We start from the raw sequence: 217,350 nt of genomic DNA, 5'->3' as shown, positions 1-217,350 counted from the left end.
ACAGGTGTTAGGGTGAGGGTTTGACCTGTTGATAATAGTTTTCATTTTCATTCCTGAGGTCAGAAATTCAAAGTATGTTTTAGCTGGGGTCAGGAACAGGACCTCACTGGTGGAAGTCTTGTCCATATTTCTTTCTAAACCAGAACAGTCTAGTTTGGAGGGACAGTAATATCCCTGACAGTAACACAGAATGACTCAGAAGGGGTAGTGGAAGGGAAACCTTCTTGGGAGCGAGTTCAGAGAGCTAGTTCTTTAATGGAGCGCAAAGAAACCCTCATAAAAAACACCCCTTCTTCCCTCTGCACACCTCTCTCCTCTCTTTCTCTTCTTCTGTCCCCTTACTGCACATTGCAGTCAGTCCCTTTGGTGAGGCAATGGGCAGTGCAGGAGACTGGGGTCACTGTGTGCTGCTTCCTCCATCAGTAGCAGTCCCTTTAGAGTCATGCCTCATGGGCCTTGCTCAGGCAGCTCTGTGGCTCTGGCCCCTGCACAGGCATGGTTTTCTCTATCCTCCTCCTCCAACCTGGTCATTTTTTCTTTTGTGCTGGTGCTTTCTGCCCTTTCTTAAATGCATCTTTAGCAGAGGTGCTACAAATCCACCTGACTGGCTTAGAGGCACCAGCTTGGCTAATGTCCTCAGCTGTGGCCTGCAGTGGGTCAAGTGGAGCTGTCTGGAACCAGCTGTGTCCACGTCGTGGATGGAGTAACACACTTCACTTGTAAGACAGAAGTAGCAATATGTTTATTGATATAAACCAGACATTTAACAAAGTTTGATAGTAAATGTGACCGTGGTTTAACAAGATTCGATGGCAAGGTTCACTTGATATTTACTGCATAGAGGACAGGGTCAGACAAAACTGTCAGGGACACCCTCCCATTGAGTCATGAGGTTCAGAAACCCCTTGCTTTCTAAACTTCTCCTCAGAGAGGCATTTAGGTGCAGCTGGATCCAGTCCTAGTCCCAGATTTGATCAACAGTTTATGTCTAAAGGATTGTATATGCACAATCAATCCTTTATATCGCTTAGCTAAGATTTCAAAGTTTAGCATGGTATCAATTGCTTACCGAGAATCTGTTGCAGGAAGGAAGCTCTCAGCCTTGAGAACAAACCTTGAGAGGCATCCCTACTCAAGGGGAGATCCTGGTGTGCAGCCCACTGCCATGCAGGAGAGCTCAGCGGGCCCTGGGCTGTCCACTATTTATGGAGTAAGATAATTAACTCATAGTCATACTTGCATACTGAATACAGATGTTAGTTTCTTCCCAATTTGGCTTGAGTCATACATTGACTAGCACTGTGGTTAGGTTGGTGCATTGCTTAAATTAGTCCTTGGCTATTGTGTTGTTACCTGTCTCCCCCCAAATCCACTTTGAGCTGGATGCAGCCACCACGACCAGATGCATCCATTACAACTGCCACTGGTGGTTATCACTTGAGCAGGATTACGGGAAATACAGGTTAGGTTGGGGGGTGGCAGGTAGCACACTACCACAGTCCAGCATGGCTGTGGCCTTTCCACATCTGCTTAATAGACAATATATGAAATTTTACAAATTACATGACTTCCCTGTACCATGGGAGAGATGGTGCAGTGAGGGAGGACATTGGGCGGGCTGGCATTGTGGTTTCTTTCGCAAGCATCTTGTTCTGCGGGAGAGATGGTGCAATCCTGGAGGGCGTCTGGGTGGTGCAGTGTGGTGGTTCCTAGCACAGGGTCATGGGTGGGTCTTGGGTTTCCCTGGGCTCTTTTCTGCTCCCTGAGTTCCTCAGAGGTTGCAGAGATGGTGCTGCATCCTGGAGCAAGGTCATAGGTCCTCCCTCCCCAGGGTCTTTTTTCAGCCACCTCTAGTTAACCCAGTACCTTTCCATGTCCTTAGTTACAGGATTGGCTAGAGAATACCTCGTTGATGATTACACCATTTGTTTTCTAATTTGTTGTTGTTTTCTGGTTCTTGCTTCAGTTACTTCTGGATGCTTTTACGCTCTTGATGATCATTGGCACAGCTTGGCTATCTGTGTCCTCAAGTACACCAAAACCATCCCTCCCAGGGATGGAGCCCTGGCTGGCAAAGGCCCCAGCCCTTGCTGCACTTCAACACAAGCATACTGACCAGTAACCTGTTTACATATGTCCAGCTCCTTTTATCCCCTTTCTTCTGTTTTTTTCCACACTTGTTCCTCCCCAGTCCAGTTTGATCTTTCCCTTCCTGTGTCTTTGGTCCTTCCCTTAAACATCCCATAGTAAGTCTTGCAAACCCTAAAATGTTCTTTCCAACTTCCCATAGTGAGTCCCATGCTCCTGTAGGAAGTAATTCTCTCAGAGACTGTAATTGGATTGATGGGGAGTTGATGGGGAGTGTCTTCCATTGACTCAGCTGGGGATATCCCTGCAACCAATGGGGCTGGTGGCTCCCCTGGGCCAGCCCTGGGAGCAACCCTGCCAGTGGCTCAGCCAGCTCTGGTGCGGCTACTGGGGTTCCCCTGCCTGTCATTGTGCCTCTGCTCCTTTGTGTTCGTGGGGATGAGCCTTCAGTCACATAAGCTAACAGTCTGTAAACTCTGTCCTCATTTAGGTTCATTTCTTGGAAGTTCTTTGGGATAAAAGGTCCATGCATAGCTCTGTGACAGCAATCTTTAAAGCAGTACAAGGAAGGTGTATCTAACCCCTTCTGATGATTTAATCTACTATGAAAATTTAATCCATGAATGTCTACTAATAGGCTTTTACAAACCTCTTATTCTACATATCCTCGTGTGATGCATGCTTTTTGAGCAGAGGCATGGTCTCTTAAATTTTTAAGAAACTTTATTCACTTTTAAATGGCTTTAAATTCCCATGGGCAGAGGGAAGACTCCCTGCCCTAAAGGCACTCGGTCTACCTCCAGTGTAAACAGGTTGGGGCTCCAACTAGAAGTGTAGGGGATGGCATTCAGGGTGAAAGACCATGGGACCTACTTTGAGTTACAAAGCCTAAGACAAGCCTTTGCACCAGAAGTAGGGGTGCAGGGCAGCTGTCACTTTTTTGGAATGAAAGTTGTTTCTAATCTACACTGTGCATCCTGTGGTCACAGGGAGATTGGGTGGTGTGATACTGTACTCAGTGATACACAGACTAATATGTATTTGCCTGAGAGGATGGCTAAGTGGATAATGATTCCTGTTCTGCAAACACATCACACACAGATCAGAACTTCAGCCCCACCAGTCTAGTTTAGACCAGACCTATACCAGTAACCCCAGAGGAACAGATCACTCATTCTGACTGGTTGACATGCTGGGTCTATGGATAACAGCTTAGCTTCTGTGTGTTGCAGTTCTTGGGCTTCAACTTCTACATGGTATCAGATGACTATGAATGGTGGTCAATCCCAAAGGGCTATCGTCTTAACCATTTATTACCTTTTATATTAGATCATTGATATAAGCTGGCAATGGCTCAGATAATCACATGGCCTGAGGCCCAATCTCTGACATCCTCCATCCCTGAAGGCAATTAATAGTCGCCACCGCAGTTTCGATAACCCTCCAGCCTCTCAGCCAAGTAATTTACAAGAAAAGAAACATTAGCTGTGTTACCAGCTCATACCGGATTAATCTAGTCAGTTCAAGCTTGGCAGATGTAATCACAGCTCATTTGTCTGGGCAGTTCTTCCAGGTAGGCTAAACTCAGTGGCATCTACCATACCTGGAAGTTGTTTGTTTAATTTTTGCTAACCATGCAGGGAGACTTGTCTGCTCATTCTGAATTAGCTCAGCAATTACATTTATGTATCAGTGTCTTCTGTGTCCTTTGTGAGGCCTGCAGTGGTACAAAGCATGAGAAGAGTTGCAGGCACTGGATAGGACAGAGACATTGGGAAGGCAATTAGACATAATACTTCTCTTAAGAAGTTATCAGAAAATGTGTCTGGAGCAAAAGTGGGAATCTGGGAAAAACAGATGACTATGACAGTAGGCAATGAATTGTAGGGTTAGTTCAGAGATGCAATGCTTATAGAAGAAAGTACCTCTTTGATCAACATACCCAAATGGTCCGTGGCACAAAGCTCAGACAAAGAGCGTTCTTTATTAGCAGAAATCTATATTGTTTCACACACCAGCATTTCCCAAACAGAAGAGAGATGTAGGAGATGAACCTCATCAGAGCAAGGAGTGCATAGAATCCTAGAAGGAGTCGTTCCAAATGACAAATGGAAGAGTGAGGTGTAAGATTGATAAATGACAAAAAGGAAGGCATGAGAACAAATACTTCACTTGTTTTACGTAGTAGAATAAATGGCCATTTTGGGTTTGGTTCCTGGCCTAAAGACAGATTCTTACACAGTTTAGGCATTAACTCTGAAATGTCAATGTCCATGAATTCAGTTCAGTATTTTAATGGAGCAGGTTGCGTGTGGACATATATTTAGCTAATGGTCCCAAGAGCATTTCAGATGCCTTTAGAAGACCTTGAACAGAATAAACAAGAAGACAAAAAAAGAAAGATGCCAATTAGAAGAACACAGGTGTGCATTCCACGATAAAGGGAACTTGGCACAAAGAACCTCAGTTTGGCAGTTTATCTTGACCAATTAGACTGAGACAAGTTTTGCATGTTTTAGTTGGTATAACCAATTACGTCTTATGTTTATGCGCGTGTACAGAGTTGATATAACCAATCATATTTTATGCTTGTGCGCGTGTACAGTGACTTTGCAGACTATGTGATTATAAATATGTGTGTGTTTTAGCAATAAACATCGCCTGCTTTCAACTTTACAGGCATCTGTTTATTTCTACCTCCTGCAAATGGTGACCCCGACATGGCCCTGAGAGTGCAGAAGACGCGGCAGGAGAAGCCCTGGTTGGAGGTACTGCTTTTGGCGGGACTGAAGCAGAGAAGCTGAGCCTAGGCTAAGAAGACACCTGAAAGGAAGGTGAGCAACCAGGGGCAGTATGGGGCAGAACATGTCCTCGGAGGAAAGGGCAATAGTCAGACTCCTACTGCATATACTCTCTAAGAGAGGAATTAAATGTAATGAATCCTCCATGAGAAGGTTATTGAAATGGTGCTGAGTTCAGGGCTATCCTGCTGAAACAGCTACCGCATTTAAGCCTGATACTTGGGCGGAAATTGGAACAAAATTACGGGATGCGATCTCTAAAGGGGATCAACATGCTGAAGAACTGGTTACTACTTGGCGGTTGCTTTTTGACAATATATGATCCTTACGGGCAGAAAGAAAGGTGGCAGCGGAAGCAAATTCGATTTTGAATCCAACAGTATCGGTGTTGGTAAATGGCAACAAGGACAGACACGATACCAATGAGTCATCTTGTTCACATTGTCCCTCTCACTGTACTTGTCATAAAATGACATTACCGGAAGGTTCAGTAAAAGATATACCGCAGCCAAAAAAGGCATCGCCACCTATTCTACCACGAAACCCTGAGAAAGAAATACACCTGATTAAGCCATCTACGGGTTTATATCCACCTTTACCTGACGATGATGATAATTGGTCAGAACCTCCCCGAGATGATATTTCTTTAGAAAAAGAAAAACCGCTGCCAAGTTACGATGTACCTGAAGATTTGGGCTGTGACCCGAGAACGTACTGGAGAAAGCATACATAAGAAAGCAGCAAGCAAGGGAGTGGTCGTTCCTCATGCTTATCCTGTTATAGTGAGGGCAAATAATCCAAATGAATGGAATCCCTTTTCATGGGATTTGATAAAAGAAGTGCGCAAGTCAGTCCATAATTATGGGCTGACGGCTCCTTTCACTGAAGCGCTGCTCGACAATATTTTCAGAGCTCAACTTTTGACTCCGTATGATTGCGATCAATTAGCCAGCATGCTATTAAAGCCAGCTCCGAAAATGTTGTGGAGAGACAGATGGAGGGGACTGTGTGAAGAAGTTGCTGTAAAAAATTTGGATAGACCTGATGATGACCCCATGAAGGCAATAGAGATGGATCACCTTATTGGGACTGGCAAATTTACTGATCCAAGATTATAGGCAAGGTTTCCCATAGAGGCCTTGAGAACTGCTTCAGTAATGGCATTTAAAGCAACGATGACTCTGCCAGAAGAGGGTAGAAATGTTATGTCGTTCACGCAGATTAAGCAGGGTCCCCAGGAATTGTACATGTCCTTCATTGACAGACTAAGAGATGCAGTAACTAAACAAGTATCGACTGTGGAGGCTCAGAATGCCTTGGCACTAAAATTAGCAGTAGAGAATGCAAATGCTGACTGTAAAAAGCTTTAGATGGCGTTACCCAGAGATGCCAGCCTTGTTGATATGGTTGAGGCATGTAACAAGATTGGAACTCATGCATGGACGGGACCTTCACCAGACAAGCTAGGACAAGCTAGAATCTCACATGGGTTTTTTCATCAATCAGCAAAGGTACTTGCAAAACAATTTGGAATAACCATTGGAGACGCAAAAGCCATTACACAGACATGTTTTGAGTGTCAACTTGTGGGAACAAATTCACCTGGAGCTGTAAATCCACGAGGTTTGCATTCTTTACAATTGTGGCAAATGGATGTAACACACATACCTGAGTTTGGTAAATTGAAATATGTCCATGTGTCTGTGGATTATTTTTCTGCAGCTGTATGGGCAACAGCGTAGACAGGAGAAACAAGTCGACACGTCCAGCGACACCTGTGTTTGGCTTTTGCAGCACAAAAAGCAGCACTGGCATTCTGTTTCAGATAAAAACTGACAATGGGCCGTGCTACATTGCACAGACAACTCAAAAGTTTTTTAGTTAATAGGGTATTGTACATACCATGGGTATACCACATTCCCCTACAGGCAGTTGTAGAACGCATGAATCAGACTTTGAAACGCCAACTGCAAAAACAAAAAGGGGGAGAGCAGATGGCTACTCCTCATGAACGACTGAACAAAGTAGTATATGTGTTGAATTACTTGAAATTGACAGATGGCAAAAGTGTACCACCAATTGTGAAACATATGCAAGGCATGGTAGGAGATTTGTTTGACATTAATAGCAATGTTCAAGTTAGGGTTAAAAATGTTGAGAAAATGTATGGGAAGGACCATTTCAATTAATAACCTGGGGATGAGGTTATGCTTGTGTTGTTACAGATCACGGAACAAGATGGGTACCAGCAAAGTGGGTAACACCCTGGACAGTTTTTACATCCTTGGAAAAACGCTGAGCCTAAAAGGACTCCTTCTCGCTGCATTTGGCCTGTTACAGGTGACACACATAAGTGAAGAATGGATGATCCAACAACCAAAACAGAATGTATGGGTAACTTTGGTGAACATAATGCATCAAGAAGCTATATGTCTTTCTGTTTCTACCCCTGAAAACCCTTTTTCTACCTGTTTATTGGGGTTACCTCTAGACACCTGGCCAGATCCAATGCCTGAATTTTCCCTTTGTACTAACCCACAATCCTGTGTCGATAATTGGGACAGTGTGTATGCACACCTGCCTCAAGTAATGCAAGAACCTCAAGAGTTAGAGTTGTTAGGATCAGTCATCATGAATGCCTGTGTGATGTTTAATTACAACTATAACACCACTCGAAAGGGTCAGAATGTAAATGCTATTTTGCCTGTATATAGAAATGCTACAGCTTGGTGTAACTATATCTATTCCAGAATATCAAGCTCTTTTTTCTATTCCAGCTGTTTTACCTGCGGGGATGTTTTTAATTTGTGGGGATAGAGTGTGGGGGGGAATTCCATTGAAACTTAACAGGAGGCCATGTAGCCTCAGATGACTTACATTACTAACACCCGATATCACTATGATTCACAGTAAAAGGCTCACGATAACTGACACAGGGTTAAGTGGATGGCTAGCAAGTTTGGAAATTACGGGACGATTGAAAGATTTGCTTAGGCATGGCTTAGTTATTTTAATTGTAATATTAGCAGTTGTAATGATTGTACCATGGATCATAAAAATAGTTGAACATATGATTGCAAAAGCATTTCATGTAACCTGGCTTGCAGAAAAAACAAAAGGGGGAATTGTGGGAGATTTCGTGGAAAATGGGGGACATTTCTTTGAGCCTGATTATTTAGAGTTAGCGTAAGTAGGCTGCAGTTAGCATGAGTGGGCCAGAGTACATGACAGCTGCAGTATGAAAGGACTTTGAACCACCAGAAAAACAGCGACATGAGGAACTTGGACAGTGGAGCAATTAATAAACAAGATAACAGAACTACAGAGGCAAGAAGGAGCTGCAAGAGCTTTAATGCTATTAAGAAAGCTGTCATTTTAGCTTAGACCATTTAGCTGCAGGATGGGGACTTAGGAGTTGGTTTGCATCTTTGTTAAAAATTGGGGTTTCTTTTATTCTTATGTATTTTATTAGGTATAATGTTGCTTTTACTGTGTTTAATTGTTTGTGTTCATATATCTTTGCAAAGGGCAATACAGTAGGTGTTAATTGACGAAAAACAAAAAAAGGGGGAATTGTGGACACCTATTTAGCTAACGGTCACAAGAGCATTTCAGACACCTTTAGAAGACCTTGAACAGAATAAACAAGAAGACAAAAAAAGAAAGATGCCCATTAGAACACAGGTGCACATTCTACAATAAAGGGAACTTGGCACAAAGGACCTCAATTTGGCAGTTTATCTTGACCAATTAAACTGAGACAAGTTTCGCATGCTTTAGTTGGTATAACCAATTATGTCCTATGTTTATGTACATGTACAGAGTTGGTATAACCAATCATGTTTTATGCTTGTGCGTGTGTACAGTGACTTTGCAGACTACATGATTATAAATATGTGTGTGTTTTAGCAATAAACGTCGTCTGCTTTCAACTTTACAGGTGTCTGTCTACTTCAATCTCCTCAGTTGCACATTCTTGTATTTTCCTGATGCTTCACTGAGCTAGATGTGCTTCTGTAACTGGGGCTATCTAAGATGCCATCTTAGATGTCTAAGATGGCAAGATTTGCAGAGATAGATACCATCTATTACACTCAGAGTAAACGGATATTTGGGAGGGAAGTACAATTCTTGTTGTACGTCTCATCTAGACACAGCAACCATCAAGCTGGTAGTGGTTGCCCTGAGTATAACATAATATTACTAACATTTTGAGGGTGGAGATAGATGGCAAAGAGAGGTGAGACAATGATGGGCCTGTAGATCAGATGGAGGTTGTTTGTGTGGAACAGTGATGGCTTAAGAGTTGGTGAGATGTGAAGAAAAGAATAAAAATATTTAAAGGTTATAAAACGTTTATTGAGCAAATACTCAGTCCTTGGTTTTTAATATTCTGAAAAGTTATGACTTTTAGTTCCCAGGCTTGTCTTTGAAGTTATGTTGTAGGTCCTTCTGGAACATCAGGTGTGAAGAGTTAGGAGAAGTTTTCCTTGTCCCAGCTGGGTGTTTTTGTTCTTCACTGACTGCCTCTATGAGTTCATTATGCTGCAGAGTAGTTTCACTTGCATCATCTCCACAGAGCCATTTTAATGCCACATGAACAAAGTGGATCTGTACGTAGACATTTACTTATTTATTTATTTATCTATAAATCCATCCATGGATTCTGATGACTTAGTTGTGCAACTTTTTTTTTTTAATGTTTATACTGATGTTCTACCATGCACATACCTATCTCAACAACATAAGGAACACCCTCATCAAACAAGGACCTCTTCTAGGAGATCAGAGTGTACCTTTGAATGAACAACCACATTACACAGAGACTTAGAACACTATAAAAATACCCTCACCAATCATTTATTTGTTGAAATTTATACAGGAGATCATTAATAATACCATAAACAGAAAGAAGCTTATAACTCTTACCATGTTTCCCTGGAATATTCCTTTCTCCTTCACCTGTGAAGAGCTCCAGGTGTTCCAGACACAGGATCAGAAATAAAATTCCAGCACAAATAACAAATACAATAAGATGACGCTAAGCAATAAACACAAAACTTTCCAACACATTTCCCTTTATTCAGGGTTTTTTTTCACCATCTTGCCAGGTGAATATTCTCTCTGTGCTTCTTTGCTATCGCATCACTTCTTACCACTGTAAAACTGGCGTAGTGAGATGAGCCCCAGCATAACGTGGAGCTGTAGCCACAGTCCCACAGAGAGCTCAGAGGTGAACCCTGGCACCTGGGTGCGAGATCGAGAAGTTGAACATGGGCAGCTGGAACATCCCATTGCTCCTGTCAGTACTGGCAAGGATTTCTGTGGACTGTGGGGTTAGCAGGCCTGGTGACCTGCAGGTTTCCTGTCCTACCCAATTGCCTTTGGTGTCTGAGGACATATGAGCACTCTTGGAAACTTTCAGAAGGCAAGGCTTACACCAAGAGTGGCATTAAAACCTTGGCCTCAACCTGCCGCTCCTGCCAACCTCCCTCGGCTCTTCCAGCCAGCATTGGGAGCATTAGCTTCAGCAAGGTTTGGAGTGACTCACTAATTAACACCACAGGGGGAGTGTGAAACCCATCAAATACTATGAACTGCAAAAAGTAAGAAGGGCAGTAGATTTGTTCTCATACCACTTACGAGATTTTAGGGCAGACTGATCACTTCAACATATTGCCTGTTCTGCTACTCAGATACTAAATTTATATGTGTGCATCGAAGAAGTCTGTGGAATAGACATTACCAGAATGTTGTGGTTTAAGAAATGTCCTTCCCACCATCAGGTGAAACCTACCTGGCTTGACGACATCTTAGAGGAAGGAAAGTCATTGCTCATTGGTAGGGAGTATCCCACTTCCAGTACTTCTCTTATTAAAAAAAAAAAAAAAAAAAGAAGAAGATAGCTGGCAGCATCTTCCAACATCTTACATCTATTGAAACTTTCTCTGTGATAAAATGAGCAGCTGTATCAGCCTCCAGACCAATAGCCTAGGCAATAAAAACAGGCATGGATGGCATCTTGCTTCCACACTGGTCCCTCAGTTCTCTCAGGTTCTTGGGTGGCAGCAGAAAGCATAGTTTCTCAGTCTCAGGTTGACTGGGGTTGAGAATCAATTACCTTTGTGCTTCTCTAAACTTCCATGTAATCATGTGCACATTTTTCAGGAGCACTGTGATCTATGTAATCCCTGGTGACCTACCCACTTACCAAAGGTTGAGAAAAATCCATGGCAAGTCAAAAATGTGAAAAGAATGAGGAATTTTTAGATTGAAAGTCTTGGATTTATGGCTTAGTGCAGTAATCTAGCTAATAATGCAGTAGATTTGGAAGTTTGGGTTGGTTTGGCTTATTTATTATTTCCCAGAATTTAGGTTTGATTAGCCCTTCCTGGGAAGAGCAGGTTCAAGCTGCCAATGCCCAAGTGGTGGAAACTGTCTGCAGGAAAGTCAGGTTCATGTTGCTGCTTTAACCTCTCTGCTTTAACCATTCCAGGTCCTCAAAGCATACCCATCTTTGCTTCTTCTGACTGCTGGTCAGAGATCTTTGTGATGGACTGCGTGCTGTCAGGGCTTCTGTACTCACTGGTAAACTAACAAAAACTGAATGACTTGGAGGTAAAGTTCACCCAAGTTGTCCACTCCATAGCAGACACAACAAATGGAGGTTCCCTAGGTATCATTTAACATATGACACTCGAAAGGTCCCAAATGAAGGTATAAGGTTGTCCTTTGGATATATGCAAATTTATATACCACTGTCTTTCTACAATTACAAGCTTAGCTGGACAGACCAGAGTCTGGAAGCCTGACAATACTTGCAAACATTTTTAGCTCAGCTGCAAACGCCGTAGGCAAATTGACTTTGCTCACCTGTTAGGAATGAAATGATCTGTGTAACTCATTAGTGTGAGGTTCTTGCAGCCCAGATGTGCAAAGGACAGCAATCTGCTCTGCATCTAAGCTAGAGAGCACATACTTGAGTCTTTGAAGACCTATGGGTGTTAGCCAGGGTGGTGATCCATGCAGGATCTAGGTATTATATAATGAGCAAAGTCAACTTAAAATTTTGCCCTATTCACATTTGGCAAGTATCAGAGCTACTAATATCACATACCTCACATCTCTGTTTCACATGCAAATACTTCTTGTATCTAAGTGCCACTTTTGTCAAAACACTTAGAAAAGATCCCTAGGAATCACCCATATAGAACTGCAAGAGCTGGACTGATTTTACCCTTCTGAAGGTTCATTTATCTGAGTTAACATTGTTTTATTTTAATTGTTACTCAAAGGAGCAACTAGTCAAGTAAAAGCTAGGTTCAATTTATTTGTCACAAGAATAGCTGGTGAAAGTAGAGGGGAGAAATGTGCAGAGTTTAGGAGGAAAAACACTCAGAGACACACACAAACACACAATCACTAAGTCCTGGGGACTGACTGGCCACCCAAAAGGTCCCTGGAGAGTCCAGATTCTTGGAGCAGGCGGCATCCTGCAGCTTCAGCTCAGTGTCCACAGCAAGATAAATCCCTCTGGCAGCTCCTGGCTGTGCCTTTTATAGATTCTGGGCTGCCAGGCCAAGTCTCTGCTGGAAGCTTCTGGGGTCACCTGGCCAAGTCTCCCAGGGCCAGCCATGCTTGCATATTCCAGCTGGACTCATTTTGGGGCTGGAGGATGTGATCTCCTGAGCAGTGCATGCAAACCCCTCTTCTGACTTCACCCTGCCCTTGGCCAGGTGAAGGGCCAAGGTGCCCTTGGTCTCATCCATGCTGTGGAGCTGCAAGGTCTACCCAAGCCTGCAGGGGGAAACATACTGGTCTCAGACTGGTGACCACGTAACACACTGGAATAACAAAACCAGACTCGGGCAATGAGGATACGCATCATAACAAACTGCCCCAGAGAGTTACAAAAGAAATGTGGTTTTGAATACGCCCCTAACCAGCCACAGGCAGTTACGGTTTTAGCTGCATCTGTGCCTGACATTAACAGAGGAAAACGGCAGGCTATGTGAAAAAAAAAGTCACCCATCTCCTCTCCCTGTCCTTTTCACTATCTACTTGCTGCTGACCTTCTGCCAGCAACAACCTACTTCCCAGCTCACCCAGCCTACTCTGCTTGGTTCTCAGGCTCTCTGGCCCTGGCTCCCTCACCCCAGCCCAATCTGCAGAAGAAGCTGCTGCAGTTCTGTTTACCAGAAGTCCTAGGATTTCTGCTTATTTGGCTCTAATGCCCTTACCAGCCATCTGAGGACTGTTAGTGTTTGTTATCCCATGTGGTTCTGAGATTTTAAAAGAAATCTGAGGAATCTATTGCTCAGCAGATTTACATGATACTTAGCTGAAGATCCCAGGGGGGCAAAGAAATATCTCGGGTGGGCATCTCTACTGACAGGATTGTTCTGTTACTGTAGAAGAGGGTACTTTCACAAAGGCCCAACACATGCAGTTTGCTCCACTGGGAAATGAAGAGTGTATGTCCCTGTCATTTCCAGTACCACGCCTTTCCTCAAGACAGTTTGCAAGGTTCTCTCTGGGAGTATCTAGATAGCTAACTCTCCTTTTCCCTTTCGCCCCTTGCCCAGCCCACCTTTACCGCTTGGCACTTGCTCCTCTACTCGCTTTTCCAGCTCGCACTCCTGCGGGCAGCCCCTGCCCAGGTCCCACCCCACCAGACAGCTTCTTTTCAGCTCCCTGCCCCTCTTTCACCTGCCGCTCTGGTTCCTCCACTCCTTCCCCGCTATTTCCTTTCTGCTCCCGCTTTTCCTTGCAAGTCTCACGCTTGACCCGCCCCGTTCTCTCTCACCTGATTTTCCAGGCCGGCCTGGTGTGTGTCCTCCCCCCCCCGCCCCAGCACCTCCCTTCCCCTGGCCCACCCCTACACTTGTTGCCCACGGGAGGGGCTGCTCTCCTGGGTGAGCTGGACGCTGGGCACGGGCCGGAGCCGCAAGACAGCCGCCGCGCCGCGCCGCGCCGCGGGGGAGGGCCCGTCTCGCCGCGCACATGACGGCACGGTGGGAGGCCCCGGCGGGCGGCTCGGCCGCGCCACCGCAGAGCGGGCGGGAGAGGCGGGCCCCAGCGCGCACTCCGCGGCGGGAGGGCCGGGCGCGGAGCCGGGGCGGGGGCGCGGAGCCGGGGCCCGAGGGCCCCGAGGGCCGGCGGCGGGCGCGGGGCAGCGCGGTGCTGAAGGGACAGCGCCCGCGGGCGCCGGCCGCCCCGCCCCGCCCCGCCCCGCCCCGCCCCTCCCGGGCAGCCGCCGGCAGCCCGGCGCGGCGCCCCGGCAGCGGGGCTGGGGGGCACCCGGCCTCCGTCCGCCCGCCGCCCCGCCCCGCCCCGCCCGGCGCGGCCGGCACGGGGGCCCCGTCCTGCCCCCGCCGGAGCGGCTCCCCGGGCCCCGCGCACCCCACGCCGCCCGCCCGCTGCGCCGATGCCGGGCGTTGGGGCGATCGGAGCGCGGTGCAGGCACCGGCCGCGCAGGAGCCCCAGGAAGAGCCCCAAGGCGGAGCCGGGCCAGGCCGGGGCCGCCATGGACGCGGCGATTTGGATTTACCAGTTCCGGCTGATCGTGCTGGGCGACTCCACCGTGGGCAAGTCCTGCCTCTTGCACCGCTTCACCGAGGGCCGCTTCCCGGGGCCGCTGCACTCCGACCCCACCGTGGGGGTGGACTTCTTCTCCCGGCTGGTGGAGATCGAGCCCGGCAAGAGGGTCAAGCTGCAGCTCTGGGACACGGCGGGGCAGGAGCGGTTCAGGTACAGGGCCCGGCATCTCCCCCCCCCGCCCCCGGGCTCACACTGCCCTGCAGCCCCGGCCCCCGCCGCCCTGCCGGCACTGTACGCTCGTCGTCCGGCGCATCCCCTGCCCCAAGGACTTTGCCTTGCCCCCCCCCGGCACATCTCACTGCACCCACCTGGCTGCTGTCCCCCAAACAGCCCTCCACCCCATTGCCACCCAGCCTCACCACCCCATCGCCCCCCGGTGCCCCGTGGCCCGCCCTCCCTCTCCCCCCAGCGCCCACCAGTTCCCCCCCCAGGAGCTTCCTCCTTCCCCACCCCTTGCCTTCACACCCACCGGGGAACAGCTGCCCTTCCCCTCCCAGCTCACACTAGCGGGTAACAAGTGGCCCCGTCCTGTTTCTCCTTCCCTCCCCCATCTTTGCCCTGAAGTCCTGGAGCGAGGGGAGCAATCCCTCCTCCGCATTTTTTTTTTTTTCCTTCTTTGCAGCAGGAGGCCCCTGCTTCACTCCGCATTTCTTACTTTGTCATCACCTCCAAACTCATCCTCCCCTGCAGTATTTCCCTCTGCCATAACTCTCCCTCCATGCAATCTGGAGAGACCAGGCCACCTCCCTGCTTTTCCTCCTTGCAGCACAGCAGCACCAGTGCAGCCTTGGCAGCGTGGAAGCCACTGGGCAGCCAGCTACAGTCCCTCAATTAGTGGTTTACCTGCCTTCTGCACCTGCTCTGCACTGATGGTTGCCAGGAGCCTTCACTAATGCCTCTATCATTTATAGTGTGGCTAAACTAGCTCAAATGCTGCACTAAGTATTAAATCTTTTCTTGCCCCCAAAGAGTCACGGTCGTTCCCCAACACACAAAGTGGTACTATTATTCACTCACTCTTGTGGCTGTGTTGTTTCTGTAGTGCTTGCCACTTCAGGCAAGTTGTGTATGGATTTTAGTTTGGACTTGGGGTTCAGTAGGTGTGAACTCGGGTGAGAGGCTAACGTGTAGCCCATCTACGTGGTACTTGACCCACACACTTGTTGTTACTGGGATGCTAGCAGGAGGGTTGAAATGGGTCTCTTCACTGGGCAGAATCAATTCTTTTATGTTCCCTGTATTCCACTGCAACAGTTGTGCAGATTCTTGCACTCAGATGAAGAAGCGGGATTTCACTGTCTTACCAGGGAACACCAACCCTTTTTGTTTTTTACAATAACAAGTATTACAGTGAAACAACAAAAAACTTTCCTGGGCTTCCATGAGTCACAATTTCATGCATATGTTTGCAGGCAGGCCTCTGAAGGGTTAAGAAAGAAATTAACAGTGATAATAGCAAGCTCTTAGCATTTTTCACTCTTCTTGTGCTTTCCAGCAAAGAACGTAAAATACTTGTAAACAAGTGACTAAGAATGTATAATCTCTTTATTTTGAATTTGCTGACAAATAGCCGGGATGGCCAATGACAAGGCACTTGACTGAAAAGAATGCAAATGCAGAGAGTTTTGCATACATTTTAAATCAAATGATAGCCATCCTTTAACCTGGGAATGCTCAGGGGATATGCAGTGATGAGTCATGCAGTCAGTTGGCTTTTAAATTTACCATTAGTATACATCTGTGTTTTTTCTAATACCCAGAAGATACAAACTGAAGGAAGTAGGTTGAAACATTTGGTTTTCTGCTAAGAGTTTGTCAGTTTGTGTACCAAACGTCGTGGTGTTTATTGTATAGTCTGTTTTACACTTACTCAAGTAAATTATAAATATTTTACTAAGTTATACACCACAGGTTAAAATTTTGCACATTCTTTTCTCTGCTAGTGGAGAAGACTACAGATCACAAGCAAAGATGGTCTTGGGGAAGAACTAATTATTCCAAGAAGTAATCTAATTTTGTGGAACGCCAAGCAGTTTGCAGTTCTGATTCCCAGTTCTGCTCTGGTTCACTTGCGCTGGGACTTTAGAGGAGGTAAAACCTGGCTTTAAAGCTCCCTGGGGAGTTCCCTGTGTGCAGGGCAAACTACTGGCTCCATAATAACACCCTTCTTTTGGTCCCAGGCATTAGGGACATTCCCAGAGGAAAAGTAAGGTGTGACACACTTGCCATCCCACTCTCTTGACAGAGAGCACTTTTTTTTCTTGGAGAAGTTGTTTTGGAAAAATTCTTACATGAGTCTACTTCATTGATGCTGCTGTATTTGAACTGGATTTCATGCATGGTCTTAGAAATCACCTTTAGCATGCGCTATTTGCATTACTTCTCAAATAAAGTAATTCTCGCTACTTCCACATGAAGGGTGAGCAAGCTGCAAACACTGGTGCCGGACAGTTTACTTATTTTGAGCTCAGCCAGGGCATATTTACTTTGACATCAGTAAGGCATCACTAAGCAGAATCTCCCATTGTGCTAGGTGCCATATGGACAACAACAAAATAATCAATAATCTTAACACCTTAGTGGAACGTGAACCTGCAGACTTCCTTAGTATAGAGTCAGGTCCGTAATGCAGACTAAGGTAAATGAGGGCTACACCCTGTGTTTCTTTCTAACTTGAAATTAGTTGTCATTTAGAGCAATCTGCTGCTTTGGCTGTGTTTCACATTTTTTTGTTTGTTTGTTTAATTTGCCTGTATTTAAATCCAACAATATATTTAAACCATGAAACTTCCAAGGCTATAAAGTACTTGGTAGTGGCACTGGGACTGAGAGTTCATTTCAAGAATGTAGGAGCAAAATATTGTGGGGATGCCTCAATTATATTAACCCACTTTAGTAGACTATGATATTAGATACATTCTGTTTCTGACACATCTTAAAAATAAAACACCGCCATCCTCATTCTTCTTTTTGAGTAAGCAATATGTATTTTCAGAATTATTACCATTACAATGTAGTCCTTAGTCATAGTTTAAAAATAAGTCTTCAAAATTAGGTAAAGCTTTTAGTGAAAGTTTGGTTTGTCTGGTAAAGATCAGTAAGATCATAATGAGAAAGAAACACTATGTCTGATTTAAAGGCACCCTAAAGCCATAATATGATGTGATTAATACATCTTGTCATTCATTTTCAGAAACAATTGTTCAGTGGCCATCATCTTACTAAGGTTTTTCTTGAGAGTATTAATTACGGTCTTACATCTTGAACCTAATATTTAGGTTAAGCTAAGAGAATGACTTCTGTTCTAGACAGTATTTTCCCCTTCCATAATGGTAGTTCAGGCAGAATTAATTAGCAGACCCAACACATGCTCTACATGGGAAGTCATAAGAAATTAGGATCTGCATTTAACAAATATTCCCAATTAAAACTAAAGACTTCAAAGTAATCCTTTGGAAAAACATTCGAACTTATAATTATTGTACATCACAACATATAACTTCTTGAGGAGCAGTCTCACCTCCAGCAGTTTCAAATACAGAACCATCTGGAGGAACCTTGCAGCATTCAATATCAAAGTGTCGTGGTTCCCTTCTAATACTTAGTGCAGTCTTACCTTTTTAGCATGGTCTAATAGGGAAAAACTGATTTTCTCCAACCCTTTATCTGTATTTACCTTTCATTTATTACAAATGCCAAGCATTATATGAAATGAGCAAAAATATTACTCATACAAGTATTCTTGCTGAAAATAAAAACTTTAGATGGTCTTGAGGATGCTAGGACAGTCCATATTTAACAGCAGCATAGTATAACGAGCTTTGTAATCTCTATTTATGTGGAGTGGGGGAGAAAATAAGAATTACCTTTCCAATAATAATATCTATGTCTCAATTTTTGTAACTCTCAGGGAAAGATGGTGTAATAGTTGACATGTTTAGTGTGAACCGACTGGAAGCTGTAGCACACCCATCATCAGTGGCTGGTGTGACATGCATACTCCGGTGTGACATGCATACTCCAGCGTGACAGAGGAGGAGCTGCACAGCCCCAGAGGCCTCCGGTCACCAAGGAGTTACAGTCACCTCTGTTAAGTGGGAGGGTTGTTGCCTTTAGTTTAGGGTAGCCATGGGAAGCTGGCAAACTCCCTCCTCAAATTCCAGCTTGCATCTTGAACAAAGGCCCAGGCAGACACGTTGGTTTGGGCACTTCCATTAGCTATGCTTGGAGAAAGAAGGGTTCAGAGTCTTCTGTGAAAGAGAAGCTGAGAGAGGAGGCAGCAAGGAAGTACTGGGCACAAAGGAATAGAAGAAAGCCAAAGTGTTTTAGGCAGAGAGATAACACATGTGAATAAAGACAGATGCAGGAATGGATTTAAGAGTTCAGTCCCCCTTTCATTCCAAGTCACAGGCAGCTTTGCCAGATTTTAAATCTGAATGAAGTTCTGCTTCCAACCAGCACCTCTTCTTAACAGTTTCCTGGAAGGAGATGGCAGGCTGCATTGCTGTCTCCCCAGGTTTAGAAGAAAGGCTGTTCTTTGGCCATTACTTTTGCACCCTAAACCCACCCTGTCCCTAACTTAAGGCTTTCCCTCTACTAAAGGAAGTACTACCCTCTACTGCCTTCTCCACAGAAGATTTATCATGGTGCTGCAAGTAACACATTCCCTTCCGTAATGCTAGTTTAATGACATTAATTAGCTGAACCAAAGTTTACATGAGAAGTCATCATTTCAACAAGAATTCTCCTGAGTACTCTGCTATCCTCTACTTTCAACTTGAGGGACTTCTGGAGACTGATGCAGTTTTTCTATCTACTAAAGCTCACTCAGTCTCTTGTTCAGGACTTGCTCAGCCTACCATGGCATACAGATAAACCCTTTACATTCATTACATCTTTCCCAAGGAGATCTGCAAGTCTACCAGCTGTTGCATGAAGAGCCTTTTACTGTCAGCCCTCCTTATCTTTTGTCAGCTACCATGCACTCTCATCATCAAGCTTTTCAGTGAAGACTTATGCAGTACATTGACATGGCCTGTAAAGTCTATAAAGCTGTGCATCTTCTGAGCAAAACCCCTCAAGCAGCCTCTGTAGCATCGGCTCTGCGATCACTGACCTGTGCCTTGTGAAGCAGTGCACGAGGAATCTATGTGAAAGACAGGTACCTCCGCTGTGCTAAAAGAAAGTTCCTCTGCATGTTGTGAGGAGCTTGAACCCGCTTTATGCTGTTGGCGTGCTCTGGGGATGCTGTCCCAAGCAGAACCCTTCCGGGCACTCACCTGGAGCGATGGTTTGTTTTCAACTGGGATCTGAGCTAAGAGGGAAGGCAGGGCTGTCGCACAGAGGCAGAGCACTCGGCTCCTCCGGGAACTTGTTCAGCCACCATGGGGTAGATACGTGGCTGAGTGGAGCACAACTTCAGATGTTGGTGTTATGGTGCTGCCTAAGCCTTATTGAAGGCACTTAGAAGTCCTACAATCTTTAGCAATAATACAAATAAGAGGCAAAAATTGCCCTTGCACTTAGTTTTATTGAGAAAAAAGCAAACGAAAACAAAAGCAGAGTGACCCACTTAGACCATCTAAGTCAACGCTCTTTTATTCTTTCTAGGTCTGATACAGGGCATAAGTGAGCAGAAGCACTTCATACAGTTCATTCTCCAAGTAACTCTAAGCTGTCTACTAAAAATACATGTCTAATACTTAATCTACTCTGATTGTCATATTTAAGTGAAATATTTTGCATCTGTAAGATGTTTCAGATACTTCAGGTGAACAACCTACCACATGCATGTGCCCAGACGTTTTTCCCAGTTGATGGCCTAAACTTTCTGCTTCAAAATTTTCTCTTATTTGTCAGGAATACTTTCTTTTAAAACATAACTGCAAATAATAACTCACCTTAATAGTAAAACTATTCAAATATTTGTAGACCATATTTGAAGAAACATAATCCTTTACTCAGATGTTAGACAATCACATAACATGGTATCATATGCATCATATGTGTCTTTAAAACTTTTTGTGTTACTTTTTTTCTTCTGTTACTGTTTTCTAAAACCTCTCTAGGATATTAACCTTTTTTGGTAATGAGAAAACTAATTTCAAATTATGCATACCAAAAATACAGAAAAAACGATGGCTGTCTCTCTCATATATTCACCCAGTTTTTGTGATGTAGAGCCTGAAGTTACAGATGCTTTTTAATCACCTCCATTACAGGCAATAAATACACATAATTAAATATAATGGCTTAGATCATCAGCTAGTGTAAATTAGCAAATCTCTGCAGAAGTGAGTTACAACACATGAGGGTACCAACTGCTGTGTATAAGCACCCAATAACATATGCCGGGCTGTTTTTCAGTACTCCTGTTCATAGATACATGATTTAACATTGTTCTATATAGAAATACTTGGTAAATGATGCACTGTATTTTCAATACTAACCTACTTTCTCTCCTGGCTAATGCATTTCTTTGGTGTAACTGTTGTCAAGATTTTTTTTTTATGAATATAGGTTGTATCAGCTTCCACTTCTCCAAATTGAATCCCATTTTTGTCACCCATTTCCGCTCTTTCTAGAACCACTTGAATTACTTGAATGTACATTTGTGTTTGCAGCACCTCTACAGCAAAAAAATGCTTAGGAAAACCTGAAACAGATCTTTTTTGGCACCTTTATTTAATACTTCACAAAATGTGACACCCCTCATTCATTTTTCATATCCAGGCTATTTGAATTAATCCGAGGGTAAGATCCTGTTGTCTTCCCATTCGAACTGTTCAGGGAGACACTCCATGGACTCTATTGCTGGGAACATAGAAGAGATCTTTCTAAACATTAGGACAAACAATCCTTCCCTGTTATATAAATAAAATGATTTCAAATGCCGTTTGCTGTGAATGAATTTAGATATGGCAAGAAACCTAAGCCTTATCTAGCTGTGCACTTACCTATCTGTAACATGAGTACTGCTGCTAATTATACCTCTATGTTCAAATTGTTATAAAACACTATATGAAATGTGATGAACTGAAAATCAGAGGGAGCTACTGTTATGGAAAGATGTGTTGCTGTGTACAGTTCATCTTGATTCCAAAAGTTTTGAGGCTGCATCCTCTTCATAATTATAAGATAAAATGGAATTAATTCTTGGCTAAATTATAATTTCAAATAATAACTGTTAATAGATATTGTGCATCTCATTTCAGTTGGAGAATACTTATATATACACTAGCTATGTATTTATGCTAGTAACGAGTGCTTGCGTCCACTCCTTGGTAGGCTGTCACTTCCTTTAAAGTGTCTCTTCTCACCCTCTCCATCCTCCTGTATTGCTCGTGATTAGAGACTTACAATCATTTTTTTAGTCCCTGTATCTTTCTCTACATTGTAACAAACATTTTTTCTTCTTCCAGAGCATATTAAAAATCTTTTCAACCAGAGGAAGGGTTTCCTTCTTCCAAAATTCCTTCCAGTGAATGCTCTGGAATGTAGAGGGCTCAAAAGTAGAAAATATATGTTGCCAGTCCTGGAAGACTCATGCCAAAAAAGAGTAAATGCAATTATAAAGAGGTTTTGAACGAACGTGAGAGCAATGCTGGAGGTAGAAGTTTTTCTTGCCAGTGCTTTAACAAGTGTGTGTTTGCTTGCCCAGCTCAGTTACTTTTGGACAGTTTGGTTTAGGGAGTTTCCTTTCTTAGTCTGTTACCTGTTGACTTCTGCAAGCACAAAGAATTATGATTATCTGTACAAACTTTTCTATCAAAGAATTTTTCTGCAAGGAATACAAAAGGATGTGCTTGTACATTGGCAAGTTTAGGCTCCAGGTCTCTCGACATCTGCCTACATATTTCAGTTTGAAATAATTAATTAGAACAAAGGGAAGTGCATTTTTGTATAAAACTGAAGGACTCGGACTTCAACACCAACAAGTATTTGACAAACAAATATATATATATTTTATTCTGTGAACATGTGCCACAGTTTGCTAATAAAGAGTACTTTGCAGAATAATTCAGCATTCAAAATTCACACTAGAGATGTTGGCTTCAAGAATGTTTAGAAAGTGACTTTTGAATGTAAGAAAAAATTAAAAAGGAACATTTTTGTGTGTAGAAAGTAAATTAATAAATTCCAATTAGTTTTAAAAAAGCAAAGATATTTCATAAAACTTACAGTAGACAAAAACACATTGCCACATGGAAAAGTAATCTATTTATGAATAAAGTGAGAACGTATTTTAATTTTCCTTTTTCTTTTTTTTTCCTTCACAGATCAATAACACGCTCTTATTATCGCAATTCTGTGGGTGGCTTACTAGTGTTTGACATCACAAATCGACGATCCTTTGAACATGTGAAAGACTGGCTAGAAGAGGCAAAAATGCATGTGCAGCCCTTTCAGATTGTGTTCCTGTTAGTAGGACATAAATGTGACTTAGTGTCACAGCGTGAGGTTACAAGAGAAGAAGCTGAAAAACTGTCATCTGACTGTGGTATGAAATATATAGAAACTTCAGCAAAAGATGCTACGAATGTTGAAGAGTCCTTTACAATTCTCACACGAGACATCTATGAACTTGTAAAAAAGGGAGAAATCTCAATACAGGATGGATGGGAAGGTGTTAAGAGCGGCTTTGTTCCAAATGTTGTACATTCATCAGAAGAAGCTGTAAAGCCCAGAAGACAGTGCATCTGCTGAATTTGTAGCATGCCAAAGAGCACATTGGGTGTTCAGAAGATGATGCCAACCTAAATAACAGAATAATAATTTTGAAACAATATTAGATCATGACATAGCTGAATCATAGAATGGTAATTTGGTTTTGTATCCTTCTGTCTAGGTCATAACTTCATAAAACTTTAAGTGCTTTTTTTCTTTTCAGAGTACAATAACTTTGTGTGGTCCTCAGGAGAAGAAATAATATATTGCTACAGGAAAAACTAATCCTGTAGCAAGACCCTGAGAAAGCGCAATTATCATCGTGACAACATCCTCTCTTGGGCTTTGTATTTTGAATAGTGTTTAAAATCAAGGCTTGGTAGGTGAGGATCAGATGAGCTCATTACTTTTGTTCATCTTGCCTTAGTTTTGGACAAGAAAATATTATACTTTTTTAATGTGATTCTTTACTCAAGTGCAGGGTTGCTAATGACCATTAAAGTTTAGAATGCTGTAGAATTTCGTAATAAAGATAACTCTAAAGAAAGCAAGCTGAAAGGTTGCTCCAATAGCAAACACTTTTGATATGACTATGAATACAAGCCTTACTAAAGAAAAAGAATGTTTTAGAAAAGATTATTTATTTGTATACAAAAATGGGGAACAGAAGCAATGAAATTTATTATTAAATATTTTCTGAATTGCCAGTGAAACTAAATGTAACATCACATATGATCCAGCTGTTATTTGACTTGTATACAAAACAGATTTCCCAACCACTGGAGTTACATTTCGGTGGCCAGATCCTCAGCTGGGTAATTATCATAGCCACACTGATGCCTAGGGAATTATGTTAACTTACAGAAACAAATTACATATTAGCTTTAAAAAATAAATCTACTTCTATCAAGAAGTAAAAATAAGTTAAAAAGTGCTGCAATCCATGAGGACCCAGGCCTTAAATTTGAATAGAGCAAGGATTGTTTTATTCTCAGCCAGCAAATGTTAAACCATTGTCTAAAAAAATGAAGGTTTAAAAACCAAAACTGTTATGAGTAGAGTGTTTGGAGAGGAGAGAATGTCTAAAATAATGCTTGGCTACAGAGAGCAAAGTTGGAGAACCCCTATTCTAAGAAAGCAACACATAATAGCTTTTAATAACAGTAGAAGAAATCTGTGATCATGTAGCATTTTACTGAGCTTGAGGTCATCTTCCTACTCCTCTGAATATAACACACACTAGCTTTATGCAAACTATGCCCTATATGTCTAGCACTTAAATACCAAATAAGTCTATTTCTATTTTATTGTAGTAGTATAACAAGATGACTTGATCTCCAGGGTTGATAAGCATCTACAATTTATCTGGGCATACTCATAACCACCAAACATCAAGCCAGTTATCTTCATATGAAGGTGTGTTACCGTGTTACAATTCTCCATTTTCAAGACCAGGCAACAAGTCTATCCAATCTAACTTTTTTCTTCAACAAACATATAATTGGTTTTCCCTCAGGTTACTTTTAGGTCCTTTTACAATCATTTTGTAAATATTCTGTAGTATAGGGACAGGTTGCTTGGTTCCAGTTATTTTATTCATTTAGGGCCACTAAAATTATTGACTTCAAAGGGAACTGAAAGATTAATTTTTTCGATAGCCTGAGTCTCATTTGCACTGAGGCACAGTTACACTGTCATAGAAGGATACAGAGGCCTTAATATAAACAGGAATCAGCCTTAATTCATTAGCAATTAAAAGTTAATTCTAGTCTCAGCATGCCACAAAATAACTGCTGTGAGCCTGATTCTCTATTAAACTACATATATTAGTCATTTACACCAAATCAATTTCGATTTGAGGGCATTTTAGGCCCTCTTTATGAAATAAAGGTGACTACAGATGCCAAAAGTTAGTGCAGAATCAGGCTGTGTGCATTTGACACTGATTCCCCTGTGATACTAGGCCCATGCTGTGTATCTCAGAAGATCTTCTCGTAGTTGTTTAAGAGGACAGAATGGGCCAACGAATAAAGCAGTGGCTGGGGAGTCAACAGAACCAAAGTCTACCACTGGTTCACTGTGTGTTTCTGAGCAAGGCATTTATATTTTCTGTGCCTCACCTTCCATATCTCAGAAATAGAGATGATTGTTCTTCCTTGAATTCACAAAGACTGCTGAGACGCATTCTGACTGTATGATCTTAAGTCTGGACTCTTTTCTCTGTGTGCTACCTGCTGTAGAGAGTATAGCACCATGGGATGTGGATACTAGTTTCTTCTACCATACCAAAAAAAAAAAAAAAAAAAAAAAAAAAAAAAATTAAAAATATTAAAACAGCTTTATAAGTACCAGGTATTGCTATTACTATGAATCTACATTTCATTACACATTTCATTACTTGCAGGTTAAAATCTTTTATCTTCAGCTTTTCTTCCTGAATACTCTGGAGCCAATGAGCTTTTCATTCTGTATGGAAAAAATGGGGTGTGTTGGGAGGGAAGGGACTGGGAGAAGAGCAGAGTGGAGGGGAGGTATGCACAGAGAAATAAACAGTCATCAGAACAGAGCCTTAATGATCTCTGCTGTCAATGTTGTACCTGTAGTGTCACATTTATTACACTGGGAATAGAGCTTTTAACCAGATTCAACTGTGTAAGGAACTGGTATTGTCAATGCAACTAGAAGAGAAGTTCACTGCATTTTAAAGTACTGTGCACATAGTTGTCTTATTTGTAATTCCTAAAAATGTAGATTAACATGTACATTCAAGCATTGTGTATCTTGATGATATATTAAACCACTACTGTATCCTCTCACTACACACTTGCAGTTAATAGAAATGTCTGATAAATAGATTTGCTGAAATACAACATTTTGTTTTCAGATGCTTTGCAGTACAGTATATAAGACCGTCAATAAGCTGTAGAACAGATTATAGTTCAGTGTATGTATATTCTTTTTTCCCCCATGGAAGGGCAAATATGGATACCAGAATGAAATTTCCAGGAAATCACAGAAAGTAGAGAAATCTCATTTGGCAGCTAAATTATTAAGTAGAAGTTTTTTATTAAGAAAACATCACAACTTTGCAAATTAAAGTTTGGTAAATCCCAGTTAGGAAAAGGAAGACCTTGTGGAAACAGTACACAGTTTGTATTTGGATTCGTAAGCTTGACGAATGGATATAAAGTATTGTTCTGGACTCCTAAAATGTTTAAACTTTCATTGCTTTTATTTTAAGTTTGATAAAGAGAATAAATACCTTCCTCTACTCATTTAAATATTTTACACATGAATTCTTCAGATATTTTGGCTTGCTTATACTTGCTTCTGTCCCATGTAAGAAGCAGAAGCTGGCCGCACACCATAGGAATCAACCAAGGAAAAATTTTTGAGGTAGCATATGTTCATACTATTTATTTATGCCTTCGGTATGGAATAGACTTACCAATCTAACTTCAAGCTGGTGTCTGTCCTGTGCTCACAGAAAATAATACAGGTTTGACTGAGCACCCAAGTACACTGCAGTTGCTCTGTGCTGACATCCCTTCTGCCACAGCCAAACTGTTACTGGTACCCAAGTTGCCAAACTTAAACCAAACATAGGTGGGTGCACCGTGCTCACAGATACTTCAGTCTCAGTGTTTCAGCTCCCTTACAGAATACTGCTTCACTGGCCTCTTTTTACATAATTAACATCCAGGAAGAGTGCTTTTCCCCCGCTGTAGACCCCAGCATGTGACATCAGCTCCTCCAAGTTGTCCACCCTTGCCTTTTGCCCAGAGCTGGCACAGCAGTCTAAGGAGCCTTTATTCAGCCTTGAAGAGAAAGAAGGAGGGCTGGGGGTTTATTTTCTACATGGGCATAGAACCATACCACAAGCATGCTGGGCTGTTTAAGAAATCATTAAACATCAAGACACAATTGTCAATAGCAAATATTTGCATTGCTCATTTCTCAGAGTCCAAAGATAATCTTTTAAATAAGTGAATGAAATTAAAATTCTAAAAGAGGAATCTGTAACATCTAAATCTCTCTAAAAAGCCTAATGGATAGGACTACACAACAAAATAAATAGATTCTAAAAAACCAAGGTCAAGCATTTGTGTGATGATCCTTTGCTCTAGTACTTAACCGTATGCGGTAGCACCTACAATGCCTAGGTTGCTTAAGGATGATAATGGTATCATCAAATGTATTTAAAACATAGAAGAATTCAACCAAAAATTCATCTGCCAGATCCTCAGAGAAAAAAAAAGACTGTATCTCATGAATGCATGTATATTTACTTGCCAGCTCACTTCTACTAGTAATTCAATGTCTGGAATTACTGCTACATTCCATGAGGCTCTCCTCTGAAAACCAACTACCAACATATGCTGCCATTTTACTCAGCAATATTTCCTCCTCTGAGAAGTGAATACAGCTGTGGAAAAGCGGAATTTTACTTGTGAGCATGGCAGAATTGTTTATCGTGTTTCAATGAATGTGCAAATCAGATGAAAGTAATGTGATTGAAGACGTGCAAGCTGAACATAATATAAAGACTATGAAGTTGTACAGGTTCCTGAAGACAATTTGCCTTGCATAATACTTAATTAGTGGGAGTGTAGCATACGTGTGAAGAAAACTAAGTTGGTTCTGCGAACCCAAAAATATTTTGCTAAGCAGCACTTTTGATGTGGAAGAGACACGGGACTCCACAGAGCAACTGTTTTTCTTCATGGAGTTGCTCCTTCCACAAGCAACCAGTGGAGCAGCAAACACACAGCTAAAATACATCCAGGAAAATAACTTGATAGCTAATATACACATTGTGGGCTTTTTACTCCTGGGGAGACAGGGAACAGTTGTTCGGCGGCCAACACCACCACAGCACTCCCGCGACTGCCCATCGCCTACAGAGGCTAGACAGGAACGGGGAGTAGAAGGCTCTTTATGTAGGAACAGGTAAATCTTCATTTAAACTCAAACTGAGGAATCCAAAATCCCAATCCTGAGCTGCTAGAATGGATCACCATCTTTGAAAGTATTTCATCGGCTCATTTCTCAGAGAAGGTTGCATTTTAGGCTAGGCCTGAGCTCCTCGGGGACGGACACTTGGTGTGTAATCTGCTGAGAGACTACTCCATGGGAGCAGTGCTGTAAACCAGCTGACACCAACCTTCAGCAGCCTCACAGACTACAAGGGCAGCTCAAACTAAGAGTAACCCTGACTACCTTCACAGGCTGCTAAAGGCCCACCTTGCAGCTACAGAGCTTCTGCAGAAACGTAAGACCAGGAGTAACAGAAAGAAATTCTATGCATTGTAAATAAAATCAATGCTTGGGTAAACAAGCTGAAGTTTCAGCTATAGTTCAATTACTGTGATTCCTCACAGCTGTGGCTTCAAATCTGCTTGTGTGTGAACTGATTTTTCCTGCTCTGCGAAAATTGTGGAGGGACAGACCGAGCCTCCCGTAGCAATAAACTCAGTCAGCAGGGAAATGAATGCACAAGATAAGGATGGAAAGGAAAACACAGATCATTTCTTCCATCCCTGCACAGCCCTGGGGGAGCAGTGAGACTAACCACTGCCAGATCCCTTAAGACCCTACAGAAATTTCCATTGCTGTTACGGGACTTGCAGGATGAAGGAAAAGTGCCAAGGACCCGGAGTCGGCACAGAGGCACGGGCTATTGACTCCCCAACTCCAGCGGCTCCCTAAGGATTGGTTCATTCTGTGGGACAGCTGCAGGAGAGGAGCGGTTGGGTGTAACTTTATGCCGGCACAACACCTACGTTGCAGGCTTCTTCCCCTTTCACCTTCCCCCTTGCACGGTTTCTTTGCAGGAAGGGGCTGCCAGAAGCCGTATTTGGCACCAACAGCTGACAGTGAGCAAGCCGATAGCTTAAAATGTTAGTGGTAGTTGCTAAGTATCAAGGTACTAAAACTGAGGGGAGGAATTGTGGAAAATATTTCAGTCATATTCTTAGTAATAAAAACCTTGCAGGGCTGGCACTGCTCTGCAGCACTTTTGAGAATTGTCTGTTTTGGTTAAGTTTTCAATGCCAAGCAAATAGTTGAGCTATTTAGTCATAATTTATATTAATTTGCTATTTTAAAATAATTACTGCTTATTATTTGGGGGAAAAGCCTCCTCTGTGGACATCATTTTTCTCATTTCCCTGACATATAGCCAGTGTTATATGCATTAAAAGAGCAAGCTCTGCCAGGACATATGTTTAGAAGACGTTAAGTCTCAATTCCAGTCAGTCTGACCATTGAAATTGACAGTTACACTGTTCATTTTATTGGGATTTTTCTTTTCCCAGTTCTCTGTGGAAAACAGTCTGATTCTCACAGTAACTTTTAAAACAAAAGAGAAACAAAGCTTACTGAGCACTGAAAAAGAGCCGCATATGTGAACAAGTGTCAGAAAAACAGCACATGAAATTATAATTTTTCATGTTGTATCCTCTTTCACTCTACCATGCTTCGCAGACCAACTGTAACTCCCCGAGTACAGACTGAATGGAACAGTAAATTTCTAGCTGTCCAAAAAAGGCTAGGAGAGGAAAAATTAGATGAGATGTAATTCCCTGCAGTGGCTCTCTGCAACGTTGTGCCTGGGCATGGAACAATGGCCACATTTTGCCTGATGTGTGCCACGTGCTTCTCCATGTCCTGGGAGGAATGCAGCCTCAGCAAAAAACCTCCTGCAGGTTCTGCCTGCAAACAGTTTCTCTGCACCCTGCATCCTCAGGGCAAAAATTGCAAAGTTTTCCAGCAAGGAAACTGCGAGGCAATAGCACTGGTGCCTAAAAATACATCAGAGAAGAATAAACACCAGGGAGAGAAAAGTTATTTAAGCCAAAGGACAATGTTGGCATAAGAACAAACGGGTCATCTTGAGATGCACAGGATAGGCGGTTCTGGTGACACTAAGATACCAAAATCTTAAACAACTTTAAGAGAAAGCAATAGTAATCTTTACTCCCACAGGCAGGCAATTTCTCCAGAAGGCCATTGTTATTAACTGAAAGGGTGACGTGAAGCCCAGATAGCAAACACCAGAAATAAGTGTTTGCTTTCTTGTTGAAATAGAACCAAACACGGAAGTTGTTTCATGTGGTCACTGACAGGGCTTCTTTTTCTCAGCTACAGGTATGTGTCGGTGTGACCCTGCCCTTTCAAAAGGATTGTCTTCAGAGACTTTCATGGCACAAGTTGTGCATAGGGTTAATGTGACTGTCCACAGCAGTGATAAACAAGACTTCCCCACTGAAGGAAAACCCTAAGTTTTAGTATCCCTACTGAACTGATTGGAGAAGAGTCTGAAACTGACTAATAAACCATCAAATGCTCTTTGCCGTCATGGACTAAGTGAAGATCAGAACAAACTATGTACGTCTCACTTGTACCATGTGTTTCAGGGCATTAGAAGAGAACACAGAAGCGCCTATTTCTCTCTGATGCAACTCATTCAAAGCCAACAGATTTGTGCCTGGAATCAATTCACTCCGAGACATCTAGGATATTATGCACGGTATTATTTTCACTGATAATCCAAATCTTAATGAGCTGTTGCTTGCAAGTCACTTTGAACCTGTGGACAGCTCTGGGATTAAGGGTCATTCACTCTGTCTTTTACAATCCATGCAAAGGATATAAAACTGTAGGCCAATGTAGTACCATTTGCTAATCAATAATTAATATCTTCATTACCATCAGAATTTAGTAATAATCCATTTGCAATAGAATTAAAGCAAATAAAACAAGATTATGTAACACTGTGTAGCATCAAAGCACCCTGAAGTGGTACTAAAATACCGCAAAACCGTGAGGCTCATGGATGTCCTTACTTCCCAGAAAATTAATGCACAGATCTTCGGAAAAAAATTACAGTCATTATGTAAGCCATGCAAAATGAGGCGCACGTTATTTTTAATATCGGTAAAAAGTACCACTGGTTCCTTGTCTCGCTGCTTCTCAGGTGTTCAGGTTCTCCTTATTCCTTGGCTAGCAGTACTCGCAAGTGCTGCACAAGAGCGCATTTGGGCAGGACGCAGGCACTCTCACACTCAGTACTTTCATTCTGTTTCCTATAAATAAACCCCGAAAGTTTCCAACTCCCCCCTAACAGGTACCTATACCCAAACATTCCCTCCAAACTCGTGAAAACAGCTTGGCAGGACGAGTGACGGCTTCACCGCAGACGCGGGCGCAGGGAAGAGGCCGGGCTTCGCCAGCTGTGGGTTTGTGCCGGTGACCGGTGACCGTCCGGTGCTTTCTGCCGTGAGGGCCCCCGCCGGCCGGGCCCGCGGGAGGGCCGCTGCGGCGTCACCGTGGCCTGGCGGGGACGGGGACGGTGAGCCGGGCCGGAGGCCCACGCTCGCCAACCTCGGCTAAGTGAGAAACGGTTTTACGTCTCTGCCGACAAGCCACGTTATTCGGCCGCGCTGAACTCGCTCCTCCGTTCGCGGGGGAGAAGGGATGGGGGGACCGGGAGGCGGTTTGGGCGAGGGGCGCCTCTGAGGCGGGGGTGGAGCGGGGCCGCGCGGGAGAGCAGCCGTGCACAGCCGCCGCCCGCTGGCTTCGCGGGAGCTGCCCGGCGGCCGGTGCCCGTCGAAGGGGCTCCGTGCCAGGGCCGGTCGCCGCGGGGCCGTGACGGCGAAGGCCTCCCCGCGGCGGGCGGGGGCGACCGGGGCGGCGAGCGGGGGCGACCGGGGCGGCGAGCGGGGCGGCGAGGGGGAGCGCGGGGCGGGGCGGGGCGCGGCGGGGCGGGGCGGGGCGGCGGGGGTTCCCCCGAGCAGCGCGGCGCAGCGGCGGGCCGCCAGGGGGCGCTGCAGGCGGAGCCCGCAGCCCGAGCGCCCGCGCTTGGCGGCGGGGCCGGCTCCTCAGCGCCGCATCATGTGGGCCGGCCCTTTCCATGGAGCCGGGGCTGCTGCCGAGCGCCTCCTGGGCGGACGCCGCCATGAGGCTCTGAGGGGCGGCTGCGTGCGGAGGACCCAGCCGGTCGCGCTGCGGAGCGCCCCGAGCCTGGCGCCGGCCTCGTCCCCGGGCAGGGGAGCCCAGCGCTGCGGCCGCCGCTACTGCCGCCGCGGGTCTGGCCGGGAGGGCGGCCCGGGGCCATGTAAAGCGGCAGCGGCCGGGGGGAGCCGAGCCGAGCTCGGGGAGAGGAGCCGCCGCCGCCGCCGCCGGCCGGGGAGGCCCCGCGGGGGGGGATCATGGCGACGTCTAATCTCTTAAAGGTGAGAGTGGGGCCTGGCCGGGCCCTGCGTGAGGAGAGAGGCGGCGGGGGCCGGGCGGCCGGGGCTGCCCCGCCGCCGGCTGCGCCGTGCTGCTGGCTGGGGCGGCCGGGCCGGGCCGGCGGGGGCAGGCCGCGGGCGCCGCTCCCCGAAGTTGTTGCCGTTCCGCAGGCGCGGCGGGGGGTGGCCGGCGGCCCTCCCTGAGGTGAGCGGCCTTGGCGCCGCGCCCGCGGGACCGCTGGCCTCGGCCCGGCCCGGCCGGTGGCCTCTTGGCTGCCGGCACCCCCCCCCTCCCCCCCGGCTCTCCCTTCCCAAACAGGCTTCGTTGGGAAACAGCGTTGCGTCGTGCTGCTAGACGGGGCACGGTGTCTTCCCTTTGTTTATTTAAGAAGACCGCGGCGTGCGGAAAACGAGCTTTAAGTTAAACAAAAGAGTTGAAAAACGTCTTCGCGGTGGGCAGGTGTCGTTATTTGGGTTGCTGCCGTATTCCAGCTTTTTTGTTCACTGCAGTTTTTCTGCAAAGGAAGAACTCCTGGAGGCCTTTCGCTTATGTTAAGCAGCTTTGCTTTTTGTAGTCAGATGTTTTCAAGCACTTTCCCGGCCTTTGATGACAGATGTCAGTCACCTCAAGCTGCGGCAGATTTGAACAGAACTTTTCAGTATGACAGTCCAGTATTTGAGCTCGGGACTGCCTGTCCTGATATTTGTGGCATGTGTGTGGAGAAGACTGTGTGTGGCCTTTGAGGCCATGCCAGCAGCACATGGAAGACGGGCCTACTTTAAACAACTGTTACTAATGCCTCCAGTGTTTCCAGAACGTCAGTGTGGTTGGGGGAAAGGCCTTGGGAAGGCTGTCAGCTTAACTTTATCAGTTAGCAATTTAAAATACATAGAAGTATGGAAATATATATGTCTTCAGCACCATGTATTACAGTTAAATGTGGTTCAGAAGAAGTGCTGCTTATGTTTTAGCAATCTGACCCATTTTGGATGTATAGATTTGGCCTGAAACTGCTGGTTGTGTTACTCTGAGACACTCAGTGTGAAGAAATGAGAAATAATTGACAGCCTTTTTTCTTCCTGGTATCCAAAAAAAAGTTTTAGTTTTAAAAAAGAATAAAATTTTTAAAAAAAATCATTCTTGAAATTGAAATGTAGCTAACATGAATTTTAATTTATCTATACTTTTTTGTGCTGTAGTGGGTAGTTAGATTATTAAGCAGATAAGACTTAAGTAAAAATGTAAAATTGAAGAACCCAAGAACTCTGGTGAAAAAAATAATGTCCCATAAGAAGAAATGTGATTTTTGTGGAAGAGCATGGTTTTAGAGTAGGGCTCAGACAGTTTATCTGCTTGTTAATGTTTTAGTCCATCTCTCTGCTGTATGTTTAAGGATCTCTGGAAAGACCAACATGTGCTTTGACGAGACATGTAGTTGTATAGCCCATAGTAGAGAGAAGAAACATAGGCCTGTGAGATTTGTCAGCATTCCACTTCAGCTATTTTGAAAGAATAGGTGTACAGTAAGTGAAAATAGAGTCAAAGGCCTTGATTCTGTGAGATGACTCTTGCTGAACTGAAGCCCTTGTGTTGACTAGTCGTGTTTTTGCAACTGGCCTTTGAATCATTAATATTTTATATTGACAACAAGATATATATGCACAGTGTGTTTTAGAAAAAATGCTACAGAGATACCTGTTATAAAATAGGCCTTTCTGGTCACTTGGAGTGTTTTTAAGCACTAAACTTACTAATTAGTGAGTTTTCTAAAGACGATAAAGTATGAGTCCTGCATTACAAAAGGAAAGATTATACAGTGATTTGACTTTGCTTATAATGACACAATAAACCACTGCAAGAATTGGAACTAGATAAGGTCTTTTGTTCCCCAATTCTGCTCATCAGAGTGCTCTCAGAGAAGCAAACTGTTGATTCCAGGTTAGTGTTAATTGTTTGAGGCTGTGAAATGTACTTCTGCTTTAATGTTTAGGGGAAAAAAAGCAATGTCTCAGCACAGTAAAAATCCCTGGGTAAGAAAGGAGAGGTGTTAAAATCTGTAAGGTTTTTCCGTATCTTTTCCAAATAAGCTTGCATAATCAAATCTAGGCTGGGTTTAGACAGGACTTGGTTTTGCTGGGATAAACAGGAACTAAGAGTATTTTCTGGTTTTCCCCCATCCTCATTTGACTTTATACATAGTTGAGAAAATGAAGTGAAATATTCTTTTCTTATTCTAGTAACAGATACTAGCTGAATCCAAATCTGACTGGCTGTTGTAATTTTTTAAAGGTCATCGTTTAAACTCCACTAGTGCATAATTTTCCTAATTGTAAATTATTTTTTTTTAGTGAGAAGCATATTCTCAGAGAGCCTTCTTTAAATGCAAAATTAGAATGACCAATCATATGTTGAATCCTGGTGACATACAAAAAATTGTAATGTGATGAAAATATTGAAGTACTTGGTAAGAGCTAGCCATTACATGGTAAGCTTGTGCAAACCCTACCTGTAGCAGAACTGCTCTCCCACGTTGAGGCTGTGGCTTTCCTGTAGATGACTGAGCCATTTCTAGGTGAGTCCCCTGGAGTTTCTTCTCTCAACATACATGTGACTCTGGCATTTTTAAAGTGGAGTGCTTTGTTTCAGGGGGCGTGTTGGACTTGTAACTTGTTCCCTTTGCAGTGACAAGGTAGTCTAAACTGATTCGCTCATGTGACATGAAGGTACGTGAGTTTTTCTGCAGTTTCTGGAACAGAAAGCACCTCAGCTTATTGCAGTACAAAGAAAACCTGTAGATGTGTTCATGCTAGCAGATGTTGACACTTGTGTAGGGCTTTGCTGGGAATGCCAGCAAATGCAAGAGTCTGTCTTTGCAAGATAAATTGCAAAGGAAGCAGCAGATTTTCCACAGACTTAAGTGAAATGAGAACCATTATTTACCTTTGCATTGGTTTCAACTATTTTTTTTTTAATCTCGGGCCTGTGTCACTGGCAACTGGAAACATATCTGGAGTTTTTGAATTCTTCAACTTAAAGTACGTATTTCCAGATCTGTATTTTAAGTTTATCTGTTGCTTCCTGGCTATTTCCAATTAGGATATCCTTAAGAATATTGGGAGTGTTGTTAGTTACATAGAAAAGCTTTCCCTCTGGCCACTGTTCTGCTTTGTGTAGTAGCTTCACTACAATCATTGCACTGATTTTTAGAGCTGCTGGTAGCAGAGATTAATCAGACAGTGAATTTTAAGCTGCAGTTCAACAATAAGTAAAACCAATGTCCTCAAAAGTTTTCCTTTGGAGTGAAACTTCAGCGTAGATCCCGTAAGTTTGCTGGAAGAGGTAAAGAGCTTGTTCTGCAATTTTGGGGAAGTGCAATTCAGCCTGTCGCTGAAAACAGTTGAAGATAAAATCCAAATGCTCTATCTCTGTGAATGAGACTAGTTTCACTGTAAAACATGGTGCTGTTTCAGTCTTAATATATATATGGTGTCTGAAAACAGTGAAGAGTTAAAGGTGAAGATGTTACTCATATGTAGATGAGATGTACAGTAAAATGTAGAGGATGTTGCTTTTTTACAGTACTGGTTAGAGCATCTGACAGATCAGGGCTGAATTTGTATGTGGCTTGAAATATGTAGAGCACACAGAGTAAAGACAGCTGAATGTCCAAATAGACATTTCAAGGTTCAGAGGGACAGTAGCACGGAAGTCTTGTTATAGTGCTTTCCCCTTGTTATATTTCACCTTTATTTAGGCTCTTGTACTATATTCTGTGCCTGCTTCTGCTCCACTTCTCTTAAACTTGCTTACAGTTAAGGAGAGGAATTTTGTGTTGTGTGATAATACCCAAATCAGGAAAACTGATTAGTGGTTAGTAGAACAATTCCACTTGCATCATTGTACTAATTCTGCATAATATCCACCAGCGCAGTCTGGGAGGTTTTTTTTTTACCTGCTATCCTAAAATATTGTGTTTAGGTCCTTATGCATAGAGGTGAATAACAGGAAAAAGTAAGTTTGAAGAATGAAGTTGTAGTATATATTTCAATATAGTGTGTGAAGTAGTATATATTTCAAGTAAAGTTTAATGTTAAAATGGAACTTTAAATCTCTGAACAAATTTAGTGAAGTGACTTTTGAAACATAAAATATTTCATAAGTGGAGTTATTTTTAAAAGCCTTAAATTTTAAAACTCCTAGAATGGTTACTTAGCCAGGATATGGCTATCAATGTAATCCATGTTTTCAGAGAAGATTTGATAAGTGGAGTAATTTTATTTTGTCACAGGTGTGACTTACGTTCCTGCTCACCTTCCTTTGGGAATGACGGTTTAAGGCAACAAGCTGAGAAAGAAAACTTACTAAGGAAATATTGCTGAGAAATTGCATGGGTTTGTGGGTGGCTCAACAAAGTGGGGAATGGATTTGTTGTGTTGTCTGGGTCACTGGTGTATGTGTGACTTTGGTAACAGCTAAGAATTTCTACTATTTGACCTCCTTTTCTACTATAAAATTTTGTTTTCTTGTGCACTAATGAGGTAGAATTAATGAATGTGAATGACACGAAGTAGGTGGTATTATGCACCCTTTCTTCTTCTAATTTCAGTACGAGAGTGTAAGATTAATGGTCATGGAAGCCTGAATCTATCTATAAGATGTTGAATTGTTTATTGAAATTAAAGAATAGTTTAGCTGAGTGGGATTTTTAATCCATTGATTTTATTTCCTCTTCTGCTTAATTTGGGAATAAAGGAGGAAGTGTTTAAAAAAAAAAAAAGTTTTATTCCTATGTATAGCAAACAAAGTTCTAAACTCCCCTAATGGCATTTTCTGTCAAGCTTTATTTGGGGAATTCTTTTTAAGTAGATATATGTTCATTACAAGTGAACATGCAGTTTTTACAACTGAAATGGAGTTTTATGTGTGCTGCTTAGTATGAACTAGTAAATCGTATAAACACTGGTGTTTGCAATATCCCCCCCCGATCTCACGTTTTACAGTGAAACTAGTCTTATTCAAAAGATAGAGCATTTGGTTTCTATCTTCAGCTGTTTCCAGCGAAGGACTGAATTACACTTCTCCAGAATTGCAGAACAAGCTTTTTACCTCTTCCAGAAAACTTATGGTATTTACTCTGAAGTTTCACTCCAAAGGAAAACTTCGAGGAAGTTGGTTTTACTTATTTTATAATGCCTTTTCTGGAACTTCTAACTGTTCAGCTGCTGGTGTTTCAAGTTCATTATCCTGCAAAGAAGGACTAGGAACAGAAATATCTGGAAGTAGAAACTAACGGTTTTCACAGGAATGGGAAAGGTTAGAGCAATGCATCAAGGTTCAGGGAATAATTGTAAACCTAGCTCTATGTAGGGGAAGCATGTAGTTGATGATTTTCAAAGATGATGCATTCAAATTATTATTTTTACTTTTTTTTTTTTTTACAGTGGAAGAGAACAGGGAAAACTGTCTCTCTGAATTGGAAAACAATTTCTTTTTCTATTTTTTTAATGTTGAAAGAATTCTAAACTTTATTGAACAGGGGCTGCTTCTGTGAGACCCATATTCAATACCTACTACAATGGTTTGATAATGCTGTGAGGCCTCCAGGTGCTATTGCTGTAAAAATAGTTACTGTGATGCCTGTTGCATCTTTGTAACTTGGAGATGAGACATCTTTGCACTTAAGAGCAGCAGGGGATACAGTTTCCAAACTGTGCTTATTCTGAATATTAAATAACAGATTTAATTGTAAATTTCCATGTAGAAATTAATCAGAAGGAGACAGTTGAGAGAACGTGGTGTGCTGGTTGTGCTTGTTTATCTGGAGAGATGTTAGTGGCAGAACAGTGCACTTGTCAGAATTTCAAGTAGTTAGACTGTATTATTTGCTGTATTTGAAGTGAATTGTGTCAAATTGTATTATTAGCCAAGACTATGATCTGTTCAAAATTAAGCAGTGCATTGGAACATAACGCTGCAGATAACCAGTAGTCTTTCTGCCACAGAACTCTAAATCAACATTTCTTTTAATTACAGGTTTTTCTTTTTATAAAATGTGGAGCTGTAACCCAACAGGATTACAACATATGCAGTAGAACTGTTGTTTTTCTCTTAAAGTTGTTTGGGTTTTTTAATAATGGAAGACAGCCTGTATACTATGGTGAGATTTTTCAGAATAATCAGAATGATATGGGAGCACTTAGTTTCTTTAGCTTTCCTCTTAATTTGTATCATAAATTTGAAAAAATTCAGCATGGTGTAAATCATTTTTATCTGCACCAACTGTAGTCCTTGCTGTCAAACTGCCTGTGGCCGGTTAACCCACAGGAAGGGAGTCTGTGGTACAACAGCTCCTACATTCTCTGCTTCCTTCCTCGATCTCTGCTGTGGATGCCAAATGTACAGTGGAGAAAAAGGGTATGTGGCAGCGTCCACAGGTACTACTCCTGATTCCTTGCTGCCATTTTGGTAGGGGTAATTTATTCAAGACTTGTTTGCAACTCTGCCTCATGACTTTCATTGTATGTGTCTTGGCTGGGGCAATGAAGGTGACCAAGTATTGTTCATGTTGTCCATGTATAACTCCATTAACAGGTGAAGAACACTTGCTAAAACTTGTTGCATTGTAGCTAATGCAGTGAGTAAAGGAAGACATTGACAATCTACTTCTCTAAGAAACAAATAATAGCTCTGTCACTTTTCAAAGTAATACTTGCTGTGAAGAGTGTTGTTCAGCTGTGGTATTGTAGCTCAAATGCTAGCTTATGAGAGGCACCTCTGAGAAGAAGGTGTTTTTACATTAACCATAGAAACTGCAATCCTTAAAGATAACTTTAAATAGGAAACTGTTTAATTAACAATATTTTTTTTGTTCCTTTTAGAATAAAGGTTCACTTCAGTTTGAAGACAAATGGGATTTCATGCGCCCTATCGTTCTGAAACTTCTTCGTCAGGAGTCTGTCACAAAACAGCAATGGTTTGATCTGTTTTCGTAAGTAATTTTTGAGTATCTTACTTCCTTCTGCATAATGGCAATACAGTTATGGTACTACTTCTGATACAGAAGTCACGTATGGTGTGGACTATGTGGGAACATACAGAACAGTACTAGTTTAAGTTGTATTAAGTGGTAAGTGTGCCTTCATTACTGTAAATGTGCAAAAATAGAGTTTTGCTGAGATTCAGATCTTTGCAAGTAGGATGGAGAAAGAACAGCACAGCTTTTGACTTCAGCTGATCATAGTAAACAAGTTTAGTACCTGCCCACAAAGCTTTTGTTAGAATTAGAGAGAAAGTGTTGTTTACTGCTTTGGCAGTAAGTTAATTTAAAGGCAGTTTGCTGAATGTTACATTATTCTGATTTGAATGGCTTTCTTCTAAAATAACTTAAGAATGCTACTGAAGTAATAGGGTAGTGCAGTTTAACTGGTATAATTTGAATAGTTTTATACCCAAAGAATAATATGTATATTTTTCAGACAGTGTTTGCATTATTGTACTTTCTAAAAACCCTGCTATTTTCCTCCTTCCAAAAACCCAAAAGTTGCTTCTTGTTAGGTGATGATTTTTTTTTCTTAAAATACATCATGTGACCTTTGCCAACATAATATGGAAGTGAGTTAAAACATATGTATCGAAAGTATATCTAAAATAATCTTTGTCTCAACGTAGTTGTTTTCCCTCAAATACAGTTGTAACTTAAATCTGTAGTCTCTCCTGCTTTTTAAAATTTGTCACAAAGGTGTTTTTGATTTAAATGTAGTCTTGTTGCAGTCTGTATCTTTATTGCTGTTTATAATAAGGATGGTGCAGTGATTCTTTTTACACCCATCTTAGCTGCACCTGTCACACTTTTCTGCCAACCAAAAGGAAAGGTAGTTTATCATGTAATGAGTTTTAATATCTTATGATGTCATGGCTGTAGTAGTTGCCAGAAACATGGTATAGTTAAGGTACAGATTCAGTTCTGAGTCATTGCTTTCATTTTTAATAACTATTTCAGTAATTCTGCATTGGTATTGAAACTTTCAATTTATTATTTTGCTTGTAGCTGAATTACTGAATAGAACTTAAGTAACTTTATGGCTAAATTAAGGTTGTTGAGGGAAAGGATCCCACTCTCCTAGGTTCATATTTTTGGACAGTGCTCTTTGAAATTTTATTAAAAAGTTTAACAAAATCTGTAGGTGTCTTCTTCCTGCCCTTTGAGTGTAATTATCCAGTGCTGCTTTTTCCACTACTGTCAGGAAACAGTGGCATTTTAAATACAGTAATACTTTTTCTGCATGTGAAAGTTGCGTTAGTCTCACAAGGTAGTTAGGCCTCTAAATCCTGGGCCAGCACCTTTGAGCTGTGTCAAAGGAATTTTTTCCTTGTGAGTTTTGTCTTTTCAGTTAAACCAAAAAAGATGCTTTTGTATGGAAATAACTGTATTGATTCAATAGGAACAAAGTCAGACCTTTAGAATATATAGTTGCTTTCCTGCTAAGATGTGGCCTTATTATTGAAAGGAGGAAGAACCGGAAGAAGGTAATGAGTCAAAAAAAGGCTTGCTAGGCCACATTATATGTGATGCATGGTTAGGAGTGTAACTTGCTTTATTTAGTCTTCATTATGGAAAGAAAATAGGAGTTAAGTTACACTTGCTGGGCTGTCAGCTAGGAAAAACAGGAATTTATTTGAATGTTGATTAAAACTCGTTAATAGAATTTTGCTTTGCGATGCTGTTTGGTAGCTTTTCTGCAGTAGGGTTTCACTTTAAAATGCTACCGCTGTCATGAAATGTTTAAGTGATGTTGTTAAACTAATTAAAATGTCTTTTAAATTACCTGATGCCCCGAGCTCAAATTTCTCACAAGAAAGGTCTGTTTCCTTTGTAGCACAAGGATGTTGTACTGCTTGGATTGTGAATCTATGGGTGAAGGGTGCGTGTTAATGAGAGTATTTTAGAATAATAAGGGCTGAGTACTAATGCTTCTACTGGCAAGTGATTTCTGTCTTTGTCAAAGAAAAGCTTTCAAAATTGTCCTTAATGCAGTAAAGATTATTGAATAGATGCTGAAAATGGAATTGCCTTCTACATCTCCTTCTTGACCATAGCCTTTTCCTAGATAGGTTGGTGTTACTTGCTTCCAAGACTTCCTTATAGCTTCAGTCTTTTCTCCAAACGTGTTTTCTTGCATGCATCACTGGGGTCTAACTGTGTATTGCTTGAGAATGATAGATAAAAAGTGTATTAATTTCTTAGATGTACTTAAATTAGGACTGTTTAAGCCTCATACATTACAGCATTAAACTTTGAGTAGCTGTTACTAAAAGCCGGATAAATTGTTTTCTAGAGATGTACATGCAGTTTGCTTGTGGGATGATAAAGGTCCAGCAAAAATCCATCAGGCACTGAAGGAAGACATCCTTGATTTTATTAAACAGGCACAAGCAGTAAGTTCTTAACGTTTCATAACTTCTATTTGTGTCATTAGAAGAATAACCAAATAGTTCTGACTTCCATTGGTTCTAAATGCATTGCTTTTTTGTTTGAAATTCGGTGATTTTCTAGAGATCATAATTATCCTGCAAACTTCGATTGACAAAAAGAAGACTTAGCCTTGAGCATTTGCCTTGGCTCATTGTTTTCTCACAGTCCTGAAACTGGGGCGGGCAATGATTTTTGTGTTATGTTAAAAAAACCCAAAACACACCATTATTTTTGTTTATCCAACAGTACTTATGGAATCTTCTTCCATTTGAAAACTTCTTGAGGCAAAATTTTCTATAAGAAATTACTGTCTGAAAAAAATGTAGTTGTTTGTCTAGCTTCAGTGCTATGCTGACATGTTCATGGATGGCTTTAAAATAAGCCATATATATGGCATACTGGAAATATCCATGCTATCGACTCGGCAAGCTTAGCTGTCCAGTTTTATGGGCTTCCCCCCAAATGATTGAAATCATCAATAGATTCAAAGGAAATTTTTCTGTTTGTAAAATGTATAGCAAAGGATGTTTTCTGTAATAAGGGATTTAAGACAGGGGGCTGTTGTGAGAATAAAAAAAAATTCAAAATCCCATGACAAAGGTTTGGAAAGGAGAAAATGAAAGTCTATAAAATCTTTCTTTAGTGAAGAGACTAAGGCTACTAAGGCTTTGCTTAAAGGAAGATAGTTTCTTATATAGGTCTTTATATAACCAGGCATTTAAATGTTGAATTTTAAGTTCCAACAGCTTGCTTGCATACATGCATAAATGTTATGCTGAACTGGGGCCTTCAATATGGTCTGCATTGGTTGTTGTTTGAAGGGCACCTTTTAAGGCACTATGATAGCTGTGGTACAATGTAGTTGTAGTTTCCAGGCATTAATAAAATACGCATGTTAACTAGCTGTCTGGGTCTAATGAAAGGTTAGTAGATGCCATTGAATTAAACTTTTCACTGTATAGAATGTAACATAGGCCTTAGAAGTTTGTTTTTTTTAGATACGGTTGTACCAGTAACATGCCTTTGGACCAAAGGTTTTGATCTTTTTACTTGCATATGGCTTAAAAGAAAAAAAAAGGTTCATTTGGAAAATTTAAATGTACTGACTGCTTGTTTGCTGCTACCTTTCTTTACCCTTTAGAAATGGTCCATATGCCATGGGTTGATAACTACTGCCCTAAACTAAATGTCACTTAAATATGTAGACTTTCTTATTCTGATAGACCTGTATATTTGAATTTTATATGGGGAGTTATTTTCAGTATAAGCAAAGTCAATCTGTATTTTGTGCAGAAAATCGCTTATAAATTGCCTCCTCTTCTTCCATCCTCCTCCAGAGAGTGCTGAGTCATCAAGATGATACAGCTTTACTAAAAGCATATATAGTGGAGTGGCGCAAGTTCTTCACACAGTGTGATATTTTGCCCAAGCCATTTTGTCAATTAGAGATTACTTTAATGGGCAAGCAGGGCAGCAACAAGAAGTCTAATGTAGAAGACAGTATTGTTCGAAAGGTAAGTGATAGGTATTAAGAGTTTTGTTGCATGCTATTCTCCCTACAGTAATAGTACAGAAGGGATTCTGTAGCTGAAGATGAAATTGCACCAATCATGTAATATGATGCATCACTTTGCTTCAGTGTAAGGGTCAGAACAACCCTGCAACTTTTTTTTTTTCTCTCCACAATAATTTTACTGTTTCTCCAGTTTTGCTTTGGCTATCAACAGTTTTGTTCAGGTGATTAAAGCACTTCTTTGTTGGGCTTTGGGTTTGTTTGGGGATTTGTTTTTTTTTGTTTGTTTGTGTGTGTTTTAATTAAGACTTGAATCCTGGGATGGGAGGCAGTTGTAAATTCGCCTACTGTTTCTATACTTGTGAGTAGCAAGTGTACTTGTATATATAAGTGAGTAGTTTTTCTACACCGAGTTTATTTCCCTACGTGAAATTATAGCTATTGGTCTCCTAATTTCCTCTTCTTCCTCCAAACTGTCAGCCATATCAATGAAAAGATTGGACATGTAGAATCCTGTGAATGTGATCTTTTTACTATTTTTTACCAAACATGTAAAGAAAGTCTAGGGTTTTAAGTATGGAGTGCTCAGTGTTCTGAGTCCCATGAATAATGATCCTTGAAATTGCTTTAGTCTTTTTATTGCAAGAAAAACGGAGCACATGAGTTGTAAAGTGTTAAGTCCTTCAGTTTAACATCATTCATTATCCGTTTTCATTGCAGAAAGTACCTGTAGGGAAATGAAATTTCTTTAGCAATCTTTCGGTACTGAAGATCATTTTAACTGTCCCCCTATCTCCAGGATGGGAAGATCAGAATAGTTCGAATGCATTACTTTGGGCAAGGTTTTTTACTTCGCCCTTCTATTTTGACATCTGATCCTCTATACCTCTTGAAGAAAAGGAAGAGAGAACAGCAGCAAAGAGAGGAGTCACCACCTCAAGTTACCTTTTTTGTTTTCATTGTTGGAGAAAGCATGTGATCTCATTAGGCTGTCCAAGATCTGGGAAACTTGAACTCTTAACTCTGCTGTGTGCAGAAGTCTGGAGAACTAAGAAATGAAAGGAAAAACAAGGTGGAGTGGAGAAAGTAGTGAGGAGAAAGCGGGAGAAGGAACTGGTGTCTAAAAATTCAGATTTTGTTCAGGACTGAAGCTGATGGAGATGTGTCTTATCTCTCATATGCAGTCCACTTAGGACCATCTCATTATTGGGACATCAAAGCCCAGAGTCTCCAACCTATTTTACTTCATGTTCACTGCTGAAGGTCACTTCCTGTTTCTGGCATCATTCTCTGTAGTTTTCTAAAAAGTGCTTTGTGAAAACTTTTCCCATGCTTGACAAGTTCATGTAGTCACCCAAAATATGTGTGTTTTCCTTCAAATATCTCCATAAAATTTCCTTATCCATAATGTCTAAAAAAAGTTTGACCTTGACAAAGCTGTTAACATGCCTCCCAGATGGCTTGACATTATCTCACTGTTTTCTTCTCCACTTTTTACTCATTTCAGGTCTTGTAAACAAATTACATAATTGTACAGCACAACCATAGTGCGTATCAGTAATGTTAAAATAATGAAACAAGTAATTAAGGAAGCGTAATCAAATAAAGCTTTGCTTCTAAGAATGTGCCAATGTTTTGAACAATAATTCATTTCCAACACATATGACTTCAGTGTCAGAAACGGAAATTTAGCTGAAGTTGACAGTTATGGAAAAGTTAAGAATAAGGGATGGTAAACTCTCTTGAAAGGTTATCTGACTTTTATTAGGTGCTTGCTCTGTTAAAATCTAAAACTTACCAGGCAAGAATGGAACAAGGCCATCTAATCTTTACTATTAACTTTGCCATACAGCTGTGTCATCTTCCTAAGCTTGTTTCTAGTAAGCTTATTCACATTCATGAGATAATGTTTGAAATGGTAAATTTTATGATTCCAACCTGCTTTCCACTGCCAGTGTGGACTGACAACTGGCATGCTTATATTACATTCATAGCAGATACTGTCATATTTGAAGATACTTTAAGTTTGAGCTTTCTTCTAAAGCAATGAAATGGCACAAGTTGGATAGAAAAAATAAAAATTATCTTTTAAGCTTTGGCATAATTTCTTTAAGTATTCTGTGGCATATAGAAAGAGCCAGATCCAGTGTCTAAGGGCAAAAAAATGACCACAGTAACTTGAATTCTAAAGCAAGTTAAGATTTTTAGCAAACATGTAGCATGCTTTGAGTATTTACTGCTGAACAACTGGTGGAGCTTAGGTGGATGTAACCATGGCCTGGCCTGCCAGTGAGCTTTTCCTGTTACTCAGCTGCAGCACATTGGGTCTGGTGATAAGGTGTAATGCAATATATTTGCAGCAATGTCAGTAGCAATCATAAAAAAAAAAAAAAAAAAAAAAAAAAAAAAAAAAAAGACACAATGGAATATGAAGGCACCCTTTGAGGATTTTGTTAGGAGCCTCCATAACTAATTTTATAACTTTGCAGTGCTTAGATGAGGTTTCCAGGTTTTTATAAATTACATATGCATTACTTGCATACTGAACTTTCATGTTAGATAAATGCAATCCAAAACCATCAGTCTTTTTTTTTTTCTTCTTTTTTTTTTTTTTTTTATATAACTGGTGTTAACTGAGTTTTTGGTTTTGTTTAACACTGAGCCTGCCAGATAGTGAGCTCTATTTGGATGTTTGGCTCAAAAGAACCCCCTGATATTGCAACACCTGACATATTGCATTGCTGGGAAAGTTACTTGACTGATAACTGAGAACTGTAGAAATAATACAGAATTATGGGATTAATATATGAATCGGATACTGATTCCCTTGGTTGTCCAGTTACATAACTTAAGCTTAGAATATAAGCTCAATATTACTTCTATAACAAGTTCAGAGCAAGATCAAGTTCGAAGGTAGTTGAACTGCTGTATATAACCTGAAAATTACATTATAAATTGCTTGATTTCTTTTTCTGATCTCTTGTATTTCTTTTGCACAAACTTAGGTTTGCATGTACTTGACAGGTTTGGTTTTTTTTCTTCCTGATACACAGCTCATGCTAGACACCTGGAATGAATCCATATTTTCAAATATAAAAAATAGACTTCAGGACAGTGCAATGAAGCTAGTTCATGCTGAAAGACTAGGAGAAGCTTTTGACTCTCAGCTTGTTATTGGAGTTCGAGAATCATATGGTATGTCTTGCACAGACTGATCTCTATTGCCTCCTTGCTTTAGTAGGTGAATTTTCATCATACAAAGTTGACAATTATGGCGGGGTTGGAATGATTATCTCAGCATTTTGTATTGATTTTTTTGTGTTTGATATGTGATACCAATTAAATTCTGTTTAAAATCTTTAACTTCTAAGTGATTTAGCTACATATCGGTTACTGCAAAATCAGTGTTTTCAAAGAGCAACTACTTTTTGACCTTTAGGGTTGCAGATATAACTTTGTGCTCCTTTCTGTACTGTTTCTGATTGTTCAGACACTTTGAAGAGGGAATGCTAAACAGGCTGCATCTAAGACTCTCAGTCTTCTTTGCAAAACAGATCTGTGTATCTGAAACTTTTATATTTCACCATTACCTCCTGCTTCTTCAAAGCTTTGCAGCCTGTTGAATTAAACTTGTGGCTAATACTCTCTCAGATGGCTTTATAGATGTCCAATTCAAATTTTTTTTAAAAGCATATTCCATTTAAGGACTTTATTTATTTCTCTTTAACAGTTGAGAGGAAGGTGGAAACTATTTCAAATAGTGCAAAGCACAGCAGTAAGTTCACTGTCTCCATTATTGTAAAACACAAAACCCCAATGCAAAAAAAAAAAAAAAAAAGTCTAAAATGAGGACATTGGGATTCTAAAAACAGTGTGTAAGAAAAGTTGTTTGCTCAGTCAGGTGGAAAAGTTTTCACTTCATTAGCATTATGCTGAACTTTTTTTTCTTTTTTTTTCCAATTTTGCAGTTGTATGTGTATTTCTGGTTACCACGTTTGAATTTCTAAAATGCTGGAGATAAGTATGCAGTTCTTTCCAGTTCCCTATAGTTAATCTAAATGTTTTTGGAGCAAAACCTGGAAAATGTTGGTTACCTTTAGGGATCAGAGTGCATTTGTAGGATACTTCAAATTGTTCAATGCAACCTTTTAATACAAGACTCACTTTAATGAGAGAGATTTGCTTATTATTAGCAACATAATTTTCCAAGACTTGAGAGTAAGTTTGGACTTTCTCTTTGCAGTTAACCTTTGTTCTAATCCTGAAGATAAACTTCAGATATATCGGGATAACTTTGAAAAGGCATATTTGGATTCAACAGAGAGATTTTATAGAACACAGGCTCCTTCTTATTTACAACAAAATGGTGTACAGAATTATATGAAATATGTAAGTAAAAATTCTGTTGTAACTTCGTTCTGAAAGTGTTAGTACTTAAAATGATTGCTGTTCTACTTTTGCGCAGGCAGATGCTAAACTAAAAGAAGAAGAGAAAAGAGCACTACGATATTTAGAAACAAGGCGTGAATGTAACTCTGTAGAAGCAGTAAGTATAATGTGTAGAAAAACTGGTGTATTTTATATAGTATTATTACATTGCAATTTTTATTTTCGTGTGTGTTACAGTATTATTTGGTAGCAGTAGATTGATATGAAACTGTTAGGTTTATGTTTTTTAATCATCCATTATATTTTTTTCTTGCAAAAATCTGTATTACTTTCCAATCTGGCAATTTACAGTTTCTATAGATGTTTTAATAGTAAATGTAGGTCAGAGTTCAGATTGAAGGGCAGGTTTTTATTCGGGTTGATTTTTATTCTTTCACTTTGAGACTGGTATGTTTTGTGCTTGGGATTTTTTGGGGTTTTTTTTGTTTGGGTGTGGCTTGTTTTGTTTGTTTGTTTGTTTTTTCTGCTATGCTTAACAGTGGATGAGAATGATGCTTGAAAATAAGCTGGCCAACCTATTAAGTAGAGGGTTTCTCAGTGCTCATTTAGAATACCTGGAAGAGTTATTGTTCATTGCAATCAAAAGGAGCAATAGAAATTTCACAAGAACTGTTCTAGATTTCCTCTTAGGCTGAAATAGGGCCACTTAATATAAAGGATGGGGTTTTTTTTCCTTCCTCTTTGCCTCCCTTGAGCAGTATTTTACACAGTTCAGATTCTGGAGGAGGATTTAACTGCAATGAATAGTTTCTAATTGTGGTGAAATTAGTTCAGGAAACAGGTTATTTTAAATAAATACCCTTTAAATCTGAATTTTTTGCAGTGGATCAAAATGTATTTTGTCTTTTGTGAAGTTGTAAATCATTCATTTTGCACAGCTATAAATTGTAACTTGTATAAAGCGGCTGACAAAAGAGAGATGGTCCTGACACATACAAGCAGTTTCTGTGCTAGATCTAGCTGTAGTGTCTTGTTCAAACCCACCGGCCTGGTCCAAATAGGATACACTGGAATGAGAACTATTCTTAGCTCTTGGATGTATACTTGGAAACTAAGTAGGGTAGTTGGTGTTCCAAAAGTGGTGGGTCCCTTGAGAGAGAAGAGGTGACAGAAATATTAAGCTCATTACTGGTTTGGAAGAGAGTTTTTACCGCATTTACTAACCTACACATTTTTAAGAAATATGGTTTCCTGTATAAATTTTATTCAAACTACACATACTTTTATGAATCAATGAATTAATTATTTTATAGAGCAGAGTTGTAGAGAACAGACTAGATTGTGTATCATGGTAAACTTGAGGCAGATCACACTTTGGTGTTCAGATGGCTAAATGAGCTAATTCTGTGTTTAATATATTTCAGCTAATGGAGTGCTGCGTCAATGCCCTGGTGACATCTTTTAAAGAGACTATTTTAGCTGAATGCCAAGGCATGATCAAACGAAATGAAACAGAAAGTAAGTGAAGCTTTAAGAACAGTACAGGATGAACTCAACATCATCTGCATAAAAATAGATTTGTTTGTAGATATATCAAATTACTGTTTTTAATAGATGGTGGCAGTGTTTCACAGCTAAACCATTACTGCCCATGGGCAATTTTATCCCATTAAAAATGACTGTCGTTGGTTAGTATTTTTTCATATGGCTTCTGAAATCTGTATGTACAATACCCTAAGTTGAATGACTGGCTAGCTCTGATTTTACTTGAAAGAAAAGAATATTTTGCATTCTCTTTTCTTTATTTTTCTTACAACTTATTTTCCTCATGTTCACCAACTCTGGTAAATGTTGCATATGTCTTATTTTCTATTTGAATCATTCAGATACAAACACCCCCCCTTCATTCCACCCCCACTGCCTCCTTCCCCCTGGAAAAAAAGTGAAGCAGCTCTTTACAAAGCTGTTTTTCTGAAAACCAGGGAGAAATTTTTCTTATTCTGATTATTGGTGCAGGACCAGTAGGTCAGTGAACAAAATCTGCAAATTTTTCATCTGGTTTTATAGCCAGTATGTCACTGAGTATTGAAAGTTAGCTCTGCATGCCTTTTTAAAGTTTTGAAAAGTTTTTTTTAACTCCGCTGCCATAAATTGAGAGGTTAGTGTGATTCAGAAGTCTTGTGTTGGTCCTGTATGATAAACCAAACTAGATAAGTAATAGAAAATGTCATAATTCAAGGCCAGGGTGGGGAGGGGCAGGAGCTGAAATCACAGGTTAATTTTTCTTTTGAAGTCTTGGTATACTGCAGCCAGGGAATATTTACTAATGTCTATATGAAGTTTTCATTTCTATGCAAATGTGAAAACTGTTTTATGACTTAGAACAGTGTAGAAAATACTTCTAAAGCTAGAATTTCAGAAAATATTTGACCTCAAAACTATGTCATACTGATCTGTTCATCTAGCAACATGATTTCTGGCAGTAATCCAGAGCTAAATCTAGAAAGTCACCTAACTTATGAGCATATGTTACAGCCTTTGAGAGAATACAGGAGGCTTATTTAAATGTAGAGCTTCAGAAGGGTTCATCTATAGCATCCAAAGCATCCTTCTTTAGAAACTTCTTGAAGTATTCACACAGTCCTCTCTTTCCTTGCAGCTATGTCTTCCTCGTGATACTGCTTGGTTGCAAAATACTTCCGTTTAGTATATAAGAACTCAAGCATCTCTTCCAATTTTTTTTTTTCCTAGACCTACCTATGCTGTTTAAAATGTTTTAATGAAGGATGATTAAAAATGTATTTAAAGACTGGAGCTATGCATAGTAATATATACGTATGATAGTATCCTCTGCTGAGCTTTGCAAATGTATGTGTCTTCCTGATACCACTCACCCCAAAGAATTTAATGTTTTCTTTATTAGACAGCATCTGACAAAAAACGACTGGGTTTTTTGGCTATGACCTGGGCACTGCTGTAAAATACTCTGTTACATTAAGTACTTAATATTTACATGCCGTCAAAGGAGGTCAGGTTTTCCAACTAAGAACTATCAAAGATGTCATAACTTGCAAACACTTTTCAGAATTGGCTTATTGCATTTTTCTTTGCTTATAGTATTGAGGATGGGAGGCCTAAATTTTACTCTTGAAGTACTTCATAAGAAATAAAAAGTATACTTGGCTTTTATGAATATAAAATGAAAACAGAACTTAAGTGCCCCAACAACTACGATGTGGATTTTTTTACCTTTCAGTGTCATAAAGTATGAGACATTCCAGTGACATGTTCCTTTTGGTTTTGTTACTTTGAAATCTGTTTTTGAAGAATCTGGGTTTTTTTGGGTTCCTGCAGTTTTAGGGATGTACCTGAAGTCTTCCTTTGCCACTGTTTATTAGGAGAAACCACTGACTTTTTTCTTGAATTATTCATGCCATCACTTAGTTTACAGAAACAGATATAGAACCCTTTAATACATCTTTTTGTTTCTTTTTTTCCGCCATCTCTTCCTCCATCTCATTCTTTTTTGAAGTACAGGTTAAAAGATCCAGTAAAAGTTGAGTGAGCTTTTTGGACTTACCCTGTATAAAACAGTCCTGCCATCACTTGCAGTGCATCTAAATTGCACTGAGAATACCTCTGACTCAGGTGTGGTTATTTTTTTTCTGGTTCCTGAAATCCCATTGTTTAGCCCATTTTGAGTTGTCTCTAGTAACACTGCAAATTTTTACTGAAGGTTGGTTGTAGCTTTCATTCGTTAATTTGCATTATTACATTCTAAAAGGATTTTTTCTTCCATGCATTGCTTTTCTATTTGGTTCTGCAACAGGTGTTGGGCTACAGAAGTTGATAACATATATTTCATCTTCATTGCTGACAGGATCTTGATGTTGCTGACAAAAGTATTGCAGAGGAGAAAACAAAGACAGGGCCTTTGGCTTTTGTCCCCCTTCACAGTAGATATAGCATTGAGGAACTAAGCGCATCTATCAACTTTTTTCCTATTGAAAAAAGAATAGGAGTCCATGATCAGTTTGTTCTATTTCATTAAGGAGAGTCCTTTGCTATGTTTAGTTCTTATCTCTGTGGTCTCTCTAAAACAATCTGGTGGCCTTAATCCAGATGTTCCTTTGTGGACAGCTTTGTCAAGATGATTATTGATGTTTCAGTACGTTTGGTTTTTTGTTGGTTTTTTTTCAGCAGTGTTGAAATACCTTCACAAAAAGTAGACAAATAAACCATATCAGTTTTTAAAGTTTTTGAACTGGTAACTTTCAGAAAAACTAAATAAACTCTATGGGAAAACAGAATGGAAAAAAAATGCTGTTTACCTTAGTCAGTTTTGGTTACTTTAGAATTTGGCATGCTTTTAATTAAAACAAAACATTGTAGATGGTATTGGAAGATATACAAAGACAGCTCTGTTTGGCTTTAATTTTAAAAAAAAAAAAAAAATCTTGAATCCATAAAATTTTCTGCATAAACTTCTGTAGGCTTCCAACTGAGACCCATTTTTGCCAGGGATTTTAAGGCAGTTATACTGAGAACCTGGACTTAATCCAAATAGCTGTTGACTTTAGGGGTTTTTATTCAAGCTTATGATGCTACATGCATAAGTGAGTATTACGTTGCAATAAATATCTCTCTTTGCCTTCAGAAGAATCTTTCTGTGGGACCAGAATTAGGACAGTATTCAAAATATCTTTCCTTTTAAGAGATAAATTGGATTATCTGTTCTTTACATATTCCATGTTCCACTTGAGATATCCCTAGCAGAAATGCAGTATCTTTGGTTTTTATACAGGTCTTTGACTGGTGGCTTTATCAGTATTTGTCTCTTTCAGAGTTGCATTTAATGTTTTCACTGATGGATAAAGTTCCAAATGGCATAGAGCCTATGCTAAAAGACTTAGAGGAACATATTGTTAGTGCTGGACTTGCAGATATGGTAGCAGCTGCTGAAACTATTACTACTGTAAGTGTATTGTTTTTTCATTGTTATTTTATTAAAAAACAACTTTGTGGAAGTTAAATATTTGTGGGATGTACATGTGAATGGAAATAAATTTTGACGATTTTATGTTTAAACATCAAATTTTGATCCACTGAAAGTTTTAAGTGTCTTTGGAATAATTTTTTATTCCTTATGTTTTCAGTTACAGCTTTAAAACTTGAGTTAAATTTGCAGTAAAGAAAAGGTTATAAATTAAGTGCTTGCGGTACTTCTATGGTAGGATTGTGTTAGCATCTTAATTAAAAAGGCATAATCAATTTTTTCAGATTCTAACTTCCTGATGAAATTTGAAGTTTGCTTTCAATATGAGAGTGGTTGGTCAGTATGGAAATCAAAAATTTTTTTTTCCCACTCTTCTTTTTTCAGCTCTTTTTCTCTGGGTCTAAGAGGCCTAAGTATCTGCAGCAATTAGGGTGTGCCTTTTATTGGTCCTTGAAAACTTTTTTTTATTTTGGAAGTTACTATACAGTATGTGAAAGTTATATTTTTTTTTTTATATATATATGTTTGTATATTGGAAATACTATCCCGAAAGTCTGTGTTGAGGCTTACAAGCTGTAGAGCTCTTCAGTACAGAGAATAAAGATAAAATGCTCATTTGTAGTATGCAGGCTTGAAGATACTAAATTCTGTAGAGCCTTATTTTCTAATTTGATTTTTGCCTCTTTAACTTTAGGATTCTGAGAAATATGTAGAGCAATTGCTCACACTATTTAATCGATTTAGTAAGTTGGTTAAAGAAGCTTTTCAAGATGATCCAAGATTTCTTACTGCGAGAGATAAGGTATGTGTGTCTGCTGATCATTTGTTTTCAGTTTAGGAATTGTTGTAATTCAAATTATGATGTCTCTGAAATCCTTGTGTCCATTCACTGTTAAATCTAGAAGCTGCTCTTTAGTAAATATGCAGACTAAAATGTTGATGAAAATTACTATCAACTGATTAGCTTTTAATTTGTGTTGTAGTCATGCATAAAGTTGCATTTGTGTTCAGCTTTGTAATGTTGTAAAGCACATCAGAAGATGATCTTTGTGTGGAGTGCCTTAATGTCTGATTCAGCAATATATTTATGTTTAGAATTTACTACATATTTGGGTGTAGTCTCATGACTTCACATATGCAACCTACTCCATGTAATCCACTCCTAAGCTGTTGCTTAAAGGAAAGTAGTATGTTAATGGAAAAGAGGAAAACGCAAAACATGAGTTAATGGGAAATTGAGTCATAGGATTTCAACTCTCATATTAAAAATCAAATCTGCAATCTTTGGGCTAATAAAGAAGTCTGATTAATTACATGTTACAGTAATCTAAAGGGAGATAAAACCTTTGTGATCCATATGTTAAAGAGAAATTGGGTGAATCACTAATAAAACTGTAATTATTTTTCAGGCGTACAAAGCAGTTGTGAATGATGCTACAATATTTAAACTTGAATTGCCATTGAAGCAAAAGGGGTAAGCCATATAAACTTTATGTGAATCAAGTTTTTAAATTGTTAAAGATTGAGCTTCTGTCTTAAGATCTCTTCAAAAATTAACACTGTGTTTAAAAGTGCTTTGTGTTCTTTGCATTATGGAATTTCAGATTGCTTATCAGCCTCTGGTAAAACACTTCACATGGCAGTGGATCAGTGAATAGCAGCCTGTTTAAAATCAGATTTATTTGTAGTAATTGGGGATCTATTCTTTTATAGTAGAGTAATGAGTCAATTTGTAAGCTGAATTTAATAACACCTTCCTGGGTTATTAATTCCAAAAACCTGAGCTGTATAACTCTTCTGTAACTTCAGTAAAAGTCCTGGGGAAGACAGGCAGTAATCTTCATGGGACTAACTGTATCCGATTAAGGTGTAACCATCCACAAGCTGTTTACCATCTCCTCTTGTGCCAGCTGTGAGTGTGACCTGTCTGGGTGTTACATTTTTGTTTTGGTGCAGCATTAACCAGGCTAGTTTAAACAACTTCCAGTAGATTAAGCAGACCTGCGTGACTCGAAGAAAAACAGTACTTACAGTGGCCTCTCTAACTCAGCCAAGAGAAGGTAGCAGTCAGTTAATTTGATTGTTAACATTTAACATGTGATGTGCCACTTGAGTAGGAATCTCTCTATATATTCGGGTGGTTGGGATTGCTTATATATAGTTTGTAGTCTGATTTACTATGGAAACAAAGCTTATGTAGCTGCACTGCCAGCTTCCCTTTCCAATAACTTCTAGTTAGGGGTGGCTGGGTATAAACATCTATTCAGCATTCTGGTTCTTCCTCTGTGTTTGATATCGGACTAATGGTAAGCTTGGAGAGGGATTAGCTTTGCTGTTTTTATGTTATTGGAGGAACGCCTTCACAAAAGACTAGATCCTTCCTTTGTGTGCTTCATATAGATGTAGGCAAGGTAAAGGAGTTTTTTGGGTCTCTGCTAATGTTTCCATTTCCCCTGGGAGCATCGCAAATCAATACCTCATTCAAACTGTGTTTCAGTCCTAAAGCTAAACCTGCCTAGTGGTTTCTTGGAAACCACCACGATGGCAATGGTCTTCTGTTCAGCATTCTTCTTCCCAAGCTCCTTCAAGTTGTCTACTTATGCAGCCTGGTTTAAGTAAAATGAAACTTCATCCTGCTTAACTTGTGCTATTAAGTTCAGCCTGAGAATATGGAGTTTTGTAATTTTTCATTGCTGTCAGGATCTTGAAGACTCCTGTTCAGAACTACCTGGGAACACATTGATTAAATAAGGTGTCCTGGTTTCAGCTGGGATAGAGTTAACTGTCTTCCTAGTAGCTGGTACAGTGCTATGTTTTGAGTTCAGCATGCGAAGAATGTTGATAACACTGATGTTTTCAGTTGGTGCTTAGTAGTGTTTAGACTATGGTCAAGGATTTTTCAGATTCTCATGCCCAGCCAGGGCACAAGAAGTTGGCACAGGACACAAGCAAGGCACCTGACCCAAACTGGCCAACGGTGTATTCCATACCGTGGGACGTCCCATCTAGTTTAGGAACTGGGAAGTGGGGGGGGGCAGGGAATCACTGCTCAGGAACTGGCGGGGTGTTGGTCGGCAGGTGGTGAGCTATTGCCCTGCGCATCATTTGTACATTCCAATCCTTTTATTACTACTGTTGTCATTTTATTACTGTTATCATTATCATTATTAGTTTCTTCTCTTCTGTTCTATTAAACCGTTCTTATCTCAACACAGGAGTTTTACTTTTTTCCCGATTTCCTCCCCCATCCCACTGGATGGGGGAAGTGAGTGAGCGGCTGCGTGGTACTTAGTTGCTGGCTGGGGTTAAACCATGACATAAGGGTTCTGTCTTGTAATAACCAAAAGACTAGTGATCTGCTTTTACTCCAAATGGTGTTCAGGAGGGCAGAAGACACCAGCCTGCAAGCTGCTTCATGAATTAAAAAGGACAAGTTGTCTGAAGAGTTTTAGCACTGTCTGCACTAGCTGATGAGAGGATGAGAGAACAGGCAACACTGGGTTCCTGAGCATCCCCACAGCTTCTTAGCTGCTGTCTTACTTGCTGCCTTTGTTTTGGGCCCTTGAGACTAGCAATCAAGTCCATGCCATCTGACTCTAGAAATAGGGATTGGTCCTTGGTGCTGTTTTATTCACTAGTCTAGGCACGGGCTCAGAACGCAACCTTGTGCTTGCATGCATTTTGAGGAACCAAAGTCTGTCTACTGTAGCATATTCTGGTTCAACTTTAATCTGATTTTTATCTCCAAGCTGTTAGTCCACTGTTTATACCTGTTATAAAATAATTTTATCCTGTTACTATGCGATAGATGTGTTGGGTTTTTCAGTCTGTGAAGTGCGGTGCAGGAGGCTGTTCTTGAGACTTTTGTTAGAGCATAATGACAAGACAAGTGAAGTATTTCACTGCAGCATTTGTTAATTCTTTACTGGAATACTTATGGCTGTGCAATAGTTAGTTGATTCAAACTGCAGCTTCAATATAATCCTTCATTGTTAGAGTTCTAAAATTAAAAGCAGTTGGAATGATCAAGCTGTCTGGAAACGTTTGGTAGTATTTATTCTTTCAAGAAGAAAAGGGAGTTATTCCTAATTTTTCATTAGTTTAACAACAATATGAATTCACCACCAGGATTCTTGCCAAGGGGATCAGGAAAGAGTGGCCTGTCTTGTTAACAGTGTGACTACTCCAGAATAGCAGGATTCTATACAGTTTGAAGATATGTTGTTGTTCTTTTGTTTAGTGTTGGATTGAAAACACAGCCTGAATCCAAATGCCCTGAGCTTCTTGCTAATTACTGTGACATGTTGCTAAGAAAAACACCACTAAGCAAAAAACTAACCTCTGAAGAAATTGAAGCAAAGCTTAAAGAAGTGGTATGTTTTTGCTTTCTACTTCTCAATTATTCTGAAGAATGAATTTGTTTTATTTCCTTATGTGGGTCGAGGCTTTGATCTTCAAAGATGGTTATGCAAGGTGTAATAATATGGAAAAGAGTTTATTATGTCATCAAGTGTGTGTGTGTTTAAATCTTGTAAATCATGCAGTGCTTCATGTCTCTGTGTCAGTTCACAAAATTAGTATGCTAAATTAATAGCTATATCAGACTGTAATGTATTACAGTAACTAACGTTAGTCTAGGAAATAATACGGGAGATTTTTACATACCAGTGTCAATGTCCTTTCTGATTTAAGAGAAGGTTTTTTGATGGTTGACAAATGAAAAAATTGGGGGGGGTGATATTAGGAAAGATTCATAGCTGATGCCTGTGATAGTATTAACACAGTTGCTCTTAAGGCAATGTCAAAAAGCCTTTTCCTACTTCATAGTCTACAGTGGCATCAGATCAGCATTCAGAGATTTGTCTGACCGACAATGCAAATAAATGTTAAAATCTACTTGGGTTTTTTTACAGCTTTTGGTACTTAAATACGTACAGAATAAAGATGTTTTCATGCGATATCACAAAGCTCACTTAACAAGACGCCTGATATTAGATATATCAGCTGATAGTGAAATTGAGGAGAATATGGTGGAATGGCTCAGAGTAAGTAGCCTGACATCTTTCTTTGTGCCTCTTGCTTGTGGTATGAATTCCCACTCTTGAACTTAGATACCCTTCTTGCTTAGGTGAGTTCTATGTTAAATTGCAGGCCACTCAGGACATCTTACACTTCTGTTTTATTGCAATAGTTTGTGAAAGTAAAACAATTTAGCTCTTTTCAAAGAGAAATGTTGATCCTAATAGTGGTAGTGATAGATTTTAAAACATTTCACATATTACTTGAAGGCTTCATATAGTCCATATGCAAATGAGCAAAATGTACTTGTTTAGGTATGTAAATAATTTGAGATGTTTCTAATTGTGAAATCTGAATGTAGATTAGAATATTATTTGCATGTCTTAAACATTCCTTCAAGTCTCAGGATTCATTGATTTCTTAATGCGTGCATATGTTCTTCAGCACTTGGAAGTTTTTAAAAGAATCATCATATGCCCTTAAGGGGTAACTACTTATGATCCATGCAAAAAAACTTCATATTGCGTTGCAGATTAACTGTTACTGTAAAGTGATGATACGTGTATACTTTAATGCTTTTCATTTTTTTGAGTTTATTATTTTAAAAATAAAGCTTTTTGTTCATAGTTGTCTATGTAATAGTCTAGTGTTCTGTTTGTTTATACAGGAAGTAGGAATGCCAGCAGACTATGTAAACAAGCTGGCTAGAATGTTCCAGGATATCAAAGTGTCTGAAGACTTGAACCAGGCCTTCAAAGAAATGCACAAAAATAATAAGCTTGCTTTACCAGGTATTGTTTTCAAATTATTTGCTATTTTTCATTTCTCATAGCAAAAAATAATTCTGTTGAATCTTGAGTTAGAAATTTTATGAACTACAGGTTGAACATAGTCTTCAGGGTATTGTTACCCCTAGATTGGAAGTGTCTGTAGACTCTGCTTTCATTTACAGTTGACACTGAAGCTATATCATTCTGTAAGTTATTGTGTTGTGTGTTTTCATTATGAGCAATCTTGTAGATACAGACTCCCTACTCCTGTAGATAAATTCCAAGCAGGGGCTTGAATCAGAATCAACCAGGTGAATGCCTGAACTACCCCCTTCTTTTATGCACTCATCATTCATCATAAGTGCTTCATGCTGTGCTCCTCCTTTATCTGCCAGCAGGAGGGCTGGGGATGCATGCTATGAAGAGCTTAAATCATATTTCTGAGATTAAATTTCACTGGTGGGAGAGGCTGAGGAACATCCCGTTTTGGACCTGGTACTGCTGAAAACCCTTGAGTAGTGCTTACAAGCATCAGCTATAAAGCTGCATCAGGGTTTAAGGAGCTCAGCAGAGGCAAGCCAAAAAACCAGAGATTTCAATCAGTGTTGCTGGCAGAAAGCCAGTGGTGCGTAGAGTACCTTAATGTTTAAGTAGGTAGATACCCTGCTACTTTCTGAAAATTCAGTGCTCCATAATTGTATTTAGAAAAAAAAAATGCATTTTGTTTATCTATCTGTTATACCTGGAAATTCACATAATCCAATATTGTCTTACAGCTGACTCTGTGAATATTAAAATTTTAAATGCTGGCGCCTGGTCCCGAAGTTCTGAAAAAGTGTTTGTCTCGCTGCCCACGGAATTAGAAGATCTCATCCCCGAAGTTGAAGAATTTTATAAAAAGAATCACAGTGGTAGAAAACTGCACTGGCACCACCTCATGTCCAATGGAATTGTAAGTGTATAGTTTTTGTTGTATCAGTCTCAATGACTGTACTTTCTGTGTATTTATATTAGTTAGAAAGCTTGTGATCCAGAAAGGCTTATAAGTAAAATTGTCATTCTATTCACAGATAACATTTAAGAATGAGGTTGGCCAGTATGACTTGGAGGTAACAACATTTCAGCTAGCTGTGCTGTTTGCATGGAACCAAAGACCCAGAGAGAAGATCAGCTTTGAAAATCTTAAACTGGCAACAGAACTCCCTGATGCAGAACTTAGGAGGACTTTATGGGTATCTCCCTTTATCTTGAAACAGATTTCTTCTTGATTTTTGTACTCTGAAATACTGGATTAGTATTTTTAAAGCGCTGTCAGATAACACTTTGAAACTGAAACGTGAATGCCTTTATTGCTGATTAATAAGTTGTAATGCTGGCTTCTCGCGCTACTGCTGAGCACACACAGCCTTTACATTAATACATTCTCTCTACCCAATATTATCTAACTTAAGCTTTGGGAACAGCAAGATTTTTTTGACCATATGCACACAGTTATGGTCATGGTTTGTGGAGTGGGACTGGTCTAATTCTAGGAAATCAGTGACACCTGATAAATAAATGTTGCTTAAAAATAACTTCAGTGTTTGGTCTCTCAAACTTTTAATTATTTAGCTCAAGAATAAAGAGAGAAATTATGTAAATTAGACTTAACACCACTTCTGTAGCTATGAGTTCGTGCAGTTTACTTCATGTGATTTTACTTACGCTAACCCATTTCAGAAGGAGATTTGCTAAACTGCCCCCTCTCTGGTTTTACTAGTATCTTCTTGTTGCCCTCTAGCTCCAAACAAGGCTACGTGGTTCCCTCACTACAGTTCACGGCTGTGCAGACTATGTTCTTAAAAAGTAATTGTTTCCATTTAGAAAGTCTGGTGTTTTATTTTCATTCTCCCCCCTCCCCTTTTCTCTGTAGTCTCTTGTAGCATTTCCAAAGCTGAAACGTCAGGTTTTATTGTATGAACCTCAAGTCAATTCACCCAAAGACTTTACAGAAGGAACCCTCTTCTCGGTGAACCAGGAGTTCAGTTTAATGTAAGATGATGTTTGAAAAGTAAAATAACAATGTAATATTTTATAACTAAAGGAATTTTCTTGAAGTTAACCCTTGTTCTTTAAAGTTTTCAAGATTCGGCTAGACACATGCTTTGCTGCCCTGTCCGTACATAGTTTTGGCGACAGTCATGCTTCAGCTAGGTGGATGGACTAGATGACCACCAGCAGCCCCTTCAGACAAACATTGCTATGATTCTGATTGCTGTGAAATTAAATTTCATGAACACCTAGGGATGAGGTGCAAAATCAGAGGCTTTGCTATCTTCCTGTTACTAATGAGCCCATGAAATTTCATATAGGAAGAATAGCATGTAAGCAGAGAGCCCTAGTGCTGTATTGATTATTATACACACACACACACACACAAACACAGAGTTTCAAAAGCGGAGTGATAAGTTAAAAAAGGAAGTGAAACTACTTAATAATATGTTATGCTGTCAAAAGCCAGGCTTCTTGGTGTAGCTGTCACTGGAGAGGAGTGTCTTTATTTCAGTGAGAATTGCAGTGCTCTTTTACTGGTGCTTTGAAATCCTTCAGACCGTAAGACAGTATAGAGCATATCTAAATGGTATATACTACATTCAGCATGTTTTACTTTGGTTTTTGCCTCTCTCTGTTATCAATGACTATGATTAAAACTGGCTCCTTGCTAGTAACCTCAGATTCTGGATTTCATACTCAGCAGCCAGATATCTGGATCTGTGGAGACAGAGAGGTGATAAATCTGCTTTCCTAGGGCTTAGTTTCTTGCCCAGGGCCACAATGTTTGTTCCTGTCATCAGGATCATGGGCTTTGGGAAATGGTGAGAGGGCATGACAGAAGAGACAGGCTGTACAGAAAGTTTCTGTGTGACCACTGAAGAATGCCATAAGCTTTCTTTGTTACAATAGCTGGTTTTTGTCCTTCTTTTCTGCTAGGCAGACAGTTCTTTTGATGGAATATTGACTAGTCCAATTTCCTGATATTTGTTGCAAGAACTTCCTCCAAAGAACCCTAGTTTTATGTAATTAAACTGAAATCTGTTTCTCTGAAATTTTATTCTTTAAAATAGTACTGGTAACTTTTCAACTTCAGACACTGTCAGTTTCAGCTGATGGATTTTTTTGTAATGCTAATATATTCAGGTTTTATTGTACGGAGACATTGGTATTGAGTCTTTTCAGCCAGCTATCTCACTGCTGCAATGCTAATAGCCTATAAATATCTGATATGTGATGCTACTCCTTGCTGATGTAATTTAACAGGAATTCCTTAACTTAAAATGTATTTTTTTGCTTATTTTCATGCAATGCAACTTTTTCAGAAAAAACGCTAAAGTTCAGAAAAGGGGCAAGATAAATTTGATTGGTCGATTGCAACTTACTACAGAGAGAATGCGGGAAGAGGAAAATGAAGGAATAGTCCAGCTAAGAATATTACGAACCCAGGCAAGTAAACTGCCAGAGGAATATAAAATTACCCTATTTCTGTTGTTGTGTTATCATTACTGCATGCTGTCCACATTTGGACGTTGATGTATGAAACAAATGCTTTTGAATCCTGTCGGAACTTAGTGTTGCTATTTGGCTTATATCCTTTGTGAACACTGGATTTTGCATGTGTGTTTGTGCACTTGTAGTTATCAGCCTCCTGTTCTGATGTACCAGGTCATAGTTTTTAAAGAGGACAAAGCAGATATTAAGCAAGCGGTGAAGGCACAACTGTGTAGTGGTGGGTGGCAGTGGACTGACTTGAGCCTCCAGCACGAACAAACAGTATTGTTGATCTTCACATCTCTTTTGACTGCTCTGTGTGAAGAGAGTAGAGTGATCTCAGAGATGGGATCATGCTTTAGTAATAGCACTGTGACTTTGAGAGGCCTCCTTTTCAGAGGGAAAGTTTGTAAGTACACCTTAGGTGTACGAACTGCAGCTTCCTGCTTTGTGGTTGGTTGTCCTTCAGTCAGGTACTCATGTCAAATCTTTTGAGCTGACAGTTCTAAAAAACCTGAATTTTCTTGGGCATCAGAGATCATTACCTACAATAGAGTCTCAAAATTCCCTTTTTACCTTCAAGTTGCAGGTCTGTTCTATCAGTCAGATTAGATTCCAGGCAATGCACATTGTGAATTGTACCACCTGAGTTAACATCTTGGCCATACTTCCAGCAGAGGATTAATGCCTGGTTGCATTTGTGAAATGAGAACTCCTTGTGAGTTCCAATTTGACATTAAGTTTGCATTTCACGAGGTATTCACAAGGTATGTCACAAGTCACACTGGAAATGGCGACTTCTGCTCAGAGAATGAATGAACATTAGGTTTTACTGAGTAATTTACACTCTAGCAATGATTTAACTGCAGATTCCCCTTTGACTGGACTTGTCTTCTATCTCTTGCATCTTGCCAGTGCTTCATTCTTTTCCTTTACCAACTTCTTTGTAAAAGCAGTTCAGTATCTACTTAGGCTAAGAAATGCAGCATATATCTGATTTTTAAGGCAAAATACAGATTTCCTTGCTGTCTTGCCTTTCCAGGAGCCCCCTATTAATGCTGTGTTCACGTTGTCACTTCACCCAGGCATTTAAAAAAAAAGTAACTTTTTTTTTTCTCCTCTTGTCCCCTACCAGGAGGCTATCATCCAAATAATGAAAATGCGAAAGAAAATTACTAATGCCCAGCTTCAGACTGAACTGGTAGAAATATTGAAAAACATGTTCTTGCCACAGAAGAAAATGATAAAAGAGCAAATTGAATGGCTTATAGAGCACAAATATATCAGAAGAGATGAGTCGGATATCAACACCTTCATATATATGGCATAATTTGAGGACTCTGCAGGATGCTGAGAACATAAATGGAAGGGTGCTTGGACAGACAACTGCAACAGTTTGTGCTGCAGAAGGACTTGTTTTGACTTTCGTTACGTATTAAAATCCCTGCCTTACCTTACAGAGGACTATATTTTGCCAATCTCATTCAGCTAGCATGATGGCATTCCCTTCATGTTGCACACTTTTAACAGCATGCTGTTTTGTGGGAAACTTGCATTCATGAAGAGCCCATTGTGAACTTTTTAAAGTAGATTTGATTTACACCCACCAGGAAGAATACAGGTTTGGGTTTTTAGATGACCAGTACTTGCACAAGGAAAAAATATTCAAATATTCATGCACTGAGGAACTGCTAATTAGTTTTGTTTTGGGTTTGGTTTTTTTTGTTTGGTGTCTTTTTTTAATGCAATTAGAACTAGAAGTAGCACTTTCACTTTTGTGTTTTGGATCAACAGAGTAATGTACTGTCCACATTTGATCCTTTTTATGTAATAACATTTGAGAGACACAAACACATGCATCACAACTGATATGTATTTGTTACAGTTAAAACCTGTTGGCTAGAGCAGTGCTTCAATCTAGTAACTGGATTTTATTAATTGACACAGAAGTGACATAAAAGTAATTCCAAGTCATGGGTGATATTTTTCCTTAAGCAAGAGATCATTGTTTTTAAATTGTTTGCTGTAAACAAGTGGATATACGTTATTTGTTACCTTGTTTGGATGGATGATTTGCTACAATCCTTTTTGAGAAGGTAAAGCTTTCTTCAGTGATACTTCACTCTAAAAGCAGTTTTCATGTCTGTTATACTGAACAGAAATATTAAGTGTATTTCCTTGTACATTTAATATTTGTATTCCAAATAATTAAGTATGACTACATATATCTGAATGCATTAAAGAGTAATTGATGCACAACTCCCCCAGAAAGAAAATAACACTTGAAGATCCCTGTACTAATTCCTCATTGGTAACTTCATATGTACATGCAAGGTTAATCCAATTGGACTGGTTTGTTGCTTAGAAGTCAACATCTTTGTATGAAAAACAAACCTTCTGTTTTTTATTTTGAAACTGGCAGGGTAGGAAATATAATTCTAATGAAAATGGTAAAAAGCTAAGGGAAGATACCTTGGTCAGTGTATGCAGAGAGAGTGCCAAATACACATCAGGAATTTCAACTTTTTAATGTTACCTCTTCTATTTTCAATCATCTTAAGTAGTCATTTGGCACTGCCTGCCTCTCTGCTGCTCTAAAATGTCCCAGCATGTATTGGACTGATAACGTGAATCACTGGAGCAGAGTGCCTGTCTTGGGACAAAAGGTAAGTTGAGCTTTACTCAGTTCTGTATGAATATTCTATAAATTGCAAGTGTGTGAATTTTTTTTTTAATTAACCAGTTCAAGTTCATCATCTGAAGGTCTCATTTTCTTTGATGATTGAAAGGGGGAAGAGGATACAATTAACTTTAGTCAGAGGAGAACCTTCCAGTAAGTAAGAGGAGGAGTTTTGCTTTCACATGGTTTCAGTGAAGTATACAATAAGAGCAGTTTAAAAGCAAACACTGCAAGAATGGCTGTTTGCACCCTTAAACAGGCTGCATGCTATATTACTAATGTAAAAGCCAATGTGACTGCCTGAGAACAGTGTGTACTTGGACATCTATTTGGGGAAGAAATTTTTGTTAGTGAGGTTTTCATGAACAAGAGATGGAGAGAAGTTGGGACCTGGCCAATTACAACTGATTAAAATCTCACAGCTTATGTTACATGCTTTTTTTGATACTCAAAAGCAGATGCTGTTTAAAACTTGCATCTTTTATGTTGGCCCTGTAGTATTGCAGTTCAGAATCAAAAGCAAGTAGTGCTCTATGTAGTTAACCAGTAAAACTATTTGAACATTAGAAAACAAAATTCTAATAAAAAGCTTTCTGCTGCAAGACTTTCAGTCTTTGTAACTTAAAAGTTAATAAATGCTCACTTGAGATAATTGGGGGAAAACGTGACAGTCTGAGCACATTCTTTTCAATATGAAAAATTCCAACCCTTGACAGTTTCACACTTGTTCTTCTCTGGTTAAGCAGAAAGAACTGCAAAGGGGGTAATGCTGATTTTGAAGCCATTGATTTAGATTTGAGAGAGAGAAGTTTAAGAGGCAGCATCTAAGATACAACTGTTTAGGAAGCTGGAGTGTATGCAGAAAGCAACAGGTTGCTAAAAGCTAAGGAGCTACATGTTCCCTCAACTATTAAATATAAAATAATACAACCCAAGTGTTATATATTTCTCAACACCCAGGATGCAGAAAGAGAATTGGTAATGTGCCTATGACATGGTCATTTTTCATTGAATACATACCGGAAATGGATGTCAGGTTTTTTATTAAATCTGAGACTCACACCAGCAAATTTGTTAAAGATGCAGAATCACATTTAGCGTCCTTCATCAGGTCACTTTCACCAATATGCACTTAAAACTAGTATCACCTGGGGCACAGGGAGATACCTGTGGTAAACTGTTCTTTTGGGGAGGGTAGAGTTCAGATCTAAATGAAAATGAACTATTCTTCACTTGCAATATGGCAACAACGCACTTTTAAGGCTGCAATTTTTAGCTATGAATAGATATGTCCAAAGACCTAGCTTAAAGAGGTGCTGCATCTGAAAAACATGTTGCCACACACACTGCCACGGTGAATAGCTATGGAATGAAATCTGGTGTAGAAGAGCTGGGGGGGCAGGGGAGGGAATCACTCTTAATGGGTTTAATTAAGAAATACTGTTAAATCTTTCTCTGTCCCAACAACTTGATGAGGATCTCGGTTTCGATTCTGAAGTCTTCCATTTTCCTCTTTCCACAGTTGGTGTCCCTAGCTTCTAATTTTATTCATCTGTCTTTCATTTGTTACGACTGTAATGCAATTACATTTCCAAAAGACAATGTGACTTTCTTGTTTTCACCTTTTTAAACTTAACGCAAATGTTCTGAATGTTCATATGTTGCATTTATTTGCATTGGGATGCCATTGTCCTGTAAAGTGCAAATTTTAAAAATACAATTGGCAAAATGATTTGATAGTTTTACAGGAAGATTTGCTATCTTAAACTCAAACTGTTTTCTATTTTCATCTAAATGACTGGGATGCTATCTTTGTAATTCTTTGAGGTCATATTTGTGAAATAAACAATACATGAAAGCTTTCCTGTCATATACACTATATGTAGTCTGGAGTGTTGAGCAAACTTGAGTTCCTGAGTTGTAATATCTATCTACGTATGGTATTTACAATTTTGAATGTGTGCCACTACCGAGATAATAATGCTGTACAATTTTGAATGGTGGTAGTTTCTGTATGGCAGTCCAGCTGAACTATTTTGATGTACTGCTTAATTTTTGAATTTTATTTTTTAAGTTGTATAATTTATTTTCTTGCAAAATAAAAATGTAATATAAAAGACTACTCATTTAGCAAGATATTTTGGTGTCTTCCCCTGCAAAATTTTTAAGTTGAATTCAGGTGCTGCTCCTGAAAAATGCTACTGTATGAAATTTGCCTGATTCCAAGTCCCAAAGTCTGTTATGATTAGAGTACTAAAAAAAAAAAGGTAAAGACTTCCAGTTCTTTCCTTGCTATGATTTTTCAGGTACTTAATGTTATATGTAGAGCTATTTAGTCTTCCAAATTCTGTTTAAAGATGTGCTGTAGTCTTTCAGTTTGAATGTACGAGAGCCTGCCATGCCAAAAGTGGCTGGGGGTGCCTAACTTTCTGTTCATGGCATTTTTAAAAAGGATTATGTCTCTGTAACTCACTGGGATGTACTTGGATTGCTGAATGTTTTGGTTGATTTGTCTCTGAAATTACTTATGTGTGTTATTGAAAATTACTGGTGGTGTCACCAGATTATTGGGACCTTCAGGTACCTGATCCTACAGTAAACAGTGACGTGGGAACAGTCGATAGCCTGAAGGAGTGCTTTTACTGTAATGGCTTTTCTTCTGTGATTGTCCTTGCCTTTTAATGGCATTTTACATTTCAACTCCTTTTTTCTTTAAGTGCATCATCTAACATCGGTGTTTTATGCTTTCTGGTATATGCAAAGGTTAGAACTATTTGTATGGAATAAATAACTATTTTTGAGTGACTATTCAGTGCACATGGCAATTTGCAAACTGGCAGTTCTTGCAGGCAGAACTTTGGTAGCAGGCTGCCATTATTTCCAAACTTTTTTTTCTCCATTAGGGCAAAGTGTAGTCTTTCACAACAAAGTGTAGTCTGTAGGTTTTCCAGGTGGAGTTGTTCTCCAGAAATAAGCTAGATATCACAGGAGTTGCTTAGCTGAATTAACTCCTACCATTGTAAATTGGTCACAGTTTAGAATTATTGACCTAAATATGAAAGGCTCTAAACCTGCTTCGTCCTTCTGATAAACTAAGAACTTCTTCCCTTCCCTAATGATTGACAACCCTTTTGGTGAAGAAATTTTTCCTAACATCCAATCTAAACCTCCCTTGGTGCAACTTCTGAGTCTGTTTCCTCTTGTCCTACTGCTTGTTACTTGGGAGAAGAGACCGACCCCCACCTCCCTACAACCTCCTTTCAGGTTGTTGTAGAGAGCGATAAGGTCTCCCCTCAGCCCCCTTTTCTCCAGGCTAAACAACCCCAGTTCCCTCAGCTGCTCCTCATAGGACTTGTGCTCTAGACCTTCTCTCTCGATATCTCTCTCTAGGTGTAGCATTTCATCCTCATTTATTCTAGTGATGGAGGTCCACTATGTAACTTAAGTTGGATCCTGTGCTCCAAGTCCTGCATGTGATCTGAAACACCTGTAAGAGAAGCGTTGGGGGCATGTAGGCTCCTGCTTTGATCTGCTGATCTGGGGCATCACCAAAGCAAATTTCATCTCCTGAGCTAAGGGGGAGCAGCACAGTGTGGTTGTTATTAGTAGTCTAAAAGACTGAACACTAACAATCAGTGACTTTGAAATTAGTACATTATAGCTGTTCTTGGTTAAAAGAGATGCTGAAAAAATTAAAGAAGGGAATGCAGTATGGTTTTCTTTCTGGTTTAAGACCATGGTCTAATATGTACGTACAGCTTGGGATGTGTGATCAATGTGGCTGAGCTTTACAAAAGCAGAAAGGCAGAGAGTAAGGCAGAACTATTTTCAGAATCCTGTAACATCAGCACTAGGGCTACTTGATAAAACCAGCAAAAGATTGGTTTAAAATACTAAAAGAGGGCTTGTTTCCAGGGGATGCTAGGGATGCGGATCACAGGTACCAGCAGGTTCAAAAAGGGTTAGACGAATTCATGGGTAACAGATAATAAAGCCAAGCATATCCCCTCTAACATGACTAAACAGCGAAGGTGGATGCTGTGGAAGTCCAGACAGCACCCTGGCTCTTCTGCTCAGCCTCAAGCGGTGGCTGTAGGGGGTGCTGCTCTCCTACAGTTCCTCTTGAACTCTTGAATTCTCCTAAATACGAATTGTCCTGAAAAGTCTTAAAGCCCTCCCAGAAAAAAAGGGCTGCAGAGGGGAAAAAAAAAAAATAATTAAAAAAATTGACTAACTGACGAGAGGCAGCAACAGATGCAGGGGGGAGGAGGAAGATGTGAAATCACTGGACCAGGACCAAAGATGTAAAACGTCAGGGAGCACCCAACCAAGCACCCTTGTCAGTGCTCACCATCTCCTGGAGGTGTGCAAGCAGCCCCTGCCTCCTGGGAAGGGATGTGGATCCTACAGGCAAAAGGCTTTCTTCCCTACACCCCTCCAGCTTCCTCCTGCCGGTGGTGTGAAAGGCCATTTGCCCAGGGCTAGGAGGTGGCTGGCGAGGGCACCCTGCCACTGGTGTGGGGTCAGGACAGGGAGGGTGTAAATGAGCAGGTGTGGGGGAAAGTGCAGGCCAGACTTGTGGGAGAGGGACTGTACTCACGTGCGCACAAGGGAATGCTGGCTGCAATGGAATTTTTTGTTGGACCTATTGAAGGCATTCTTTCTGTATTTTTTGATATTGCATTAGAGGATTTGTATCCTGAAATATATTTATTAACTCTGGGGAGGGGATATTTCTTTTTTCTTTACTTAGCTGCTCTATGCACTGGCGTTCTTATGCAGCTCCAGGCTAACTTTTAAACTAATGTTTCAAGAATATCTGTCATCCTTTTGGAGACTTCAAGTTGCAGAACAATTAAATAATTCTATTATAGTGCTATATCATATCTTCTAAATTCCCACAGAGTTAATGTTTACGTTGCTGAAAACTGGTAAGTTACCCAATAACCTTGCTCACCCTTTAGGCCAGGGACACAATGCTCTGTACGTTACAATAGTCATATTTCAGTAGTGTCCTAACCAGAAGACTGTTGTACACCAAGGAGTTAATGACACACAGACCAGTTGACCTGAGAAGGCGCAGGTTATTTTACTGCACAGGTTACGCCGTGCTGTGGCATGGGTGCAGCTTGGCCTTCTGGCCTATCCTGTGCTGCACCTATACCCCATCCACGGAAAATGCCTGGCCAGCTAAACGTAATGAAGTAACCTGTAGGAGCTCCCTCCTGGCACTGGCAATTACAGCACCTGCGAGTTGTCTTCATCTCAAAGCGAAGCAGCACGTTCTCATGCGAACATCCTTTAGTTTGGCAGTAGGAATGATGACCAGAATTGTTTTCTTCTCATAAGGTCCTACAAGAGCTCTAAAGACCAAAACATTGGGGAACCTCTTCATGGATGGGATCTGCACAATGGGCCGTGCCCAGACTGGAGGTGTGTCTGATGCTGCACAGCTTGGGATTCCCAGTGTCTGAAGGGAGGTAAGACTACCTTTACTGTACTCTTTTTACTTCTCATGTGAGCTCCAATAAATGGCCTATTTTTTGTTGTGTAAGTGGTTCTGCAGGGTGATACAGAATGAAGTGCTAAGGGAAATTCTCAGTGCTTGCAACAAAGAATTGGCTGCATGCTTACACCAGCACATCTGAGAGCAGACAGCTCTCCACGTTATGCAATTACTCCTCTCAAGTCACTCTTCTTTTAGGAGACAAAATACAGAGGGCTAAAGGTGGTGGTATAGCCTGCTTGCCACGATAGTAAACCTAAAACAGCACTTAACTCCTGCTTTATTTTCTTCATTGTCTGTCTAGCACACTGTGGGGATCCCCAAGTACCTTTCTGGCTGAGACGATACGAATGTTAGTCCTGGTGCATTAGCAGGCTGTATCCCTAAAAAAGGGCCTTATACTGTAGGAGTAAAGTTAAAGTTAAATAAAAGCTTTCCCTTGGTTTGTTCTATATGTTTTTGGCATTATGTGTTTCTGAAATATATCTTTATCCAACCAAGTTGGATGTCTTTCCTATGTGATACATCTATATTTTCAGGGTAAAATCTTCAGTTCTTCCTGAGTCAATATTTGCCAGTTCCTGTGTTATCTCTGGTTTGTACTTGAAAACTTTGGCTCTAAATCAAAGGTCTAGACTAGATTGGTCAAACTCTCAGAACATCAGCTACTGACAGTCAAGGAAGTAAAAGAGTACAAATGCTTCCCTCATTTGTGCTAGTCCCAATCAGCCTCTTACCGTGTGTCTGGAGAATCTTTAGACATCTATGGAAAGCAAGAAGTATTTTACTTTTGAGAGCAGAGAAAAAGTGAAATCCTCTCTCTCGGAGGGAAATGAATGAGATGTAGAACAGAAAATGAACCGAAGTAGTTTTGGTGAATGTTAGTTTTACAATATGAAGAGAAAATAATAAAAAGATCAGTCAAGATAGCAAGTGGATGGTAACAAGTTGTTGAGATACTCTTGCTTTCCAGGTGCTATATCCAAAGCATGCTTCTTGGCATTTGTTCCAGGTTGTGGTTCGAAGGGAAGCAAAGGTCCAAGTAAATGCTGCTTTACTTGGCTTGTAGACATCAACTCCAGGGAATGCAGCAGTCGTGTGTTACTGTAACAGATGGTATGCTAACTCCTTCAGGAATTAAAAAAAGTGGCTGAGGAGAAGGTAAGCAAGACTGATCAGAAGCATACAGAACTGCTTGTCCTAGACAGTGTGCAGCAGCACAATTCACAGAGAACGTCACCTTGTCTTTTGAGCCTGTTCTTCTGAGATCTAAAGCTCAAGACCAGGAAGGCCTAGGCTTTTCCTGGCCTAGTTCTGTGCATGTTTGGATAGACAGAGTGGAGAGAGGCACTGTCAGGCAGACAGCTGTAGAGATTTAATACTGGTCTTCATCTAGAAATCCAGATTCAGAGGCAGAGAGCATGACAGGGGGGAAACAAAGTGCAGGGAAGACTGTGGAACAGGTACAGGCAACCTGGGATCGAGCTGGGTTCAAGCGGGTACCAACCTTTCTGTAAAGGCAGCTGCTGCGACGGTTCTCAGCCAGGTTTGAAGCCTGAGGTAACACTGTTAGATGTTTATGCCAGCACTAGACAGGAAGGAGTTCAAGGGGAAATAAGGTGCTGGCTTTTCTGAAAACAGCATCTAGCTATAGCACAAGAGCACGCTGGATACAAAGTGCCCCAGACTCAAATACTCCAGTACCTGCATCCCCACAGACCTTGTAACTGCGTGTGTATGTTTCTGGTATGGGTTCCACACGGGGATAAATTTCTGTGGCTCACTTCAGCTGAACACTGAAGCGTGGGTTGGGCGAGGGGCTGGGCCGAGGCTTGGCAGAGCGCAGCCCCGGTCTTGCTTTGCCTTCCCTGGGGCGAGAAGACAACCCGGGGAGCTGGTTCTCGCCCCGCGAGCATCTCCCACGCCGTCTTCATACCGGTCGTTAGCAGCCACTTGTCTTCCTCGCACGGAAACCAAGGTTGTCCGCCCCGCACCCGGGGCTGTCCCTCCGCAGGCTCCTTCCCTCTCCTCAGGGCCGGCTGCGGCGCCCCCGCCCCACCCCGTCCCCGACCGGCAGCACCGGCGACGAAAGCAATGCGCCTGTCACTGCAGAAGGGGTTCCCACAGAGGGCGGAGGTTCCGCGGTCGGCGGCAGGAGCTGCCAGGCACCGCAGGGACGCCCGGCGCCGGGGCCCCCAGCCACCCTGGCCGCCTCAGGGGCCGCGCACAGCCCAACCTCTCAAGCGCCATCGCCCTCTCGCTGCTCAGCCCCGCGGCCCGCCTTCCAGCCGAGCCAATGGCAGCGACGGGATTGGCGCCCCGCCTCGGCCCCAGGGCCAACGGGAGCTGGGAGGGAGGCGGGGCATCGTCGTCTATAGGCCGAGGTGGGGGCGGCGGTGAAGGTGACGGGGGGCGGCCGGCGGGAGCATGGCGGCGGTGGCGATGCTGTGCTGGCGGCGCCCGGCCGCGGAGCTGCTGCGGGTGAGGCGGGCGGCGCGCCGGGCGGGCCCCTAGCCCTTCCCCTCTCCCTCCCTCGGCAGCCCCGGCCCCGCCGCCGGGCCCGGAAGGACTTGGCCAAGGTCACGCCCGCGTCTGTGGCGGGGAAGGCTGCCCCCCTCCCGTCCCCCGTGCGGCGCTGCGCGGCGGGAGGCAGGCCCCGGCCCGGCCCGGCGCTGAGGGGAGGGAGCGGGTCCTCGGCCGGGGGAGCGGAGGCCTGCGAGGCCGGCCGGGCCGCTCCGGAGCTGCCTGGTCGGTGAAGGGCGGCTCCTCGGCCCCAGCGGCCGGGTGGCGGGTACCGCGCTAAGCCCGCCGGGACCTTTAGCCGCGATCCTGAGAGCGGCTTTTTCCACTGCCTCATCACCGCCTGTCAGCGCTGTGGGTGCAGCGAGCTGGCCGGGGCCCTCCCTCGCCGGCTCTTCAGCTCGTTCCCTCGTAATTCGTTGCCCTACAGAGTCCCTATATCCATCTGCCGCCCGCTTCAGCCATAAGGATGCGTAGCAGCCGTCAAAGGCTTTCTCTAGCCAGGCCCAGGAGAGGAATCGGGTAGGCACATGTACTGCCGTGGCGTGCATGAGGTAGGTTCGTCAGAAAGACGGCTGGGAGGTGACATACCGAGCACTCCTGCCCAAAAAGCCTCTGTGCAGGGTTGCATTGAGGCACTGCTGACTTTATTGGTAGGGGTGTCTGGAGCGCCGGGGATCCCGTTACTGGTACAGAGAGCTGTACAGGAAGAAAAGGGCAGGTAACACATCTGCATGGCGATGGATTGCATCCGTATTGCGTATGCAAAGCTGAAGGTTGTGTTTTACCAGCTGTAGAAGTGTTTTGTTCTGTTTTTTAAAAAGTCTGTAACTGATGCAGCATGAACACTACTAGCAGATGCCATTTACGCTTAGAAGACTGTTGTCTGATTTGTCCAGTTTACTACACTTCAGGTGTTGTCCAGTAAGGGCATGTTACTTTGCTAGGGGTCTTTTTGACACTAACCCTTGAAAGCCCTGTTATTAAAGCCCTGCAGGGACATAATTCATTTCTAGGGAGAAGTTTAATTTAAACTTTTTGCTGGCTATTACAACCTGAGCTGGAAAAAAACAACAAAAAAACTAATTGAAAAACAGTCGGAAAAAAATCTGTCTTTTGTTACTTGAAGGTTATCAAATGAAGAGAGAAAGAGACTAAATTTTCATATTGTAGACACAATACCAGAAGGCATTCTTTGATTTATAAAATTGGTGGTGGTTTTGTGGTGTCCTTAAGTGGTTATTTTTAATTTGTATTTATTTAGCTGTAATTCAGTAATGATCAGAAGTTTCTAGTGTGCTGAAATGTTGTCTAAGTAAATGGCTAAGAAAGTGGCTTAAAACCACTGATGGAAATATCATTCTCTTAATATGCGAAATGACACCTGCAGATGTATTTCTGTATCTTTATGCTGCTTGATTAGATGAAGCTAGTAGCTGGTGATTTAGCCTGCTCAGGTGATACTTTTTTCTTTTCCTTGGTTTTGTTTTATTGTCATGTTTTGTCATAGCATTCTGAATTCATTACCCTCATTTTTTGTGAAGTGCCAATGAAATGAAGTTGTAGATGCAAACTGCCACTTTTTTTTAAAAAAAGTTAATGATAGCACTGAACGAACCGAAGTCCAGAGAAGCAGACAGAAGGACTAGTAAACTTTTTCAAGATAGCACCACTCACTCCCTGGTTTAGACATATATGTGTACATAACAGACTCAGCCAAAATGAATTGTTTCTTGTTTTTAAAGGAGTATGTTTATTTTTCAGAAAATATTTTATCACGAGTATTATGGTGAGACTGCGTACTGGTCTACACTTTTTTTAAAAGACACGTTATTATTTTTAATATTTTTTCCAGTGTTTCTTAGATACTGTTTTTAAATAATGACTTCTATGAAAATGGTACATTACTGAAACATCATGGTATTGGCTTTCTTATTTTCAGGCTTTGAAGTATACAAGCTGTGGCTATGCATCACAGCGTACTTTAAATGTAAGTATAAAGCACTATCTGACTGCAATAAATGACTGTTTTAAATTTGTTTCTTAATCACTGAAGTTTTTAAAAAGTTATCACAAAAAAATCTGCATTGAATACAACGTGACTTGTGCCAGTCACACTTTACCGCAAAATCTGGAATAAAAGTCAGATTTGCTTTCTTACTGTGGTTTGCTAATTGCTAGGTAGTGTGGGACAAAATACATTAGAAGTGTGTCAGATAACTTAAGCTTAATGCAACTATCTACCTGTTATTGGAAAATACAGCTGATGCTAACTTATCCCTTTGAGGTTATTTGTATATTATCCTGTAACTTGCTGTTACAACGTAAAGGTTGAGGACAAGTATGTTACTATCACTGAAGTCAATCATGATGAAGAAGGGGTTACAGAAACAGACCTTCTTAGTTTTAAACAAGTATAATTTGCCTTTTTTGTTGTTTGTTTTATCTCTTGTGTCTAACTTCCACTGAAACCAGCACAGTTGGAGGTATTCATGGCTTCTTCTCAGTAGCTGCCCAGGGCAGCTAGAGGTCTGAAATGTGCATCTTTTTGATGCCAGGTCCTCATGCTACTCTCACAGGGTTAGCAGGTAGACATGTTCGTGTAGCACTAAAGCTAAGAGGCAAAATAAGAGTAAATCTGTTTTGAGGGGCTACCTGGTATAGAGCTGAATGTCATACCGTGTCTTAAACTACTGCTTACGCATTACGCTGGGACCTGGGCTTCTGAATGTCTCCAAGGATGGAGACTCCACAACCTCTCTGGGCAATCTGTTCCTGTGTTCTGTCACCCTCAATGAAAAAAAGTGTTTCCTGATGTTCAGAGGGAACCTCCTGTGTGTCAGTTTGTGCCCATTGCCTCTGGTCCTGTCATTGGGCACCACTGGAAAGAGCCTGGCTCCATCCTCTTTGCACCCTCCCTTCAGGTGTTAATATAGATGCATGAGGTGCCCCTGAGCCTTCTCTTCTCCAGGCTGAACAGTCCCAGCTCTGTCAGCCTTTTCTTGTATGTCAGATGCTCTAGTCCCTTAATCATCTTTGTGGCTCTTCATTGGACTCTCTTCAGTATGTCCATGTCTCTCTTGTACTGAGGAGCCCAGCATCAGACACAGCGCTCCAGGCGTGGCCTCACCAGTGCTGAGTAGAGTGGAAGGGTGACCTCTCTTGACCAGCTGGCAATGCTTTGCCTAATGCAGCCCAGGATACCGTTAGCCTTCTTTGCTGCAAGGGCTCATTGCTGGCTCATGTTCAACCTAGTGTCCACCAGGACGCCCACGTTCCTTTCTTCCAAGCTGCTTCCCAGCTGGGTGGCCACCAGCATGTACTGGTGCCTGGGGTTGTTCCTCCCCATGTGCAGGACTTTGCACTGCTCCTTGATGAACTTCATGAGGTTCCTGTCAGCCCATTTCTCCAGCCTGTTGAGATCCCTCTGGATGGCAGTATGACCCTCTGGTGTATCAGCCACTCCTCTCAGGTTTGCATCATCGGCAAACCTGCAGAGGGTACACTCTGCCCCATCATCCAGATCATTAATGAAGATGTTAAACTGGACTGGACCCAGTATTGACCCGTGGGAAACACTGCTAATTACTGGCCTCTCCAACCAGACTTCTTGCCACTGATTACCACCTCCTGTTCCTGGCTGTTCAGCCAGTTTTCAGTCCACCTGACTGTCTGCTTATCCATCCCACACTTCATTAGCTTCTGTATGAGGTTCCTATGGGAGACAGTGTTGAAAGCCTTACTGTAGTCTAGGCAGACAATGTCCACTGCTCTCTCCTCATCTACCAAACCAGTCATTTCACTGTAGGAAGTTATCGGGTTGTTTGAGCGTGACTTCCCCTTGGTGAATCCATGCTGATGACTCCCAGTGATTTTCTTGCTGTTCATGATCCTGGAAACAGTTTCCAGGATTAGTTGTTTAATCACCTTCCTAGGGGTTGAGGTGAGGCTGACTGGCTTGTAGTTCCCTGGGTCCTCCTTCTTGCCCTTCTTGAAGATAGGAGTGATGCTTGCTTTTTTCCAGTCCTTGCGCACCTCTCGCAACTGTTGTGACCATTCCAAGATTGTTGAGCTTGACCTTACAAAGTCATCAGCCAGCTCCCTCAGCACTTGTGGGTGCATCTGAGCAGGGCCCATGGATTTATGTATGTCCAGTTTGCTTAAGTATTCCCTGACCTGATCCTTTTTCCATGAAGGGTACATCTTCCTTGCTCCAGCCTTCCACCTGGTCTCTGGGGCCTGGGATTCCTGAAGGCTGGTTTTACTAGTGAAGGCTGAGGTGAAGGTGACATTCAGTACCTCAGCCTTTTCTGTGTCCTGTGTCACCAGGTCCCCTGCCCCATTCAGCAGCAGGCCCATGTTTTCCCTAGACTTCCTTTTGCTTCCTAGGTGCTTATGGAAGCCCTTCTTGTTGCCTTTGACATCCCTTGTCAGATTCAATTGTAGCTGGGTTTGGCTTTCGTAACCGCATCCCTGCGTGCTCAGACAGTGTCTGCCAGGTTCCCTGTCTCTGCTTCCACCTTCGGTATGCTTCCTTTTTGTGTATGAGTTTTGGTCATCCATGCAGACCTCCTGGCATTTTTACCTGACTTACTGCTTGTTGGAATGGGCTGCTTTTGAGCTTTGAGGGGGTAATCCTTGAATGTTAACCACCTTGCTTTGACTCAGCTCCAGGACCTTTGAGACTCTTACAAGCATCATCTATCTCAAGGCTGAGCTCAATGCATTCCAGCTGTTCTGTCACATGAAGGGCAGCCCTCCCCCTTGTCTTCTTGGCCTGTCCTTCCTAAAGAGCCCGTATCCCCGCATGGCAGCACTCCAGCCACGGGCGTCACCCTACCATGGCTCCATGATCCTAAGATTGTAGTCCTGCAGCTGTATACCAATCTCCATATGTTTATTCCCTGTGCTGCATGCATTAATAAAGATTATTTTAGTGCTCTGAAACATTTGCAGGATAAAAGGGAAGCTGCAACATCAATGAAAGAGTAAAAGTGGATAAATTTAAAAAATACTGGTATATGTGTGCATATGTGGGAGAGACTGTGACTTTTACTCCATGCTTCTCCTCTTAGGAGGTGGTGATAGCAAGTGCTGTAAGGACACCGATTGGATCTTTCCAAGGATCTCTTTCATCATTGCCAGCCACTAAACTTGGTTCCATTGCAATTAAGGGAGCAATTGACAGAGCAGGTATATGTAAATATTTTTTCTGCGACAAAGAAAAACTCAAGTGGCTCAGAACAGTATCAGTCTGTGTCTTTTAAATTGCTGGGTAAACATGGTTTTTGTGGCACTCTTAAGTCTTTATCCACAAATGGTATTTAAGTAAAGTTGACTGTTGGGCTTTGTTTCAATCTGAATGAAGTCCTGCTTCTAGGAGCAGAATATTACTTAAGGATATCTGTGCTAATCCGTATCTGATTGAACATGCTAATTGTTTTTCTGTGGTGGGGTTTTATGACACACCTAAGCTGATGCAAAAGTTACTTGTTGGTGAAACCAGTGGCCCTTTCTTTCTTTGCCCAGTTTTCACATGGGTACTTATGCTTGTAGGACACCCTTGTGAGTATATTGGTGGATTCAAATTAGCAAAAAAAGTCTTCTGGGGGGAGAGGTGGGTTAATTTTTTACAGATTTGGCTTCTTGAAACAGCATATTACAAGAACATCAGGGCTGTTGCAAGAGATGCAGCGGGAGAAGCAGGCCTCTTCTGTCTGGTGGCAGCTAGCTGTGGCCTTGGCTCACCCCTGTTAAACACACAAACAAACAAAACTGTTTCTTTAGACATAATTGTGGCAGGTAGAAAGTTTTGTGCTTTTAATCATCCATGGAAATTGAGCTTCTCAGGTGCCTAGTGAGACTTGGAAATGTTTGCTTTAGTTAGCTAACTGTAGCTTGTTCTGCAAGGTAGCAAGGGAATTCTGCTCTGTGGTGGTCACCAGTTCACCATGTTCCATGAATATGAGGGTAGAGATCTGGGATGCCCCCAACAGGGGCCTGTGTGCTAACAGCACACAGGTTGGACATGGCACGTTTCATCAGTCTTTGACAGAAAACTTCAACAGGAAGGTTTGTAAAAGGGAGTTGCATTTTCCCTGCAAAGAACCCTGAATTAAAACAATGTTGTTTTATAGGCATCCCTGCAGAAGAAGTGAAAGAAGCGTATATGGGTAATGTCTTGCAGGCTGGACAAGGACAAGCTCCAGCAAGACAAGCAGTCTTGGGTGCAGGTATTCATTCTTTTGATACCGGGGTTAAAGATTTTTTGTCTTTATATAGACAGTGTAGATTATTGAGCTATGAGTTAAAAGAGAGTGGTCCCCCAGCCTTTTGTCAAGGCAGTCTGTGTATGCTTTTTTTCTCCATGTACTCACGTAAGCAGGCCTAATTGTGCATCCTCAGGAATCAATTTTCATATGCACAATGGATGTTACTGCCTATGGTGTTTGCAGAACCTGGAGAAGACGATACTGGAGACTAGGCCTCTACTTCCAGAGCAATTTACACTAATGGTGCATGCTGCTCTTTGAATCTTTCATGAAACAGACTTTTTTCTTCAGTGTATCGTTACTCTTAAGCCTCACTGGGTAAGGGGTTAGTGAGTTTCCTTGAACTGCAGATAAGAGTATGTCATTACACTCATCTTCCGGAGTCTGGAGCTGTAACTGGGAGGTTTCATGCTGTAATGTTAACTGCAGCACAAATGTTATTGGGGTGCAGGAATTATTTTCTTCTCCCTTTTGCTGTGGGGATGGGATTCCATACCTTAGTGTGACTCTAGGAAAGTCTGTGGGTCAGGGAAGAACTGGATACTTTCTTGGCTCTGTCCCTGTACTCTTTTGAAAGAGAAGCAAATGCTTACATGTGAGGCAAAGGGATGAATACAGCTCTTTTCTTTCCCCTGGCTAGTTTCCCCATCTCACTGCGGTATGGAGGTGATATGCTGGTAGCAGAGCCATAATACCTGAGAGCAAGCCTAGGGTGGAGGCAGTGGTGCAACGGTCTTGAGCCAAGCTGCACACAGCAGAGCCCAAAGCTATTGTAACGAACACTCAATAACAATAATAACTCAATAATGACCATGTGAATGACACTGACACCTAGCACTTTTGGTCTTGTTCAGTATCGCATGTTTTTAGAGTCCCTGTGCTTCTGGGGTCTGTCTTGTTGCCACTTGCTAAATTCTATAGCTTGTTTATGCCTTTTCAGTCTTGAATGCTTCTTAGAGGCAGGTACTGGGGTGTCAGGAGGAGGAATAGTTCTGGAGCTGCTTCCCTGATCTTCTGTCTTTCTGATTCTTCACTTGTTTGCTCCCTTACCACAAGTCTGTTGTTGGAAGGGGAGAAACAACAAGAGTCTCCAAGAAGGATAGTAACTAGGGGCGAGGGTAGATAAATTGCCCTGGCAGGCTAAATAGTGCAAGTTGGACACCCTGGGCTTAGATAAAAATTGGTCCCATATGAAATATTGCTGAGATACCAATAAAGTATTACTCTACCCTTTAAATAATAGTTGTTTGTACAATTTCCTTGACTCAGGTCTACCAATATGTACTCCTACTACAACTGTCAATAAAGTCTGTGCTTCAGGAATGAAATCGATCATGATGGCAGCCCAAAGCCTGATGTGTGGGAGTCAGGTATGTGAATTTTAGTGCTGTTTTATGGAAAACCCACACTACTAATGTTGCAGATCCTGTCCTACTAATGACTCTGCGCTTTGCTTTGGGACTGTGTTTTGCCTTGGGATAATTAAGCTAATTAGCAAGGGTTTGTTTTGCTTATGCAACCTTAATCCTTAATTTTGTAGTCGCTTAAGTATATTTTGGTTTAAAACAGAAAAAAATTGTAAGTATTATAGTTAGGAAATTGTCAGATGTATTTTTAGAGCTGAGCAAATAAGCTGGATTTTTTTTTTTTTTGTAATTTACATCTTCTTCCTTCTGCTTTTCCCCCACCCCACCTCCTGCCCCTCCCCCAAAAAATAATTAAGGGAATTTTCAACCTTTCTGGTTTGAAAAAATGAAGAAATTTTTATAGACTTAGTTTTTGATGAAACACATTTAATCTTGACTTTCAGACACTCTCAAGACTTCAATGAATTAAATATACTTATTAAAGCAATGTTGTTTCCAAGTACATTAAAGATGTTTCAGGCTTTTTGTATTGTTTTAGAAGAGGAATCTATTGTTGCTGAATAAGCATTTTCATTGAAGAGAGCCTGATGGAGGGGAATTGCTCATCTCTGCCAACTGTGTTCTAAGATTTTCTATACGATGGGGAAAAATAGTATCACTTAATGGGAGGATGGCAGAATACACCATCTTCAGCAAGCTGTTAAATGCTATGCAGCAAAGAATATGGGAGAAGTGTGAATGTGAAGAGAGACATTTGAATTTTGTTTTTAATTCCATACTCAAAAGTGTTTTGGCAACTTTTTCCCTTCTCTGAAGTGAAAATATTGTCAGTTCAATACATATTTCTGGTTTACAAAATAAGCGACTCATAAGTGAGAAATGTACTTATTATTCTTTTTGTTTGTTTGTTTAGAACAAAAGTAAAATATTTAAGTTTTGTTGCCTCTTCTGTGAAAATAACAGTATAGCTGAGTTAAGCAACTACTTATTGCTTTGGCCTTGCTCTGCAGAGAATGGCACTTTGTCCAGTGCCTACTGAAGTTGGTGGAAGTCTTGTCACTGGACTTTGAACCAGGCCCACAGCATGTCTGTGTAAACAGCTACATTTGGACTTAGTGATTTACGTCCAATTACTTTGTGAGAATGGTTGTGCATTTTCTTGGTTTGACAGATGCAGGCCATGAGCTCTGAATATACTTGGAGTTTTCAGCTGAGCTAATCATACATGCTGTGCTGCCAGGCTCAGCAAAAGCAGAGACTCAGCCAGTTATTAGTCTCTTAGAGCTATAAATTACAGGGGGTTTGGTATTTGTTTGTTTTTCCTGGTTGCAGACTGTGAGGTATCTGTGGTGTGAATGAAAGTCAGCGATGATTGCCAGTGGCTTGAGTCAGCATACATCATCGTATAAACAGTTATATTAACTCTGTCTCCAAGTCTTTCACTTTCCACAGCTGAAATGCCAGGGACTCTTGTTCCTCTGATCTATTGCTGTATCCATATCTCAACTGCCTTTCTGATTTATCTGCCTTTCCAGTTTGTCTCCCACCTTTCCTTTCTTTATTACTTCATGTCACTGTTCCTGGATCTAGTTTATGATCTATTCTGAACCAAACCATTATTTCTCAGAGTCTTAAATTAAAGAAACCGAAAAAGCTTTCATCTTTTTCTTATTGCTGTTTTGATGTAAAATCTTTTTGAATTTATATTAACAGCACAATTGAAATTTCAAAGATTCACACTGCTGCGTGTGTCTTTTTCCTACAGTTATCCATATTTCAAATATGCCATGTATTAACCCAACTGTGTGTATTCTTCACATGCTGAGATCCTAGGGATTTTGGGGGTATAGCCTGACAACAGTAGGTGTACTTACGGTCCTTATAGCTTTATTGTTTGTGTGTTTTCTGTTTGTTTGCTTTGTCTCAGCTTGAAAAGTATACTAATTTATAAATGCCCATAATGATTCAGCTTAATTCAAGTTCACTAATCACTAATTAATAACATATCTTTTTTTTTTTTTGCTGGCCTTTTCAGATGATAAAACCATATTATAAGTCATCTCTCTTTACACAGTAAGATGAAACAATATTATGTAAAACTGCAGGTACTTGTAAATCTCTGACTTTTTTATTAGTCTCTTAAATTCTGACTGTTGCTTGTTTTATAGGGATATGGAGCTGCGAATGAAGAACAAAAGTGAGAAATTTACAGAAAAAGAAACTGTTTAAAGCAAAACTTATAATTTGATCTTGGAAGCTTTTGAAGTAAAAGTGCAAGAGACTGATGTGGCTCTTGCAGCTTTCTAGAACTGCATACATAACAAAAGTCCAGTTTTTCTGTCAGGGTGGATTAACTGTCTTTAGCTGTTGTTCCTGCTGTTTGCTTCTTAAATGCATAAAGATTTGATTTTTTTCTTTTTTATCTAAGACTCCTCAGAAATATAGTGTCCGTGCTTAAGCTTTTGCTAATATTTGTTCCTATAAGAAGCCACAGAGAACACGCTGCGTTATGAGTAATTTTAACTCATTTCCTTTGAGCAGGATGTAATGGTTGCTGGTGGAATGGAGAGCATGTCTAATGTTCCCTATACAATGAGCAGAGGATCAACACCTTACGGAGGAGTAAAGCTGGAAGACCTCATAGTAAAAGATGGGCTGACAGATGCTTATAACCATATCCATATGGTAAATATTCCTGCACAGTACTAAAGTATCAGCCATAGACCTGATGCAGCTTTGAAGAGCTTGCATGTAATTATTATGAAACTGCTTCATCTAGCAAACCTAGAAATGAGGAGTAACATTAATGGAGGAGAGAAGTCTTCTGTTTCCAGGCTTCCTGTAGTAACTGTAATGGAGGGGCTAGACAGAAGACCAAAACAGAATAGCAAACTGTGTTAATATTTATCTGTCTCTGAAGTCTGAACAGCCTAGAGCAGGGATTTTGAAAAAAAAAAAAAAAAAAAAATTGCTACTGATAGATTGCTGTTGCTCTGTCTGTGGGAGAGAGCAATCAAGTTACTTGGTGTCTTTGAGGGTACTTACTCTGTACGGTTCAGCAGGCTCTTAACATTTATTTTCCCTCCCTCAATGTACGTATCTCATATCTTCCATTGGAATGTTTGAGTCGGCTGATACATACTCATCAGCATGGTAACTTAAATTGGACAAACAACTGCAAACTTAGGATGGGTTTCAAAAACAACTGATATGAAGATAGCGAAGAACAAGCATCAGGGAAGAATAATTTGAAAAGAGAATGACTACTTTCAGTTTACAAATATTTCTGACCTTTGCCTGTGGTCGGTCATTCACAACTGTGGGGTATTACTGATTGATCAGTTAGTGTTCTTGTTGGTGTACAGGAAAACATGTAATGAAGAACATTCTATTGTGATCATATATTTGATACAGACCTCACTGCTTCTGTGTTTGTTTATTCTTTTTGCAGTATGGTGCACTCTGCTTAGGCTGTTGGTTGAAATCCACTCCCACATTTCAGCTAAAACGGAGTTTGATTGTGAGGATTTTTATGGGAATGTAAATAGTGGCTTTGCTAGTGTCTGTATGTGGGGGGAAAAACTCTAGGAGTTGGTTGTAATGCAGAAAGTTTTAATAGATTGGGACAATATTTCAGAACCTTTTGTCTTCATTATAGCAGCTGTAAGTTGCTTGGAAAACCTTAACAGTAAGAATACACAGGAAGGCTTTAGGAACTTACTTTTGTCCATGTTTTGGCAATAGATTAAGTTGCTTGTGCTATGAAGACTTTAAATTCTTTAACTGCATAGAAGTGAACTTGCTTGTGTGAAGAACTGGAGGAACACAGTACTAAAGGGGTTTGTGTTGATTCATTGAGTTTTCTACAGAAAAGAGAAGTGAAACAAAACCTGTTCAAGAACAAATCTTTCAGGCTGACTATATGAGTATCTTTTTTTTTTTTGTCATCACAGGTATTTGGACAGTGTTGGTAATGAATTATGATCGTATAATTATGATTGACCTATATATAAAATTATTTGATTGTTTCATTCTACTTAATTCATTCCAGTTATTAGACAAAAGGTATACATACTTCTGTTTGTGTAGTTTTTAGAGTATCAGATCCTGAAGGCTAAGTAAGCCCTGTGTGTTGACCTGTTCCCATAACCTTTGGACCAGGCAAGCTAATAATGAAATGAAAACAGTAGTAAGATGATGTGAGCATACTGTTCTGTGGCTGAATAATGATCTTTAGTCTCTGACAACATCAGCCCTAAGCACTTTAAAACTTACCTTTGCATGCAGTTTTTTTAAAGTAAAAAAAAGCCTTGTAAGGAAAGTTCCTTTGTGCCTTTAATAATCTGGATCCAGAAAACGTTCACTAAATCTGAAGATCATATTCCAAACCCAGAAGTTACTGTTTAATCATGACTGTATAAATTAGAAATGGACACAAAATATTAGTCACGTTCAATTCTGGAAATCTGCTGGTTGAGCTTTTTCAGTTACATTTCTATTTCGTATCTCCAGAAATACCAAACCTAATGTGCCTGGTTTTCTCCAAGGGCAACTGTGCCGAGAATACTGCGAAGAAGTTTACTATTTCACGAGAGGAACAAGACACTTACGCCATAGGCTCTTACACTAAAAGCAAAACAGCCTGGGATTCAGGAATATTGAAAAATGAAATAGTTCCTGTCACTATTTCAAAAAAAGGTATTATGGAAAGGTGTGATAAAATGAATTGTGTTTCTCATTGAAAGCTGTAACATCGTCTCCGTTCAGTGCAAATTGTGTTGTTTAAACATGCAGATCTCAGGAATGCTAATTTTAGATTAGCTAAGAATTTTCTGTTACACAGACTTTCTGGTGAATAGTAGTCAGTGACCTGTGATCTGGTTTTGTTTTTAAATTTTCTTTAATGTTACATACCATATCTTCTTCCTTTTTTATGTAAGTGGAAGACTAGCTATTGAATTTAGCTAGTATGGCTTGAGGACATCTGTGTTTTAATTTCCCTGTTAATTACCTTACAGATGTGTTTTTTCTCCCTTTCATTCAGCCACCAGGAAGTATAAATGGATTTGCTGTGAATAAATTGGATTAAGGAACAATTTTTTTTCAGTTTTTGTAAGCACATTTCTTGACATCCATTTTACATGTGTTTACATTTTTTTTTTAACTGAAATAAGTTGTCTAAATAAAGCAGCTTTTAATCAAAGTAATGTGTTAGAATGTCTTAAGGTTGGACTGTTCTTTAAAATACTAAACCAAATCTGAATTTCAGGGAAGCCAGATACAGAAGTGAAAGAAGATGAAGAATACAAACGTGTTGATTTTAGTAAAGTTCCAATGCTGAAAGCTGTTTTCCAAAAAGAAAATGGTAAATATTGTTAAACCAACTGCTTAACTTTCTACCAAGTGCAAGGATACTTTGTTATAGTGAAGAGTACTGTTCACAAGAGCTTGAATGTCCAACAGTAGTCCATTAACTTTTAAATGTCTGCTAAGATAAAGAAACATGCTTCAGAACAGCATGAACTGGCTTGGATCAAAAGATGGTCCAAGAACTTTAAACCAGTGAAAACCTCTGTTTTGGACATTTATTTTAAAAAGACTGAAATAGATTGGTTTCAATTTAGCTATTGCCTTGGTCTCCACCAAGTACAAGCTTTTGTTTCAGTGGGAGCTGGAGTGCCTTTACATAGCTGCCTGTTACTTTCCTGACTCTGTAGTTGATAAATCTTTCTGGCTAAATCAAAGTTGCCACTCATTCACAACCCTTTCTGAGCTGGAATTCTGTGTTAATGCCAGCAATGCAGCTGACGTGGAAGGCATGATCTAAACTGCCACTTGGATGAAGATACGAATACATGTGATTGTACTTTTTTAATCAAACTGATTTAAAAAAACACAACTTATTTTTAGTTACCTCAGTGCAACAGATTTCACCGTATTGTTGAGACCTTATGTTCGAGGGCCTAAGGTTAAAAAAAAAAAAAATTTTAAAAAAATCATTAACAGGAAGTAGGTGAGCTGTATCATACTTCCCCTCCATACAAACAATGCTTTCCCTTTTCTAGGAACAGTTACAGCTGCTAATGCCAGTACTCTGAATGATGGAGCAGCTGCTTTGGTGCTGATGACTACAGAGGCAGCCAAGAGACTGAAAGTCAAACCATTGGCACGGATAGTAGGTAAGATTTTTCTTTTTTTATCTTTGAGTACAGTACTGGAAAATACTCCTATAGTATGGGCTCAGACTGGGAGTCCTCTTATCTAACTAACGTTCATGGGATAGAAAAGCTGAGCCCTTGGGCATTATGGCTGCATCTTCTCAATACAGTGCTTGAAATTTCAAGTGCTGTACCAGCAGGCTTTTGATCATAAACAGAATTTTCTATATGGAATAATATTAAAAATCTGAAAATGTTATTATGTGGCTCACTTAAGGCACTAAACTTTATATGTATCTATTTCATGGACCATTATATTCAGAATTTTTCCATCTTGGCTGGGTTTGCTGCTTGCACGAAGAAAAGTCATGTGTGGTAGAAACAAAAGGTCTTTAAACAGCTTTTGCAATTTTTACAGCTTTTGCAGATGCTGCTGTTGATCCTATTGACTTCCCAATTGCACCTGCACACGCTGTTCCCAAGGTAGGAATAAAACTGAGCGTAGTTTGAAAAACAACAGACTTCCTTAGCACTGATCATTGGTTCAACCCTCTGCAGATCTTCCTGTAATTAGGATAAAAATTATGTTTACTTCATAAATATGAAGGAACACATGTTTTTCAGAGGATCAAGGCTAGAATGCAGTTTTTGGAGTAACAAAATTCTCACACCTATTTTGAAAGAGAATATTGTTTTATACTGCTTTGGGCTTGTTTACACTTTTGAAGCTTTGCAGCTAGTATGGCTAAAAGGGAAAATAAATATGGTTATACAAGTATAGACTAGTTCAAAAAGGAACTGAAGACAAGTATGTGGTGTGAGGCAATACTGTATTCATTTAAATGTACTTACTGTAGCAGTGGTCTTAGTATTAGTGTGATGAAAACGTATTCTTGGCACAAGGTACTCTCCTTTTTTTTTTTTTTTTTTTTTTGTGAAAACACGAGTTTGTGCTTCAGTACCTCAGTTTTGCTTTTTCCCACCTGACAAAGGGGTTCCAAAATGTGAAGTTGAATCAGACTATGGGCAGCCTGAGTCACCGACTTCAAAATAGACCTATTTATTTCTATAATTAGCTTCCTAATTTTTTCACAGTAGTAATTATTTTTATTTCTAGATTCTAAGTGCGACAGGCCTGAAGAAAGAAGATATTGCAATGTGGGAAATCAATGAAGCATTCAGTGTTGTGGTGCTGGCCAATATTAAAATGCTGGGTATCGATCCACACAAAGTAAATATTAATGGAGGTGCTGTCTCTCTCGGACATCCAATAGGGTAAGTAAAGCGCTGGTTTCTGTTCTGCACAGAGGCATTGTTTTCTAGACATACTGCTAACACATTTACCTTTATTCTCAAATTTAATGCAAGTAGCAAATTTCTAGTAGCCTTCCTATCAAGTACATAGTGACTTAATTCAGGTGTTAAATTTCAGGGTACCTTGAAAAGAGCACGATCTCATTTTTTCTCTTCACAGTTAGTTATCACCTACTTTTATAAAGAGCTTGCTTGTTACCATAGCTATATGGATTTATGAAGTATTAAAACCAAATCACTATTAACATGACAGAATAAACAATAATAATTAATCAAGTAGTTAAGCTAATAAAATTTACAGGTAAACTTGGGAAAATAGTGAAGGATATGGTACAGGGACTTCTGTGTTTCTTACATGAGCAAAGTGAAATTCCAGGTCTTGTCAAAGCATTTTTGGCAATGAATCCAAAAGTCTCCAAGCACCTAATGCAGCAGACAGGGATAGTCTGGGGGATGGAGGTGGGTCTGTTGTTTGAAGTTCTGTCATCTGGTTAGAGGAGTTAGGTCACCTGCTGTGTTCCCCAACAGCTGTAACTTACTCATGGCTTCAGTATATCCTATTCATCCTCCCTAAGAGTGATCGTGCTGCATTGTGCTGCTCTATGAGGAAAAACCCATTCCAAAACCTCTGAGTAAATATAGATGTGAAGTAACCATGGTGTACATCAGGAGCAAGTAGGAGTACTTCATGGTTCATAACAAGCTGTAATCAAAGCATAATCCTGCAAGACACTCTGACATTCTGAGGAGGGAATATTATTTTTTTGTGTGTGTTAAAAGTTAATTTTGACAGTCTAATGACAGAATTTAAATGTCTGATTTTGCACATTAGGTGGATCAAAGTAGGATACTGCAGTATATCAGGTTGTAAGCAAATAAAAAACCTGTTGGAAAGTAATTGTTAATGTTGATTTGATTCTTGTGGTAGATTTGTTACCTTTGAGAGGGCTTTGCTACATGTAGAGATATTTTATAGTATACAGACTGACTTAGAGGCCACTTTCAGAAGCAACTTTTGATAAACATGGAGTTTCTGTATGGATAAGAATCTTTCTGTTAAGTACTGTAGCTAGAGAAGAATAACCTGTATTACATCTAAATGTAGATGAAAGGGTTTGTTTGGTCTTTTTGTTGGTGTTTTTTTCCCTCCAGTGCATCAGTACTATATTCTACCAGCTGTCTGGTGTGGGTCAAATTAAGATTAATTTCCTTTAGACTAAGCTATATACTTTTTTTTTCTTTTATTTAGAATGTCTGGAGCAAGAATTGTTGTTCACATGGCCCATGCATTGAAACAAGGACAATATGGTCTTGCAGGAATTTGCAATGGAGGAGGAGGCGCTTCTGCAATATTGATAGAGAAGTTGTAGGCCCAAATTGTGTTGGGAACAAAGCCTTACACACTCTGATCAAAATGATGAGTGGTACCTGTTACATCTTATTTATCAGTAAGTGGATGAATTCCTTAACTGCTATTCTAAAATTTCTTAAAACATCATTATTGATACAGACAACTGGGCTTCTATTACTTTTGACTCGGTGCAAGTTTTTGTACAGTACAAATAAAAAATGTCAAATTATGATAATGTCTTGAGACCTGACAATAAAGAATGTTTGTTAACTGTAGCTCCTCTGTCACTGATGTATGGTTTCTCAAATGCCACTGACAATGAATTTTCTTGGTAACGCACATAGCATTGCTACTAGAGGCAGCTAGTTTCTTACAGTTTTGTTGCTTATTATTCCTAACTACTAAGTGATTTTCATTGGAGAAAATAACTTCACTCAAAGGTTGGTTTTCTGCTGTTGTGTACCTTGAAGGCAGGTCACATGCACAGAAGGAGCCCTGCTGTAGCACTCGCTTACCCTGGCCTGGGGTGTAGTACCCAAGCAACCTAGAAGAGATAGTGCTGTAACTTACACATGCAAGTACTAACATGGCCTCAAAAGCTACTGCTTTTTTGTTCATTTAAACCTCTGTGATGTACAGTTTTGTCAATAGGCTTTGAAGTACAATTGATGTTACTACTTCTTCCCTAGGAGCTGCCAAGTTACCTGGCTGTGCTCTGGAATTCACAGTTAAGTCTTCAGGAGTAGAGGGTTAAGCATTCCTATTGCTGGTATGGGGAGCTAGAAAAATACTTTCCTGGGATAATATTGTTCAAGATTTCAGTGAGACGCTTATGCAGTTTCTTTGGCAGGCTTTTTATCAGAGGGCAAAAACTGGCTATTTCATCAGTATAAAGCCTATTCCCACCTCATGCTTTTCACAAGGGATAAATGTCAAACACTTTTAAGTTTCTTAGCTGGGATTTAGGACAACTGCTTTCTTTCAGCAGGAAGTCATCTTCACCCACTGACTGTCCTTGCATTTTCCTCCATAAAGCAGGGGTAATAAATACTTTGACTGGGATGTAGTGGGATCTGTTTCTTCTGGGAATGAATGTACTAGTAGCAAATGAACAGTGGCGTTTAAATGCCACATTCTAAGAAAATTAACCTTCATTCATGCTCTGATACCTGTTCTTCTGAAAATTATTTGCCATATGACAGCAGCTTGGAACTGAAGATGCTGCTTCCTTTTAAAGAGTATAAGTAAGTGAACTGATAATTCACATCTTTACTACTACTGGGTCAGCTGAATTGAAAAAGAAAGACTATGGTGGATACTGGCTGTCCCATGAAGAGCTATACTATTATCTCAAATAAATAGCAAATCTATTTAAAAATATCACATATTAACTGTCAGAATGCTATTATGCATAAAACGCCACGATGTAGCAAAGAGACAATTGTTTTTGCCACTCTGACAATTGCTATTAGAACTTTGTGTTTAATACTGAGCTCTTCCTCTTAAAAAATGACTGATCAACGTAACTTTTCTATACAATATCTGCAAAGCTGCTTAGTGGACTTACAAAACATTAGGCAAGGCACACAATCCTTTATTAAAACAAAAATATTTATTCAAGCTGTAAATGCTATGCAGTATTTAGTTATTGGATGGGTTTAATATAAACGTCTACTGCATAATATTGGTTCCTTAGGAATCCTTGTACACTATTTATCTGAAACATTGCCCTGTTGCTGTACAGATCTCTTACAAGAAAACTTGAGTTTTTTAAGACCTCAACAATTTGAGACCAAAGGAAGAAATACCAGTAGAGAAAATTCTGCAGTACTGGAGCAAGGCTTAGTGTGGTATTTTCACGCATGCTAATTATTACTAAAATGTAGTCTGAGTTTCTCCTGTGCCTGTTTTGAAGAGAGTTTGTATAATAGCTATGACAAATTCTACATTAAGCAGAAAGATTAGATGCAATTTCTTCCATGTCTGGCTAAAAGCATAAGTGATATTAACAAAAGCTTTCTCAACACCGTACAAAAGGCAGTTAAAAGAATTGACTTTTGCAACAGAACACACTGAAATTCTTGTCTGGCTATTGCTAGAATGTAAGTATTCATACTGGAGTATGAATATGGGGGTTAACCACAACAACGCACATTGTTTGAAAAGAGCTTTTGTATTCAAAGGACAGAAAATACTGTAAACAGATGAAGCCCTTCCAAAGTAAAGTTCTTGCCTGAATGACTGGTTGGGAAAAGCTTCATGAGATGAGAAATACTTTAGGAGGTTTTATTGGCCTTAACGTTTAGTTACTGGTATTTTTGTTAACTCAGTCAAAGCCTTACAACATGGTTTTGACAGTTGCAGGAGAAGAGAGCGTTAGTACAAGCCAGTTACAGCTGAAGATTTAAGTCCCTTTTGGATTCAACAAGACAATGGGAAGGGGACAGGTTGGCTGCCCGTGTCTTAAAACAGTGAACTACAAACACCGCCTTCAAATTCACAACCTTTTCACAAATCAGCTAAGCGGTTCGGATGGGTAAGTAGAGAATGCAGCAGAACACAGACAACGTGGTGTAACTGGAAACATACAACTTTTCTTACATTACATTTATACAAATTTACAATTTTGCAAATTCAATGGCTCTATAATTATGCAAGTGCTTTTTAAAAAATAAACATATACCAACTCAAATGATATTTACACTTAGCAACCTGCTTCAGAAACAGCATGATTTTGCTATAAAGTGAAACTTCAGTGCACTGAAAGTGCAACTCACCCTTTAGAATTAACTTCCCTTCCCATGCAAAACCTCAGTGTAACACCACCTAGCTTTAGACAGTCATAGTTCAACTTTTTTTTCATTCATCGTAATGCAAAGACAACAAGAACTTGTCCACATCCATTCCTGCTGGAAAAGAATTTGGTAGCTTCTTTTTCTGTAGGAGAAGAAAAGAACAGTTGTGTTTGATACTAAGAACCTGAGGATACTGAAGAGTCTGTAAGCACTCCTTTCTTCCTCATCCTTCCATCTACCTTTTAGACATAACTGCACAAAGCTCACCGAGAAATCGGACACTGCAATGCGTATACACTTATGTGTACCCCCCGGGTACAAATGGCATGGTTATGGGACAGGAGTAGCTGAACTCTTGGTTTCAGCAGTAGCCCACCCAGACCAGACCAGCACAGCCTCTCCACTCTTACCATATACGCAATAGAGTAAGCGAGCATCTTCCAGTTACAGTATTTCAGGAGTATGCTATATCTAAGAGTGGTGAATTACAAAGTTAGACTGTGTCTCCTTTTTGATTATTTACATACGTCACCATTTCATGTCTCCCACCTTTGCTATTTTCCATTAAATCCCCAAGTCAAAGGTATGGTGCTCTAGACTATGGAGACTGGGAACACACAAAATGTGGATTCCTAGTCCTGGGGGTAATCGAGGATGCAAGAATAGCTTGAATGCTAGTAAGGCCTAGATTGAGTTTGGGTTAATTCCTACCTTCCACCTAAAAACTTAGTCTGAAGCTAGAATTTAGAAACTCATTCATGTTTTAAGAGAAATAATTTGATTTTCATAGGTATGTGCAGAGAGTCAGTAGGAGCTGCTTGTGTTTATCTGAAGACTATACTAATCTTAAGAAAACTGTTAGTTCAGAGTAGGCTCAAGAGGCAAAGTTAGTAAAACTGACAAATGTAAATAGGATGTTGGGGATGTGGACTAGCATCTCTGAACCATCCTATTATGTATTATAGAGAGATAGCTATAAATAACATATATATACGTCTAATATATATTTAGAATTTTAAATTAAAAAGTAAATGCTTGTACTTGCCTTTATTTTCTTCTTCTTTGATGGTGTTGGAGAGCTTTGAAGGTCTTTTCTATTTGCAGAACGAGAGTTTCTCTCACCCTCATTCAAGTCCTCTAGTTTCCTTTTCTTTACTGTGCTCCTTAAAGATCTGAACTGCTGAGTATTGTCCTTCAGGGGGGTTGCAGTGCTAGTCCTTGCAATAGCTGCCCGTGACAGTATCATCAGCGTGTGAGCAGCCATGCTGACGCTATTTTCGCTACCTGTTTCACTAGCTGGGCTGCAGGCAGGCAAGTCTGGCGTAGCAGGGGGTACCATTATTCTAGGGGTTGTGCTATCCTCGTTGAAGCGCCGACAGGTCGGTGTCCGTACACTATCTGTAGTATCATCTGTATGTCTGTCCCCAACTCCAGATGGCGTACGGGGTACCGGCAATTCTCCATTTTCAACTGTTTTACTAGTCGGGCTATGCCACTGAATGTCTTGCAACATTTCCACACATTGTTTAGTGAATGGACTTGACAGGCAAAGGCCTTGGTTGGAAACTTTAGCTGGTTCCCGCTTTGGCTCCTTCGAAGCTAAAGAAATGGACACTGAAGATTTGCCATTCCCATTCGACAGCGACCCTTGCTTTTTGTTCAGCTCTTGCACCGAAGCAACCGTTTTCTCATTCCATAAGCTAACAGTCTGTTGGCCATTTGAGAGTTTGGCAGTGTCCTGGTTCTTCTGTTTTTCATCAGTATCCCTTCGTAATTCATTTTCTTTATTTGCTGTAGTCTTATGGAAGGGATCTAATGGAAGCCCTGCAGTTGCCACCTTCCGCTCGGGCTGTGGCTCCTTTGCAGCTGTGCTTCTGTTGCTACCAACTTCTGGCTTACACAGAATTCTAGGCAATGTTTTATCTTTCTCTCTCTTTGCTACCTGTGCTTTAGCAGAGGATGATGCAGAGTCAACAGCAAATAAAGTATTTTCGGTTCGTTCTTTTTGGGATAAACTCTTAGTAGTCTGAATTTGGGTGTTTCCTCCTGGAGTGGGTAGGACATTATCAAAGCAAAGCACTCTCCTGTGACTTTCACTTTGTCTTGAATTTGAGCTTGTGCTCTCTACTGGTGCAACAGGTAAGCTCTCCTCTGCTTTCCTTCCCAGTTCTGCAGTGATAATCTTGTCCGAATTCCCAGTCCTGAAAATGAGATAAAAACACTTCAGCGACACACTTGTTCTTACTAGGCAAGTTCATTTCAGCTGGCTGGAAGTCCCCACCCGCCCCTCAAAACACCTATTTAAAACTCTCTCCATTCTCTAAATGCAAGTATTTTATCAACGCACAAAGACCAAGAGCGAGGGGTGACAACTGCAGAAAGCTCAGGGAAGGCCAAAAAGGATGACAAAAAGGTATGAAACAGAGTCTGTACAAAGAACAATTAGGTAGACGGGGGCTCTTCAGCCTGGAAAGAGAGATGACTAAGAGGAAATGCAACAAAGCTCTGGGGGAAAAGCCAACAAAAAGGAAACTATTTACTGTATCTTCTAGCGGAAGAACTAGGTGCATCAAGTAAAACTAGTATCAGGTTCAAAACAAAGCAAGGACATTGGGACACTGCATGTAATTAAGCCTAAGAACTTTTTTAACCCTGGGATATTTGTGGATGCTGGTAGTTTTAATTCAAAAAGAAACTGAGCACATCCATGACAGGATAGTCCATCCCAGAATACTGCTTGTGGCTCTGGAGGTCCTTGGAGCTGAAACTGCTAAGAGGCTGCCAGAATATTCTGGGCAATATCATCACATGTGTGCCTTATACTCTCCCCTATGCATTTGCTGTAAGTGACGGGATACAGAGCAAGACAAAAAGCTTTCAGCGGGCATCTGGATGAGAACATACAAACTCCCTAGGGCTTGGTCTCCACCTGACAACCAGCCACATCTATGTGAAAAGGCCACCACTGCACTGTAGCGATGTCAAAAGAAAAATGCTTCTGCGCTGTCAGCTCATACCACTTATGTCTGTGCCCTCTTCCTGGCTTATGCTGCATTTCCAAGAGAAGCTTCTGTGTATTATGCTGCATTTCCAAGAGAAGCTTCTGTGTATTCATCTATGCTAGTAAGACGATCCCCATGCAGATAAGCCTTTATGGTTTGTAAGAGGAAAAGTCAAATTAACTTTGGGATGGTAACTTTGGTACCTTTGGGATGGTAAAGAAGGTATGGGTGGTAGCAGTTTGTTTTATTTCTGTGAAATGTGAGAGGGTAGAGAGTAGAAATGAGAAATTACATCCCTTTACAGGGAACATTTTGCTCTCTTTGCTGTGCAAAACATACGTCTGGAGATCGGTTAAAATTAACAGAAAGCTGAATTATCAAAGTGATGTTATCCAAAATCTTGCTTCTGTGCCTTTTTAAAAATCACTAATTTTTCATGCATGTATACCTTGGTATGTGGTGGGGTTTTCTTAGGAAAACTTTTCCAACATTTTAACTGAGTACTGAATATGTAGATTTTTTTTTAAAGTATGTTTTATTTTTACAATAAAAGAACATTTCACCTCTAATATTTAAAATGACCTTCTTATCTTCTCCTACACTCTTTTGCTCATTCCAACATCCTTTTGTTTCTGAAGTCCATTAATGATAAGGAGAGTTACTGCTGAAGCCCTGCTTTGTTCTCTCTCACTTGCCCAACAGAAAACTAGTACCTATCTCAATTAGCAATTAAATTATATTCATCAGTATGAAGTTAGCATGCTGTTCTCCTCACCATCTTTCCTTTGACTTTTCACTTTATAAATGACAAAGCAGTGTTCTAATCTGCACAGCTCCAGAACCCCATCTAACAAGCTCTACTGGATTTGGACCAGAGAGTGGTAAAGGCAATGAGGCTATACTACAAAACCATGGGTACCACTCATCTGAAAAGAAAAAAGAAAAAAAAAAAAGGAAAAAAAAAAGAAAAAAAAAAGGTTTTAATCATTAAAATATCCCAGTAAATGTAACAGGCCATTTCTCCTAGCTTGGACTCCACTCACACAATTTCTATTTGACAATTGAGACAGAAGAAAATAAACACAAAGCCATACAAAATTAACATAGGAACAGCAACAGCAAAATTCTAGCACAGGCTGCACCAGTACTAGCACACATCTGTACCGATACTCCTAGCAGACAGACAGGAAGAAATAAAAGGGGTACTGCGTATGCCATTGTTAAAAAAAGCTGCTCTCCTCTACCAATACTGTATGAAGACATTCATGGCAAGAAAAAGAAATCAAGTTTGAATACTGAGCACTACTGACCTTTGTGTTCGAGAATTTATATGGCTCAAAGGCTCAGCTACATTTGGTACCAATTTTCCTGGAACAACAGATGAAGTATTAATAAACTACAATATTCCAAGTAAATCATCTCACTGTTAGTACAATGACATTTCACCTGACAGAGCATCAATAAAGAAAAAGCCAGCAACAAAACTCCACAATTTTTTCATAATTTTAAAGTTTACAGATGAATAGATTAGCAAAGGTCACGAACTAAGTATAAACAAGAAGCTTGCTCTCTACGCTTAGATAGTACATAGGCCTGGCAAGACAAAACCAACTATACTGGACTTACAAATGCACAGCAGGGATTTCTAAGTAGAAGGGAAATAACCACAGGGAACTCTCAGTTATCCGTCAGCAAACCAGAGTGCAGACTAACTATACAATCCTAGCTTTTTGCTTAATTTGCAACTTCATTCTACTTTCCTTTTTATGTGTAATCCTACTCTTTTTAAAAAAGGTAGATAGGCTAAGCAGAAGTTGTCCTTATAACTCAATTTATTTTCTACTTTGAATCATTTTTCTTTAGCCCCTCCCAACACTAAGAAATGAATGTAACTCCAGTCTTGTTTCAATTTACTATTTAAAGAAGCAAGGTCTCAGTGAAATGAATATACAGAAGCATATACCTGAAATGGCAAACAGAAAACAGCGGAGTGCATTCTTTTTATAAATACGCAACAGTTCTACTAAATATTTTCCTTAATAAATGTTTAGAATTGCTGACTCTTCTAATAACTTCTTTGTTACCATGTGGTTTGGCTTCAATGGCAGCAGTAAACTGCACTTATAACTGAGACGAAAAATAATCAGAAATAATAAAGAAAAGTAAACTTTTAATAACTGCATTAGAGCTTGAAACATTAAATTTTGTTAATAAGCTTGATCCCAAAACTGGAATCATTTTATATGCTGGGAGTTATTCTTTGTAAACTGAGCAAATACAGTTACTAACTGCAGGTACAGGCCTCTCTCAAAGCTATCCCAGTGGTTACCTGGCAGAGGAGCATTGGTGTTTATAAAACTTTATTACTCAGAACTGACATGTCTTTAGAACCCCTACTTTTCTTCTGCTCTTCTCAAGAATGCAAGGCGGGTACCTGTATTAGACTTGTTTCTTGCTCCAGGAATCTTTTGTGATTTGGGAGGTATGGGAAGTTTTGGGACACTTCTGTTGCACACTGGATTAGCCACAGGCATATGTAGAACCTTGAAAGAATCAAAATATTCCATTACAATTTACCTATAGACTCCTTATCACTTTAGATTTAATTTTGAAAAGTTTCATTTGTGATGTGTTACCTGGCGGGCAGGGGCTGAAAATGTATTTCCATTTTGTCCTACTACTGAGAGAGGTATCATTCCCACCATTCCTTGCAAAACAGGTTGCACCGGAGATGCAATTATAATGGCAGAACCTAAAAAATATCAAAGTGTTAAAATTGTACAGAAACTAAAAATACTTCAGTGAAAAGAAAAGCTTCAAGACAGGATTTCTTAAAATTACACAGTCAAACCTGTGGCAAGAAAAGCTCTGGCTTTTTAGAAAAACTTCACTGTCTTTACTATACATCACTACTAGAAAACAGGGTAAGTACCAGTGTTATTTTCAGTTTATATTGAATTCTTTAAAGTCTGTTTTCCTCTTTAAGAAATGGTTCAAAATTAAGCTTGAAATATGACAAACCTATGTTAAGGCTTCAACTTTGAATTAAAGTGATTTATAAAAAACAGTAAAAGTAACATCAAATAGCTTATTTTGCTTCTTAGTAAAAACAAACTATTATTTGCATCCTATTCTCTACAATTAGCATGCTCAAAAGTCATTAGCACAATTATTTCTTTTGTTCCAATGCACCTCTAACACCTTCTCCTTCCAAGCACACAACAAGCTGGGAAAGGCTAGCTTTGTCTGTATGTAGGTATCTAATCTATATTCCTGGCTGGTAGGAGGTGTTAAACGTAGTACACAAAGCTTCTAGTTAATTAGTGTGTTTGAGATTAATTATTTTAAAAACACTAAAATAAAGCATAATAAGACTAACTTGGAATAGTCAAGCCAAAGTTTCCTATTTAAATCATGGTTAAACCAGCTGTTTTAAAACAGTTATTCTAACAGGTTGTAAGAGTATCTGGCTGCCAGACATACGGGAATTATAAAACAGGGAAACTATTATAGCACATTAATTGAAAAGTGGAAGAAAAATTTCAAAAGTGAAAGAAAAATTTATTCCACACACTTCTTCAGTTACATGAGCACTACCAGGAAAAATATCAAATGCATTAGAATGGGCAAACTTCTATTTCTCCTCTATGGAAAAAAAAAAAAAAAAAGAAAAAAAACCCCCAAACATAACAGTTGCATAAAGAAATCCTAATGATGGAAAAGACCAGCTCTCTAAGACCTTGCACATACTGTTGCACCAGCCTCTGCCACAATGAAATGACTACATGCAGAAATTCAAGGATAACTGCAACAAGTTTTTAGTTTTGGAAAGAAATCTAAATGTGTTGATTACAGCTGGTTTATAATTAGGTTTAACATTTAAAAAAGCACTTGAATTTTTTATTGCTGTAGTAATAAAAATGCTTACACCAGGAAAGATTTTATATTATTGAAAGAAATATTGTTATACTTTTATATTTGTCTAAATGTACTTCTAGTGTAGAATAGGTTTTTTGAAAATAAAACAAGGAAATAATTCTGGAAGGACTATCTACATCTAGCCAGTTATCTAAACTAAATATGGATACCTATATGACATAGCATTCTATTTATAACAGGAATCTTACTAAAACAAAAACAAAAAGCCTGCTTTATTTAGCCAAAACAATAGAATCTTCTCTGGCCTAAGCCAAAATATGCTTCCTAAATTTATCACTGCTAAAATGATACAGTTTAAGCTTCTGAAATATAAGGCTATTTTTTTCAAAGCAGCCCGGTCAATGACTGTTCATAGTTTTTATTTCATTTTTAGTTACAACTAACATACCCCCAAAATACATTGCTAGTTTCAAGGGGCAGACAGAGCAGTATTTAAAAACTTTTTACTTTTAATGCGTTTACAAAAAAAGAATAAAAACACTATATAAACACCACATTTTCAGTCATTTTCTAATAATGAGATTACCTTGCGGGAAGTTTGGGGAGACAGTCTGGTTTGCTGCAAATGCATTGCTGGATCTGGGAGGAGTCCGTAATTGTTGTACAGCTGGAGCTTGGGCAGCAAGCGGCATGGAATTGCCAGGCAATACAACTACATTTGATGGTGTTACAGCTGTGCCCAAAGTAGCTGGATCAGTCACACAGGTGGCTATATAAAGGTTGTTTGAATTCCCAAAAGCTGTGCTTGTTGCTGGCATCAACTGTATAAATCCCCCTTCTTTGGAAAGATTTGTTGCACCTGCAACTGAAAAAACGGTGCAGTCTTCATTCTGAGTGTTAACTGAGGTGACCGCAGGATCCTTAGGTCTAAGCACAAGAAGATTTTGCTCTGCCAAAGCTGAATCCACGTTTTTTTCTGTGTCTTCTGAAGTTAGACATTTGGACAGGCCTGCAGTTTTGGTTGGGGATTTGGCTGGAGAAGACAGTATTATAGTCGGCAAATTTTCTCCCGTGATGCTGGAAACAGCGTTATTTAACTCTGTGTCTGATGAAATAAATGGATCATCACTGATGATGATCTTGAGGGACATTATATTAGAAGGATCAACATCCATTGACTGACTACTAGAAGATACACCGCTTATACTTTTGGCCTCGGTACCCGACTCATCTGTTGAGGATGCAGTTTCTGGGAGGGGAGAGTGGCATATTTCAGATGTAGTAAGATTATTTTCAGTGGATACTACAGAAATTTCTGTACATGTATCATCACCAGAAGAGAAATATATATTATCAGCATCTACTTTTGTAGAAGATGAAGGTTCTTGCATTTCCCCTTGTGTTCCCTCTGAGTTTGACAGTCCTGAAGGGAGGTTAAACTCTTTCTTACAAGGCTTATCAAGTGTATGCTGATCATTTGAGTAAGTTTTGTTAGAAGTATCAACAACTTCAAGCTGCAACTCTGTTTTGTCAAGTTCCAAAATCTTCACTGCAGATCTTGCAACAGCACAGTCTGACTGCGTACTCTGTTCCTGTTGGTTAGAGTGGTGGCTAGAGTTCTCCTGAAAGATACCAGGTAAGGCAGCTGTATCATTTGTTGCAGCCTGTTCTTTTCCTGCATCTGCTGATGGGCTAGAAATTGATGAATTGTTTTTTCTCAGCAGTACACTGTGGCCAGGGCTCCCATCAGAAGGGCTTTCAGTAAGTGTTTTTTCAGATAGTGATTTATCTGGTGATAAGTGACATTTACTTCCAGAACGTGTTTTGTTTTCGCTGGCTGTAGTACCCTCTGCCAATGAAATCAAAGAAATCTGCGGACTACCAGAATGAACATATTCTAAATTAGGACTACTTTGAGCACTATGACTTAGTGGGCCTTTTTCAATTTCCATGGCTCTTTCACTTTCAGATACTAATGCAGAGGACTCTTTTTTATCATAAGAATCTCCACAGTGTTCATTACATTCACTATCAGAACTCTGTCTCTTGTTAGGTTCAGTCAAACCAGGCACAGAGTCAAAAGTGATTTCAAGCTCTCCAATGTGTTCAGGGGTAACAGTTTTAAGTACTTCAGTCTGCTTCTTTGGCCTACAATTTCCATGCAACTGCTCATTGGTTGTATTTTTCTTAGCCATATCATCATCATTAACGCTGGTCTTCAAGACACATGATGCTTCTCCTAACTGAAAACCTTTACAGGATAGTGATTCTCTAGAATTATCACCTGTAAAACAGAGAATAAATTAGTTCCATAATTATTAGAACAGATGATCCTTTTACAGCATTTCAGAAGCAACTTAGGAGCTCAGTGGAAAACTGTTTCACATGAGACTACGTAGGAATAATGCTACTCATCCTTACTTTAAAGCTGAGTGGAAAGTATACGAAACGTATGGTGACATACCTTAGGCAATCTGACAAATCAGTTTGTACATAAATAAGTGTACACATAATAAGCAAATGTCTCAAGTCACTAAACCAGACTGCCAGAAGCACAAAAAACATCTCAGGCTAGAGCAGAGAGGTCTTTATTTCTGATATACTTTCACTAAATATCTGCTACTTACTGACTGTTGTTAAAAACAGGGTAGACAGAATAAACATATCATTGGTCCAGAGGAAGACTCTTTTTGTGTGTCAAACAATACATTACAGAACAGAGAGAAAAGATTAATATGGTTAGATGCAAAATATTATCTTTGTGTTCCACAATGAATATGGCAAAGTATCTCTGTTTTGGATGAGAAAACAGATTTGCAGATAATCTGGTTTCATTTAGGAGCTTATCAAGTACAACTTGTAAGTAAAATGATGGACTACTGTTAAGTTTAATAAACTGAAACTTTCTAACACACTAGGTATATCCAGATGTTCATGCAATGGAAATGTCAGATTGGATATTACCATTGAAAACAGGAAGACTTTGAAATGTACAAATTGTCTGAAAATATTTTCATAATGAAAAGTAAACAGACTAGAAGATATCTTAAAGAAAAAAAAAACCAACCTACATCTACTAGTTTCTTCTGTTCCTAAAGAACTTTCAAGTGTTTCTAGGTTATCCTCATCCACCAGGATTGAATTTTCTACTCCACTCTGACCAGAAATACCAGCAGGTAAGTTCTTATTTACCTTGCTCTTTCCTATTTTCAAAATAAAGCATGAAGAATGATTAAATATGTAATTTTACACACAAATGTGATCAATACATTTTAAATGAAGCATGAAGATTTCAAATTCAAGAAACGCCATCCTAAACTCAAAGAACTATTTGTCTACATTCATTACAAATCCAGAAATAGCAGAAAAACGTCCTTATATTTTATGTGAGGATATCCCTGACCAGACAAATAGAAAAATTTTACAACAGCATAGAAAAACAAGTATGAAATACCATCCTTTAGACCAGAAGAGTCTAAAATAACAGTAATAAAACAATCACTCAGCAAGCACAAAACCAGAATTTCAGCCACAAGTAAATGCTGTACTTTATAGTCATGTATAAATATATATAAAAATCTGATTCTGAATCGAGGGGGACAGATGCCATAAAGTCCATTTCTCTTGCAAAAGAGGCCTGCTGAATTACCTTTGCTTCTTCAAGCAATACTTACGAAAACTCAACATTTATGATGCTTTATAGTAATGGTACAACTGAGTATAATACACCCACCATAATCAAACAAGTCAAAGAGTGCCTGAAAAGCTGGATCTGATTCTGTCTGTTCTAGAATGTCCTGTATAGCCTCTTCTGACATATGAATTTCACCCTGAAAAAAGACAAGATACACAGAACTGTGAGACAGTTACTTTCATAACTTAAAAGAAAAACAGACAAGAATTGTTTTCTTTTCAGGTTGTTTTTAGTTCTAGTGCTTCTGCTCAGTACAGAAACATAAAGACTAATGCTGCAAACATTTCTGCCACAAATTTAATGGCAGAATTTAATGTTAAAAAATATTAGTAATTTAAGAAATAAAGCCCCCCAAAACCCAAGCATCTATGTCAGACATTACACCCTGCACATGCATATTGGAGTATTCTCCACATAATGATCAGCATTGTTTAAGAAGGACTAAATCTTGGGCTACACTGGAAGCTTATGCAGATGGTGTGAATGAATGCCATGAGCCTGTACTAGCCAATCACTGGTAAAAAAAATTCCCCAAATTAACCCTAATTTCTTGGTTTTGCATATATGTAGAAGACAATGCTAAGCAAAGGGAAGTTTTACTTCATTTACACATTACATGTTCTATAATATAACTTCTAACTACTTTTCTGTGGAAGGCAGCTGGAAGGCACAGCTACATAGGACATTGCTCTAAGGTTCCTGTTTCAAGCTGACTTATTTGGTAGCAGCCCAGGAAGAAAATGAGGGGGACACTCAGGACATATTTAAGTGTTCAAATACAAAGTTTCTCTTGACTTCATGGAGATCCTCTAAGCACTCTATAACCTTTGATATGGTGTCTGTAAGGGTGGATGTACCACGTGATATGCTTGATTATTTCGTCTCAGCTACTCTTAACTAAATCAAGAAGCCGCTCTGACTTTGTTCTGCTCAGAAAAATGGAATAGAGCTTTTCAGCTCTGTACTTTGACAAAAATTGACCTAAAAATCACCAAGTGACAGAAGAATGGCCCTTAAAAACCAGACACCTCTACTTTGTAACCAGGCAACTGCCTCTACTCTCCTGCCTTTTTCATAAGGGCCATGAAGATTTTAATTCCCTTAAGAGCCCTTTATAACTCTGTGATTGCCAGCTCAAGGTTTGCAGGAGAATGGAGGGAGAACACCAGAAGTTCAGTTTGTAGAAGCAGAATGTACATTGCCTCCAAAAGCAAGAAAATATTAAATTTGAAGAAAAAGCATCCTTATTTAGGCTCCAAACACAATTTCTTTTGCTGTACTAGACAATCCATGTTTATCTCACAGCAAATCAAAAAATCAGATCAGACTAAACATGTTTGGAGACCACAAGATATTTTAAATTCCTTTTTTTTTTTTACAAGGCTTTTGATCAGATCCCCAGTCAGAAGCCAGTACCCAGTTACTGCTACCAAAGATCCAGTGGCAAGCAGGCAGCTGGTAACTGTGGGACAGTGTACTTAGATCTCAGTCTGCAGGTAATGTTAACAGCTAACCACTGCCAGAAGAGGTCCTACTCCCTTGGCTTTTGACCCTGCTGCATGCTTATGCTGCCATGTACAGGCACTGGGAATTAATGCAGAGTGCTTAACTGGCTCAAAATTAACCCCAGCAAAATACCAGTATCCTGTCAGTTCACCTTCTCGAACCTGCACACCACCATACAACAAGGTAAGAGTTAATGCCTATGCAAGGGAATTTGTGGAACCATCCCTGGGCAGATACTAGCCATTAGGTAGGCTTAGTTGTATTGTAAAGCAAACAAATAAAAAGAAAGAAGAGGAGAGCAATCTCAGACATCAGACAGTAAACAGAGGTTGAGCATAGTTCCCTTACCTGATCATTCTTATGTGCCTGGTCTTCAAAAAATGTAAATGGGGCAATTCACACCTACCTGAAGTCCAAGAATTTCATCAATTGAAGTCTCCTGCTCTGTGGGACCACTGTCTGTCTGTTTAGGGGCTTGAGTGACATTGCCATCACTGCAACACATTAATCATTAGTTCAGAACTCAAAAATAAATCAAATAAGAATACGTATGAAGTTTAGAGGTTCCTTTTATTACCTGCCCAGGATTTTGTTAATGTTCTCAGCAAGCTTCTCCTGAAGAGATTTGTTGCTCAAGATTTTTTCTCTGGCATTTTCAATAACCAGTTGCTGGAAAACACAGTTTTTAAGTAGTCAGGTTTCTGTTTTTATCATCACTAGAAAAGCAGCATGAATTTCCAACTTACCAGTAAAAAAAAATAAAAATCAGTTCAACACAGAGAACACTCTTTATAAAAGAGACAGCCAATGTGACTGCATGACATTGCTATGAAAATCATCTCAAAACATTCCTGTACTTCTACGCTCCTAAAGTACAGCAAGGCTTATTGTGCTTTCTGGTTTCTATTCCCTAAAAAATTACTGTATTCTGACAGCTTACACGTATCATAGCAAAGCCAATAAATCAAGGAAAAACCCCCCTCTACATAGCTATGCCATCCTCACTAGTTTAGTACACAAAAGAGCTAGTTCAAATACAAGACAATAAATTTATCTTCTAAAATTAATTTCTATAACACCCAAGACAAACAACATGTAAAAGACTAGTTCTCCTTAGTCTGAATTTGTTTCTTAAATGCAAGTACCTTCCGTAAGTATATACTCACTGGGAAGTTACCATCTATGAATTCTTCAAGCGGCTCACTTTCTTTTTCTGTTACAACTTCATCAGGGTCTTGAGAACTTCTAGCTGCTGAAAGAGGCCCAGATGTTGCAATGCTTTTCCTCTTCTGAGATTCACTGAAATGTTCCAGGAAATTTATGATGTATTTTGTGAGAACATAGCAAACAATAGATCTAATGGTCAGTAAATCAAGTGTTTCTCTTCCTCCTTAGCAAATGGAAGATTTTAATCAACAGAAAATTAACTACACACTGGAAATACAATAAAAGCCGATACCTGTTTCATTATGTTGTATGCATATATTGTGTCTGACTTCACAGAAGTTACAAACAAATATACAGACTGTCGGTAAACAGCACAATGGCAAATTGAATTCCATTCCCACTATTTGGTATTTCTTCTCCCTCCAGTACACATTAATTTAACTGGGGATACAGGTTTTAATTAAGGGCCACTCAAGCAAAAGGTTTGGGCATCACCACTGAAAATAAAAATCTCTCAAGGAGCAGCTGTTGTTAAAGCAGGATACAGATGTTAGGTTGCATAAGAATTTAAATGATGAATAGGAAATGGAATGCTTTTATATGAAATCAAAGTGTAGGCTCTTCTGAAACCATCAGTCAGCAGTGGCACTAAAATCACTTATATACAAAAAAATCATGCAGGAAGAGAGAGAACTTGGAAAAGGTACAAATTGAGTAAGGATCTGGAAAAATGATAAGCAAAACTACCAACTGGGATTTAGTCAGGAGTAAGGACAACAAATGGAACACAGAAACCAGTCAACTCATTAAAAAAAAATAAGGACATTGGTATCAAAGAATAAAAAATGCAAAACTAGTATAAGAACAGTTTTTCATACTACTTTTAGTGCGAACATGAAATTTTTTCCTGACAAAATTTAGAAATCATTTTTCTAAGTTAAAAACAGATAAAATGCATATTTATATCAATATTGAGAATTTTTAGAATTGATAAGGATATTTCAGAAGGAATACGAAATCTCAGGCTCCAATATTATTTGCCTATGTCTAATACTGGGATAATGTAAAGACCGGCTATATGCAATAAAGAAGCACAAGTAGCCTCCTATCAGTCTAATGTTAAATTCTTTGACTTTTCTTTCCTTTGTGAAACATCATACACCAGCTACTTTCAGTGGATCTTAAATGTGAAACACTCCAACATCTAAGAAAATTTACACTAGAGGTTAGAACACCACATAATCTCTAAATGATCTTAAAAAAATCCCACACCACACCACCACCACCCCGCCCCATATTTACCTTTTCCGTCTCCCTGGAGAAAGCAAGTTTGAATGAAGCTTTCGTTCTTGTGATGCTGGAACTTGAATGTGTATGAAATCTCCTGCTTTATAAAGGAAAAAAATGATCATGATGCCAGTACCTTTTCCAGTGACATTGTTGAAGCACTATAGAAATCTACACATTACTTACTATGTTCCAATCAATTCTGGGGAATTCATACAAAATAATCTGGTATTATAATGAAAATGAGAACCATTCCTTTTAAATATATCCCGAGAAAAACATCCATTTGATGTGGATCATCCCTATCTGCTAAAACAAGCGTTTTGGGTAAGGGTGAGAACACAGGATAGAATATTGACAAATTAATGCACTTCTGATGTCTGAACTTGCATTAGCAAGCAAGTATGAGAGAGCCATTTCTCTTTTGGGCACTCATTTTAATCACCTGAACCAGTTTGGAGAGCTAGGGGACCAAAGTATGAATTTTCTGAAAATTTTTTGGCAGAAGATCATTAGCCCTGATTTTAGAAAACTTTCATCTATATCCATTGATTTTTCACAGAAAAAAGGGTTTAATAAAGTGGGCAACTTACTGCTGATCTTGTTTTCCTGGGTTTGTGACTGGTGCACAAACAATGTATTCAGTCTTGCCTGTGACATGCTTTGATTTATTGTTGGCCTGTGAATAACTTGAGGAGATACAATAGAAGAGGAATTTTGTGGCCCTGACTGATGGGCTACTGACAACAATCCTGAGTTTGCAGGAGCTGATTGCTGAAGCATTCTCTGTCTTTTCATTTCTACAATTCCACTTCTTGTACGTGCTGGAGATAATAAAGACAAGATGAAAATGTATGATAAAGGAATTTTAAAAGGTTGCTGATTTTCCAAGACCTAATTAAGGATGCTCCATTGAAAATTTTTTGTGCTTCGACAGCTAATTCACAAAACTCAAAAAGTAAGCAACACCCATCTTTGTCTTCTGTTTGAGTCAAAATAATTCAAGAATTACAGCCAACTTACATAGACATTGTAACCATGTAAATATTTACAGGAATAAATCATACCAAAATGATATTTCATTACATAATATACCATTCGCATAATTGACCTTAACTGAAATAGCTAAACCAATGTAAGTTTGCATTTATTTATCACACTAAATCTGACAAATTTAAACAACAGAACACCACCCAATCCAGTGAATCTCAGATCCAAGAACAATCGCTACCTATATTTCACATTCTCTTTTCTCACACAGGTTACTCAGTAGAAATACTACAGAGGGAAAGAAATATTTTTAAGTAAAATAACTTTTCTGTTTTGAAAGTTCAGTTGGCAGTTTTTGTAATAAAAGAAAATTCTAGATAGAACAAGTATCTTGTCATATTTTGCTTAGATATATGTTTGTATGCACAATAATAATTGTTCCAAGACTGTAATACATTTTTATATTCCTCTTCTACAGAAATGAAACTGCATCATGATTAGACTGGTTATGTTTTCAGTTTCTCTATGAACCACAAATTAACAGCTTCGAGACTGAAGCAGTAGTTTTTAAACCTTTTAACCATGTAAACTTCTAAAAAGTTTTCAGAAGAGAAGAAAATTCTATACAGAGAATTTAAACCCCTTGCAAAAAGCTCAGCTTTTCTTAGTTTCCTTTCTTGATCGTTACAGTAATCCACAGACTGCACTGAAGACAACACACATGCTGAAAAAAACACTACAGAAGAGATCTGACAACGTTTTAAGAGTAAGGATGCGTTACTGATTGCTGCAGCATTCCCCCATTTTTTTGCCATTGATCCCATGGAATTGGCTCAGTTACTTACTCCTTTGATTAGCAGAAAATCCTGTTGAATTCTGCATGCTCCTAAAAAATAAACCAGCTGGTATAAATAAAAGCAGCACAATGGAAACAGCTACACAGTGCAACGGTATCTACCATATGGTTAATGTCAGTCTGGTCCCAGCCATGCATTACTTCAGAAAGCTTCAATCTACTGATTGTTATTTTTATTCTTTCAAACAATGGTCACAGATCCTTCAAATGAAGCTTACTGTTATATTTTAGATCCAGTAACTACAATGGTATCAGATTCTAAATGAGTCATAGTATATTGTTTTATTACAGGAAGGCCACATACTCGCACCAATGCCCTCCTTATCTGCTAGTCCTGCCTTAAAATCTTGAAACGTCTACTCAGCTATCAACTCCCACATACCTATCTTTTTCACCATCTGTCAGAGGCAATAGAGAGCAAAACCATTCTCATACAATGGTAAGGGGAGTTGATCAACACAGGGACTCACTCTTAGAGTGACCCTTTACTTTCTTGATTTCTGTATTGGGTTTGCATGGCAAGGTTTTGCTAGCAGGGTGCTACAGGGGTAAGAAGCTGCTAGAAGCTTCCCCTATGTCCGATAGAGCCAATGCAGCCGGCTCTAAGACAGACCCGCTGCTGACGAAGGCCGAGCCTTTAAGAAGGGGAAAAAAGTTGCAGCAGGCACAGAAACAGCAGCCGGAGAGAAGAGTGAGAACATGTAAGAAAAACAACCCTGTAGACGCCAAGGTCAGTGAAGAAGGAGGGGAAGAAGGTTTGTAGAAGATTTTAGAAAATTTAGGACTATAAGACTGTTAGAAATTAATATAGAATGCGTTAAGGTTATTAATGGCAACAGAGCTGCACAACAGGCCCTGAACAGCGTTCTCAGCCTGTCTCCCTGCATAGCCCCAATCCAGGACTGGATTAAAACCCAGTCAAGCTAATCAGTAGAGACAGATCAAACAAAAGATGAAAAATCAGCAAGATACAGGTGCGTAGCTGGGGAGTGATTAAAATATGTAGAACTTACAAAGATAAATGTGAAATAGTTAATGGAACAACCAGAGAGGTTTTTTCAGAATTGTGTAGGTACGAGACTTCAAAGTAAAGGGGATGACAAGACGACTGACCCAAGACGGACTTCGAAACCCACAGGATGATGACCGGATGGAACAAAAGAAGAATGGATGAGATAAGATGATGATGAATGATAACGACATGGGAACCAAGATCAGCTGGGAAATTACAAAGACTTCAGACTGCAATAATGGGTAGTAAAAAGGTATATAAGACTGAGAAATTTTTGGAAGGTTGCCATTCACTGTGGTGGTGGCCCAACTCTGAGTTGTTAATAAAGCAAACCTAGAGAAACCCATGATTGAAAATTCTTTAACAAGGTGCTCCAGGCACCGGAGCAGAGATTCCCCTGCAGCCCGTGGGGAAGACCATTGTGAGGCAGGCTGTCCCCCTGCAGCCCAGGCAGGTCCACGGTGGAGCAGATACCCACCTGCAGCCCGTGAAGGACCCCATGCCAGAGCAGGTGGGTGCCTGAAGGAGGCTGTGACCCCATGGGAAGCCCGCACTGGAGCAGGCTCCTGGCAGGACCTGTGGACCCACTGAGAGAGCAGCCCACGCTGGAGCAGGGGAAAAGTGAGGAGTCCTTCCCCTGAGGAGGAAGGAGCAGCAGAGACAACCCGTGATGAACTGACCCCAACCCCCATTCCCCATCCCCCTGCACTGCTCAGGGTAAGGAGGTAGAGAAAATCAGGAGTGAAGTTGTGCCTGGGAAGAAGGGAGGAGTGGGCGGGAAGGTGTTTTAAGATTTGGTTTTATTTCTCATTACCCTACTGTGATTTGATGGGGAAAATTAATTTAATTTATTACCAAAGTCGAGTCTGGTTTGCCCATGATGGTAATTAGCAAGTGATCTCCCCCTGTCTTTATTTCGACCCACAAACCTTTCATTCTATTTTCTCTCCCCTGTCCAGCGGAGGAGGGGAGTGATAGAGCAGCTTTGGTGGGCACCTAGCATCCAGCCAGGGTCAGCCCATCACACTTTCAAAACTACATTACCTGATCTGAGAAAGTGTATAGTCTAATTTTTTCCACAGAGATGACATCATTGCTGGAACTTCATTTGTTGTTTCTAAAATAAACCATTAAAAAACCAAAACAAAACAGATTTTAGATGCCTCAAACACACACATGCTGAGAAAAAGTAAAATTGCAAGCAAAACAATTACTATGATATGTTTCAGACATCATCTAACTTTAGGTGTCTAGTCGCCTTCTTCATATTCTGTTAATTAGAGAGCCCTAACTCCTAATTTAAGAGCTATCACTGATATGAACACACATTCATCATGGATACAGTTCTCAGTTTTAGAACCCTAAATGAAACTGAGGCAAAGATATTCACGATAATTCTCAATGGAATCTGCACATTCTGTTGACTCCTGGGCAAACAGATGCCAACCTAACTTACTTCTGGAAATGGTATTCAGATTCCCAAGTCACACGTGTGCTTTTGAAAATTGTAAACTGGCAGACAGGCCTTTAAAAGTAATGGTTTATTTTAATATGTCACCCAAACTGGTAAAAACACTTGGTATTTTTGAAGCACAGAAGAACATTAAAGTATAAATGGAAAGATGTAAGCAGATCAATTTATAAAGTTTTTCAATGTGCCAAGTACAAAGTATTTTGAAGAAAGTATGTTCGTGTCTTAGTTAGCATTTCTATTAAACCTAGTGTGAAAGGAAAGAACCATTCAGAAATATTCCAAACCTAATATGTCTTAAACTGCAAATCTTAGAACCAAGCACCAATAAAATCCGATCATACAACACGCATCAAAAAATTGTAAGACTTGGCAACATTCAGAAGCTCAACAACTGCTTTTAAAAACAGGAAATGCTCTAACTCTGTCTCTAATATTCATACAAAATATTGTTATTCTGAAATTACTTTAATTAGTTTTAAAAACAAGACAAGAAACATTTCACACCATAGGACTCTTCCTGGTTATTTCATAGAATCATAGAATATCTCAAGTTGGAAGGGATCCATAAGGATAATTGAGTCCAACTCCCCACTCCTCACCGGACTACCTAAAACCAAACAATATGACTAAAAGCATCATCTAGATGCTCCATGAACTCTGACAGGCTTGGTGCTGTGACCACTTCCCTGGGGAGCCTGTTCCAGTGATCAACTGCCCTCTCAGTGAAGAACGTTTTCCTAATGTCCAATCTGAACCTCTCCTGACGCAGCTTCGTTCCATTTCCACGTGTCCTATCACCGGTCACCAGAGAGAGGAGATCAGCACTTCCTCCTCCTATTTATACTACAAACAATAAACAGTATAATTTTGTAAGCATAAACCCATATATTTTGCACACTTCATTATATCTTTGTGCTTTATTACATTAGAAGTTCTGCTCAACTTTGAAGTGAAAATATATGCTGGCAAATCCAAACTAATATAATAAATTAATTCTTCTCACAAGATGCTGATCTAATTGGTCATTGTCTGCATAATATGGAAACCTTCAACTTCTAGCATAGATGGGGGATTGCTCTAAGTCCATTTATAGGTGGAGATATTACCTCTTCCTCAAGGAGTTCACAACAGATAAGTAAGAAAAATATAGTAAAATCTCATTCTGAAGGCTTACCTTTTGTTTTCATGGCTACGTATTCATTAAGAATAGTTGTCAAGTTTTTTCCACACAGGGACTGGAAAAAAAATACTGATCTTAGAATCTTCACTAATAACTTATACTTTATCTGCTGTATCACATTATATTTAAGCAGTTCTTTAGAACACTACACCATGCTGACCCTCAACACAAGGAACTGTACTTTATGCTGCTGGTGCCAAGTTGACTCAAACTAGGTAGAAAGCGACCTATGGAACAAAACACCATCATACAAAATCTGAAGTGCTTGATCTCATTGCACAACACCAGTATAGCAGTTAGAGCTGCATGACCTCTGCTCTCCATTGTTACTACAGAATAAAAACACAAAAATAAGATGATGAACAGCTGTAACAGAGTAATGAGTATGTATCATCCTGGAACGCAACTTGTGTTTAGATGCAAACGTGAAGAGAATCTGTCTAAAGTAAAATTCTTGACAGTCACACAGAATTAACTTTCATATTTACTTGTTCTGTTATTTTAAGTGAAACAAAGACAATTAAGATTTTAAGGTTACCACTATCATTTATTGTACCTTCTTGTCTTGTTTGCTAGTGGGAACTCTACCGGGTATGACTAATACAGCCGTTTATTGCAGGTATTTTGAGCTGCAGTAAGAATTTTCTCTTACACACTATCATATTATCACTTTTCTATGAAAAACAGGAAAAATGTTTCTACTGAGAAAAGGAAAATAATTAAAAGCTTTAAAAATATGGATAATCTATTTACATTTGGGTTTTCTAATTTTTGCTGGCCATAGCTTGGTTCTCGATACTCTATCCCCAAAGTACAAATGACTAAACACTTGTAAATGAAGTTCAATGGTCTGTTTTGAATAGGTGCATCAAGACCTCGGATCTCAGAAAAGATCTACACAAATTTTGAATACTGTGGACAAAATCCCATATAATTAACTGATATATTAGAAGAATGAAATTGAAAACAGGAAGACGCACATATAAATGTTAAAAGGTTGATACATGGCAATATCTAAACCCTGTAATTTGCATACTACATTAAAAATCCCATTTTGTGTATGTTAAAAATGCAACATTATCCAATTACCCTGTAGCTATATGCACACATCTACATATGTAGCTACACACTGTATTTATGCACACCCAAATTTCCACATTTAACCTGGGACAAAGCAGATGATACTGATCAAAGAGGAAGCTGAGCTGAAACAGTTTTTGTCAACAAAATTTGGTAGCCTTACATAAAGCTGAGGTTCCTTACTTAAATATTTAATATGTACTTGAAATGGAACATTACTGGCTGCCGTGCCTAGCATAGGAAAGTGATCTCCAATAAATTACAACAGCCCTGAAATCAATAAAACCCTTGCAACACCCTTGCACAAATCAATCTCAAAGCTATAAAGCAGACTAAATGTAATATGCTGAAACCAATTTGCATATTTTATGCTTAAATGTTTCTTAGTAAAATTAAATACTAGAAACCAAATAACTGCTAATATCACAGGATGCTAAAAAATCCCCCAAAACCCAGAGGCGACGATCTAACTAACATTTTAAGCAGCATTTGAGAAGTAATTGTTACAGTGTGAAATCTCAATTTTCTTTTCCATGGATGCAAGTCAATTTAACATTCTGCTTTGCAAATACAAACTCACCAGCAAGCAGGCTGGAATAAATCCATCCTCTGTACAATGCTCTGCATATTCTTTCAAATCTGAGCTTTCCAAAATAAATTCACGGCAGGTAGCTAGAAGTTTTTCCTGTTGTAAATACCCTGCAACAAATCAGATGGAAAATTTTGCTATTTCATTCATTATTTCTGCTCAATAGGTATCAAAGCATTAACATAACCAGCTGAAGACGGTGTTGAAATGATCAGGTAAAGATTTGTATATTAGACAAGGAAAGTGAAGTTATTTTGAAAGAACATGTATCTTGCAAAATATTTCTTTAACAGTTAAAACCAGAAAAAGCACAAAATGTTACTGATATTAGACTGTATTTACAAACTATTCAAGACTGGAAGTAAGGCAATATGAACAATTTCTGATTGATCTTTAGTACAGACGGTACTGTACAGACAAGAAAATAAAAGTTCTTGGCTCAGGAGGCTGACTAACTCTTATATGGGCTGAACAGCCCAGTTTGATAATTAAATGGAATTCTACAATACTTTGTTAATAAAATGCACTGCTACGCAACAGTAACTCCCCACGCATCCTCCTTTTTCAAAACAAGTAAAACCTGTGCAGCTATTACAACAGTGCATAATATTTATTAAAAAAATAGGCATTGTACAAAAATTAGTAACAGGAAAAAGTTTTCTCCCCCCACTTACTGTAATTTTCATTTCAATAGAGGTATTAGCTGCAACTTGTGCCCTGTACACACCCCAAGACTCAGTAGTTACATTAACAGGAAATAAACCGAAAAAGTTTACTTCTTCAAAATTCCATTCCTCAGCAAACACATTCTGCTTTAATCAAACTTTTTAAGACCTGCTTTAATCTTCAAACACTCTAAACATCAAAAGATAGAAATAGACCAATCTGAATGAAGGATTCTAGAACAAAGAACCACAAAAGAAAATGTCTCTTTCTTGCTTGTAGCAGAACTGAATATGCAATGTTTTAAAGGAAGGATAAAATATGTGACTAATTATACAATGCAGGATATATATACATTAGCATGTCTATTTCAATGGACCCCCAAAATGGTCCACCTCGGTTTAGGAATGCCTATAGAAAAATGCAGCCTTTAAGTTTGCATGAAGACAAATATCGTCCAGCAGATCCGAGTATAGCTGGAAAAAACCGATCATATTGCAGACACACAAGCCCTTGTTCAGGTCTTCAACAAATGAGCAAACTTGAAAGTTAAACACAGTTTGGGAATAACCACCGTGAGCTTAATCACAACATATGAGCTGGCCTGTCTGACAGAAAACACTAGTGGTACCTGTGGAAAGGAAAGGGCTGTCCTGTTTAATTTTTCAAATATGTTTTTCTAGAAATATCTCAAGCCACAATTTGCTGGAAGCTGAAAGTTTATTTTGGGGAAACACAATTATATGCCAGTCTTATTCCCATCCATTACACCATCCGCTGTTGGCCAGGATGGAAGATGGGGTATTAGGCAGGCGGAACTTTTATCTGTGCTGGTAAGGCTGTTCTTACAATCAAACTCATCTGGACATTTACATTAAAAGTTGCAATTTTTCTTTCTTGAACCTACTACTACAGTATTGCAAGGGATGAAGAAATGCTTGCATACAGGCACATTTGGAACATACACCAATTTCCTGCAAAATAAGGCATTCCAAAGTTTAAAAATGCCAGAATTAAGATCTGTGCAACTGAACTGCTTGTGCATACACTGTATAATGACGTAACAGTACACAATCTCTAACGTCACCAAAACCAAACTGAAGGCACAAAAGGTACAGTACCTTCTGAACGAGGAATGATTAAATATTTCGATCTATCTTAAGAAAAGACACACATCTAACTCATAGTACACATTCACTTTTACACTAATTAGAAAAAGATAAATTTTCTTATGTATTTTTCTATAGGTGAGCTTATCTTATAATTTTAGTTTGGTTTCTTAAACCAGTATTCATCAACCTTCACAGCACCAGAAAGACTTATTAGGGGGGGAGGGGGAGGGGGGGGGGAGATTTTTTTTTTTTTTTTAAAAAAAAGCCTGTTTATCCACCCAAATTCAGAGATGACTCTTGGAAGAGGAATCCCTATTACAAGACAGAAATAGCTACAAGGAATATCCTGTTCTACAACCTTAGGTTGCTCAGAAGTTTTCTAGACATGATGCATGCACCATGCCACAACAGACACAAGATAGGATGGATCATCCTTAGTACATGTGACGTTGCCAGGATTGTATACTATGTCTGCAAGTCTGTGGTAAGCATGTGAGATAAGCTTTCTACCCAGAAACTTGTAACTTAACCGATTTTTTATAGAAAAGCACAGTGAGAGATCTCCTTTGTGTGATTTTAAATCTTCTCTTACAATGCATGGAGTTTCTAAAAGTCCTCTATTACTTCATGATAAGAAAAACGCTGCATCTCTTAATAGCTTTGTTTGTCAAGACAGTAGCAAGAAACATTTCAGATAGTATTTAAAAATACGTTGTGCCGGAAGAACACTGAAGAAAAGATTCAGCCTTAATGTCTTTGGATTCAGAGAAATTGCAGACAACTGAAAACTGAATCTCACATTGCAAGCTGCTGAGACATCTTGGCAACCTGTGCCAACAGGTGGTTATGTGTGCGACTTAAATATGTGGGTCATATTTTTGATTACCATCCATTTGTTCTTATCTTTGGCAGTATCCAAGCAATCCAAAGCACAAAGTCATTTAAAACATTCACCGTCTGTCGCTGATGTCCTGAACGCACTCATGCTGTGCTGTCCACAGACACTGAGCAAACCTGAACTCTCAACGCAGCCTCACAGGTGACAACCAGGGAGGGAAAGAAAAACCAGCTGAGCCTTAACCTAGCCTCCTCTGGTATTTTGGATAACCCTTGTGCTCCTCCTGTGACCGGATACTTTCCCAAATCCCATTCGCCAGGCGTCTGTATGGAGGTGGACACCACAGACCACCACGTTTTCTTAAACTTGTGGAGAACCCGAGTTCCAGACACGGCCGGGGAGCAGCACAGCCCGGCCGGCACGGCCTGGCGGGCTCCCCTGCGCCCGCGGCGGCTCCAGGGGCCCCCACGTCCCTCAAGGCCGAGCTGCGCTAGTCTCCCGCTAGAGACCGGGCCGGAGGCGGGCGGGGGGGACAGCCCGGAGACCGCCGGGCCCGGGGCATCGCGGCAGCGACAACCCCAGCCTGGGGGGGGACGGGGACGAGCGGGACGCGGTCGAGGGTCAAGGGCGCAGCCGCTTCATTCTCCTGCCGCGCCGCGGGCGCTGACCGGCGGCTGTCAATCCCCAGCAGAGACCCCCTGGCGCGGCGGCCGCCGTCTCCCCCGCCCGCCGGCCCCCCGGCCCGGGGGTCCCCGCGGCGCCTCACGGGCGAGCGGCGACCCCGCCCCGCCCTCACTGGCTCACTCACCCAGCACCAGCCGGGCCACGTCGGACGGCAGCAGCATGGCCCGAGGCGGCGAGGGGAACGGTGGGGGAGCGGGCAACGGGGGAGGGGGGGGAAGGGGGGGAAGGGAAGGAGGGGAGGAAGCGGCGGGACGCAGCTCCCGGAGGCGCAGCGCGGCCGCCCCGCCACCGAGACGAAGGCGCGGAAACTCCGCCAGCCAGCGCCGCGCCCGGCCCCTTCCGCCGGAACCCGCCGCCGCCGCCGCCGCGCATCCGCTTCCAGGTCTGCCCGCAGCCGCCGCTGCCGCCGCACGCGGGCCCCGCTCCGCTCCACGCCGTTGGGGGAGGGGCGGGCGCGCACCGCAGCCGCGGGTGGCCGTTCTCCCCGGCCGGCTCCCGCCGCTCCGCCACGCCGCTCGGAGGTGAGCCCGCTACCGCCCTCCCCGTCCGACCCGCGACGCGGCCTCTCCTCGCGCCCGAGGCTCCGTGGCCCTGAGGGGGCTGCTCGGCCTTCCCCTTCCCCGGGCTCGAGTGCTGGCGGGGGGGGGGGGTGGCGAGCCCGGCCCTTAGCCCTGCCGCCCGGCGGCGGCTGAGGTGAGGGGCCCGGGCCTGGGCCCGGGCCCGGGCTCGGCGGGGCGTGCGTGCCGCTGTTGCGGAGGTGGGGGGGCGGCGGCGGCTCCGGCTGCAGGTCCCCGGCGGGCTTCCCGCGTGGCGTGGGGCGGCCTCGCGGGGGTCTCGGAGAGCCAGAGCTTGTCGTCTAGGAGCGGCTGGATGGCGCCCTTGACTTGTAATTACCCTGTACGCCTCTGCCTGACCACCTCTGCAGCTGCTTAATAAACGCCTCTCCGTGATTTTGTTTGGGTTTTTTTTTCTTTCTTTTTTTGGCGGGTTCCTTCCTTGCCCGGTGTAATTTTTGTAGGGGATGGACGTGGTGATACTGTGACAGTTGGAGAACTATGTAGCAAGTAAAAGAAATAGTAGATGGGTGCCATCTGAGAAACTTTTCACTGTTATTATGGCTGTTGAAATACCATTAAGTACAAACGGGGGGAGTGACTTCTTCCCCTTGGATTCCCAGTCCTTGCAACATACAACCCGTGTTGCCGCAGTTCTCCGTCAACCATATTTCAGCCCATCAGCATTTTAGAAGCCATTAGTGTTTAAAAAGTTACTTTTTGCTTTTGGTTCCTTTTCAGCAAAAGCAGTAAGTTAGTAAAGGAATGCTACATCATTTAAATTAGTTCCATTGTACAGTACAGCCAGCCTTAATGCTTTTCATACACACCTATCGGTCACCATATCTCTGATCATACTTGGTCCCAGCCAGATCTTGATTGAAGCCAGAGGAAATAAATACACTCTAAGACGGTAGATATTTAAAGTTTTCCTTGTCCAAGTGGATATTTTTATATTCTCACTTAAGTGCTCAAGGTGTAGTGCTGTGCATCCTGAACACCCATTCTCAGTTGCTTATTGCAGCCTCAGCAGCATATGCTTGGAGTTATTTCCAACTTGTCTTACCTGTCTTTTTCAGACAAAGTTTCTCGTGGGTCTGCTTTAAAGGCGTAAAAAGAGAAGCATGCAAGTTGTATACAATGTCATTGTCATGACAGGCATCAGCATAACTAAAATGCAAGGTCTAGCTAATTCCAACCTCTGTTGAAGGAGATGAGGCATAATTTTAAGTGATCAGAGAAGGAAAATGTTGTTTCCACTTACGATTGATACTTGAGCATCCTTTGGCATGTTGAGTCCAGAGGGATTTGTCAATATGATAGTCCATACCTTTGAAAACTCTCTTCCTCTCTCGCATCCTACATTTTCAAAGTGCTACCTTCTCCTGGCAGCATCAGGTTAAGGCAGCTACTGATAATAGCTAGCTGCTGAAAGTTAGTGCTGTTTGCCTGAATTTATTCAGTTCTGTGTCGTTTTAATCTTATTAAAGTTTTGCTCCATATTGTCTGACCAACTTTACTGTGTTATCGCTCATAAAAAGGGAGGAAGTCAGAGTCATGTGAGGGGGATCTCTGCTGTTAATCTTTACGACTGTTGCCTGTGGGAATAGTTTATGTTCTTGATGTGAGACTTCGCTTCAGTCTTGTGACCAATAAGACTGAGACACAAATGAGCTTTTCAGTGAAATAACGCTGTAGTTGTGTTTGATACTGGATTTTCAATATATTGCATTTCCAATTTTTTTACTGGTTGACTTGGCTCTGACTGTTTTATCCTTTTCTTCTGTTTGCAGATACAAATGAGTCTTCTGTTAAACTGAACCATGAGTCTTGCATTACATGATCTGCTCATTTGTTGTCGTCGCCTTGAAAATGAGAAAGCTGTGGAGCGAAGGGTAACAAGTTTTCTTTTGGTGTGTGTGCCTCAATTAGCAAAGAAGGGAATCATAAATAATTCTTTTTCTTGAAATACATTTTCAGAAAGAAATTGAAAATTTCAAGCGGCTTCTCCGTGATTCTGAAACAGTTCTCCAGCTGGACCGGAATTCTGATTCTAAACAAGGAAAGCAACTCAACTGGGATGCTGTATTTAGGTAGTTTCCTTTTCTTCCTTTGTGAATGGTCACAATTTTCTTACATGGAACATCATTCTTCTGTTTATGGGGCCTATTTGAATGTTTATCTTTCTGCAGATTGATTTAGACTTCTCGTCAGCTTGTAAACAAGAAATGACTAATGTTAATTAGGAAGTAGATTTTAAATAGCCCAAAATGCAACACTTATACAGAAAACTGAACTGCTAGGAAACTGATCTTTAACTGGGTGGTCGTTTTTCCTTGCAAAAGTAATAGTTACTTTCTTTTATCGAAAATTATCCTATGCATCTGATTTTCAACGTATATGACATTCATATGTAGATTATAGATAGCTCATTAGAATTTTTTGTGGTACTGAGTTCTTCAGGACACTATAGAAAGACCATGGCTTGTGAATGAAAAGAAGTTGTGCTGAGGTTTGTAGAGGCCCATCTTTGATATAATCTGCTTCAGGTGTGCTACAAGATTGTACCGAGCACGAATATGATAAGTTCTTAGAGCAGTTGGGATCAGTGTTAAATTTCATGTTAAAAGTGCATCTGAAGTATTAGTTTTCATAGGCTGGTGTCTGGTCAGCTTTCCATTATGTTTTTAATTGGACAGCATTGGAATAGTTCTTGTTTCATAGCTGTGTCAAAAATATCTTAACAAGTGTTTGATAAATTTTTATATGTTGCTTTTGAGATTGCCAATAATATATTAGAAATACATAGGAGGAATACAAAAATAGAGACTCCAAAGTGAACACAAGTAGTAGGCCAGAAAATCTACAGTAATTGCCAGTGACAAAGCCAGTGAAGTTTAATCTATTCTTAGATTAAAATCCAATCTATATGTTAATTTTAAATGATGGAGAAATAGGACTTGAAGGTTTTCCCCAATAGAAACAATGAAGAGTACTTCTTATTATTTTGTTGTATAATGTTGCAGCATAAATAAAACAACTTAGCATTGCTTTTTTTCTAATTATAAATTTTATATTTAGCATTATGCAAAGTTTAAAGGAAAGTTTGGTTCCTATTCAAGTTGCTTCTGGATTATCTTTAAAACTTACAGCTACTTTTATAGATTATTTCCATCATGCTTAGACTGTAATATATTTCAGTTGGTTTTAGTCCTTGATAGTTAGAATTGTGAGAAGAACAAGCACTGACATTCTAGGCTAAAACAACATTTACCTATTTTACTTCAGTCATAAATGTGCAGCTCCTTCATTAATCTCTTTTATTTTTGAAGTGTCTTGCAGAAATATTTCCAGAAAGAAATGAAAAACCTGCAACTGACAAAACCAAATGCGTCTGCTTCGACCCAAACTACCAGACAGAAAAAGATGCAAGAAGTTGGAAGTTTGGTCAAATATTTCATCAGATGTGCTAATAGAAGTCAGTAATATATGTTCATATAGAATTACTGTTTCGTTTTGGTGCTTTGCTTTCAACTTTGCATTTTTAGTCTGAAGTAAATTACCAGGGTAGAGTTCATCTTGCTTACTTCCATATTTACAGTTTAAGTATCTTCATGTGAATCACTCCTTTGTGCTCCTTCTCTGTCCTTGTTGATGTTCACAGTGCATTTTTCTATTTATTCAATTTATATATAACTGAGGTTTCCACTCGTAAGTAATTTATTTTCTTAGAAACAGTTTAAGAAGATCATTCTTAACAGAACTGTTTCTGAACTGTAGGGATTTTTTTCTTTTTAAGTAAACATTTAAAAACAATTAATTCCAGATTTATTTGGCACGCTTTGGGTTAATTAGAGTCACACATTGTTTCTTCATATAGGAGGTCCCAGACTGAAATGTCAGGAACTTCTGATTTATGTCCTGGAAATTATAAGAGATCCAACAAGTTGTGCTGCTTACGGATCTGACTGTAGTAGTATACTCCTGAAAGATATCCTCTCAGTAAGGAAATACTGGTGTGAGATATCCCAGCAGCAGTGGTCAGGTAACATTTTTAAGCCTACTTACAAATGTCTTTTCCTAGTATAGGAGCATGTTCAGGTGCATTTTAAGTTGTTTGATGCGCTGTTGTGTGTGAGGTACTACATAAAACATGGAGTAAAATAGTATCAGCCTTGAAGGCTTACAGTTGAAATACACAAAGCGACAAAGATTAGGAATTGATTTTTTTCTTTCTGTATACTGTTTGTCTATTGCTTGCTGAAACATATGTACTTATATACCATCAGGTTATGTATTTGTGGTCTCCACAGGGCTTAACATGTATAACAAATCCATGGAATGTGTATGCTGGAAATAGCCTCAGTAAAACTGGTGTTGGTGTGCAGTTGTTTGCAAGTTATTAGGTATTAGCTGGTATAGTTTTGATATAGTTAATGTATTACTATTAAATTTTATTATCTGAGTTTTGTTGGCTTATATAGGTCCTAAAAACCCATTGAGTCACTGTTGTTATATGCATATATTGCATATAAAGAAAAAACTAGAAAGCTTAAGATTTAAATAGATAAAAACAGTTTTAAAAGTTGGGTAATGCCTGCAACCTGAACGGAGTGGAAATGCAAACATAATTTTCCACTTTTCAGAGGATTGGATTTGACTCCAAGACTTATTTAGCACGGAGAAGAATGTTTATGTATCTTGAATTATCTGATGTGTACTAAGCTCTCAACTCATCTGTTTTCATTTGTTGATGTAATAGAACAGTAATTTGGGAAAAAAAAAAGGTATTAGAAGTTTTATAGTCTAGTTTGTTGAATGTTGTATGTGCAATCCTGGAGAAAGTGTAGAAATACTATCTTTATTTGCATAGTGTAGTGCTCTTAAGTCAGAGTTTGCATTTTTGAAAAGCATTTTATGAGAAAATACTCTGTAGCCTGAATAGAGTTTATTAACTACAGAATGGAAATAAACTTGCAAGGAACTCGGAAGAGGGGTCTGGTGATACTGGGAGTGAAAGGGGAGGCAAAAAAACCTGCCGAAGGCTGGCAAAGCAGGGTGACTAAAATGGAACCACTCAGGATGGGAGGTGTGGTTGGGTAATTAGCCTGAGGGTGAGATCTCAGAAGTTAAAGAACTTGGTACTACTTGGCCATGGAGATAGAACTGGAAGTTGAAGATTGAAGGGGAAGCTGGAACTGTATAGGAAAGCTGCCTGAGACTAGAAGCCAGTGAGTGGGGTAGAAGACAAAGGGCTGTCAGCCTGCAGGTTGGAGCAGAATGTGAAGGCAGGGACTGGCCTGATAGAGAGGCTGGAACCTGGAGTTCAGAGCAATAAGCAGGAAAGGCATCTGAAGAAGAGCTGGGTACTCGGGTAGAACTGAGGGTAGGTGGGTAGGGAATGGGACAAGAAGCCAGGATTTTGAAGACCGATAGTGAAGAAGGCAGAGAAGGGAAACTAAGGCTGAGTGTCACTGGAAAGGTACATACGGGTTGCTTGAGGAGTCTATGGGAGCTGCTGTGTGGTAGTTACATAGTTTAGGAAACATGGTAGTTAGCTGAGTCTGTTTGTGTATGGACAGAAGCTGGAAGTGTGACAGAAGAAATTTTGATGTTAGATCATTTGGGGCACAGCATAATTTAATTACTGAAGTGAGGCAGGACTGAAGGCCATAAATCTAGAGGAAGTCAGACATAAATCCATTAAATGAAACAAGTTGCATTTATTAGAGGAGAGGTATATGAGCTTTATAAAGGTTATCATAACCTTTTTAGTGATTCGACCTTAATGCTTGATTATAATTCTTGGAGTACAATGGAGAAGTCTTTTTTTCTATTTATAAAATTGGTGATCTGGTGCAGGAGTTGAAAGTAAGAACATGGATTCCAGCTGTTGCCCCAAAGCAGTTAGATTTGATAAGCAAATACCGACTTCAGGAGGTGCTTTTATCTGCTGGAAGTTCTGAGCTTCTGAATGTTGATAGTTATACTCTTAAAAACTATGAGGAGCTGTCATATTGTTATATACTGGCTGCATCATCAAAGGAGTCTCATGAGGCCAGTGGAAGCTGTATGCAGTAGTCTTACTGAAGGAAACTGGAAGCCCTGGGAATTGGTAATGGGACCCTGTGCCTCTTGCATCTTGGGCATTGGCTTTTTAATAAATAGATATTTTAGGGACCTGTGAGAACGTCAATGAGCATTTGGTATTGCCACTGTAGTAATGAATGAGGACACCTCTTTGCTCAACTGTCTGACTCTCCCAGGAGGAGGAGGAGTCAGGGCTGCAACAGACTTCACCTCAACTGATGCTGGTTGCAACTCAGTGCACTGATAACAGTGTTGGAACAACAGAGATTTACTCAGTCCTCTACATGGTCTTATCAAAGGACTGGAAAGTTGAGGGATAGTTGCTCAAACCCATTCACTGTTTGACAATCCCATCAGGCTCACGTAAAAATCCAACAGGGATTGGATATTAATCAGAGGTAATTGATATTTGAATGAGGTAACATCACCCTTGAACACTGTAGTACCAGGTATACTAGAACTACAGTAGGAACTCAGAGCAAAGAGCGCTACGCAGTATATGACCATTGACACAGCTGATGCATTTTTTTCCATTTCCCTGGCCCCTGAGTGTAAACCCCAGTTTGCCTTTACCTGGAGAGGAGTACAATATGCCTAGAACCTTCTGCCACAAGGATGGAAGCATAGGTCATATGTCATGGACTTGTACAAAAGGTTTTGGAAGAGGGCAGTGCCCCAGTACGCTTACGGTACATTGATGACATTGTAGTATGGGGAGGTGTATAACACCATGCCCATGAGGTGCGTAACAAAAGCAAAGAGATAATTAGAATTTTACTAAATGCAAGATTTGTGCTCAAAAGAGGTAAGGTGAAAAGACCTGTGCAAGAAATGGTTTCTTGGTGTCAAGTGGTGCTGTTGGATTCCTGCTGATGTGATTTACAGCATTGTAGCAATGGCAAGGGGATGTCACAAGAGAGCATGGAGAGTAGATGTGGAAAGAGTTCATCCAGTAAGTGCTCTGCAGGTGTGAGCAGGAGCGGTTTCCCAACCTGAGGAGGTCCCAGTATAAGAATCCCCTGCAGGGACAGGGAGCATTGGCTGTGGGCTGTTGTGACCCTGTGCTGCAGTGTACTTGCAGTTGTGTAGGGCCCACTGTTCTGAGGGTGTTGGGAGGTCACTGATGCACATTCCACTGCCACCCTTTATGCAGAAGGGACACAGTTAAACCAGGCTTGGATACTTATCACCAGGTTAAGGCTTTGTGACCCAGTAATATAGGGGTATGAACTGTCCCCGTTTCCCATGCTTCAGAGAGTCACCCGAGTTCTATAAATGACCCCTATGCCTGCTTGGAAAGAAGGTGCTGGTATCTCTATTGAATCTGAGGCCAGAGTTACGAAAGACTTGGTGAAGCTGGCATTATAGGTCCTGCTGGAGTCCAAGATCTCCATAAGTCTACGAAGGCCTGCACAGCAATGAAGCAGTAGCATTGCAATTTATAGTTGCCCCAAGCTGGCTTTTCCACAATACAGGAATCCAGAGCTCAAGGCCCTGGGTGATGCCATCGATGTCACCCATGCAGAGTATTCAAAAGAAGAGATTCTGAGAGGGTGCCTCAGAGGCCTTGATCCTGACTGTCTGTGGAGAGCTTACTCACCCCAAACTGATGAGCTGCTGACCAGTAGAGTTCAGGGTTGTCAGGCTCTTCTAGGTCATAGTCACTCTACAGAGCAAAAGTACAATAACTGATCATTCTGCGTCCCAGGGTCTATATGATACAGCTGCTCTGAGCTCATGTCTGGTTGACTGTAAACAAAGTAGTCCTAGTGGCTGGGATTCCCAAAAGATCATTCTACCTATATTTTTCCTCGGAGAAAAGGAAGTCTGAGAGGTGGATGTCATTCAAAGTGTTGTCCCAGAATAGCTACTGAGGTCATAGGACTGAATCAGTATTACTTCCCTTTGTGGTTCTTTGCAGCAGATATTGTCCATTGGTGGACTGAGGGACAGTATCATGGCAGCAAGGCTTTTTTCTATGTGTTGTGTTAAACTGATGGTGATTGTTGGATCAGTAATGTGCTACTGTGATTTTTACAAGGCTGATGAAAGAACAGTGTGATGATTCCTAAATGGGCCTTGACATAAGAAAGCAAAAATCTGAGGAAGGGGCCTTTCCTTCAGAAAACTTGTAAATGAGTGCAAAGCATGGATGTGTTGGTCTGTGGGTTGGAGTGAACTACCTGAACTGCATGTAATGGAAATATGGGGAGCCTCAGTACCAACTGTTTTGATGTGTTTACCTGTTCCTGCTATGCCAAATTCTTTGTTAATGTATGTGTGCCTGTAAATTGTTTCTGAGTATTTTTATTATGTATTCTGCAACAAGTGGAGCCCACTGTGCTGAGCAATAAATGTAGAGTAGAAGTTGACTGTGGAAGTAGTTGTGAAAGTTGATCATGTGGCTATAGCTACTTTGCTCAGTGCAACACAAAGCAGATTGCATCCCGGCTCAGATGAATATAACTCTACTTCCAGTGTAGGCACTTCCACATGTTTTAATTTTTTCCCCAGTTAACTTCTCTGAATAATGACATGAGGTTGAATTCAGAATGGTGGTTTCTGTATATTTAATGCAATATTTTGCTTCAAGTATTTTTTATGTAATCCTTTATAATACATATGTTGTAAATATGCAAATATAAATAAACATATATACACACTATGTCATATATACTTTTTTTAACATATTTGCAGAGCTGCTGATCCTGTATGGCCAATTATACCTCAAACCTTCTGGGAAGATTAATAGAGTCTTGGTGGCTAGGATAATTCACACACTTACGAGGGGGTACTGCTTCCAAACTGATGGATTGAGTTCTGATATGTTTATCTTTTTTTCAAAAGCAATGCAGTATGCAAGGTATGTTGCAAGTGCTCCTCTTGAATGCTAATACTTACTTTTAGAGAATAACTCATTTTAAGTATTTGGGATTAGACTTGAGTAATAGCAGGTAATACCTCTTTAGACATATTTGGTTCTGTCTTTGAACACCAATTTAATAAATTCTTTAAAATATTAATAACTTCTCCATTTATTAGGCAAATAATATTCTGAATATGGTTACTTGCTAGTATTTACATTTAGACAATTCCTGTGAAAAGAAATAAGATGATTTCTTCTGGAAGTGTGAGTGTTTGGTTTATGTTGCAGGCAGGAAAAGAATACTGCAGGCCTGGATCATATTGTTGGAGCAATGAATATCTTCTGCAATAAGTTTGCTGTCAACTGTCGCATACGGATTTGTAAAGTAGGGGAAGAAATTTTGCCTACAGTGCTTTATATATGGACTCAATATAGACCAAAGGATTCCCTGAAGGAATCAGTAATTGAGTTATTTCGCCTCCAAGTTCGTATTCATCATCCAAAGGGTGCAAAAACTCAGGGAAAAGGTACAACAAAAAGCTCCCTGTTTTGTTTTTTTTTTTTTTTCCTATCACTGTATGTGATTGTTCAAATTATTTTGCCAGCTTTCTAAATTTTGATACTGAGGCTTGGAAACATTAATGGGAGTGATGATTACTTGTCAGTAGTTTTATGCTATAGGTTAATATCGAGTGAAAGTGAAAATGAGGTTTTCAAATTGTATGCACTAAAAGAATATTAATTGTGTGAAGTCCTGTAGACATTGATTGTTTGGGGTTTTTTTATCAAAAGGTGATTTTAATTACTAAATCAAAACATGAAGTCTTTGGGGAATGGAAAGAATAGTTTAGATTGAATTTAGATTGCCACATGTATTCATATCTTACCAGGTTTATTTAAGCCCAGAAATTACTACTATGGTCTAAGTCTGACTCTACTGTGTAAAACTTATCAGAGAACATGACTCAGTAATTGTGTTTGCCTGTCATGGCCTATTTCAGTTATAGCATCATTTTTTAAAAAAGATTTTTTTTTTTTTTTTACTTTGTGTACAAATGACAAAGAGTTTATAATTAGTCCAAATTTATCCATTGCATATCATTGTAGTCTTTCCAGTTAGATAAAGGATTATTAGAAACTTCGTTCCTACCCTCATTACTTATATATGCTGAGTAAATTCTCTCTTAACTTTTTTCACTTATTACTTCATTCATTCTCCACTATAAGACTTGTTTTGCAGGCCTGTGTTTAAGCTTTGTATGCTTTACTCTGATTTTGGCTGTATTTTGTGCTGTCTAGGTAGGTTTATGTGTTGTATCAAGTGGGTGTTACACATTATCTTTTAATTGTTTTTGCATGTTCAGGTGCATATGACTCCACAAAATGGCAGAGTATCTTGCATAACCTGTATGATCTGCTGGTGAATGAAATAAATCTTATCAGTAGTAGAAGAAAGTATTCTTCAAGCTCACGTAATATTGCTTTAAAGGAAAATATGATTGAGTTAATGGCTGATATTTGTCATCAGGTAACATTTTCATTTGAATATAAAGTTGACTATATATTTACTGTGTTGTATGTTTTGCTTTTTAAAGTAATATGGCTTTAGCATTTCCTCAAAATCATTTACTGAAGCCTTAGTACCTTTTGTCTGTGTTCTGTTGTGTTTAGTTGCTGATTTTTGTGCAGTTTAGAAATGTGTGGACTCCTAAATTATACTAGGTTTCACTAGTGTTGCTTATTAGACTATAAGCCGAGGTTCTGTTATAGTAAAGAATGATAAATAATACTTCTGGTAGCCTCTTAAGAGGCTTTATATGCAGTGAAAAATGGACTGGTTTAGTTTGATGTTTCAGTTTTCCTATAAATACTACTTTTTTTTAATTTGTGTACTTTTAAATTTCTCTTTATAAAAGGTTTTTACAGAGGATACCAAAGTTATGGAAATTACCGAGTCATATGATGTTTCACAAAGAGAGTCTGGTGATGAAACAGTACTAAGCAAGCGCAGAAGGATTGAACTAGGCTGGGAGGTAATTCGAGACAACCTGCAAAGATCCCAAAAGGATTTTGATGTCATACCTTGGTAATAACATCTTTACATGAAACAAATACCACTACAGACATCTTTTTATATTTAAGTGTTCTCCTGAATATGTTGTGCTTTCAAATGAGGTGTCAGCACATGCTGTAATTAAGCTTAGCTTCTCACAGCATTTGGAAAGTAGTGAGTAGTGTTCTTGGCACTCTTGCTTTAAAAACTTTTGGTTTCCTAAGAAATAACAAATGAGGCCTGGTAAACTGTGTTGTAGTGTATAAGATATTACTGCCTCTGGTTTTTTTACCTGTCTTTTGTGCTAGATACTACCAGTCTTTATGTAAGAGTATTTTTTTTGACATGAGGGACTTCTGAACTGGAGGTATAGCTACACATTTTCTTCCACTGACTGCTGCAGAAGAAGGAGCCTGTAGCAGAGAGCGTAGCAGGGCGTCAAGTCGTTGTTAAAAGACCACAGTTAGACTTTTCCAGAACCTACCAGTTGTAGTCCTAAGCCTAAGAATGTTGATGTTTTAGCTAAAATAGATTACGCTGGATGTTTTTTGCTGTTACTGTTCCTCTCTGTTTTTCTGACTTTTCTTGGAAACTGCTGTACAGGATACCAGAACAGTGTAGCTGCTTGTGAATTGGGTCCTGAGCTGGGGCAGCAGGTTTGTGTGTGTGTGTGTGTGTTCATTGCTCACAGTGTTGAGGCAAAATGGCTGTTTAGGATCCAACTGAGAAGTTAACATGTCATTCTGTGTGGAGGTGGCAATCTCAAAGAAATACTGAGTGCTGTAATTTACTAATTTGAGTAGAGTTGCAACTATTACTATGAGCAAAACCCTTCCAATTTACCATCCCTAGCTTAACATTTTATTCATTTGATAAATTTTATTTTTCTTATCTGCAGAGATGATGTTGTAATGTTTCCTGTTTATGGAATTTCACCCTTGAGGTCACTCCCTAGGTCAGAGTGTATAACAGGCTAGTCTGGAAGAAGGAGAAATATAATGGTTTTGCCTGAAATCTTCTTCCCTTGTGGTCAGAAATCAGTGAACTCAGCTTGTAAGAAATTAGAAATCAGTCAACTCAGCTTGTAAGAAATTATTAGTGATAGTGAGGCTAGATGAGCAGACTTTACAAATGAATACAATAGAAATACTGAATCTTTAACCTTTGATAGTAAACAAACCAGCTCAATACTGGAAAGTATAAATGTGAAATGACAATCGGAGAACGCTTTGTTTGTTCAGTTACTTTTGAAGACACAAATTTATGTATATTTGATATTAATTGCTTCACTTTGTGTTTTCAAGGTTACAGATTACAGCTCAATTGATATCGAAGTATCCCATGAGTCTTCCTAACAGTGAGCTACCTCCCTTACTCAATGTACTTCACCAGTTACTGCCTCAGCAGCGTCGAGGAGAAAGGACCCCATATGTGCTGAAGTGTCTTACAGAGGTAGCTTTGTGTCAAACCCAGAAAACTGATTTGAAAAGCAACCACAAATTGGAGCTCCAGAGAATCTGGACAAAGATTTGGTCTCTTACCATTCGTAGCATAAGTTTCCAGCAAATTGAAGTGGAGAGCTTTGGGCTACTTGGAGCTATGATTCAAGGAAACCTTGTTGTAACAGATAAAGAACTCTGGAAGATATTTTCAGGACCTGCATGCAAGCCTTCAAGGTAAAATGGGAAGCAAGGATAATATTTTGTGTCTGATTCACATTGCTCGTGCACTGTGCAACCAAAGCCACTGTATTCAAAATAATATTATTGTTGTTGTGGCTGTATTTCTAGTTAAGAATTGCTTACGTTTTGCATTTTAAGCATTTGAAATGAGCGTAAATACATATGTAAGTCTGAAAGCAGAGGCAGAAGAGGATAGGCAAGCATCTTCAAATTTAAAATTGACTAAAAATATAAAATGGACTAAAAATTTAAAAACTGGCTTAAAGAGATGTTGATTTTTTGAAGTTAAAAAGTATGTTTTCTTCTAAATATATTTTGATGCTGAAATAAGTGTGCTGGAACAGTCTTTAAAATAGACAGGAAATGTCTGTAATAGCGAAAATGTGGCTTTTGAAAATGCAAAGATTCTAACAAAGAAGTTTTCCAGTATGCGTGCTTGTTAACTTGCTTATGTACTTGATGCTCCCTGAGCATGCAGAAATACTGACTTTGCTTTAGAGTGCTGATCAACAAATACCACGTTGTTTCTCACAAATGCCCTGTGTGCCATTTTTGTTACAGTTCTGCTGTATGTTGTTTATCATTAGTGATGTCTGCCTATTCAGTGCCAGAAAATTTGGACATAGGAATGGAACAGAATAATTGTGAAAGAAGTATGGATTCTGTGTTAAAGGAGGCAGTAATGAAGTGGGTACTGTCCTGCTATTTGGAGGAAGAAATGGAAGAATGTGCAGAGTTGCCTCCTGTGCTCTGCAGGTAAAGTCTTGGTGCCATAATTTTATATGTAAGCTCAGTCTATAACACAGAAAATTGCCCAGGGAAAAGTAGATTTGCAGGATTGTGTTATGTTAAAGCTTTGGTAGAGTTTATAGGGTTTTTAAGCCTACTGTAGAATGTCATTCTGGGGACATAATTTAGTTATCTGTCTATAGCAGATACATGAACTATGTGTTAGAAATTGTAAGTGAAAACTTAAACTACTTTGAAGACACATTGTTAATCTGGTTAATGTTTAGGTGCGCTTCAGGAATCTGAAGAGCTTGTCTGATTGCAAGAAAATACAAAACAATCTTCTTTCTTTTTTTACAGTGATTTTCCTCATCTTATATTACAAAAAATTCTTGTGAGCCTTACAATGAAGAACAGTAGAGCTGCCATGATTTTTTTCCAAAATGATGCTAAATGGTATGTTTTTAAATCAATCATTACAGATAGTTAAGCTTCTTATATTTTTCATTTTAGCAAGCAGAGATAATGAAATGCATAATTCCTCAAGCTCTTTTGCATCTTTCTGTACGACATCTTTCAGACACCATAAAAATAATAGTGCTTTTGCAATTTGCTAACATGCTTTGAGCAGACATTAAAATAGTCTCTTGCTGACAGAGTCAAAGCTTCAGGTACTGAACAAAACACCTTATAAGGAATATGTGTAACATCTCTCTTCAGCAATACATCTAAGTATTTGGCTCTTTATCCGTAAGAACATTAGGTATTTTTAATTACTTACAATTACAGTTTTCAAGTAACTTGTAACTTTGTATGAATATGTATTAATGCTTTTTAACATTACCTTCCATTCTAGAGTAAGCATATATCTTAAGAGTTTTCTTGTAGGTAGATGCTGAGTAGAAAGTTGGCAAGATGCTTGCTGTACATATGTCCTCATGCCACTCCACCTATATTTGTGGCTCCAGCCACACATTACTTGAGTTTGTTGGGGTCACTCTATGAATGCTGTTGCATCTTTCACTGATGGATATGTTCAAGCTCTTGGACTATATCTAGGTTCCTGTTAGTGAAACTAAAATGTGTATAACTTGTTCTGGAAAATAAGACTTTCTTACTAGAAGTTAAAAATACTAGTTTAAGGGGTATTGTGAATTTCTGCTCCAGTTGTGTAAAGTAGGTTGAGGTCATCCATCTTAACACAAAACAGATGCTGCTTTATGAACTAGAGTAGATCGTATGATCTGTGTGCAGGCTTTGTTTTTCCTTGCAGTTTCTTCAGACAGAACTAAAGTGGTAGTATCCATTCTACAGTGAAGTCACATCAGAAATTAAAGATCAACCAGTGTTTGGAAGCACAAAAAGATAAAATATTTTAATTTGCTTTTGTTTATTCCTGCATTTAAATAATAGTTTTAAAGACTTCTAAGTCGCATACTGGCTGATAAAGTAAAAATGATGTCTCTTCTTCAAGTGTGCAACACTTGCAAGGGAAAGAAGATGACAATTTTTCTGACGTTGAAGAGCTGTATCTGCAGACAACATTTGATGAAATGGATATTTTCACTAACTTTGCAGTAAATGTTGCAGAGAAAAATGTTACTGGTTCAAGACTTGCCATCAATCAAAATCTTAGGGAAACACTAGAGCACTGTCTCTTAGCAATGTCAGAAAAGCTTTTAAGCAGCTATGCTCCTAAGGTAAGTTAGAAATTACTGTTACATCCTTGTATTTGTGCTCCCAAACAACATATTTTCAAGGCAATGTATATAGATTTTCATTCCTTTGCTGGAAAAAATGAACCACAAGCATTTTAAAAACTATATCCAATAATATGAAATAGAGAAGTCTGTATTTTTTACATCATTGGCAAAATATCCAGTTTTCATAAGTGTGTGGGAATACGTAGAGGCTGCATAGAAGTGGAAGTGTGTGCAAAGTTGCCACATAAACGACAGTTACCCTGCTTTTTGTGATGTTGGTTTCAACTTCTGTGCCCCTGTAATGCTTTAAGCTGTTGCCAGTTTTCAGCCAAGATAGCCGGAGACATAGAGGTCTCAAAGAGTTTTTGTAAAAAGAGGCAGCTGTGTAAAAGGGTAATTGTAAAGAAAGCTGCAAATTCAGGCTATATTAACGAGCACAGCCACTGCTCGAGGGAACTGATTATATCCCTCTACTCGGTGCCTTTAGATGGTATCTGAAATACTGCATCCAGTTTTGGGCTTCCCCATACAAGACAGACATTTAGTGCATTCAGTAGAGGCTACTGAGGTGGTGTGGGTTCCAGCACTTGACCTGTGAGGAGACACAGGGGAAACTGGGCTTGTTCAGCCTGGAGCAGAGATGTCTTTGGGGAGACCTACAGGCTTTGGGGCAGCCTGCCAGTGCCTATAAGATTGTCTAGAAGACAGAACCATGCTCTTCGCAGTGGTGTATTGCAAGAAGATGAGAGACAGCAGGCAGAGTCAAGAGAAGTTCACACTGGATACAAGAATAATTTTATCTATGTGAGGACAGTCAGTCAGTGGCACAGGTTGCCCTGCCTGAAAGGTTGTGCAGTCTTCATCCTTGGAGGGTTTCAAGCCCTGACTGGATCAAGCCTTGAGTAACCTGGTCTGACCTCAGAAATGACCCAGCTGTGAGCAGGAGGTTGGACCTCCTGAGCTCCCTTCCAGCCTGAACTGTCCCGTGAATCTATTTGTATCTTCCACTTGTTGAAACACCGCAGAATCTCTCCTTTGGAGAAAAATCTTGACTTGTGGAGGAAGAGCCACCACATAATGATAAAGTTTGTGAAAACAAAAGCAGCAGGCTTTTTAAACTTCCAGTTCTTTTGACAGGCTACCTTTGGTTTTAATATAGTGGTGTGCCTTCTTTGTCCCTGGTTTTGCATCTGTAACAATGGCATGTATGCGTAAGTTTTCCCATCTTTTTTTATAGATACCTGCTTTTCAAAAATGTGATAGCAATCCTTTTTGGTCTCCCTTCCTGAGAAAGTAAGACAAAAAATTATTTGTCTGGTCTTTCTCCTCCTTTGATCCAAATAATTTAGACAGGTAAAAAGGGATCTCTGAAATGCTCCTGCAGTAAGCTTGCATGCATTTACAGCTATCTGTGTCGTTTGTTGACACAGTAGCTGCTAAGAAGTGACTTACAAATTTACTAAGATCAGAAGAGACAGCAGTAGGAATGTGATATAATTCCTGACTAGCTCATACTGTCTCTTGTTCTGGCAGGAGGTAAAATAGATAAACAGAGCATGTGGGAAGAGCTGGAAGTATTGCTATGATGGAATCTAAATAAGAGTGATAATTTAAAGTATTGTGAAGGAAGGAAATGTAAGGGCCATGGGACATAACATGGAGAGCCAAAAGGACTTGTTAGGGAGCTAAGGCAACTACAATGCAAAACACTAGGATGCAAATCTTCAGTGATTTTGGTGAAATCTGTATATAAAAATGTTTAAAAAAGACTAAAGAATTCTGTATTTTGGTGAAAAGTTTAATGATAAACCACTGGTGTTTATACTGTGTATTTCATTTAGTTTAAGGTTGTCGCTGCAGAACACTTTGTCCGATGCATCAGTCTCTTGATTGGTGTTCTTGGTTGCTATTGCTACACTGGTATATTTAAAGAAGAGGATGCCTTTAAATCAGAGTTGTTTCAGAATGCTAGGGTAAGCACCAGTGTGTTTGGGAGCTATTAAAAATTAAATAAACCATTAAATGAAAATATTTTTAAAAATTCTATTCATATTGACACATTTACAAAGTATGAATATCTCCACTGGTTTCTGCTTTAAAAAAGGCAGTTGAGAGAGGTTTAAATATGTTCCTGCTGCTGAAGGAGAGGAGTCACTGAAATTCTGTCAGTACACTAAAGCATCAGTTTTGCAGTGGAGAGTATTCTAAATATTGATACATTTCTGAGTCACCCCTTTTAAAAAAATAAAATAATCATGGACGGGTGGACAAAGGACTACTTAGAGAATAATAAGTCCTTTCTTTTGTAGGTCTTTTATGCAGGAATTTGTTACGATCATTTGATGGTTCAAACTAGTATGATGACAGCTACTATTATTAATATTACTACTACTCCTCCTGTCTGAGGTGGTTTCTTGCTTAAATATGGAAACCCAAAACTTAAACATTATGGAGAGATACTGTATTTTTCATTTGTGATGAAAATACCAATGTTTCAGGCAGGTGTAGGCCATCTTTTTGTCACTTCTGGAGCACAGTGAGTGAAACAAAAATTAAAAAAAAAAAAAAAAAAAGTCCAGACTCATTGATGCACACAATAAATATCAAAGCTGTATATTTATGAATGACTATGAATGAGAATCATGTCCTTTTGTCTGTGTGCGTGCACTGTGTATATGCCAATGTATAAAGGAATTTAACTGAGGTATTTTAACTGTGTTGTATTTTTACTAGTCTCTCATTCATTATGCTGGAGAAAGCATTTCTCAGTCTAAAAACAAGCTAAATGAAGATGCCCAGATCAATTCACTGAGGACTTTGATAATGCAGTGTACAAAATGTTTATGCAATTGTACCAAGGTAAAGTTTATAAAGGAATTTATATTTCTTTATTCATTAATGAGGTCACAAATTTGAATATCATGCATATGGTATCTGAAAAAAATGAAATAAACTGTCTGTACATCTTGCTTTCTTACAGAACAGTGCTAATAAGATGCTGTCTAATATATTCCTGCGTTTGTTAACATCAAAATTTATGAATGATCTTGTAGATATTTGTAAAAATCTGGTAAGTACGTTCTGTCCGTTTCTAAATGCAGTGCTCTTCTATGAGAGGATTGTTTTTACAGTATAATAATTTGGAGGCAAACCAAATGAGATACTTATTACTGAAAAATTCCTAACTGGAAACACTTCTGTCTAACATTTGAACACGGCTGTAGGGGAAAAATGAGAGCAGATGGATAACATTTGATCAAAGTTAGCATGCCAGCTCACATTAAAAAAACAAAGTATGTTATTTTTGAAAATTTGTTAATATGGTATTAGAGTAAAAGTATATGCAGATTTTTATGCCACAGAAAGAATTTCTGTAACGCATGACACTTAACTTCAGTGCACTTTTAAAGTTTTAAAAGCTTCTTTTTATTTTGTAGTTTGATGGACTTATATGCCTTAAAACACTTTAAAGGTGGTTTTTTATATGGGTATTAAATCTTCTCAGTGAGTCATTTACAGTTAGAAAAGTTATAGGGTGGCACATCACTGTGTTTAGCACAAGTCTTAAAACTTCTCTTTTTGGCACGTTGTCCTGTACCCAGGTCTAAGTAGATAAAATCCTTTGTTTTTTCAGGTGAGGAGAAGCTGAGAGTATTACCTTCTGTTAACTTGTCATCTGATAGGGAAAGCAGTAATTAGTGTGGCCTCAAAAAGGTCATATGCCTTCCTTTCATTTCTCTGTAATTATGAAGTACAGTGAGAAGTTTATAAGTCTTGTAGAGAGCATTATTTTTCAAATACTAACAATGTCCTTGGTACCATCTAAAACAGAGAGACTAGCATCTGTCTTAAGAAGCTGGTATCCTAAAGAGAATAGTTCGAATCAAACAATTCATGTGTGCAGAAGACAAGTTTATCATAAAGGGTACAATTCATCAGTTCAGCGTAGCCCTTATTGTCTTCACCCGTTCTAGTTCACTGGGAAACTGTAGTGGCTTTCCTTGTGTTATGTCTGTGGTGTTTCTCCTGTCCTTAAAAGCCAGCTTTAAAATGATGTGGTGTTTTTGTCAGATGACATTTACTGGAAAAGCAAGTGAACTGGGAGAAGTGGATCTAATGGGAAATGATCCTGAGGAGAGTGTAATGGAAGTAGATAACCAAGTATCTGATGATCTATTTGATGATCATTCAGTGACTGACATCAGTGATACAAATGAATCCGGTGAGATGCAAAATGTAACAGGTAAGTCTTCTCTGTGTCCAAAACTATTTGCAAAGGCTTGTTTTTACAGATTGCTCTTTGCTTGAAAGGCAGTGAGATACAAAACTGTGCTGCTTTATTGAAGAAGTTGAAGCGAGTAGTGGTTGAACTAGGTACTTTCTAAACAATAATAATTCTTTTGTACCTCATTAGGTTTTAAAGATGTTAATGAAGTGTTCTAGCTCCTTTGGAAAGGAGAAGTTTATTTTTTATTTTATAAATATTAAATGCAAGCAGAGAAGCTAGCTAACTTGTTTGAAGTCAGGCAGAAGTTTTGGCAAAGAAGGGGCTAGAAAGTGTGTCTGTAGGATACCTGTCTCTGTCATTAGACTGTGCTTAATTTTCTTAAAAGTAGTTCTATTTAACTTTTCTCATTTTTGTGATGAGTAATTCTTGACAAGGTCAGCTTTCTTTATCTCTGGACCTGCAGAGGGACAGGAACATGAATCTGTCTGTTTATGCCTATAGGAGCTACAAGTATTGACGTTGTCTTTTGTTTTAAATTCTTTCTTAAAATGGTGTGTATCTTAGTTTTTAATCACAACTATGTCTTCTGTTTATTATTGAATGGAAAGGAAATCAAGTTGTTACACTAATGCCATAAACAGCAGCTGCTCTGTTTTCCCCATCACGTTGAATAAGTGTCTTTAAAAGTATCTTCTCCAACCATCCAATAAATAATTCTAATAAATAAAGTTTCCAGTTGCAGAAAGTTACAAGAGTTCTAATGTGACCGGAAAATGGTATTTGTAACTATTTCATTTAGGTTATAATTGAAATTTCAATGAGGATATTAATATAGTAGTAGTAGTTGCCATCATTTCAATTTTGGGGAAGCTTTGAATCCATAGTTTAAAATACATCCTAAATTATAGCTAACAACACAAAAGAACACAGCTGCAGATGGTTCTGCTGAGTTCATTGTAACCTTGATGGAGAAATCAGCCATATGTATGGGCACATAAAATTAAAAGCTTCTCTTTTAGAGAGGGCCTTTGTAGAAGTGGGAAACACGCTCAAAAGGCTGCTACTGATGGAGTAACTGTTCAACAACAAATAAACTTAAATGTTGCTAGTACTCTATTCTGAGAACTTTTAATTAGTTTTGTAAAGACCTAAAATATTATCAACTTTTTTATTGTCCTTGGAGAAGCATTTCTTACATGAAAATCTTATTTCCAGGTGCTTTGAGCCCATTAGCTGAAGAACAGTTGACAAAGCAGGATTTACTTCTCCTTGAAATTCTGAGGTTCTTATGTATTTGTGTAACTACAGTCCAAGTTCAGACAGTGAGCTTCCGAGCCTCTGATATACGGAGACAGCTGTTAATGCTTACTGATGGCAGCGTCTTTGATAGTGCTAAGCCATTGCATCTGCACATGGTGAGTGTGAGATTTTTTTACAGCAGACCCACCTCTGTATTTGTACTGTTTTGTATATTCTTGTCAATTGTATATTCTTGTCTTTCTCTTGTCATCAGTCCCCTGAGAAGACATTAAAATGGCTTCTTTAGTGTTTTGAAGTGTGCTATGGTCAGAGAAAGAGCAGTTAGAATTTGTAAGCCAGAAAATAAAGACTTGAGAAGTATAAACATCTTGCCTTTATCTTTAATTATTTGTTAAATATCTAGAAATGCTGTCTGTAGTAGAATAGGATCTGTGGTTTAGTTTACAAAGGAAATATTTTTGACTGCCAAAACTAAAAATTTCATGAGCCATGTTGCTGTGTGACAGTCTTTGCATGAAAAGATGGTCAGAGTCTAACATATAAGAACTGACAATAGGTATCCTTGCTGCTGATTTCATGTAAGAGTTACTGAAAATGTTTTATAGTTTTTCTCTACTTATTTTCTTAAGCGTTATTTTCCTTCTTTTTTTTTTTTTTTTTTTTTTTTTATTCCCCAGTACTTGGTCCTTTTGAAGGAGCTCCCTATTGAAGAACACTTCTTGCCTGAAGATGATGTTCTTATGCTTCTTAGGCCTCTTTCGTAAGAGAGAAACTATTCAGCATGTATTAGAGCTATTTTAGTTGAACAGCTAGAGGATTTGGGGGCTGCTTAGTGTTTCAAGATTTTTTTTTTCTTTCTTTCTGCCGCAGTGCTGTGTGTTCTTTGTACCGTCGAGATCAAGAAGTTTGCAAAGTAATTCTAAATAACTTGCTTCCTATAGCAGTAGGGTTGGCCCAATCCAGTGCACATACTGAAGAGACAGGGGATGCCCAAGGACAATTTTCGACAGTTGTTGGAGCCTTTTGGTACGGTTTATCTATTTAATGCAGAAGTCTATTGGGCATAAAATTTTTAACTTTGCTTTCAGTGTGAAGACTGTACTGCTATTTTGTGTCTTGCTTTTGGTATCTTATGATAGCTTTATATAGCATTTAACTTTCCAGATTTTCTGTGTCATGTTATATTTGTATCAAAGAATTGTATCATCCTTAAGATAGTATTAGAACAACAAATGCTACACTGTTATATATTAACAAAGACTGATTATACTCTGAATTGCATCAGTAATTATAAAAAGTAATAACTTCAGCAACCAAAAATGAATATTGTTTACAATTGTAGATTATCAATAAAAACATCAAATCCTCAAAACATGCCTATTGAGCACAAAAGAATGAACTGTAAGCAGCAGAAACTAACTTGTTAGACTTTTTCTCAGAATTATTGGCCACTTTTTCGTTTATGCAGTTCTTCCTTGTTTTAGGCATTTAGCTCAAGGAGGGAAATGCACAGCGCCAGTAAGAGTGGCCCTTTTAAACTGCATGAAAGCCCTGCTTGAGGTAATCCCAGATTTTCTGACATTCATTAGCATGTTGATCTTCTGTGTACATCAGTGTATATTCCATTGTAGGTCTTCTGTATATTTTAAACCACAATATTAATTTTCTTCAGGCTGATCCTCATTGCAAGTGGGTGATCCTTAATGTGGTAAATGAAGATCTACCTGTGAGTGATGCTTTCCCGCATTTTCTTGCAGATAGTCACCATCAAGTTCGCATTCTTGCTGCAAAGTCAATTACCAGGTGATAATGTTGATCTTTTTTCTGTTTATAAGAATAACAATTAATTTCACTTAATGGGATGTTACTTCTGCTGCTATATAGCTGCTCTTTTCAGTACTTCTGGGGCTTTAATCATGATGGAATATAAGAGCCTACTGAGTTACTTTGGTTAAGGTTTTCAAACTTTGTGTTTCAGTTATTCTGTGATGTGAGAGATACATGTATATAGAGAGATAAACTATCTATATGATAGCAGATTTTGCACTATATTTATTATGCAAAACGAATAGGAAATAGTTGTTTATCCTCTAGAAATAGATTAGGTACACTGTGTAGCGTAAAAACTTTTTCAAAGGATCTTGTGTTTTGAATACTGTATATAGTTCTTTTGCCATATATTAAAAAGGATGTAATAGAACTGGAATAGTAGTAGAGGGGGTATATTCAGAAGTATGAAACACTTTATGCACAGCTATTGGTTGCATAAACTGGAGTCCTTCAGCACAAAAAGAGTTGAATTGCAGGAGGTATAGCATAACTCTACAAAATGTGGAGAGGAACAAAGAGAAGATTGGCAGTCTTTTCCAGTTTGAAGGCTAGGAGACATCAAGTGAAGCTAACAGGTTCCAGATTCTAAGAAAATATCGTTTACTTGTTTGTATAATATTCAGTTACCCGAAGCATTATCCTACTACTTTGAACTGTCTGGATGTTTGCAAGGGTTCAAAAAGCAACAAATTCACGGAAGAGGAAATCATTGAAGGATACTAAATATGGTCACCACTTCTAACTGCCTAGGTCACTAGTGGTCAAATGTTATATTCAAGGAATTATTATGCATATAAGGCAAGCATATGGTGCTGTTTCTTAGGTATCTGCTAATAGTTACTTAGAAGTGGCTAGAGAAACATTTGGTCAGATCCACTGTGGTGTTCTTATTACAAAGAGCAAAGTGGGTTGGGCCTTTATCTACAAAAAAGAAATGTCCTGGTTTCAGCTGGGATGGAGTTGACTGTCTTGCTAGTAGCTGGTACAGTGCTATGTTTTGAGTTCAGCATGCGAAGAATGTTGATAACACACTGATGTTTTCAGTTGTTGCTCAGTAGTGTTTAGACTAAAGTCAAGGATTTTTCAGCTTCTCATGCCCAGCCAGGGCACAAGAAGTTGGCACAGGACACAACCAAGGCACCTGACCCAAACTGGCCAATGGTGTATTCCATACCATCGGACATCCCATCTAGTTTAGGAACTGGGAAGTGGGGGCAGGGAATCGCCGCTCGGGGACTGGCAGGGTGTCGGTCGGCGGGTTGTGAGCTATTGCCCTGCGCATCATTTGTACATTCCAATCCTTTTATTACTACTGTTGTCATTTTATTACTGTTATCATTATCATTATTAGTTTCTTCTCTTCTGTACTATTAAACCGTTCTTATCTCAACCCAGGAGTTTTACTTTTTTTCCCGATTTCCTCCCCCATCCCACTGGATGGGGGGGAGTGAGTGAGTGGCTGCGTGGTGCTTAGTTGCTGGCTGGGGTTAAACCACGACAATAAATTCTTTGAGAAACTTTTTACATAGACATATATACATACATTTCTATATACATCTCTTCAATAAATATATTCTCAAATGACATGACATGAAATGTTCCATTATGATGGAGAACTGAAGTTTGGCTTCCTGCATTGGCAGAGATTGGAAAACTTTTATAAGTTTTCAGGCCATTCTCCACCATTCCATCCCAACAGATTTTCTTAGTGTTATTGATAATGTTTGAGGGAGAGGAAAGAAAGACCGCTGTACAAGAAAGTTAAGAAGAAAATAACGATATTCAGAAAATCAGAATGTTGTTATTTGATACACAATATGCAGTCATTCTGTAGACTAAATGTTATGCTAATAATTATTGTTCTTTTTTTGAAGTTTGTTTCAAGATGTGAAACACAGAGATTCTTCTGGAATGTCAAAACCTCTTCCCTTGAAGCTCCAGCAAAAGGCTTTTGAGAATGCGTATCTCAGAGTTCAGGAAGGAATGAGAAATCTGGTACCAACATCTAGTTATTAGTTTTGCCTAGTTTTCATCTTGGGAATAAGATGGCTTTTTAAATGATCATGTTTAGTTTTCTGAGAACATTAATTCTTCTGGGCTTCTGATAATCTGAGGTGGTGAAATGAGGTTGTAGCCAGGAAATTCCTTACACATCTAGTCAGTCACTGTTTTGCCCACAGTAGAAGTTTGTAGATTTTTTCACTGTATGTTCCAGACTGCTCTTCTGTATCATACTATTTGTTGTTGCGGGTTTCAGTACTGTAACACTTAAGAATCAAAGAAAAATGGAGCCTCGATATTCTAGACTATATATAAATAGTCAGTAAAAGGCAATGTAAGTTCAAATGATGTGTTTACATAGTATAAAAACAGATTTGTAAATTTCAGAGAGATCATGTTTCCAGTGGTATTAGAGAAGTAGTTTTCACAAAACCAAAATTTGCTTAAAAAATTAAACTATTTGGAAGAAACTTCAAGTGAGGGAAAAGTTTTACTTCAGTGGAGTGACTGGAAATGCAATGGTGTATATTACTGTGGAATTTCTTTAACTGTTAATGTTTCTGTTAGTGTCTTTCACGTCTCCTTCCTTGCTACCATGCTAAGTCATCTATATAATTTTCCATTGTTTTTTCTGTCATGCTGTCATCTATATGCATGTCATCTCTCTGTGGTGTTTTCTCTCTGTTCCCTTTGCCTGATGTCTTGTAACTTGGGCTCGCCGCTGAGCCCTCATCTGTCTGTCATCTCGTTTCATCCCTCTGTAGTGTTGCCTCCAGTTCTTTCCTAGAGTTCCTAGGCAGTTCTTTCCTATATGCATCAGGGAGGAGCAAAAAGGAGACTTGTCTCGTCAATGCCTCTATCATTTCCCTGTTAAGTGTGTTGCCTTTGTTTAAACTTTTGATACTATAACATGACCTGGAGTGTATGAGGTATCGGCATGTGTGCTGGCATGCTGGAGGCAGTAACTTCTCATTGAGGAGTGGAGCAGACAGCTGGGAGAAGTAATTTTTAAGCAACCAAAGCAAGATTTTCAGCAGTATTTGTCAGTGCTCTTAATTTTAAAATATTTGTGCTCATTTATTAATTAGGAGATTGCTTTAACAGAATATTCGTATGAGTTCTTCATTATTTCTTATTGAAGGTCAGGGGTGGTGCTAGTCCTGAAGATCTTTTGGACAAACAGTGTAATGGAAAAGCGGTTTTGCTGATGCTTATAACCATGGTTCTGTGCTGCAGTCCGGTCTGTGAAAAGCAAGCGTTGTTTGCCATTTGCCAGTCTGTGAAAGAGAATGGATTAGAACCTCACCTTGTCAAAAAGGCAAGTATAAAATTCTATTTTATATTTAGGTTATAAATTAAGGTTAGGTTAAAATTGGAACAATACAAAATACATTTGTCAGTACTGAAAGTTGTTAAATTTTATAAAAGCGTGACTAATGTGGGACATAAATGTCTGAATGAATTTGTAATTATATTTAATGACCTACATAGAAATAATGACATCATAAAAGACAATTCTAATGGTAAATCTTGTGTGTTAAAAGCACAGATCTGAAATACAAATAGATTTTTATACATTGAAGATTGCAGATCTCATTTTAGAAAATGTTTCTACCCAGTGGAAGTAAAGAGAGTTTTGCAATGTGGAAAATATGTAAAATAAATGCAAAGTATTGGAAGATGGTATGTGTCTTGTGGACTTTAACTCTGAAATTCACAAGGGTGTACTGAAATAAGTGCTGTTTATACTGCAGCCTTTCATGCCAGTCATTTTTTTTTATTGTGCATGTTCTCTCCTTTTTATCCTTTCTTTCTATTTGTTGCCTCTTGTTTTTACACACAGTCTCTAGCCTGCAAAATGTGTACTGTCTGTCCTTTTCCTGCCTCATAGAGGGCAGTTGTAGTTCCTTGATTGCACTCTTTTTAGATATGGCAATACAAATAATAAAAATATTGCTTATGCTAAATAGGAGCTGACTTATACAAATATTCATTAAAAGGCTGGGGTGATGACACATGGAGGTGTAGTACTGTCAGTTTGGCAGAGTATCATGTACTCTGCATGCTATTTCTGCAGTCTTATTTCATGCACAGGTTTTGAAAAAAGTATCTGACATATTTGGCTATAAAAGTATAGAAGACTTCATGACATCACATTTAGACTATTTGGTGATGGAGTGGCTGAAAATAAATGACAGTGGATATAGCCTGCCTGCTTTTCCTTATGTTCTTCTGAACTATACTAGCCTTGAGGAATTCTACAGGTAAGTTTGCTATATGAAAGCAGTTTACTTAAATTTATTTACAGTTATGACACAGTATTTCAAATTTCTAACATATTGAGAGCTTTTAAAATGTATTCCAAGTATCTTGTTAATTACATTTATGCTGGTAAGATTTTTTGTATAGCTGTAGCTAAACAATAAATACAAGTTTGGTTATACAATAGAGGAATGGTATTTGCTATATTATACTTGACATTTTTTTAAAAATCCAATTCAAGGACATTCTGGAAATGTATTTACTACATATAGGTCTTGTTATAAAGTTCTGGTTCCACACCTGGTGATTAGAAGTCAATTTGAAGATGTGAAGTTACTTGCTGACAAGATTGAAAAAGACTGGAGACAGGTCCTAGCAGACTGTTTTCCAAAGATACTTGTGAATATCCTTCCGTATTTTGCCTATCAAAGCCATGGAAAGAATGAAGTAGCAGAGCAAAGAGATAAGGCTTCTGAAGTCTTCGACATGCTTAAGGATGAAAAGTGCTTAGGAAAACAGGTATCTATTTTTAAATGTGTAAATTGAGTTCTCTGTCATTTAACAGACCTGAAAGGAACTTTTGTATATGCTGTAAAAATGTAAATAGTTCAAGTTTATAGATACAAAATTATTATTTTAATAAAGCCAAACTAGCCAAATTTTTATCCCGAGGTTTTTAAGTAGCTATTCAGAATGTAAAAAAAAATTTTTTTTACCATTTATTACACAACCTTGAGTTTCCCCATCATACATCTGTTTAAGTCATGTTTTCCTCTTAAAATATTTTGTTAATGCTTTTATGAGGAGCCATCTTCTCCAGAGGCAGACTCTGTATTCAGAACTAGTAGTAAAATTAAACATAATTTTTTTTTTCCAGATACTGTAGGGAAGTAAATTGTTCTACCTGTGACTGCCATAGATAAAGACTTAACCAGGCTTAATTTCTGAATGAATTGTATGTCGTGGATAATTGAACAAATAGAGAATCCAAACAGGAAAAAATGGGTGTTCTGAGAAGGAAAAAGAAATGTTAAATTATTTTAGCTAAAGTATTTTTTTCCTTATTAAAACACTATTTATCTTCTTCTAGCAAATTGACAATTTATCTCATAATAACTTATCAGAGATTGTGGTTGAACTGTTGATGACCTTGCATGAACCACCTGATACCACAATAGAAGAACCACCTCATCTAAGTAAATATATAAGGTACGTGTTTGTAGATTTTCTAAATGCTGAGTGTGTTTGTATAACATTGTGGGTTAAAATGTGACCTTCAGGCATATGAAGAGGTGGCCTTGAAGTTGAGAATTAAAGAATTTTGTTGTCATTAGCAATGATGTATCATAGGCATGCTTTCTCACATAGTTATTCCCCAATATCAGTAAGGAGAACCTCTATAATACTTCAGTTAATGGAAAGCATGAATGGGTGGGCAAGAGAATGCCATTGTATGTTGCTGAGCTGGAGAATGGCAATGCAAGTTTAGACTAGTTCAAATTTGGATGGACTTCCCTCTCTGTAAAATTGGTTGGGTTTTAATGTCTAAATTAAAGTGATTCTTTTACAGGTCATTAAATATTTAGAAGTCACTGAGAAGTAAATTGAACCATTTCTTAACAATTCTTGTAGTGGCAGCTCTTGCCTTTGGTAAGGAGGTTGCTTAAGCAATGCCAGATAAACAGATTCCGTATTAATAGGAATATTCTAATACTGTAAATATATTCACTTTTATGAGCTTTTCAGTCTTTGTTGTTGTCCTAAAAATACCACTATTTACATAATTATATCTAGAAATAATTTTCCAGATTTTGTGTTTAGATACAAACTATTTTGAAAAACTTTACCCTTTCTGAAGTTATTGAAGAAGATATTTTTGTTGTAGAAATATAAAGTTGAAAGAAAAAAAGCATTTCTATGAAAATCTGCCAAAAGTTAAATGGCTGAGGATTTCAGAACTTTTATTTATAAAGAAGTTTGTTTCAGCAAGTTTATTAACAGACTGTGGTGTCTGCTGGTAACCAAAGTTTTTCTTTCTAAGAAGGGAATGGTAAGAATAAGAGTGATGAAACTTAGATTTTGCTGTTTTGTTAATATCATGATGCATTTCTTTTCTTTTTGAGGTCCAAGAAAAGTTGAGTACCCTCTTTTTATAATGAGGAGATTCATGATTACTTTTTTCTCAACCAAATTGTTCCCATAGTTAGAAAATGCAGAAGTTTTATCCATGACTTGCAGTTAGATTTTCCTACGAAGTACCAGAGATGAGAAAAAATGATTTTTAGCAATATGATCTTTCAAAAAAATAGTAGAATGTTAAGAAAGTACAACTTAGAAAGCTGCCATAGAGAGACAACAGGCAGCTAAAAATAAGATGTATGTCACTCTGCTGGATGCTTTTGGTGCTTCTTACTGAAAGCAGAAAAGATTTCCTAGGAGTTACGTGTTTATTCAGTGAGACTTACTTTATTTAATACATGGGTTTGATTTGGGGAAGAAAAAAAAATAATCTCTTTTTTTATTCATTTAGGGAACTGGATCCTGCTCCTAATCCTCCTCATTTTCCATCTTATGTGATTAAGGCAGCCTTGGACTATATTAGCAACTGTCACAAAAGCAAATTAAGAAGTCTTGTAGCAGTTCTTTCTAAAAGCCCTGTAAGTATGTAATGATGATTTTCTTTTTCTGTAGAATATAACATTTCTTTTATGGGTACATTTTGGTTTAATTAGACATTTTTGTCATGTATATGTGAGGGAAAAATACAATCTTAGAAACCTTTCTGTTCTTTTGTTTGCCTTCTGAAATGGAAGAAGTCCTAAGTTCAGGGACACGGTAACCTTACAAAAATTACATGTTTAAACTATCACATGCATTATAGAATACATATCAAATAATGTATAAATAGAATTATTTTAAAGGTTGAGGAAATCTGTGTGTACTAGACACAATTTAGATGCAATCTATTTCTTTGGCATGTGTCTGAAGAACATTCTAGAATAATTACATTCAGACAATTTTATCTAAATACTATCTACCATCAAGACACTGAAGTTTGCTTCCCTTACTGACAGTGTGAAATTTTGTAGTCTGTGATGTTTTTAGACATTTGATTTTCAGTTGTTAAAGGGAAATACGAAGGTATATAAAATTATCCAACCCTTGCAATAAATCATAAACATTTTACTGTCTTGTAACATCATTCCTTAGATCTGTATCTTTTCAAATTGTATGCTGTTTTATTGCATATTTTGTCAACAATTTACTTTGCCTATCCATAAACAGTCTAAAAATAGGAAAAAAAAATTTCTGGACCATGTTTGTCTAAATCTTTGAGTGTAAAAGTTAATGTTGCCAGACAGTGGAAAAAATTCTTTAAAATGTAACACAACCTGCCTAGTACTTTAAGATAGTTACTTCTTTTTTAAGTTTACAGTTTTAACAGTTACACTCTGTTTTTATATATTCTATGAAATAACGCATTTTTGTATGTATGAACATTGTTTGAAGAATATAGATTGAAGTACTACTTGATGTTTTAATGGTTTTTATTTGATGTTTCTCCTGTTGGTGAAAACTGCCATAACTGTTCGGTTTTCTGAAAAATTTGCATAACGTTTCTCATGTGGGGAAAAAGAAAAAGAAAGGAGAAAATTAGGAGGTATGGGGCTTAGAGTCCTGCTTGGAGAGTTGGTTTCTATGTAGGTCTTTTGTTTGTTTAAAGCAATAAAAATAATAAAGCCTTTTTGTCCATGTCCTTTAAAAAAAAAATATCTCTATTGCTTAGGTTTTTTTCTTGATATAAAGTATATCTGTATTGGTATTATGAATTATTTTTTTTTTTACTCATAGTTTATTCATTTTTAGGATTCATTTCAGAAAATCCTTCTAGCCCTTTGTAATCATGCATCAGATACAAACAACATTTACAAGAAACACAGAGTTCTCATAATTTATCACTTGTTTGTTAGTCTGTTACTTAAAGAGATAAAAGATGGTTTAGGAGGAGCATGGGCTTTTGTCCTCCGAGATGTAATTTACACCCTGATTCACCACATCAATGGCAGGTAAATATGGTAATTATATCTTGTTCTTCCTGTCTGTGCTCCCTTGTTCTTGTAACCTCACATTTCAGTATTGCTAGTAGATGTTAATTCATTTGTAGAAATAATTGAAATTTGCTGAAAGAAAAAATTCAATTGCCTTTCTTTGATACTTTTGGAATTTAAATTTAGAACTCTTAGTAAAATGTGGAATGTTTTGTGCTATCCTTGTATTTAAATGTTTGCTATACTGCAGAATTTTGTATCTGTAATAGGTTATCAAACTGTAGAAACAAGAAGTGTTGGGAGATTTTGATGACAGAAAGGGTGTTTGGGAATTTAAAGTATATAGGAGAAAAATTCAAATTGTGATGTTAAGTGCAAAGGAAGCACATGTCAAATAAAATGCACTTCTTAATAAAGAGTATTTACATTCTCACCAATAAGGAGCTAACAAAATGAGTGAGAATTGGTACATGTTATCTTAGCTTGTCTTCAGATTGAGAAAACTGGTACTTCATTAGGCTTACGATTTAAATAGAGATTCTTATCTTTCACAAGGACTAGAGATACTTTCTTACTTGAGGTTTAGCTTTGGATTTCCAAGATAATTCTTACTTGAGGTTTAGCTTTGGATTTCCAAGATAATTATTCACCTAAATGTCATTGAGTTTAAGTGCAAGTTGATTGCTTTGCTTGTTGGAAGCACTTCATACCCTGAAATACTGAAGAGAGGTGTATTTTATGGTAAATGCCATTATTATGAGACTTATTATTGCGATCAGCACTGGTCATTCCTCTCTGAATGCTGAATGAAGCTGCAACGGGACCACTGTGTCCAGTGTGGGACCGCTCCAACCAGCACATCAGAGATAATGACAAACTGGGATGGGTTGAGTGGAGGACCCCCAATGGGATAGGTGGAGTTGCTCTAATTTCTGTTCTTCAGTTTCTGGAGGGAAAGATACCTTGTAGAGAAAGTAGAGCCAGATTTTTCCTAGAAGTGCACAGCGATGGACAAGAGGTAGCACCCATCAAGTTGCAATATGGAAGGTTCTGGTTGGACGTAAGGGAAAAGATTTTCGCAGTGAGCATAGTCAACTACTGGAGCAGGTTGCTCAGAGGGGCTGTTGATTCTCCATCCAAGGAATAATGTGTCAGAATTCAGCTCAATAAAACCCTGAGAACCTCATCTGACTTTGAAGCTGACTCTGCTTCAGGCAAGAAGCTGGACTAGATAATCCCCAGGTGTCCTTTGTAACCTAATTTTTTTTTTCTTTTTCTTAAACTGTCCTGGTTTCAGCTGGGGTTAATTGTCTTCCTAGTAGCTGGTATAGGGTTAAGGTTGGATTTTAGCATAAGAATGTTGATAACACTGATGTTTTAAGTTGTTCCTAAGTAATGTTTAGTCTAAAGTCAAGGATTTTTCAGCTTCTCATGCCCAGCCAGGGAGAAAGCTGGAGGGGCACAAGAAGTTGGCACAGGACACAGCCAGGGCAACTGACCCAAACTGGCTAATGGGGTTTTCCATACCATGTGATGTCACATCTAGTATATAAACTGGGGGGAGTCAGGGGCGGAGGGATTGCTGCTCGGGGACTAACTGGGCATTAATCGGCGGGTGGTGAGCAATCGCACTGCGCATCATATGTATATTCCAATCCTTTCATTATTGCTGTTGTCATTTTATTAGTGTTATCATTATCATTATTAGCGTTGTCTTTTCTGTTCTATTAAACCGTTCTTATCTCAACCCATGAGTTTTACTTCTTTTCCCGATTTTCTCCCCCATCCCACTGGGGGGGGGGCGGGGAAGTGAATGAGCGGCTGCGTGGTGCTTAGTTGCTGGCTGGGGTTAAACCACAACATAAATTAATTAATGGTTATGTGAGAGAGAGGAGAGTTCAGAGAGCACTTTTTTCCATTTCTCTCAACATTGTTGTGGCAAGTAATAGTCTAAAAGCCTTTTTGGGTTGGTTAGTGGTTTTCTTCCTTTTTGGAATATATTTTTCTTCAAAGCAATCTGTCAAATTTTGTGTGTGTTAGTTCTCCTCTGTGTCCTGAGCTAAATCCTTAGAGCTGATTGAGTTGATAAAGATTAGAATCAGTTCCTCCTATAAAGTTTATTTATATTTCCCCTTTTTTCCTATTCTTCCCTGTTGTATAATAGCTTAATACTTGAGACAATGACAATTTGTATTTCTTTAATTTCACTTTTTTATTTCCTGTGACAGACCTGTTATTATCAGAGAAGTATCCATGCGCAGCTTTTCACTCTGTTGTGATCTTCTTCGTCATGTTTGCCACACAGCGGTTACGTGTTGTAATGATGCTCTAGAGAGCCACCTTCCTGTTATTGTAGGAACCCTAATACCTCTTGCTATGGACCAGCCTGAGATTCAGGAACAGGTAGTTCTGAGTTGCTGCTTATTCCTTATCTGTTAGCTTTTTAGTTAATGTTCACTGTCATGAAAGGTATATCTATACTCATGTTCAATTTTAATTCCTTTTTTCTATGCTTTGTAGATTTATATAAACAAATCTTACTTGGGATGTAACACTATACCTTTAATTTGTTAAATAAAAGTGTGTTTACTTTTGGTACTTCTAGTTTGACAAATATTGTGTTCCGTATTTAATTTCCACGGCCTTAAACAGCGATGGAGATGTATTTGTATCATAATTGCTGAGATGACTGTATCACTTTCTAATTCTCTATTTACTTAGTCTATAAAAAGTCAGATTTCTTATAGAGCTTTAATGCTGTTGTAATGTCTTTTATGTCTGCTTTGAATCTGTGCGCATTTTTGCCCCAAATCTGAAAGAGGTTTAAAACCTTCAGGGTAAGTTTCAGAAAAATTGTTACCTTAGTTGAGTAGAGACACCAAATCAGTGGTACCACTAAGGAAAAGATGGAGAAAACATAGGCATTGCTAAACTACTGGTGATGGCAGTCTAATGACTACAAGCATATCGAGTAGCCAAGCAGTTATCTACAAAGCTCTGTGGATGATTTCACAGGAAATATGATTAAAAGCTTTGGCAGGGGAAGGTGCTAGAGGTCAAAGAGGAAATACATGCAAAGAACAGATTTTAGTAGTTCAGCTAGTTATTTAACAAATTGTCATTAAAAATGAATGTAGCACATAGGCCTTAAAAGAGAATGAAGCAATTTCTGTTGTGTGATAAGCCTCGTTTTCCTTCTGGTCATGTTTGTATGTGCATTCTTGAGGGGGTGGAATTTATTGGATTCAGAGACTTATGGTTAGTAGCTGAAGTTGCACTTCAGTCCTTACGGTTGTCTGCTAGCTTAATCTGATCCCATGGCACCATATGCATCTTCGTGGTTGCAGTGTAGCCCTACATTGTCCTTCTCCTTGTGATTCCGGTTCAGCTGGAGAGCTATACTAATTGAGCTGAAAATAACCTGGCAATCTTTTTCCCAGCTTAATGATCATGATCAGATTTAGAATATGTCTATGCAAATAGTTGTATGTGCACACTGCAGAGGCAACATGTCAGGGCATCCCTGGGCAGAAACAAAGTGGGCAGGGCAGAAATTTCTCTGAATTGGAACTGATATCAAATATGAAACCTTCTCTTATCATATTCCTGCAGGGAAGTCCTTCCTCTAGTGGTCACTTCTCAGTTTCTTCTCTTTTTTTCTTCTAGCATTGAATGGAGGTTAGTTAATAATTTTTAGGCAAATAAAAGTCTCCAAATAAAAACCTCATCATTTAGATTGTAGACTCCTCAAAGCTGCCTGGATTGACTATCCAGTTGCATTGATTTGTAAGTAAAGCATAAAAGCAGCGTTTTTTGCAAAGGAAGTATGGTACCCTTTTATCAAGCATTATTCAAGTTGTAGATCTGTTATAAAACAAATTCTACCAGAGTTCAGTGATTTGGCAGTAAACTATGATATTTAGGCATTTGTCCAGATTTCAAGTTACCGACACTTTAGTTAGTAAGAATAATAAAATCCTAATAACATCAGAAGGACTGCTTGGGTGCAGTGTGTTGCTAAATCATTGCCAATATTGTAATGATTCCATTTGCCAGTATTTGAAATCAGCTTCACCAAAAGACAGGATAAAACTGCAGGCTGTGATAATAAAAGTTTTGATGTCCATTTGGGAGGGGGAGTAGCAAAAATGCCTCACCATTTTAGAATATATCTGTGATTTCCCCAAGACTCTAAACATTTTATAATTTTTAACAGTGTAAATACATTATCTTACCTTTTTTAATAGAATTCTCCGTTTAAAGGAACTTGGAGAAATACAAACTTCATAACCTGAATAAGAAATATGGCTCAAAAATGTTTCTCCGTCTGTCTTGGTTTTCATTTACTTTTCATTTTCAGGTCCTAGGCTTGTTGAAGTATCTGGTGATAGATAATAAGGATAATGAAAATCTGTACCAAGCAATCAAATGCTTAGATCCTTTTCCTGAACATCCTGCTTTTAAAGATTTGCGAGCAACTCAACAGAAAATAAAATACAGTAAAGGACCATATTCTGTTTTGGAGGTAATTACATTTTAAAATATATCTTGTGGCATAGTGGTTTTTTGTAATGCAACCTTTCAAAAGAAAAACAATTTACTAGCTATAGGTATAGCTGAGAAATTAAGTTAGACATGTGGATTCTTTTTATTGCCAGTTTCAGACACTGAGATATTTGTAAATGTCCATTCTTATTTTGCATCTATTAATATCCACATTGTGGACTGCTGAGAGCCACTTCTTTATTTGAAGCCTTTATTAGTATGCTGTATGTGATTAACACAAAATGTTGTTTTGCAGGAAATTAATCACTTTCTCTCAGTTGGTGTTTGTGGTTCACTGCCCTTAACACGACTTGAAGGACTGTATTATTTACGCAAACAATTGGAACAATATAAAGATCAGATGAAGGATCTCCTGAAAAATTTCCAGGGTACTGACATCTGATTATGTATTTTATTTCTTTTGTATTTGGTTTTAGGTGTGTAGCGATGTAACCGTATTCTAATTTGACATTTAATGTTTTATTTTGTGTCTTTGTTTTTGTATGTTTAACAATGTAACCTTATTATAATTTCATATGCAGAGTAGAATGGCACTTACGCCATATTATTATGCCCCTCCCTTCCGGTACCTAAAGTGGGCCTACAAGAAAGCCAGAGAGGGACTTTTTACAAGGGCATGTAGTTTATAGGAGAAGGGGTAATGGCTTGAAACTGAAAGAGGGTAGATTTAGACTAGATGTAAGGAAGAAATTCTTTACTGTGAGGGTGGTGAGACGCTGGAACATATTGCCCAGAGAAGCTGTGGATGCCCCATCCCTGGAAGTGTTCAAGGCTAGGTTGGATGGGGCTTTGAGCAACCTGGTCTAGTGGAAGGTGTCCCTGCCCATGGTAGAGGGCTTGGAACTAGATGATCTTTAAGGTCCCTTCCAACCCAAACCGTTCTATGATTATTTGTGCAAAGTCGGAAGCATCTTTAGCGGAGTGTATTATAAATATTGTATGACATGTTATATGGCAGAGACGATAAAATACCCTTCCAGCTTTTGGCATGAGGTTCACTTATGATTGTGAATGACCAGGATAGTGTATAATATGAGTATATTGCTTTATGGCTGCTTAATGACTCTTCTTATATATGAATCTCCCTACTCTTTAAAAGTCATGAAGCTAGATTTTACTAAAGGTATAGCATGTTAGAAAGCAAAGCTCACAGAAGTTCTAAAATTATAGGATTTAGTTTAGTTGAACTTTGCCACATTGCAGCATTCTGTTTCAGCCGTCAGTCCAGACCCAGTTCCTTCCTATTTTGGTTTTCAGAAGCTTGTGCCAGACCATTTCACTTTTGTCCTCTACATCAAGTCTTCATCAGCTTGTATGCATGGCAGGAAGATAAAAAGAGCTGATGTAATTCATTGTAAATAAGTGCAAAGTAAAATTCAGGAAGAATAGTAGTCTGTCTTAAGGCCATGTTGTAAGCGGATTATGTCCCCACGTCTTGAATATCATTTACAATTTTAGTCTTGAAATTCTGCTTGAAAAGAGAGTTAGTAAAAGGGCAATAAGCTTGTGTGGAGCAACTTCCATCAGAGGAGAGCCTTGTGAGCTCAGAAAAGAGATTGAATAGGAATACAGAGAGGTGTATGAACTGGTGAATGGTATGATGAAGCTGAGTAGGGAGCACTTACCACTTCTATCACAGTACAAGAATGGGTTAAATTATCTGGCAGTAGTTATACAAGAGAAAACATATTTTTTTTAAACAAAATATATACAGCATGGAACTTACTGCCACTTCTTGTGGAGATCAGAAGCACAACGGACCTTTAAAAGGAGTTTGACATATCTCGTAGAGATTATTAGGTATGAAGACCTGCTCAGAAATCCCCATTCTGCTGACTGGCAAAACCTAAGAAGAAATACTTCCTCTTGCTCTGTTGGAGGCAGGCTAGCAGGCTTGATGGGCCTGTTGCCATGATTTTGCCTTATACTAAAAGTCTATTAAGCACTTACAAATAAGTATTATTATTATTATTATTATTATTATTATTATAGGTATTAAAAAGAAGTAAAAAAAAACAGTTCTTGATAAAGGCTATAAAACTGCATGCTGAAAGATAACATTTAAGAAATAACTACTGCAGTTTAGCCACATATGTATTCATTTTTGTAAAAACATCGACAAGCATAAAGCCCAATTCCAGGTTTTCACTACAATCAACAGGGCAGCAAGATTTTTTTTAAAGAAAATAGTACTTTTGATTTTTTCACATTGGCAAATCATCATATTTTTTCCTAGACCTTGATCCTGGAAACAGCAAAACCATTTTGTTTGGAATGTTTATTTAAAAAAAAAAAAAAAAAAAAAAAAAGACATGTGAGGAAATATCCATCTTGAGAGTTTATAATTTGGCAAAGTTAATTAGGCAATGGAAAGCTAGTAAAATTCTGTGAAATTCCTGGCAGAAAGTCTTATTTTGGGATATTTCTTTGATTCAGATTTAGAACAGAATGATGATACTAGCTTAAGTGCTGTCAGTGGAGTCACATATTATGACTTCTCTGTTTCAAATAACATTCTTACACTAACTTACACTAATATTTCATGTATTTAATTATCATTTCTACATCAAACCTCTGAAAATAATAGCATTTATATATTCTAGTTTTGGGGATTCTTTGGCATAGTCAAATGCATAGAAATTTTTTTAAGACCTGATGAATAAGAAAAATTAATAATTTTTTTATGTACTGTTTAATACTAGCTTGCTTCAACATTAATAATGCATGTTGACATTTGCAGATAAAAGATACTAAAGCAGTGTTTTCTTCTAATATGTTCACATTACAAATACAGAATGACATTTTGGGGGTTTATTTTTCTTTCTGAATGATAGAAAAGCCAGAAGATTCTGTAGTAGTAAAGCTGGTGGTGAGCTTACTGCAGCTGTCCAAGATGGCAGTTAACCATACAGGTGAAAAAGCAGTGCTGGGTAAGTTGATTAGTTCCACAGGCATCTGGGGCTGTCATTGCAAAACCCAGGTTGAAACTGGCTGTTCTAAAGCTTACTTCCCCCTGCTCTTTTGCATTTGCTACCAGAGGTAGCCATCAGGAATGTTAAAATGGGTGATATGTCTTCTTTTCAGTCACTGTATTGTACAGCTTTGACTAATAATTTAAATTGTCATCAGTTTAGACCCTGGTATCTTCTACATTCAGTAAAGTGTGTAAAAGTAAAGTGTGTAAAATCTGCTGTTATATGGGTCACTTTATTAAGTTGAAAAATACTAAGAAAAATTGAAGAGAACTTACCTGAAAATTTGAAAGGCATGTCTAAGTGAAAATCAGAATAGTTGTTCTCCATCTTAAAGCCTCTTCTGTATTATTAAAATTATTCTGACGGTTTACATGGAGCACCTGATTAATGTTTGATCCAAAGCTAAAATCAAAATCCCCTCTTCCCTGAGTGGGGAGTACCTCCATGAAGGTGCTGTTTACTGAAATTAGATGTCTAAACTAGACAGAAACACAAGTAATGAGAACATTTGCCTTATGTTTTTTGTCTAAAAGACTAATAACTGATAATTAAAAATGCTGAGCAATTGATGCTCACATTGACTTCAGTATGATACATTCTTCGGCACCTCTGCAAGTTTTAAGTGTCAGCCTTTTCCGTACTGTGTTTTCTTAGATGATTTGTTAAATTTAATTCAAAACACAACCTGTGTATTTTCAGTCTGTTCTTTACTTGCTCTGGTGGTTAAAACAATGTTGTAGAAAATTGACATGTTTTCAAGACACATGCTGAGTATGAATGAAAGGGCAGGGAAATAGATTTTGGTTTCTTTCTGACAAACATTAACATCGCTTTTTTAAAGCTATTTTCAAGGTCAATTTTGTTTTGTTTTTTTCTTGTATATAGTCATGTGGTTTATAAAATACTTTGTCTGGAAAGCAAATGAGGAACACATTGATACATCGTTTTATGTAGAATGTAGGTTCATTCTCATTGAGTTCACAGGCTACTGCTTGTATTTATCATACCCTTAGGGAATGCAAATGAGTGTCACTTAGTGGCTGCGATTCTGACCTCTTGCACTTACCTGTTTCTGACACAAGCAAAAATGAAATCCATATCTGATTTAAACTGCAAAATGCAGAGCCATAGGCACTCCTAGAAAATTGAGTTAAAAAGCATAACTGTATTAGAGTCTTAAGCTGCAAAATTTGTATATGTGTAATTATAATCATAAAGCTTCTCAAGTGATTATTTATAAATATTTGCAGATTTTTACTCCATAATAATGTAAGTTCTAAAAGCAGTTGTTGTGGTTTAAACCCAGCCAGCAACTAAGCACCACACAGCCACTCACTCACTCCTCTCCACCCTTGGTGGGAAGGAGAAGAGAATTGGAAGAAAAAGGTAAACCCTCATGGGTTGAGATAAGGACAGTTTAATAGGACAACACAAGGAGAGAAGTAGTAATAATAACAATAATACTAATAAAAGAATGTATAAAGCAAGTGATGCACAATGCCATTGCTTGCCACTTGGAACCCAATGCTCAGCCCATTCCCAAGCCTTGATCCCTCCTCCCCTGGCCAGCTGCCCCAGTTATATACTGAGCATGACATCATATGGTATCGAATATCCCCTTGGCTAGTTCGAGTCAGCTGTCCTGTCTGTGTCCCCTCCCAGCTTCTTGTGAAAATTAACTCTATCCCAGCTGAACCCAGGATAGTAGTTTATATTAATTGCAACTTTCTAGGGTGAGACCTTGTTTTAGTGTACTTAAGACTAGAAAATTACCTGCATTTGCAGAGGCTGTTGGAAGTTGCTTGGGAGAAATTGGTCCCATGGATTTCTCCACTATAGCTCTTCAGCGTGCTGAAAATACACTGGATTCTAAAGCAGTGGACTTACTTGAAGATAGAAAACTTCAGTGCGTCTTCATAATGTTAAATCAAATAAATATTGCTTTAACAGATAATTGGTGAGTATACTTATTTCTTTATTTATTTCAAAGCTTAATAGGAGCCATTAAGTTGTTGTTCAAATCACCTCAGAGTAACACTCTGAAAGTGTTATTAACACCTGTTGATGTCCAACCATGTGCTTCTTCAAGGCTCAGATTAATTCTCCAGTCAAACTTAGATATATTCTAGAAATTCTCTAGTTGCACTCGAGCCAGAGAGTCTCTTCTGTGCTGTAGAGGATAGCAGTGCTGTGGAGTAAATACTGAGGCTTTGCTTTATAACAAAATATGCAATGGCATATCCTAGTCCAAAATTTTCTGATTTAATGTACCCATTGTTAGGTTGTGGAATTATTTGTCTTGTATGTTTATAAAGGTGATTTTGAAAATAAAATATCTGAATGAAATGAATAATAATGACGTTGTGTATGTTATTCTTTCAGTATTGACGTTAGAGCTGCTGCTGTTTCCTGTTTGAAAAACATATTAGCCACCAAGTCTGGCACTGAATTTTGGGAAGTTTATAAAAATAAAGCTGATCCCATGTTAATCTATCTACAGCCTTTCAGAATGTCTAGGAAAACGGTACTTATTCTGGTATACCTTATTTATATGACATATGGGGTAGCAAAAAAATAAAAATATATATTTAAAAAAAAAGTACATTTGAAAATATTTTTGAGATAGGCTTTGATGAATGCAAAATTTGGACTTTTCATCAGTCTGATTGCAAATGTGATTGCTTTTATACCCCTGACTCTTCTTTCTGTTCCAGCATTTGTGGCTTTACCAATTTGACATTGGAAAGCTGTGAACTTTCATTATTAGACAGACAGTTTTTGATTACCTACTCGGTAATCTAATACTTTTTTCCTCGGGATTGCAATATCATTTGATGCAAAAACTTAGTGGAAAATAGGTTAGAAAAAAAAGGGTCATAATTAACCATAAATCAGATATTTCCTAGTTTTCAAACTTTTGATTTGTAACCTAAATGTGAGGTCTAATATGGCCTTGTTGATGTTATCAGTAAAATTTTATTTTTAATACTTTCAGATTTCCTTGGAAACTTAATATTTACATGAACAAAATTGATATTGTTAGTCAATTAAAGCACGGTTAATATTTAATGTTTTAATCTGTGCAGATGTGAGTATGTTTTTTAAAATGCCATGGAACTTGTTTATATTTGCAATATATATATTTTTCTTCTAGTTTTTTGTAGTACCTGCTAATGATATGGAGGCTCCTTTAGAATCGTTGGATGACACAAACCTGTGGATTCCTCTGGGAGAAAGTCATGAGACCTGGATCAAGCGTCTAACTAGTTCAATACTGGACAGTGGAGGTGTGCAAAATGAAGTTCTCCAGTTAATGAAGCCACTATGTGAGGTGAGCTAAATTATCCATATGTATGCATGTATATGTATGTGTGCTGTCATGCACAAAAATACATGATCGTGCATCTTGATAGCAAATAGTAATTTCTGCTATTAAGTTACTACTTTTTCTTAACACTAATTCAGTTCCTTCATAATCAGATATTGCAAATACCCGTAAAATACACTTTTGAAATACAACATTTGACAGATAATTGTAAACATAGATGAACTTTATATGACTACTTTAACTGAATGCCAGCATAGCCCCATTGAGTGGTTTACATTTTTCATATTACATGTTCTTTCTCAAGAATTACATGTTTGAGTAGTTGTCAGTTTGGTTATAACCTGAGAAAAGAAAGGCTTTTGGTTGTTTTTCTTAGCAGCTGCTATGCATGACTGTTTTCTAGGTGAAAACGGACTTGTGTCAAACTTTGCTTCCATACCTGATTCATGATATCCTTCTCCATGACTCAGATGAATCTTGGAGAAGTCTTTTGTCAGTTCATATCCAGAAGTTTTTTACAGCCTGTTGCAGATTTGCCTCATCTAGTAGATCTACTACACCTCCAAATTCTGATTCAGGTAATGTCATAATATTTTTTTCAGCTGCAAGAGGGATTCTGGTTGTGAAAAATTACCTTCTGACATCTAATGTATGATGCACACTTGTAGGTGGACAGAGTTTTAGAAGCTTCTGTCCAATTGTTTGATCTTTTTCCGTGGAGATACCAGTAATTTTTAAGCTGTTTATTGGCAGCACCCAAGTAGTTTCTTTTGTATAGCTTCTTTCCTTATTCACAGCTGGATAATGTTTATTACTTGCTGAATTTAGATGTGATCCAATGTTGTGTGCTGCAAGACTGAGTCTTGGACTGTCTCTTAAAATGACTAATTGGCAGTTAAATTCTTCTCTTACTCAAACAAGAGTGATTAAAGGCAGTTTTCACCTGGATTTTCCCCTTGGAAAAAAGACTAACCCTTGCTCTAGCTTCTGCCTAATGTTGATAATGGTTTCCCTATACATTCAAAAGACCTGTTCCTTTCCAGCAGAATGAAAGGAAGTTGTAACCAAAAGAACTGCAGTCGAGTATGAATAGTGCAGTGAGTTCCATTACAAACAAAGCACCTTCTAATCAAGGTGGCTGGTGTCCTTTCCAAATAGATTGTGGTTGAACTTAGCAGAAATCTGTACAAAGTAAGATCTTTGTTACTAGACTGTGGGAATGGTACATGCACTTCTTTTCAGGAGCTGAAATACGTTATTTCTTTTATTTGTGCATGTCCCCTACTTAACACAAATACAGTAACTTCAGGTTAGTATTTTTTTTTGTGCAGTAGCTATTCTGCTATATCTTCCAACTCCCTTCTTCAGCGACAAATCACCAAAGGAATGAGTCTGTACAATGTCTTGCAGTCTCTTTACAGGCAAGTCATGCAAGCTTCAGGTTGCCAGAGAGGTAAAGGAACCCTTAGTATTGCAGTTCGTACTAAGAGTGGTGTAATAAGCCTAATGATGCTAGGTGTATTTTAAGGTACTTTTTATAGACACTGACTAGCCTGGCCAGAAAGACGAGACCAGTATTCTTTCATATTTTTGAAGTCAGGTAACAAGCTGTTGCCACAATCCAGGTATTTTTATTATTGTCCCACTTTGTAAGATAGAAAAGCATTAACAATTTTCAGTTTCCTTCCTGTAAGCAGCCAGGAAAACTACTGCACAAATTTTTGCTCGGATGTCAGAGTAATCCAAAATATTCAATGAATAATAAAAGGGATTTTTCTAAGTTTTATAAGCTTGCAGTTATTTCAGTGACACCAATGAGTAAATGATAGAGGCCTCTTCAAACATTGTGATTCTATGCAAGGGATCTTACTGAGGCAATATGAGCAAAATAAAGGACATGTAAAAGCTTTAAATGGAGTTCTTCAGATGAAAAACTGTCCTGGTACCAAAAAAAACAACCCCGTGAAGTAGCAAACAGCTCGTTGTCTATGTAATTGTTAACAGATAAACTGAAGGTCCACTAGCCAACAGAGCAAGATATATTAATTCCAAAGTTGGAATGATAGAACATCAGCAGTATTCAAAACAAAAATTTTAAACATCTGGTGACTACCAGTTTCTTCAAGGAGAAACTCTTACCCTATCAAAACAAGGAGGAAAAATCTCCCTAGAAAACCTAGATAAATTTCATTCCAATCCATAAGGATCCAAACTGTTGCAAAGACCAAGCAGTTAGACCTGAGAGAGTTGAGTGCTTTTGAACAAGAGTCTTCCTGTTGATCCATTTTGACATGCAAGTTCTAGGAATTGGCTGTTAATCTTGGCAATTTAAAGCATAAATAGTGTGAACATCATGCCAGTCACTGTGCTGCCTAACTTTAAATTGCCAACTGCTTGACAAGAGTCAGACCCACCAAACTAAAAATGAAGAATAGTTTGGACTTAGTGCATGTCAGTCTGGCCAGAATCGTATGTCAATTGAGTCTATTATTTTGCAGAAGAGTTATAATTATTTTTAATGACTCTTTCAAAATACACGTTCGGTTATTTCTCCTTAGAATTTAGAACTTCTATCTCGTGCCATGAAAAAACAGACACCATTTTCTGTCTGTAAGCTTGTTGTTAGCAAGTGAGTATGAACACCATGCTGACATCTTATAGTGTTGTTCATTTCTGTTTGTTGGAACACACGAAATTCCCAGATACTTCTTTTTTTTTATATGGCTTTTGCTTTCTTTAGGGGAAGTTTCTACTTCAGTGTCTTACTGTAGTGTAGCACTAATCAAACCTTTGCTTATGCTTTCCCTATTCCTTGCTTCTCGTAATGTATAAATTGAAATGTCCAGAAAAAATGAAAAAATTATTAACCCAGTGACCAGAACACAACCTGTAGCCATCTGATTAATTTTTTTTAAATCCAGAAGCAAGGCATGGAAATATAAATTCTTCTGTGTATGTGAGGTAGTGTTTTTTATATAAGCATACATAATCTATAAAATCCGCACTAAAGCTACTGGTAAGTATTTCTGTGGCTTTGGAATAACTTTATATGGCTCAAGTCTAAGGGAAGAGGTCTGTTACGGAGCTTTGTGCAATGGTGTTGGATCATCTCTGAATTCTGTAAGAAGAAGGAGTAGTATCCACAACTCATTAATGCAAAGATAATTTGATAAATAAAATTGTGGTATAAACTACTGTAACATCCACTAAAATCATATAAAGAGGGGAAATACATTTTGTGACAAACTATTAATTTAATTTTGGAAATGCTGCCCAAGGAACTTTTTAGTTATTTTCTTGAGTAAAAAATACACCTTTTTATTTTATAAATGGCTATGTTATGACAAAAGTTCATTATATTCTTTCTTTTGAAATATACATCCCAGAGCAAGAAACCCATAATTCTAGAAGTTTGGATAAAGTATCTCGACGAGCCATGCTTGCTGTTGTAGATTACTTAAGAAGACAAAAGAGGTGAATTACAGCTTTCCAAAATGTTCCTTTAATTTAATTATGACTGTTTTAAGATCTGTTGACACTATAGATTAAGGAAGAAGGATGTGGTAGAGAACATGTCAGTTAAAATAATGAAGATATAGTAGTGACCTTGCATTTGTTAAAGAAGTGATATGGCTAATCTTAAAGGGATCTAATTTTGCTGAAGGAGTTTTTAGAAAACTTTTTGTCTGATAAACTTTTTGTGGTATGCGTTTAGGAGGGGGCAAGATAAAATTAGCCTTTGGAAGACTTTATATTTAGATTGGATTTATTTTATTTAATGTGTTACAGCAATATTAAAGTCTTTATTTATCAGATCTGTTTCAGGTGCCGTTTTTGATGACAGCTTCTGGCTAGATCTGAATTATCTTGAGGTTGCTATAGCAGCACAGTCTTGTGCTGCTCACTTCACAGCCTTGCTCTACACAGAAATCTATGCAGACAAGATAAATACAGACAAACAGCAAGAAAGGTACAAGGCTTGAGGAATGCAATTTCTTGACATTTTGGTTAAAATGGATCAAGTTTTGTGTGTCTCAGTAGTGTCTTGTTACAGGAAAAGTCAAGGGAAATTTAAAAAAATTCCCTTAGGTGGGTGTTTTGACCTGGAAAATATTGCCACCTGTCCTTGAATGTGATCCCAGACTTGCTAGTGACACACTCAAAATAGCATCGTTTTGACTTCTAACCAGAAAGTTTTCTTATAAGTGTGTGTTCTAGAGAAATTTCACTGAAACTAATGCTTCTGAATACTGGAATGTATTGAATCTCACTTTCTAAATTGAACACTTTCAAGATTCTATTTCTCATAATTAATAGTGTGCTAGTGGTTAAATGACGGCCGGAAGTGAATCAAGGGGAGAAAGATACCACTGAATGATGACCAGAATTGTGTGGGTAGAGCTGAATGATCCTTGTAGAAGGAGTTTTCTTCTATAATGGACAATTATCTTTGTCTTCTGGTCCAGCAAGATCAAAATATGGAACTAGTTTACTAGCTTTGTTTTGGCAACAAATAACTCCAAGGCAGTGAATGTATAATAAAAGTATGTTTGTAAGCATATATATTATGTAGTTGCTTTTATTCTTTCCCAGAAGAGAGCATTCTTGCTTCAGGCATTCACAAAAGCAATTTGATTTAATAAAAGATTAGACATTACAAGGTGGGGGGGGTGTCTCTGAAAAAACACCTTGATGTTGAAATCCCTTGATGTTGATATCCTCAGTTCAGCTGATCACTTTGTCATTCTGGTGGAGAGACATTTTGAATAACCTGGGCATATGACAGGCCTGATCTTGCATTTGGTGCTTGTGCCCCTTAGGTGTTATTTCAGAATTTCTTTAGTTTATTTGTATGAAATTTCATTTAACTTTACTGGTTGAAACATTTCTTTTAGGTTTTCTTTTAAAGCAGCTAGGAGTTTGACATTTGAAGAAGAAAGTCAAACAAGAACTGTTACTATTTTGAATGAAAAAAGTAAAGGAGAAACTGGCATAAGTTTACAGGTATGTGTGTGCTCCATAATCTGAAAGCGAACCTTGTCATGTTACTACAATTAACAGTAGGTTTCATCTGAGCTGAAGGCAAATCTAGTTGAACTTCAAAAACTGTATTTGAAAATTTTCCTCATCCTCTAATTCAAAGTGAACTCAGTGGCATTGCTGAACAAGTTAAATTGAGTATTCGTTCACCTGACACACTAATTAAGTGGCAAATTTTAAATTGCAGCAAAGCAGACTTTGTTCCCCAAAAGAACCGACCCATGGTGGTAACCAGCCAAGTATTTTTCAGTTTGTTTTGTTCATTAAAAATCAGTAAATGGCGTAGCAAGTTGTAATGATCAAAACCAAAGCAGTATTATCTCCTACAAGTTTATTTTATGCATAAAATCTATTCAATAGCCTTGTCTAAGTTACTTCTTTCCACGGTTCATTATTCCAGATCTGTGCTTGCATATCTTTAAAATGCATTGCTTAGCTGGTATGTCTGATGCTCATGCAGTACTACTGCCTTTTGGTTTTCAGTCAGTCCACCTAAGGCCCAGCACTGTTTTTTTAATAACCTAGCAGAGAAGGTAGGTAGTCCTGAAGAGTTTTGCTAGACTATAAAACTTTTCTTCCTGTGATGATGGCATAAAGGAAAATGAAGCAATGATAACACATTACATGGAAGGACTTGTATTTATAAACTTAAATGATATGTGTACAACTCACTTGAACTGGTTCCAAAAGAGGTAATTCTTTGTCCTTTGGTGCATATTCTAGGACCTTCTCATGGACATATATAGAAGCATTGGAGAACCTGACAGTCTCTATGGCTGTGGTGGAGGAAGAATGTTACAGCCACTAGCACGGTATAATTTATTAATGTTCTCATGTTCTTTAAAGTCATTACTTTCATTTATTAGTAAGGAACTTAAACTGAAAACTTCTTGTTAATTTACAACAGGATAAGAACATATGAGCATGAAGCAGTATGGGAGAAAGCCCTTGTAACATATGACATCGAGGCAAGCCTTTCTCCATCTACTCGCCAGGCAGGAATAATAGAGGTAATTTTATTCTATAGTAGGCAATGAATGTGGGAGTTGATATCCATCGTACTGAGAGTCATTTGTAGTAAATGCAAAATTGTTTTAGAACTAAAAGAGATCTCTTTGGTCATCAAGTCCACCCCACTGGCATAGGCTTCCAAACTGTATAATGTAAGACAACTAAATATTTGTCCTGAAAACATTATGGCTTCTAGTCCTCTTGTCACTTACCTGTAATCCGTATCTTGGGTAATGAATTTTGCGAAATATTTCAAAATAGATCTTTTACAGAATTTGGCCAGCTCCTAAAATGACAGGATATAAAAAGTAATGGAATTGGTTATTTTTGCTATCTCATTCTTTAATCCTCTCCAGTATGGCAACTATCTTACTGAAACTTGTATTTCTGATAAAATAAATGAATAGAATTGATGTTGTCTTATTTTTATTCCTTAAAACCATGTTGCTTTTTTAGCCTAAAAATGTTTACACCAGTTCTGTAATAATATAGCACAGGTATATCTGTGTTTCACCTAATTTCATTTTCCTGTGGAACTTGTCTTTTCTTAGCCCAAATTATTTAGTATCATTGTTAAAATTCCATTGTGTTTCTCCTTCATAACGGCTGCACACATAACCTGGATAAGTGGTCACAATTATAAAGTCATTAAGGTCTTCAAACAGATAGGAGTTTGGGAGTTGTAGGAAACTTTTTCAAATCCCCACCAGGAAAAACAGTTCATTAAGAAGTAAAACCAGTTTTGGCTTACTACCCAGAAATGTTGGTATGGAGAAATGTGAGCAGATAGTTCATTTGAAACACAACATGGAAATTTATTTCAAAGAATGCCAGCCACAGTAGTAATGAAACCGTTTTTCCAGGGTTGCAGCTATCAATGGTGTGATTATTAGTCTTATTAAAAAGTTTTCATCTTACGTAGTGCTGAGTTTAGAAATACTTACAGTTCTACCTTGCCTGCAAAGGCTTCTTTGTTTCCAAAGATAAAACAAAGCTTTTTAAAAAAACAGTTCAGTTTATAAAAAGGAGGAAAACCAACTTTCAGTAATTATGTTAATTCCAGGCTTTGCAGAACTTTGGGCTTTGCCACACTCTTTCCATGTATTTAAAAGGACTGGAACATGAAAACACTGAGTGGTGTGCGGAACTACAGGAAATACGCTACCAGGCAGCATGGAGGAATATGCAGTGGGGCCACATCTCTTCTGTCAAGTAAACTAACCTACTTTTTTGCTAGTTGTTTAAGTGAAAGACAATGGTTTCAGTTCCAAGCAAAAAGGCGACATTAGAATATAATTTATATGAAGCAGGTCACCTGATTTATCTTTATCATTGAATTGAAAAGCGGCATTTTTCACTTAGACCTGTCTGTTTTGTATGCACATCACTTCATTTTCCTGGGAAACTGTACACAGTTGCCCTAGTTTCAGCTGGGATAGAGTTAATTGTCTTCCTAGTAGCTGGTACAGTGCCATGTTTTGAGTTCAGTATGTGAAGAATGTTGATAACACTGATGTTTTCAGTTGTTGCTCAGTAGTGTTTAGACTAAAGTCAAGGATTTTTCAGCTTCTCATCCCCAGCCAGTGAGAAAGCTGGAGGGGCACAAGAAGTTGGCACAGGACACAGCCAGGGCACCTGACCCAAACTGGCCAACGGGGTATTCCATACCATGGGACGTCCCATCTAGTTTAGGAACTGGGGGGAGTGGAGGCGGGGGGATTGCCACTCGGGGACTAGCTGGGTGTCGATCTGCGGGTGGTGAGCAGTTGCCCTGTGCATCATTTGTACATTCCAATCCTTTTATTACTACTGTTGTCATTTTATTAGTGTTATCATTATCATTATGAGTTTCTTCTTTTCTGTTCTATTAAACCATTCTTATCTCAACCCAGGAGTTCTACTTTTTTTCTCCCCCATCCCACTGGGTGGGTGGGGGACCGAGTGAGCGGCTGCGTGGTGCTTAGTTGCTGGCTGGGGTTAAACCACGACAACAGTTGATTCTTCTTTTTGATTGTTCATAACTATAAACTGAAATTTTCCATTTTTGAGTCGTATAGTAGATGTGTCTTAAGTACAAATGAGGGATAGATAGTTTTTAATGTTTAATTTATAAGCGAATGGGGAAAATATTACTCGGTAAGCCACAAGAGGTTGTCAAGACCTGGATAAGCAAACCCCAGTGTTGATTCATGACTATTTCATAAGGAGTAATCTCCTCCCTTGTGTAATGTTGGCTGCCTGGCACTAGTTATTAAATATGACTGGCCAGGATCTAGGGAACTCTATCCCTTCCTAGTACAGCTACATCATTGCACATTTTAGGAGGAATACAGAATAGATTCACTACATTTTGGCAAAAGTAGAAGTTAGGATCTTCACTAACTCTTTCTACATTAACGTTTAGTAGTCAGGAGAATGGAAGCTGTTTCTCCTAAGACTCTTACAGAGAGATGGCTCTGGGGAACATACTCTTGGTGTGTTCATTCTCTTCTCCTGCACTGTTCTAAGATCATTGTTTAGAAGCACCTGGAGGACTTCACAGACATATCCTGTTGAAGGGCATATGTCATGCCACTATCAGAACAAACTTCATATAGGTGGGCTCTCTTTGTCCCTGGGTTATGGTCAGTGTAACCCTCTTTGGTTATAAACTTCTTAGGCAAATAGAATATTCAGCTTTAATATGAGAGCAGAAAAACAACATGTAAGATGAAAAGAGAGAGAATGAGATGGCAGAAAAGAGGAGGGTCAGGGTGAAGCAGAAAGAATAAGTAAGAAGGGCAAAGAAGAGAAAATTAAATTGAACACTATGGGTTTTTTCAGCCTTCTGATTTTCTTTATTTTTTCATTTTTTAAAATGTTTCTGATGCTAAATGTAAAAAAAATGTTGATTCTGAACTGAAGTTGCATACATACAGTAATATATATCTTTCAGCTAATACTGAGAAGCGTGTTACAATAAAATTTTTATTGTGCAGTTGGTTTTGTGTCGTATTTTTGACACAACCTTGAACATATTCTCCATATTCCAAACATTTTGACAATTACTGTTTTTTCTTTGTTTTAAATTAACAGCTTGAATGTATAAAATACTAAATTAATTTAAAATTTAAAGGGTTGCGTTGTTATTTTTTATCATGCAAAACAGCAATTCATGCAACTGCAGAAAATGTACTACTGAAAATATTTGTCATAAAGATAAAATCAACTTCTTTGTAGAGAAATACAGTTTTCCTTTTATTTTATGTTTCTTTCATTTTATTTGTAAGAGATGAGACAGGAAGACCAGGGTACCATGAATCATTGTATGATGCTCTTCAGTCTTTACGAGATAAGGAATTCTCTGCTTTCTATGACAGTCTTAAAAATGCCAGGTAACTATGCAAACATTGTGCTGTTAGAGAGAGAGATGGAGAGTGTGTGTGTTTGTAGTCACAGGTTATATATATAAGACTATTACAGGGTTTTATGGCCTTAAATTAAGACTCATGCACAGAATAAAATTAATGCTTCTGGACTGCAACTTCATTTCTAAGTTTTTTAACCTACATTTATGAGTATACAATTTGTGTGCTAATTGAAGATGCATTTCCTGTATGTCCCTTACTTTGCAGTCGTCTTAAGTGGATTTGAATGCTGACTACTCTTCTTTAGCTGAGCTATCACATAGACTTTGGAGTTTATATATGTTTACCGTGTTTTCATTTATTGACAAACTTAATTTTTTGAACTTTAATGGTAATACAAAATAATTCCAAACTGAATAGTTCTGCTGTTTGAAGTCTGTTCACTGTGTGGAAATTGTTACGGATATTTGGGATTACTTGTGGATATTAAAAAAAACAATTTACTGTTTCTCTGTTAAATCCATAGAGTGAATGAAGTAGAAGAGCTCTGCAAAGGCAGTCTTGAGTCTGTTTATTCATTATATCCAACTCTTTGCAGACTACAGCTAATTGGAGAGTTGGAAAATATAGGTCTGCTGTTCTCCAGGTATTTTTTAAGCGTGTTTCATACTCCTTTCTCGGTTTTCAGGATTTTTGGTAATCAAGTCTAGCACAAAAATAAAATTACCTCAACAAATTTTATTCGTTAATATCTCAAACTTCATCTTAAAAATTATATGGATTTTAGCTTTACTATGTGAAGACAAATCTAGATTCTCTCCTATTTCTAGACTGGATTTATCTGTGGTCTAGTCTTAATTATTTGATATTATGCCAATATCTTATTTTTAATAATTGTTTTCTTGCCTTTGTTTTGAGTTCCCTGGTATACTCCAAGGTAGTAGTCATATCTCCTAGCATTTGGTTTACTAAAGTACCCGAGTTATCCTTTCTGGTTTCCTTTCTAAAAAACATTTTCCATTTTCTTGATGATACCCATAGATCTATTGAAAGTCAGTTTGATTCACTTTCTTCATGGACCACTGTTATGATCATTATTCTACCTGAATTCTTAACATTGCTTTTTAATCATAAGAAGGTACTTACCTCTGTAGTGCTATTAACACTGATTTTTTTCTGTTACAGTTGTATCAGTTTGGTAGCTTGTAGTCATTCTACATTCATTTAGCGTGTCCAGGACCTTATGAAGCATTGCTATTTGCAGTTAATGTGAGAACATAATACATATAATGACAACCTACACAGCTACAATGTCACAGTTTGGAATTTATTCTTATATTAATCCATGTATGTCCTATATAATAAAATAGGAATCTTGGTCTCTGATCTTTTAAGTAGCCCTGTGTTTGAATGGAATTCCCTTTGCTGATGGACCTTTAACACAACAGTTATTGATGCTTAATCAAGAATGTTTACAGTGGAGTTGTTCACCTTGCTAATGGTGATCTCTTGATCTTCACGTTTGTTAAAACTGGAAGCCTGCCAGTTTTTTCCTCCATATTAATCATTGTAGGGTCTTACAGACTGTTTCTTGGTTTTGAACTGTAGACTGTGAACTACCTTAGTAGTTTACTTTTGTTACTTATCTTGCATTTCACTAATACTTAGTGAGAGTTAATAACAGGTCTTTTTTCTTTTGGTAACAATTGCAGATCTGTTACGACTCAACAACTGAATGATATTTATTTGAAATGGCAGAGACAGTCCCAGCTTCTTAAGGACAGTGACTTCTGTTTCCAGGAACCTATCATGGCTCTGCGCACTGTAATTTTGGAGATCTTGCTTGAAAAGGAGAATGAAAATACAAAAAGAGAATGTATTAAAGACATCCTGACCAAACATCTGGTGGAGCTCTCTAGATTGGCAAGAACAGCTAAAAATACACAGGTAACAAATTCCAGGAAAGATCAGTGACGGATGTTTAGTGTTTTAGTTTATAAAAGGACTTCATTTTTTAACAGTACTCAAGATTAACTGTATTCTAAGTTTATTCAATGAATCAATTAGCTGGAGACTTAAACTATGTAAAACTTATTCATAAATTGTATTTATGGGCATGTTTTCTGAATTTTGTTTGTAACTGTAAGCTACTCTGAGGCAGATAATATAAAAATGAAATTTTTAGTGAAGAATGCTCTTACAGCTCTGTTACTTTCATTTGGTGCAGTTTTATATATCCAGCTTTCACTTGCATCATACTGTTGTAGTGTTCCAGAGTGAAGCTGCAGAAAAAACTCCATTGTATCTGTATATTTAGCTTTGTCTTCAAGGTTTTATACTCTTAAAGCACCATTGCACTGTCATAAATCTTTCTCTGTGAATGACTTAACGGGATTTGCAGTAGCAGTGGTTTCGGCAGCTGCTAGTGCATTTAAGGTCCAGAGTCAGCCTTAGTTTGTTCTAGGTAGTGCATCTGAAGGAGTAACTCAACATGAATTTATAGAGCAACAATATCCTCCAAGAACCTCTGCAGAAAATAGTTCCAGCTAAATACATAACCTGGAAAGGTGTTTAAAAATTTACACATGTGAAACTATATTAAACTTTGATTTCAGGAAAGTTCTAACTCTTTTTGTGCATAATGATGAAATCAGTAGAGCAGCTGTCTTGGTTTCATAAATTTGCAGGGTTTACTTAGTGCCCCCAGAATTGTTTGGGAAAATTACTTCTTCAGAATTTTTTTATCTCGTGCCTGCCCAGCTGCTAACACTGGTGATGAGTGTCCTGTAAGAGCCTCAACAGAAGTTAATTTTTTTTCACTTTGAGTTTTAGCTACAGAAAAAGATTAAAATTGTGGTGCTGTATTTTGGGAGGATTAGAAGGTTCTGAAAGATTGAGCCAATGTGTTTCTGAAAACGCTATTGTTCCAGCCTCTTCAGTGTTGCAGGTCATCTGCAACCTTTGGGGTATGCTTCTGGGCCTTATCAGTCTTTCAAACCATGGGCTGATAACCCTTTCCTTGTGGCACGCTAGTAGTTGAAAACACTGAGTGTCTGGATGTCGGGAGTTTTTGAGGAAGCACTCCTCAGCTAAGGGCTTTTCTTCCTCTTTGGTGCCGCTGCCATCTGTCAGGAGAAGGAAGAGTGTGCCATAAGGAGTCACCACACTGACCACTAATGGAAGTAACCAAACTTACATTGTCATTTACAGGCATTCTTACATTTTAATTGCTGACCTTGCTTATTTAAAAGTTTGATTGATTTGGTTATTGGTTGGACAATTTGTGAAAATACACTTTAGTCTCAATCTTTGACGTTGTTAGAAAGATAGTTTGCTCTTTGTACTATCATAGTGACTATCATAGATTGCTAAATAATGAGGATGTTACTTCACTAGTGATATGAGTGAAGAAGCAGGCATGCAAAAGAATTAGTGTATGATGGTGCCATTTTTCTTAATAGTTTTCTGTGGTCTTTTAGGATGTAATAATAATCACTAACCTAAAATTATAAATCAGTCATTTCAGTAGGTGCTGATTGTAGAATTTCTATAGTTTATACCTCCAAATAATTCAAAACATTAAACATTCATACTTTATTTTGGGGGTTGTGAAGTTTAATTCTGTAGTCTGTTTTTGTTGCAAATCAGAATTTTCTGCAAGTATATAGAAAAACAACTTCCATCTCTTTGCTGCAAATAAATTCTCAGCATTGGGTAGGCAGAATATGCTACACAGTAGATCGAATAAAAGTGGAGTTTAAAAACAAAACTTGCTGTGAGATACATGTATTTCACTTAAAGAATTGTTTATAATGTTTTTTTCAATTTCAGCTTCCAGAAAGAGCTATGTTTCAGATCAAACAATACAATCCAACAGGATATGAAGTTTCTGAATGGCAACTAGAAGAAGCTCAGGTTTTCTGGGCTAAAAAGGAAGAGAGTCTTGCACTGAATATTCTTAAAAGGATGATAAAAAAATTAGATGCAGATTGGTTTCAGGTATGTGTTATATAATGTATAAACTTATGGGAATTAAATTATTTAAGATCCTATTTTCACTTTCCAAAGTTTTCCTTTGGAAGAAGATTAAAGGGATGTCTGCAATATTACTAAATCTGGTTTGTACTCTCAAAATGTCTGAAAGCAAAAAAATCTGTATTAGCAAATATCATCAAGGTTTTCAAAGCAAGTCTGCAAGAGTGGCAAATGTTAGAATTCATTATTATTTTGCTTCAAATGCCACCACTGTGAAATATATAGCTTTTTAAAAAACAGAGATTATTTCCCTTGATAAAAAGTTAACTTGTTTTAAACAAAACTGTTACATACAGGTGTATCATCTTCTTCTGTGCCAATAGTTAAAGAAACTAATGGCCAAGCAGGCTTGTTAGGCGTAGAATCACAGAATCACTTAGGTTGGAAAAGACACTTAAGATCATAGAGTCCAACCGTTAACCTAACACTGCCAAGTCCCACTAAACCATGTTCCCAGGCACCGCATCTACAAGTCTTTTAAATACCTCCAGGGATGGAGGTATTTCTTGTAGTGAGGGGTCCAAAACTGAACACGGTATTCAAGGTGTGGCCTCACCAGTGCCGAGTACAGGGGGACAATCACTGCTCTAGTCCTGCTGGCCACATGATTTCTGATAGATATTATGTTGGGAAATATAATAATGTACATGTTTTTGTTAGAAGAAGAATAATAAAGATTTTATCTCCAGTCCTTATTCTGTAAAAAAAGACTAATACAGGGATACACTAATAATGTATTTTATGCTAAAGAAGCACACCTCTGTTGCAGGCGTTTTCCTGATGTCTGTAGGGAATCTTTGTCCAAAGGTAGGAGTATGAGTTGAGGCTTCTACTTCAGTGGGCCTGAAGCTGTATCACAAAGTGTACAGAAATTCCCGGCAAGTTTTTGACCGATAAACTTTCACTACTGTACCTCAGACTTCTTTGTTCCTTGAACTAATCCATTATCAAGGAACATAGATATGAATGCGGATGCTGTTTCACGTCTTTGAATCTTCCCCATTTTACAAGCACACTGAGCTGTGAGTTTTATGTTGTACTTCTGAAAATGGAATCTTACCTCAAACAGGGGAATGTTTCCTCATCAAATTTGACTTCAGCAAGTGCCTCTGAATCTTAGTTATCTTAGATCTTTTTGTAAGCTTTCTGAAAAATTATGTCACTTGATGTGAAGGAAATACTACATTTCCATCTCCAGTTCAGAACTGAAACAAAAATCCCTCTCTCCTATCTCAGTAATGGGCAATACGAACTTCCTAAGAAAAAATGTGAAGACTAGTTGGGCTGTATAGCCAGAGTACTTTCCCAGACTGATTTGTACCACAAGAACTTCCTGAACCAGAGGTAGTTTCTTTGTAGGTAATTCCTTCCAATGTTTTTTTTTATAATATAAATTTGTCCAGTCACTTTTTGAGTCTGTGTAAGCTTTTAATATCCAAGCAAACCCTGCAACAAGGAGTTCCACAGCTTAATTCACACAGGTTTAAGAGCCACTTGTTTTGTTGATTTTGAACGCCCTATCTCTATTTGATGTTAGTTCTCGTCTTGGAAAAAACACTGAATCCATTCCTTCTCTCCATTCTCCATAGTGAGGTAACTTTTTATAGTTAAATTTCCAAACAGGAATAACTGTTTCAAAGTCCATCATTGTATACAAGAAGTCTTTTCCCCCCCTCTCATGCATCACTTAACTTTTTCTTTTTCTTTTTTTTTTTTTTTTTGTGCTGGTAATTTCATCAGGGTTTTTTTTTCATTCCATTTTTTGTCCGCATTTCTTCAGTCTGTCTTTGTTTTTATCACCTTGAAGAACTCTATCATCACCAGATTTTGTGTTCACTGCTCATCACCTTCTCAAGTTTAATATCTTTTGAACAGCACAGATGACTTGATCTTTGGAAGCTTTTCACTGGTCACCTAACTCTACTGTAAAAAGTGGCCCATGTATTTCTGTTTCTGTTGCCTATCTTAGTTCTTTTTGCCTCCAAGAATCGTGCATTTTAGTTCTTACGACTTAGTTTCAAGAGCCTTTTGTAGAAGAACCATGTCACATGACTGTTGGATTCTGTTGGAGTAGGCTGAATCATACAGATCTTCCTTTGCTTGTTGAGTTCTTCAAGAAGTTCAGTTGAGTTGGGAAATGGGATACATCTGAGGATGCTAAGAGAGTTGGCTGACATCATGTCAAAGCCACTTTCCTGTCATCTCTGAAAGGTCATGGAGATCAGAGGAAGTCCTGATGACTGGAAGAGAACAATCACACCCATCTACAAAAAAGGGATAAAAGCAAGATCAGAAACTGCAGAGCAGTCAGACTCATTTCAGTCCCTGGGAAAATTACAGAACAGGTCTTTCAGGAAGCTCTTGCCATGCACATGAAGGAAAAGGAGGTGGTTTGGAAAAGCCAACAGAAATATACTATCGTGCTTGACCAACCTGATTGTCTTCTGCAGTGAAACAGTTTGCCTGGTAGACATGGGACGAGCTGTGGATGTCATCTACCTTGATTTTTAGCAAGGCATTTGACACAGTCTCCCACAATATCCTTCCTGACAAGCTGGTAAGATACAGACTGGATAGGTAAGATCACAAGATGGGTGGAAAACTGGCTAAACTGCTGAGTTCAAAGGGTGGTTGTTGATGATTCAAAGGCAGCCTGGTAGCTAGTCAGAAGTAGTTGTTCCTTAGAGTTTGTTATGGGGTCAGATACTATTTTTATGACTGAGATCTGTATGACAGGACTGAATTTCCTCACCAAACTTGCAGATAACAGCAAACTGGAAGGAGAGAGAGAGAGAGAGATTCTGGAAGGAGGAGCCACCAGTCACAGAGACCTCAATAGTTTGGAAGATTGTGTTGATAGGAATTGTGTGAGATCAGTGGGAAGTCCTTCACCTGGGACAGAATAATCTCGAGCACCATTACAGGGAGGAGTCTGACTGGCTGGGGTATACTTTTGCCAAAAAGAACCTGGGAGTCCCAGTGAACAGCAAGCTAAAATGATTCAACAGTGTGCCCTTGTAGCAATGAAGGTGAACCGTATCCTCGGCTGCATCACCAATCTACTGTAGCCAGTAGATTAGGAAGTGTGATTATTGTACTCTATTTGGCAGTTCTTAGCCTACACCAGAGATAATGTGTCCAGTTTTGGTCCACGGTTTAGAAAGAGACATTTTAAAATTGGAGAGGATCCAGCAGAGGGCCACCACAATGATTACAGGGTTGGAGAACTTGGCAAAGGAATAAAGGTTGTAGGGATTGGGTTTTTTCAGCCTTAAGAACCAAAGGCTCAGGGGGATCTAGTCACAGTCTTCCAATACCTGAAAGGTAGGTATAGTGAAGATGGAGGTAACTGCTCACAGACATGCACAGTGAAAGGACAAGAGGCAATGACACAAGTTGTTTCAAGGGAAATGCCATCTGGATATGTGAAGAAAATTCTTTACCACTAGACACTGTGAACAGGTTGCCCAAAGAAGTGATGGAATCTCCCTTGCGGGAAATGAATAGTCAAGAGTCAGTTTAGGAGAGTCCTGGAAAACTTAATCTAAAGCCCTGCTTTCAACAGAAGCTTGGGCCAGATGGTCTCTATAGGTTCCTTCCAGCCTCAACTTTTCTGTCATTCTATGATGTCCTTTTACAAAAGCTATTGTGGCTTTTCTTCATATTAATTCGTCTGCTTTTTTTGTGGGGTTTTTTTTGCTAATTTATGTACACCTGATAAGAATCTTATTGACTTGTGCTTGCCTGGAACTTGTTAAAATATTGGTGTCACATCTGCCACCTGCCACTCCTCTTATATTAAGGCAGTTTTAAGTAAAAGCTTTTAGTAGTTAAGTTATTTCATCTGTGAATTGCTGTAGACCTTTCGAAAAATACATTCTGATACTGGAGAGTTGATAGTTTTCATTTTGTCTGTTCGTTCAGTAGCCCTTGCTGTTGACACTTCAATAGCAGTCAGACCTTCAAATCCCTCAGAAATAAAAGCTTTGTAGTGAGACTCTTCAGGCTCTTCCACAGTGAACACAAATGCAAATAATTTTTTTTTTCTGCTTTATCTTCTCAGAGTGCTGTTTGTTTTATTAACTCTATTGTCTTTTTATCAAGTAGACTGTCTAGTGGCTAGCTGCTCCTAATATATTTAAAAAAATGCTTTTTTATTATTTGTTGAGTCTTCAAATTGTTTGGGGGTTTTTGGGCAGCCTGATGGTGGGGTTTTGTTTTGGGTTTTTTATTTGACAGGATATTTTATGATTTGTTTAATATATTTTCTTTTTCACTTGGACAAAACTTCATTTTGTGTACTGATGTGGTAAAAATGTCTTCATTGTTGTTACCTTTGTGTTTAGCTATGATGGCTTGCTTTGAGTCTTTTTTGGAGGGTAATAAACAGTCACTTTGAATCCATATACATTATTAAGGAATATCACACTTCAGAAAAACTAGAGAATATTGGGCCAAGTTCTCCATATATACATATCAGGACAAAATCAAGAGTTGCTACTCCTCTTTTGATTTGCATGCCTGCTCCACGAATCAGTTGATGGGGGCATCCAAAAATTAGTCCTTCTCTCACCTTCCAGTGTTTTTACCCTGTCCACATAAGGTTTTGTGGTTTTGCAGCCTATGATATCCTTCAGTATTTCACAGTCATTGTTGCTGTCTTGATCAGGTCATCTTTAATATGTACCCTATAGGTAAAAGTATTTTGGAAATGTCCTACTGTACAGTTAAAGTTGAATTTCCAATCTGGAGGCAAGTCCTTTGGAAACCTGCTCCACCATCTCCTCAGAGCACTTTTAACCAAGTTTCCATGTAGAGGTCTGTCTGAAAAAATTAAAGATCACACATAGTTACTGCCATTCCTGAGTGTTTCCTATGGAGCATACTATGGTACTTCAGACTAAATGGGGATATTAGAAAATACAATTCTGGAAACATGCTGTGAATTTATTTAATTTTTCTTACATTTTGTCATTGTTTTATTCTGTTTTTCATTGTTCAAACTGTCAGGTATTTAAAATATGTGCTCTTCTTTAGTCTACATAGAATGTGAATGTGATTTAAGGTTATTGACTACTGTAGATGTAGATGGTAAATGACTGTAGATATTACATATAATAGGCCCAAGTGATTGAATTATATTCAGGGTTTGAAAGCTTTATAAATTGCCTACCTCGTATGTAAAAGGTGTTTTTATTTAATGCCTCCCTCTTTTTTCTTTTTTTTTTCCCAAAACTTGCTTTCTCAAAGGTTGAGAATGATCCTCGTATGAAATTGATGTACACAGAGTGTCTGAGGCTATGTGGAAGCTGGTTAGCAGAAACATGCTTGGAAAACCCTACAGTCATCATGCAGAAATACTTAGAAAAGGTGCATCCAGTCTTTGAAATGTGCAGTCTTTGAGATAATGCTGTGCTAAAATATGGTGTTAAAATGTCAAATTTTTCAGTACAGCCTCTATTTTTCTGGATTGAAATTATGGTTTCTTATAAAGTATTATAGTTTCACATAGTATTGTGTAATACTGTAATTTTATAAAATATTCAGAATATATGTTTATAGAATTCACAGTGAAACTCTGTGCAATATTGGCTTAGGAATGCAGTGATTACAACTATTAGTCCAGTTTTCCTTTCCTATTCCACTCCATCCCCATCCTTCCTTTCCTTCTCAGGACAGATCATTCACTTACCATGTTTTCAGTATGGGCATTCTATTTGTAACATTCTCTTTCCAGGTGCTGGAAACTCTTGTTCTAGTGTTTCAAAGTACTGTAATTTTTTTTTAACTCTTAGGCAATAATAGAAGCATTTTTATTATATTTGTCCAGTCTGCATTTCTTTATTTCATACTAATTTGTGAAACTCTACATAGTTGCTTTTCTCTGTTACTTTCTACAGGCTTTCTTCACTCTGATGATTTGAATCAATGACTTGCACATATAATTTCCTTTTCTTTTGGGCACTTTTTGGCCTGTCTTCTATTTATTCTCACCATCTTATATTGTAAGGTTGTAAAATTATTGTAAAACTTCATGCCTAGTTACTCTAAAAGATAGATAGCTGTAGGAGACTCCTGTATGGTTATTAAAGCTGTTTCATACAGGATAATCTTTTTGACTGTTTGCACTAGAACACTCCTCAAATATTAAATTCACTTAGGAGAAAAATACTCAACCTGGTAGGTTTTATTTTGTATGCATATATATTCCATCATAGGCAACATTTAATAACCTGTTTGAGCAGATGACCCTGCTTGAGCAGGGGGGTTGGACAAGATGACCTCCAGAGGTCCCTTCTAACCTCAACCATTCTGTTTTTCTGTGATAATAGAGTTTAATCAAGTATTACGCAGCACTATTAATCTGATTATCAGTCTTACCATTATTGTAACTTCCCTTTTAGGCTGTGGAAATTGCTGCAAGCCACAGTGGAGACAGCAGTGATGAGCTGAAGAAAGGAAAGATGAAGGCCTTCCTGTCTTTGGCTCGTTTCTCAGATAATCAGTACCAGCGAATTGAGAATTACATGAAATCTTCAGAGTTTGAAAATAAGCAGGCATTACTGAAGAAGGCCAAAGAGGAGGTCGGCCTCTTCAGGCAGCGTAGATTTCAGGCAAATAGGTGAGGATTCAAATGAAGAGGTGGTTACTATGGAGCTATTAAAGGCTCCATCTTTACTAATTCTCTGGGCAAGTGGTACAGCATGGGTCACATCTCTACAGCTGAATTTTTCCTTCTCTACAAAATAGTGGTCAAATCTGTAGTGCTTGTTGCAAATAGTTTCGGAACTGTGCCTGAACACGGTCTAGGAGAGTGCTAGACAGTGTGGTCCAAAGCTAAACCAAGGAATGTTACAGCAGTTAAAAACAGTATGGATGATCATGGGCCAGAATTCACATTTATTCCCTGGATCTGTTCAGTCTGACAGGGAAAAGATTACAGAGTGGAAATAAATGAGTTTGAGATTTTTCTCAATTACACATTTGGTGAAAGAGTAGAATTCATCTTAATACAGAATTCTTAAAGATATAGTAAGAACAATTGCAAGTGAGTGGATAAATTGAACCTCAGCTGTTGGAAACTGGAGTCTTTACACAAATGATATGGACTGGATATTCACATTTACACCAATATTGAGATTAAATTATTAAAAAGAAAAAAGACATTGACTGAAAATTTACTTAGAGGGGTGGGTCTGTGTGGACATACACCAAAGCAATAGCTTCCATGATTTGGTTTCTCAGTTGTTTATTTTACTGTGCTTGTACATACAAAACAAGTTTAAAAAATGTTAAATTAGTAAGAGAACTAGGGACAACCTTGCTGTAAGTTCCTTAAGAGATAATTTGTTGTTTAAAAATAATGTCTGTTCATATAGGTATACAGTGAAGGTTCAGCGAGAACTTGAACTGGATGAGTGTGCCATACGTGCTCTAACTGAGGATCGTAAGCGTTTCTTGTGTAAAGCAGTGGAGAACTATATCAGCTGTTTACTAAGTGGAGAAGAATATGATATGTGGATCTTCCGACTCTGTTCTCTATGGCTTGAAAATTCTGGAGTTGACAGAGTCAATGAAATGATGAAGGTATATGTCTGCTGTTGCTTTTCCTTATACTTTGACATTAAATTATCCATCTTTCTTCTCCTTCTCATCCTGTGTTTCTAGAAGATGAATTATAGTACTGTGCAGTGTACTTTCCTATGTATCTCCTTAACATTTCCCTCAAAACTTTTTTTCAGTCACCATTGCTCATCAGTTAGTTTTTCATCAGTGAGAGCTGTAATTCTCAATGCATTTTAATTTAACTTAATTCAATTTAGCATTTTAATTTGACAAGTCTGTATGATTAAGCATATTTCATGATCTTTCACTATTGTCACCTTGTTCTTTACACCCTTGGATACTACCCATCTTCAACATCCTTTAGTACGTTATTCTACTTTATATAATACATACTTTTAGGTGAAAGGATATGCTTTGAGATTGTGTAACACAGTAGCTGGGGACCAGTAAAGTTCTCATTCTCAGGTTTATTCTATCATTTCTAGAATCATGCAAGAAATCTGCTAATTCTTACCTAATGATCTGTGTATAACAGAAAGCTGTATAATTTAATTATTTGCTTTGTATTATAATTAACTTTGAAAAATATAAAGTGTTCCTTTACTCATATTTTTAACACACAATTGTTTCTTGTCTTAAACTAGATTGTAATTTTTTTTCAATTAGGATTGTCTCTTGCCACAAAGAATCTAGAAATTAATTCTCAATCAATGTATCTAAGATCTGCTCTAATATAATAGAAAATAGTTTTCTTATGAAGCACTTGTAGAATTTAGGGCACAGGGACCAAGATGATGTGATACTCACTGGATTGCTATTTGCTCACACAGCAATGATTACTCTCAATTTAAAAAAGAAAGCAAAACCAAAATTGCTAGCTCTTACCTGGTATTTTGTTATTAGCTTTGTGTGTGTGTGTGTGTGTGTGTGTGTGTGTGTTTAGTGCAGCTTTCTAACTGAATTTTCTCTACTACAGAAAAATGCAGAGAAGATTCCTTCATACAAGTTTTTGCCTCTGATGTACCAGCTGGCTGCTCGGATGGGAACCAAGAGGATGGGTGGTTTAGGATTTCATGAAGTTCTGAATAATGTAATTTATGCTTTTTATATCTAAAGATATTTTGCATGGCTTAGTAGTGCATACTTCTAAAAAATACGTATCTTCCTTTGTGCAGTTGTAGCTAAATGAGTTATGTAGGTGATATAGGTGTATTAAAAATGAGTGATGCAAAATCAATATAGTGGGGGGAGAAGGGGAGAGGATTGGAGACTTTATTCCTTGCTACTTAATTGATTTTCTTGTTGTAGAATAGTCTTATGCAGGTACTTTGAATGTACTTTAGTTGTGGAAATACCATCTAAGTATTACTCTGTTTTTCTTATTAGGAACCTTAGAAGTTCAAAAGAATTAATAGTGTTAATTAAGTAATTTTTTTTCTTCTGTACAGTTTTCAATATTGGGATCTTTTTGTTTTTCTTGACAGCTAATGTCTAGAATTTCAATGGATCATCCACATCATACTTTGTTTATAATATTAGCTTTGGCAAATGCTAACAAAGATGAACTCCTCACAAAACCAGATGCAATAAGAAGAAATAAGTTAATTAAAAATGCACCGAAAGAAATCTCCCAGCTTGATGTGGTGACTACAAAAAAATTCTATTCTATTTATCACATTCAGTCTTTTCATTTTGTTAAAAAATGGAGAAAAAAAAAAAAAAGTCAAGGGGTATTTTAGTGTAGAGCTCATCAGCTGACTTGTTAAGAAAGAGTGGGAGGAAGAAAGTACTTTTAATAATTAAAAAAAACTCCTTTTGTGCATACATTGGTAATTATTATTGAAGGAAGTAATTATGGGATGGAACAAATCATGGTTAACGTGTCCTTGATGTGTGATTCTGTAAAAGGCAGTTTAGATGCAACAAAGACTTGAGTGGGTTTATTTCTAAAAGTATGTACTGAATTGAGTATTTTTTTCTGCTTTGAGTAATAACATCTGTTCTAATTAAGTATTTAGCCTTGTGTGGTATATCTTTTGTTCCTTTATATGATCTTTATATGTTAAAGCCATGATGATAGGTAATACTGAACTGTGCCTTCATGTTAATGTTGTTACAGCTTAATTTTTGTTGGAACCTGTCTTTGGAATTATCTCATATCTAGATTAATGCCCCTTTCCCCTATCACTATAGGCCTGGCATGGTTGTTTGTCATTACACTCTTACTCCCTACACTGATACAATTTTTCACCACATTTTTATGTGGCTTTTTTTCATCTTTCTCTCAGATTTGTAGTTCTTTTGTGGTCCCACCCTTAGGAGTAGGATTGTGCTAAACTCAACTAAGTCTCTCAGAGTTAGGCATGATTTTTGCCTTTTCCGTACAGGCTTTTTTTTCCAGTTGGAAGGAAATAACGGAAGCAGGAAGATGATGGAAGAACATCCAAAACTGCCTGTCCCTTTTTCTGAAGAATTTTTTGCACTTTGCCTGGACAGATTTGCTCTTTCTCCATCCCCAATAATTTTCTACTTATTATCTCAGATTAGACAACACAGAACTTTTCTTCGAATTATTTTTGTTCATATCAGGCTGTCCATTATTGCAATTTTATCTGTTTTCATAGGATGTATCTCAATTGTACTTAATTGACTGCATGTTATGATGCATCTTTAATCTTACAAGGTGCAGTTTGCAAGATCTGATATTTGTATTCTGTTGGGGTTTTTTAGGACAGAATGGAGGCTGCTAGCAATATAATCAGTATCATAAGAAAAAGGAAAGCTCATATGGTTAGAGGCGTTGAAGCACTTTGTGATGCTTACATCACATTAGCAAATGTAGATGCTACTCCATGGAAATCTCAAAGAAGTAAGTCTTGGAAAAATTGTTTTTAATAGTGAAGATGTATTTTATTTTCTTGGATAAAAAAGTATATTTCTAAGTATTGATGTTAAGTTAAAGGAGATACTGTGCTAGCAGTGTGTCCTGTTTTTGATAAATGTAGAACTTAGTCTGGATCAAAAGTCATAGTAATTACTTGCACTGTAAGGTTCAGACTTTGAGTATGAAACTCCAGAAAACTCCAGTTGTCCCGTGGTCATCATCATCAGCTTGACAGACGTATGCAATGAGGTTTTGGGTCCCAAAAGCAATGTAAGCTGCGTTTTGTGAGCTTTGATGTGTGTTTATAGTTCTGAATTTAAAAACAAATTACTTTTAATTACAGAAGGAATAAGTATTCCAGCTGACCAGCCAATTATTAAACTGAAGAACTTGGACGATGTTGTTGTTCCCACCATGGAAATTAAGGTGACTGAAGTTGAAATAAATACACAGTATAATATCAAATCTTAGACTCAACTTCAAATTTTTATAATGGCAGCGAGGGCATAGATCTCTTCATCAGATTCCCATGCTCTTTACAGGTCAGCCTACCAGGGGTACTTTCCTGTTAGATGGGAGATGCAATGTGAGATGCTTTCCTTAGGCTTTAGAAGACCTTGACCCCAAGTCTTACATTTGCTGGATAGTGGCTTATTGTGTGAAGATGGCTTTGCCACTGTTACCACTGACTAGCCTTTCATTGTCAAAGGGGGTAACAAGCTACCTAAATCCCAGAGAGGATCTTACTTTGTAAGTGCTAGTTCAGAGTTTTAGGGGGGCACTTAATGTCCAGAAAGTTGTGAGAATTAATAGATACGCCTCTTCAGCTGTTCTTAAATGGCCAGCTTATGTGTCTTTACCATTCAGTAATGGTGAATGACGCATTCCCATTAGCATAAGTGGTCGATTGTATGGGTGCACTCATTCTTAGATATCACATGCTCTACCTGGGAAGCTTACCAGTTTCAGGAGTGTAGAGCTGCTTTTTGGGCCAGCCACCTAAAATGTACATCTCACAAAGCCAAATTTCCCTGTGTTGAAGTCCCTCAGGCTATGTCTATAAAGCTAAATAAAACCAAGCCAAGGGACATTATGCCCTTTGATTTCAGAGGCCAGAAATTGCCACTCAAGCTAAATAGCATTTGTTTGTAGGGCTCTTGGTCCCAGGTGTTGGTCCTTTGTATGACTCAACAGTCAGTTTCTTTGCCTTTCTTCTTCTCCAGTACAAACTATCTGAAATAGTTGAAGGTCTGCGATGTAAACAGCTGGAGTGATATTTCCTTATAGCTAACTGAGTAGGGTTGCTTTGTGGCATGAGGATATGGAGGATGGCTGAAGATACAGATCCTGTAGATTTTAACAGTTTTAGGATTGTAGATTGAGTTTGTTTGCAGCCTAATGAAAGCCTAATGCCACCCAGCTGTACACGAACATTTTCTAGAGACAATGCTAGTTGGGACAGGCTGAAATTGTGTCAGAGCTTGTTTAGTGGAAGTCTGGAGCACCATGTCCCCTCTACCAATGAGGTGAACAAGGAGGAATCAGACTCACTCCTTTGCTCAGCATATTTTTGTAGCCTTTGTGGGTGTTATCCTTGTAGATGATGGTATGCTTATATTAATATTTAGCATATAGTCTGCTAATGAGGTTTGCAAACAACTCATTACCACTTTCTCTGAGTGAAATGGAGGTAATATTTATATTAATTTTAAACTAATTTATAATTTCAGGTGGATCCCACAGGACGTTATGAAAATTTGGTGACAATAAGGTCTTTTAAGCCAGAATTTCGGTTAGCAGGAGGCCTGAATCTGCCTAAAATAATAGATTGTGTAGGGTCAGATGGTAAAGAAAGGAGGCAGCTGGTAAAGGTAAGTTCTGTCAGTTGTAATAACATCTCAGAGACTTGGCATGTAGAAATTTTTTTGAAGTTCTCGTGTCAGTTTTCTCATGTATCACTTCTGTACCTTGAGCAGACTTTTCACAGTTCAGTGTCAGTTTTCTCAGGGCAGAAGTGCTTTAATAAAGGAAATTACAAAGTAATAATAAGTAATATAACAACAACATAATAATAATAATATCTAATAATAAGTAATAATATTTAATATTTTTGTAACTATTTTTCAGTAATGCATGTAATATACAGTAGCTTACCTGACAACAACCAGATCTTGCGTGGTCATGCCTCAAGGAGTGACCTGGACTGTACAGCAAGTAAAAGCTATCAACATTTTGTGTTAAATACCTCCTTTTTTCTTTCTTCCCCATATAAAAAGAACTAAGATTCAGAGACAATCAAAAACATTCACATAGAAACACAAATCTCTCAAAAAATTTATTTCTCATTAAACTCAATTGATTTCATTCTGTCTCTCTTTGAATGTAAACATTCAGCAGCTGCTGGGAGAATTCTGTTTTGCTGTTAAGTATCGGGTAGTTTTGCAAGTTTTAAAGAGAAGCATAAATCACTAGATCTGCATCCACTAATCGGAACTGCAGCACCAACTGATGCTGCTTCAGCTGTGTGCTGGATTGCTAAATATGGTGAATGAAACATCCATTTTTTTAAAAGGGTACCGTGAGGCAGGTAGGTCAATTGAAACCTTAATCAAATAACATTTGTCAAAAAAAAAAAAGAAGAAAAAGGTGATGTTTTAAGTTAATGATGGTTCTGCTTAAGCAGCTGAGCACTATTAGAAAACCAAATGCAGAGAAAAACAGTTGTTAATTACATTTTATTACAGGTGATTATTGTGGAAAAGTAACTTGTGTTTTGTGAAAATTTTTTAAATAACTTTTTAACGTTGTTGAACAAGAAGTTGGATGCTGAAAAGTGTTCTTTTAACTGCTTTTTCTGCTTATGCTAAAGGGGCGTGATGACCTGAGACAAGATGCTGTTATGCAGCAGGTTTTCCAGATGTGCAATACATTGCTCCAGCAAAACACTGAAACACGAAAGAGAAAATTAACAATCCGAAGATACAAGGTAACACTAAACAGCTGCTGCAGCAGAGGAGTAACTGCTACCAATAAAGCATATTTCTCCATTCTCCTCTTTTTAACCCAAAGACAATATGAAAGTGTATTTATTTGTGTGTTGTTAAAATATTCACTGCTCCTTTAAGGTATGGAATAAACAATTAATACAATTTAATTATTAAAATTACAACAATTATTACAATTTAATTTTTTTCTAAATCCTTAAAAAAAATTCTGATGCCAAATGTATATTTAAATACTCTTCAAAGCTTTCTTTACATGAACTTATAATTGAAAAGGAATTAAGTCATGCGCTGTCCTTGAACTGTAAGTTGCTAGTTATTGAACTTGAGCATACAAGCTTGTTTATGAATTCTCATCCATTTTAGTGTTGCGATATTCCTTAATTGATAATTAATTTTAGTCTTGCAGTATTCCTTACAATTGAATCCAGAAGTCCCATCTACTGTCTGTTCATGCAGAATTTGAATTGCAGAACTGTTTTTGTTGGAATTGGAAATACAAGAATGAATTCTTATTGTGAATGCAGAAAGTGTATTTGAACTGGAACTTTCCCCTCCTCCTTCCTTTTTACGTGCTTGGGTTTATAACAAAAGCTATGAAGGTGACCTCTGAATAAGTACTCTCTAAGTAAAAGTTCTTGTCTTTGACAAATGAGAAATGTGCACTCCAGAATCTCTAAAGGAGCTTATCTGGATTGCTAGCATAGTTTTAAGAATTCACAGGTGGAGTTAGAGTCGCGGTTTTTTGACTAATTTTCAATGAAGACTCAGGTTTTTATGTGTGCAAAAATGAATGAGATAAAGACAGTTTAATAGGTAAAGCAAAAGCTGCACACACAAGCAAAGCACAAGGAATTCATTCACTGCTTCCCATGGGCAGGCAGGTGTTCAGCCATCTCCAGGACAGCAGGGCTCCATCACACGTAACAGTGACTTGGGAAGACAAACCCCATCATTCTGAAGGTTCCCCCTTCCCTCTTCTTCCCCCACCTTTATATGCTGATCATGTCATATGGTCTGGAATATCCCTTGGGTCAGTCGGGGTCAGCTGTCCCAGCTGTGTCCCGTCCCAGCTCCTTGTGCCCCCCCAGCCTGCTCGCTGGTGGGGTTGGGGGAGTAGCAGCAAAGCCCTTGGCTCTGTGTGAGCACCACTCAGCAGGAATGAAAACATCCCTCTGTTATCAACACTGTTTTCAGCACACATCTGAAATACAGCCCCATGCTAGCTACTATGAAGAAAATTACCTCTGTCCCAGCTGAAACCAGCACACTGCTACAGCAATTGAGGTAACTCAGCAGCAACCCCATGCAGAACTGCAGGCTCGGGGAAGAGTGTCTGGAAAGCTGCCCGGCAGAAAAGGACCTGGGGGTGCTGGTTGACAGCTGGCTGAATGTGAGCCAGCAGTGTGCCCAGGTGGCCAAGAAGGCCAATAGCACCCTGCCCTGTATCAGAAATAGCGTGGCCAGCAGGAGCAAGGAGGTGGTTCTGAACAGGAGGCACTGGTGAGGCCGCACCTCGAGTGCTGTGTTCAGTTTTGGGCCCCTCCCTACAAGACAGATATTGAGGTGCTGGAGCATGTCCAGACAAGGGCAACCAAGTTGGTGAGGGGCCTGGAGCACAAGTCTTACGAGGAGTGGCTGAGGGAACTGGGGTTGTTTAGTCTAGAAAAGAGGAGGCTGAGGGGAGACTTACTGCTCTCTACAACTACCTGAAAGGGGGTTGTAGTGAGGTGGGTGTTGGTCTCTTCTGTCAGGTGGCTGGAGATAGGACGAGAGGAAATGGCCTCAAGTTGAGGCAAGGGAGATTTAGGTTAGATATTAGGAAAAAAATTTTTACTGAGAGGGTTGTCAGACATTGGAATAGGCTGCCCAGGGAAGTGGTTGAGTCACCATCCCTGGAGGTATTCAAAAAGCAAGTGGACGGGGTACTTCAGGACATGGTTTAGTGGGCATGGTTGATGGTTGGACTGGATGATCTTGAAGGTCTTTTCCAACCTAAATGATTCTATGATTCTATTACAGCCAGTTATGAAGTGAGAAACTGTTCCCTAGGATGGAAAGCAGAGTAAGACAAACCTAATATGTTCAGACAGCTACCATATGTTTGTTCCAGATTTTACTTTTTGTGTGAAATTTCCACAATGCTTGTATTATCCCATTCAAGCATAGCAAGCTGTTGGCAATCAGGTCATTCAGAATACCAACGCAAACATGCAAATTGAGTATAATCAATAAGTTGTATTGAAGTACCTAGTGGAAGGTTCTCTGGTCTAGGAAGAAATTTGCAAGTATTTGATTGACAGAAAAACCTTGAGTGTATTTTTTATATGTGTATTTAGAACATATATTGGGGTAAGCTGTATGGTTTGGAGGGTTTTTGTTGTTGCTTGGGTTTTTTTTAAAACAAACACAAATATACACCCACACTCTGTGGTATGCATATTCATAGTTGTGTGTGTATAACCCTTCCCCATGTAGCAGTGGTTTTGTTTTTACAGGTGGTTCCCCTTTCTCAGAGAAGTGGTGTTCTTGAGTGGTGCTCGGGAACAACTCCCATTGGGGAGTTTCTTGTGAATGCCAACGAGGGAGCTCACAAGAGATACAGGCCAAAAGATTATTCCAGTTATCAGTGTCAGGAAATAATGATGGTGAGTCAAAATAATTAAAGAAAAATATCTGGCTTACATTCTTTTACACAGAGGGTTGGTTTTTTACATATTTATAGAGAATTATATACTATGCTCTAAGTATATCATAATGAATATGACCAGTGGCGTGAAATTAGTAGTTCTTCAAACTAATCTGAATGCAGCCTGGGAAGAGTTCTTACAAAACCAAAAATTGTTAAATGAATGACTGTTGCAGGAAAGATTTGAATATAGCTGAATCTCCAAGAAATCTGTGAACTCTTTTCTGGAATATCAATCTATCGGAATTCCAAAGTGATCATTACAGAGAACCAACAGTGTCAGTATAAGGTTATCTGACAGATTTAAGTTATATTTGTCATGTTTCTCGTTGCATTGAAAAAATCATTTTTACTTTCACGAATAAACCAAAATTATAAATACTAGTCCTTGAAAATAAAAACATGGTTTTAGAATGCAGCTGAGATGAATATAATGGCTTAATTGCTGTTAGTATGAAGGGGTCTGGCTTCTCCTCCACCATGACAGCCATGTACCTTACACCCCCCCACAGTGAGTCACCACAGGGAGCTAAGCCAAAGAAGACTAACTTTATGTAAACTGGCAGAAAAATACCTGGTTCAGTAGATAGAAGTAGGGGAAGGTTCTTTCTTCTGATGGTAGGTAGCTGTTATGTGGATTCAGCTGGTTTAGTTTAGTTCCACAAACCACCTCACCATACGTTTAGAATATTGCAATTTTACTTTATATCACCATGATTGTGCAAGAAATTATTTCTTTAAGTTGTATAGTACTAACAGGATGAAAGTATATTTAAATCTGGCTTTGTGCAGCTTTTGCATGTGAATGAGTGAGAATGACTTTCTTGCAGTGACATGAGCCATCAGATAAGCAAAGGTACCAGAACAGAGTGCAAGAGGAAGTATCTCCCAACAAGATGTGCTTACCTGTACCTGCATATAAAATATACATATGCTGAGCCAAAGAAATGGGAGTGTGTTTTTTACATGTAGCCCATGAGTTGTGTATGAAAATTTAATTTAATAAAACAGATAGATAGGTGCACTAAAGATTGCTGTAAAAAAGACATTAATTCATAGCTCAGAGAGGGAAAGGAGTGAGAACAGCATTTAATGGAGGGGAGAGGGGTAGAAAGGAGGAATCTGTTTATTTCAAAGGCAGAGGTAATTTCCTTTCGGAGCAGTCAGTCATGGGGAAAACATTTTGTATTTGTTTAAAGGGTGCACAAAAGAAACATTCTGAAGAGAAATACAACATCTTCATGAAAGTCTGCGAGAACTTTCAGCCTGTGTTTCGTTATTTCTGCATGGAAAAATTCCTGGATCCAGCTGTGTGGTTTGAAAAACGATTGGCGTACACTCGCAGTGTGGCCACGTCTTCTATAGGTATTATATTGGATTATTAACATGGACTTTTTAGATTCTGTAGACTAAGAGTTTGTACCATTTCAGAGGTAATGGCTATTCTGCTTTTGTCACATGTCATAAAAGGGGCAGTAGGGGGCAAAAACTGCCAGCAAGAACACCAGCATTCTTTTTGTAATTAAGATTTCTGATTCATCCCCCCACTCCCCTGCTGCCCCTTTTTGCAGTAGAAAAACAATGAAATTCTGTTGGTTTTTTTTTTATATAGTGGTTTGTATTTTTAAGTTCTGGTAGGCTTCTTTAAAGTTTCTACCTGACTAATTCTGTTGTTTTGATTTATCATGTACTCTTTTAATCTCAGATATTTTAACTGAGTTGAAAACCTTAATCTTTTACTTTCTTTGTACTGGCATCATTAGCCATGGCTGAAATGGTTTTTTAAGCTTTGGCATTTTCACCTTGATTTTTGTGTCTTAATAAGGAGATATATGTACTTGGACTGTGGATTTCCTTTGGATGACTCACTTCTATATGGAGTCTTTGGAAGACATTTGATAGTAGATTGTATACATTGCAGTAGATCCTCTTTTAGATGTTAGCATGTTGTTTATACACCTCTTTTTGCTGAAAAAAATGAAGTAGATGTATAGTTCAGGAAAATTCAGATGAAAGATTTTTGTAGCAAATACTACTGCTATCTATGTCCATTACCTAATAGAAAAACAGTAAAGGGTGTAATTTGCAGCAAGGGAGATTTAATTTGAAGGGTTTCTACATTTAAGGACAGTAAAGTGCTGAAATAGGCTTACACAAAAGATCTTATAAATTGTGTCACTGGAGATTTTTAAAATTGACTTAGACAAGAATCACTCAGGAACTATTTAGGTATGGTTGAGCTGCCCCTACTGAATTATGTGCAGTCCTGTTTTCTGGATTACATGATACTGTGAGTTAAAAGGTTTTTTTAAAAATAGTAATAATAAACCCTAATTTTCTTGTGCACTTGGCTTTTATCCTTTTTTTTAAAAAAAAAAAAAACACTGTGAAATTGTTTGGTTAACCTGTCTACAGAGAGAAATGGGAAGGAGTCTGTGGAGTAGATGAAACAATACACATCTGTATGAGAATAACCTTTTTACAACTGTATTCAGTTAACCTTTTGAGTTTGGATTTGTGGAGTGGCATTTGCTCTTTGCTGGAGTAATATGTATACACGGGGGAAGAAATAGTCTCACTTTTAATTTGTTTGCACGTGTTACACTGATTCTAATAATCTTCTCTTTGTTAAATTTTCCCTGGTTTTTATGGCATGTAAATATGGTTTCAGCACTTAACCTTTTTGTTTTAGTTGGCTACATTCTTGGACTTGGAGACAGACACGTTCAGAATATCTTGATAGATGAACAAACGGCAGAACTAGTGCATATAGATCTGGGTAAGTAGGACAGGTAAGAGAACCTTAATTTTTCTTTACTTTAACATTTTTTAAAACACTTCTTATCCTTTCATTTAGGGGTTGCTTTTGAGCAAGGTAAAATCCTTCCCACACCAGAGACTGTTCCATTTAGATTAACCAGGGACATTGTGGATGGAATGGGTATTACTGGCGTGGAAGGAGTCTTCAGAAGGTAAGTGCTCCTGTATTGCATAGGGGTAAGGAGGCAGCAGAGTACCTTCGGCATTAACATTGTTACATGTTAAATAGTTCCCATGCTTGAGAGGAGACTCAGATTTCTGCTGATAGTATCCAAACCTAAATGCTGTCCTCTAATTCATACACTCTTATTTATATAACCAATTACAAGTTCATTATTGTTGCTCAGCTTTTCATATTCTTCACTAATAATAGGTTATTGTCACCCTCTTGTGGAATTCTGGGATGGCTCAGTGCTTCCAAAGGCTCCACAGCTAAATTTCATCCCTTGATTTAGACTGCTGGATTTTTTTCCTTCAGAACTAAGTATTTCTTTCAGAGCTATACTATATATTTGGAGCTAATAAGTTTCTTTGAACCATTTTGTTCTGTTTCTTATTTCTGTTCAGTTTTATGCAAGTAATTTGCAGTCTTTTCCTCTTTTGGATCATATATTTGATATTACTTTGCAAGTGCAATATGTCAATCCCACAATAAATTTGAGCTGGAAAACAGAAGAATCCTAAAAGGGCTGAGTTTCTGTCAACCTCCATCCTATCTTCTGTGAATGACCCAAGAGAGCCCTGAAAAGGAGGACATTTCTCTCTTTGTGATGTTTGCAAACCCCAAATTTCTTGTCTTTAAAAAAGTACATAGTGTTGTCTTTGTAAGGTAGCAATTAACGTTAATAAGTAGTTCCTAATATACCTTTGTCCTGTGAAGGAACAATCACTGTCACTTCTATTCTAAACGTGATGCTGTCAAATTCACAGTTCCGTGTTACTTCTGAAACTTTTGTCCGATGATACAGAAAAACATTAATTGTTTGGCTGCAGCTGAAGCAAATACAGTATAAAAAGTACTGGCGCAGATAACTGTTTCTGCCTCAGCCAGATTGACTTGTAACTAACAGTTTAGGTGTAAGTGCTTAAAGAAGTCCTCTCAAGATGGGGTGTGAACATAGTTAACTTTGTTGGATGTGTTCTCATCCTGAAGTAGACAGGAGGCCTAATCCCCCTTTCACTGGAGTACCTGTCCTGTAAGGAAAGTTTTGTATTCCTTCCACAAGTTTAGTTTGCTTGGGAGTGAATGGAGGTAACCACTTCTGTATCTAAACTCATTGGAGAGATTTCAGAAATAGTTTGAAGTCTGGCTACTGTGCTCATTTCATGTTAAGGAACCCTACCAAGATTCTCCAGCATGTTGCAGAGCACGTGGCACACACGTTTTCATCCAGCCAAGCAGTTCTGCCATTGTGACATACCTGAACAGTCAGTGTTAACTCAGTGGTTAATTATGCATATAGAAACATTCCAGGCAGTGAAACGGGTAATCTCTTTCCCAGCGGGAATATATTCAGTGAACTACCCAGTCTTCTTCTGGTCTTACATTTCTAAATTTCTTTTTTTTTTTTTTTTTTTTTCCCCCCCTCTAAAAGGGAAATATCAAAGAGGTTACTTAAATGTTAGAAATTAACTTTTAAGAAGGGTACAAATATCTGTTATTTAAATGATGAAAATAACATTCTATTTTACCAAAATTAACCTAAAAATACAGTAAAAAATTTTTCTAGATGCTGTGAGAAAACAATGACTGTTATGAGAAATTCTCAAGAAGCTTTGCTGACTATTGTAGAGGTAAGCATTTTTTCATTCTTTCTGCTAGTAACCTGCCAGTATATCCTCAGTTTCTTGTTTTTGTCTTCATATGCATTACTGTACCAAATATTCATGTAGGGTTTTTTTGCTGAATTTGAATGTAGTAGTGTTGGCCAGATTTGTTAATTCATGTAATCTTCAATAAAATCAAGACCAGCTTGCATTTTCTATGGTAACTATTCGTTTCAGGCAGATGCTGTTTTCCCTCTTCAGTATCTAAATGTTTCTAGCCATAGTGCAACATTACTAGCATGAGTAGTGCTGATTGAATTAAGTCCTCTTTGCATAAGTCACAAAGAAGAGAATGAAAGTAATTTTTTAAAGCAGCTTACGCTATGCATTAAAAACTAACAATGATATTTAGTTCCTAGAAGAGTATTAAAAGCTTACCTCTTCGTTGCTGAGATGGGACTAGGTGGCAAAACTGAGTCAAGTATGAACAACACAAATACCTGCAAATGACCAGATGTAGTTTTATTGTTCGATTGTCTACTAAGCAATTTAGCCCAATTCTATTGGATGTAAGAAAAACCCGCAAACCTCCTAATATTGTGGTTAGCGTGAGTATTACCAACTGAGTATTTCTTTTCCTGCTAGGGCACTGAACTAGCTGTAATTAACAGTTTAAATTAAATAGAGGTTTATTTACTGTGTAGGTGCTGCTATATGATCCTCTTTTCGACTGGACCATGAACCCCTTGAAAGCGTTGTATTTGCAGCAGAGACCAGAGGATGAGGCTGACATGAGCTCTACACCCAATACTGATCCACAGGAATGTAAAAGGAAAGCCAGGTGCAAGATTTTTTTTTTCTTACTGTCTGCCTACTGCACTGTTGCCTTGCTTTATGTTTTTCTTACTCAGTGTTGCTCATGTTGTTCAGAATCCATATCTAGTGCACCTGTTTTTCTTTTTTTGTTCTGCCAGCAATGATGACCAGAGTTTTAACAAAGTGGCTGAGCGTGTTCTGATGAGACTTCAGGAGAAGCTGAAAGGTGTTGAGGAGGGAACAGTGCTTAGTGTGGGAGGCCAGGTGAACCTCCTCATACAGCAGGCCATGGACCCTAAAAATCTAAGCCAGCTCTTTCCTGGATGGAAACCCTGGGTGTGACTTGGAAGGATCCAACACATTTTTAGAAGAAACCTATTTTTATGCACCAAGTGTCTTAACATTTCATATTGGTATTTCACAATTAAAACTTGTATCAGGAGTAACCATGAAGGCTCATACGTATTAGGATTCAGTGGATGTTTGGGGTTTGGGGTTTTTTTCAATAACCTATTACTGAGAAAACTTTTTTTTTTCCTGGTCCACTTATGTTCACCATACACTATAAAACACCAACCAGTGCTTTGATGATACTTGTGACCTGCAAACTTTGCTTGGGCATACTGGATGCTTTATATTCTTAAAGCCTGAGATTCATCACTTTTGTGTAGAGACTGTGTAGAACGGATGGTCTGAAAACCAAGAGTCATGAAATAACTAGCTAAATTGCATTTCAAAAGGGGGGTTATACTTTAAAGATAATGCTACAGTGAATATAAAAGAAAACCAGAGAACCTCATGTTTAACAAACTGAGGATTTTGGGGTTGTTTTTTAGCTTGGTTAAATGGACAGTTCTTTAGATACAGACTTCGAGCCAAGTATAATACAGCTGCTTTTTTTCCTGTTGTAAATGAAATTATGTTGGTACTTTATAACATTACTTTAATAGTACAAAACAATTTAAAATACTTAGCTTTTGTAGCTCAGACTCTTGATGAAATAGACTGACTATATAATGAAGCTTAGCATACCAGATATGCCTCTAAAGCAAACAGTCATTCTTTATCTGGAATAAACACCTATCATAAACTTTGTACTACCATTTACAGAAGACATTGTTCCTTCTGAAATAAAAAGACCTACTGTAATTGGATAGTCAATGAATATGGATAATTAGAGAATCCACTCAAATAACAGTCTCACTGGTATATTTTAATAAATCTTCCCAAATCATATTCATATTTAAAAATATGAATAAAATTTGGCATACTCTCACACATAAAGTTTACACTTTATGCATTTTTATAGCAGTATAAGTGAAGAATTTCTGTTCTAACTAACATTTCATTGATTTTTATTTGTACAATGTTCACACAATTTTTATGCTGTATCTTTGTTTTTTAAGTTAATGTCAACATGGCAAGATGGTTCTTTTGTGTTACATTTTCATGAAGCTGACATAAATGTCTATTGATCCTTGGAACCAGAAGCGCATCCTGGCTTTTCTGTGGGGAATAACTCTCATCCAGGGATAAAGGGATTTGTTCTCTGAAAATGACACTTACCTGACAGAGCACACACTCTGTATCTGAATTTTAAATGACACTTTAGGAAAGGGAGAAAAGTGCTACCAAGCAATTACAGAATGGCAGGTAGGAAAGAACTAAACAAAAAGCACTTAAGTTTTTATTTTTAAACACAAATTTAAAAAATCGAGTATAATTTCTGGAATTTTTTCTCATGCTTCCTATGGAGGAAATTCTTTAGGCATTTTGGGGGTTATTTAATATTAGAACTCTAGCTAATCATATAAATGAATATTGCATAAAAGCCCTTGGCAGATCCTGTCCTTCCTTCATGAGCTACTGATGTTCCACTTAGATACTTTCATCTTGCTCGGCTGCAATTTAGGGTTTTTTACTTACAGCCAACAGTGAAATCATTAATATTGATACAGTTTTCTCAGGAAAGTCTAACTTCAGAGGAAAGAATTTAATTATTCCTCTGCAATGCTGTTAACTTGGTGTTTCATGCCTATATTTTGAATGTCCATATATTTTAATTGTTCAAGCTGAATGAAATGCAAATAAAAAATGCATTAAATATTGTAAATGTAATTGAAACCTGCTTACATTGTTTGTAAGTTCCTGTAGCAGTGAAACACCAGTTAGCTGACAAACGTGAAAACAGTTTGAGTTACTAACAAACCTTAGTCTCCAAAACACTGTCAAAATGAGTGTGACACAATGCTGTTTGAGATCTGTGTTCAACTAATCTAACATTCTTAAGATAATTGTCATCTTAAGATAATTGTCATCTTAAGATAATTGGCAAAACCTCATGTAGCCAAATAGTAATTAGCAGAGACTCTGCTTTCCTTTTGTTCCAGTAACGCCTTAATTTTTAAAAGTCAAAATCAGAAAGTGAATGGTTTGCAAAAATGTATCATCTATAGCTACACACTTTTCCTTGTATAAGAATAGAAAAATAAAACCTGGGTGGAAATGCTGTTTAGTTCTGAACAGTGGTTTTGTCACAAATGCTACTACTGATGGTAAGGTGGATTAGTATTTGAGAGCCTCAAATATATATACTATATTAATAAGCTAGAAATATGTGAAGACAAGTCAAGTATTAATTTTAGTAGTATTTTTTTTCTTGGAATGCGTCTTAGTATAGAAAAGATAATTCCTAAGAAAAATGAGCCTGTGGTCTAGTATGATGGGGAAGAGTTTTTAAACAGCAACATGTTTATTTGAAATTAGCTTTTTCTGGAGAAACTTCTGTTAGAGAAATGTCCTCAGGAGTATGAACTGTAAAAAAGTTAAGTGTTAGCAGGTAAACCTATTTGAATTACATACCTGACTGAACTTTTCCATCAGCAAAGAACTGATTCCATGAATTCCTATTCCATGAATAGGAATCAGATTAAACTGGCCACCTGGTACATCCAACTTAAATAAAACAAGGATGTCAGTCTTCATGAGTGCAGATCTGAAAACTTCTATTGTTCTTAGAGATAAAACCACCCAGAAATAATTTTCTCAGTAACTATGAATTAAGTAGGACACTATTCTATGTTACTATGAAACTCTTGAGTTTATATAAAGTATTCACTACAATTAACTAAATATACTACTAAATATTTTTAAATGCACTAAAATGTTAGGCTTCATATTTTCAGGGGATAATGCACTCTATTATACATTGTTACTAATTGTACTCTTCATGAATATTGTTACCATATCTGCACAAGTGGTAATGCTTCAATGACAAAGGGTCAATAAAGAGTTTGTAAAGAGGTGATTCCAAAATCTGCCCAGGGAATTTGTTTGTGTGATTGGTAAGTGATGACACTATACTTTTTTACTGCTACTTTCATCCCTGTGAATTTAAAGCTAAAGTAAGGCAGTCGTGTTGTTTTGTGGAACCTGCAGATAGCCTGAAACAGCTCTCGGGGAGATTACCTCATACCAGTACTTAATGATGACACCTAAATATTAGCATTAAATAAAACTGTTCATTTCAGCAGGTAGGTTGAAGAGTGAAACCACAGCAATAAAGCTGGGAAGTGTGCAAGGGAGGTTTTAGGTTCTCTTCCCACCACATTTCAAAGTCTTGCCTGTATCCTGATTTATAGGAGAAGACTAACGTGTTGTTCACGTAACACATGCTCTCATCATCTATCGTGTACATTAACACTGTAAGTACACCTATACTTCAGCTTTCAGAACTGCATAGTGAATAATGTCAGTAATATCTTTTAAGGGTGCACACAACTTCTGCTCTCCCCGCTTCCTCATTCTTTCCTCACTACTGCATGTGTGTCCACAAAAAATGAGGCACAAAGTGACTACACCCTTGCCTGCCCTGGAGAGTTCCCACTGCAGCATCCATAGCTGTTCCACCCTCTCTCCACAGCCATTTTGCCAAACTACGCACAACATACAACAGATTTGAGCTTATTTGATTGCCTCACTTGCTGTATACCACTTATGCTGGATGCAAAGCAGAAAGGATTGTAAGAAAATGCAACTACATATAGAAGATCCTTCTGTTGAAAGAACCTCTGTTCTTGCATTGAGTTATGAAGAAGTCCTCTACTCTTAAAAATTCGTCGGCTGTGTTGCACTACGTCTTCCCTGCAGCTTCTGGGATGGAGCAGTGTTACAATGTGGGTGCTCAGTGATGACTGACTGCTTCTTGAAGATTGTCTGATAACTAGCAGAATTTGACCAACTACTATTTTTCTTTACAGACAAGGGGGGGGGTTCTGTGATTAAAATGGAACTGAAACAGTGCTGGGCATATTCCTCATATGTTCACATATCGAGAATGGGGGGAGAGAAGGAGAGACTCTGCATGCTTTTCTAACTACTACAAAATAAAGTTTTCAAGTCTCCAGTCACAGGGTATATGCTGTTTGACTGTGCATCTGGATTATAACTAGCATCCTTAATGCTAGTTATTGCTAAGTCAGCTCACTGTTCCCAGAGCACTGTTCTAGTTGTGCAGGAAAATCTTGCCACAGAAAACACATACTTGACTTGCAGAAACCTTTTAGTATCTTGATTTGTTCACCTAAAGCCCCTGTTTTGCACCCCCTACACACACCATGTTTGCTTTCACAAAAGCGGAGAAAATTGAGCTTATGGATTGGAAATTTTGTGTTCTGGAAATTAAACAAGTGGTATAGCAAGAATGAAGGCATTTCCTAAAATGTAGTTCTGCTTCTGCATCACAGCTATAACTTGTTTTATGGGAAGTTAGACAGCTGTCATGCATATAAAGTTCTTCAGCCTGTGATGCCTTGGAATAGATTTTTCTGGTGGGCAGGATTAATTTCTTAGTATTTGGGAAAATTCCTTTATGCTGTGTGAGATGTCAGCACCTAAAGTGCCAAGATGGCAGTTCCTTAAGCTGAGTGAAGTCCATACAGTTGTGATTTTGGTGCATCATTTAATAAGGGCCAGATAAGTAGTTTTTCCACATCTGTTTTATAAGCATATGTATATATTATTGAAGTATGTACTTAAAATACTTCCATCTGAAAAAAAAAATAATCTAATTCCGCCAAGAAGCTTTAATCTTTTCAGTTCTCACCAGTCCCTCATATAAACACATAGCATTATGCTTCCCACTTTGTATTAATTATTATAGTATTTGTGTACAGTATATAACCTCAATAAAGGGAGAGTAGATTCCTGCTTTTATGTGATTATTTTTTTCCATCTAGATAAGGATCTGTTAGTTTCTCACTGAAGGTGTTAAGATTTCCATATGAAAAAAAGGTTTGCATCCACATACACTTTCCTCAAACTACCTGCATCTGTGATAGAGAGTTCTTCAGATTTCCCAGAGCTGTATTTTTATTTCCAGAAGACAAAACATTTAGTTGTAGGTGCTCCTCAGGTCTCTGTGGCCACTGTAGAGAGAATGACAGCTTTGGAAACTCTGTCCAGAAGTGCTCCATACAGAGTTCAGACTATAGTGAAATAAACAATAAGGTAGTTGTACTTCATCTCTCATGACTTACCTGGAATTTCCAGAAACCTTCCAGTCATTGTAGCCCTGAGCTTACTTTGACTGAATACTACTGTTGGATTTTGGCCCACCAATAATTAAATGTGCACACAGTCCATCAGCCAAAGGACAATCTGAAATTACATAGTTGTACAATAGCTAAAACTTGCAGTATGTGTGTTCCACAACGTATCTTCCACCCCACTGTGCTGTTCTTTAGGGGAATTTAACTTTCTACCAGCAAGGTCATACATCATAAATTTTATCAACACAACCATTGTTCGATAGAGAGTTACAGTTTCAGTCCTCAGGTCTCCAGCCCTGCTTCCAGCCACTCTAACATGCTGTGGAAGTTGTAGGTAACACTTGTCAGCAGGGGAGTCTTTGCTCAAATGAGTACTTCCTGTGAGCAGTTTCCAAACCAAATGCCTTCATGGAGGAGAGACTTGGAGTGCTCCTGACCTGTGTTCAAGTGGTTGGCACTTCAGGACTAGACCAGTAACTCCTCTTTCAAGATTTTCCTTCAGTGAAGTTTGCCAAGCTATCTGAAATAACTTAGATTATGCAAATCTTTAACTTGAAAGTAACATCAGCTTATTCAATTAAAATTTTAAAATTAATTCAATTACTCTAATGAGAAATAAAAAATGAAGCAATATCTAACCACCCTCGCTAGTACCTCTTACTCTGCTTGTCTTTGCATTGGTTTGTGTTTCCATTTTCCAGCAGACTATCTGACTGTGCCCACAGACCAAGTCCAAGGATGGATCCCTGACTGGGGCTCTTTTGGCTACCATGTACATTTATTGCCTTAGGAGATTTTTGGTCAGTTTCTGAAATACCTCTCTGTTGCAGACCAATCTGCAGTTGTTTTAGGATGACGCTGAATCCTGTGTTGCATGAATGGGGTGTAACATGAGGTTATCTGGGAGTGTTTGAGGATATAAAGCCTGTTGGGCCAGTGCGTGGTTGGGAGGAGCCAAACCTCCCGCAGTGCTATCCAGTCCCTTTTGAACCCTGTTCCTGGAATGAACTGCCTGTCAAACTGAAGCCAAGTATTGCTCAGAAAGAGCCAACTGGTGCTGTCCAAAGCAGAGCCAGAAATGAGGTAATTATTAAGATGCATAGAGAATCAGGGATACAGCTTGCTTGACCCATGGCCCTCGAGCATGCTTCCTAACCACTTTCTTATTTAGCAGTATAGACAAAGACTTTAGTTAAGCAAAATCCAAGATGAATTACATGGTTCTTCAGGGCTTAGAGCTCATGCCTCAGACAGGTCCTGTAGTTAGGCTTCATCTTCCCTAAAAGCAATACTGACTGCAACAAAATACCCCCTTACAAACATCCTTTCCTGAGCAGTGCTGCTGTGTTCAATCAACTGCCAGAAGTAAAGCAAGTGGCCTTGGACAGAGAGAGAGAATAATCACAGTTTACAGGTGAACTGCAAAAGGTATTTAAGTAAATGTTTTCAAAACAAGTTAAAGATTAAAATTCCTGGTGATAAGTGCTAAAAATAAGTATCACTTTGTAAAAGCTTTTTCAGCTTTCAATATAAGGTTTGGGCCTAAATTCAGCAATCTGCTGTGCAGAAGTGTTATGGTGTGCTCTGAAGAAATGCATTCTGAAAAGTGAAATTATTGCAGATGTGATTTACAGCAGAACTGGAATACATTGTCATTTGTGTTTATAAACAGCAGAGTCCACTATAAAGCAGCTGACATTTGCTTTTTCAGTCAGGCAGTGCTTGTTTAGTCAGCTTCTATTGCTGAAATCACAATGGAGTAGAGCAAAATATAAACAAATATTAGCAAAATTACCATTTAGGATTTGTATCCATTTGAAAAATGTCTTCCTCAGAGAAAAGGCAAACTCGCTGGTGTTACATCTGGTCCTGCTATGAAGTCTGCTTCTCTTCCATGAAAGGGAGTAGAAGTTTCAGGACAATTCATATGGATCATGCTGTGACTTAAGAAACTGGAAGTCTAAACAAAAAAGAGTGGAAATGTAAGTAAAGATATAATTTAGATATTTAAAATTACACTATCTTTACCTAAATCTGCTACAAATCCTTATAACACTAACTTAAAAAAAAAAAAAAAAAAAAATCAAAGCTAGAGACAGTTCTATTTGTGTTACACAAATGGAGATAGAAGAGAATTAACCTTTCCTAAGACTGCACGTCTAACAAGCTAGTTTCTGTAATTATGAGATGTAATCTGATACCGATGCTTTGGTTTTTTACTTAATAATTTCTACTTAATATTGCTCTATTGTTAAAAAAATATTATTTCTCACAAAATCAGTTTGTTGCCCAATTTTTTTCCAGACAGCTGTGTAGCTCCTAAATTACATCAAACAATTTCAATTATGTAAGTGTAAATGAGAAGAGAATCTGGCTCTTTATATGATTTTGTTTTGGTTTTTTGACTTGCCTCACCACCCTAATCAGTCAATAATATATGTTAACACACCTATACATTGCATAAAATGTAAGTAGATCATACACACTAAAAGCCCCTTGGCTATGTCAAAAGACAGAAACTGAGGCCTAACTGATTCCCTATCAGCACACACAGCAGTTCTACTGGTGTAATTAAAACCAGTTTTAAATCAATTTACTTAGGTCTGTGAAAACCACAATGGGTGCAAACTTCCATGTGACACACATCTGTTTATAATTACCTCTTATCTGTTTATCTTAATTCTGTCATTTACACACAAGGTCTCATAAAGCAATGACAATACATGAGGTCTTGTGTTAAGGTAGACATTATATACAGAAACATAAACACAGACCTCTGAGACTGTGGTTCTCCTCAGGATATATAACAATTACTCAAAGCAAAAGTGTTCTGTCATTCAGTTCCAAATTACCAGCTTTATTTTATGTAAAACATGGAAGTAAGCTTGTGGGCTCCCTGTTTGCACTGTTCCCACTGTCCTTCTCAACTGCTTTCCTTCTCACTCCTACACTATTTTTTGAGTCTTGCTTCTAATGGTTTCAGAGTATCCTTTCTTTGACTCCAAAAGCCCTCACTGGATGCAGCTTTCAGCCTGTCTCTCCAGTACTTCACTCATTGTTTCCTGTTTTCATTACAGTATCTGCATTACAGATCTAGCTGAGGGGTCTTTTTTTAGTTTGCTGCTGTGAAAGAACGATTCATCACTTAATTATAGGCATGCTTGAAGCTTCTAAAGTTCAGTAATGCTTTAAGAAATTGCATGTCTGTAAAATACTTATAATAAATTAATCTGATGGTATAAAAATTATTTTTACATTTCTATCCTATTGCATTGTCCAATTACTCCTTATTAGAAATACGAATATCTCAGCAAGCATTGATCCAATTGACTATACACCAAAGAGTTTAATGGATTTCTTAGCTGGAGGAGGAGGCTGTTACAACATGTTCCATATATAAAATAAGTCATTTACTTTAAATGCTGGCTATCACAATGCATTTAACATATCCAATTTATTAATAACTCATTATTTTGATGTTGGTCTTCCAAGTCTCTATAAGCTAATTAGAATTTACTGAAATAATGCTTTATCATCCATTAAGAAGAAAATTAGAGCTTCCTTTTGTAGAGCGCTCAATTTTTTTATGGTCTGAGAGTGATTTGTGCTTGTGGCATAATATGAACCAGCTGTTTTTCCTGAAAGATTCATGAGATCACTCCCATGTATTGATGTCTGGCCTCTGTGACATTTTTTGTTATGTACAACAAGACACACATTTCCTAATACTGAAGTGCTAAATATAGACAGAAAGAAAGTGCTGCAAAGAATCGCATTTACCTTTATGAGATTGTCTGTTTCTCATCAAAAAGTACAGTCAGGAACAAAATAAACTTAATTCTAAAATACACCAAGTCCACATGCACTTATATTACGACCTTGATTAGCAAAACTATATGCAAACAGTAGAAGACAATAAAACCATTTCATTCTTAGAGTAATTCAAAAGTGTAGATGAAGTATACAGAAATCTTGATGACTGCAACAGTTGCATATCTCAAACCATGCTTTAGTGGGCTGTTCAGACTTTGGGATTCAGCTGACTGATTGCCTTGCTACGTATTGCTATAGAGGAGGGTTCTTGGCAATAATTGCATATAATATTTCATGTGGAAAGACACTTTTCTTAGATAGTGTCAACCTACAGGATAAGACTGACTAGTATTTGCTTATTTTCTCAAAGATGAACACCACCTGTGTCTGGACCAATGACCACTGAACTTCAGAAATAAATCCTGATTCATGTTGGCAATGACAAGTCCAGCACAAAATATTTGCCTTTCGTAAGTACTTTCATCTGAAGTTCTAACTCACTGCACAGATGGTACATGTATTTTTTCTCTCTAGAAAGTGATGAAATGGTTCTCTAATTCCTACCTATATACTCTTTCCTTACTTCATGCTAACTCTTACTGAAGGGGATCATCTTGTAAAAAATAAAATAACTTTTCACCCTGGCCTCTACACTATAACTTGAACAGAAGTCTAAGTTGTGTCTAATGCTTCATTAGCTTCGTGTGTAATTGATATGAGATATACTAATGATGTTTTCTTTGTAAGGCAAAGTTAAATAAGAAGGAGAAGGTTTGTAACAGAAACCAAATAATTATGGAAGAAAGCAGAAATTTAGTAAAAACGCCAGACAGCTGGGCAATAATTTTGGCAATAAATTAGTTCCCTTCCAGCAATTTCAGTTGTTGTAGCCATAAGTGTGAGACATATATATAGGACTATGATATTTCAAGTTATTTAAATATAAAAAAATCAAGAGGCAAGTATTTTATACCTAAATCAAAACAGATGCATGTATCAAGACATTTCAAGTAAAAGAATATTTAAGCATTTCATACAATTTTTCAAATCTCACTGTAGTATCTAAGTCAGAAGCCTATGCACTATAGGCTCGCTCTGTAGCTACCAGAGCTAGAAAGGTACTTCCCCAGAGCAATTTTACAACAGCTAAGATATTAATTGCCATACAAAGATAACAAATTCTTCCTGTTCACTACACAGGGACCTTGAACAACTATGCTCCTTGCTGATGTATCTCTGCTAAGTGACCCAAGACAGGTGGAATAAATCTGGCCACTAAAAGTCTGCCATAAAAACCAGGCTCAACTGAAATCAACAGAAAAACTAAGATTGAGATAAAAAAAAGCTGTGCTCTTAGTAGAAGCAGACCACCCACAAATCTCTAAGTCAGTAAGATTGACAAGTGCTTAGGACTGCAGAGATTGTGGATTTAGGAATCTAGTTTTATCCACCTTGACTTGCTTAGTTGAATACATTTAATGTATGCAAGTATACTTAATACTTTGATGCAGTGGCAATTTTTTGCATCCAGAATAAATACCACAGTGAATATCATGTACCGTAAAATAATACTTACAGCACTTAGTCTGAATTTGATGAAAGCACCTGCTGCAGCAACTAGCAACTCTGCCTGCAAGTAGAAAAATAATAATCTACAATGGTTCCATCCTACTGAGAAATTAAGGCAGAAACAGTTTATTACTGTGAATACTCTGTTTCAATTACTTGGTAGCACTTGAAGAAACAGGCTCTTGATCAGGTTTAGGTCCTTTACTAGAGAAACTAGAAAACATGCAAAATCATAATGAGGTTTCTAGCAAGTAGACAAAGCTGCTTAAAGAATACATCTACACTCTCCCAGAAATAAACAAAGGAAGTCAACTTGGCCTATAAATATTTTTATAATTATCAAACAGCTTTCAGGTGGCTTGTAAGAAATTAGTTCCAGTCCATTATAATTACTTCTAAAAGGCAGCTGCCTTCCATGTGCTTGGTTTCTTCCTTTCTTTCTTCACTTTTGTTTTGTTTGTCTTTACTTTGATGTTCACCTTTGTTTACCCTTGGATCACAGTTTCAGTTGTTTTCAACTTCACAATGCATCTGTAACTGTGGGACCTAGAAAAGACTGGGGGCAATCAAAAATACTGCCTGATTTATATTACTGTAATGACCCTTGTTTTACAACACTATGCCACAAACAGAAAACAGTAAGACAAGCCACTGGTAGGACGTAACAAACCACTAGTAGAACGCAAGTATCTGACTTTGCACTGTACTGTGCAACTTGTACAGTCCTCATCTCCTGAGGGTAAATGCTCTTCACCAGAAGAGCAGTATCTGTTCCTCTAAAACTTTTAAGTTCTTTGTTGTATTGAAATATATGCACATCCTGCAGAGAAGTGCAAATACACCAAAAAAGCCATAGTCTTTGTATTTTACAGTTTTGGAAAAAAGCTGTGAACAGCTTTTCCCATGTCTAACCTTACAGAATTTAAGAATCACAGTCTCTGAAATAGTCTAATAAATTGTATTTGTGTAAGAGAAATTGAACACAATGTTAGAAGAAATAGTTTATATTAGAATAAGCTGATAGTGAAAGAGCTTTTAGAGAGAAATGGATATCGGTATAAAGTACAGTCCCACATTCATTACTTAGAAAGGATGTTGCAATAGAGCATCTAGATCCCTCGATTTATTTTTCCTGAAAAAAAACACACTGAGTAAAACTCAGCTGTTCTTCTCCAGCTTAGATTTACAGAGCTACTCCTAAAAATAATGTTTTAATCCTACCCAACAGCTTTTTTTTTTTTTTTTTAATAAAATCAGGTCATCATATCCAAATCCTTCCCTGAATTCCTGTCTAGCCATCAGTAACTACTAGTGACTCTTGAAGAATGCTTTCCTCCAGCAATTCAGCACTGTTGTCCTAATAAGGGCTGTTCCTCTGTACCCAAAGTCCCGATAATGTGTCCTTCACCTCATGCTATGGACTAAAACAAATAGGAGGGTATGTAATACCATAAACCCCACTGATCCATGGATTGATCTGTGTCTAGTGGTAGAAGAGCCGGGATGTTCTGAAACACTGTAGTGCAGCATATTAGGGTAACTGCCCTAAGCTTCTAGATTATTTTCTTCTCCTTGATGCTTGTCAGTGAGTTCTTAGCAATGGATATAATGTCAAAAACCAATGGTATTTTGTAATTCTGTAAGGACTTTGAGATCTGCTATGGGAGTGAAAGTAGATTAAAAACTGGCATTAAAGATGTAAGTAAAAGGTAGAGTAAATGATTCCAGACAGTTTTCAATAGGACCTCTGTTCCATGTATTCTGTCTCATAACGGCCAATAATCAAAAGACAACAAAGTGAGATTGACACTGCAGAGCAAGAGTGCAGCTTTCTAAGTAATAACAGAGGATACATGCATAATTGATGCTTTACAGTCATCCATTGGACAAGCAAGCATGTAGGACAGTCCTGACTTATGGAAGAATGAGCTCTGTAAGTACATGATCCTGGAGAAAAAAAAAAGGATATACACAGAAGTGCATAGAAGGAAACAAGCAGGGATAATGGAAAGCAAAGCAGGAGGGAGCAGGTCTGTGAGCGGCCTCTCACTAGAGCTGATCCAGAAAACAGACTTAGGTATCACTAGACAGCAGAAAGGAGAGGAGAAGTGGACCTGAGGCTGAATAGGATACCAGTGGGAGTTGGGAATAATTCTGTTATCATCCTTAAGGTTAGGATACACATGATTTGTTATCCAATGTTGATTCAACCTATTTTATCCTGTATACAATGACATGGTCTTTAATTACATATTACAGACCTTTTTTTTTTTTATTTCTACAGGAAGCCCTTGTCATCTATAAATGTACCACATATCTATGTTGTTCTAATGCCTCCTATACTCATAACTGTCACAAGGTGAGATAAAAGACCTCATTTTTAAAGGTCATTTGTAACTGCAAGCAGATCATTCCCATCATCACTCACCATGACTACATGTACAATTAAACTAGTTTGCCTGTGCATGTGACTTGCAGTTGTAACTGCCTTTGCAAATCACTCCTATGAACTTTTCAGAGATCAAGCTGGCATTGAAGAATCCAGCAAGTAAAAACCAAGGAAAATAACATGACTAAAGGAATATAAAATCCTATCACACATTTTCACCAAATCTGACTTGGGACAAACAGAGCTGGACATAGTACTGTTCCTGCCTGTGGCCACATTTGGTGATTGAGGCTTGTATCACACAAAATGATCAGAGCAGGAGTGCATCTTTTCCAAAAAGCAGCAGAAAGGATTCAAATTGAGGGAAAGATTTGCAGAATAAAATCTTGATTTCTTGAAAACATAAATGGCATGGACATTTCTTAGTACAGGGAGGAAAAGACCTACTAAAGACAAATCAAAATAAAGGTAAGAAGCAAGAACAAACACCGCTTAAACTGAAAATCAAGAATAGTTCCTGGAAGACTTAAGCACTAGACTGGGAGAAGTATCTAGCAATGAACAAATCTGCATTATCAGTGACAGAAAAAGCATGAGCTAAAGGGACTTTTAGAAGTCTAAATACTATGATTCTGATCCTCATAAAATAGAACATGCTTCCTCTTATCGCTGGACCAACACAAAAGATAACACCCTCTGGTTAAAAGAAAAAGCTATCAACATTTCTGCTTCAGCAGGATTAATCACAGGCAGTGATTAAATAACTAATGATCTTTTCTTTTTTTGACGCATAAACTTGATTTCCATTATTGCTAATGAGATTATACATTTTTCAGTGAGCAAGGAACAGCCCTATCAGTGATGATACCTACATAAACCTCACTATCAGTGGAAAAAAGAGAACAAGGGTTTATGTGAGGAAGGACACAAGATTTTCTACTATGTGTAAACATCTCCAGAACAAAACATCAGGAAATTAAATGTAGAAAATTAACCAAAATATTAATGAGATGGCATGCACACTGAGTCAGTATTTCTTGTTGCTAATTACCTATGTTTAGACCTTCTGGCTAAAAACATTGCTTGACAGCACCCATCCAAGTATCCAGCTTCAGGCAGTATTTCTAGCCAACAGATTTATTTTACCTGCATACTCTTTTTTCTTCTTTGTTAACATGTGATCAAAACTCCACCATATACAAAAATAAAATCCACTCATCTATAAAACTGCTTAGTTTCCAAAATGTATTGGTTTAAGAAAGCCCTAAGGGGAAAACTGATTATTTAAGATCCACAGCTCCCACCTCTCATTTTGGTCTGTACTTTTGAGTATACAAAAGGTGGTGCTTTAAAAAATGTTTGTACTGTATTAAAAGCTCAAAAAATACTGAAAAATCCCAGGGTTGTCCACCCACTCACCCTCTTTTATCAAACATAGTATTTCCTTCAAAAATCTTAACAGCTTTCCTGAAGACCACAGAAAGCTATCCCAATGCCTGAACGATAAAACGACCTCCATTTTACATTTCTGGATTCATTTACCTTTCCACGGCGCTTATTCCCCGCCCCTCCCCCCAGTCTGACAGACAGGTATTTTCTCAAGATGAAATTCCTGTCACCACATGACAAACGTGCTTCCCGCCAAGCTCGGTCGGTCGGCTGGGGGCTCCGGAGGCCCGTCCCCGCCTCAGGCGCCTCAGCGCGGCCGGCGGGGCGGGCCTGCCGCCCTCCCCTCACGGGGAGCACGGTAAGGCAGGGCGGCAGCGGGAGAGCGAGCGAGAGCTCCCCGCAGGCGGAGGGGCCTGCGGCCGCCGCCAACCACGGCGGGCCTGGACGGGCTTCTCCTCCGGCGGGGAAGCGCTCCCTGAGGGCCCGCCGCCCCGGGGCCAGCCGGCTCTCGGGAACCGTGGCGGTCCTCCGCTGGTGAGAGGGACGCTGACAGCCCCCCCCAGAAAGGGATGGTTTAAATAAGTGTTCAAACCCACGGTAAACACGGCGCGTTCGTGTCGCTAGTCCCGCTCTCCCGCCCCTGACGGGCAGCCTGTAGGAACAGCGGTTTCCAGCAGAGGAGGTAAGAGCTTTGTTAGTCGGCTCCAAGTTTAAGGTCGAGCTTGTGGTAAGGAAGCACCGGTAAGAGTGGTGTCCTACGGAGCAGCATGCAGGGAATGAGAGGAGAAATCTGCCTTTTTCCTTGAGGAGCAAGAAAAGAGGAGAGGGTGGCTCCCTGGGACCTGGCACTGCCACAGCAAATCCAGCCGGCTGCAGGCAGGGAAGGGCTCAGTGGCAGCCGGCGTGGGTGGCTCTCGGTGGGGAGAAGTGGGTGTTTGCGGAGTGGGCAGTCCCCTGTAGCAACAGGCTCCCTGGCAGGGGTTGCTGGAGAGAGCTCGGCCCTCCCAGGCTGCAGCAACCTGAGGTCAAGGCCACTGCAAGCTCCTCAGGAGCAGGAAAATTAAAGAGAGACTCGGAAAATTTCTTTACCAAAGAGAGCTACGAGGGCGTAAAGACAACTATTTCGGAAAAAGAATCACTGCGAAATGCAACTGCTCAGTGTTTGTCGCCCTTGAAAAGGCAGACTACATAGAAATCGGTGTACTGCTGAACACTACAGGCTGCAAAACAGACAATTCCTTGCTAGTTTTTAAACATGTACCAAAGTGAGATGACAGTGTTTAGGGCTTTTGATTACTCCACAGAAGCAGAAAAAAGTGGCTGTGGGTTGTTTTTTTAAATTTTATATTTGCTTAGTATGATACTTCCATTACTGAATAGTTTAAGAGTGTAAATTATCATTGAATCATGAACATTCAAGGAAGGAGAACATTGGTGAGTATCCTCCCTGTCAGAATATCCAATTTCTTAAAGAATAATGTAAGGAGAAGGAAATAATACCCACTGTCACAAGGTAAGTTTTGTCACTGATTTCAATGGCAGTTGAAGACATGCAACTGAATCTCTTGATCAATCCCTTTTAAAATGGATATGTATGTCCCTTTGTATTTTTATGCAATGTCCATCACTTTGCTAAGTAAGCAGAATCTCTGTTTCTTAAATCAGAGATTACTAGATAACTTAATCAATTCCTTTATTTCTGGATAGCCTAAATTGTCCCGTGACCAGTTAGATATTGTAGCAGCATGTGTACTACTTTGACTTTGTCAATAATGGGAAGACCTGATAGGTAACTTTCATATTCACACTGTAGATCCAGTCCCAGGTAATGAGAATTTTTAAATTAATCAGCAGAAGAAAAGACTTCATTTAATTTTGATTTATCAATCGTTCTCACCATGTAGTGTATTATCCTTTATTTTTTATCAAGTGCAAAAAATAACTAAAATATTTTAAAATAAATATTTTAAATATGGTTAATGCTGTTAGATCAGCTAGACAGATAAAATCAGGTACATAAAAGAGAAGGAAAGAATGCCCATACTGATTAAGCTAGGAGATGCTGTTTCACCAAAACTTTTGCCTTGTATGTAGCAAGATTCAAAATCCTTGAATGAAGAAGATGACATAAAGCACAAGAAGAAACCCACCCTAGATTTACTGATGATATTGCAACTTGGTTTCAAAGACTTTGAAACAGCAATCAAAAAGCTGTGTAAGTAATACGAATTCTGTTTGAAAGTAGGCCCAACTATGCCAACTCACAAGATAGCTTTTGAAAGGTGCTCAGGCCAGTTTTAAGAGCCAGATGTTGCCAGAGGCCTTCATCTTCATCAGTACTCCAAATTAAAATTTATTACAGAAAGTAATTGCATGTAATGTCATCTTAAATTAAAATGCAAAGCTAAATCCAGACAAGTATTAGTTTGACAATATAGGAGGAGTACAAATGTATGTACATTATTATACAAATAGGCAGCTATAAACACATGACATTGCTTGTTGGAAGAACAGAAAGGACCCTGTAATAAGTGCTAACCTAACTGAAAAGACAGGGACTAGTTTCTCTACTGTGAGTGAATTCTGCTTGGGAATAGAGAAATGCCAGGAGAAGTGCATTGGCTCTCAGATCTTGAGACACTAAGCAAGTATCTGCCAGCTCCATGCCAGGAGCAAGTGTTCTTGTGAAGTCAGAACACTGATTTTGCCACTCAGGATTTGTTTTCTTTGCTTGTTTTCTTTCCCAAAGGAAAGACTGTCTCAGCAATGAACAATTGATTCTTCATGAATTGATGATTTTTCAAGAAGGGAAAGAGGAGAAACTTTACAGATTTTGATTCAATCCAATATACAATATTTCTTGTGTGAAAGAGAGCCTTAGCTTAGTTCTTTCTGTCTTCTTTTTCAGGCAACCCACTTTAAGTCTTTGGGCACTATGAGAATATATTTATTTAATTAGAAAATATTTATTTCCCATTAAATTGGTGAGTTATGGGAAAGGGATTTTAACCATTTATTAACTTGGGACAATGTAGTGTAGTGATACACTTCAAAAAGTCCAAAATTAATAAAATAGTTAATTAACACAGTTTTGCAATAGAAGCCAATCCGTTTTAAGCAAGAAGCCCCAGAAAATGTCTGAATTTATTCACTTATTAAATTGGGTTACTTAAGTGACCAGTATCATTACATGTTTTGTCTTTTTCTATAGAACTGAGAATTGTTTAGGAACAGATAATTTTGTTCTCAGAAACATGTAGGAGACTACAATCTGATACAATGTAATTTTCAAGGGCAATTTTATGAGTTCAGTGAGAGTTCATGTTGCTCCTGTTGCCCTGAAAATTACATAGTTTATCAGCCGCATTCATTAGGCTCTTCATATCTGGGCATAGATTGTTAAAATTGTACTTGATGGTGTAACAATAAGAAATAAACCTAACTGGCAAACAATAAAAGTTTCTTCTCCATAACTTTGCCAGTTTTGCATATAATTTCTTACTTGCTTTAGGTTTTTGTCTAGTCTTGACAAATGATGAAGTGATTCAAGGGAATTGATTTAGGGGACAAGTTGTCAAGGTCCCTAGAAGTAGAAAACTGCTTAGCTACTCTTAGATGTCCTGTGTCTCAAACCCAAAGATATTCAAGGTAATTTTTCATTTGCCTATGAACAGTATGTGGTTTTCCCTCACTTAATTTTTTCATTGGATCAGCTAACCTTCTAGACTTTATTTTTTATTACAAATATGAATGCACTCAGCAAAAGTCCTATGCCATTTACTCTAGTGGGACCAGAATCTGGCCTTTCTATGTGAATATCATTTGTATACCCCATCAGAAGTGATTTTATAATGGCTTCCTTAACAAGATAATCCATCAAGGAACTGGTGACAACTGCACCTAGTAACCTACTTAACAGATCCAGTTTGACAACTATTACACTTTAGTGCATGTCATCAAAGCAGGGTGTAACTTAGTATTAAATTAATACAGCAAACACATTTGATAGTGGATCATAGTTGCTTGAGAAGGTTGAAGGTGATAAATTACAAGCAGAATTGTTTGGCTTTTGAGCACTGTCTTGTGACTGGAATGGAGAAAACAACTACTGCTTATGAGGGTAGTTCGATCATCAGATTTAAGTAAATGCTTGAATTTGTTTACTAATGGTACTTAGAGCTGCATGTTCATGAAGGGCTTCCCCAAGATTTCATTTCATTTGGTTCATGAACCGGCTCATGAACTGTCCCTAGAGGAGACCTCATTCAAATTGGCATCTTGCAGTGCACAGATTTACCTGTTTTGAGTTGATCAGTTCAAGTTTTACAGGGAAAAGCTAATTTTCCTGTGTCTCTGTTCATTTTGAAATAAAAGATCCAATTGCTAGTGTGTGTTTCTGTGACTGGAATGGAACCATGATGAGTGAAATTTATTATCTTGTGAAAGAGTAAATAGCAACAGCCATGCTCTTAATGTCAGTGAATGATTCACTATACATGTAGTAATATTAATAGTCAGGAAAAAGATGCAGTTTTTCTGGATCCTTGGGAATATTTTTTATTTGACACATTTTATCACAGGAAAATTTCTTTTCCAGCAGGTAATCAGAATTTAGAAACTATTTCATAAAAAATGCTCAGAATTATTCTGAATCTTATATATGCACTATTTGCATCTAAGTATCGCCAGATATTTAGAATATGTTATGAAGTCATATCTACGTGATCTGTACCACCTCTAAATGCCTGGTTTTTTTAAAGAGTGAAAAGATAATTAAGTACAAATCAGGCATTTCAAATTTACACCTACTTTTCAGGTTCAGTTACAGGAATTTCTGCATCAGTGTGACTGTTGATTACCTTACAGACACAAGTGAATCTTTCAGGGAATAGAGGAAATGCCAGAGTCTGTAAATAACATGGAATGGTTGTAGTGCGAAAAGGCATGCTGGAGTTGGTCAGCGGGGGCTAGTCCACATTAGAGTAGCTTTGTTCATAGGGCAGAAGAACACAGACTTCATTGGCAGAGATACAGCTTCCATTAGCAGCATACATTCCTGATATTTTTTAAATAACTCACCTTACCAAACATTGTAAGTAAACTATCTTAAGGATGAGTTGAATGCCAGAATGAGTTGAATCTCTGTATAGGATTTTGCTTGAGTGGTTATGTCAGAGATACGATGTTTTCTTGATTCTTCTGTATCTCATATTTTAGCAGATATAATCTTACTGTATAACCCTGACTCTTAATTTCACTGTTGTGAATTAACTAGTCTTGGGAGTTCACTATTAGTGTACAGTAATACAGTATAGAGTATTCCTGAAGTATCCCTTTAAACTTACTTTGCTTATAAAGTTCACTTCATGCTTTGCCTTCCCTACAAAGAATAGACCAAAGTATCTGTAACAGCCATCTTTCTTTACAAGAGTAACAACTTTTACCAGCAGAGTGGTTTTTTATTTGGTTTGGGATATTATTGTTTGTAAATTTTTTTAAAATTCATTAAATGAAATTAACTGTACTGACAAAATTACCTTCCTCCTGAGGTAACAGCTGATGGTTTTGAGCATAGGAACAAAAACATCACTTGGAAGCAAACCCAGTTTTTGCTCTAAACCGTGTTCACTCTGTCAGCAGATTTCCATGTTAAAATTAATAAAATACTCAAATCTCATTCTGTTGCAACAGTGAAATATTTGGTGAGAGTAACATGCAAGATGAAATCAGGTGTCGGACCTGCAGGATGCTAACTTGGTAGAAACCATTTTGGTTTATCCTGGCTATCAGTCATAAGGTGGCATATCTCTACAGCTGGAGCAGGTAAACAGCTTGGCTAGACCTTTTGGGAGAAAAAGAGTAGGTGGAATTGTGGTTACTGTTGACCCAAAAGTAAGCAACAACATCTAATGCTAAACAACCTCTTTGAGTAGCATAAGCTATAATGGAAATTACGGTCTCACAAGTATAGCTTGAATCGATTGGCTTTTAGACAGGTTCCATCCAGAATAATGTATTCCATGGGTTTTCAGCAGGAAGGTAACCATGTGAAGCTCTGTCCAATTTCAGGTAGGCCCTTCTGATATTCTGCTAAGCTGTCTTGAGTATCTCTATGCAACATTGCAAATTTGTGGTACAGATGGATCCTGACTGATTTTTTTAGTATTGGGAGAGAGATGGGAATACGTCATGCTCACTCACCAGTGGCATACAGAGTATGCTGGCATTTAAGCACGTGTATTACTTATTACTTAATATTCCCATTGACTGCTTAAAATTAATTACTTTACAGTTATGAACCATCACTGAAAATCTTTTGTAATTGTCTTATATGTGTAAAGTGTATATTCAGCTTCTCAAAAGACCTGGTCTCGCACTTTCAATCAGTCCAAGCATGTAATGCCAAATCAATGTAACCTATTTCCATCAAATCTTCTGTGTACTACATGACTATGGTATATTGTGATAATATATAGTAATAATATATAATATTAATACATAATTTTATAGCCTTGTAAGCCAACATTAAAGTATCTGCAAAACTTAGTATTATCAAGGGAGACATAAACTGATTAGTGTCAAAAGTGTCAGCACAGAAAGGCTGATTTCCTTTGGGAGACACTCAAGAGCTGGATGTTTTTATCCTCCTGCTATATGACTAGATAAATGCTTGTTGTATGACCAAAATGTAGTTCATAGAATAATGAACATCTGGATGTCACGTAGGCCAAGCTTCATCTCTTTGGGGATATCAGTGTGAAGATTTTTTTTTCACTTATCTAATTGGAATTTCCCATGTTGCAGCTTGTGTCTGTTGTTTGTAGGCCTTCTGCTGTGCACCTCTGAGAAATCTAGCTTCATCTTTTCTACACCCTCCCTTTAGAGTTCAGCAAGGTAATCTTTCCCTTGCCTTCTCTTTTTTAAGGCTAACCTAACCCTTGCTCACTCATCTTCTCCTCGTACATCATGTGCCAAACCCCTTTATCACCTTGGTGGTCATCAGCTGGATCTGCTCTGCTATGTCAATGTATTTCTTGTATAGGCGAGTCCAAAACAGAGTACAGTACTCCAGCTGCAGTCTCACAACTGCCAAACAGAAGAAACATCTCCCTTGACCTGCTGGCTAATACACCTCTTGCTTATCACCACTCACATGATGGGACTCGATTAAAGTATGTGCTACAGCTGTCTCAGATGTCTTCAAACAGACATGCAAAATAATCCTTTTCCCTGATTCTTACAGCAGAAAACAAAATTAGTGCCATAACTCTCTACAGTATAGATTTTCTTACATTATTAACAACTCAAAACAAAAGCCAAGCATTAGTACTTATATAGCCTCATTAAAATTCTATAAAAGTATTCACAAACAAGAAGTTTCTAGGGGTTAATCCTGTGAACTTAAACAATTATATATTTATATAAAATCTTGCCCTTCATCACTGCCCTTACAGAGAATAATTTTGAAAAACTGAAGCAGTAAAGGGAGCCAATAGGTTTATGTAATACTTCTTTTCCTTACTATCATTTCTTTGCAAGCTTCTCAAACATGCTCAAACAGGCGATATATGTTTTCCCTGTCAGCTCTCCTCCCTAACTAAATAATTTACTTTCTAATGTAATGAATGCTGGGCGTATCCTTCCCAGAATGGATGCCTGAATCTAACATTCCATCAGGCAAGCTTTGATTATAGGGGTTTTTTTAATTATGAATCTACAAGGTGGATCTGGCACAATACTGTCATGAAACTCGTATATTAGTTAACTTGATGTAAATCTCAAAAAATACAGTCTAAAAACGTACTGAATTTATATCTCCTTTATGTTCAACAGATAATGATCTACTAGTTTCCATTTCAAGATGAAATTGAGGTAGAGTGAGTATTTCCAAATGTGGGTGCCCAAATATGTTAGGACATATATATAGCATAACATAAAGACTAAATTTCTGGAGTGTTCACTGTATGAAACTACTGTTAAGGTTAAAGGGGTCTGAAAATAAGGAGCTTTAAGTAAAGGCTCTGCATGACCAACTTTTTTGGAAGTCAGACCACTTCTATGTAGATTCTTATGTTTGAAAATATTGGCCCTGGACTTCAGGACATACTATTTCAAAAAAATAAACCTGTCTCCATCATCAGTAGTAATTTCTACAGTGTGTTAAAAATTACTACCTTGATGAAAACGCGACAGATTTTACTCTCTACATTAAATCCTATGTTATGCATTAAAAGCTGAAATTACTGTAGCAAAAGTCAGTACTGTGGTATAGTAACTATTTTTTGAAATTATCACCAACTGCTAGGTGTACAAGAGATTTACTCAGTTGCTGTTCAAGAACTACTACAGAATAATAGAAACTAGTGTATGTGTGTCACTTAAAAATACCGGCTAATGTATGTGTTACACTTGTACAAACAAGTTTTACTGAATATTAG

General features: G+C 38.5%; 5 protein-coding genes across 14 annotated transcripts; 4 read left to right on the top strand and 1 right to left on the bottom strand.

Moving 5' to 3' along the window:
* The first annotated feature begins 14,256 nt into the window (after window positions 1-14,256).
* Window positions 14,257-25,283, top strand: RAB39A (RAB39A, member RAS oncogene family). Its single transcript, XM_049823557.1, has 2 exons — window positions 14,257-14,639; window positions 22,769-25,283. The coding sequence occupies exons 1-2, from the start codon at window positions 14,317-14,319 to the stop codon at window positions 23,193-23,195; spliced, it is 750 nt and encodes a 249-aa protein (XP_049679514.1). The 5' UTR covers window positions 14,257-14,316; the 3' UTR covers window positions 23,196-25,283.
* Window positions 25,284-32,062: 6,779 nt separating this feature from the next.
* Window positions 32,063-66,876, top strand: CUL5 (cullin 5). 4 transcript variants are annotated; one of them, XR_007508867.1, is made up of 20 exons: window positions 32,063-32,392; window positions 39,269-39,378; window positions 41,726-41,825; window positions 43,200-43,376; window positions 46,429-46,570; window positions 47,619-47,764; window positions 47,841-47,921; window positions 49,189-49,282; window positions 52,609-52,739; window positions 53,455-53,562; window positions 54,170-54,234; window positions 57,001-57,133; window positions 57,674-57,805; window positions 58,447-58,570; window positions 59,326-59,501; window positions 59,620-59,781; window positions 60,462-60,580; window positions 61,906-62,029; window positions 63,210-64,740; window positions 66,277-66,876. XR_007508867.1 is itself a non-coding variant. In XM_049823545.1 (19 exons), exons 1-19 carry the CDS (start codon window positions 32,369-32,371, stop codon window positions 63,402-63,404), a joined length of 2,343 nt encoding a protein of 780 aa, XP_049679502.1. In that variant the 5' UTR covers window positions 32,063-32,368; the 3' UTR covers window positions 63,405-66,876. The 4 variants fall into 4 exon arrangements, 3 of the variants coding, with proteins under 3 accessions (XP_049679502.1, XP_049679503.1, XP_049679504.1); XM_049823545.1 differs by having other exon boundaries at window positions 63,210-66,876; XM_049823546.1 differs by lacking the exon at window positions 32,063-32,392 and adding an exon at window positions 38,424-38,547 and having other exon boundaries at window positions 63,210-66,876.
* Window positions 66,877-72,629: 5,753 nt separating this feature from the next.
* Window positions 72,630-89,517, top strand: ACAT1 (acetyl-CoA acetyltransferase 1). 3 transcript variants are annotated; one of them, XM_049823550.1, is made up of 12 exons: window positions 72,630-72,741; window positions 74,723-74,770; window positions 77,856-77,973; window positions 78,918-79,013; window positions 80,322-80,422; window positions 82,961-83,104; window positions 84,967-85,117; window positions 85,689-85,784; window positions 86,485-86,598; window positions 86,996-87,060; window positions 87,695-87,852; window positions 89,141-89,517. In XM_049823550.1, exons 1-12 carry the CDS (start codon window positions 72,688-72,690, stop codon window positions 89,259-89,261), a joined length of 1,266 nt encoding a protein of 421 aa, XP_049679507.1. In that variant the 5' UTR covers window positions 72,630-72,687; the 3' UTR covers window positions 89,262-89,517. The 3 variants fall into 3 exon arrangements, with proteins under 3 accessions (XP_049679507.1, XP_049679508.1, XP_049679509.1); XM_049823551.1 differs by lacking the exon at window positions 85,689-85,784; XM_049823552.1 differs by lacking the exon at window positions 77,856-77,973 and having other exon boundaries at window positions 72,684-72,741.
* Window positions 89,518-90,314: 797 nt separating this feature from the next.
* On the bottom strand, window positions 90,315-117,376 carry LOC126048343 (protein NPAT). 3 transcript variants are annotated; one of them, XM_049823204.1, is made up of 18 exons: window positions 117,175-117,376; window positions 113,745-113,863; window positions 112,079-112,139; window positions 110,475-110,547; window positions 108,408-108,448; window positions 107,166-107,396; window positions 106,588-106,672; window positions 105,285-105,417; window positions 104,696-104,787; window positions 104,525-104,612; window positions 102,652-102,748; window positions 101,990-102,121; window positions 99,505-101,202; window positions 97,676-97,791; window positions 97,474-97,582; window positions 96,350-96,407; window positions 93,083-94,238; window positions 90,315-92,179 (listed from the first exon to the last, which is right to left on the bottom strand). In XM_049823204.1, exons 1-18 carry the CDS (start codon window positions 117,209-117,211, stop codon window positions 92,102-92,104), a joined length of 4,404 nt encoding a protein of 1,467 aa, XP_049679161.1. In that variant the 5' UTR covers window positions 117,212-117,376; the 3' UTR covers window positions 90,315-92,101. The 3 variants fall into 3 exon arrangements, with proteins under 3 accessions (XP_049679161.1, XP_049679162.1, XP_049679163.1); XM_049823205.1 differs by having other exon boundaries at window positions 106,588-106,669; XM_049823206.1 differs by lacking the exon at window positions 101,990-102,121.
* Window positions 117,377-117,483: 107 nt separating this feature from the next.
* ATM (ATM serine/threonine kinase) lies at window positions 117,484-196,712 on the top strand. Of its 3 annotated transcripts, XM_049823681.1 has the most exons (63): window positions 117,484-117,571; window positions 119,398-119,499; window positions 119,585-119,697; window positions 120,937-121,082; window positions 121,485-121,649; window positions 126,392-126,557; window positions 126,849-127,087; window positions 127,925-128,088; window positions 128,477-128,646; window positions 129,918-130,289; window positions 130,857-131,051; window positions 131,385-131,480; window positions 132,499-132,724; window positions 134,569-134,700; window positions 135,461-135,586; window positions 135,708-135,797; window positions 136,799-136,970; window positions 138,171-138,370; window positions 138,893-138,975; window positions 139,086-139,241; window positions 139,700-139,775; window positions 139,888-140,018; window positions 141,920-142,040; window positions 143,188-143,364; window positions 144,141-144,310; window positions 144,581-144,827; window positions 145,399-145,517; window positions 146,839-146,965; window positions 148,176-148,375; window positions 150,586-150,760; window positions 152,718-152,882; window positions 153,159-153,291; window positions 155,758-155,853; window positions 157,684-157,855; window positions 158,281-158,422; window positions 159,053-159,229; window positions 159,630-159,804; window positions 162,613-162,700; window positions 163,041-163,196; window positions 164,122-164,230; window positions 164,990-165,078; window positions 165,174-165,276; window positions 166,341-166,489; window positions 168,547-168,651; window positions 169,151-169,270; window positions 170,337-170,571; window positions 172,456-172,623; window positions 177,910-178,029; window positions 179,064-179,281; window positions 180,039-180,246; window positions 181,202-181,315; window positions 181,710-181,868; window positions 182,956-183,094; window positions 183,453-183,535; window positions 184,840-184,980; window positions 185,979-186,095; window positions 188,610-188,759; window positions 190,000-190,165; window positions 191,493-191,579; window positions 191,658-191,772; window positions 193,351-193,414; window positions 194,092-194,228; window positions 194,362-196,712. In XM_049823681.1, the coding sequence occupies exons 2-63, from the start codon at window positions 119,428-119,430 to the stop codon at window positions 194,543-194,545; spliced, it is 9,210 nt and encodes a 3,069-aa protein (XP_049679638.1). In that variant the 5' UTR covers window positions 117,484-117,571; window positions 119,398-119,427; the 3' UTR covers window positions 194,546-196,712. The 3 variants fall into 3 exon arrangements, with proteins under 3 accessions (XP_049679638.1, XP_049679639.1, XP_049679641.1); XM_049823682.1 differs by lacking the exon at window positions 135,461-135,586; XM_049823684.1 differs by lacking the exon at window positions 139,086-139,241.
* The last annotated feature ends 20,638 nt before the right edge of the window (window positions 196,713-217,350 follow it).

The sequence above is a fragment of the Accipiter gentilis genome, chromosome 19 (genome assembly GCF_929443795.1).
Source record: "Accipiter gentilis chromosome 19, bAccGen1.1, whole genome shotgun sequence".
Classification (NCBI taxonomy): Eukaryota; Metazoa; Chordata; class Aves; order Accipitriformes; family Accipitridae; genus Astur; species Astur gentilis.
Note: the sequence above shows the minus strand (reverse complement) of the source record. Positions and strands in the feature narration are given on the sequence as shown.

Bases quoted from the DNA above. Each gene is read 5' to 3' on its own strand.
- RAB39A (XM_049823557.1), top strand. From the start codon at position 14,317: ATGCCGGGCGTTGGGGCGATCGGAGCGCGGTGCAGGCACCGGCCGCGC. The intron at 14,640-22,768 runs GTACAGGGCCCG...TTTCCTTCACAG, and splicing joins GCGGGGCAGGAGCGGTTCAG to ATCAATAACACGCTCTTATT.
- CUL5 (XM_049823545.1), top strand. From the start codon at position 32,369: ATGGCGACGTCTAATCTCTTAAAG. The intron at 47,765-47,840 runs GTAAGTAAAAAT...ACTTTTGCGCAG, and splicing joins TACAGAATTATATGAAATAT to GCAGATGCTAAACTAAAAGA. The intron at 53,563-54,169 runs GTATGTGTGTCT...ATTATTTTTCAG, and splicing joins TTCTTACTGCGAGAGATAAG to GCGTACAAAGCAGTTGTGAA.
- ACAT1 (XM_049823550.1), top strand. From the start codon at position 72,688: ATGGCGGCGGTGGCGATGCTGTGCTGGCGGCGCCCGGCCGCGGAGCTG. The intron at 79,014-80,321 runs GTATTCATTCTT...TCCTTGACTCAG, and splicing joins ACAAGCAGTCTTGGGTGCAG to GTCTACCAATATGTACTCCT. The intron at 85,785-86,484 runs GTAAATATTGTT...TCCCTTTTCTAG, and splicing joins TGTTTTCCAAAAAGAAAATG to GAACAGTTACAGCTGCTAAT.
- LOC126048343 (XM_049823204.1), bottom strand. From the start codon at position 117,211: ATGCTGCTGCCGTCCGACGTGGCCCGGCTGGTGCTGG. The intron at 102,122-102,651 runs GTGGGTGTATTA...TTTTGAAAATAG, and splicing joins CTTTGACTTGTTTGATTATG to GAAAGAGCAAGGTAAATAAG. The intron at 96,408-97,473 runs GTACCCGCCTTG...CTGTTGTTCCAG, and splicing joins AAGAAACAAGTCTAATACAG to GAAAATTGGTACCAAATGTA.
- ATM (XM_049823681.1), top strand. From the start codon at position 119,428: ATGAGTCTTGCATTACATGATCTGCTCATTTGTTGTCGTCGCCTTGAA. The intron at 143,365-144,140 runs GCAAGTATAAAA...TTTCATGCACAG, and splicing joins AACCTCACCTTGTCAAAAAG to GTTTTGAAAAAAGTATCTGA. The intron at 163,197-164,121 runs GTACAAGGCTTG...CATTTCTTTTAG, and splicing joins ACAGACAAACAGCAAGAAAG to GTTTTCTTTTAAAGCAGCTA.